This window comes from Culex pipiens, chromosome 2 (genome assembly GCF_016801865.2).
Source record: "Culex pipiens pallens isolate TS chromosome 2, TS_CPP_V2, whole genome shotgun sequence".
NCBI classification, from domain to species: domain Eukaryota; kingdom Metazoa; phylum Arthropoda; class Insecta; order Diptera; family Culicidae; genus Culex; species Culex pipiens.
This window is the reverse complement of record NC_068938.1, coordinates 125593479-125837271: the sequence shown is the minus strand read 5'-3', so window position 1 is coordinate 125837271 and position 243793 is coordinate 125593479. Positions and strand designations below refer to the sequence as shown.

The 243793-nt window shown below is 40.4% G+C and overlaps 14 protein-coding genes and 3 long non-coding RNA genes across 19 annotated transcripts; 11 read left to right on the top strand and 6 right to left on the bottom strand.

Moving 5' to 3' along the window:
* The first annotated feature begins 363 nt into the window (after window positions 1–363).
* On the top strand, window positions 364–105080 carry LOC120419950 (MOXD1 homolog 1). The gene is made up of 6 exons (XM_039582810.2): window positions 364–1700; window positions 89204–89356; window positions 102211–102503; window positions 102689–103367; window positions 103424–103954; window positions 104230–105080. The coding sequence occupies exons 1-6, from the start codon at window positions 1395–1397 to the stop codon at window positions 104398–104400; spliced, it is 2133 nt and encodes a 710-aa protein (XP_039438744.1). The 5' UTR covers window positions 364–1394; the 3' UTR covers window positions 104401–105080.
* A 1234-nt stretch (window positions 105081–106314) lies between these two features.
* LOC120419952 (flap endonuclease 1) lies at window positions 106315–108018 on the top strand. The gene is made up of 2 exons (XM_039582813.1): window positions 106315–106516; window positions 106867–108018. The coding sequence occupies exons 1-2, from the start codon at window positions 106435–106437 to the stop codon at window positions 107931–107933; spliced, it is 1149 nt and encodes a 382-aa protein (XP_039438747.1). The 5' UTR covers window positions 106315–106434; the 3' UTR covers window positions 107934–108018.
* On the bottom strand, window positions 107948–112235 carry LOC120419949 (integrator complex subunit 8). The gene is made up of 4 exons (XM_039582809.2): window positions 112008–112235; window positions 110542–111951; window positions 109614–110484; window positions 107948–108607 (listed from the first exon to the last, which is right to left on the bottom strand). Exons 1-4 carry the CDS (start codon window positions 112123–112125, stop codon window positions 108037–108039), a joined length of 2970 nt encoding a protein of 989 aa, XP_039438743.1. The 5' UTR covers window positions 112126–112235; the 3' UTR covers window positions 107948–108036.
* A 5262-nt stretch (window positions 112236–117497) lies between these two features.
* On the top strand, window positions 117498–125705 carry LOC120419931 (CDK5 and ABL1 enzyme substrate 2). Its single transcript, XM_039582796.2, has 3 exons — window positions 117498–119546; window positions 124674–124878; window positions 124946–125705. Exons 1-3 carry the CDS (start codon window positions 118135–118137, stop codon window positions 125084–125086), a joined length of 1758 nt encoding a protein of 585 aa, XP_039438730.1. The 5' UTR covers window positions 117498–118134; the 3' UTR covers window positions 125087–125705.
* Window positions 125559–126877, bottom strand: LOC120419932 (arginine-hydroxylase NDUFAF5, mitochondrial). The gene is made up of 2 exons (XM_039582797.2): window positions 126624–126877; window positions 125559–126564 (listed from the first exon to the last, which is right to left on the bottom strand). Exons 1-2 carry the CDS (start codon window positions 126749–126751, stop codon window positions 125718–125720), a joined length of 975 nt encoding a protein of 324 aa, XP_039438731.1. The 5' UTR covers window positions 126752–126877; the 3' UTR covers window positions 125559–125717.
* A 5019-nt stretch (window positions 126878–131896) lies between these two features.
* LOC120419938 (succinate dehydrogenase assembly factor 2, mitochondrial) lies at window positions 131897–132683 on the top strand. Its single transcript, XM_039582802.2, has 3 exons — window positions 131897–132054; window positions 132121–132308; window positions 132370–132683. Exons 1-3 carry the CDS (start codon window positions 132037–132039, stop codon window positions 132641–132643), a joined length of 480 nt encoding a protein of 159 aa, XP_039438736.1. The 5' UTR covers window positions 131897–132036; the 3' UTR covers window positions 132644–132683.
* LOC120419936 (DNA mismatch repair protein Mlh1) lies at window positions 132649–138343 on the bottom strand. Its single transcript, XM_039582799.2, has 2 exons — window positions 136964–138343; window positions 132649–133406 (listed from the first exon to the last, which is right to left on the bottom strand). The coding sequence occupies exons 1-2, from the start codon at window positions 138199–138201 to the stop codon at window positions 132680–132682; spliced, it is 1965 nt and encodes a 654-aa protein (XP_039438733.2). The 5' UTR covers window positions 138202–138343; the 3' UTR covers window positions 132649–132679.
* Window positions 138344–138417: 74 nt separating this feature from the next.
* Window positions 138418–139496, top strand: LOC120419937 (exosome complex component RRP42). Its single transcript, XM_039582800.1, has 2 exons — window positions 138418–138579; window positions 138635–139496. Exons 1-2 carry the CDS (start codon window positions 138523–138525, stop codon window positions 139475–139477), a joined length of 900 nt encoding a protein of 299 aa, XP_039438734.1. The 5' UTR covers window positions 138418–138522; the 3' UTR covers window positions 139478–139496.
* Window positions 139497–139739: 243 nt separating this feature from the next.
* On the top strand, window positions 139740–142065 carry LOC120419948 (uncharacterized). Its single transcript, XR_005605804.2, has 3 exons — window positions 139740–140314; window positions 140391–140623; window positions 141654–142065. It is a non-coding gene; the product is annotated as an uncharacterized LOC120419948 (long non-coding RNA).
* A 2743-nt stretch (window positions 142066–144808) lies between these two features.
* On the top strand, window positions 144809–147528 carry LOC120419943 (homeobox protein 4-like). Its single transcript, XM_039582807.2, has 3 exons — window positions 144809–145235; window positions 145295–145420; window positions 146974–147528. Exons 1-3 carry the CDS (start codon window positions 145096–145098, stop codon window positions 147440–147442), a joined length of 735 nt encoding a protein of 244 aa, XP_039438741.1. The 5' UTR covers window positions 144809–145095; the 3' UTR covers window positions 147443–147528.
* A 14-nt stretch (window positions 147529–147542) lies between these two features.
* On the bottom strand, window positions 147543–148855 carry LOC120419942 (uncharacterized). The gene is made up of 2 exons (XM_039582806.2): window positions 148511–148855; window positions 147543–148447 (listed from the first exon to the last, which is right to left on the bottom strand). The coding sequence occupies exons 1-2, from the start codon at window positions 148557–148559 to the stop codon at window positions 147543–147545; spliced, it is 954 nt and encodes a 317-aa protein (XP_039438740.1). The 5' UTR covers window positions 148560–148855.
* A 38-nt stretch (window positions 148856–148893) lies between these two features.
* On the top strand, window positions 148894–149341 carry LOC120419946 (uncharacterized). Its single transcript, XR_005605802.2, has 2 exons — window positions 148894–149184; window positions 149251–149341. It is a non-coding gene; the product is annotated as an uncharacterized LOC120419946 (long non-coding RNA).
* Window positions 149342–149364: 23 nt separating this feature from the next.
* LOC120419944 (malate dehydrogenase-like) lies at window positions 149365–149913 on the top strand. Its single transcript, XM_039582808.2, has 2 exons — window positions 149365–149403; window positions 149547–149913. Exons 1-2 carry the CDS (start codon window positions 149365–149367, stop codon window positions 149799–149801), a joined length of 294 nt encoding a protein of 97 aa, XP_039438742.2. The 3' UTR covers window positions 149802–149913.
* Window positions 149914–152014: 2101 nt separating this feature from the next.
* Window positions 152015–161451, bottom strand: LOC120419941 (multivesicular body subunit 12A). Its single transcript, XM_039582805.2, has 4 exons — window positions 160253–161451; window positions 152676–152826; window positions 152337–152516; window positions 152015–152273 (listed from the first exon to the last, which is right to left on the bottom strand). Exons 1-4 carry the CDS (start codon window positions 160711–160713, stop codon window positions 152154–152156), a joined length of 912 nt encoding a protein of 303 aa, XP_039438739.1. The 5' UTR covers window positions 160714–161451; the 3' UTR covers window positions 152015–152153.
* Window positions 161452–169141: 7690 nt separating this feature from the next.
* On the top strand, window positions 169142–210785 carry LOC120419939 (mediator of RNA polymerase II transcription subunit 12). Of its 3 annotated transcripts, none has more exons than XR_005605801.2 (9): window positions 169142–169245; window positions 170027–170487; window positions 186773–187105; window positions 187185–187607; window positions 194485–195414; window positions 195507–200402; window positions 204819–204926; window positions 205065–205608; window positions 208478–210785. XR_005605801.2 is itself a non-coding variant. In XM_039582803.2 (9 exons), the coding sequence occupies exons 3-9, from the start codon at window positions 187016–187018 to the stop codon at window positions 208591–208593; spliced, it is 6975 nt and encodes a 2324-aa protein (XP_039438737.1). In that variant the 5' UTR covers window positions 169142–169245; window positions 170027–170487; window positions 186773–187015; the 3' UTR covers window positions 208594–210785. The 3 variants fall into 3 exon arrangements, 2 of the variants coding, with proteins under 2 accessions (XP_039438737.1, XP_039438738.1); XM_039582803.2 differs by having other exon boundaries at window positions 205065–205476; XM_039582804.2 differs by lacking the exon at window positions 204819–204926 and having other exon boundaries at window positions 169143–169245; window positions 205065–205476.
* On the top strand, window positions 173939–174513 carry LOC120419957 (chaplin-C-like). The gene is made up of 2 exons (XM_039582818.1): window positions 173939–174136; window positions 174328–174513. The coding sequence occupies exons 1-2, from the start codon at window positions 173939–173941 to the stop codon at window positions 174511–174513; spliced, it is 384 nt and encodes a 127-aa protein (XP_039438752.1).
* Window positions 174914–176046, bottom strand: LOC120419925 (uncharacterized). The gene is made up of 3 exons (XR_005605798.1): window positions 175921–176046; window positions 175604–175818; window positions 174914–175552 (listed from the first exon to the last, which is right to left on the bottom strand). It is a non-coding gene; the product is annotated as an uncharacterized LOC120419925 (long non-coding RNA).
* Window positions 210786–243793: the final 33008 nt, after the last annotated feature.

The following is a 243793-nucleotide window of genomic DNA, read 5'->3' as shown; positions in this document are numbered from 1 at the left end:
GTAGGAAGCATGGCCCGGAGGCCTTCAGCTACCGCATGGGCCAGCCTGCCGGCTTGGCGCAACAGCAACGTCCACGGTCTCTCCGATGCACTGGCACTGGAAGACACAGAGAGAAGAGGCCAAAAATTTTCGCTAAAAACTCTTCACAGCCGGCAAGAGGTCCCATAAGAAAAAGGCAAAACCCCGAGTGTATGTTTTCCTTCCGTCTCTTTCACACTCCCTGCCATGCCGGTTTTATGCTTTCGGCTTATGTTCACGCGCGCGACCATGCTGCCCATGCTGCTGCTGTCTCTGTGTGGGTAAGCCGGGTGCGCAGAAGAGAAAGAGAGTGCGATTCCAGGCAACAACAGCAGTCCCACAGCGCAGAGCCTGCGTTGAGTCCGTTGCGCGCGGATCGCTTCTTCCAGAACACGTCGCGTTCGTTCCCTCCAGGTCGTCCAGGTTGACGTCGTCGTTTAGCCGAGAGAGCTTAGCAGTATTTCGGACATTCTTTTTTTTGCAGTTTTTCTGCAATCGTGAGTGTGTGTGTCTGTGTGCTTTTTATCGCTTATTTTTCGCGACGACCCAAAAGATTGCCGGCCGGCCGGCTCGCAGTAACGACCGGTAATCGATACATATCCCAGAACCGGCTTTCGCGGTGGAGTTCGCGATCGTTATCTCCTCAACGTCCGAAATCGTCGACGACGATGCAGTTCCTTCGGCACAGGCAGCAGAATCAGTCGCAGCAGCAGCAGAATCGGTAGAAGAAGAGTCGATAACGACTACGGACTGCTGGTTCAGCAGACACCGGACAGCTCTCCAGCGGCGAAGCCTCCGGCTTTGGAATTCATTTGAATAATTTGAATTCGGGTGACGGGAAGTGATATTTATTACCTGAGCCACGGTTGGTGTGGTGAAGATGATGCAGTCTTCCTTGTACGGATCGTGAGAATATATCTCTCCTCGAAAAAAAAGTGTGGATTTGCGTGGATCCAAAAACGAAGGGAGAGTGAGGAAGGAAACCTCTTGAGCCAAATCAAAGAATTTGGCGCTTCGTTTGAATTGTGTAGTGTGTGGAGTTCAGTTCTCCCTAACCTCGTCCAAGATTTGTTTTGTGTTGAGTTCGGAAAGCGGCTAATTCCTCGAGGAAAATAATTGAATTAGCGTGAGTGAATAAGTGAGATAATGCTATAATCAAGCCAAATAGAGCTTGATTATAATTATTTTGAAAAGTTTTTTTTCGATGAGAAATCCTCACCGCCAAAAAGTGCTGAGTCTGTAAGTGTGCCTCTGTGTATGTGTGTGTGTCTGTAGTGGCGGGGGAGAGTGATTTTCCAATCCATTCAATCAAAATATAATAAGGCGCGCCCCAACAAAGCAAAGGTAAAGTTCGCGCGCCCAGTGAAACCATAGATATGGGCAAATTAAGCAATTACCTGCCAGCGCTGGTGGCGTTAGTGTTGGTGGTGGCCGCCGTAGGAGTAGAAGCGGCGACGGCCATCGAACCGGTCCGGCACAAGTGGACCCGGTCGGAGATTATGGATGCCAACGGATTGTATCTGCTCGAGTGGAAGGTCGACCACAAGGACATCGTGTTCACGGTGACCGTGAATACCAGAGGATTTATAGGGCTGGGATTTTCGCACAAGTCGGAGCGAATGAGCGGATCGGACCTGGTGCTAGCCTGGGTGGACGATCGCACCGGGAAGCCGAGTGTGCTGGTAAGTTTGTTGAACTCTATATACTCAAAAAACAATTACATTTGGTTGACTATTTCATTTTCAGAACAGCTGAATCGACAGTGCACTGCTTTCAATACATTTTGCTATGTTTATTCAGAAATTAAGAACGTATTTGCCACTAAGTTACTTAAAAAAGGCTTTCATGAATTCGTTAAAATTGTAGACCACTCTATTCAGTAGGAAAACTCTAGTCATACCTTTTCAGCGTTTTTCCCCCAAATACCTGACAATTTTTGGTTGCAATTTGACTGCTAGGCCGATGATAATATTATTTTTTTAATTGATGTGCCTTAACTCTGCCCTGAGTCGAGAGGGCGAGCGGAAAAAATTTTTTTGCGTTACTTACCGAAAATTTTCATAAATTCAAAGGATTTTTGAATAAATATTTTAAATTGATTTCAGCTGATTGCACTTGAGTTTCCCTGGGCTTTGTCATAATGAGTGTCATAGGTTTGATGCTTGTTTGGCAAAGAGTATGATTTGATTCGATGTGGAATTAAAATCGAAGTGTTCAGTATATTGCTGAAGCTTCCATTTTTACACATGGACACCACTTCATGCTGCGAGAACCCACTTTGGCGCAGTCTCAGGGCTTAATCGATGGCCGGTAAGCTGTCATCGAGACAAGGAGGTTCTCCGATAGTGGAAATACAGTCGACTCTCTGGCTGTCGATCTTCTCGATATCAATAATTCTCCATTTATCGATGAATTCTGCAGTCCCTTCAATTTGCATACTTTAATTATCTTCATTCCTCGATATTTTCCCTTGCTTGAAGGATCTCTTCCTCGACGGTCCCTTGGATTCTGTTTGCCTTAGAAATCTCTTCCGGTTGTCAATAATTTTACTTTCTCATGGCTTGCATAGACATTTTTCTTGGCGAAACGAAGCTTTGAAGGGTGTTTGACATCAGTTTGTTTTTGTTTGATGGACGTTGCCATGATTCTCTACCATAGCTGGGTATCAAGAAAAAAATATTTTCAATCGAGTCTTCATTTTGCATCGTTCTGTAAACTGATGATTCTCTTCCTCGACGGTCCCTTGGATATTGACAACCAGAGAGTCGACTGTATCACATTTGTACAATGAACCGCTACATATGTGATTTTTCCCTATCTTAATGTGGGTGTCAGGTTAGGATGCGGGTTTTTAAAAATTTAGTTTTTGTAGAATTTAGGATTTTAACTATAAATATCAACTTTTTATACTTTGCCTTTAGTTATTTAGGGACAAAATTAGTAACAGTGAATTTAGTAATTCTATCAGAATCGGTGAGTTTCATTCAAGTAGCATAAAAACCATTCTGATTTGTCAAAATTTCCATAGAGTCTCGATCAATCAATAGTGAAATGATATCGGACTAAATTCGTTGATCTGTTGAACTAACGGTTGTTGGATTGTGATTGTATCGACCATTGTTGCGAATCGAGGATCTACTGAAATTTTGACGATCAAATGGTCGTCTCTTTTTCTATTCACTACTTGTAAAATATGTACTGTTAATCTATATTTTTTTTTTGTTTTTTTTTTAAAGAAGCCAGACAGGTTTTAAAAGAAACGTTCTAGATTTTTTGGCTATTATCTAAAATTTCGGGCATTTGAGATAAGAGTAGCTTTCGGACAGGTTACTTAAAATCTTGTATTCAATTCAAGTTAGGTAGTTTTCCGCAAATGAATATTTGGACTTATATGAATACTTGAACATTTTGGACTTATGAATAACACACAACTGTGCATTTATTCTAGAGTCAGATCCATACAGCCATGTACGACAAGACTACTGACGTACGTGACAGGACGAGGACCCAGTTTAGAGGTTTCGACATCAATGATGTGCGGCTGGATCACCCTCCCCAAAAAAAAAATTGATTTCAGCTGATTGCACTTGAGTTTCCATCGACATTTTGAAAATAAAAAAAAATTGCCCTATGATTTTTTGGTCCAATTTTGAAGAGGGGGGGGTGACAAAGACTTTTAAAAATATTTTCACAAAAAAATGCATTTAAAATTGTTTTCAGTTTATTGCACGTTGAGGTGACAAGAAACATGTTTTTTTTTTTGATAATCTTAAGAGATACCCCCTGGCTCGATTCTTTAGGTAAACAAAATTAACTTTGCTAATTTTGAGCCGAATTGGTTAAGGTTTAAGGGTTGATATTGATCATTGAAATTTGTACGTCGAAGTCGAAAAAAGCAAAAAAAAACAAATTCCCTACAAAGGTGGCGTTAAATGTGTCGAATCAATCACAACTTTGTCGAACATCGCAAAACGATCAGAGTTAACCCTGACGAGTTATTAGCGATTTAAAGGAGACGTTTTTGTATGAAATGATTTTTTTCACCAACTTTAACGCTATATAGCGACCCTCAAACCTTTACCGATTTGGCTCAAAATTGGCACAGTTATTTATTTTTACCTAAATAATCGAGCCAGGGGTTATCCATGATGACGATTTTTTATGCACGTCAATACCATTGAAATTTTGATTTTGTTATATTTGTTGTTTTGCCCTCGGACTCTAATTTTTTAATTTTTTTTTTTGCGGCGGCCTCATTTGAATTTTTAAGCAAAGTTTAAAAAAAACAAAAAAAACTTTTTTATTCTCATTAAAAAGAGCAAAAACTTTCACAGAAGTTTCATTCTTTCTCATTAAAAATCGATTGAATCGTTTCCGAGTTGTCGTGAGTTCAAAAATGAGGGCTTATTACGTATAAATGAGAAAAACTCATTTTTACAATATTCAAACATTGAGAGGTTGTATCTCACAAACCAGCCATCCGATCAACATAGTCAAACAAAGAAAATTGCAGGAAAATTCTAAGCGATTCAAAAATAAATTTGCAGAGATTTTTCAAATAGTATTATAAAATTGCACAAAAAACTAAAAATTCCGAAAATGATTTTTGAAATTGTGTTTGACATAAATTTCAATGTTTTTTCATACATCAAATTTTTTCCAAAAAAAACGTATTTTCGGTACCAGATCTCGTACCATCCTAAACTCTATGCTTCATTTATCCCCTAAAACATATAGGAAAATTACGATTTTTTCCACTAACCTATTTTTTCTGAAAACTCCAAATCATAACCTATGACTTTGTCGAAGACCAAAAATTCTCGTCTCAAGATACAGATTCTCGAATATTCACATGCCCATTTTGGATGACCAGCTCCCAAAATTAAATGAAGTCAAGAAAATGGAAAACCTAATCATGTAAAATGGCTTCTTGTTGAATAGGGAATGCATGAACAAACTTTAATCCAAACAATCTAACTCAGACTCTAATTTCACAGGCAAAACAATATTTGTTTAAAAGATATTACTGTTTTGTTGTTAATACAGCTAATGCAAATTTTATTTCATGTTTTATCTCCCCTTTCAGAATTTTTATTAAAAATCAGAGGACAATTGCTAAAAATTAAAACTTTCATTAAAAAAAAACATGTAAAAATCCGTTGTAAACTATTTAGAAAACATTGTACAACGTTAATTAATTTAAATTTAATAACGATTAATCTTTCAAATGGTTTCCAGACAATGGCAAATCTCTCAATTTCTAGTTTTCTTTTCACTGCAACAACTGGTGGGTACTTCAAGCAACAAAAAATGCTTTTCTACACGTGCCGTATGGCTCATCCAAAAATACGCTGTCGAAGCCAACAAACGCGTGGTCCCTGGACGAGACCCACTTTGTTCGCAAAGTATCCCTCAACCCAGAAAAAAAAAGAACCTTTCGAAGCTCGTACTACACCACTGACTGACGGCTGCTGCTGTTCATTATTCATGCCCCAAAACATCAAGCCCAGCAGCTGCCGGTAGACAGAGTACTCTGCTTTCAAGGATGTAACGTCGTCGTCGCTGTTTTCCTGTGGTGGCATTCGAAAATAAAGACAGCAGCTGTACATCGACGGAACATGTAGGCCATCGAATGCTGTTGAACTTCCTTCTTTTGCTGTTGCCACAATTATGGCTTGCAGTTCTTCGTCGAACCACGTGACTGTCTCTCTCTCTCTCTCGGGGTTGAGGAAACTTTCAAAACTACATGAACACGTTGTTGTTTCTCCGAGGAAGAAGGGAAAGGCCGCCCCAAACTACTTTCCAGAGAGTCGCTTGGGCTTACAGGATGCCGGGTGCAAAGTGCTGAACACGTTGCATCGTCAACGTTCAATCAGGGCTCCCTTTTTTCCTGGCGGAGGATATCTGGTGTCTCCTAGCAGGCAATCAGGCGTATAGAATGTGGTCTCTTAATTTGAAATGTAGACACGTGTCATTGGCATGCTCAACTTTTTCTCTTATCTTCATTAGTTCATAGTAGTTGGTAATCCCAGATGAACTGCAATCATTGAAATGTCAACAGCCCCTGTAATCCGTTCGAAACGTAAATCCTACACCAGAGAATCGTCCTTTAAATCCTTCTTCCGAGGCACTCTGTTGCGCATATGTGCCTCCACAGCATCAGAATCAGCCCTCTTTTGATACACTCGAAAAGTAATAATGGGATGCAGCACATGTGTGTAAGTGTGTGTGGTGGGTATTTTCCACCAGGATAATTATGTGTACAAGAGAATTGCCGCATATGTTCGGAGGGAAAGTTTTTCGAAGCCCCGAAAAAAAAAACAATGTATAAAATGTTAAAATGTGCTGAATGCGGGGATGATGACGGGGAGAGAAGTGGCATCTGCTCGATCCAGGGCCAGGAATGAGAGGGCTTTTGAATTTTTATTCGCATCAGCAACAGAGCAACTTTTGGAAAGCCAGATGACTGGAAGACTAGGATGGCCGAGTTTGATCCTTAAATTATGATTTTTGTATTACTAATTTTAACAAAAGTTAAATAATGTTATTTAATGCTTAAAAGGTATGTATGATAGCATTGCCACATTTTTGCGATTGTCTGATACCGTATACCGGAGTGACATTGATAGAATTTATTTTTGGAATATTTTCCATATTCCTGAAAAAAATATTTTTTTGCGAACAAATCTGATATTTTTTCTGTGACTTACTCTTGGTTTATCCATCTATTTAGTTATTGTTTTTTATTAAATAAACAGAATAATAAACAGAAAAGAAGATATCCTAAAATCTTTTTAAATTTTTATTTTATTTTTAAAAACAGCCTTTTCTTGTTTTCCGTATATTTTTGTGAGTTTTTCCATTCTTTCAAACATGAACAGCCCTTTGAAAAAAAGTTCGACTTCTAAAATATTTGAAAGTTTATTTTTAGTTGAAAAAACAACCTATTCTTGATTGTCAACATATTTTTGTAAGTTTTTCTATTCTTTCAAACATGAGGTGTTCTTCAAAAAAAAAAGTTCTACTTCTAAAATATTTTGGAAGTTTAAAAAAAAAACAACCTATTCTTGATTGTCAAAATAGTTTTTCTTTTTCTTTCAAACATGAGTAGTTCTTCATAAAAAATGTGCAGGTGGTTATGTTACACATGACCAGAATGACAAAGAACTTTGCAAGATGATTGTTGAAATTTTCGATTAGAATGTCCGGTCCAAATTTCCCCATGATTCCCTTATAATTAACGTCCTATCGAACTAAGGGGACGGAAATTGCAAGTGGAGCTGAAATAGAAATCGAGGTGAAATCAATCGACTTTCCCTCACCACTCTAAAGTTACCAAGATGCGGGAATGTATTTGCAAGGCTGTTGCAAGCAATCGGCGGCAGTAAAGGAAATTTCAACAGCAGACATTAAAACTGCCCTTTACAGGGCTCTAATTGATTACGAAATAGTTATTCTAAATTTCCAGAAACAAATTTTAGCAGCAGCACAAAAAAATGTGCGTCGCAGTAATGTATTTCTTACTTCCTGCCTAATAAGCAATTTATTTTAACTGCTTAACTTTAGATAATGGCCAAATGCAACTTTTCATGTCCAGTATCAAAAAGCATAAAGTTTGATACCCATATTTTTGGATTGACACCGCGTATAGAAACCTTAGGACAAAGTTCTTTGTCAAAAGTTCGACTTCTAAAATATTTTTTTATGTTTTAATATAATTTTTAAAACCAACCAATTCTTGATTGTTAAAATATTTTTGTGAGTTTTTCAAACATGAGGCGTGCTTCCAAAAAAAATAGTTCGACTTCTAAAATATTTTGGAAGTTTTTTTTTTTTTGTTTTTAAAACAACCTATTCTTGACTGTCGTAATATTTTTGTGAGTTTTTTCACTCTTTCAAACATGAGCAGTTTTTTTAAAAAATGTCGACTTCTAAAATATTGTTTAAGTTTTTTTTTAATTAAACAACCTATTCTTGACTGTCGTAATGTTTTGTGAGTTTTTCAATTCTTTCAAATATGAGCAGTTCTTCAAAAAAAAAGTTAAATTCTTTCAAATTTAATATTGTTGCAAGTTTTCTATCCTTTTTTAATCTATCTTTCATGGTCACAATAGATCCTCAGAAAAATCTGATTTCAAAATCATTGCTGCATTTATAACAAAAAAAATCGATCGTATTTATTCATAATTTTAAAGATAAATAAAGATGAAGTTTTCACATTTTATATTTCAAAAACACATAATATTTATTATTTACAAACATATGTTACCTTCTCCTAGTGGAATATTGTCGGATTCGGATTCGGATTCTTTAGAAAATGCATTCTGTTTTCCGATTCAAAATTATGTTCATTGAGAAAATCATGACACTTTGAGAATATTAAAAACAATGGTATTCATCAACATTTTAACATTTTAATTTTTAATAGTTAGGCCGTTGCAAATATTTTTCAAAGTTTATTGAAGTACTTTGAACATCTCTCTACCATGGTCAGTGTCCGTACATATTTAGTTTGTACCCTTCATTTTGCGTTTTAACTAGTATTTCAATACAAGTCATCATAAAATTTTAAAAGGAATTACCTGATCAAGACTTTTCAGATATAAAGTTGATACATGAAGAATTTTATTTATTCAACTTTTTTCAACTATAAATTAGTTCCAGAAACTCCATTTTTTAATGCTATGTTATGTTTGAGGGTAACGCCGTTTATCTTTTATTGCATAAAATATCATAATTTGGTCAAAATCAATTTCATATCAATGCCATAATAGCATCAGGATTTGCAGTTTTTGTTGTTAAAAATGGTTAAAATCTAATAATATTTTTAATCTTCAATTTCACAACTAGTTTACAAAAACAGCAAAAAAGAATCAAAAAGTTACCCTATTGGGTGCTTCAGGAAGTTTGACTCTACTTTTTCGCACCAGAGTAAAAATTATATTGAGCCCACTCCAGGCAGCACACGCCGGGGCTCGTCGACATGTGTTGTGAATCGCTTTTCGAACCGCCTTATTGATGAAATTTCCCATTCAAATTCTCGTACGGCGGAGCAATCCTTTGAAAAGTTGTAACTTTGTTCAATGCGCGCGTGAAGCTTTTTGGATTTTGCATGAGCAGAATTACGAGTTTTCAGTCCTTGAAGGATTTCGCATCGTGTGTGAGAGGAGGAAGTATGTATTATTTTTCATGTTGGATAATTAAATCAACTGATTGCATCACGCAGCGAATGCTATCAATTTTCATCCCAAAAGAACAAGGTAACGTGCTGTCATCACGGCGCCAAATCTCACCCACAACGTGAGACATTTTTACTAATACACTAATTAGCCGCAGAAGATGGCACGTCAACAAGATTTATCGACTAATTTCGACCCCCAAGATTGAACCTGACAGAGAACCAGGAAAGTCCCGACGAAGTTCTACATTTCACTCCCAGCCCAAGATACGTTTTCGACACGATGACACATTTGGGGAAATGTACACAATTTGGATGCAAATTCGAAAACCGAATTGCTATCTGTCGTTCCATCTGTAAACTGGAGCTCTGTTTATTTTAGTTACTTTGTGATTGGAATCCAAAACAGAAAAGGTGAACAGATTTTTTTCGGATTGGCAATTCCAGAGTTTAGTACTTGAATAAAAACGAGAAGCGATTCTCTTAGGTACATTGAACTTTTAAAATGATTAGGAGAGTTCTTTTACTTCCATTTAAGAGTCATTGAAACTCACTTATGTGTTCATTGAGGTCGCAAGATTAAAACTTCTGTTTCAAACATAAATTTCAAACATGACATAAAACTACCTTTCATTCATGTTTCCAGACCAAAACTACGCACCAGTGAAGGTCAAAATTCACATAAATCACAATGAGTTCTATCAAAGTTGTCGGTATTGTCTTCTCCCCGCGCCGGAGAGTTTCGCTTCAGCGATCTGGAACCTGACTGGCGGCAGCAGCATGTGCAGACACCATAAAACTCCAGTCTGGTCTTCCGATGTTGCCTTATGGGTACACTGGAAATCTCACCAAATCTAATTACTCCCCGGCTGACGGTTCGCCAAATCTGCGTGTAACTCAACGTCATCGTGTTTACCAACCCAGAACCAGGCCAGCAGCAGGCAATATATTTCGGTTTTTGCACAAAGTTTGTTCTGCCTGTTTCATACCGGTGACTTTTAATCTATCGCAACGAAAAAGCTCACCACTCAATCGTGAATAAAAAAATAAAGTGGGAGAGAGAAAAGTTGAGCTTATTTTTTCCGCCTATCTGCATTTGATGTTTCAATAACTGGTTTGTAATTGAATTAAAAGAAAACAGTGCCGAATCATAAAGGAACGGTCAGTTTTGTTTGCCCATGGAATAAAAGGAAAAAAACAGCAGAGCTCACCCGCCGAAGCCGGGGAAATAAAATGTGAAGAGATTTTTTACGGGTTTTATTTGGGTTCTGTTTTCGCTCTCCGAACGTTTTTTGAGCTCAGTACTTATTTGCATTTGGGTTTTCGTCGAGCGGTTCGTCAGTGATATCCACACTGATTTCATAGCAATCGTGCCAGATAAAACACTTAATTGACCCTTTTGTTCGGATATACGTTTTGGATTGAGCTTTTGAAGTTTGGCTTCTAGCATCAATTTCACCACTGAAATTACACATTTTTGACTTCAGGACATTCAAACAATGCAAATACCAACATATTGGAATTTAATGACAAACATTTGCATGGATACCAATAAAGATTAAAAATGTTCATTAATCTACAATTTTATTACGACCTGAACTCATCAATCAAGAACAAAAAAGCACTTTGTGTATTTGTACCTCGAATAGCCTTGACTTCCGCAGGGCAAATACTTTCTATTTATAAAAAAAAAAAAACAATGCAGAATGAAGCCCACACTTTAATATACAGTACTTGTTCGATAACTGGGCTGAGAACGTAGCCCAGTCACCGAATGCTGCTCGCTAACTGGGCTGAACGAAAAAATACGAGGGGACCACCGATGCATAATATTTTGCTGATGAAATATAAAAATAAAAGTTACTCAAATTTATTTACAATGCTTACTTTTAATATTTCTTTAATTGTGCCTTGAAATCAAATAAAAGTTTGAAAAAAGTTTATTTATTTATTGAACATGATTTTGCATCCATTAACCCCTCGGTCATTTCGGTTTGTTTTGGCTTTTTTTGACGTTTGTCTGCTTTTTAACCTGGCTACGGCCCAGTTATCGAGCGCCCAGTTAAAAAGCAGTTCAGTTAAACAACGCCCAGTTACCGAACAACTACTGTACAATAATTTGCCAATCTCAATGACGTCAAACTTTAGGAGTAAGATAACTAGATGCATCGTCCAAATGCGTAAATTTACATAGATATTTAATTTGATGTTAAAAATGTTAATAAACACCAAAATTTTAAAACTTGGTCTAAAATATGATAGGAGTAAAATTATTTAAAATTAGACTGGTGCAAATATTTTGAAATTTACGAAAAATCAGGGGGCAAAAAAAATCAAAAAACATCAAAATTTCAGTGCAATCAGCTGAAATCAATCAGAAATGCATTTCCTTGCTTTTAGAATCACTTTAACGTGAGGCCCTATCTGCATAGGAAACCCATGAGGGATAGGATGTTTTGAAAATTTAATCTAGATTTTTCGTTCAAAGATATAAATTTTGCGTCACTTTCAATATTTTGACAAAATTCCTTCAACAAGTTGTTTAGAATAGTGCCCTACACATGCTGATTCCTTTTGGTAACGATTATCCCATTCCTTGTGAAGTTATGGAAATCGTCATTAATCAATGATTGCCAACTAGGACGTCAATGACTGTGCCACAAAATTATATAAATTTTGAAGCACACTTGATTTAGATCAAAAATTCTTTCAGTGGCTTCAAGAAGGCAACAACCGGCACACGCTGATTCCTTTTGGTGCTGAAATTCGTTAAATTGAATTTAATACAGAATATATTATAGTGATGATCAATTTTCTTCTAAAATGATCAACGGCTTCACCTTAAACATGTTTGAATTCATTCAAAAATCATTTGAATTTTTAAAAAATTGTCGATGTGTGTAAGTTTTTTTTCGATAAAATTTTTGTTTTCGTCAAATCTTACATTTTTTTTAATTTATGTATTGCAGAACAACTGAACTAGTGTAAAAAACATTTAAATACACATTTTCCATTTAAATAATGAGACTATGGCTTGTTATTTCAAATGTTTAATTCTCTACCAACTCACACGAAATCGGGAAAAGTTGCCCCGACCCCTCTTCGATTAGCGTGAAACTTTGTCCTAAGGGGTAACTTTTGTCCCTGATCACGAATCCGAGGTCCGTTTTTGACAAACCCTTTCATTTTTGAACATGCGAAAAAAGACGTGTTTTTCAATAATTTGCAGCCTGAAACGGTGATGAGATAGAAATTTGGTGTCAAAGAAACTTTCATGTAAAATTGGACGCCCGATTTGATAGTGTGCTCAAAATTCAAAAAAAATATTTTTCATGGAAAAAAACACTAAAAAAGTTTTAAAAACTCTGCCATTTTCCGTTACTCAACTGTAAATTTTTTTGAAACATGTCATTTTAAGGGAAATTTCATGTACTTTTCGAAACTACATTAACCCAGAAGGGTCATTTTCTCATTTAGAACAAAAATTTTCATTTTATAATTTCGTGTTTTTCTAACTTTGCAGGGTTATTTTTTAGAGTGTAACAAAGCACTACAAAGTTGTAGAGCATGCAATCACAAAGATTTTGATATATAAACATCAGGGATTTGCTTTTAACCATCACGAGTTATCGCGATTTTACGAAAAAAAAAGTTTTGAAAAAGTTGGTCGTCGTTGATCATGGCCGTTCATGGTCACCCGCGACAGACACGAACGCAATTATAGCTTTTAACTTTGCATTTCAAGTTGTAATTTTAACTATGATACATTCAACTAAAGGGGCCATCCACAAACCACGTATACTCGGATAGTATTTTTTCATAAATGCATCCAAGCCATGTCACCATAGTTTGGAAAAAACCACATCAAGCTGAACCACAACACGTCAATGTCGATGATAGACCGCAATTTAACAAAATCTACACCAGCAGCAAAGAAAATGTCGCTCACCCAGATAACACCCGCAATGACACACATTTCGGTGCCAGTTTTCTTTATCTTTCTCGGACCAACGCGCGCTCAGTACCAGAGCCACTACCCGTATGTAGATACATGTAAAAAGAGCCAACAAGTGCAAACATGGCGGAGGTCCTTTTTGTAGCTCCTCATTTGCAAATATGTGTAACATGTGTTTTTTTTAGGGTGAAAGGAGCTGATTTGAAAATTTGAAGATTTGAAGATTTGAAGATTTGAAGATTTGAAGATTTGAAGATTTGAAGATTTGAAGATTTGAAGATTCGAAGATTTGAAGATTTGAAGATTTGAAGATTTGAAGATTTGAAGATTTGAAGATTTGAAGATTTGAAGATTTGAAGATTTGAAGATTTGAAGATTTGAAGATTTGAAGATTTGAAGATTTGAAGATTTGAAGATTTGAAGATTTGAAGATTTGAAGATTTGAAGATTTGAAGATTTGAAGATTTGAAGATTTGAAGATTTGAAGATTTGAAGATTTGAAGATTTGAAGATTTGAAGATTTGAAGATTTGAAGATTTGAAGATTTGAAGATTTGAAGATTTGAAGATTTGAAGATTTGAAGATTTGAAGATTTGAAGATTTGAAGATTTGAAGATTTGAAGATTTGAAAATTTGAAGATTTGAAGATTTGAAAATGTACAGATTAGAAGAGAGATAAAATTGTATAAATTTTAAATGTTTTCTTAAAAATTTATGAAAATTGGTCCACTTACTCTACTTATATAAAAATGCACCGGAAGAGTTTCATCCTCCAGGATGCTGGCCGGGTTGAAAAGTGATGCTTCACATATTGGAGAACCTGCCGGCTGACATTACGTACTCCGGCTGTTGGCATAAAGGGACGAGATACCTACTTGTAACATACAGGGCAAGATGAGATAAAAACTGCAAACATATCTTGGGTGGCAGAATCTGACGAGGTTCGAGGAGAGTGGGGGTTGTAATGTTTGTTCATTGGTTGCCCAGCGTTATGTGCTCCGTGGAATCGCTCGAATTTTTATTCACGTGGATAAACGCTGGCAAAAAGGGTTGTTTTTTCGCATCGCCAGTCCCGCGGGGGAGTCGGTTCTTCAGATGTAGGATTCCGTCAGTCGAAAGGATCTCTTCCTGGAAGCAAGTGGTAGTATTATGTTACAATAGAGTGGGACTAGCTTTGGCTCGGCTGGGTGGGCTGATCGATTTGTCATTGATACTTTTGTTGGGATTGATTGGATTGGATGTTTTGGCTAAGTGCATCATGAGGTTATCCCAAATGTTTTATTCTTGAAAAATGCCCTGCTGTCAGCACTTCTTTAATTTTTCAGGCATGCCGGCGGTTAGTTTGATAAGTTAATTCACTTCTTCACTTCTTCACTTCTTCACTTCTTCACTTCTTCACTTCTTCACTTCTTCACTTCTTCACTTCTTCACTTCTTCACTTCTTCACTTCTTCACTTCTTCACTTCTTCACTTCTTCACTTCTTCACTTCTTCACTTCTTCACTTCTTCACTTCTTCACTTCTTCACTTCTTCACTTCTTCACTTCTTCACTTCTTCACTTCTTCACTTCTTCACTTCTTCACTTCTTCACTTCTTCACTTCTTCACTTCTTCACTTCTTCACTTCTTCACTTCTTCACTTCTTCACTTCTTCACTTCTTCACTTCTTCACTTCTTCACTTCTTCACTTCTTCACTTCTTCACTTCTTCACTTCTTCACTTCTTCACTTCTTCACTTCTTCGTGCCCTTTTTTTACTCAGTTTTTATGTACTGTTGATCTACCAACTCACAACGGTAGACTTTAATTCTCCCTAATAAATCGTTTTCTGTCGGCGTCAATTGCAACTCACCTTTTTCCCTCCTCAAACATTTGTGCGATCCGCTAATGTAATTCGTATGGCGTCCGAAATCCAAAGCTGGACGCCCACCTCCCTTTTTCCACCCCCACCTACCATGGCCGCATTGTAAGCAAATGTGCGAGCTGGGGGCACATTTCCGATGAAAGCTCTCACTCGCCGCCCTCAACAGTTGCCACCCCGTTCATCGGCCGTTTTTGTTTTGTGTAACGGGTCCAAATAGAATAAAACAGAGAAAAATCCAGTTCAACAAAACGCTTTTTTCTGTCTGGCATGTTTGTGAATTACTTTGAGAGAGAGCCCACGAAACGCACTGAAGCACCTTGCTTTGGAATTCTACTCTCGCGTTGTGCTTTTTTTGTTGTGCTTGCTCTCTCCACCTTCTATGAGAGTGTTGTGTGTTGTGTGTAACGTCATGATTCGAAATCCGGACACTTAGAAGCATATCATTTTTGTTATAGCTGGCAAAAAATCATATAATAAGTTGGAAATGTAGAAATATCATCAGGATGTAGTATAAACAGTCAGTTTCAAGAAAGTACATGCAAAATATGTCTTTTCTAACAATTTTTCATCAGAATTTTAAAATTAAAATGACTTGCTGTGCTTCGAATCCCGGACACTGATAAAAGCTGATTCGAAATCCGGACACTTTTGCTTCGAATTCCGGACACTCGATTTTACTTATGAATCGCACAAATTTGGACTGAAATGTTAGTGAATGGCATTCTTCAGGTCTCAAATAAGCTGTTGACATCAACACAATCGATAGTTTATATAAAAATTTGCTAGAATTTAAGGAAATCGAAACCATAAATTTCTGCTTTGCCCTCCTTGTGCTTCGAACGCCTTTGAAATATTTCAAGTGAAATGTTTCACATTTTTGGTAAACTTATAATTTTATTGTATTTAATTGTTTTGGTATTAACTACAGCGTTCAAACAAACTTTAAATGAAAGTTGATGTTGGAATTCATCAAATAACACAGTTTTGACATTCATAATGCGAACTCATATCCAAATAATTGATAAAACAAGATGAAGTGTCCGGGTTTCGAAGCGTCCGGGAATTCGAATCATGACGTTACAGAGAAAAGTCTAACGCCAAACAATTGAACGGTATCACTGGGCTTCTGGGTACAACAGTGACTGTCAAAATTGTTTGCACACCTTACAAAAACTCAGTTGAAACAAGAAGTTGTCAATGCTTGAAGCTCAATAATATATCTATGCATGGTGTATTAAATACCTTAAGTCTTGACTGCATATTTTTAGAAATCGTGCGATATTGTCCAAACACTTTTTGAAAGGCACTGTACCCAAAATCAATTATAATAATCGTTGAATGAATTTTTAATTCCTCCCGGCCCAATCTCGGCTACAGTATTGCAGTCAGTCAGTGGGAACAACCGCCAAACAGAGCGCGTCGTTTCGAGGAAGCAACGTGTGGGTATCAGTCGCCCGGTTTGCACGGGAATTAATTTGAATAATAGAAGGTGGAGAGCCTCAGTGCTCCCATGTTCTTGGAATGTTAATTTGTGTTCGTGTTGGCACAGCTGTTGAATGCTTGAACGTGCTAAGACAATTTCGGAGCTCCAGAGTGGGGTGGAAGATTTGGAAGACAAGTGTAATATTGGTAGGGTATTACAGTAATTTCGATTTAGATGGGAAGCTGTTCTCTAGATTTTCGCAATTTTAATCAGAGGATGTGTGATTATCCATAGAAAATGATTGGATTTTAAATGAGAACAAATAACGTCTTTATCAAAATATAGACACATGAGCAGCATAAGCATTTTAATAAGTTGGAAAAGTACAAATATCATCAAGATGTAGCATTAGGGTGTAATATGGTTGTATGGAAAAAAATAAAGTTGTTCAAATTTAGTGAGCACAGCAACTTTTCAGTTCCTTTTGGGGTCCTAAACAACTCCCCAAAGTTTGAGAACGATTGGTTAAGTCCCCACTTTGCGCAAAGCGATTCAATTTTCTATATAAATTTGTATGGGAAAAACCATTTTTTTGAATTTTGATATTTGAAAAATTCACGTTTCACGCTGTACTAAAACCGGATTCATATTCGGATGCTCTGGAAGATGCTCTACAACTTTCCCGAAGAGAGTATGGTGCTAACTTGTTCCTATAAAAAGATACAGCGTTTTCAAAACTCGTCTAAAACGTGTTTTTTGCTCGAAAATCACGTTTTAGACGAGTTTTGAGGACGCTGTATCTTCTTTCAGGAGCAAGTTAGCACCATACTCTTCGGGAAAGTTGTAGAGCATCTTCCAGAGCATCCGAATATGAATCCGGTTTTAGTACAGCGTGAAACGTGAATTTTTCAAATATCAAAATTCAAAAAAAATGTTTTTTCCATACAAATTTATATGGAAAATTGAATCGCTTTGCGCAATGTGAGGACTAAACCAATCGTTCCCAAACTTTGGGGAATTGTTTAGGACCCCAAAAGGAACTGAAAAATTGCTGTGCTGGAAAATCGATTTTTTTATTACACCCTAATGAAGCATGAGCATGAGCATGAGCATGAGCATGAGAGATCACCCATGGTTGCCCCTCCGTTGCTGAACAGAACCGTAATATCCTTTCAGCACTACTGATTATAGGCTTCGACGATCTAGTGGTGTTTCTCTTATCAACAGCATGTATGAATGCGCTGAAAAGATAAAACACCATGATTGCTAAAGCTAGATCAGTTGCGAATAGGTAACAGTCATTGGCCACCAACGGCGCCCGCCATGTCAGTTTGTAGACCTCGATTTTAAGGGACGGGAATGTTAGTTAGCGCAGGTTGCTACTAGGGCAGCTGATTTACTCTGTGCTTACACCCCACGAGCGCCAGGAACCTGAAAACTTGTTAGTAGGATAGGGTGTTTGGTCAGGATTCATCATAGAAGATGATGATGCGACCCAAAATCATAGTGTTTGTTGAACGGTGTTTTGTATTATTCTCAAGGCAAGCAATCGTATGCTGCGGATGAGACATTTCCCGTTTATCTGTTGTTAAATTTTAAATGAAATGGTTTAGTCTTAGACAGCCGGCTGTGGAAAGATATAACCAAAATCATTTGAAATTAATGAATGAAGGATTGAACAGTGCAATTTTTAACTTGAGATGATTTTACTAGTTTCACATGAGTGATGTTTAGTGAGGTACTGGTTAACGTTGCGAACGACGAGTTACAATGTGTATCGAGCTGAAATGGTATGATAGGATTTTGTTGTTGTTGCACACCGACAACGGACGCGAAAAATTTTGCGACCCAACGAAAAGGCATCGCAAATCGAACTCAGTACAAATATCATTAAGATCTGGGTGCAGAATAGTTGTCCGCAAAGCGGCCTCAATTTAGAACTGTCAAAGCGGAACCAATTTACTGTTCGCAAAATAATACCAAGAAGAGGCAAGTGTTGTGATCGATCTATAATTTATTTTGTCAGGAATATAAAAAGTCGATGGCGTCGAGCTATTAAAGTATTCGAAGTCAAAACATCTTAAGCAGAGGGTTGAAATCGAGATTGGTATGATTCGTTGCTAACATTTCAAAATCGCTATGTCTCACGCAAAACCTATGTTTATTACGCTTTTTGAAATGTTAGCGACGAATGAACAATAACTATGAATGGTACCTGCCAAATAATATTGGATAATCTTACTCCGATATTATCACTGCACATCAAAGATACATAATCTCGGAACTTCCATTCGGTTGCTCTTCTGATTCACGAAATTCCACCCACTTTTGACACAATTTTTCATCACGTGGAAAACAAAAAAGGCCTCTTTTGGCCGCCCATCGTTTAGTATACGAAGAAAAAAGTGGGATGCACTTAATTTTTCATCGAAAACATCAACATCAACAGATCCAAAATGTTTCAAAACAATTCACTTCAGCAGCAAAAAATATGTCACGCTTGAGCTTGAACATAGCCTTCTACTTTGTTTATGTTTACAGCTGTAGTGCTGTTGTATTAGTGGGGAGCTTTCGAAAATCACGTTACGCATTCTGTCTTTTCAGCACCCAGATTAAGATGTACAACCAAAAGTCAATTTTAAGAATATGCATGAAAAATATGAGCAATTCTCCACCAAAACTGAAATTATATTTTTTTATTTTTTTATTTGATTCAAACTTTGTGGGGTGCTTTCCTATGACCAAAGAAGCCATTTTGTGCCATTGGTTGGTAATTTTTGTTTTCTTTTATATGTTATAGGAGACAAAAATCTTCACTGGCAGTGCGTGGCCGAATGGTTACGCTGTCCGCTTTGTAAGCGGATGATTCTGGGTTCGATTCCCATCTGCTGCAACCTTCCATCGGATGAGGAAGTAAAATGTCGGTCCCGGCCTTGGTTGTTAGGCCGTTAAGTCATTCCAGGTGTAGGAGTCGTCTCCATGCCATAAGTACAAACAACACACCAAACCAAGCCTACTCCGGTGGAATCGCTGGCGGCGGTTGGACTCGCAATCCAAAGGTCATCAGTTCAAACACTGGGGTGGAAGGTTCCTTGGAGTAGAAAGAGGTTTGGGTGCTCTCCCCATTCAAGCCTTCGGACTCCTAGGTTCGAGCAGAAACTTGCAATAGAGACCACAAAAGACCCGGGGGTCGTTAATGTGGATGGTTTGATTTTTTTGATTTTAGGAGACAAAAATCCGCATTTTTTAGCCATAGAAAAGTATAGACAAAAATTTGCCGTCGAGTTATGATTTTTTGAAAAAAATAAATATAAATTTTAGTTAAAACTTTGGAATCAAGACAATGGTTTCAAATAAGCGTGATATTGAATGTGTGGCCCTCTTTAAATGTTAGTCTTGATTTCAAAATTGTCAAAATATTTTTTTCGAAGAGATCAGAAAATTTAACATTTTTTTCATTTTTCAACATTGAAAATTGAACCATTAGTCACTGACATATAGGCAATGTGGAAATGTTTTGATAAAACTTTAAAAAGTTTAATCTTCTTGTTTCTTTATCTACACAGTAAAAATTTGTGTAAATTTCGAAGCTGTAATTTCGGAAGGTTGAATATTACCACTTTTGTGATGTAATTTTACCTCAATTTAGACTGAAAAACTGACATTACACCAGAATAGTGGTAAAATTACACACATTTAGAGGTAAAATTACACATTTTTTCTGACATAAAAGATGTACCCCTTCCCAGATGTAATATTACCATGATTTTTTTACTGTGTATGGTTCACTACATTTAAGCAACCAGAGGTCCAAATATCTTTTTTTTCTGAACTTTTCGAAAAAAATATTTGTTTTTAATTTTTTGTTGTTGAATTTACTTTAACTATGGGATAATTGTTACCAATTTTTCATAACCGAATATGTTCCGCCCGTGTGGATCAATCGGACCGCACACTGGACTCACAATCCAGAGGTCGCCGGTTCGAATCCCGCGGCGGGCGCTCTAAAATTCTTTGTGTAAATATGGGTATTCGGCGCCGTCGCTCCGTGCCATACTTTCATACACTTAGGAGCCCAGGGCGGCGAAGTCCTTGTAGATAAAAAGGAAGACACTAGTGGTTGGTACTAGCAATGGTGGCCGACAGCTATAAAGTCAACTTCGTTCATATGTTATTATTTTTTATTTTACAAAATATGGCCAGAACTATGGGAAAATTGTAATCAATTTAGTCAAGGACATCATTTTGGCCATGAAATGTGGTTTTTATACCAAAACTTTTATGAAAAGTGAAAAATTTGAAAGTTGTTTTTCTTAATTATCGATATACCCCCGAAAAGGAAATCAACAATTTGTTAGAAAATAAATAATTTGAATGTGAGAAAATTTGAAAGTTGTTTCTTTTAATTATTGGTACTAGAATATTCTTTTAAATATTGGTATCCCAAGTAACATTTTTTTCCAAGAGTTTTACAAGAGCTCTTCAAGGTAGCTACAGCATAGCAGTTTGGACCGTGGTAGGATAAAACATTCTTCAAGTACTCTTCCAAACTCCTGAAGAAGTTTTGAAGAGAATTTTATCCTACCGCGGTCCAAACTGCTATGCTGTAGCTACCTTGAAGAGCTCTTGTAGAACTCTTGGAAAAAATTGTTACTTGGGATATCAATAATTAAAAGAATTCAACAGTTCGATCGAAAATTTTGCGCGTAGCGATATATTTTACTATATTTTGCCGGATCTCTGTTAAATTTTACATCAAAATTGTAAGGCATCAGCCAATGTTTACTGATTTTATTCAGCATTTGGAAATATGTAATATTGATTTGGATCCAAGCAATAATATTAATATTCTATGATTCGCTAATAATAAGAAATCAATTATCGGGAGCTATGTTTTCTCTGTTATCGAATTTTCTTGTAATATATTTTGACAACAGAATGAGTTATTTTTCGAACAAATCTCTGTTATTATTTTGTGTTATTATAATAGCTTATCTAGGTGCTTTTATAACAAGTTCTGGCCTCCTGACAATAACAGAACTTGTACTTTTCCAGTTATTTCCACCTACTCGGGACAACTTTGTCGAAGACACCAAATCGATCAGAAAATTCCTTCAAAAGTTACAGAATTGAATTCCTCCAGACAGAGTTAATAGATCCTTTTTCTAATTTTTGTTGACCTTTACCTAACCAAAACAGCCGTTTAAAATTTCCCCCCCAATCTTTAAGCAAATTCACAACTCAAGTTGTAACGAAATTACACTCCCTCTCGAGTGCCCGGTAAATAGCCCCAAACACACTTAATATTCAAAAAACATTTCAAGCGAGTAATATGGAAACGAGTGCTGCTTCTGCCGAAACAAAATTTTCTTCCGACCATCCAACGCGCGCAATCAGCCATGGCTGAAAGATTTTATGACGACGGGAAACGTTCACCCAAATCCAAAAAAGTTTAAAGGTCGCAAGATTTTACTCGTCAAAAGCTTATTCTGGTCGTTTGCTGAGGCAAATGCCACCCAATGAAGCTCAATTGGTGGAAAACTTTGATGAAATGAAACGCACTGGCGAATTAAGAGGACTTGACACAATTGGTTTAAAGTGTCTTTAACCTTCTCGCAAATTGAAAAAAATGATGAATCTGATGTTCTATTTTTCTATTTTTCTAATGAGATTTCGAACATCGAAGCTCTTCAAGTTTCGCCCAAATACATCCATCGATGAATGGAAAGACACTTAAATGGTTGTATTTGCTCTGGATCAATCAATCGAAAAAATCTCGAAACCCCCCACCGTGTTTCATTTGGTGTTTTGTTTGCTCCGACTGGTTCCATCCATAGTCATGAATGAAATTTCGAATTGAGCTGAAGCATCATCTCCTCAAAATAAGGAAAAAAAATCAGCAATGCTTTTTGGGTTTTAAACATTGACGCAGCAAAATTCAGTTCTTGAATTCTTTGCAATCACAATTTTCATCGGATGTTACTTAAAAAGTCCACCCTTATCATACACTTCCGACGAGGGTTTCATTGGGAGATAAAAAATCTTGTTTTTTTTTCGTTTGTCAGAGGCAGAAGTTGGTACAACTACACCCTACTCATTAATCATTATGATGCCGGAATCAACTGACGAAAATAATGATTGTTGGAAAGTAGCAATTATAATGTTTACATGAATTAAAGCTGGCATTGTCAGTTCGATGAGCTTGAGTTAAATTAAAAATGACAAATTGAATAACTTTAACAGTTCAAGAGTAAGTCTCGTTTTGTACGGTTGCAACTAACACCAGGCAACAACTACCCACTTTCAATCCAGATGCAATAGTGCTCTCGTAGCGATACTATCCAAAACGTTCTTCGAAAAGGGGAGAAAAATGCATCCGTCAAACAGTGAAGTTCGCAACTTAATTGCTCGAATGCCATCCCAAATCTTGCCTCGCTCGCAATAGTGCTGGTGTCATGTACAGAGCTACAGTACCGTCGCTGGGGGTGACAATGAACCAACTTTGGCTTCAATTTTCCACCATCCACGGTTGTTCAAGTTCCAACTATACATCTCGAAATGAGGACAAATCCTTCCGCCAACAGCCGCGTTGTCACACATCCTGATCCTGCTGAGGCGTGCCAAAAATATATCTCTAGGGCACCAGACCATTCATGGCGGCGGCGACCACCAAGGCAAAAACGGACCGGATTTTTTTTGCTTTCCACTTTTGGCACCACTACTGACTGTAGCTGTTTCTTCATATTTGTCGGCGATGAAAAAGCGTTTTCTCTTTTTTTGTGTTTGAGTAAAGACAGGAAGGATATTCGCTACTTCCTCATGTTTCATCATCAAAAGGGTGCCAACTTTTTTTGATCAGTCTCAGTTTGGTTGGACTGGGTGTCGTGCAGACTATTGCACAATTTAACAGTTGCCAGCAAAAAGAAAAAAACCCTTTTCATGTACAAGCTTGTGTGATCCTTTGTACTAGAAAACTTCGCACTGTTTAAGTAAATCAGTTCTGCTTGGCTACGGTCTCTTTTCAATTTGGCTGAGTATTCTGGAGACAAATGTGTATGACACGTTTTGAGATCGATCACGTCATAAAAGTTTCTTGTGAAACTTTAATTAAACGGGCAGCGTATTTACACGCCTTTTGCCTAACTATTAAGCAAGACTTCTGAGCAACGGCAACGGTATCATTGTAACTACAGGAACTATCGATATATTTTTTTATTTATCCCCTATGCTAATATCTCCAAGGAAAATCAAAACGACATTTTTCAATATTTTAATTATTTATTTTCAAAGTTCAAATATTTTCGAAAAGCTGACAACAACTTTCCTGGTTGCTATGTACCCTTAACATAGGAATAAGGTACCTTAATCAGCATTTGAAAATGGATGTACAAAAATGTGCATACATTTACTGAGTTTATCAAGGACTACAAAAATAACGACTTTATGATACATATTTAGAAAAAAAAAAAACAAAATTATAAACACTCAAATGCTGTTTACAAACCGTTCAAAAGTCCGATCTTTTAAAATACTACTGAAACTGATGCCCCGCATCAACTATGTGACTCATTAAAGAAAAGATTTTCATTGAGATGTTCAATTTTCTCATAAGACAATCGTAGAAGAGGTCTGTTAAATAGCTGTAAAATTTTGAAAATTATAAAAATAGAAATAAATATTTTTCCCTGGTCACTGAAAAAGCAAAAAAAAACAAATAAAAACTAAAAAGAAACACATTTGGGAAACTAGCCGTATTTTTATTTTAGAAATTTATCGATATGTTTAAGGGGTCTCGCCACTTTGGAGCTTGTTTGCAGCCAGAGAATAGTAAGGACAATAATTTTATTTTCTGAAAAAAATGTATCCCGATTTTATCCAAAAATAAATATTTAAAAAGTTTTAAATCTATAGTCTGATATTTGAAAAAACCTAAGAGAGACTTTTCCTACGTAAGCAAAAATTTTAAAAATAAAAAAAATATTTTCATGTAGATCGCTAAATTTTGCTTATAGTCAAGGCACGGATTCAAAAATGGTGCTCTTTTTCCGTGTCTTGAAGCAAATCTTGTAACAGACCAGGTATTGAAGGATCTAGACTAAATCGACCCTCCTGAATCCGAATCTGCCTGTTGATTTTCCCGATTTTAAAAGGGAACCGAGATATTCAAGATGGCGTCCAATATGGCGGTTGAATGGAAAAACCACCGTAAAAGAATTTTTAAGTTCAATCAACAAGTCAAATTTTACTAATTTGGGGTCACTTAACTCGAATGTGAGCCCTAGAATACTCCAAAGTACTCAGCGAGTGTGCAACACAAGATGGCGTCCAATATGGCATATGTTTACAAAAATGTAACAAGCAATCAACAGGTCAAATTTAACTAATTTGGGGTCTTGCGTGTTACATTTCTGAAAAGACATTTTCAATATTCTAGCACCGTCATATTGGACGCCATCTTGAATATCTCGGTTCCCTTTTAGAATCGGGAAAATCAACAGGCGAATTCGGATTCAGGAGGGTCGATTTAGCCTAGATCCATCAAAAAGTAGCCTGTTACACGATTTGCTTCTTGCATCGCTATTTTCGGGTTTTGTGCCTTGACAATTACTACACAGTTAAAAAAAAAAACATGGTTATATAACATCAGGGAAGAGGTAAATCTTTTATCTCAGAAGAAATGTGTAAATTTACGTCTGAAGGGGGTAATTTCACAACTATTATGGTGTAATGTAACTTTTTCAGTATAAATTGAGGTAAAACTACATCATAATAGAGGAAATATTCATTTGAAAAAGAAAGTGTAACTGGGTGCACAGCAAATAAAGTAGTAATCCAGCTGCGTGTAAAAGGACTGAGTGTAAAATAAATTTTGCATTATTCTATGAAATTCTGTGTAATATTACATCCTGAAATATGCAGCCCATCAGTATGGGAAACCTACTTGACCGAAATGTGGAGCTCACATATACGTTTATCCTTTACATTTTTCATCGGTCTGATGGCCGAGCGGGCTAAGGCGCCAGTCCTTACTGTAGGTGCTGGGTTTGAATCCCGTCGGTTGCAACTATTTTTTTGTGTTTACAAAAATTGTACATGCAGCGTGTAATATTAAGTGTTTATTTTGACGAAGGTGATGTGCATGCTTTTGCATGCGATTTTACCATCGGATTTTTTGCTGTGTGACACTTAGAAAAACCAAATTTTAACAAATTTCAATTCATCGAATAGCTGATCTCAGTACTGTCCGATTTTGAAAGTTCAAAAACGAAAATTTTCTCAGCTTTTTGAAAAAAAATCAGAGATGGATAAAGGTGCAGACAATAAAAAAAACGAAAATAATCCGATTTTTTAATAAAAAATAGGGACCATCCCTAAACCACGTGGACATTTTTTTTAAATCTAACCCCCATGTTTAAGTATTAAGTTAGAAGTGTTTTTCATTGAGCTATACTAAACAACCTAATATTCAATTTTGCAATTGATTTCGGCAACATTTTTTTTTCTTTCAAACACATAAAATACTAAGAGCTTATTTCTCCAATGATGTCGTTCGACCCTCGGCGGCCATAAACCATCTCCCCCCACATTCGGGCACATTTGATTGTCCTTTTGGGAGGCGGCGTCTGCAGCTCCGACGTCCACGGATTTGGGTCTCACACGCCCGATGATGCCGATTCTCTCACGTCAAGGACGCGTGTTTTTTTTTTTTTGCCTCCTCACTGGTTTGCCGGTTCTTCTCCCTTGAGGTACACAGAGCGGATATTGATGCGATTCTTGGGACGGGGCCAGTCAACAGAGTGTGCGGTCGGTGGTGTAGTCTGTTGGCGGAATGAAAGATTTCTCGAAACGTCCAAAAGCGAGGTGTGACAAGATCAAGACGATATGTAAGGGGTGAAGATTGTGGCGCCAACTTTTTTGACCGATTTGGCATTGAGTTAGGAGAGCATGACAGCCCCGGTATGGATGCCGAAAGGAAGTACCGCAGATTTGTCGTCTGACGTCGGAGTAAATCTGGGAGCTGGCACCAGACGTAGCAAAAAAAATGCGAATAGCTTATTGGTTTTCCGTTTTGGTCCGTGCTCTGCTCCCTAACCCAATACTCTTCATTTTTTCATGGGAAGCAATCCGGTATGCTGGGTGAAGATATTGCATTAGCAGCGGAAGTAGGGATTTCCATGTCAGGTCTGGGTGAAAATATGTGAAGCTAATGCTTTCAATCAGATTCAGGGGTAGGTATTTGACGTGAGCAAAGATGGTTCGGTTAAATTTGCTTGTGCGTGATTCCACTTAAAACTCGAGCTTTATTTCCAGTACGATGAACTTTGAGATATAGGGGAATTTTACCCATTTTAATCACCCTAAGCAGTTCAACCAATTCTCATCACTTTTATAGTTTTCCGTTATTGAATCAACATTTTTTGAAACATCAACAATGGAGAGTTGCTTGCTCACTTTTATTTGAGCTATTTGTTACTTTGGAACAGTCAAAAACACTTTATGAAAGCTGTAATTCATGATTAAAGTGCTGATAGGCCGATAATAGAAATAGGCTGAGAAAGGGCATATTTCCCCTACCAAGACAGTTCCGCGTCCATTAAATCAGCAACGATTACGAACAAAAGCTAATGATTTTGCTTTCATGTTCAAAGAACATTTGTGTGTGAGGTGTATTGAAAAGAAAGAAAGGGCATCGCTCTAAATTGAACCTTCTTCGTATCATCGCACAAAGATTCGCACAGGAGGGACACTCGTAATCATCATCATTATCTCTCTATTTCATGAAAGAGTGGTTCGGGAATCCTTTGGAAATGAAGTACTTTGTCCGGTACGGATATCCCCGTAAGTTTACCAGAACAGTGTGAGTGGCCAACCATAAACTGCTTCAGAATCTGTGGTGTTATCGATGTAGTCAACTCAGTGTGAATATATCACTTCTGTGATGAGATGGAAGCTTTTCCCCGCTCTCATCGACTCTGTTGGGTAAACAATATTAAGATTCTGCCTGTTACTTTGTACCTACTTTCACGTTCATATCAGCCAAGACCATAGAACTTCCCATGTTGAAGAGATAGATCCTTCAAAGTATCTGTAGATACAGCGGTAACATGTGGTGGATCTCACCGAAAGGAGGAGGATGACTTCGAGTATCCTTCGGCGAGGATATTTGCGATTATCCACTTACGTTCGGCAGTATGTGTGTCCCTATGTGTGTATGTGACGAGATCTAAGAAGGATGAAGATTGTGTTGATATTCAGAAAGTTTTGATGGCTTCCCTTTTGAACGCGCGACCTAATCTCGGATTCTTGGCAAGGAGGAAGGCAATGTCGAAAACACTCCCTATGAGCAAATCCTTTGTATAAGCTAAGAAATTTCCTTTGAACTTTCCGGTACCACATTTGTTGAACGAATAAAGAGTACAAAAAATATATTCAGTAAAATTGACATCTTCTTGAAGAGCATCCTTCAATTCTTGGAAGATTTAAAGCGATCTAGAATCTCCCCCTCCATACCTTGAACTAATTAAGAACTCCCAAAATTCCGCCACGAAAAATATATCGAATTTCACTCTTTGCTCAAGCTCTACTTTCGCCAAAAAGCGCGAATCAATCTTCAGCGTCTCGCGTTTAGTCAAACAACGACCTCGACCCAAGACAAGGCATCAATTATCCCCCAATTGCAGCGCGCCCACGTCTATTAAACGGGGACAATTTTCCAGTCTGTCGTGAAAAAAACATCCCTGATGGACAGTAGATTAGTGTCACGTCAACAGGGTGAGGACTTTTTATTTTGGGGGGCAAAAAGATGAAAAATTGCTTTCTCATTGGGGTCGCAATCTCTCTGGTGGCACCATAGAAAGGACATTTTTTCGATCCAACAAGTTACTGTGACATGTAGGGCACAGAGTTGATGGGTTGCAAAAAAGTTTGAGCAACTTTTCCTAAAAGCTAGTGTGCCCTTGTTAAAAGGGTATGCTGAATTGCGCCAAAAAACATACGTTGCCTGAAAAGTTCGGCGAAACATGATCGATTATGATTTCGTGATTTCAGATACATGGGATGTACCTCATGGAGCATCCCTTTAAAGAGTGTTAAATTTACTTCAACGCCTGAGATGGAATGCGATTTTAACGATGTTGTGCTTCAATTTGTTATATTACCACGTAAATTTTGATCCAAATTATCATAAAATTTTGACTTATGTTCACAAAAAATATCGATATCTTTTAACATGTATTTTTTTGTTTATTTCCAGGTAAGCTAAATCTCAATTTGTCACAATCCTTGGGGACACCACAGTGAGTAAATACCCTAAATGTTCTAAAATATCACCAAGACATTAATAACTATTTTCAAAGCAAAACAATATGTTTGAGTGCCTAGGAGTTGTTTTATTTTGAGCAAATATGCTCTTAGAGCAAAATGCACTTATTTTTTTTTCAAATCACTGCAAAAAAAAGTTGTAATCCAGCTGCATTTAAAAGGCCCCGGTTTAAAAAACAATGTTGCGATATTATTTTAAAAAAAATATGTAATATTACAGCTAGAAATATGTAGCCCATCAATATGGGAAACCTACTTAACCGAAATATCAAGCTCATATATCATGTCCATTCTTGCAATAATTTTAACATTTCTGCCAGATATTTCGGGAAAAACTAAAATTTCAAACATAGTCTGAGACAAAACAAAGCATTGTCAAGTCACTTTCAACAAGTAAAATCACCAAAACAACAATATAAAAATGTAGAAAGATATTAATTGAATTTATTCTTATTTATTTTTAAAACATGAATTGATTGAGTTCTTTCATTTACTAGATTCATTTTCGATTATTTTTTATTTGAATGAATTTATTTGAATTTATTTGAATTTATTTGAATTTATTTGAATTTCTTTGAATTTCTTTGAATTTCTTTGAATTTTTTTGAATTTATTTGAATTAATTTGAATTTATTTGAATTTCTTTGAATTTATTTGAATTTATTTGAATTTATTTGAATTTATTTGAATTTATTTTAATTTATTTAAATTTATTTGAATTTATTTGAATTTATTTGAATTTATTTGAATTTCTTTGAATTTATTTGAATTTATTTGAATTTATTTGAATTTATTTGAATTTATTTGAATTTATTTGAATTTATTTGAATTTATTTGAATTTATTTGAATTTATTTGAATTTATTTGAATTTATTTGAATTTATTTGAATTTATTTGAATTTATTTGAATTAATTTGAATTTATTTGAATTAATTTGAATTTATTTGATCTTAATAGAAGATTTCTTCAAATGTTTGTGTTCTTAGTTAATTTTTCATGTTTTGCTTGAATTTGTAAAATGGAATGCGATGAATTAACAAAATATAACGTTTATTGTAAATTATTTATCAGCTACCGTCAATTGTGGTGAATTTAGACTGTTATCTAAACCATGCTGCAACAAAATATTTAATATTTTTTTGATTTTTTAAAGTCGCATTTTACAAAAGAATGAAAAAAAGTTCTTTTTAACATTGTTGGTTGTTATATGCTATAATTGAGTCAAACCTACTGCTAAAAGTTTTTAGAAATGTTTAAAAAAAACATTTGGAACTATTTTTTATGAGGTATTTGTCTGCTCTGTAAAGAGAGTATATCTTAGGATATGTATTGCGCGTATCGAGGAAATATCAGTTTTCGTGATTTTCTTGTAGGGGTCTCAAAGATACGAGCGCAAGCGTTTTTCAGATTCATCGCAGCAACCGAGGCAGCAACCGTGTTGATTTCCACTTTCCATTGCTGTCAATTTATAAAGGTTAAGAAAATAATGTTGGAATTCCGCTGGATGCAGCGGTTCCGGGGCCTTCGCGGCAGGCATGGTCTCCGTACCGGGTCGGATGAACGCACTGTGGCTGGTGATGGCTTTGTCGGGCCGATTTGTCCCTCGTTGGTGAATCGGTGGCACTTGCACCCGCTATACAAGCCCACACCCGGACCAACGGATGCTAGGTCTACCGATTTAACGAAAGCCAAAAGATCACCAAGCCCGCCGCGAAGGCCATAGAACCGCTGCATCCCCCGGTGACTACATCCCCGGTGGGAACATGGGAACCTGTTCTGGAGATGAAATTGCACTAGAGACACTCTCAATTCAAATTTCAGAAGTTCTTTATGTTGCATGACCAGTTTATACTGATTTATCAATACGGTTCTGGATGTGGCCACCGGATATCTTGAAACCGTTTTTTTTAAATTTCAGGATTCTTCTAAATAAAAATTCTTGGTAAAATAAATGGAATCCGTTTTTCTATGAATAAACTTAATGAAAATTAAACAAATCAGGATCTCACGGTGGCCCGTACTCTGGTTCGTGTGGGGTGATTTTTCATTTTACATTTTGTTTCTTGGAGAAAAAAAAACCAAGTTTTTGTAGTTTGCATGGAACCATGTTTCCAAGGACTACATGCCCTCAGGCAGCTTAACCTTCAAGGTGGGTCCCCTCAGGGCATGCCCCGATAAGCGTATGCCTGGGCAGCAGGTTCGCCAATGGGGGAAGCCTGCCCGACGAAGCCAACAACGCCCGCAGTTCCTCCATTCGACGATACGGTACAGCTTGACGCGAAGGTCGCAGATTTCGGTACAGGTACGGATGCCACCGAGCCGGCCGCGAAGGTCGCAGAACCGTTTCCGTCACCGAACATCAGTCAGCTGAAACCTACAAGCAATCGAAAGCCAGCACCAAACGTCCCTACGATTTTTTTCAGTTTGACAATCAACATGTTTTTAATTTTTTTGTCTAAGCCTACTCTCTTGCCTTCTCTATAGGTTTTTCCATTGCGACGGTATCTTTCTGCGGCGATTAATTGAAGCGCAGGATTCTAATTTTTCTCGAAATTATTAATACAACCTGCTAATTTAAATCATTCGATTATAACGTCATCTTCTGCTTCCAAATTTATCCGTTGCAGATTAAATCTAATCCCATAATTTCATGATTATTCAACCATTACTCAAACTCCCCCACCTGCTGATCTATTCAAGTGGACCGTTTTTTTCGGGAAATAAATTCTTGCCCAGCCGAGTTTGTTGCCTGCCGGCCAACAAAACTCAATTAAAATTCCTCCTCCGCGAGCCGAACGACAAACATCAATGCTATGGCGACCGTGTCCCAAATTCTGTTTGTCGCGACAAATTTTTACGAAAAGGAAAATTCCTGCCGGCTTCGAATTGTATCGCCATTCTTCTTCGGCGGGAAAAACAGAAACACACTTCGCAATTAACGATTCAGTTGCTGTAAAGTTGAAGCCAAGAACAGAAAAGCGACATAAATTTGTGGCAAAAAGTGAACAAACCGGCGTCTAGTCCGGGCACCGGGTGGTGATCCTCTCTCTCTGGGGAATAATTACGAGAGTTCCAGTACCTGTGAGTGCCCCCGGGGCGCCGCCGCCATCGACTTCCGGTGCAAGTTGTCACTTCTGGGAAGAGTGAACTTGAAAAAAAGTTCTCCATCAGTCCACCTGCTACATTTATGCATTAGAGATTTGCCGGGGAACCTGTTCCTCTGGGAAGCACCAGTGGAACCCGTTGATGTGTGTAGAACATATTATGTTGGGAAGGGAAATATGTTATGCCTTGGTACTTGAGTCTGAGGCACATATCGACGAACTGGAACTGAGCCTATTCGCCGACGCGGTCGTAAAACGATGATTGAATATAAAACCAGTCAAGTACTTGCCCCTTTTCCGTGAGGGCAAAAAAAAATGCTCCGATCGATGGCGTTCGAAGAACCCCAAAGGATGGAGTTTGGTCATGTACCCACCTATGAATTGATTCTAGTCGCACTGTTAGAAAAAAAAGTTTTCTTCAAAAAATATCCGTTTTCACAATACAAATTTTCATAAATTGACCAAAAAGTGGAAGAAAGCACTCAAAAAATCGAAAACATAATTTATTTTTAACAAGATTGCATGGAATTGATAAATCCCAACAAATTAAACCAAATTTAAATCTTCATAACTTTTTACTGTGTATCAATCGTAGAACTGTTCCATCCTAAACTGGCGTGTACTGCATAGGTAATCGGATTCGATGACTTTTGACGCAGCTTGTCAGATATGAGACGTAACTGTACAGTACAAAGCGATTCCGTGAAAATTTTAATGATTTCAAAATATTATTCAATTTGTACAGCATTGAAAACAGAACCCATCTGCTAGTCGAACCAACATTTCGACTATACGATCTATTATCAATCACAAAAGCTCGAATAATAAAAAAAGCTACAAATCGCATTATGTAATTCCTTGTAATCCTGCCATTTTATTTGAACTGCCAAAGAAAAGCTTCACAAAACGCGACTCAAAATTGCAATATTGTAGCACTCACACCTTTCATTGTGCTGGGAATTGTCGACAAGCGAGATGAAAGTGATCCTGCTAGAAAGTGGGTACCCGAGAACTGAAGACAGTTTCCCTTCAACAAGCACTATTCTTGAGCGAAATGATGGCGACGACGACGACGACAACGACGAGTACAAATGCGACACAATAAAATCTTCAAATCTGTATTTTCAACTCTGGAAACTGCAGCACCAGTGAAGGTATAGGACAGGACGCGAGACAGCCAATTCCTTCCGCTTCCTGTAGATTCGTTGGCAGTGGCGGAATCGCAATGTTCGTTTTGAAGAATTTCTCTAAATTATTTGTGGGGGGTGAATGCTATCAACTTAAAACTATTACCACAGATAAACAGATGTGAAATTGCGTACTAGTGTTTCAAAGGTTGATTCCGGAATTATAGGAAATGTGGTGCTCTTCAATTTCGTCGATCCTGAAGAGTTACTAGCAACTCGATGAAAAAATGTATGTAAGAAAATACTCTTTGCTAAGAAAATAACTTACATCAAGATCAGCTCGAATTGTTCTGCATCATTCGACAAAGTTGTAGAAAATTGAATTTTCTACAACAATCATACATTCAGGGATATTTGGGAAAAGCAGCGCCAACAGCCAGCGAATTGCTGATGATTAAAAAATAAAAAAATATTTTGTAGAATCAGCCTGTACGAGGTTTGATTCATCAAAATTTTTGTTGAATATAATTAACGCCGATTTTGCGTTGAAACAAACCTTGATTTTCTCAATTCCACAACAATCTTTTGTTGTTTTGAAAAAGTTGCTTTGACGTTTAGCGTTGATTCAACATCAATCTTGATTTTCAAATCAACAAAACGTTTTGTTGATTCAAATATGCCTTATTTTTCTTCGTGTAGGGTTAGTGAATTTTCACTATTTCACGGACAGCGTAAAATTTGTGAAATTCTACAATGTCCGTGAAATCTCCAAGAGAGCTGAGTTTGTGAAAATTCGGCAGCAAGCATCGACGAAGAATCAGCCTCAGCGTCGTAGAACTCCTCCAGCCCTGGTGGAGCAAATTTTTCCACCTCTTCAACCGTGACGGCAGGTCCCGAACCTGGCACCGTTGCCGTTGGATCCCAGGAAGAGAGCAGAGCTGAATCAACCGCGGCCGGGCTTCAGCCAGGAACCGAGACCATCACCACCGGGCTTCAGCCAGGAGCCAAGACCAACCCAAGAACCAGCAGTTGAGGAAAATGGTAATGATCTTTACACCTCAACCGAACTCCTTAGAGGGTGACGATTCTCGAGATTTTCAATTTCCCGGGAATCGAGAGTTGAACTTGGCAATTTCCCGGGAATTCCCGGGACCCGGGATTTTTTTTTACTACGCCAACAGTGTCAAAAATTTAAAATGAAAAGTAATCAATTTGTTTTTTTTTTTAAATGAATTCAGTTACTGTTAATTCATACTAATTCTATGAAACGTTAATTAAAGCAGCCTCATTGTTTTGAGGAACTATATAAAACTTTCGATTTTTTTCTGAATCTGCAAAAACAAAATCGTTTCTTGAGTTTTTTAAGACTCAAAATTGTAGTTTAAAATATTTACGAATCTTAATTCGCACTGAGTGATTTTTCAAAAGGTTATTAAATTTGTTATTAGATTTTTGTAAAAAAAATAATTGATATAGTTTATACATAATTTCCCATTTTATCGGGAAATTTGCAATATGACAAATTAATTTTTTTTTGTAATTTTTAAGTGCAACATTAAATAATCATTGAAGAAATATTTACAGTTATCAGGAAAACCCAAATGTTCACAAAAAACTAAATTGGATTGCTATGGTCAAGAGAAGATATGGAAAATGAACTTGACTTGAAAAAGCTTTTCCCTTTTATAAATAATTAGAAAAAATAATATTTGAAAATAAAAGATTTGATTTCATATCTGGGGTGTAACTGCTTAATATTTTTTAAGGTAAATTTTGGGGTCCACCTTTTTTTTTGGCTTCTCTAAATTATAGTAAATGGAATTTTAGACAAGTTAAAAATTACACTTTCTGAATAAGAAGATTAGAGAAACATTGGTTTATTCGAACTTGAACATCGAACATTGGACATTCAAATTTTAAAAATTTTCAAATGTTTTTCTGATTAGTTTATATAATTTTGCTTCGATATTTATAAGTTTAAATTTCCCGGGAGTCTCGACCGAATTTCCCGGGAATCGAGAGGTTCAAAAATGGCCAATTTCCCGGGAAATTTTTCCCGGGAATTCTCGCTCGTCACCCTCTAGAACTCCTCAATATTTTCAAACAGATGTCCGCTGCACTCCGTGGATGCAAAACCAAGACCCAGCAAATTGAAGTGCTGACCTCGTTCGTCATCCAGTATGGATCGTAGGTCCCTCAAGATGCTGAATTGGAACGCTTGCTCCATTAGGAGGAAGAACTTAGAGCTGGTGGATTTTCTTCGCGAGAAGGAGATCGACGTAGCTGCCATCACGGAAACTCATCTGAAGCCCGGTGAAAAAGTTTATGTGCAAAACTACAAGATCGCGACGCAGCTTGACAGGACCACTTCTGGAGGAGGAGGTGTGCTTGTCGCTAGTCATCGTGATCTAAAGCCACGCCGGCTGCCACACTTCAAGCTGGACATCATCGAGGCCGTTGGGGTGGAAATTCCCACTTCAGTTGGCCCAGTACTCTTCATTGCTGCATACTGCCCACGTCAGATGAATGCCAGAGATGGTTCAGCAGCAAAACTGAAGAGCGATATCCAGAAGCTGACACGGCGGAGTGCAAAGTACATCATCGCTGGTGACCTCAACGCGAAGCATGAAGTTTGGGGCAACAGCAGGAGGAATCGGAACGGAGTGATTCTGCACAACGATCTGCAAAACGGATACTACAACGTTGTGAGTCCAGATCGACCAACGAGGGTGGCTCGGTCTGGGAATCACTCAATCATCGACTTCTTCATCACCAATATGGCTGAGAACGTGGCTCATCCTGAGGTGTTTGAAGAGTTGAGTTCTGATCACTATCCAGTGGTTGTGGAGGTTGGAGCTTCCGTTACTCCGCAGCGGCAACCAACCCGGAAAGATTACCACAACGTTGACTGGCAGCAGTTTCAGCAAGTGGTCGACAGCAACATCGACTATGATCAACACCCTGAAACTTCTGCTGATATTGATCGTTCGCTGGAGGTGATCCAGCAGGCTATCAACCAAGCAGAGGCTGCCAACGTTCGGGAGGTTCCTGTTAATTTTAAGGTAACTGATATTGACGTGGATACTAAACACTTGATAAGACTTAGGAATGTTTATAGGAGTAGGGCGTCCAATTTTCCCGGGTTTTGAATTTCCCGGGAAACGGGAAAAATATTTTTTGAATCCCGGGAATTCCCGGGATCCCGGGAAATTTTTGAATCAGTAATAAAATCTATGTTTCATTATATTTGTTATGTTTTCAAGCTTAAAATCATTGAATTAGCTTAATAATATCAAATGGTGATAATCCTCACTTCAATCTAAACAAAGACGACAGTTTTAAAATAGCCTAAAAGATTTTTTTTTTGTCTTTGTGGTGTTTAGGATTTTATATCAACTACTATTTTTAATTCCAGTATGATTAATTATTTTTTTATTTGCGAATCAAATTACATAATTCTTGAGTTTTTTTTTAAAAGGTCCAATAAGCTTTTGTCTTCCATATGTTTATAGAACCTAATCAAAAAAAACTTTAGCATTCTTTCATTTTTTTCTTTTATATAAATTTTATATGACATGACTAAAACAGCTTAAAAAAATTATTTTATGTGTCTAAAAAACAAAAAACGACAATAAATAAAATGATACCAGTCAATGTTATATTTTATATAACTTTGGAATTCATTGTTTTATTTAAAACATATTTTACAAATTATCTTCAAGTTACTACCGGCAACCGAGGGAAAATCAGAATTACAGTCTAAATAGGTACAGGAGATTTTAGAGCAATACATTTGGAAGTACAAATTGTTTTGTTCTGTTCCTGTTTTAACCGAAGTCATCCAAAACGTCATGCAATTATTTTTTGCTTTAATAGCTGTATTCATTCGTGACATTTGTACCTACTTGCCCTAGATGCCGGTGTTTGATTATAAATAATTTGATATGAGATTGTTTTTTTTTTTCAAATTTAAAATCGAAAATATACGTCAATATATCCAGTCTTTAAAAAAAATTAAATAATAGAGAAAAAAAAATTAAAGCACTAAGCATTTTGCGGACCTGTTAATTAAAATTATAATATTTTTTCCTAAAAAGCCAATTTAATGCTGAGATTTGCTGAATACACATTTTAATTCATTTTATTGTTCTACTATAAATCTGAATTTCCAGACCAAAATATGATTTTTTTTTTTCAATTTCGGGAATTCCCGGGACAAATTATAGAAAATCCCGGGATTCGGGAATTCCCGGTTTAGGAAAAATCCCGGGATTTTTGTCCCGGGAATTCCCGGGATGGACGCACTATAGGAGACAATATCAACGGACTGGGGACTATGACAAAAAGATTTCAGTAAACAATTTGAACAAAATCATACAAGACCGACTTGACAATATCAGAAATCAAGAATTTTCAAAACATGTAAGCCAGCTTGGGAATTATTCAAAACCATTTTGGAGACTTTCAAAAGTTCTTAAAAACAAACCAAAGCCTATTCCTCCTCTTATTGTTGAGGATTCTCCTTTGATTACATCCGAGGAAAAGGCAAATGCACTTGGGCTTCATTTTGTTAGTTCTCATAATCTTGGCGCTTCCATGACCAGTCGTAAAGAAACATCAGTTGCCAATAGTATTTCAACAATCAATAACTCTTCCTTTGAATTTCCTGCAGATTCCCATGTTTCTGGTGAGGAAGTCAAAGTTGCAGTGAAACAAATGAAAAATATGAAAGCTCCTGGCTTTGATAACATTTTTAATCTAGTGTTGAAAAAACAGAGTGATCAGTTCTTTCAACATCTGGCCAATATTTTCAATAAATGTTTGCAACTTGGTTACTTCCCCACCAATTGGAAGCTGGGCAAAGTCATACCAATTTTGAAGCCTCAAAAAGATCCAACATCGCCAACAAGTTATCGTCCCATTAGTCTTTTGAGTAGTCTGTCCAAACTCTTTGAGAGGGTCATCTATTCAAGGCTTTTGGATTTTACCAACGATAATAATATAATTTTGAATGAGCAGTTTGGCTTCCGTAAGGGACATAATACTGCTCATCAGCTTACGAGAGTAACTAAAATCATCAAGCAGAACAAGCTTGAGTCTAAATCAACTGCTATGGCTTTGTTGGATGTTGAGAAGGCTTTTGACAATGTTTGGCATGATGGTTTGATACATAAACTGTATTTGTACGGTTTTCCAATGTATCTAATCAAAATTATCCAGCACTATCTTTCGGAGAGATCGTTCAGGGTTTTTCTGAATGGGATTGCTTCTGGATTATTCAACATTGATGCTGGGGTTCCCCAAGGAAGTATTCTTGGCCCACTTCTGTACAATATTTTCACATCTGATTTGCCTACTCTTCCTGGGAATGGTGTGTTGTCGCTTTTTGCTGATGACACTGCCGTTATTTATAAGGGTAAAATAACCAGATATTAAGTTGGCCGTCTTCAGAAGGGTCTTGACGTTTTTCCGAATACTTTGGCGACTGGAAAATTCGCATAAATGCAGCCAAAACTCAAACCATAATTTTTCCACTTTCCAAATCGGCCCGATTTGCCCCAAAGGATGATGTTTTGATTAAAATGAATGATGTTTCAATACCCTGGTCAAAGGAAGTTGTCTATTTAGGTCTCATACTTGACTCGAAACTTTTGTTTCGGCAGCATGTAGACAAAATATTGAACAAGTGCAGCATTCTCATCAGGTGTTTGTATCCTTTAATTAACAGAAAATCAAAGCTTTCTTTGAAAAATAAGCTAGCAGTTTACAAACAAATAATTTACCCCGTTATTGAGTATGCAGTACCTGTTTGGGAGTGTTGCGCTAGAACTCATAAATTGAAGCTCCAGCGTGTCCAAAACAAGGTACTCAAAATGGTTTTGAATGTTCCTGGCTGGACAAGATCAAGTGAGGTTCATGAATTAGCAGAAGTAAAAATGTTGGATCAGAAGATTCAAGAGAAATGTTTGAAATTCAGGGAAAAATGTGCTATTTCTGAATACCCCTTGATTCAAGGATTGGTTTAGTTTACTGTACGTTTAAGTTAGTTTTAGGTTAGGTTATGTTTTCTTAACTTTTTTTCCGCATTGTACCTAGTGTTACAGAAATGATAAATCATATACTTTTAAAGTTATTAAAATGAACAGTGTTTAAATCACGAAAAGCAAACTAAAGCTGAAGAGCCACAGCTGACCACTTATTATGTAAACCAAATGTAATTATTATAAGAAAGATTCAATAAAGTATATTTAATTCAAAAAAAAAATATAAAAATACAAATATTTTACTCAAAATGGTTATAAGTGTAAATTTGATTAGTTATTCAAAAACGTGATATTTACTTATTTGAAAGGATCAGGTCCAGGATCATTAAAATAGAATTGTTACAAAATTTTATAAGAAATTAATAAGGCGGTTGCAAATGTTTTTCAAAGTTTCTGTCGGAATGTCGGAACTTTTTAAGGCTTTATTGATATTTCGCAGCAAGCTTAGCCTAATGGTTACGCTGTCCGCTTTGTAGGCGGATGATTCTGGGTTCGATTCCCATCTGCTCCAACCTTCCATCGGATGGGGAAATAAAACGTCGGTCCCGGCCTTGGTTGTTAGGCCGTTAAGTCATTCCAGGTATGGGAGTCGTCTCCCTGCTATAAGTACAAACAACACACCAAACCAAACCTGCTCCGGTGGCATCGCTGGCGGCGGTTGGACTCGCAATCCAAAGGTCGTCAGTTCGAACCCTGGGGTGGAAGGTTCCTTGGAGTACAAAAAGGTTTGGGTGCTCTCCCCTTCGGACTCCTAGTTTCGAGCAGAAACTTGCAATAGAGACCACAAATGACCCGGGGGGTCGTGAATGTAGATGGTATTTTTTATTTTGATATTTTGTAACTGTGTTTATCTGTAAAAATGTATAAAGCAGTATTGCAAACGAGTGATAAAAAAGCTATTATTTGATTATTTCTGCACCAAAAACATCAGAGAGTGTCCCAAGTAACATTTTTTCCAGGAGTTCTACAAGAGCTCTTCAAGATAGCAACAGCATAGCAGTTTGGACAGCGGTAGGATAAAACTCTCTTCAAGTACTCTTCCAAACTCCTGAAGAAGTTTTGAAGAGAATTTTATCCTACCGCGGTCCAAACCGCTATGCTGTAGCTATCTTGAAGAGCTCTTGTAGTACTCCTGGGAAAAAATGTTACTTGGGTATATCGACCGTCACTATAGATTGTGAGATCTCTTCTTGTGTCTCGGGATTCCCAACGATGGCATTCTCTCTCTATCACTCCTCATCTTTTCCTCGACTATGCGCTCTCATCGCTGAGTCTCTTAATCTCTCCGAAAACTGTAATGAAACAACGATAGACGGCGATTATGAGCCGACCACGCATGACGTCCCGTAAAACTGCGCTTGGGCAATTGTTTTTATGACGGCTTTTGTGTTTGACCGTTGTTGCGGTTGGATGATCGTGAAAGCGGGAATGAGAGAGAAAAGGAAAATGTCAATCGCGAGTGTGTTAACACGAAAACGCGTTCGGCTATGTTCGGCGCAGAGATCATCAATACGGAGAGAAGAGCAGTTGTATTTGGGGCATGAGTATTCAGTATAGATAATTGTATTTGCTGAGAGCTGATAGTTTGATATTTTAACAACACTGGTATGCGTATTTATGCTTAAAATTTAAATTTTCATTGACAATTTGTTTTTTTTTCAATATATTTGAAAATGTTTTATTAGAATAGAAGTGCAATCAACTGAAAACAAATTTTCTATTTTTCTACATTTATTGTACTTTTAGCACGATTGGGCTTTTTTGCACAATTAGTGAATTTTTTTTCAATTGTCTTTTTTGCCTAGAAATCTCTTAGCTTGGATGCTTTATATACATATATAAGGTGTACACAAAATTTACTGTTGTTTAACATAAGAATTTATAGGTTATTTTTGCATTTTCACGCTCCGTGAAATTTTGAATGTTCGGAAAGTGGTCAAAGAATGTCAAGGATATTTCAAATGGGCAGGTGCGTACTGGCTCTCAGGCTGATAACTATAGCGAAAACTTGTAACTAGAGGGTGACACCTCGAATGACTTAACGGCCTAACAACCAAGGCCGGGACCGACATTTTACTTCCTCATCCGATGGAAGGTTGGAGCAGATGGGAATCGAACCCAGAATCATCCGCTTACAAAGCGGACATCGTAACCATTCGGCCACGCACTGCCTTCGTTAAATTAAGTATCCTCATAATTTTGAGGAACTATATAGTTTACTATAATTGTTATAAAATGTTTACCAATCATAATTCGCAATGAGTGACTTTTCAAATGTTGCACAAGCTTGTTCCATGAACTTCTTATTATTAATTTTTTGTGAAGTAAAAACATAGCTAATATATAATTTCCCAGTATCGAGATTTTTGCAATATGATAAATAACGACTCAAAAGAACAATTTAAACTTTTTTTCATCCTTTTTAAGGTCAACTGTAAATTTAAATTGAAGATATATTTACAGTTATCAGGAAAACCGGAGTATTCACAATTGGCGAACCTTAACTTTACAAAGATTACCGCTCCAGAGTTTTTTTTTCCAAAATATAATGTAATATTGAGGTTGACGTGAAACATAAATTGACATCGCTTTGACATAAAAAAAAGAAATCACCTTGAAAATTAACTTGGGTACTTAGAATTAAAAAAAATATGAGAATTGCTATGCTCGAGAGAAGATATGGAATTTGAACTTATCTTGAAAAAGCTTTTACTTCTTAGAAATAATAAATAAAAATAATATTTCTAGAGTTTTTTTCATAACGTCCTATAAACACTCTGGATTTAAAAAAAAAAACATTAAATTTCATTTCTGGGGTGTAACTGCAGAGTATGTTTTAAGGTAAATTTTGGGGTCCACATTTTTTTGGCTTCTCTAGATTATACTTATTGGAATTTTGACAAGTTAAAATTTAAAAAATAAAAAAAATATATGAATAGGAAGATTAGAGAAGCATTGGTTTATTTGAATTTGAACATCGAACATTGAACACCCAATGTTACAAAACAATTTTGAATTTTTCAAATAATTCTTGATTAGTTTATATAATTTTGCTTCAAAATTTATAAGTTTAAAATTTCCCGGGAGTCTCGACCGAATTTCCCGGGAATCGAGAAGTCCAAAAATGGTCGATTTCCCGGGAAATTTTTCCCGGGAATTCCCGCTCGTCACCCTCTACAACTTGTAACCATAGAATCCACATCATCTTGAACAGGTCAATTTCTGAAAAGGTTGAGATTTTAAGAAGGAGTCAGTCATGTGGTTCGCCCTAATTCTCGATCCATTTGTTTGTGATCATCTTATCACGTTTCGGTCGAACTTTTTGAGCGATTGACCACGGGGCACTCGCCGGAGTTTGTCCCACGTTTGTCACGACCTTGTCGGTCCCATTAGCACCAGCAAGGTGCCAATTTCGTGCTCAAGCAGCCACAAACTGCGACGGTTTAGCACAAGAGTTTCGTTCGTCCGTTCACAGCTCGTTTCGGACTTTTTGCAGGAAGCTCACCGCGAGGAGCTTGATTGGTATTCCGCTCGCATAAATTCATATCAAGCTGCGAGTAGTTTAATCAGGATAGAAATTAAAATTAACGAGAATGTGGAGCCAGAAGCGAGAAGTGACGGAATGCCACACCGTTGAAGTACGTGAGTGGCAGCCGGAGTCGGGTCTAGCGGCAAAGCACGTGCAGAATCATCGACATCCAGGAATAGCCACTGCCAAGTGATTCTCTACAGGGGAAAATTGGTGCGATAACTGCGGAGTTGTGGATCACTTGCGGGGCAGGATTAATTAGTGAACTTTGACTTTCACCGCAACGACTGTTTCGCAATTTCACAAATGCCAAAGTGATTCATCAAATTCATTGAACATTCAGCTCAACATGATTGGCGTTTCGAGCGATGGGTGTTACACCGAGGTGAACATTGAAAAGTCATTACTCGTAACACGTTGTGCAATGAATCGCTTCAGGGATGCGGAAACTCGGTGTACCTTGTTGAACTCGGTGAATAATTATTACAACTTTATCGATGCATTCTGAACCGTTATGAACATACTGCTGCCTCATTAAAGCCATCAAAAATCTTAAAAATTGTAAGAGCGAAAAACTCCTGATTGTCAGTAAAAAGTTTCAATAACCGTCTTATTATTATCTAGTGCGTCCATCCCGGGAATTCCCGGGACAAAAATCCCGGGATTTTTCCTAAACCGGGAATTCCTGAATCCCGGGATTTTCTATAATTTGTCCCGGGAATTCCCGAAATTGAAAAAAATATCATATTTTGGTCTGGAAATTCAGATTTGGTTGTGAAAATAGTAGAACAATAAAATGAATTAAAATTTGTATTCAGCAAATCTCAGCATTAAATTGGCTTTTCAGGAAAAAATATTATAATTTTAAATAACAATATTTACGTATATTTTCGATTTTAAATTTGAAAAAAAAAACAATCTCATATCAAATTTTTTATAATCAAACGCCGGCATCTAGGGCAAATACGTACAAATGTAACGAATAAATACAGCTATTAAAGCAAAAAATAATTGCATGACGTTTTGGATGACTTCGGTTAAAACAGGAACAGAACAAAACAATTTGTACTTCCAAATGTATTGCTCTAAAATCTCCTGTACCTATTTAGACTTTAATTCTGATTTTCCCTCGGTTGTAGGTAGTAACTTGAAGATAATTTGTAAAATATGTTTTATATAAAACAATGAACTTATCGAAAATTTTACATTGACTGGTATCATTTTATTTATTGTCGTTTTTTTGTTTTTTAGACGTATAAAATAATTTGTTTAAGCTGTTCTAGTCATGTCATATAAAAAAATATAGAAAAGCAAAAAAAAAAATTAAAGGATTCCAAAGTTTTTTTTGAATAGGTCCTATAAACATATGGAAGACAAAAGCTTATTGAACCTTTTCAAAAAAAACTCAAGAATTATGTAATTTGATTCGCAAATAAAAAAATAATCAATCATACTGGAATTGAAATAGTAGTTGATATAAAACACCACAAAGACAAAAAAAAATTCTTTTAGGCTATTTTAAAACTGTCGTCTTTGTTTGGATTGAAGTGAGGATTATCACCATTTGATATTATTAAGCTAATTCAATGATTTTAAGCTTGAAAACATAACAAAAATAATGAAACATAGATTTTATTACTGATTCAAAAATTTCCCGGGATCCCGGGAATTCCCGGGATTCCAAAAATATTTTTCCCGTTTCCCGGGAAATTCAAAACCCGAGAAAATTGGACGCCCTATTATTATCATTTTCTCTCAGTTATTTCAAGATCGTTCTACTCTCAACCGTTTGTTGTGGGTGTGGAGCCCACCAAACCTAAAATTGATTAATTGCTCCGACCCACACATTGCGAAGCATCCTCATGCGTAGGGAAATTTTCTTAGTACGCGTACCCCAAATTCAATCACTCCCACGAGCGTGACCTTTTTGTTATCTAAACTCTCAAACAAACAAAAATCTCATCCCACACGTTGACTAACGCGAGAAAATCTCAACGCGATGACGCGAACAAGTGAGCCCCACATCACATCACATAATCAGATACAGGGAAAAAAGAGGCACTGTCCTCGGGTTTTACAACGTGATTTCCGCGAAGAAATGATGGCAGTTGACGCTATTGCTGGAAACTCAAATCTTTTCACGGAAGAATCAATCGAAGGAAATTCTTCGGAACCATCAATGAGTTTGCCAAGGGTACTATTTTTGGAACGGAAATTGAATCTTTATTGCAATCGTGTACAGACAATTTCACATTAATTGCTTTGCCCGAGGATGATCGAATGTTGCATAATAAATGAGGTAGGGGAAAAGCTTTTTGTCGTTTGTCATAACGAGCATGGATACAGTTTGACATGAATGGCATCAGTAGTGCGGTGCTTGTGTGGACGCGCAGTCCTGTTTTTCCGTGTTATTTTCCGTCTCTTTTATGTCGCTGTTCGAGTGCATGGGGTGATTGGTCATTGTAATTAAATAATGGCATCAGTAGTGAGGTGCTTGTGTGGACGCGCAGTCCTGTTTTTTCGTGTTATTTTACGTCTCTTTTATGTCGCTGTTCGAGTGCATGGGGTGATTGGTCATTATAATTAAATAATGGCATCAGTAGTGCGGTGCTTGTGTGGACGCGCAGTCCTGTTTTTCCGTGTTATTTTCCGTCTCTTTTATGTCGCTGTTCGAGTGCATGGGGTGATTGGTCATTATAATTAAATAATGGCATCAGTAGTGAGGTGCTTGTGTGGACGCTCAGTCCTGTTTTTCCGTGTTATTTTCCGTCTCTTTTATGTCGCTGTTCGAGTGCATGGGGTGATTGTTCATTATAATTAAATAATGGCATCAGTAGTGCGGTGCCTGTGTGGACGCGCAGTCCTGTTTTTTCGTGTTATTTTCCATCTCTTTTGTGTCGCTATTTGTGTACATGGGGTGATTGGATTTCTTCTGGTTCATGTTGTTTTCATCTCTTTTGTGTCGTTGTTCGTGTGCATGGGGTGATTGGTCTTCTTCTTCTTCTTCTTCTTCTTTTTTATTTATTTTTAGTTCGCGCGTTCGTTGGCCAATGAGTTTATTTTTGTTCTCTTTACATAGTTTTCGATAGAAACGATCCGAATTCTTTTTTTTTTTTCGAGACAAGCAAGTCGTATTGCTGGATTAAGTCCTTTCTATATCATCGATGATCGGAAGGCACGCCGACGAATATGTTTTAAGGCTTATGATATAAAATCATTTTAATGAATAAAGCCCTTCTTACATCACCGTTGATCGGAAGGCACGCCGACGAAGAATTTCTGGAGGATCGCGGTCGAATTAATACTATATTTAAAATTCTAGATAGCTATCTTTCGGATTCGATTGTGAGTAGCGGGACTTCGCGGTTACTATGCAACGTGTTTTTTGGAGTCTTTTTATATTTTAAATTTATAAGTCCTTCTTTTATCATCGTTGATAGGAAGGCACGCCGGCGGTTAAGTTCGTTTAAGTTATTGTTTTAATTTCATTACAATCGGTTACGTGGTGTCCTGTTTTCTTTTCGTTTATATTCGTTGATCGTAATAATTTATTCCAACTGGCAGCTTTAGTATTAACTCATCTACTATTTTTGACATTTGCTCGCGTTATCTTAATTGTACCAACAGTAAAAATATACTGATAAGTCCAGCCCATAGCACTACCGCTCGGTTGGCACGCGTTCGATTAAAACAAACTTTTTAAATAATCAATTATTTATCTTTCCGCAGCCGGCTGCCTAAGATTTAAAATTTCAACCGATAAACAAAATGCTCATGGTCACATCACTGCCACTCGTGAATCCTGACCTCATACCCATCTACTAACCCCCTCAAAACTCATGTGATACTTTGTCGGAGAAGCAGTCGATTGGGCGGTCTCTATCACTCAAGTATCGGACTAACATTCCCATCCACTTCCCCGTGACCCTACCACTGGTCGTGGCCGGCGCCGGTATTGATCAGCATGATAGGGGCCTTTGAGAAGTTGCGAAGCGAGGAAAGATAGCACCCACTTATCTTCCACGGCTCGTGGATGTAACTTCTGGAGGTCCTGGTCAATAACGGAGTAGCAACTGCGGGTGGGCACCTATGCTTATGCTTATGCTTATGCTTATGTCATAACGAGCATGGATACAGTTTGACATGCGCTAAGTTCGGCAATTCAGACTCTGTCATCTATGGGATTCTAAGAATCATTAATCAGGATATTGCTTTCGTTTGAAATATAAAAGTTTATTTTATTTTCTTTGTTTTCATGTTTTTTCAAACCTGTTTTCTCAGTTATTCATTATATATCTTCAGAATGCCAAGTAAATTAGCTTGAGTGTTATTCTATCAACCTGTTTGAAGTCTAAAGTATAAGGCGCGTGAAACGAAATGTGTGTCAATCTGTTAATCTGAACTTATTTATTGACTTTTTTGTGCTGGAAAATCATATTTTTTATTTAAAATTAAAACAGATTGAAAAGTCGAAAAGTATTTCTTTTCGGTACAAGGACTGAAATGTTGAACTTTTCAGCACTTAAATGAGTGCTGTTTTGAACTTTTCATCACTGTTATTGTTTAATGGTGAAGAGTAGGCCATTTCGTTACTACACAGAAAAAAAGTTTAATTTTGGAATGTTGAAAATTTGGTAGGTTGAATATTATCTCTTTTTTTGAGTAATATTACATAAAAAATGTGTAAAAATGTGAACCTGTTGAATATTCATCAAAAATTGATGAAAATTCATCTTTTCTGATGTAAAATTAATCATTTTTTTTGACACAAAATCTGTCACCATTGAATATTACCATCATTTTTTTTTCTGTGTAAAGAAGGAGAAAACAGTCCGTACATGTGAATACAAATGGCAGACTGCATTTCACAGAAATGCATTTTTCTAAAACGCATTAAACGTGATTTTGTTTAAAAAGTGTTCAAAGGCTTATAGGAAATTCTACCGGCATTCTAGAAAAATACACTTTAATAAGAATACATGCCACATGTATGATATTTTTTATCGATCAGAAAAATTGCTTCTCAAGGTTCAGAATTTCATACAGTTACATAATTGTTTTGTACGACCAGCCTCCAAAAATTGTACGGAGACTTGTATGGAAAAATAAGATGCCAAATGACGTCTTTTGAAATAGGAAATACAAATGACTTCTTTTGAAATAGGAAGTACAAGGACGAAATTTCATCCAAATAAAAAAAATATAACGAAAAGACGATTTGCGAAAAGTGCGAGAACTTCTCAGGTTCTAAACCATCAAAAGAGCTATTTTATGGACCACCCGAACTCAGCTTGGACCAACATCCAAACCAAATTTAGCCACATCTTATTACAAACTAGGGGAAATTCTCGTATTTTTGGCAGGTTAAGCACTCGCTCCTAACTCCATCCAATTTGCTGTTTTCTCTATTTAAACAACTTATTTTGTTAAACTGCAGTGTTGAAAGAAACTTGCTTACTCACTTCCTATTGAACTATTTATCACTCGATTTCAGTTGCAACGCTTTTTTGAGGTGTAATTGAACGTTAAAGTGCTGATATGGCAACGTTAGAGGCACGATGTTCCCCTATTTGTATTCTAATCTCTTGATGCGGAATTGCAGAGAGTAGAAATTAATTTAAAATGTTTCTTAATCCATCATTAGGTGGTTGATGCCTTCCTTACATGTATGAAGTAATTTAATTTAATTTCTAAAGCCGATTCGGTCCAAACGAGATCCCAGCAACGAAAAGGACCTAATAAAAATAAGTTTATGAATAATAAAAATATACCAGGTAAAGACTTTTCCAGAAAACGTGCAGACTCTCATTTGAAGTAATGTGGCAACCCGAACAGACGGTAAAAACTAAATTCATGCCATTTCAATAACAAATACTGTTAAAATAACAGAAAGTGTTATGGAATATTCTTGAAAAATCATTTTTTCCATAAGAGTTCAATAACAGTTTATGTTATCATAACAAAATTTGTTATCGATCTGATATTGATTGAAAGCCAGAACAACTTGGTAATAACATTTTTTGTTATGGAAGAATACAGTTAAACCTCGTATAAGAGCGCCTCGCATATGCAACTTTGCATATACGAGTCATTCCACCTGATTCGGTTTTGTCGCAAGAGTTGCATATGCGAGGTACAGGGCATATGGGATTTTGGCTATATGGGAGACATGGGCTATATTTTTATAAAAAATCAACTAAACTATACAAATTTATAGTGTTTTGGAATCGTTATAAAGTCAGCTACACAGCTACACCAAATTTACATGGTTTACGATGTTCTAGATCATCCGAAACTTCGTCAAGTTAAGGCCTATGTGTTCAACGCCGTACAAGTATGAGGTAGGCGATTTGACTGTGGTTTTTGACCACAGATTATATCCGGATAGCCTCAGGGAGGTTCAGGGACTAGTCTACCGATATGTGGTGATGTTCTGGGTCTTCTGTAGAGTCCCGGGAGGTACGTCCGATGGGTCTACCGCCGTAACACGGCTGAGGTCGGTAGTTTTAGACCTCAGAACATATCCGGATAGCCTCAGGGAGGTTCAGGGACTAGTCTACAGGTATGTGGTGATGTTCTGGGTCTTCTGTAGAGTCCCGGGAGGTACGACCGATGGGTCTACCGCCGTAACACGGCAGAGGTCGGTGTTTTTTGACCTCAGATCATATCCAGATAGCCTCAGGGAGGTTCAGGAACTAGTCTACCGATATGTGGAAATGTTCTGGGTCTTCTGTGGAGTCCCGAGAGCTACGCCTGAAGGGTCTACCACCGTAATAAGGCAGAGGTCGATGGTTTTTGGCCTTAGATTATATCCAGATAGACTCAGGGAGGTTCAGGGACTAGTCTACCGATATGAGGAGATGTTCTGGGTCTTCTATAGAGTCCCGGGAGTTACGACCGACGGGTCTACCGCCGTAACAAAGCAGAGGTCGATGGTTTTTGACCTTAGATAATATCCAGATAGCCTCAGCGAGGTTCAGGGACTAGTCTACCGATATGTGGTGATGTTCTGGGTCTTCTGTAGAGTCCCGGGAGGTACGACCGATGGGTCTACCGCCGTAACACGGCAGAGGTCGGTAGTTTTAGACCTCAGATCATATCCGGATAGCCTCAGGGAGGTTCAGGGACTAGTCTACCGGTATGTGGTGATGTTCTGGGTCTTCTGTAGAGTCCCGGGAGTTACGACCGATGGGTCTACCGCCGTAACACGGCAGAGGTCGGTGTTTTTTGACCTCAGATCATATCCAGATAGCCTCAGGGAGGTTCAGGAACTAGTCTACCGATATGTGGAAATGTTCTGGGTCTTCTGTGGAGTCCCGAGAGCTACGCCTGAAGGGTCTACCACCGTAATAAGGCAGAGGTCGATGGTTTTTGGCCTTAGATTATATCCAGATAGACTCAGGGAGGTTCAGGGACTAGTCTACCGATATGTGGAGATGTTCTGGGTCTTCTATAGAGTCCCGGGAGTTACGACCGACGGGTCTACCGCCGTAACAAAGCAGAGGTCGATGGTTTTTGACCTTAGATAATATCCAGATAGCCTCAGCGAGGTTCAGGGACTAGTCTACCGATATGTGGTGATGTTCTGGGTCTTCTGTAGAGTCCCGGGAGGTACGTCCGATGGGTCTACCGCCGTAACACGGCAGAGGTCGGTAGTTTTAGACCTCAGATCTTATCCGGATAGCCTCAGGGAGGTTCAGGGACTAGTCTACCGATATGTGGAGATGTTCTGGGTCTTCTATAGAGTCCCGGGAGTTACGACCGACGGGTCTACCGCCGTAACAAAGCAGAGGTCGATGGTTTTTGACCTTAGATAATATCCAGATAGCCTCAGCGAGGTTCAGGGACTAGTCTACCGATATGTGGTGATGTTCTGGGTCTTCTGTAGAGTCCCGGGAGGTACGTCCGATGGGTCTACCGCCGTAACACGGCAGAGGTCGGTAGTTTTAGACCTCAGATCTTATCCGGATAGCCTCAGGGAGGTTCAGGGACTAGTCTACCGGTATGTGGTGATGTTCTGGGTCTTCTGTAGAGTCCCGGGAGGTACGACCGATGGGTCTACCGCCGTAACACGGCAGAGGTCGGTAGTTTTAGACCTCAGATCTTATCCGGATAGCCTCAGGGAGGTTCAGGGACTAGTCTACCGGTATGTGGTGATGTTCTGGGTCTTCTGTGGAGTCCCGGGAGTTACGACCGATGGGTCTACCGCCGTAACACGGCAGAGGTCGGTGTTTTTTGACCTCAGATCATATCCAGATAGCCTCAGGGAGGTTCAGGGACTAGTCTACCGATATGTGGAGATGTTCTGGGTCTTCTATAGAGTCCCGGGAGTTACGACCGACGGGTCTACCGCCGTAACAAAGCAGAGGTCGATGGTTTTTGACCTTAGATAATATCCAGATAGCCTCAGCGAGGTTCAGGGACTAGTCTACCGATATGTGGTGATGTTCTGGGTCTTCTGTAGAGTCCCGGGAGGTACGTCCGATGGGTCTACCGCCGTAACACGGCAGAGGTCGGTAGTTTTAGACCTCAGATCTTATCCGGATAGCCTCAGGGAGGTTCAGGGACTAGTCTACCGGTATGTGGTGATGTTCTGGGTCTTCTGTAGAGTCCCGGGAGGTACGACCGATGGGTCTACCGCCGTAACACGGCAGAGGTCGGTGTTTTTTGACCTCAGATCATATCCAGATAGCCTCAGGGAGGTTCAGGGACTAGTCTACCGATATGTGGAGATGTTCTGGGTCTTCTATAGAGTCCCGGGAGTTACGACCGACGGGTCTACCGCCGTAACAAAGCAGAGGTCGATGGTTTTTGACCTTAGATAATATCCAGATAGCCTCAGCGAGGTTCAGGGACTAGTCTACCGATATGTGGTGATGTTCTGGGTCTTCTGTAGAGTCCCGGGAGGTACGTCCGATGGGTCTACCGCCGTAACACGGCAGAGGTCGGTAGTTTTAGACCTCAGATCTTATCCGGATAGCCTCAGGGAGGTTCAGGGACTAGTCTACCGGTATGTGGTGATGTTCTGGGTCTTCTGTAGAGTCCCGGGAGTTACGCCTGAAGGGTCTACCGCCGTAATAAGGCAGAGGTCGATGGTTTTTGGCCTTAGATTATATCCAGATAGCCTCAGCGAGGTTCAGGGACTAGTCTACTGATATGTGGTGATGTTTTGGGTCTCCTGTAAAGTCCCGGGAGTTACGGCCGATGGGTCTACCACCGTAACAAGATAGAGGTCAGAAGTTTTCGACCTCAGATCATATTCAGATAGCCTCAGGGTGGTTCAGGGACTAGTCTACCGATGTGTGGTAATATTCTGGGTCTTCTGTAGAGTCCCGGGAGTAACGGTCAATGGGTCTACAACCGTAACTAGTCTACCGATATGTGGTGATGTTCTGGGTGTTTTGTAAGATTTCGGGAGCTACGGCCGTTGGGTCTACCACCGTAACAAGATAGAGGTCGGAGGTTTTTGACCTCAGATCATATCCGGATAGCCTCAGGGAGGTTTTGGGGCTAGTCTACCGATGTGATAGGTCTTTTGTAAGATCCCGGGAGTTACGGCCGATGGGTCTACCGCCGTAACAAGATATAGGTCTGTGGTTTTTGATCTCAGATCATATCCGAATAGCCTCAGGGCCGTTACTTCCGGGACTCTACAGAAGACCCAAAAAATCATAACACATCGGTAGACTAGTCCCTGAACCGTCCTGAGGCTATCCGGATATGATCTAAGATCAAATTCAGTGACCTCTGCCTTATTTCGGTGGTAGACCCATGGACCGTAACTCCTGGGACTCTAAAGAAGACCCAGAACATCACCACACATCGGTAGACTAGTCCCTTAATCTCCCTGAGGCTATCTGGATAAGATCTTAGGTCAAAATCCACCGACCTCTGCCATGCTACGGCGGTAGACCCATTGACCGTAACTCCCGGGACTCTACAGAAGACCCAGAGCATCACCACATATCGGTAGACTAGTCCATGAACCTTCCTGAGGCTATCCGGATATGATCTGAGGTCAAAATCCACTGACTTCTGCCTTGTTACGGCGGTAGACCCATTGACCGTAGCTCCTGGGACTTTACAGAAGACCCAGCACAGGGTCAAGTCGGTAGACTAGTCCCTGAACCACCCTGAGGTTATCTGGATATGCTCTGAAGTCAAAAACTTCTGACCTATATCTTGTTATGGTGGTAGACCCATCGGCCGTTACTCCCGGGACTTTACAGGAGAACCAAAACATCACCACATATCGGTAGACTAGTCCCTGAACCTCCCTGAGTCTATCTGGATATAATCTAAGGCCAAAAACCATCGACCTTTGCCTTATTACGGCGGTAGACCCTTCAGGCGTAGCTCTCGGGACTCCACAGAAGACCCAGAACATTTCCTCATATCGGTAGACTAGTCCCTGAACCTCCCTGAGGTTATCTGGATATGATCTGAGGTAAAAAAACACCGACCTCTGCTTTGTTACGGCGGTAGACCCATCGGTCGTACCTCCCGGGACTCTACAGAAGACCCAGAACATCACCACATACCGGTAGACTAGTCCCTGAACCTCCCTGAGGCTATCTGGATATGATCTGAGGTCAAAAAACACCGACCTCTGCCGTGTTACGGCAGTAGACCCATCGGACGCACCTCCCGGGACTCTACAGAAGACCCAGAACATCACCACATACCGGTAGACTAGTCCCTGAACCTCCCTGAGGCTATCTGGATATGATCTGAGGTCAAAAAACACCGACCTCTGCCGTGTTACGGTGGTAGACCCATCGGACGTACCTCCCGGGACTCTACAGAAGACCCAGAACATCACCACATATCGGTAGACTAGTCCCTGAACCTCGCTGAGGCTATCTGGATATGATCTGAGGTCAAAAAACACCGACCTCTGCCGTGTTACGGCGGTAGACCCTTCAGGCGTAGCTCTCGGGACTCCACAGAAGACCCAGAACATTTCCACATATCGGTAGACTAGTCCCTGAACCTCGCTGAGGCTATCCGGATATGATCTGAGGTCAAAAACCACAGTCAAATCGCCTACCTCATACTTGTACGGCGTTGAACACATAGGCCTTAACTTGACGAAGTTTCGGATGATCTAGAACATTGTAAACCATGTAAATTTGGTGTAGCTGTGTAGCTGACTTCATAACGATTCCAAAACACTATAAATTTGTATAGTTAAGTTGATTTTTTATAAAAATATAGCCCATGTCTCCCATATAGCCAAAATCCCATAAGTCCTGTACCTCGCATATGCGTGCTTCGCATAAGAAACCCCCATATGAGGTGCATATGCGAGGTTTAACTGTACCTCCAACTGTTATTGGGATGATCGGATTAGTTGTTAAAATAACAAAAAATAATAAAAAAGATTTGTTCGAAAAATAACCTAAAATGTTATGAGTCTGTTATTACAATAACAATCCAATAACAAAAAAATCATAACGGCGAATAACAAATCTTGTTATAAATAACATAGAATGTTATTGGACTAGTATTTTCAAATATCAAAAAATGTTATTCCCAAGTTATTTCCGTCTGCTTGGGAACCGCATCTAGCGTGCCTCTCGCGGGTAAACATAAAGACCCGGCCTTTTGAGGTTATGCAAAAAATCACCCTTTTTGTTTCTACTGAAATCTGTTTGATAGCATAACTTTTCAAATACTTCACTAAACTGAATAATTTTCAATAGGATCTTACTAGACCCCAAAACGGACCGAATTAGGCTAATCCGGCTAAAATCGGTTCAGCCAGTTCTGAGATAAACGTGTGGAAAAAAAACTATGTCTACACTCTTTCCCACAGACATTTGCTCAGAATTTAATTCTGAGTCGATATGTATTCGTGAATGTATATCTAGGAGGTGTATTTAAGAAGTTTAATTTTTCAATGATTTTATAGCCTTTCCTCAGTAAAGTGAGGAAGGCAAAACGGTTTAATAGTTTTTTGGCACAAAACGCTGTGTAACATTCAAGTAAATATTCAGTTATTAGGGTAATGAAATTGGATGTTGAATGCTAGTCCACCAACTTCCGATCCCATATTCACATACTCGTCTGTCCCATAGAATGGTGCTAATATGTACAGTGTACACACACGTGTTACCATCGGAAGCACCGTCTGTTGCACAATTTTAATTTGATTGTTAACAGCATTAGACTCGTTGTGGTTTGCTGTTTTTTACACTAACTTTTTTTTGTTTTCCTTATTCATGCAGTATGGGCTATTTTATGCAAAAATTGCACCCCCCTCAAATATACTTTACTTGTAAATGGATTCACTTCATGCTCCAGGGAACATCGGAACTCTCGTCCAAAGCAGATATTTTAAAGTTGCGGTTTAGGGAGAGTCCAGAATCTGTAACCGAATAGCTGTCCCAACTATCTATTTTTAATCGACGTTTAAGCAAAAAGTTTCAATTTCAAATGAGACTCTCTTGCGGTCATAAAAAACCGCACAGCTGTGTAACTCGAAACCCATCGGTACAATTACCCAAAGTGTTGCACTGTTTGTTGCCGGGTCATTCCAGCAGAAGAGTTCTGGGAAAAAAATGTAACCAACCCTTTCGACCTTTAAGTGGTGAGGATGGGACTTCCGCTTCCGTCACCAAACTTGCAACTTCTGTGGGAGGCAGGGAGATTCACTGCTAATGACTCCCCCACAGCAGCGTTTGCTTTGAACTGTCTTTTTGTCGACCACCAGAAAGAACCGAGGGGTTCCGAGAAATGGTGTTCCGGTTGCATCTTCCGGGACGACGTGATTTCAGCTGCGCGAATTTAACTGGCAAAAGTTTAAACGTTCCAGTGCACTCTCTCTCTCTCTCTCTGCGACTGAATCACTTTGGCGCGAACTTTCGATGTCAAGTGCCACAAAGGGGTAAAGTTCTGGAAAATTTGTCCAGTGACTCGCGCCAAGTCAAACGGAAAGCTTCAAAGAATAATTAAATTCAGACCAGTCATAGTTTGTGCAGAGAGCAATTGCCGGGCTGCAAATGGTTTCCCTTTTTTTGCGTTGCCCCCTTTAACTTGCCAAAGTACATAATTGCTTTTTGTTATCTTAAGCAAACAGAAAATTGGATCAACCGATGGAAATCGGATGTGGCAACTTTAAAGGATTCGAGGAATCAAAACTCGTTAAAGTTGGGAGATTTGAGAGAAAAAGCTTTTTTCATCGTTTTATTTTCAATGTACACCAGCGCGACGTCGTCGTGCTATTTTGTCGCACCCGCCATTTAGACGTTCCCAGAAAAACACGTTTTAATGTTTGACCTTGAATAAACAAAAACTAGAGCACGCGATGTAAACAATAACAAACACGTTTTGTTTGGCTGACCATTCTGTGCATTATCCCGAAGTTTGGTTGAATTTGGTTGCTGGAGTCCCGAATTATAATTACAAATGTTTACGGTAGTCTTGTACGTGCGTCAAACGCGTTCTGACCTGAAATCCCTTTGGCCAGTTGTCGCACTTACATCAATTTTCAGGGATTGACAAGATAGCACGACGAGATTGAAACTTCTTTCATATGTAAAGTGACAAAAATGCACGGAGTTTTTTCGGTTTTTATTGAATATCTCAGGATTGAAATCGAATTTTGGGGATTTGTGAAGGTCAAAAGGTAAGGCATTGTGAGCTGCACAAAATGGCGTTCTTAACTCAATTTGGCCCAAAATGCACGTACGACAAGTTAGCACGACGGTGACGAGCTTCTTTCATTATTGTTACGGCAAATAGACAGGTGGCCGTGACCAGATGGTCATCGTAATAAAACTCGCCGTAAACGATTAAACTTTATATTTATTGTAAAAGAACTGTCCGGCTTGGCGGCACAACAGAGAATGGACGAGGATCACAAACAACATGTTAAAAGAAGACGGTATTGCTTGTTGGCATCTATCAGCTGTCACCACAGATGTCAGTGACGAGCCCAGCGATAAAGATCTGGGGCGGACTGCAGGGTTCCCAGATCCCAGGTCCAGTTGTCCCAACATCTCCCTCCTAGTAGCGAAGTTACGGTTAAACCGCAGGGTGGTCTTCGGTCACGCAAAGAGCACCAGGGTTGCTTGGATGCTACTGCAGACTCAGTGCTGGAAGATGCGGTTGAGATCGTGGACGAATACGACATTCCGGGCTGGACGATCTTGAGCAGGAGGTGGCCATGGAGGAGGACGGTCAGCGAACGATACGACTCCACCTGAGTACAGCCACCGTCCTTGGTGGATGATGAACAGCTGATGAGCTTTGATGTTCACACTTTCAGCTTGTGGGAACGAGCACCGGTGTTGATGTAAGATGAGGTTGAAGCTGGCACGACGACTCTCGATCTTCTTGATGACACCGATGAGTAGGTGAGTGACCACGACTGGTGGCGCGCACACTCGTTGTTCGACCGGGATGACGGCAGGCGTCTGCTTGCACCGGTCGAGCTGGTCGACGGCATCGATGACACACGACGCCGGACGCTGGTTGTTGATGTTCGTAGAGGTGCTTTTCTGCTTTTTGGCAGACATTGAAGAACCGTTGGTGTGGCAGCGACCGTTATCGTCCACGCCGTCAGATCCGGAGCGCAGTACAGGTCCCTCGGCGGAATGGATGATCTTACGGTGCATCGCGCTGCTGTGGATGACGTCACGGAAGGACTCACTGGCGAGCCGCTGCGTTGGACCGGGCGCTGCTGTGGCACACACTGCTGCTGGTGGCGCCGGGCTTCCAAACTGCTTTCCGATGACGACGGACGTGCCCATTCCGACGGTAGACTCGAGCCAGACATGCGCTTCCAAGGGCTCGACTTTGCGCGGACGTCGCTTTGGTATGGCACTGTTATTCCGCTTCCTCCCCTTGTACACGCTTCGAGATGTCCTGCCGCCTTCTTGACGCACGCCTTGGCCGCACCCGGTGCGGTTGCGCACGTTTAAGGGAGGAACTCGTTGAACGTTGCGGGATTCGGTTGATCTGGAGGGCCTTTGCACCAGCCGCACGGTTGACATAACCTCAAACTCGGCGGTGTAGACTGATGCTGAAGATGGTGCCGCCGCCATTGCACTCTTGGGCAGCGCTGCGGTTGCGGGAAGACCATGTTGGCATTGCTCGTAACCTCGATTGATTATCTTCAAGCAGCGGGCCAGGACTTCATCGGTGGAGGGCACAGGATGACCGGCGAATGCGTAGCCGACGGGGTGATGAAAATTTACTCCTTGATACTGGCTACTGCACGGTGTCTGCTGTCCGGAAGGTCCCAAGCCTACGGATGCAAATCCGTACTTCGGCTGCTTCTGCGTGGGGACCGACGGGGCACCGTTTGACGCTGTCAACGGCAGCTGCTGCAGGTTGACTAGGCGGACGGGACGTAGTGGCGGCGGCTCGATACTTCCAGGACCGACGGAAAAGGTACCGTCCATTGGTCGCTGCTCTGCGAGCGCCTCGTGGCCACCACGCGGACCGAACTGCAATGGCCGCTTCGCCATCGCGATTCCTTGAGCCGGGTCCAGGGTGCAGCTCCTCCGTGCGTGGGTTATGTTTTCCGGTGATGTAATCACTCCGCGACAACTCACGCGTCGTCGCCACTGTTACGGCAAATAGACAGGTGGCCGTGACCAGATGGTCATCGTAATAAAACTAGCCGTAAACGATTAAACAATATATTTATTGTAAAAGAACTGTCCGGCTTGGCGGCACAACAGAGAATGGACGAGGATCACAAACAACATGTTAAAAGAAGACGGTATTGCTTGTTGGCATCTATCAGCTGTCACCACAGATGTCAGTGACGAGCCCAGCGATAAAGATCTGGGGCGGACTGCAGGGTTCCCAGATCCCAGGTCCAGTTGTCCCAACAATTATCATCAATTTATATTACCATCAGTGGGGGTGACTATGGGTCAAAAAACGATACACCTCTCGTAATTTCTTAATAACAAAAACAATTTTAGTAACATCGAGATTCTCTCAACGTAGATTTTTTAATTAGATAGCTTACTATCATTTTCCCAAAATATGGTGGATTTTGATGAATACTACCTTAAAGGAAAATTTACCCAATCTCACCCCTTAGAGGGGGTGACATTGGGTCAAATGAAACTAAAATGATGCTCAAATACAACGATATGGTAAAAAAAAAGTCATCAGACAGTGTATCTTGTTCGAGGGAATCGTATTGACATGCTATAATGTTTGAAGTGGAGATTTTTAAACATTAGGGTAGTTTTCGAGCAATTCCAACAAAAATATTAGAAAAATGATTTTTCGAGAGGTCATTTTTGGTCAGAAACGTGCCTCAACTTTCGACAGCTGCCAAAATAACAGGATTTGTTCTAGGAACGAGATTTTTCCAGCGAAGTCATCTTAAGATGTCCCCTACACAATCCTTTTAACGGAATTTAGTTTCATTGAGAAGAACCTGAGAAATGGTAAAATCAGTAAAAAATCACTTTGACCCAATCTTACACCCCAGACCCAATGTCACCCCCACTGACGGTACAAAAAAAACACAAATTATCTTTTTTTAAGTGCGATGCATCTTGTCTTATCTTGTCGCAAGTGCATTTTGAACTTGATTGTGTCAAGAATGCTATTTTTGCAGCTTTTGACCTTTTGACCTTGACAGATCAATGAAACTCGATTTCAATCAATATTCAACAAAAACCGTAACAACTAACGTAAAACTCAGTGCAATATCAATTTAGTTTAATTTGTTTAATTAGTCAATAATCAATCACAATTTCATATTTCTTATAACCTAATAGAGTTTTTGAGTTCCTTTCAACTATGATTTTACTACACTCAAAAATTTTTATAGTGCATTGCACCATTTATACACACACTTTTATAGTGCATTGCACCATGAAAGTGAACAGTTTTCTTCCTGGTTCCCGTTGGTATGAACTCTGTTCACGTTTACGCGAACTCATTTTTTTGAGTGTAAAGTTCATCTTGATGTAATTTGATATCCTAACAATGGAATTGGCAAGTGAAGGAAAAATTTGAAGAAAAAAGTCTCAGTGCAATATTGACAATCTTCATATAAAATAAAGTTCCGATCAGATCGTTCTTTTTGTCACAGCTTAAAATTGCGACAAGTGGTCTTGGGGAATTTTAATTCTAAACGTTATTTTTCATTCTAACTTACACAGTAAAAAAAATCATGGTAACATTAGATCTGAGAAGGAGTACATCTTTATGTCAGAAAAATGTGTAATTTTACCTCTAAAAAATGCCATTTTTTCAGTCTAAATTGAGGTGAAATTACATCATAAAAGAGGTAATATTCAACCTTTAAAAAAATATACTTTCCAAATTTACAAAAAAAAAACTGTGGGACACTTTTCACCTTTTTCCAAGAAACTTTACGGGCGTAGCCTTGGAGCACAATGTGGAAATTACGTTCTTAGATATTTTTGCTTGTACCGCAATTCTCTGAGATTTCGGTCATTCGATTTTTTTTGTATTTTTTAATCCGGCTGAAACTTTTTTGGTGCCTTCGGTATGCCCGAAGAAGCCATTTTACATCATAAGTTCGTTCATATAACTTTCCATACAAATTTGGCAGCTGTCCATACAAAAAAGATGTATGAAAATTCAAAAATCTGTATCTTTTGAAGGAATTTTTTGATCGATTTGGTGACTTCGGCAAAGTTGTATGTATGGATATGGGCTACACTGAAAAAAAAATGTTGCACGGTAAATTTTTTTTTGGTGATTTTTAATTTCACTTTTTGTCACTAAAACTTGATTTGCAAAAAAACACTATTTTAATTTTTTTTATTTTTTGATATGTTTTAGAGGACATCAAATGCCAACTTTTCAGAAATTTCCAGAATGGGCAAAAAATCTTCGACCGAGTTATAATTTTTTGAATCAATACAGATTTTTTCAAAAAAACGAAATATTGGTCGCAAAAATTTTTTAACTTAATTTTTCGATGTAAAATCGAATTTGCAATCAAAAAGTACTTAAGTGAATTTTTGATAAAGTGCACCGTTTCCAAGTTATAGCCATTTTTAGGTATTTTTTTTGAAAATAGTCGCAGTTTTTCATTTGTTAAAATTAGTGCCCATGTTTGCCCACCATTGAAAAAAATATTTTTGAGAAGCTGAGAAAATTCTCTATATTTTGCTTTTCTGAACTTTGTTGATACAACCCTAAGTTGCTGAGATATTGCCATGCAAAGGTTAAAAAACAGGAAAATTGATGTTTTCTAAGTCTCACACGGCAGTGCGTGGCTGAATGGTTACGCTGTCCGCTTTGTAAGCGGATGATTCTGGGTTCGATTCCCATCTGCTCCAACCTTCTATCGGATGAGGAAGTAAAAGGTCGGTCCCGGCCTTGGTTGTTAGGCCGTTGAGTCATTCCAGGTGTAGGAGTCGTCTCCATGCCATAAGTACAAACAACACACCAAACCAAGCCTACTACGGTGGAATCGCTGGCGGCGGTTGGACTCGCAATCCAAAGGTCGTCAGTTCAAACACTGGGGTGGAAGGTTCCTTGGAGTAGAAAGAGGTTTGGGTGATCTCCCCATTCAAGCCTTCGGGCTCCTAGGTTCGAGCAGAAACTTGCAATAGAGACCACAAAAGACCCGGGGATCGTTAATGTGGACGATTTGATTGATTTGATTGAAGTCTCACCCAAACAACCCACCATTTTCTAATGTCGATATCTCAGCAACTAATGGTCCGATTTACAATGTCAAAATATGAAACGTTCGTGAAATTTTTCGATCTTTTCGAAAAAAATATTTTTAAAAATTTAAAATCAAGACAAACTCTTTAAACAGGCCAAAACATACAATATTACGCCCTTTTGAAATGATAGTATTGATTTTAAATTTTTGAAAAAAAATTTTTCGAACATATCGGAAAATTTCACGAATGTTTCATATTTTGACATTGTAAATCGGACCATTAGTTGCTGAGATATCGACATTAGAAAATGGTGGGTTGTTTGGGTGAGACTTAGAAAACATCAATTTTCCTGTTTTTTAACCATTGCATGGCAATATCTCAGCAACTAAGGGTCGTATCAACAAAGTTCAAAAAAGCAAAATATAGAAAATTTTCTCAGCTTTTCAAAAATATTTTTTTCAAAGGTGGGCAAACATGGGCACTAATTTAAAAAAATGAAAAACTGCGACTATTTTCAAAAAAGTTACCTAAAAATGGCTATAACTTGGAAACGGTTCACTTTTTCAAAAATTCACAACAGTACTTTTTGATTGCAAATTCGATTTTACATCGAAAAAAGAAGTGAAAAATTTTTGCGACCGATATTTCGATTTTTTGAAAAAATCTGTATTGATTCAAAAAATCATAACTCGGTCAAAGATTTTTTGCCCATTCTGGAAATTTCTGAAAAGTTGGCATTTGATGTCCTCTAAAACATATCAAAAAATAAAAAAAAAATTAAAAATAGTGTTTTTATGCAAATCAAGTTTTAGTAACAAAAAGTGAAATTTAAAATCACCAAAAAAAATTTTACCGTGTATCATTTTTTTTTTCAGTGTAGTCCATATCCATACCTACAACTTTGCCGAAGACTTCAAATCGATCAAAAAATTCCTTCAAAAGATACAGATTTTTGAATTTTCACATATCATTTTTGTATGGACAGCTGCCAAATTTGTATGGAAAATTAGATGCACGAACTAATGATGCAAAATGGCTTTTTTGGGCATACCGAAGGCACCAAAAAAGTTTCAGCCGGATAAAAAAAAAAACAAAAATTAAAATTAAAGAAAAAAGACCAATTCCGTAGAGAACTGCTCTACAGCGAGTTGCTATTGTTTTTTTTTAATTAAAAGGTATTTACATAAAAAATAAGTTATTGTTGACGTTTTTACTTCTATATTTAAAACCATATATGGTTCATTCCTTCCCAAGTGACCACGCGTCCGACATCGACCTTCGCCAAATTTGCTCACATTTGGCATGTGGTTTGTCTTTGCTTCAAAAACAAAGAACCCCAAGAATGGTGACATGTTGTCCACCAAGTCTTAGATTTAAAAAAAAAACTCATTTTTAACATGCATTTTCTGTAGAGAAAACATAAAAAAGTCAACTTTTGGGCAAGCAAATTTAAAGGCGTACTCAAAACTTACGTACAGTGTTGCCAGATATGTAAACAGCACTTCCAGGAAAACTGACAATTGCATACAAACTTTGGAGAAAAACGGCCCAGACTAAATATTTTTGAAAAAATCAAAAGGCACGTGATTCTGGCGACCCTAAACTTCATGCTTCCCCTCGAGTTGAGCCTGCGCAGAAATTTTGTTGGTCGGTGTAATTCTAGTTTTTAAGTTGGAAAGTCCTGGTGAATCCATCTATTTTCTACAATACGTCGCGTTAAGGCACAGTAGGCCTTGAAATAATGAGCCATACTTTTTTTAATTTCGTAAAATCTGGCAACACTTAACGTTTTGAGTCAAAAACAACCTCCATGCCAAATATGATCAGATTTGGTGAAGGTCGATGTCGAACGTGACTACTTGGGAAAGAATGACCCATATATAAACATTTATTTGAGATCATTCTTCGTGCAAGTTTTGAAACTTACGAACGAACAAAGTAATATCAAAGACCATATCACCGTCTACACACCGACTCGCAACGATCTTTCTCCCCCATCGTACTGCCAGAGTTGCTTATCTGTATGTACCATCGCCCATCGCAATTTGTCGTTATTTTAGTCCAGGTGAAAATTTTATCCTTGCGTCACATTAGTCGACGTCACGTGAAGCCAAAACCGAGCTCGCGTTGCTCGTTTTACCTCTCGGTGACGTTAAATTGCAGGAAAGAGCAATAAAGTGCTCAACGGGATAGATGTAACTTCCGGGCAGATAGCGTCGTTGTCGTTGTGCTGCAAGGAGCAAGTAGAAAAAAAAGCTATCAGATACGTGACCAACGCTTGCTATTAGATCCTGAGGAAGGTTATCTAAAGTTAGTAGATTCTATCGAATTATTCTGAAAATTTAATTTTCATTCAAATAAAAAAAACAAACTGAATATTTCAAAAAACGTTCAATCTGCCCTGATAGATCAAATTTTCACTATTGACACATGTTCCTTATTGCATAACATAACATTATACAACACCATCCCTACGGAGCGCATTCATTTGGAGAAATTGTGGAAAACTTTCGAGTTGCATAGGAAAAATTTGCATTGCATATTTTTTTTTATGATACTCGCTCTCATTAAAGCTTCTTTTAGTATCTTTATTTCAAAATGCAAATACTTCTCACCCAATAGAATGTGCTGAAGTGTCTAATGTTGTTGCCCAACGTTTTTCCCACATGGGATTAAATAATTTAAATTCCTGCAACGATTGCAACGCAGCCGAATGAATCATTCTGAACGCGATGGGAAGTCCCATAAAAAATGAATTCAAATCCCATTCAACAAATCCGTCCCAAATCCATTTCCGAGCCGTTCTTGACATTGGCCGTTGCACTCACCACGAAAATTCTTCTCGACTTTGAGTCAAGTTTGTTTTTTTTTTCGCGTTGCTTGTGCCAAAATTACAAAAACCACGCCGGACTTGGCCACGAAAATGGGGAGAAAATGGAACAAATTAACTTTTTGTGTGCGCTTGTCTTGCACATATTTTTTTGGTGAAGCTATTAATTTTTGGTCATTTTCTGCGCGCAGCCACGCCAAAGTGCGAACCTGTTTTGTGCGGGGTGAGAGAGCGCACCTTCACCCGCGTCTGGTAAATTTAATGGGTTCTAGAGTAGGTTGTGGTTTTTTGGGACTTATTCCAAGTATTAAATTTCCCATAAGTGCAAGAATTGATGATTTAAATTAAGAAAATATTAATTTGAGGAGAGATGTGCAGAGTCTTCTACTCTTACTTGGGTACTTGGATACTCTGGATACTTGGATACTTGGATACTTGGATACTTGGATACACTCAACCCCCGGTGGTTGGTCACTTTTTCGTTTGACACTTTTTAGTGTGTTGGTTGGTCAAAGTCAAACTAAAAAGTGACGAACTGTCACTTTTTACACGGCGCTCACGCACACTATCAAAACAAACGTTTGGTAGTGTGTGTGAACTCCGTGTAAAAGGAGTGTCAAACTAAAAAGTGACCCCGTTCGTTTGACAAAAGTTGGTGTCAAACCATCGGGGTTTGAGTGTACTTGGATACTTGGATACTTAGATCCAAGAAAAATGTCTGAAATATTGTATTATTTCAGAGATGAAAGTTTTAAACAAATAAGATTTGAATCAACAACAGAACATTCCACCCTACAGGGCTTAATGCACTGTTCCAGCAGGATTTGAGCTCGTCCAAAACTGATGCTGTCTGGTCCGCCGGTTCTCCTGGGCAATTCACAGAACGGATGTTTGAAATCCACTAAAGCTTACACACACTCGGGGCATCGTTTCGTAGTGATGGGCACCGGACGGAATTGGCATATTTTTAAAAGGATAATTCCGGGGTAGAGCCCTCCTGGTATGCGCCTGGATCTACCGAGGATTGCGAAATTTATCCACTAAATGGTTTTGCCTCACGTCCCCATCCAGACGGGGGCTACCAGTCATATTTCGTGAGGGGCTTAACCGGGAGCTCCTGCGGGAAACGGCCTCCGGAATTCGAACGAGCCAGGACTACTATTATACACAAAAAAAGTTGAGCCCCTCCCGGCGAAATAAAGGCAATTTTTCAAACCGCAAACAACAACTGGGACATTTATTCATTTTGTGCCAACTCCAGCAGAACCAATGACCGCAAAACCTGTTACTTGTCGGTTGGCTGGGTCATCATTATTTCGGTACATCTTTAAAGTATCACTCCCGGGTACGGCCCAAAAATGAGTACCCTTCGACGCGGGGCTTCAATCATAATTATTATGACGCACGCATGTTTTTGGGTGAATAATTTAAATTCGTCGTGTCAGCCTCACAAAAAAAAGAATGTCCTCTGATGGGACGGCACTGATAATAACCAATTTCACGAAGTTCAGTCTGCTGATATGAGCGGAACCGGTATTTTGTCCTCCTGATAAGAAAACTCATTTATTGCTCGGTTTTCCATGGTCATACGGAGAGATGAACTTTTAAGAATTTCGGAACGCATGTTTTCCTTAATGACCTTTTGAGATGTGAAAGCAGACAGATGGAATGCAAATATTTTGAGCGAAAAGTTATCATGGAAGATGATCACAATTTTGCTATCATGAAACGTTATCAGTAGCTGAATTTAACAAATTCACTGAAAAACTCGAAACTCTTGTTTGTGCACCGTATATATCACTGGAAGTAAACCTAATTTGAAATTTCAGCTGAAATCATATTTCTTCAACGACTCATCTCTGCAAAAAAAAGGAATGCATAAACTTCTGTGGGGCATAATATTGAGCAATCACTGTGAGGGCTCTACTGTCGTGTGCCAGGAGCGAGCTCTACTGCCTAATGTCACAACTGAGTGACACTCACTGTGAGAGCCAGTCTTTGGCTCTCAGCAAACGGTGGCTCTCACTCAACCGCGACGTGTGTCGGGCGAGCAAGCAATCGGCCTCTTTCGTACGACGCTTGGGGCACGTTTAGCTTGTGCAACAAGCAGAAAACGGGTGGAATTCCGCAAACCCCAAGTGAGACGCTTGGGGCAGATCCTGCTTGTGTGGCGTTCCTCGGAGGAACGCCAACAAGTAGAAAACGGGTGGAATCCCGCAAACCCCAAGTGAGACGCTTGGGGCAGATCCTGCTTGTGTGGCGTTCCTCGGAGGAACGCCAACAAGTAGAAAACGGGTGGAATCCCGCAAACCCCAAGTGAGACGCTTGGGGCAGATCCTGCTTGTGTGGCGTACCTCGGAGGAACGCCAACAAGTAGAAAACGGGTGGAATTCCGCAAACCCCAAGTGAGACGCTTGGGGCAGATCCTGCTTGTGTGGCGTTCCTCGGAGGAACGCCAACAAGTAGAAAACGGGTGGAATCCCGCAAACCCCAAGTGAGACGCTTGGGGCAGATCCTGCTTGTGTGGCGTTCCTCGGAGGAACGCCAACAAGTAGAAAACGGGTGGAATCCCGCAAACCCCAAGTGAGACGCTTGGGGCAGATCCTGCTTGTGTGGCGTTCCTCGGAGGAACGCCAACAAGTAGAAAACGGGTGGAATCCCGTTAACCCCAAGTGAGACGCTTGGGGCAGATCCTGCTTGTGTGGCGTTCCTCGAAGGAACGCCAACAAGTAGAAAACGGGTGGAATCCCGTAAACCCCAAGTGATACGCTTGAGGCAGATCCTACTTGTGTGGCGTTCCTCGGAGGAACGCCAACAAGTAGAAAACTGGTGGAATCCTGAAATTTCCAGGCGAATATGAAAGGATGTCCTTAAGCACAAGTGCGTTGATTTTCAATGATTCTCTGGGCAGACACATCTACCACGGAAGAGTTTGTTCAAGGGTCTTAACAAATCTTTCTTACTTTGCCACAGAAAATGTCTGGCCGGTACGTACGTGTCCGCCCCGTGGACGATGAAGACGACGCTTCCGTCTCGTCCCGATCGTCAGACTCGGATACTGACGATTACTTCTCCCAATTCGATGATGACGAGGACTATCAGGAAACGTCCGAGAGTGACAGAAGTGGGGCCGAAGAGGAGATCATTGCGCCGCCAGGAGTGGCAAGCGCAAGCGGAAGTGACCAAAACTCGCCCGGGGTCAACGCTGATGCTAATGGAGGAGAAACTTTGAAGGCGGTTGGCGACACCGAACATGACCAAGGCAATCATCGCAATCCACCAACGGACCTGGAGTCCAGGATCACCCAGATGGAAAAGACGCTGGCGACCATCGCAGCCGCGTTAGACAGCCCTCGTCCAACAGAGCAATGCGTCCTCCCAGGCGCACCACTGCAACCGCCGGCAAGTCCAGTCGTGCCAGCTGACGCAGGCCGTTCGAGGGCCCCGCAGGGAGCGCCTATCAGTCTGGAACACATTCCAAAGTTTCCGGACAACGTGCCAGCCAGCAAAATGTGGGCTGAACTCTTCACATACCTCGACCAGTTCAACATGGCGCTGTCGCTGAACAATGTAGAGGAGCCAAGGAAGAAGACTGAGCTGCTGTACCTGGCGCTGGGATCACAAACCCAAGAAGTGATCAGGGCGGCGGGTCTCCGCCCGAGTAATTATGATGATCCGAATTGCTACAACACGTTCGTGACTGAAATCGAGGCTTACTTTAAGTCTATGACTGACCCTACCGCTGAACTGCTGGAATTCAGTTCCCTGAAGCAAAGACCAGGCGAGTCTACAATACAGTTTTTCTCAAGAGTGACGGCTCGTGCCCGGCTTTGTGGTCACTCTGCCGACGAGGAGAAGCGTTACGTTCGAGTGCAGCTGCTTAAAGGAATGACCAACCAGGAACTCGCTGGTCAAGCCAGGACGCTGGGTTACGCAACAGAGCTTGTACTGCAAGCGGCTACCAGGAGCGAAGCCTTCGCAGCCACGCCGACGGCTGGGCCATCTAACGCTGTTATGGAGGTCAAAGGAAGTAAGCGTCCAGGACACCGAAGCTCGGACAGATCTAGCAGTGGAAAGGGCGATCGAGGTGGAAAGGGCGATCGAGGTGGAAAGGGCGATCGTGGTGGAAAGTACGAACGCGGTGGAGGGAACGATCGAGGTCGGCCGCCCCCGGCCAAGCGATATCGCAACATGAAGTTCGAAGCAATTCCGAAGTGCTCCCGGTGCGGCCGTCGTAATCACAACGGTCTGGGGTGCCCGGCAATTGGACGCAAGTGCATCAAATGTGGACAGCCGGATCACTTCGCGGTCGTCTGCCGGGAGAAGGAAATCAGCAACGTCGATGACGATGTCGACGCCAACAAAGAACAGAAAGAAGAGGTATGAATTCTTAAAATATTCATTCTTATTCGGTTGAACTGTTATCATACTATTGTTTTGTCTTAATTTCTAATAAAATAGATAAAGTTATCCTTTGGTTTTGTTGAACTCTGGAATTGCATTTTGTTTTCCTTCCTTTCTGACAGATGGTCAACACCCTGACCATGGAAGATGTGTTGGTTGATTGCCAGATCGGCTCATCCAGACCAATCCGGTTCCTAATAGACACGGGAGCCGACGCAAACATCATCGGTGGCAAAGACTGGCTTGAGTTACAGAGCGATTCGGAAAAGGGACTGGTTGTGTTCAACGGGTTGAAGACGACGGGCTGGACAAGCTTGCGAGCGTACGCCGCAGAGAACCCCCTGAAGGTCGAATGTCGGTTCCGCGCGACCATTTCTACCTGTCACCGTGATAATAACACCCAGGCTGAAGCCGAATTTGTCGTGGTGCCAAGAGGACAGCGTTCGCTCGTGGGGCGAAGCACCGCAGCTGACCTATCCTTGTTAAGAATCGCGCCAACTGTGAACGCTTGTGAATCTGCTTACTCGGAAGGTATCTTCCCGAAAATGCCAGGTGTGAAAGTCAGATTCAGTTTGGACGAGTCGGTACCGCCGGAAAGGAACGCATACTACAACGTTCCGGCAGCGTTTCGCGACGCGGCAAGATTAAGGCTGCAGGAGATGGAAAACCGTGGGATCATCGAAAAGGTCACCACCGCGCCGAACTGGATAAGCGGCATGTCCGCCGTTGTTAAAGGGAAGGATGACTTCCGTCTTGTGGTCAACATGAAGGGCCCCAATAAGGCCATCAAGCGGGAGTATTTCCGTCTTCCCCTGATCCAGGAAATGAAGTCCAAACTAAGCGGAGCTAAAGTCTTCACGAAGCTTGATCTGACCAGCGCCTTTTATCATCTCGAGTTGGCCAAGGAGTCCAGGGACCTAACCACTTTTCTGTCGGAATGTGGGATGTACAGATTCACTCGTTTGATGTTTGGCGTCAACTGCGCCCCGGAGGTTTTCCAGCGTGAAATGATGCGGATTTTCAAAGAGATTTGCAACGTAATTATCTATATCGACGATATTTTGATTTACGGCGAGAGTCTGGAGGAGCTGCACAAGACGGTTTCGGAGGTGCTTCGAGTGCTAAGGGCGAACAACTTGACTCTCAACGAGGCCAAGTGCGAATTTGATAAGGTGCGTGTGAAGTTCTTGGGTCATGAGTTGGACGAGAATGGCTTTCACATTGATGAGGCCAAGATCAAGCACATCAACCAGTTCCGTCAGCCAAAAACCTCATCTGAGCTCCGAAGCTTCCTTGGTCTAGCCTCGTTTGTTAGCCCTTACATTCAAAACTTCGCTGAATTGACAAGCTCGCTGTGGAAGGTCGCGACAACGAAGACCTGGAAGTGGGAAGCGGAGCAATCTGCGGCTTTTGAGGCAACGAAATCGCGCATCGCCGACTGTACGCTAGCGCTGGGCTACTTTTGCGAATCGGACAGAACCGTTCTCTACACGGACGCATCCCCGGTAGCGCTTGGGGCGGTTTTAGTGCAGGAGAATTCGGAACGAACCCCACGGATCATCAGTTTTGCATCGAAAGCGTTGACGCCAGCAGAAAGACGATACGCCCAGAATCAACGAGAAGCATTGGGCGCGGTCTGGGCGGTTGAATACTTCTCGTATTATCTGCTGGGAAGAAGTTTCACCTTGCGTACAGACGCAAAAAGTGTCGCTTTCATACTGAACAGGTCAAGGGAAGACTCGAAGCGAGCACTAACGCGTGCGGACGGCTGGGCGTTGCGTCTCAGCCAATACAGAATCACGGTCGAGTACGTCGAGGGTAAGTTTAACATCGCTGATCCGTCATCTCGACTATACGAAGGCCTAGACGATCCCTTTGACGAGTCCGCCAATCCCTGGGAAATCGCAGCAATCGAATCCAGCAACGCCGGATTCCTGACAGAAGATGCGATTAAGATCGCAACCGCACAGGATCCTACGTTGACCAAGGTGATGCGTGCTCTCGAGACCGGAGATTGGCCTAAACAGTTGCGCAGATTTCAAGCAGTCGGTGATGACCTTCACGTGAAGAATGGTTTGCTAATCAAGACAGGATGCGTCGTCATGCCGGAGTCACTGCGGAATCAAACTCTGGAAGTGGCGCACGAGGGTCATCCATCATCAGCAAAGCTGAAAAGCATTTTGCGAGCTCGCGTCTGGTGGCCAGGGATGGCAAAGGAGGCTGAGGATTGGGCCGAGTCATGTGCAACGTGCGTGACCAACGGACGACCAGAAAAACCTACACCGATGGAGAGAATCGCTATTCCATCTGCCGTGTGGGACACAGTTGCCCTCGACTTCAATGGACCGTATCTGAAATTTGGAGGTATCTACATACTTCTGCTAGTCGATTACAGATCGCGGTACTTGATCGCTCGAGGTGTTAAATCGACCAGCTTCGACTGCACCAAAAAGGTCCTCGACGAGATTTTTGACAGAGAGGGGTTTCCAAAGAACATCAAATCGGACAACGGCCCCCCCTTCAATGGCGAAGATTATAAACGTTACTGCACGGACCACGGAATCAATGCCATCTTCTCAACACCGCTGTTCCCTCAGCAAAATGGTATGGTGGAATGCTATATGAAACTCGTGAATAAGGCCATGGCCTCCGCTGTAGCGAACCAAACGAACTACATGGTTGAGTTGCAGGCCGCGATTAAAGCTCACAACTCCGCTCAGCACGCCGTGACAAAGGTTCCTCCAGAGGAGGTTATGAATGGACGCAAGATACGCCGGGGACTACCATTGCTGGACAGCACCGTTGCGCGCAACGATGAGCTCATCGAGGAGCGCGATCAAAGAGCGAAGCAGATGGCGAAACACCGTGAGGACAACCGTAGGGGTGCCAGGGAGTGCCGCGTAATGCCTGGTGATACCGTGGTCGTCGAAAGGCAAAACCGTGTCAAAGGCGACAGTCGGTTCGATCCGACCAGATACACTGTCCACAAGCAGTCAAACGGGAACCTCGTGTTGTCGGACGAGAAAGGTAAGCTCCTTAAGCGACATGTATCGCTCACTCGGAAGGTGAAGGTCTGGCGGGATCCGAAGTCTGGTTCTAGGTTGCCAGGACCGATGCCACAGGAACCGACCGTACTGTTGCAGCCTTCTGAAACGCTAGAAGAACAGGCGGATGTCCAGACGCGCTCAAAACGAGCCACAAAAGTTCCAGCTTATCTCCAGGATTACGTCCGCCTGATCGAAATGGAATACGGGAAGTAATTATTTCGCACCAATTTCTATCCTCTTTGAACTAAATTATACTTTGATTGAACTTTTCTTACATTTCTCTGGTTGACCGACAGAATTCCTTCATTTTTTTTTAATAAATACATAAATAGCAAGCCGTGAGTTTATTTTTAAATGACGAAGGGGGATGTGGGGCATAATATTGAGCAATCACTGTGAGGGCTCTACTGTCGTGTGCCAGGAGCGAGCTCTACTGCCTAATGTCACAACTGAGTGACACTCACTGTGAGAGCCAGTCTTTGGCTCTCAGCAAACGGTGGCTCTCACTCAACCGCGACGTGTGTCGGGCGAGCAAGCAATCGGCCTCTTTCGTACGACGGTGCTCGCGAGGTAAGCACACGCGCTGGGAGCTTCTCGTCTCGAGCCGGAAGCACAACTTCCATTTGGTTTCTACGAATGGAGATAATTGCAGGGTAAAACCTCAGGTTTCCCAGAAAAAGGTGGTTTTCAATTAAAGAAAAAACTGACCCATTTAACAAAATAACAGACTTCTTCACTTCTTCACTTCTTCACTTCTTCACTTCTTCACTTCTTCACTTCTTCACTTCTTCACTTCTTCACTTCTTCACTTCTTCACTTCTTCACTTCTTCACTTCTTCACTTCTTCACTTCTTCACTTCTTCACTTCTTCACTTCTTCACTTCTTCACTTCTTCACTTCTTCACTTCTTCACTTCTTCACTTCTTCACTTCTTCACTTCTTCACATCTTCACTTCTTCACTTCTTCACTTCTTCACTTCTTCACTTCTTCACTTCTTCACTTCTTCACTTCTTCACTTCTTCACTTCTTCACTTCTTCACTTCTTCACTTCTTCACTTCTTCACTTCTTCACTTCTTCACTTCTTCACTTCTTCACTTCTTCACTTCTTCACTTCTTCACTTCTTCACTTCTTCACTTCTTCACTTCTTCACTTCTTCACTTCTTCACTTCTTCACTTCTTCACTTCTTCACTTCTTCACTTCTTCACTTCTTCACTTCTTCACTTCTTCACTTCTTCACTACTTCACTTCTTCACTTCTTCACTTCTTCACTTCTTCACTTCTTATAAAATCCTGAAGAAATAAATAAAGTGCAGAGATTTCAATTTCATTTCCAAATACTGCCGATTCGCACCCTTTTTCTCCAGCGGTAATTTACAACATTGTTTATCTCTGCCATCTCGTCCGAAATCGGATCCACACAGTCTGGGTTTTCTAACGAATTTACACACACGAGGAGCGCAGCCAGCACCAATCTGCACACGGGGTGTAGCATAATGAACATTACTCATGATTAAATTTCATTCAAACTTATTCCTTCTCGGAAAAGCTCCCGAGCATCCCGTTGAGTTGAATCGCTCTTTAAACTCTCTCTCCCCTTTTTCCGTTTCGAGCTCAAACACTGAAAATGGAATTTGCACAAACATATGTGAAGACGGGCGCGGTTGGGCGAAGAATGTTGATAAATCGAAGAGGAAGGAACTGCTTAGTTACAATTTGCCACCATCTCCGACGTCGGCGTCTGGGTCAGTGTCTGGCGGAATCGTACTGTGCACTTCCAAGGTATCTTCGCTTAGCTCTGAGAAAAGTCGGATAGGATGATGCCGCGCCATCAGGAAGTACGAAATTGGTTAAGAGAGCAAGCGGAGATGCTGCTGGCACGATAAGGTCGATTCGCATGCATCCATCCTCTAGAAGATCGTCCCTACTTGCACCCAAATGAGAAACACTTACTAAAAAGAACCTTGTGCTATTTGAAATTGATTTTCTATAGTTCTGTGGTCGCAACGCTTGCTTAGAGCGTATCCTAGAACTTTTACCTTATCAAAAACCGTCCAACTCCAAGCGAAACTAAAAATACCGTGATGATTTTCCCTTATCCCCTTAAAAAGGTGAAGCATCAATACTTCCCGTCTTCCAAACCCCCAATCCTTGTCCCTGGTGCCCGGTGGATATGGGCGCGGCTGGCAATGGACTGCTGTCATAGTGGTAAGAATCTGATTCAGTTGGAATTGGTTCTATTCCCAATTATCAATTCCTATGCAACTCAACAATTCGCTAAAATCACCGTCTCCTAGCGAAGCGTAGCAAAGTTAGAACAATCTGAAAAAATCAGATCATGCTCCTCGATTGCTACTCAGACTCCCTACCACTACACCACGAGCGCTTGCTTGCTGAAGACTGCAAACACTCTTCACTGCTGACTAAACTACTTTGATGTAGTAATGTGTACGCTAGTTGTTGATACATTTGATGCTAAAACTTGGTACAATCGCACCCGATGTCACAACTCTTTCGTTTTGGGTGCATGTTGGCCGGGGGTTTAATGATTGTTGTTTGCCTTTCGTGTTGGCTCTATTAGCATCCCCAGGTAATGTGCTGCCTATCACACTTAATGCAAGGCGTTAGGAAACAATTGTGTCGGTAAATGCGTTTTCCTGCTGGAATTGCTCGGTGAACACCTAGTTGTAATGTAGACCATCCTGGCTTAGATTTACCAGAGTGAATAATTTACGACAAAACACACACGCAGGCCGACAATGCCCGGCGTCCTACTGGAAATGGACTGTAGCAGCCACAAACAATAATTTGTAATTACATTTAATCATGCCCGTTTACAGGAATGACCTCCTTCTACAGAGAGTGGGGCCGAGTGCAGATAATTCCATCAGAAGCCTCAGCCTCAGGAAAACTGGCTGGCACTTATCGTTCATCTGCAGTCCGGCCAAGTGGCTGGGTTTTGGTTGGTTACACAATTAAGTGCATAATTCATTCTAGCGCGGTTTGCAGATATTAATCAACGCGCTGCATGCTGTATGGTTGGAGGTACCATTTAAACAGATATCCAGTATCCAGTGAGATTCGAATTCGAGATGGAGAAGCGCTCATCGTGAGTGATGGGCGCGGGGAATGTTCGAATGGAGTTTATCAGCGAATGTTTAGAGAGGAAAATGCTCCCGATTTGCTAGACCGATTTGGAAAAGTTATGGCGTTTTCTGAATTTAATTCAATTTAGTTGATGGCAACAAGAAAATATGGAGTTTTTGTTTTTAAGAGGTCCAACAACCATTTTTGCCTTTCTTACTAAAGAAAGGTATAGGGTTTGCTTTTGGCTCCGACTCCAAATCAAGCTTCGTTCTTCAATCGTTTCTCGAGAAATATTCATTCGAAAAATCTGCAAAAAAAATCATGGACGATCGATTTTCGACGCCCGATTGTTTGACAATGACAGAATTGGTCTATCTCTAATATCCAAATTTTGGTGCTTAATTTACTGTAGAGCACGCGTGACGTCCGTGTGTGGTAAAAAAGTGCTCAATTTTGTGGTAGGGGGTTTCTCAGAGCCCACATTGTGGATTTAAGCTCTCTTGGGCGCATTTGAAAGGGGATGTGCTGAACCTGAACCAGTTCCATACCAAATTTGAATTTATCCGGAGTGTGTTTTCACCTGATCAGGCGGTTTTCAAATGAAAATTCGGTCGAAAATTGAAGTATTGAAATCGTTTATTTATCCAAAAAATTGCATTTTTCGAGCCCTACATCCTCCCAAATTTTCATCCATGTCGGTAATGTGGTTCTTGATTTACAGCTTGTGGACTAATTCACTGTGAGGGGGAAAAACCCCTAAAAAAGGTAAAAGCCAATTTTCACCAAATGCCAAAACTATTCCTTTGGCATTTTATCTAATTTTTTTTCTCCATATCATAATCTAGACCAGAAAGGTATAGGGTTTGCTTTTGGCTCCGACTCCAAATCAAGCTTCGTTCTCCAATCGTTTCTCGAGAAATATTCATTCGAAAAATCTGCAAAAAATCATGGACGATCGATTTTCGTCGCCTCGTCGACAAGTTGTCAAGTTGAGCTTCACATGCAGACGCGAGCAATGCTGGCGCGTATAGAGTTTTGATACTAGATTACCCCCTTTTAGTGCAAGTTGCTTTATCGATTGCTCGTTCATCACACATCGCCTATCATGATTATCTATGCTAAGCTTCAGTGAACGCAAACTAGACGCAAGCAGCTATCCGTTCTGAAGCCCCATGCTCATTCTTTTGCCTTTCTTTTTTGTTTTGCTCATTCTCTGATCGATCTCTTAGTGAACGAATTTCTGGTGACCGTCCAAGCTTCCCATGCGCCAGTGACAACGCACATCGCGGGTTTGATATTCTAGCTTCGATACGAGCCTTTTTGTGTGTTAGTATTTTGGTTCATCGTATCGGCTCGTCGGCAATGAACCCAGCGTATGAGTCAAGGTGGTTCATTCGGTACGTTTGCGTTTGTCGTAGTGAAGTCTCACCGAGCGCTCAGTCGCAGTATGCTTCCCAATCCCAAAAACGCCTAAATGCATACTACATAATTTTCTGGCTTGCTTATTGAAAGCTCACAATTTTGCCTAACGCCTAAATGTCAGTTTAGTGAATTCCAGTAGGCGTTTCAAAGCTTTCAAGAACATTTATGCGGCTTTACCGTTACATCGTTTACAACACGGCAAATTCTCGGGTGCCAGTCGTTTTGTAACTTTAACGCTCTGGAGCAAGACGGAATTATTTGTTTTCTCGTTAATTCTTGATATTTTGAAAAGTGCAAAAAACACTCAGAGAATACTCTGCCTCACAAATAATTTGTTCTGATTTAAAAAATCGAAAATGCTTGTGTGCGAGCACAGCTTACACCCGGCCATGGCAAATGAGGCAAATCCAGCGCTTTTCAGTTTTATGAAAAAATCATGTTGAGTTTTGAATTGATTAATGAATGGACCATTCTTTATTTTGCTATTTCTTTGAAAAAAAATCAACTGCCGTTATCTTCCTTTTGTAAGAAAGGCTCTATCTCACCCCAGGTGGGATTAAATCGGGTTTTTTTTATTTGGTTTTAAGATGTCTTTCGAAACGCTATAGGTATTAAACAACACTGAAAAGGTAAAAAAATAATTTCATTTATTGGACCTTTTTAAAAGAAACTCAAAAAAAATGTTTCCAAAATTATTTTTATGGCCTGGCAACTGGCAACATTAATTTTCTTTTTGAACTCATCTATTTCGCGGATTGACTTTATATTACTTTGCAACATTTAAAAAAGGCATCATCTACATTATGACACTTTCTGGATTACTGCATTTTCTGAAAGTACTCTTAATAAGCTACCTTTCCACCAAAAATGAGCAAAAGTTACTTCAGTAAACTTTGTTAAGTAATGATTATAAATAAAGCGCTGGCAACAGCAGTGCTTGTTTATAAAGTCCTGTCAAACTGTCAAATAAAAGACTACATGAACCTTGCGACGAAAAAAAGCATCATGAAAAAGACTGTACGTTTGGCGACGAAAAGCGAATCATAACAAAACTTCCCCTCCAATGACAGCCAAACGAATCATGTTTATTTTTCTTGAATATAATGACTTAAATAAAGTTTTATTGAATATGAATGATCAAAAATCGATAAAACATCGTTTGTTATCATTGTACTAGGGGAACTATACCTTTTCTCAGCCTATTTCTATTATCGGCCTATCAGCACTTTGATCATGAATTACAGCTTCCATAAAGTGTTTTGACTGTTCCAAAGTAATAAATAGCTTAAATAAAAGTGAGCAAGCAACTCTTCATTGTTAATACATATGAAAATTTTGATTTAATAGCGGAAAACGGTAAAAGTGATGAGAATCGGAATGGCTTAGAGTGATTAAAATGGGTATAATTCCCCTATCTTCATTTGCTTTTATGTTAAAATGGGAATTGAAAAATAATGCTCTGCTTTCGAATGCGTCTTTCTCAAAACGAATGGTTTGTATATGATGCTATTTGAAATGTTACCGTCGATATGCTTGAACACATTTTTTTCCTTAGTCGATACTTTCCACCTTTACTCATTTTTCCATTGAAATTATACTCATTTGGGTTTTACTATGGTGGCGACTCTAAACCCATTTTTTCATTCTCGATTTTGGTGAATTTTCATCAGGTTGACATTTTTACACATTTTCTATGTAAGGCCGTTGCAAATATTTTTCAAAGTTTATGTCACCCCGAGCCGAGGGACATAAACTTCAAAAAATATTTGCAACGACCTAATATTACTTTAAAAAGAGTTATATTCAACCTACCAAATTTTCAACATTCCAAAATTCTACTTTTTTCTGTGTTTCAAAAATGACAATTTTTGCGGCACTTTGGCTAGTGATGTTGAAAATAAGTGCTTCAGTGGCCAAAGTGCCTCAAAAACTGATATTTTTGAAATATGTATTGTCTTTTTACGGGTTAAATCCCATTTAAAATTCAAAGGCAAAGCGATCCTGTAACGTCAAATCAAGCTCGTATTTTGGATTTGGGCTCAGTATGCCCACCGAAACAAACCCATGAATGGCCGCCAAAAGTCGTTTTTGTTACATCCTAGTAATTATATTGTTTAGTTTTTTTATTGGTAGTTTTAGACCTATTCTACAAACAACAATCATCAGCTTTTGGCCATTTGAAATTTTCATATTTTTCCAGCCACTTTTTCGAGTTTTGAGGGTTTTTCACATTGTTTAGCATGAACTTATCCCATTAGCGCAACAAAGCGTGTCAAAATTTTATAGTTTGAGACACACACAAAATCTGCTTGCTTATTTTGACATACAAACACAGCCAAAATAGAACCAAGAAATACTATTTTTAACATTACCAAAGTCACATGACACAAGTAAAATCGTCAAAATATGTTCTAAAAAGAATAACTTGAATGTTTTTAGTTTAACATTTTTTTTATATTTACTGTAAAACAAGCTGCTACCAAATTCAATTTCGAGATTTTTTTCAAACATTTAGGCAAAGTGATAAAATGAAACAGAACTTGAAGCTGGTTAAAATTTTTGAAACTTAGCTTAACACTTTTCTTGGGGTCTACCACCGTAACTATGATTTTGATGGAGGTTCACATTCAGTAATGGCATCATTATTAACTCTTTGGACGACATTTAGGATATTCTAGGTCGCCCAAAGTGTATTGCAATACAGATGTTAATCTGCCGAGATCACGACTATGATTCATTCCTGAGAGTTTTGGAGTACCCCGAATATCTTAAAAGTGGTCAAAAATAGTTCATAGGGATTCCCAGGGACATCACTACATATGAATCATAATTGTGGTTCCAGAACAGTTGAAAAGTTTTCCAAACAGTTTAGAGTGATACAAAAGGGTCCCCTGACAATTAATTAAATATATTGTATACAGAAACTATCAATGACTCATTTCATAATGTGCAAGTAACTGAAGACGTTGCATAGCAAAATTCTCAATATCACAAATAAACAACCAAACATTAGCTATCATAATGCCTCCGAAGAAATCGTCCGATCCAATTAACGTCAGCAAACGCCCCAAGCCGTAAGCTTCCAGATGTCAATCAAAATATCTTTCCTTCTTATGTCATCATTTCTTGGCAGATTAGTCGTAACAAGAGTGTAATTCGATACAGAAATAACACGCTCCCCCCTGAACAGCAAAGTACACCGCTTGCAAAGCAAACTCAAATAGTTTCGCTCAGTGTCTTGCGAACCTTCGTGGTGAACGGACACTAGAGCTGCGGTATTTTTTACTACCTAAGCTCAGAGTTATTTCAAACAAAATTCACAGTCTTTTTAAAGACTACCTGAGTTACTTTCCAAAATTCTAAACAGTCTTTTCAAGACTAACCCCACCTGAAATTTTGTTGTATTTTACAAACGAAGCTATCTTTTTAAGAGAACTTTGCTTGCAAAATGCGTCAAAACAAAGGTAAACGCAAATCTTCTGAAGATTTGGTCGTTACGTCGGTGAAGCGTTTGAACGCTAAATCGGCTAACGGAAACAGAAAAAGAAAACAGCCTCATCCGAGGTCTGATTCTGATTCTGAAAGTGAGGTCAATCCTCCAATTCCATTGACAAACAGTTTCGGTGTTTTATCCGAAACTGTTGACAAGGATCCTTCTCCTCGTACTGAGCCTTCTGCCGTCGAGAAACGAGTAAAGGCTCCGCCAATTGTAGTGACTTCCGTCTCCGATTTGGCCAGCTTTCGAACGCAACTGAAGAATTGCAAGGAAACTTGCAATTTGAAGGTTTCGTTCCAGCTTGGTCGAAGAGGAGAATGTCGCTTGTTGACGGAATCTTTACAAGATCACCAAACTTTTGTTGGTTATTTGAAAAACCACAAACACAATTTCTACACGTATGAGACCAAGAATGCTCGTCCATTCAAGGCGGTCCTGAAAGGTCTCTCCAACGACTTGTCGGTGGATGAGATCAAAAACGAACTTAAGGTGTTGCTTGGCTTTGCCCCATCCCAAGTAATACCAATGAAGAAAAAATCAAACGGGAATATTTCTCGCTTTGGTTTGACTTCACAATTTTATCTGATTCATTTCAACAGAAATGAAATCAACAATTTGAAACTTTTGGACAAAGTTCAGTTTTTGTTCCATGTACGGGTAAAGTGGGAGCATTTTAAGAAACATGGCGGTAATGGCCAGAATCTGACCCAGTGCCGGCGTTGCCAGGCATTCGGTCACGGTACTGATCATTGCTCCATGGTTCCAAAATGCATGGTTTGCGGGGATTCTTCTCACGACAAGGACAATTGTCCCGTGAAAGAAGTCACCCAATTTAAATGTGCAAATTGTGGTGGAAATCACAAATCAAATTTCTGGGATTGCCCCATCAGAAAAAAGGTTTTGGATTCTCGTGCTAAGCATCAGCCGAAATCCAAACCGAAATTTTCTCAAAGTCAGGTTGTACCTGCATCTTTAAATCAAACGTTCGTGCTGTCTCACTCGAACAATGCTAGAAATACCCCTACCATGGAAAAGTTAGGTAACAGCAATGGTATTTCTTATGCCAACGTCGTTTCGGGTTCGGGTTCATCCACGAATTTTAAATCCTCTACCAATTTTCAAATTGGGCAGGTACCTCAAATTTCATTTGAAAATTTTTCTGCTGGCAACGCTTTGGGATCTTCTGATCTCGGCGATGTTACGTTTGAAAAAATGACTTTTTTGCAAAACTCACTGTTTGGTTTGATTCAAACAATGAGTAATGCTACATCCATGATGGAAGCTATCCAGATTGGATTAAAATTTGCGAATGATGTTGTTCTTACCCTGAAGTTTAATCATGGATCTAAGTAATTCCATCAATATTATGAATTTTAATGCTCGCTCTTTAAAAGCGAAAGAAAATGAATTTTTCAACTTTTTACGAGTTCATAACGTGCATGTTGCTGTTATAACCGAAACATTTTTAAAAACTGGCACTTATTTGAAAAGTGATCCAGATTATAAAGTTATAACCAATAACAGAATAAATCGAAATGGCGGTGGAGTTGCAATAGTTATCCACCGTAGTATGACTTATAGCACGTTACGTGACTTTAAGTTAAAAGTTATTGAAAGTTTGGGCATTGAACTTGAAACTTCTTTTGGGAAAATTATGATTGCAGCTGCATATTTGCCTTTCCAATGCACTGGGGAAAATAAAAATTATTTCAAAGGGGATTTGAATAAACTTACTCGGCATAGATCTCGATTTTTGATCATCGGTGATTTTAATGCCAAACACCAATCTTGGAATAATTCAAAAGTAAATTCCAATGGTAAAATTCTATTCAGAGATTGCACTTCTGGTCTTTATTCGGTTTTATATCCGAATGGGCCAACTTGCTTTTCTTCTGTTAGAAATCCATCAACAATTGATTTGGTTTTGACAAATCAAAGTCAGTATTGTGGTCCTTTAGTGACTCATGCTGATTTTGATTCTGATCATCTTCCAGTAACTTTTTCACTTTCTCATGAAGCAGTTACCAGACCCAATAGTTCTGTGTTTAATTACCACAAAGCTAATTGGGACAGGTATCAGCATCATATTGAGAATAATTTAAATCATGATTTTGTTTTAGAAACCAAAGCTGATATTGATTCAGCCTTGGAATCTTTAACTAATGCAATTTTGGATGCTAGGAATATTGCTATTCCTAAAGTCCAAGTCAAATTTGATTCTCCCATTATTGATGACGATCTTCAGCTTCTGATTCGTCTGAAAAATGTTCGTCGAAGACAGTATCAACGTTCTCGTGATCCTGCACTGAAGCGAATTCAAAAAGATTTGCAAAAGGTTATTGACCACAGATTCACTCTCCTGCGAAATGAAAAGTTCGCAAGAGATGTCGAACAAATTAAACCTTATTCCAAACCTTTTTGGAAACTTTCAAAGGTTCTTAAGAAACCTCAAAAACCAATCCCTTCTTTAAAAGATGGTGATAATATTCTTTTAACTAATGGGGAGAAAGCTCAAAAACTTGCTCAGCAGTTTGAGAGTGCTCATAATTTCAACTTAAATGTTTTGAGTCCTATTGAAGATCAAATTTCAATAGAATTTCAGAATATTGTTGAACAAGAATTTTCATCAGATGAAGTTTTTAATACGGATCTGAATGAAATAAAATCTATTATCAAAAAATTTAAAAATATGAAAGCCCCTGGTGAGGATGGCATTTTTTACATTTTAATTAAAAAAATACCAGAAGCAACTTTAAGTAGCTTGGTCAAAATTTGCAACAAATGTTTTGATTTGGCATATTTTCCCAGTAGTTGGAAAAATGCCAAAGTAGTTCCGATTTTGAAACCGGACAAAAATCCTGCCGAAGCTTCAAGCTATCGGCCCATTAGTTTGCTTTCATCTATTAGTAAATTATTCGAAAGAATAATTCTTAATAGAATGATGACGCACATTAATGAAAATTCAATTTTCGCTGATGAGCAGTTTGGATTTCGCCTTGGGCATTCAACTACTCATCAGTTGTTGAGAGTTTCAAATTTAATTCGAAGCAACAAATCTGAGGGCTATTCTACTGGCGCTGCTCTTCTAGACATAGAAAAAGCATTTGACAGTGTTTGGCATAAAGGTTTGATTGCGAAATTAAAAAGGTTTAATTTTCCGATTTATATCGTGAAAATTATTCAAAATTATTTGACGGATCGTACTCTACAGGTATGTTATCAGAACAGCAAATCTGATCAACTACCTGTACGTGCTGGCGTCCCTCAAGGAAGCATTTTGGGTCCAATTTTATACAATATTTTTACTTCTGACTTGCCTGATTTGCCCCCAGGATGTCAGAAATCACTTTTTGCTGATGATACAAGCATCTCCGCCAAAGGTAGAAGCCTTCGTGTCATCACAAGAAGATTACAAAAAAGCTTGGATATTTTCAATTCTTATTTAAAAGAATGGAAAATTACTCCAAATGCTGCAAAAACTCAACTTATTATTTTCCCTCACAAACCAAGGGCTGATTTTCTTAAACCAAAAAGTCATCACATTATAAAGATGAATGAGGTAAATTTAAAGTGGAAGGATCAAGTGAAATATCTTGGACTTGCTTTTGACAAAAACCTTACTTACAAGGATCACATTGAAAGTATCCAGGTTAAGTGTAACAAATATATTAAATGTTTGTATCCACTTATAAACAGGAATTCTAGACTTTGTCTCAAGAATAAACTGTTAATTTATAAACAAATTTTCAGACCTGCCATGCTTTATGCTGTGCCGATCTGGACAAGCTGTTGCTTAACCAGGAAGAAAAAACTTCAGAGGATTCAGAACAAAATTCTGAAAATGATTCTGAAACTTCCTCCTTGGTTCAGCACCAGTGAACTTCATCAATTAGCCGAAGTTGACACTTTGGATGTTATGTCCAATAGGATTATTGATGCATTTCGACAAAAATCATTGCAGTCTTCAGCTGCATTGATCCGCTCTTTATATAGTTTATAAGTTAGTTTTAAGGTATCCCTTTTCCCTATTGTACATGTAGGACCTCCTACATTTGAAATCACTGAATAGCGAAAGCTACAATATTTCATGAATAAATGAAAGTTGCTAGTATTTAAAATTGAGGTGAAAAGTCATCGATTGTGATTGGACACTCAATAATATTTTAACTGAATGAATGTACATGGAAAAGAAAAACTGAATAAATATAAATTAAAAAAAAAAAAAAAAAAAAAAAAAAAAAAAAAAAAAAAAAATAGTTTCGCAATTTGTTTTCAATAAAATGCATTTAGCAGTAGTGGCACAACTTTGCAGAAAAAAGGTCGAATTTTAAACGATGGTCGTTCGCTGATAAGAAAAAAAAACGCCGGTGTGATTCATGAGGGCAAAGTTTTACGGGGAATTTTTGTCGTTCGACGGCAAAGTTATTGCCCAAAGTGTAGTCTAACGACGAAACTTTTTTGCATCATTTTTTTCATTACCGTCGATAAGTATCGCTTTTTTATTGATTCAGATATCGAAGAGTCAAAAAGGGTTCGCGGTTTTTAAACCGATTTTACCACTATAGAAATTTCATTACTCAAACTTTCCGAACCATTGTGGTGAACGCCTCAAGGACTTTTTTTCTCTTTCTCCGTTGATAACCCTCTTGGGCGCTAAATAATAAAGCTGATGGGGCGAAAAGGAAACTGCCAGGAGAAAAAAAAAGAATAAATCGAGTCCGGGACTCGATCAAGTGGAAAATCTCTTCATCTCGTCTTGTAGAAAAATAATGAAGCTTCCACTGCTACCGATTTCCCATCATCTAACACTCTCCAGTGATGTTGGTGTGTGTGTGTAAATACACACGGCTCTGATGGGGAAAACACCAACCGGTGGAAATCCTCGACGGCTACGGTGGTTGTAGCAGTAAGAGTTCCGGTTCATCCCATCTCAAGGTACGGGAGCTGGGGGATGAGTTCAGACGCTTCCTTGGGGGCATTTGGTTCCCACGGGTTTGTAGGGGTGGTTCGTGAATGACGAACAGAATTTGAAGATTTGAGATTTAAAGATTACTAAATTTGAAGAATCGATTTTGAAGATTTTAGATAAAATATATTATTATGTGTCAATTAATATACATCGTCGCTTGTGTGCTATCTTGTGATACGTGCATTTTAGGCCAAATTGAGTTAAGAACAGCATTTTGGGTAGCTCATCTTTTGATCATCACAGATTTCCAAAATTCAAGTTCAATCCTGAGATATGCAATAAAAATCGAAAAAACTCCGTGTTTTGTTGTCACTCTTCAAATGAAAATAGTTTCAATCACGTCGTGCAATCTTGACACACCCTGAAAAATGCTGTAAGTGCGACAACTGGCCAAAGCAATTTCACGTCAGAACGCGTTTGACACACGTACATGCCCGACACCGTAAACATTTGTAATTATAACTAAAGACTCCGGCAACCAAACTTTAGGACAATGCACCGAATGGTCAGCTAAACAAAACGTGTTTGTTACTGTTTATATTGAGTGCTCTACTTTTTGTTTATTTAATTTCAAACATTAAAACGTGTTTTTCTTGGAACGTCAAAAAGTGACGTGCGACAAGATAGCACGACAACGTCGACTTTAGGATACTGAGGAGATTTCCCTTATCCTGTTGAAATAGTGGAGCATCAACAATTCCTGTCTTCCAAATTCCTTATCCTTGTCTCTAATGTGCGGTAGAGATGGAAGCAGAGCTTTCTCTGGCTACAGTGTTGACATTCTTATGCTCTTGTGAGCAGATGCTCCTTTCTGCTCCAGTGCACTGGAATGGAGTGCAGTGTTGCAAATCGGTTTTCTTGTGAGCTCATTGTCAAGTCTTTTCTATCAGTTTTGCAAAGTTTTTTTCGGATTGCTTGTCAATGCTTTCTTTACACTAGATTTACTCGTGAGTAAGCTTAGGAGCATGAGCTTGAATGAGCTCTTGTCTAATAGAGATTAAAATAAACTGGTTCTTGCGTCAGCAGTCTCTATCATGTCACTCAAATTTATTTTAAATTACCAATAACAAGAGTCCAGTGATGGTTAAAATGTTTAATCATGTTGGCACAATCAGTGACGTAATTGATGAATGCCTCCTCGTGTGATAGTTGCTGCTCTGGGCACATTTCGGTACGGGATCCACCTTGATGGGTAAAACAGAATGGTTTTAGAGGCGAGAGTTTGATGTAGTGCCCGCCTTTCTCGGATCCTGGTTTACACCAGAGAGCGATATTCTAGATCACTGAAGATCTATTGGAGATGATAGAAAAGAAGGAACGTCATACTCAGTGTTCAATCCAGCTCCATGAGTTCGCTCATCCTTCTGCGTCTGAGAACGTCTATTTGATTTTCGCCAATGAATACCGTAGTCGTGATAACAGGTGAGGACTGTGGAAGTGTAGAGGCGGATGGTAGATTTAATTTGAAGCGGCAGAGCGTTGGCAGCAGCGATGCAGTCGTTAAGAATCAAGGATGATGGATCGGCTCTGAATCCCGGGGGTGGATCCGGCTGGAGGTCTTTATCGGAACGGTTGCTTCTCTATATTTACACTGTCTGTAGGGGAGAGTGGGGATACTTGATCCCATTTTTTTGTATCGCACATAACTCTGTCAAATTCTCATAAAACTATGAACTTTTTGCATGAATTGAAAGCTTAAACATTCAACTATGTTTGGCTAATAAGGGTATTTCATCAGATGAACTCTTCGAATCATGCCAAGCGTTTAAAAAAAATATTTTAAACCGGCATTTTCAAAACGTTAGGGGTAACTTGATCCCCCTTTCAACATTTTGAAGAAACCTTAAGCAAAATGTTTCTTATTCATCCAAACTTTTAATTTTCTATAAGTTACAGCAATTTTATATAAAACCTATACGTTTGTGTTCAAAATATAACAAGTTAAGTATTTAAAATGTTTAAAAACTTAAAATATTCTTTTTTAGAAGAATGTTTATAAAAGCTGGTAATTTTTGTTTACAAAACTTTTGAAAAATTGTTCAACTGCAGTAAGTTATGTACAACTATACTAAAGGAAACTATGTACGAAAACCCAGCCCAATTAATTAATCTTGAGGCTGATTCCAGTGACTGTAAAAATGCAGGGATCAAGTCTCCCTAAACGCACTTTTTTAAATAATTGATTGTAAAAATAGTATGACAATAAATTTAACGTTAAATGCGTAAGGGCTTCCTAGTTGATAAGTTTATCAAACAATTCATGTATAAAAAACATTTTTTGAATAAATTTTTAGCGTATTCTATACATATCAAAATAAAGAAAAAAGATCTCTTGGAGATTTTTTGCAGCACTTTTTAGAAAATTGTGTGTAACTCAATCTAAACATTTTTTTAATTTTTTCTCTGTTTTCTACAATGAGTTTAAGTCAATTTCGCACAACTTTCTAGAACCAAGCAAATTGTTTTACCCACATGCTGACGAGATACAGGCTTGGGATCAAGTGTCCCCGGGGATCAAGTCTCCCCACTCTCCCCTATAGATTTTGCTCAGGCAAATCTTTGGAAGCCGGTAACGGCGTCACTGCCGCTGCTGTCTCAGGCTGAAGTTATAATTGATTTTTGCCTACCATTATTGATATTAAAATTCCTGAGAGCCACTGACGAATCCCTAATGGAATGTCTGAGCAATTTCCGTTGGAGCGGATTATGTGGTTGGCTTAGTTTTATTTGAAGTTTCAATACTATAATTGAATTTGGGATTGCCAAAATCGCTCCAGTACTCAAATACAGCATGAAACTAAATATTTAAAAAATGCATGAAAATTCGTTGAATTGACATAACACAAAAAGACCAACCAGGCAAACAGGTGAAGGTGACGATATGCAAATCAATGTTTGCAGTCCTTTCAAGCCGCACTATGGCTCGACACTCCCACAACTGCGGTCAATCCAATTTGCATGCAATGGTTGTTTGTGTGCGGGGTGCCGGCAGCGTGAGAATTTTGATTTCGTTGTTTCGATTGTGTCAAAATGTCACGAAAAATTGAGATTTATTGTGACTCCGTGGTAGAGGGTGACGATTCTCGAGATTTTCAATTTCCCGGGAATCGAGAGTTGAATTTGGCCATTTCCCGGGAATTCCCGGGACCCGGGAGTTTTTTTTTTACTATGCCAATAGTGGCAAAATTTAAAAAGAAAAGTATTAAATTCATTATTTATTCGTTAAATTAAGTATCCTCATAATTTTGAGGAACTATATAGTTTACTATAATTGTTATAAAATGTTTACCAATCATAATTCGCAATGAGTGACTTTTCAAATGTTGCACAAAACTTCTTATTATTAAATTTTTGTGAAGTAAAAACATAGCTAATATATAATTTCCCAGTATCGAGATTTTTGCAATATGATAAATAACGACTCAAAATAACAATTTAAACTTTTTTTCATCCTTTTTAAGGTCAACTGTAAATTTAAATTGAAGATATATTTACAGTTATCAGGAAAACCGGAGTATTCACAATTGGCGAACCTTAACTTTACAAAGATTACCGCTCCAGAGTTTTTTTTTCCAAAATATAATGTAATATTGAGGTTGACGTGAAACATAAATTGACATCGCTTTGACATAAAAAAAAAGAAATTACCTTGAAAATTAACTTAGGTAATTAGAATTAAAAAAAAAATTAGAATTGCTAAGCTCGAGAGAAGATATGGAATTTGAACTTATCTTGAAAAAGCTTTTACCTCTTACAAATAATAAATAAAAATAATATTTCTAGAGTTTTTTTCATAACGTCCTATAAACACTCTGGATTTAAAAAAAACATTAAATTTCATTTCTGGGGTGTAACTGCAGAGTATGTTTTAAGGTAAATTTTGGGGTCCACATTTTTTTGGCTTCTCTAGATTATACTTATTGGAAATTTTGACAAGTTAAAATTTAAAAAATAAAAAAAATATATGAATAGGAAGATTAAAGAAGCATTGGTTTATTTGAATTTGAACATCGGACATTAAACACCCAATGTTACAAAACAATGTTGAATTTTTCAAATAATTCTTGATTAGTTTACATAATTTTGCTTCAAAATTTATAAGTTTAAAATTTCCCGGGAGTCTCGACCGAATTTCCCGGGAATCGAGAAGTCCAAAAATGGTCGATTTCCCGGGAATTTTTTCCCGGGAATTCCCGCTCGTCACCCTCTACTCCGTGGTATTCAAAGCATCGATTGATCAACTCTCCAATTCTTCCAAGGCATACAAATCATTCAAATGTTTTAAATCTTTCAATCTTACTATTTTAAACTACAACTTTTCAAAAGCAAAATATCTTTTAGAAAGAATCTTTAACGGTCTAAACGGGAACCGAACAATCCAAATGCAATAAAAAGCAGGAAATTACCGTTACTATTTTTAAGCATTTTGCCTACGCACAAACATCATCAGTTGGTCCCAAAAAACAAAAAAAAACAGGACAAACAACTCCCAACCGACCAGATGTCCCAACTTGGTCGGTCCTTCCCGCCGGCATGAAATTGCATCCTGTGTGCGGAACACCGCACATACACACAACCGCCAACAGCACACGTGTCCTGTTCGGAAAGCAAACACCTGTCGGATATGTAATTTGTGTGATTTCCCGAAAATTCCCCCCGAAATTTTTCGGTCTCGGTAATCATATTTCGCGCCGGCTAACGCCGATTTTGGTTTCTTATAATACTGACTTTGTCTTTTCTTCTCCTTCTTCTTGCAGGACTGCCACGGTGGCAAGGACGGTCGCCGAGCGCCGGTTCAGGACGACACCCAGAATTACCACGTGGAAAGCGGATACCAGAACCTGACGCACACCACCGTCACGTTCCGGCGGGCGCTCGAGACGTGCGATCCGCACGATGTGATTATTGGGGTAAGTTTCGTCGCCACGTTTGGGGCCGGGGTGGGTGGCAGAGTTTTATTTTTCTTGCGTTGCTCCCCATGGGTGTTTGGTAATAAGTGGTGAACAACAAGTGAACAACAAATTTGAAAGGAAAATTTATTTATTGGTACTTATTACTCTAGAGATTTTTTGGATAATTCCAACAGAATCCGTAATGAACTTCTTTTGAAACCACACGGAAACAGCACGATTTCTCCGATCAAACTCAAAATAGGACTTAGAATACCTCGGCCGAAATAATTTGACCTGTATTTTTTGTTTGATCATTAAGATGACCTACGCCGTGATAAGGGGCTCAAAAAAACATCAATTTTCGTCGATTTTCACATAACCACATTTTCAACAAAAAAAAAAAATCCGATCCGTTTCAATCGATTTTACCGCTCCGGGTTGCATTCGACAGGTGAAAAGTATCGCGGTATTAGTGAAAAAAGTTGTTTTTCCCATTTTTGCCTTGTTAGAACTACTGTTTCTGGATTTGAAAAGGGCAATATTTTTCCTATAAAAAAAAACAATATAGCTAGATTTGTTTACTGTTGAGTAAGGTCCTTTTAAATATTTTTTGGAAAGAACTCAAAAAACGAAATTTGAAGAAATATTTAAGAATGAGGTGATATTTTACAGACATGGCCAGTATGATGAATAATATTGAGCAATTCTCTACAAAATCGACCGATTTCAACTATATATTAATAATATTTAATGTAATGTTTAGGGTTAGTGAAATTTCACGATTTCGCAGACAGCGTGAAATCCGCGAAATTTGAATTTACCGCGAAACCCCGTGAAATTTTATGTTTGTGTGAAAATGTGACGATTTTTCTCAAAATAATTTATCAATCTCAAAAAGGAATAAAAGTAATCTTATGAACTACTGTAGAATTAAGCGAGTGAATACCCTGGTGTGATTTTTGACGATATCGTGGACGGCGTGCAATTCGTGAAATTTATCAATTTTCTCAAATCATTTTTTTAAATAAGAACTTTATAAATATTTCATCCAAAAAAACTATTTAATAAAATTTTATTAGTTTTCAATTAAAAGGCTTGAATATATATGTATGTCAAGTTGATATGAACCATTTGAAGAAATGTACAGATTTTTGAGTTTTTTTAAAAACTAACTAAATTTAGTAATATTTTCATTCGCCGTATTAAAATTTTTACTGCTATTTTATTTGAAAGGTATAATTTTGGAAGAAATTAAAAGCATCAAGTTTTGTATTATTCAAAATAAAATGAAGAGTACTTTTTATTTTTGGAATCACATTTTAAAACCATATACAGTATGTAAAAAAAGTATTTACACCCCTTGGGCACTATGCACATATTGTGATGAAAAATAACATTTTAATGTTGACAGAAACCTAGTACTACGTTTTGTTCAGAAAATCATGCCAGACATTTTGCTACAAAAACTCATGAAAAGATGATTTCTATAAAAAGTTATATAACAAATACTATTACGAAAATAAAAAGGTGCAAAAAAAGTTTGTACACCTTTCGAAAAATTAACATAAATTATGTTATTTGTTGACAAATCACCATAAATCCAGTCTCCTAACTCCAAATAGGCATCCTTGACTGATTAAAAAAATAATTTGTATTGAATATAAAGTTTACTAACTACTCAGTATATAATGAAGCATAAGAGGAGCGGCCGTGGCTGACTGGTTACGGTGTTCGCTTTGTAAGCGAATGGTTCTGGGTTCGATTCCCATCTGCTCTCAACGAGAAAGTTAAGAACACATAAATTTGAAATGTTGAATATGAACGAAAAATCAAAGTCACTCGAGGCGGGGTTCGATCCCCCGTCCTTTGGATTGGTAAGCAAAAATGCTAACCACTAGGCCATGACGACTCGGTGAGAGTGGACTGGAATTAGGAATACTGTTACAGAGAGCGAGTTGTGGCGCTATAACCACGGCAAATAGAGTCCAGGTCATTCGTGGAAATACAATGTCCCATCCCAGAGGGTCCCGGAGCACCAAACCTTCTTAGCATGGTGCTCCCAACGAATACAACCAAATATCGGAGCGTATGGTGGTGTGTCCCCACGCTTCTTCCTCCCCTGTCGATTCAGAATTGTGTTGTTCGAACACTCAGTGCTCAAACTCAACCCAATTACGAGTCATCTCTGCGATACGGCTTTACGCAGTAGGCCTGGCCGCTTTAACGCTTGTGATGTTTCAATGCATTCTAATGCAATGGCGCACTACAAATGTTAATAAATGACAAGAAGAATGCTAGGCGTCATCTAACCTAAGGCACTCTCCAGGATCCCTTCGAAAGATTGGCTGCGCTAGGGTCTGATTAGATTAGATTAGATTAGAATAATATATAATGAAGCATAAAAAGTTGTTTCTGTGATTTAAACATAGGATTTTCAGAGCTATTTTAACATTTTTCAAGTTCCGCAAAATTTGCGTGAAATTTGGTGTTTTGAAATTGAGGTCTCCGTGAAATTTGCAATTTTCGAGCGTGAAAAATCATTAAGCCTAATTATAGCCTTTCCTCAGAGGCTCCAAAGAACACATTTTGCACCATAAGTTCCTCCCACTAGCGTTCACAGGGTTTGGCAAGATGGGACCCCACCATCCTCGGATTTTTTTCCTAATTTTGGTCAGGGGGGTACATAAACAACGTAATTTTCATTTTGATTTTTCTCGCAAGAAACTGAGTTGCGCAAATAATCAGCTAAAAAAACTTTTTTTTATATGTTTTAATTGACTAAAATCCCAATCTGTTGAATTATGGTACAAGTTGATTCATTTAAAAAAAAGCATGATTTTCGAAAACTGTAATTAAAAATCTCAATCCTTTAACTTTATGTTTAAATGTAAAATTAAATTTAGATCATCCGAAGGTTTGTTTAAGTAAAAAGAAGTATGCAGTAATTTTTCTAGTGTCCCAGACTATGTTTCTTCGCATTTTTTTTTTTAACAGTTTAAATGATAATGGTGCAGTAGAGGGTTAAACATTAAATTACATTTTTCTCTACCAATCCTCATATGGTTGATATACCACAAATCTCGGGGATATAATAAAATTTACACATTAAATCTGATATAAAATAAACGTATGTTTGAACTCAAACTACTACGTCATTAACTTTTGAATTATCATACATTTCCGCCCTTATTTGGCCAAGCAACGAAACAAGAAGCCGGATACGTTCCCTCTATTGTTCAAGCCCTTCACACCCATCCAACTGTAAATTCCGGAATGTACAGGAATCGCTCGCGCAAGGAAACTTGGTCCAATTCTCGTCCGCGTGAAAGTGATTTCTTGAGCTGAAACTTTTGATCCCACGCTTGAGCAAGTTCCGGTTTCCTGGTTTGCTTCCTCTCTATGCTCTCTCTCTGATTCCAGCTGGTTGGTCCCGATCGCAGAAGAATTCCAGAAGTTGCCACCGTCCCACAATTGAATTACGCGCCAGGGAAAATAAACTCTGGCACCGTGCGAGAAAAGTCACCATGCATCCTCGAAAGAGGGAAGAAAGTTTCCCAATCCCGGGAAATAGCGCGACGAATAGGACTGCTTAACGAGTAGCGTCTTGGTGTGCTTGGCCTCTTGGTCTGGGGGTAATTCTCCGCCAACTCACACAGCAGTTGCCCCGACCCCTCTTCGATTTGCGTGAAACTTTGTCCTAAGGGGTAACTTTTGTCCCTGAAAACGAATCCGAGGTCCGTTTTTTGATATCTCGTGACGGAGGGGCGGTACGACCCCTTCCATTTTTAAACATGCGAAAAAAGAGGTGTTTTCAATAATTTGCAGCCTGAAACGGTGATAAATAGAAATTTGGTGTCAAAGGAACTTAAATGTAAAATTAGACGCCCGATTTAATGGCGTACTCAGAATTCCGAAAAAACGTATTTTTCATCGAAAAAAACACTAAAAAAGTTTTAAAAATTCTCCCATTTTTCGTTACTCGACTGTAAAATTTTTTGGAACATGTCATTTTAAGGGAAATTTAATGTACTTTTCGAATCTACATTGACCCAGAAGGGTCATTTTTTCATTCAGAACAAAATTTTTCATTTTAGGATTTCGTCACATAGGTGGAACTCCATACAACATGTTAGCTCGAAAAGTGGGACGATTGTTGAGTTCTGTCACTGGTATAGTGGAAATTTGTCCACGCTTGTCACAGCCTACTCAGCATCAACAACTGTAAAATTTGAATCTATTATACCTCTTGCAAAATGACAGAACAAAACATGTATACCACTTGAATGTTGACAGAAGTTTAGATTACAGTGATCAATCGTACGGAAATATAAAGTTGAAAAATCATGAGAGTTTTCAGTAAAACTCGCACAAAAGTATCATGCGTAATTCAAGCATTCATTCATTATATGAAGGAGTTTATGTTGCTTTGGTGACTCGATTTCTTTGCTAATAATTAAATTTTTATGCTCTTCCTCAACAATTAAAGCTCTCCCTCGTGATTCACTGATGGACGATGGGTTGATAACGTCGTTGATTTGAAAATTGAGAGGAACAGATTTAAGAGCTGCGAATCTCCTCCTCTTCCCATATTTTTGTTCGATATCAAAGAATTCAGGCCATGCACTACCTAAATACCTGTATGCAAACGAGTAAAACGCTAAGCCATGATATCTGAAAATATAGTTTTTAATGCACAGTTTTTCCGGCATTTTGGCGGTAAAAGAATCGCAAAAACAAATGGCCAACACGAGAGTCGCACGAGAGGCAAAACGAAAATTCAAAGCATGGAGTGCTGCGATTTTGTTTACTTGAGGCAACTTTTCAGTATACCAGTTTTGATTGGACGAGGGGTCAATGCATATTTCATGTAGCCGGTGCCTGTTTACGATTTAATAAAATTATCAACTAAGATTTAACTTAAATCTAAAGCATTATTTAAAAAAAAAGATCGAGAAAGAATTAAATTTCTAATATAAGAAAACCTGCTAGAAATTTGAAATTTGGTTATGAGTGATACAAATACATATGACACATTCCGGCGTTGCAACGTCACGAAATTTTCAATTTTTTTGCGAAATATGTCTCGTATGAAATTAAAACGATTTAAAAAAAAAATTGTTCCAAATATAAATATTATTACAGATACGGATAGAAAATTTAATTTTCTACAATTACTGACTATGAAAGACATATATTAAGTCGAACTTTTCATTTGTCACATCGATCACTCCGTGACGTTGCAACGGAGTGAGAAATAGCGGGCCGAAGTCCTTTTTGGTTCCTTACAAATTTATAAGGCATGTTTTAGTTATTATAAACTGTTGTGGCTGGGAACACAGACGGTTGAAACCAACACAACCGCAGTCAACCTGAAGGCTCCAAGCTGTCAGCTGGCCTGACAGCAGCTGCGACGTCAGCAGTAACAACTTAAAAAGTCAAACGCCCAGTTGTCGAAGATCATTCTTGCATTGTATTTCGTAGAATAAAGACCTATTTTATTCCGTGTTATATTAATTAGTGTCTTCTCATTTGGCCTCGGGCCGCACGATATGAAGAGCTTTTGTGAATACAAAATTGGCGACGAGAAGTGGTTGTAGTGTCGATATCTCCACTACAAGATTCCCACGCGCGGAGGAGGAGCAAAATGCAATTTGCACCAGTCAACCCGCCGTTGATTGGGTGCATCCACGATGGCGTCGTGATTCCCGTCAGGCAGCGGCCGGTGGACGGCCATTTTCCCGTCGGCCCGGAACTCCACGACCAGCAGCCATCGCGCAACGACCAGCAGCACCGATCAACTGGCCCCGTACATGGTGTCCCCGCACTTCCCGGTGATCAACAACCGATCGCGATGTTCCACGGATTGGCATCCATCGGCTCGGGTCCGGCTCAAGCGGCATCGTACGGCAACGTCCATCCGGGAGGCCCCTGTCATCACGCCCCAAGTCCCGGACAACCCATGCTCTCCTTCGACCAGATGATGCTCCGCTGTTCGTCGATGATGGACCTCCTGGTCCAGCAGCAGCAGCATCTCCAGCAAACTCTATCAACAATGGCGGCCGCGCCATTTTCCTCGCTCCGTTCTATGTGCGAGGTCCCGCAGCTGCATAAAAGTGAGGTTACCGTGGCCGCGCATTGCAGCCTAGTGCCCTGCCAACCGGCCCGCTTAACAACTCCTCAGAGCAGTATCAAGATGTGCCCCGTGTCGTCCGTACCAACCGAGAACGATCGATCGCATCTGAGGGTACATACCATCGACACATCCACCTCGCTAGCAAGTCCGGCTCAACCAACGCGAGACCTTGAAGCTGCCGAGCACACTCTGCAGCCAGCAGGTGGACATCTCAGTGACGTCATCGGCGACGATCACGATCGCCGGAAGCTCGTCCAGGACTCCAAGCAAATCCCTCAAGTGGACAGTTCCGGTCAGCGGTTCCTGCCCAAGCCAGCAAACCCAACCAACCACCTGATCACCGAAGATCCTCCGTCGTATGACGCAAGCGATGCCGCCCCAAAGGATCTCGGTCGGCACAAGCAGATAAACATCATCCCGATCGACTACACCAAGGCCAGCCGAGGACTCATCCATTTCACCTTGTGGCAGTTTTTATCATCACCGAGCAAGGTCGTAGCCAGCGCGCATGGCTCCCTTCAGCTGCACATCGGCACCAGAGGACTGCGGCCGAAAGAAGGTAACCCCGTATCGTTCTTAGAACAAGTTCCACCGTGGCCGCCTCCATTGTGCACTTCCTGCTCTCCCGAGCACGCCTCCAACATTTTCCGAGGAGGGAGAAACAACAAGATGTCGATTTTGGTTGCCGTAACTAATCCTGCCACCTACCACACGTGTCCAACGCAAAATTTTCACAAATTGAACGTGCAGGTGACGATTGGCAGATTCGGTCGATCAGCTGTGTGTACTTTTCAACTGCTGTCTGCACACAATGATCGTCACAACGTGATGGTGTGCAACACAAAGTCGCGAGCAAAACAACTCGCTGTGTCGTCCAACCACAGCGTGCCCCACAACCAGATCATGAACCAGGAATTGATCTGCATCACCGTCCTCGTCCTCGACCTTGACGTCCACCTGTATGTCACCGTCGATGGCCAAACTACGCTCGATGGTCGTCGAAAATAACCGCTTTTCCTGATGAATAGTGTTGTTCCAGTTCGACTCGGATCATCGATCTTCAGAGGGGGAGATGTTGTGGCTGGGAACACAGACGGTTGAAACCAACACAACCGCAGTCAACCTGAAGGCTCCAAGCTGTCAGCTGGCCTGACAGCAGCTGCGACGTCAGCAGTAACAACTTAAAAAGTCAAACGCCCAGTTGTCGAAGATCATTCTTGCATTGTATTTCGTAGAATAAAGACCTATTTTATTCCGTGTTATATTAATTAGTGTCTTCTCATTTGGCCTCGGGCCGCACGATATGAAGAGCTTTTGTGAATACAAAATAAACATTTCTAATTGTTAATCCAAAAATGATTCTAAACGCAGGGGAATGCATTTTAAATTGATTTCAGCTGATTTCACTTAAATTTCCATTGAAATTTTGAAGTGTTTTGAAAAAAACATTTTTTTGCCCCCTGATTTTTCGTGCCAATTGTGAAGGGGGGTGGAGGAGGGGGGACAAAAACTATAAATAAAATTTGAACCAGCCTAAGCGTTCTTAAGAGAATTGGGCACAGATGAAAAAGAAAATGGAATCAGAATAAAATTGTGATAAACAAGGATTACTCACTAGCTACATCTACTGACAATAATTATTAGAATCTACAGAACAACGACAACATCAAGGGATGTGTATGTGTGTGACAAATTGTCCAAGGCATTGTGCACATTGAAATCAATCATCGTAATCGGCTATGAAATTATTTGGCTGGCCGGAAACATTGTTTTCAAATGAGGCAAGTTTTGTAAAAGAGTTCTGTTGAAATTGCAGTTTAAGTTTAATTGCACGCCAAAGTACTGCTAAGTCAACATTATGTTCTCGATGGAAATAAATGCTTTTATCATAATTAAAAATAATTTTCCACTTTTTATAATTTTATGAAATTCAAAATATTCTAATTACATTCACTATGGACGACCCTTCGATGCAAAACTGCCATAAAAACTTGTCGAAAAGTTGGAGCTCTCCACCGCTAGAGGCAGCACCGTGCATGTCCTCGTTTTTGGACCTCAAGTTCCACGGATGTGATTTCGTGTTTTCTATTTTTTTTTTTTTCGGAATTCTGAGTACGCCGTCTCAGAATTCCGAAGTCGGGCGTCTAATTTTACACAAAAGTCACTTTGACACCAAATTTCTATCTCATCACCGTTTCAGGCTGCAAATTATTGAAAAACACCTCTTTTTTCGCATGTTCAAAAATGGAAGGGGTCGTACCGCCCCTCCGTCACGAGATATCAAAAAACGGACATCGGATTCGTGATCAGGGACAAAAGTTACCCCTTAGGACAAAATTTCACGCAAATCGAAGAGGGGTCGGGGCAACTTTTCCCGATTTCGTGTGAGTTGGTTGAGAATTACCCCTGGATGAATGGGGATGAAAATGACGTCGAGTACATTGAGGAAGCGGAAGGGTTGGGGCGGGCTGGGGAATGTTTGTCCCACTCGTAGAATATTACTTTAATCAACAAGCTTATTTGAAACCTAACTAGTGCAAACAAAGTTCGTGCAAAACAGCATAATGAAGCTCTGGTTTGAACTATCCAAGGATGAATGCCAACTTTTGGAGTTGAGTATTACCTCAATAATATTTTTTTACCAAGCACATTTTTAATATAACATATTTTTTTAATTAATCATATGCGATAACATAACTTTGGATTGGATTGACTTATAAAAGCAATTAAAACTAAAATATTTTTAAAAAAATGGAAAACAATTAAAATGGCTCATAATTTGAACAATTCAAAAACTCTAGGAAATTCTTAACTTTTTTTTGAATATTTTCAATTATATATTTCAGCTATATATTTAAGACACCTTACAGGGGTGCCCAACCTTTTGGTCCTGCGGGCAAGTATTTTTAAGTTTAATTTCCTTACACAAAAATATACATGAAAAAATTTATAGATCCTAAATTTTGATTTAAATCTCCTTTAAACGTTACGTTACTTTATCCACCCTACGATGGTTGAAGCCTTCCTCACAATGATATAGTTATATTTTTCATTTGATAGGGTTGTTGGATCTTTAATCTTTTAATGTGTTGGAGAGGCCTTCTGATTACCCACCAACGATGTCGATGGTCTTTCAAATACCGTTCTAAGACTGTATAACATGGCGGGGTTTACAAAAACCACTCTTTTTACAATCTTGCGGACTTTTGCTAAAATGGTTTTTTAGCATAACTTTTTAAGTACTTTACAAAACTTTATAATATTAACTAGGGTCTTGTAGGACCCCAAGATGGATCGAAAGAGACCAGAACGCAGTGCATTTTTTTCGGTACACTGACTTACAGACATACACACGCACAGACATTTGCTCAGAATTTGATTCTGAGTTGATGTGTGTACGTGAAGGTGGGTCTAGAAGGTCAAATTAGGAAGTGCATTTTTCGAGTGATTTTATAGCCTTTTCTTAGTTCTTAGCAAAACACTTTTTTGATTGTTGTGCACTTTTATTCGAATATTTTTCAAAATATTTGGAAATGATTTTAAACAGACACAAAATTTAAAAAGTGCACAGAAAAAAATTTATGGTAATATTCATAAGGAAATGGTGACAAATTTTGTGTCAAAAAATGTGTAATATTACATCAGAAAAAGATTAATTTTTATCAGGAAATGGTGAATATCCATCAAGTTCACATTTTTACACAATTTTTAGGTAATATTACTCAAAAAAGAGGTAATATTCAACCTACCGAATTTTGAACATTCCAAAATTCAACTTTTTTTGCTGTTTGTAAGAAGAATATATATTGTTTTCACTTCATTATTCTTCGAATTTCTTTAAACTATTGAAGTTTATGAGAAAATGTATTCTTTTTCTCTCTGATTTCTTGACTCATTTTGAGACATTTGTTAATATTTTAAAAATATTTGTAGCGATCTTTATTTTCAGTATGATTAATTTGCTTTTATTAGTAGTTTATGCAACAAGTTGCAAAAAGACGATTTTTTCAGCACGAGTTGTACATTTATCCAACGAGGTTTACCAAGTTGGATAAATACGAGTGCTGAAAAAATCAAGTTTTGCAACAAGTTGCTTACAACATTTTTTACAATTCCGAAAAACGCTTATTTAATGGAATTTTATGTCAAACATTCATGTGTTTAGTTAATTCATCGTTCAAAACAAAACAATATTAAAAAATGTTACTTTTCGATACTAGTGCTGAAAAGTTCAACTTTTCAGCACCCATTTCAGTGCTGAAAAGTTCAACTTTTCAGCACCCATTTCAGTGCTGAAAAGTTCTACTTTTCAGCACTGTTATTGAAAAATATTAATTTTCCATTCTGTTATTTTTGGTAGGGAAAAGTAGGCCGTTTCGTTTCTCCAGAAGGGCAGGAAAAGTTGACAGTTTCACAGTGGAATTGCAAAAAAGCATTTATAAAACTATATCACTAAAAAGTAGGCCTGAAAAAAAACATTATTTTTGGCCTACTCATTTATTTAAAAAAAAAAACAATTTTAATCACAATCTTAAATTGCAACCACAATTTTAAAAGAAAAACTTAATTTTTTTTTTCAAAAAACTACAACTGTAGACAACTATGCAACTATCCAAATGTTTTCATATATTTCACATTTTTACGATATGGATAATTTTGTTATATTGCACCATTTTTATGTTCAATAATTGATTCTGAAAATATCAATATAGAAAAAAATCAAACATAATGAATGTTTGAATATGAAACAAAAACATTTTAAAAATACAAAGGCAAAATCCAAATGATACTAATTAAACGTATTATTTGGATTTTGCCTTTGTATTTTTTCAAATGTTTTTGTTTTAAATTCGAACACTCTTTATGTTCAAATTTAATTCTTATCATTTCTTTTTTTAATATTTTCAGAATCAATTATTAAACATTAAAAATGGCGCAATAAAACAACTTAATGTTCCTTATTAAAATTTTATTATAAATCATATTAGAAAAAATCGATCTTAAGCTTATTTTTTAAAATTTAGATGCTCAATTTATTTATTGTAAGTTTCATGAACAGCCTTAAGCCTTAGGTCATAGAACTATTTTGAAAAGTCATCGCGGGCCGGATAAAATGGCTTCACGGGCCGGATGTAGAGCAGGCCTGCCTTAAAATATCAAATTCAAGAAATAAAAATTGCTGTTGTTACTCATCAAAGAAATTCATTAGTGTTCTAAAATTATTGTCTTAAAGAAAGTACCAGATAAGGTTTTAAGTTTTGTTGCAAATACGTTATAAAACTTTGTATTCCATTGGCGATGGCCAAATTTGATCTTGAATTGATCTCAGTTCAAATGTTCTCGAAATCTTTGAATTTCAAATGTAACAGTTTGAGTACAATGGCCCTTTATGCGACCACAAAAGACTTAACATTGATTTTCAATTCAACTTAAAAAAAATATTTTCGTGGCCCTTCTTGACAGAAAGTACATAAAATTTTTACATGGAGCTTTAGAACACTATTGAATTGAAAAAAAACATTTATTTTTATTTTTCAGTTTTTTTAGTATTCAGGTATTCATATACCATTTTAAGATAGATGCAAAATGACTCATGACCAAAGAGAAAGAAGTCCTTACATAAATCGGCAAGGTTGACTATGCAAAGTTAACCGCAAAGATGGTTCTTTGGAAGCGCCACAACTCGCCTATTTAAAAGCTGAATGAAGTTTTCATTTTTATAGAAAAAATTAGGAAATTTGCTGTTAGAGAGTTGACTTGTTTTTGACGTATTGTAAAATATCTCAAAAATAATAAATAATTCACGTACAAGTGGGAGTGTTGTGAAAGTTTGGGATGAAATATCAATATTTTCGAAATTTTCTTATGTCAGCAAAGCAAACAACTTGATTTATCGTTTCTTCCTTAATACGATCCTAAAAGGTTGACATAACACAACACTTTATAAGGAAATCCTGGTCCATTTATTGCTGCAGCGCTAAACTGCAAAAGACAAAGCAAAGGATGGGTCATTTTTCATTGTCACTCCTAATGTCCATGCACAAACCCCGCGTTGGCCGTCGTCGCCAATATGCAACGAACGTGTCTCCAAGGGGTGTAATCATGGCCAGGCCAGGCCAGCAGCCCCGGCTCAAACATTATAACATAAACAGTCCTTTAAGCGAATCCGTCCAAATGGTATAAAAATGTAATATAAAACTACTCATCTCTCACACTCTCTTTGTCTGTGTCTCGCTTGCACTGGTCTAAGGAATAAGGACTTCAAACTAAGTCGCTGGATTTTTCCCTTCTTCCGGTCCATGCTTATAGAACATGGCGGTGCCATAACTATTACATTATGACATTAATGGTCGTCCTGGGTAAAGTTAAGGGTGAGACTACCTTCCATGGCTTCATAGCTCAGACCTGGTCACATTTGTTCCGTTGGACACCTTTTAACTTTGGTGGCACTAGTAGTGTAGTAGTGTAGAGGCCAAGAGTACAATTCGTTTAGTTTCATGCAAGGTTGAAATGTGGAGGCGTTTATGAGAAATAAATTCACCTGCGCTGCCTGGTTTCGACTGCAATATATTATCCTTCTCAATACCTGAGGCTTTGCGCCTCAGAAGAGTGCAAACGGTGACCCTGGATGAGGTTGAACATTTTTTGAATTCGATGAAACTAGTTTGCTCATGTATTTTAATTAAGTTTTAATAAGTTAAACGAAAAAATAACATATTCAATCCAATTTCTTCCTCAGGTTGACACGATGAAGGTCCTGTGGTCGTACGGCGATCGCGACCCCGTCCACGGCGAGTTGAAGGATCACGGCAAGAATCGAGGCGCCCGATCAATTCACTTTCTTGGACCGATGTTCAAAAAGAGCGCCGATCCGGCCCTGCGGCACGACATCCGCCAGTGGGACGTCACGGTCAAGAACGTGTCGATCGACGCCAGCATGGACACGCTGTACTGGTGCAAGATCCTGAAGGCACCGACGCTGCGCGAGAAGCATCACATTATTGGCTACGAGGCGATCTTGACGCGGGAGAGGTGAGTTTGTATTGCCACATATGATCTTATACTGAACTCCTATGGTAACTATTCATACTCACATACACACAAAAAATATAACAAAAGTAACTTGCTTTTGAAATAAAAAGTAGATAAAATTCGCTTCATTAAATGTTTTTTTCTTGTATTAAAAATTAATTAAACTCATTTTCTTCATTACTCAGTTCCACCAAGCAACCCCTCGTCCACCACATGACCCTGTTCGAGTGCTCGCCCAACTCCTACCCAGGTTCGGACCCCAACTCGTGGGACGTTTGGGTCAAGAGCAGCGGCGCGGTTTGCAACAGTAATCTGCTCACACCCCGCGACTGGGACTCGTGCATCACTCCGGTAGCGACGTGGGGTATTGGCGCTTCCGGACAGTTCCTGCCTGAACACATCGGGATCCCGATTGGCGGCAACAAGGGCGGTGCCAAGTACTACATGCTGGAGGTTCACTACGACAACCCGCGCGCGAAGCGTGTCCTGGACCATTCCGGGTTCCGGATGCACTACACGCGCCACGTTCGGCAGCACGACGCCGGAATGATGATCTCCGGAGTTTCGATTTCGGACACCCAGATGATTCCACCGGGTCAGAAGTTGTACCGCAATGTGGGGATCTGTGGACCTTCCTGTACGGGAGCGGTGTTTCCGGAGAACGGGATCAACATCGTGTCGGCGGCTTTGCATTCGCACGTGGCTGGCAGGAAGATGAAGCTGAGACATGTAAGGGATGGCAAGGAACTGCCGAGGATCGTCGAGGATGACAATTACGACCACAACTTCCAGCAGATCCGACAGCTGGAGAACGAGACTTCGGTGCTGCCCGGGGACTACCTGATTACGGATTGCGCTTATGAGGTAAGAATTTTAAGGAAGATGGCATTTCAGATCACTAACATTTCACTCCTTCACAGACCATCGGCCGGAAGCGACCCACTCTCGGAGGGTATTCCACCAAGCAGGAGATGTGCCTCTCGTTCATAACGTACTACCCGAAGATCGACCTGGCCGGATGCTACAGCATGACCCCGGTCAAGGAGTTCTTCGAAACGTTTGGCGTGTTTGGGTTCTACTCGATGAACATGACCGACGTGGAGAACCTGTTCCTGTACAACGGGAACATCCTGGACCTGCTCCCCACGACCGTGTTCCCCAACTTTGCACCCGGCGGTGACGTGGACGACGAGCAGAACCAGATCGCCATCAGGGCACTGCAGAACGCCAAAGAGTACAGCATCGTGGACGAGGAGGACATTTTGTACAAGGAGTCGATCCTCAACAAGCTGATCATCTCCGACCCCGTCGAGTTCCACGATCGGACGTTCCTGTCTCACCTGAATCAGCTGCCCTGGCAGGAACCGCTTTTTACGAGGCGCGTCGAGCAGAGCATCCTCACCGGGAAGCACATGACGTTCTGCAGGGTGTCGAACGAGTCGATTTCTGTGGTAAGTAGCAGTTATTCAAATAATTATCAAATACACTCAAACCCCGATGGTTGTTCGTTGTTTGTTGTCAAACGGTTTTTAGTTTTGAACCCCTTTTACACGGAGTTCACACACACTATCAAAAAGTGACAGTTCGTCACTTTTTAGTTTGACTTTGACGAAAAAAGGTTTTTAGTGTCAAACGAAAAAAGTGACCAACCACCGGGGGTTTAGTGTCTCTGCACAATATTTCAACAGAATCTAACCAAATGATTGTTCTTTGTCCCTTCCCGCAGGCTGCGGAAATCTTCAAGTATCCGACGTTCGACGCGTTCGTGAAGCCACCCAGTCACTGTCCGTACCACCTGTTTATGGAGTTCAACCAGGCGTCGGAAGCCCGTAAGCTGTCCACCACGAAGGCGCTGATACTTTTGCTGGTGGTGTTCTTTGTGAGGCGATTCTGCTGAGAAGAATGTGACTTTTTTCATGTTTGTGAAACACTTTATTATTTTATCTGACCTTAATTTATTGTTAGAATATTTAACTTCTACTCTAAGAATAATATAATGTTCTATTTATTTATCTTTTTATCTCCAAACTATTTGAAACAAAACACTTGCTTATCTATCTACTCTTGATTTGTTGCCCTAAGGCAACTCTTGTATTTAATTTGAATTCTATTCGTTTTATTCTTTTCTTTTAAAAATCTGCTAGGGAAAAATGTATGCCAAAGTGAAACGTTTATCGATAATTTCGTAATTATTCTTAATTCCAACTAATTATTATTTTAAGTACAATGTTAAATGTAATTGTTGAATAAAAATATCTGATCTCTCTCATAACATGTCACAAATAATTATGAACAGAGTATGAAAGTAAAATAAGATAAAATGTCATCACAAAGGTGTATCTGTTAAGTCTACTGGTTAAAAATAGTTCTGTAGTTTTAATTTAAATCATTTATATTTAAATGTAAATAAAACTAACGCTTGTCATTGTATCATTACAATAATGAACTTAAACTTTTCTGAAAACAAAAATAAGATACTAGTAAAGAGTGTATCGAAATATTACCGAAAAGTGTCTATTTACTGATATGTATTATAACTAATTTAACATTAAATAAAGTGATCGTTAAAAAAGTAAATATTTGTCATTAATTTCACTTGCCCAAGGATATGGAACAGTTTAAAACCATACACACCAAGCCAATCAGCTTAGAACACCATACGCGGTGCCCGTGCTGTATCAAGAAGGTTGTTCCATGTTGCTCGGTTCTGGGCTGCAGCTCGCCAGTCTCCTAGGTTGCAGATCCTTCTTGGATCCGCCTCGATCTGATTACCCCATCGTGCACGCTGTGCTCCTGCTGCGCAGCACCTTCCGTTCGAAAACTCCAAGGGCTCGTTCGTCTTCTTGCCGCAGCGTCCAGTTCTCATGGCCATAGAGGGCAACCTGTCTAATCAGTGTCTTGTACAGGGTCAGCTTCGTGGCGCGTTGCACTCGATCAGAGCCCGGATCTCTAAGCTGGTGTCGTTGTCGGCCGTTACCAGTGATCCCAAGTACACGAATTCGCTCACCTCCTCCAGCGCATCGCCATCCACAGCTAAAGGGGTGAGTCTTGGGGACCAACGTCCTTTGAGCCCCTCCCTCTCATTTACATTGTTTTCGTCGTATTCATGGCCAATCCAATTCGTCTTGGTTGCATCCTCAAGGCGGTGTAAACCCTCTTCACCGTCTCTAGGTCTCTCGCTATAATATCAATGTCGTCCGCATAAGCAAGAAGTTGGACTGTCCTGTTACATATCGTGCCTCTCGTGCTCTCACTTCAAAGCCGTCTCCATGCGCTACATCGCCGTTGAGGTGCTCGTTGAAGAACTGCTGCAACCTTCTCGTAGAACTTTCGCGTCTCGTTCCGCCGGAACAGCTGCTCCATTTCGGCGCGATCACGGGCTTTCAGTTGGCGCTTCTCGAGCTTGAAGACCGTTCTCTGCTGTTAGCTTCACCGCATAAGCGCTGCTTTCTTCTCGTCAAGTAGCCGCTGGCACTCCTCGTCGAAACAGCGCTGTTTTTCTTCTGAGAACCGTACTACCAGAGAGAAGGGAAAAACTCTTTGGTGCTACCTAGTGCGGCTTCAGCGGCACTGGCCGATGGCGGAGCGTATTCTGCTTTAACCATAAACAAACTTTAACCTGATTGATTGATTGCGCCTGATGGGTCTGCAACCAACATAACACATGAAAAGCTTTGATGCCTGCTTGTATGCAGCTTCGCTTGAAAAATTTCCTTCCTCTGAAATGCTTCAACCCTCCGAAACATTTCCAGCGAAACGTCAAACGACGTATTTTTGTTGTTATTTTTGGCGCGTAAACATCATCGCCGACCGCGGCTTTCTCTCATTCTCATTCCACACGCACTTTTGCAGCAGTTCATGAAGTGTCTTGTTTCTTGTTAATTGTTTTCAATAGTTACGTTTGTTGGCTTGTGGAAACTGATCTCTCGCCATGGGAATTAAGGGACTGTCCCAGCTGATTGCCGACGTGGCCCCGTTCGCGGTCAAGGAGGGCGAAATCAAAAACTTTTTCGGTAAGTTTCGGAACATTGTTTACGATCGATCGCTTTCGCGGTCTGCGGGGCAACTGCGCCAAATCCCACAACCTGGACCCGTGGTACCCGACCGACGATCTACACTAGCTGGCCGGCGTCGACACCATCGTCGCAAGCATCGAAAGGGTAACGAGAACCTTCAGAACTTCTTGTGGGATTATCCCTAAGAGCAGCACTCAGCTAGCAAAATCTTAAATTAGAAATATTGACCCTCCCTGCAAAGGCTTGACCTGCAAATTCTAATAAAACTCTAATTGAATTGAATAATATTATGTAGTTTACGATTGATTGGTGGGTTGATTAATTTGGGATTTTTTGTTTGTTTGCAGGACGAAAAGTGGCCATCGATGCCTCTATGTGCTTGTACCAGTTCCTGATTGCGGTGCGCGCCGAGGGCGCCCAGCTGACGTCGGTGGACGGGGAGACCACTTCCCACCTGATGGGGACGTTCTACCGGACGATCCGGCTGCTGGAGAACGGCATCAAGCCGGTGTACGTGTTCGACGGAAAGCCCCCGGATATGAAGTCTGGGGAGCTGTCGAAACGTGCGGAGAAGCGGGACGAGGCTCAGAAAGCGCTGGACCGGGCGACTGAAGCGGGAGCCACGGAGGACATTGAAAAGTTCAACCGGCGGTTGGTGAAGGTCACGAAGCAGCACTCGAACGAGGCCAAGGAGTTGCTGAAGCTGATGGGAGTTCCGTACGTGGATGCGCCGTGTGAGGCCGAGGCGCAGTGCGCGGCGTTGGTCAAGAGTGGCAAGATTTACGCTACGGCGACCGAGGATATGGACGCGTTGACGTTCGGTTCCAGCATTCTGCTGCGGCACTTGACCTTCAGCGAGGCCAGGAAGATGCCGGTGCAGGAGTTCAACTACGAGAAGATCTTGAAGGGATTTGAGTTGAGCCGGGATGAGTTCATTGACCTTTGCATTATGCTCGGTTGTGACTATTGCGAAACAATACGAGGTATTGGTCCGAAGAAGGCCATCGAGCTCATCAACAAGCACCGCTCGATCGAGAAGATCCTGGAGAACATCGACACGAAGAAGTACATCGTTCCGGAAGGCTGGAATTACAAACAAGCCCGCGAACTGTTCATAACGCCGGACGTAACCGACCCCGAGCAGATCGAGCTCAAGTGGGGCGAACCGGACGAGGAGGGTCTGGTCAAGTTCCTGTGCGGAGATCGGCAGTTCAACGAGGATCGTATCCGCGCTGGTGCGAAAAAGATCCTGAAAACCAAATCAACCGCCACGCAAGGCCGACTGGACTCGTTCTTCAAGGTGCTCCCGTCAACGCCGTCCTCCAGCCAGAAGCGAAAGCCCGAGGACAAAAAGACTCCGGCCGCAAAGAAGGCCAAAACGACCGGCGGCAAGCCGGGCCGCAAGCCCAAATAAAACTACCACTTAAGTATCGCTCGTAATATTGTATATTTCCAAACTCACTTTTGTTTTCTCAAATAAACTGACCATTGTCTCGAAATGTCTTCGTCTTCTAAACTCACAACATGTACTGCTTTGCCAGCGATCGCAGAAATCGCGTCTTCCGAACCGCCGCCGCCTCTCGCTTAATCTCCTCGTTGTTGTTCGCATTCAGTTCCAGCTGGTTCAAGTACGAAATCGCCTGCAGCCGCCGCTTGTGCTCGCCCTTCTTAAAGTGCCAATTTACGATAAACTCCAGCAGCGTCGGATCCCAAATGCACCCGTAGTACGAGTCCATCGCGTCCGAGAAGCTCGCCGTCTTTTCGCTAACGCTCTTGAACGCCAGCCCGTAGTCGGTCTCGTCCAGAAACTGACACAACACGGCCGCCTGCATGAAGCAGCCCAGATTCGAGCTGCACTTGATCATTCGCCGGATGATGAAGTCGTCCAGCAGTGGGCGCTGCAGGTACTCCGAGCCGGCGATCAACGCGCCCACGTAGTTTCGCATCGCCGCCTCGTGGTTCAGGTTCGCAAACTCCATGTCGCCCTTCAGCTTGATCCACGGAATGTTGTTGGGGTAGAAGCGCAGCGATTGCGCCAGCAGGTGGTTCAGCATTTCGTACACCACCTTGATGTTGTAGACGGCGGGACTGGGGGAGAGAGGGAGCGGATCGTTACAATCTTTCAGGTTTATGTCTTTGACCCTTTTCGAAAAGGTGCCTCGAAATCATTCAAATTCGGTACTCTTTGAAAACTACTTTTGATATTGATTACAGATTTTTCCACATTCTACTGCAGATGAGCATCTGGCATCACGGTAGCTGTCAAAAACTTATATTTGGATTGTGAATTTGAACAAAACAGTCAAAGTTGAGTTTTTTGGAATTGAAACTCAAAAGAAAAACTAACGTGGTAGGCAAAGTAATCGTCCTTTGAATCATTACTATGGTCCTTTCGACAACAATTGGCTTAGCGGTTGAAAGGGAAGATTCGACAACTTGCTCTAGGGTCTTACTATACTATGCTTCGTACACTGCAGTTTTTCGAAGAAACAGAAAGACTAGATATACGATCCCAGATTTAACTGTAGAGTTTGAACTGCGTTGCTGGATAATGGAGAACAAGGCTTCTGATCACATTCTTGACGAACAAATGTCAATATTACGTGAAGGTACACAATAACTGCTCTACAATCAACCCCCGGTGGTTGGTCACTTTTTCGTTTGACACTTTTTTAGTTTGTACCCCGTTGGTTGGTCAAAGTCAAACTAAAAAGTGACAAACTGTCACTTTTTTCACGGCGCTCACGTACACTATCAAAGCAAACGTTTGGTAGTGTGTGTGAACTCCGTGTAAAAGGGGTGTCAAACTAAAAAGTGACCCCGTTCGTTTGACAACAGTTGGTGTCAAACCATCGGGGTTTGAGTGTACCTCCAAACGACACATGCAGCAGTTTCAGGAGCTGCAAATGCAGATTTTATCATGTGAAGAGCGATGAAGGCAGTCACAGCCAAGTCTGTCACACAAAATCTCAAAGAGCAAAACTGTTGGGAGGATCGAGAATGTTACGTCTGTAATAGAAGAGCAATTCCCCTAGAAATCAGCCTTTTTTCACCGATTTTGTTTTCACAAACGCAAATAATGATCGCCACTTACTTGTTCACATTCGTCGGCCACAGGAACATGTACTCCGCGTTCAGATCCAGGTTCGTCTCGTCCTTCAGGATGTTGTGCAGCTTGGCCAGCAGCGACAGCACGATCGAGATCACCAGCGGATCGCGCAACTTGGACAGAAACAGCTGCAGCATGCCCGAGGTGTCCGCCGTGTGGCGCTGCCGCGACGACTGCTGGCTCACAAACATCGGCAGGATCAGGTCCCACGCTTCGCGGCTCGTCTTCTTCGTTCCCTTGAACTTTTCAATGTCCAGATAGGCCTGGGCGATGGCGGCGCACAGTTCCAGCGTGGGGTAGCGCTTGTCCGGGTTGAGCAGGCTGTTCCAGTCGTTCAGGTTCAGCAGAATTACGGCGCAGTGCTCGAGGATCTTTGGGCGCGGGGCCACGTCGTTGCTGGTGCTCGCGTTGAGACATTGCTTGCAGTTGCGCAGGAACTGGACCTGGTCGGTTGGCTTCTTGGGCCATTCGTCCAGGACTTGCTGGATCTGGATGAGCAGCGCCTCCCAAGCGGCCATTTTGCCCAACTTTAGCACGAGCGGATTGTTGGCCAAGTCTTGCCGCGTGGTTTCGCTCTTCAAGCAGGTTAAGAGCGCAATCGCCGCCGAGTAGTCTTTTTTCGCTGCGAGTTCGCGCGATTTGCCAACCAGAATGTATGCAAAATCCTGCAGAAAGCCACGCTGCAGCGACATCAGCAGCTGCTTCATCGGCATCGGAATCGACCAGCTCGGGTTGATGCTCCACAGCGGTTTCGTGGGGTTCGTTCCGGCCAGTTTAACGAGCATCTTGCGGACGCCGCTGGCGTGCGTGCACGTGATTAGTTGGCGCTCGAAGGTGCCGACTTCGAGGCGCATCACTGAAAAGGAAAGTTTCAATTAGCTAGCTTCAAGGAAGAAAACAAACAAAGACCTACACTTTGAATCGCAAACGCTCCAATCGGACTGCACGCCAATGCCGGAAAATTGAACGTCCTCCTTGGCCTTTTGCCGCTTCAGGTCGTCAAACTCCTGCGGCGAAACCAGCTTCTGGTAGCTCTTCAAGATCGGCTCAATCCCGCTGGGGTTGTTCATCAAGTTGATCGTTTGCAAAAAGTACCTTTTCAACACTTCCCGGTCCGACAGGCTCAACTCGTCAAACTGTTCGTCGCCGTACTGGAGCATCAGCTCGATCAATTTTAGCTGCTGCTGTTTGTACTTTTGAAGGGCCACGTTCGAGCCGAGAATGTTGTCGCCGTCCAGGACGTGGCGAATTACGTTCAGCGCCACAACGGCGAGTTCCAGCTCTTTCTGGTCGTTTGTGCCCGCTTCGGGACTTCCCATCGAGACGAAACCTTCGACGTTCAGTTCGAGGATTTTGCGCTGAGTCATTGGAATCTCCCGTTTTATGTTGTCCTCTTTGAGAATCGACACAATGTCCGAGTAGTGATTAATGACAGATTCATTCAACCGTTGAAGCAAGCCTTCCGGTTCTCCGGTGACCCCGCAGGCCATCATGTACCCGAGGAGTTGTTCCTCGTCGACGCTACAATACAAGAAGACCTTGCTCGGCTTCACGCTGTACTCCTGTCTAATCTGGTCAAAGTTTTGCTTGCTCAGCACGATGTTCTGCTTGGCAAGCTCGTACTTTTGCACGTACAAATAGTACAAACACAGATCGTAGTAAATCTGCGCCTTTATTTCCGCCTTCGAAATCGGAATGGCCAAATCGAACCGCTGCTGAACCCCGTCCGTGTGGGCGTCCAACGCCACAAACGAGTCGAACGTCAGAATCCGAAACGGCTCGACATCGTTAATCACCTGGTTCAAAAAGTCAATACTAATATTCGTAAACGGTTCCAGCGAGTTGATAAACGAATCGTCCCTCATCGAGTAAGGCGTCGTATCCGCAACCCCCGCCACATGCACAAACGGCTTGTTCGACCTGGCCACCGACCCCCGAATCACCTGCGCCCTCAAAACCCACCGATGGTACAGCGTCAGCGCAAAGTTCAACGAATGTTGCGACCCATCCGGCCCAATTATCGGACACTCGTGCACCAACGACAGCGGCAAGTTGACCGCCTTCCCCGCCGTCACGCTGCACAAATCGCTCAACAGCTGGACCTGCCGCTGCAGCGGCAAATTCTTCTCCAAAACCCCCAAATCCCACCGCAAATAGGCCGCCACCTTCAGCGCCAAAATCTTCAACGCCAGCTGCTTCTTGCTGTACTTTAAGCCCTCGTTCTTGTTCATGCTGTCCGCTTCCGGCGAGTTCAACTCGTTCTGGTTCTGGTTCTCCGGCGCAATCGACAGAAACTGCGTGATCAACTCCGTCGGAGACGGATCTGCAACGAAAACTAGTTAAAACAAAAACCTCCTAAGAAGGTAAACAAACCCGTACCGGGTGCGGCCTTCGAGAGATGTTTCGTCAGCAGGGCGGGCTTCAGCAGGAATTCGAACCACAGCACCGTTTCGTCCGCAGAGTAAGGTGGAACCGGTTTCGGTTTGAGCACGTCCATGGTTGCGGCACCGAAGCGGGCGAGTTCTTGGAGAAATTTGCGAAAAATTCGGGAGAGAAATCCGTGTCGACGACGCACCGCGCAAAAGAGATCAAAACAAATTTTGACGTTTGCGAGTTTGTTTTGTTTTGAATTCAAGATTCAAAGGTGGTGACATTTTTCGTTGGCGTAATTTTACCAAAGACTTGCCAATGAAAAGATGTGAAGCTGGTCAAATAAGAAGTCGGCGTAAAAGTCTGCAGAGAATTGGGTACTAAAGCCCTATGTCAATTTTTATGTACAACGGTAAAAAACACGATTAAAAACCATTTCTGATCACTTTTTTTCATTTTAATGCAAAAAAATATATTGACAAAACAACATTTTTTCGATGGATCAACTACACTGAAACCCCAACCATGGTAGTTTCTACCATATTGTAGGGTTAAATTGAGAACACGCACCGACGTATTTTTGCTAAAAACAATCCGTGCTTGGATTGACAGATTAACGCAGTCAGTTTTACTATTTCTAGAGCGGAATGGTAATTTTAACCCTCCAATGTCGAGAGAATGATAATGATTTTGTAATTGCTACCATGCAATTTTGTGGAAGTATGGTACATTTTACCATATTTGCGTTTACTTTTACCAAAAAGCCACAGTTAATTTAATAAGCAGCATTTTTAGCAAATGTTCTTAAAATTACCATGGTCGGGCTTTCAGTGTAGGAGCTTTTCTGTCAAGAAGGACCGCGAGGTTAATTTTTCAAAATTGATTTAAAAATCCATTTTAAACTCTTTGTGGTCGTACAAAGGGTCATTGTACTCAGAAAAATAAGCTTTATCGCTGTAAACAATAATATCAGCAATCTAAGCTTCATTTTAGGACCCAATTATAAAATGAATACAGAGCGGATTCGTTCATTTGAATTGGGTACTAAAGCCCTATGTAAATTTTTATGTACAACGGTAAAAAATACGATTAAAAACCATTTCTGATCACTTTTTTTCATTTTAATGCAAAATTTTTTTTTGACAAGACAACATTTTTTCGATGGATCAACTATGGTCCCCTTGGAACGAGCTGTCAAGTAGGAGCTTTTCTGTCAAGAAGGACCGCGAGGTTAATTTTTCAAAATTGATTTAAAAATCCATGTTAAACTCTTTGTGGTTGTACAAAGGGTCATTGTACTCAGAAAAATAAGCTTTATCGCTGTAAACAATAATATCTGGAGCAACACGAGAAAAGGGCGGATAAGCATTTTGACAGTTTGAACTATTTTGTTAATTCTTAAGCTTCAGGAAACTTTTTCACAAAACTCGAAGTGTAAAACAATAGCTGGCCTCCCCAGCTACCTCTCAACACTTCTGGATTTGTTAAATAGTTACTTGTTGTCTCGGAATTTGCAAAATAGTTGCAGCTGTCAAAATGCTTATGCGCCCTTTTCAAATGTTGCTCCAGATATCAGCAATCTAAGCTTCATTTTAGGACCCAATTAGACCCAATTACAATGACCCTTTGTACGACCGCAAAGAGTTTAAAATGGATATTAAAATCAATTTTGAAAAATTAACCTTGCGGTCCTTCTTGACAGAAAAGGTCCTACTTGACAGCTCGTTCCAAGGGGACCATAGTTGATCCATCGAAAAAATGTTGTCTTGCGAAATTTTTGTCTGTGGAACGATCTTTTTAAATTTACAGTATTTTTTCTTCGTGTGCACTGATAAAGTATTGATGACTTTGTCTGCCCCCTAGCTCTATATACATATCTAGAGTTTTTTTTTTTTTTTGTTGAAAAGGTCCTATAAGGCAAGTATCACATGCCGTCAACTCCGTCAAATTTCAGGCATCAAAACACTAGCGCCACTCCGATGCGAACGGGAAAATATTCAAACAATAAGCTTTAAAGCGATGGTGGGAGAGCGAGAGAAAAAAATAAAGTTTCAGCGCAGCGAAGAGAAGAAGCACAAGAAACGAAAAAGCTTGTTGCTGCTGTCACTGCTTTTCGCGCCACCGCACGAGATGGATGTATTTTGCTGTGCGTAGCGCTTTTTGTTTTGAATTTTTATTTGAAGCAAATCAATCAGTTAGCGAACATTTTTTGTTATTTTTCGATTGTGTAGTGATACGTATTGATCTGCACTGTTTTGACTGTAATTAATTAATCAATTTGTGACGTGAGAATATAATTTTAAGTGATAACTTATTTTGTAAGAAAACCCTCGTGATTATATTTGCTTTGATGCTTTGAGACAGTCCAAAATATTGATTTAAATATCGTTAAAAATACAAATATTGCCGTAACACCCGTCTGACCTGTGTCCGATTGTTGGCCAATCCGGTCTTACCGGATCACCTGAAAATAGTTTTGCTTGTAAACCTATCAATTAACTCTTCTCTACTCTACTCTACCACGTCCTCCTGTAGCGTTTCCTTCGAAGACCGGAAAAAAGGCACTAACTGTTGGCTGATTTTGTCCCTGGGAGCCTGTGACAGTTCTCTATCTGGAATAATTTACCAGCAGAGCGTTTTCCTTCGTCTTTGGCTGGATCCGGGTTTGTTATGGTTTGGTTTGCCATGAAAACTGCTTTGCATTAAGTATCTTTGATTGAATTGATTTTTCCACTGGGTCCAAACCGTGGTCCAAACCCGCCCGGTGTTCAATTTGATTTAAACTTAATTAATAATCATGAAATTCCAAAACTTGCTCGCCATTTCGCTAAATGTTTACCTCGCTCTGTCAAAATTTGGTCAAAACAGTGCGAAAGAGATGAACGAAAAACAACATCACTACCATGTTTGACTGTGTGCGTGCGCGCATATTTTGTTTCACTGTGTGCGTGTACGGGCGTTGAAAAGCTCGACAACTTATGGTACGTTCGTTTGATGGCTAGTTCGGCACTGAGTGCCGCACTCAGAGCTGTCAAAGTGTTTCTTTGAAGAAACTCGCGCTAGTTCCGCACGAGTTTCGCCGCCATCTTGGAACTGAAACTCTAGTGCCGCACTCGATATTTTTTCAGTTTCATGCGAGTTCTATGCACACTGAAAAAGAATGTTCGTTTGAACCAAAACTGGCACCGACGAGTGCGGCACTCAGTGCCACACTGACTGTTCAAACGAACGTACCATTAGATATCAGCCCACCAGATCACTATGGGGTTTCAGGGGGCCATAAATCGAAAAACCGACATACTCTAATTATTTTTTTGGTATTTTTTTTCGAAAATAAACATTCTAACTAAGAAAAATCCGGAGTTTGAAAGTTGTAGGTTCAAAATTCACTGAATTGCAGACCTTCAAAGGCGAAAATGGTAAGAAAAAACATGTTTTTTGACAAAAAAATGATTATTTTTCATAGTTGTACTGTGTAGCTGTTTATGTATTTTTTCCTGCATCATTATATACATTCAGAAAGGTAATTGATTCAACTTTTCAATAACATTTTACAAAACACACTTTTACATGCTAAAAAAAAAAAAAAAAGGTTGGATTTTTATTCAAAATTTAGTTTTTTTCAACTTTGTTAATTGAGTAATTTTTTGGGGTGCATTTGTGCGATCTGAAAATTTTGCAGCTTAAAATTTGAACCATGTCCTAACTTGTCTCCAAATTTCAAAGTGCACTTATGTGCACTTTTTGAGTTATGCCATTTTGAACATTTTGATTCATGCAAGAAAATTAATGATTTCGCGTATACGCTTGGTTAAAATCACATTATTTACCTGCGGAGGCAGAAATGACGTACCTGCTATGTATGTTTTGAAATTGATTTGATATTCATGACTTTGTTGGTACTTAGATACGTTTAATAAAATTAGAAATTCCTATTCTAAGTATTAAACAGAAACGATTCGTCGAATATTCATATCAGTTCGTTGTTGTGTTCTTTTGAAAGTATGGATAATAATACCGTAGTGTCCCTGTACGATATAACGAAGCACTATTCTGAAAACGTGAGAACTGCTTTCGAGTATATTTGTAAGAATTACAACATTGCAGAACAATCACATGATCAACTCAGGGAAAAACCACAGAGGAAAAACTACGCATGTTAGCTTCAAAACGAGGTATACAAAAGCCCATAGAAGAAGTTCATATTTTAAGTAATCTAACGGCAATCGGTAACATAGTGATTTTGATTTAGAAGAATTTATCGTGGAAAACGTTAATTTTGCAAGTGGATCAACAAAAAACGTGGACGAGAATCCATAGAATGTTTCATAAAATAAACCGTTAAAAATTCTAAAACACCGCAAAAATCTAATTTTAATTGGAGGTGGAGGGGGGGGGGGGGGGGGTCTTCAAAGAGAGGTGGATTTTAACTCAAGAAGAAGGGGAGGAAGATTGAACGTAAATCAGAAACTTTAACATAGCATAAACCGCCATTCCGTGCATCAAATAGACAGAGCAAGAACATTAAAATTCACCACTTTAATGCATGTGGCCTCAAATATATGAAAAAAATCGAAAATTAAACTTGTTTTTTTGGAAAAATATCAAAATTCATTTGTTTTCATTATACTAAGTACAAACAACACAAAAAAGTTACAAAAAAGCAAAAAAATATTTTTGGCCGCTCGCTTATATGGAAATACCCCATAGTGCAGATGGCTCTGCGGTTTTGATGATTGAGCGTTGTTCCCAGATTTTGGGACTTGTCTATCTTTTTAAATTAGGTATCTTTGCAAGTATGCAGATCGGAAGGAAAGGGGTCAAGAAACAGCTTTACGAACAGCAGAACAAAGGAGAGGGAGCGATTTCTTGGGGCTTTTCTTCAACCTCTCTGGCTTGCTTTCGCTGCCGCTGCTGCCCATTTGAATTTTTTCTTGACCGGTTTCTTCCGAAGTGCATACACCGCTATAAGCTATCCAGGTTTTTAAGCGAAGATGGCGTTCGAATGGTGAACATTCGAAATGTCAAAATCGCGCAGTAGCACCAACATTAGAAAACAAATGTGGCTGTCATGCCATGGCACACTTTTTTCGGAATACTGGTACTACTGCGTGATTTTGACATTTCGGACGTTCACCATTCGAACGCCATCTTCGCTTAAAAACCTGGATTGTGTTTCATATGTTGATAGGTCCTTTTCAGGAAAAACTCTGGATATTTGTAAACTGATTTTGACGATTGAAATCTTTTTAACTCAAAGTCGTTCGAAAGAACGAAATCCAATTTTTGGACATCCACAGTCCAACCAGTTCAAAGTGGCGAAACGGGTGAAACCAAGGGTAACATTCGAGTTTGCCAATCCGTTCTGTTAAACAAAAAATATCTGATTTGTATTCTTCCAAAATCTATTCGACCGTCTCGTCCAAACCCCCTTGCCAAATCGTCCGAGGACAAAAGTGTCAAATGTCAATAAAAATTTTCCATCAAAAGAAGAGGAAAAGGAAGAACCTTCCTTTCTCAGATCAGTCGTCATTTTTTCACAGTCCCAGCCAGCACGGAACCATTCCCCGGATATCGTTTTCCACTTTGCGTGTTTACAATTCGGTCTTGTGCAGAGAAAAGAATCCAATTTCGTCGCGTCAGGACAATTCTAAAGCAGTGCGATATTTGAACACGGTCTCTCCAATTAAATATTATTGTTTTCGTCACCCCGTCCCCGTTGTGTAACGCGAGAATCTCGCTGGAGCTGAAGCTGAACGTGGGAGTCGTCCATCGCTTGCTTTGTTCAGTCTGTGCTCCTTATCAGTGTGCTTTTGCTGGGTAAAGTAAACACCGTCGTCGTCGTCGTCCGGGACAGTGGACAGAACGCAGGAGTACGGAAGTGGCAACTGGAAGCGCGAGAACCACCGACGACGAGGAAAAAAACAGCCTTCAAGATGATTCCCAGTAAAAAGAACTGATACTTGCTTCACGGCAGCCGACGGGAGTGGAAGTGTGTGTTTTGTTTGAGTTTTCGTTAAGTTTTTGGTTTTTGGGTTTTTTTTTGTGGGAGTGCGTTTGGAGTTTCCGAGTGGTTCCAGGTAGAGCAGGAAGCGGCAAGGAGGAACATCGACAATCGCAGTTTTTGCCTCGATTAATGGCTAGTTCTATGAACAACAAGACCCGTTTTCGTCGTAGACTGGCAGCGATCTCTTTTCTGTCCAATATTTCACTGGACGGCACCCACAGAGACACCAAACTTGGTCCGCTGCACGGTTCCGGAGCGGGAATCCACTCGAGCAGTGTCCTCAACAATAACAACAACAATGTCGTCATCGGCGGCGTACGGACGGCCAACTTCGACGACTCGTCGGAGGACAACATCGACGACACGCCTGGGACAGGTGAACATCCGGGCAATTTTGAGCAGTTTGAGTCCAACTTAACTAAGGGTTCGTCCGTGGCATCGGCCACCGGTGCAGTGAGACGAATCCGTGCCCGAACTGGCACATTTGGCAAAGGTTCCACGGCGGTGGTAGACCGGAATGGCGTCCACCGGATCGACAGCGAAGGCAACGTCGTGATCTTCCCGAAGGTCGCCTCGACACCGCTCAAGGACCGTGAGAATGTCAATCCAAACGATCATCATTACTTCCCGGCGACAACGACGGCGGACAAACGGGCCCGGGCCAATTCGACGTCACTCCGAGCGGGTGGCGGCGGTCCCGGAGCCAAGCGTACCTTGCTGATCAATGCCGAGGACAAACGGGCCGAGCTAGCGAACAACAGCAGCACCGAAAGTCTCGTCCAGGGCGGAGGTGGTATTGGACGGCGCAACGTTTTCATCAACGACCCGTCCTCCGCGAAGGACATCAAGTTCATCACCCAGGAGCTCGGTCGCAATCACAACTTCCGCGATGACCGTGTGGTCCTCATGTCCAAGCGCACGCCCTGTTTCCTATTCTCGGTGCTCCCGAACAGCAAACCGGGCAAGTTGCAGAAACGCTACGAAGGCCGACGCCGCAACCCGTCCGGAACGCGCCCGCTCTCCTCCATGAACGACTACCCGTTCGACGCGTTCCGTCTGCTAGGAATCGAACGCAGTGGCGAACCGGGCCAGGAATCCTCGTACGGCCATCTCCTCATCCCATCGCGTCAATACCATCGGGAAAAGAAGCACGAAAAAAGCTCCGGCAACCGTAGCGGATTCGAAATAACAACCTTCGCGTCGCTCGAGTCCGGAGCCGCGGCCCGCTACTACAGCTACGACAACAGCCAAACGCGTCAAAACACAACCGCCAGCCCGTCCCAGAACGTAACAAATCCGGACGCCGCGGCAGTGACGACCTTTGACGAGGGCTACACGAGCGTGTCCGGCATGCAGTACTCGCCCAACATCCTGGACGATCCGGAGCTGATCGCGGGCAAACATCGCACCCTGCTGACGTTCACCTCGTACGTGACCTCGGTCATCGATTACGTGCGGCCTTCGGACCTGAAGAAGGAACTCAACGACAAGTTCCGAGAAAAGTTTCCCCAAATCCAGCTGACGCTGAGCAAGCTCAGAAGGTAAGTGTCGGGGTTTGACCTTCCAGCAGAACTGGATTAATGCTGTCTTTTCTCTGGCCTTATCATGGTTTGAATTACAAATGAGGTGTTTAATGTTTGCTCTCTCTCTCTCTTTGAATTGATAACCTCTAACGCGAGCTCGTTTGTGATTTGAGCGTTTGTCACATGCAGCGGAACAAGAGATTAGCTTAGTTTGAATGACCTGGTTTGTCCTTGGGTCTGGTCAAAGACTAAATTATAACGCTGTTAATTTCATTATTGCCATATAAGCAGAGAAGATTTTCAACTTGTTTTTCACGTTTCAGTAGCGCTGTTGAGAGCTTAATTTGCTCACTGGTACTGACTTGATGATGTTTTATCTAACGCTAGTCAAGATAAGGAAGTGTGATAAACAATTCATAACTCTTTGCAAAGTAAACAGTGTCACAAAACGGACGGACGAACGAAACCGGAGCTTTGCTGTGAGTTGTTAAGCACTGAGTTTCAGGTCGCTTCACATTGCTACACTATTGTTGAAGTAATTTCTGATATTTTATTTTATTTTTAATCGATTAACTCTTGACAAAATTCCCAGGTTTTGTCAGCATGTTTTGTCCGTTGGTTATAAGCGGTATACGCACTTCGGAAGGAATCGGTCAAGAAAAATTTCAAATGGGCAACAGCGGCAGAGTAAGCAAGCCAGAGAGGGTGAAGAAAAGCCCCAAGAAATCGTTCCCTCTTCTTTGTTCTGCTGTTCGTAAAGCTGTTTCTTGACCCCTTTCCTTTCGATCAGCGTACTAGCCTATAATCAGGAAGCAATTGGAAATGTGGTTTTTGTTATCCAGATAATTTTTAAGTCGAATAAAACTAAAACTATGCACAGTCCAGACTCGATTATCTGAAGGTTTGTATGAGACTTCGGATAATCGAATCATGACCAAAACTTTTTTTCATGTTATTTTTTATTTTCTTACTTTGAACATCAAATTCGAGTTCTGCGACCCCAATACAGTAGTTGTTCGGTAACTGGGCGTTGTTTAACTGGGCTGCTTTTTAACTGGGCGCTCGATAACTGGGCCGTAGCCCAGTTAAAAAGCAGACAAACGTCAAAAAACCAAAACAAACCGAAATCACCGAGGGGTTAATGGATGCAAAAATCATGGTCAACAAATAAAAAAACTTTTTTCAAACTTTTATGTAATTTCAAGTCACAATTAAAGAAATATGAAAAGTAATCATTGTAAACAAATTTGAGTAACTTTTATTTTTTTTGTGCATCGGTAGTCCCCTCGTTATTTTTCGTTCAGCCCAGTTAGCGAACAGCATTCGATGACTGGGCTACAATCTCAGCCCAGTTACCGAACAACTACTGTATACAGCAATTCCGTTTGAAAAGAGCCTAAACCGAAAAAAAAGTTCTCCGATCGGGCTCAAAATTTTTCTGGGGGTTCCTTGGCCAAAATAATTAGACCCGTATTTTTTTGTTTGGCCATTAGGGTGACCTACATCGTGCTAAGGTGGTTCGAAAAATTGCAATTTTCGTCATTTTTCGCAAAAACCACTTTTTTCAAAAAATCATATCTCCGCGCCATTTCATCCGATTTTAGCTGTCTTAGACGCAAAAGAAAGGTGATGAGTTTGGCTATTTGGGAAAAATAGTAAGAAGTTCCAAAAATCTAGCTTAACTATTGAAAAAGTCATATGAAAACTTAAAATGGCGTTTTGCCCGTGTCTGGACCAAAGAGCCTATGTCTGAAAATATTTTTATCGGATTCCTCGGAAAATTTCACACAAAATATCAAAAAATTGGCGATGTCCAACCGTACGTTTCGGAGATATGATTTTTTGAAAATAAAAACTGAGTTTTTCGACGCGCCACGCGCAAAAACAGGAAAATGACGAAATCGACAAAAAATCAACTTTTTTCACTAAAACTGCGATAACTTTAAAATTTCAGCGATGACCTATAGATGTTATGGTACCAAAAGTTGCGTCTTTCAATTACGAAAATTTTGATACCCAAACATCTATAGTCTCATTACCTTTCTTTTGCGTCTAAGACAGCTAAAATCGGATGAAATGACGCGGAGATATGATTTTTTGAAAAAAGTGGTTTTTGCGAAAAATGACGAAAATTGCAATTTTTCGAACCACCCTAGCACGATGTAGGTCACCCTAATGGCCAAACAAAAAAATACGGGTCTAATTATTTTGGCCAAGGAACCCCCAGAAAAATTTTGAGCCCGATCGGAGAACTTTTTTTTCGGTTTAGGCTCTTTTCAAATGGAATTGCTGTATAGTAAAATTTAAATTTTTAGTTGCCTTTGAAATTGAAAAAAAAACGTTTTTTCCAAGATTTTTTCAATATGTTATCCAGAGGCGACACGTGGCCATTTTGGATACCTGTTAAAAATAAATTTCTTTATGAAGAGTGTTTAAAAATGCATAAATCAACAGTGCAGTTGTCTTACAATCATTTGTTTTCAAAAATTGAGTATCGACGATTTTTTTCTCGCGAGCTGCATTTTTGAGTATTTTTCAGAAATGCGCGTAACTATCAAATTTGGTCGCCTTGGGCTTCAAGTTATAGTTAATGTCCCCTGAACAAATTCCTGTACAGACATAGTCCATAAAAGCTTGTGTTTGGGAATGGCAGGGCGTTTTAGGGGGAAAATTTTGTATTTTTTAGCTAAAAAATTTCAAAAACCACCCCCCAAAAGGTGCCAAATTTTTTTGCCAAAACTGATGCTTTCAGCTTATAAGAAATTTTACGGAGATCATTTTGCTTTTTTTAACATTCAATTTATGTCCACGCAAAGCCGAGATATTTGCATTTTAGTGAACAAAAAGTGACGAATTTTCAAAATTCTTAGAACATTGACCAAGCCACGTAGCCTAGAAATAACGCTCCCGCCTAGTAAGCGGTAGATCGGGGTTCAAATCCCGGCTCGGACTAACACAACTGGTGATCGTTTCTCTTCTGGATTCGATTGCTTAGTAAAGGGAAGGTAGTGTATCGTCACAAACTGGACCTTATCAAGACACCTATGGAATGTTAACATTAAGATGATCAATTAACTGTCACTGAATCCGCTTTGTAAATGCCGGCCCCGATACTCTTCACGGGTGTTCCCCTCAGGAACTGGGAAAGATTTATTTAGAATATAAGCGTTTTAGTTTTTAGCATAAATCATGGGCTTCTATGATTACAAACGAGAAGGCATATATATTGGATATTTTTATTTTGCTCGCTCAAAAAAGATATTTGTAAATAACATTTCATGAAAAAACATAAGATTTTCTCACAATGTGACGTAAACGACAAATAACCCTGGGCCTTGTAAAGTCAAGGGGCATGATTTGATCCTAGTGCATTTGTCAAAATTTGGGTAGGGTAGGGTAGTCATCAATGAGACACTTTTGGTTTTCATCTTTCAAAGATTTTTCTCATTTTTTCATCAGCATGTTTTAATGAGCTTTTTGTTGCATTTTCTTTCTTTTAATGTGTTCTAACATTGACCAAAATATGAGATCGATCCGACATCTACAGCCAGAGTTATTCAACTGTCTCATTGTAGACGCACTTGGCAGGAACAATGAGACACACTACGAAAATCAAGATTTTTCTAGTAAAACATCATGTTTTTGTGTTGTTCCATTGCAGGTAACTTGCCTTGAACATTTTAGAGCAATTTTGCCAACATGAAACTTTAATTAACAAAAGTTATACTAAAAAGTATTTAAATTTTGTAAAATCCGTATATTTATACCAAATAACTTTGTATTTTTGGTTAAATGAAGTTAAAACTCAATAAATATGCCAAAAATCACTTTTAATTCATGTTTTGAAAGATTTCCATAGATTTTGAAAAGTTTAATGAAGAAAAATCAAAGTGTCTCATTTTTACCCATGAGCTGAAATGAGTGGGGAACAATGAGACAGTCCTGGATACTGGGTATATTCTAAATTTTGGCCAAACCTAATGAAAGGACATTGTAGCCCAACTCAATCCCTATGGAACGTCGAAAGAAATTTGAAGAAATATTAGTTTTGGTGTTAATGGCAGCCTACGAGCGAAAAAGTAATTTTTGTCCATAATTTACTTTTACATCCCAGAATCAAACATTTATGAATAACTTTTCAAGGAAGTGTTCATAACCAAAGCCACTTTAATGGCAGACGTGTATCCAGTAGACACACCTTTCCCCCAAATATGAGCCTGATTGGTTGAAACTACGACTTGTGAGAGCCATTTTATCATTGTTCCCCGTGTCTCATTGTTGACTACTCTACCCTATACATTATTTTTTATAAGCACTATGGACACCACTTCATGCTACGAGAACTCGCTTTGCCGCAGCCCCAGGGCTTAAGCGTTGACCGATAAGCTGTCTTCGTGAACTAGGTAGTTCTCCGATAGTGAAAATATCACAATTGCAGAAGACACCGCTGCTTCTGTGACTTTTTCACTATCACAATGTGGGATTTAGGTTGGGACTTCAGGATAGTACAATTGTGTTGTTGCTTAGCATTAGCATTTAAAATAAATCTGTATGCTTTCCAAATCTATTTGATGTTAAAGTTAGTTGCAATTGTTAAGTTAGAGTAATGCTGTCAATAAACTTTGATTGACTACTAGGCATATTTTATGTCAAAATTTCCATAGAGTCACGATCAATCAATAATGTAATGATATCGGACACAAATTGAATGTTAAAAAAAAAAGCAAAATGATCTCCGTAAAATTTCCTATAAGCTGAATGCATCAGTTTTTTGTTGTATGAAAACATTGTTCCTGGCATCCTAATCTATCATTCTAGGGGTGAGCACCAAAGATTTGACAACTTTTAATTTTTTTGGGACGGCCTAGTGTGCATGCCTGGCACGAACACTCAAAGCGTGTTCTAGCGTGTTGCTCGTACTGACTCAGAGCAAGGGTGAGATGTAGGTGTAAGGGCAGTGCGTGTTCGTCGGGAACCTAGTGCATAAGATCGGTCAAGGCCCGTTCTTACATTGAAAATTGCGAATTGCGAAGCCCCTTTTTTTAATTCGCATAAAATGTAAACGTCCGGTAAAATTTACATTAACGCGTTAAAAAACAAGAAAAAATCATACAACAAATCTTTTTTTTTCTCTCTCTTCCTCAGCATCAAGCGCGAGATGAAGCGCATCAACAAGCTGGACTCGCGCATCGACTTCCTTACCATCTCGGTCGCGTACGTGTACTTTGAGAAGCTGATCCTGCTGAACCTGATCAACAAGGAGAACCGAAAGCTGTGCGCGGGCGCCTGCATGCTGCTGAGCGCCAAGCTGAACGACGTCAAGGGCGAGGTGCTGAAGAGTTTGATCGAGGTGGGTTGAAGAAGCCTGAAGAAGTTGGTATAAAATGTTTAATGATTTTTATTTTCTCTTTTGGCAGAAAACGGAGAACGTGTTCCGGCTGAGCCGCAAGGAGCTGATCGCGTCCGAGTTTGCCGTGCTGGTGGCGCTCGAGTTTAGTCTGCACGTGCCGACCAGCGAGATTCATCCGCATTACCAACGGTTGATGTACGAATCATGAGAGGAGGAGAACGGGAAGGACGGTTGGGCTGGTGGCGGACATCACGCCCGCAACCGGCTGAGCAGCGGCGTCTGCTTCCAGATCCTTCCCGGGTTCATTTTGTGAAGTTCTTTTTTTCATTTAAGTGCACGTGCAAGTGCGCGCGCCAAGTTACTTTAAAATGCTTTTGTCTTTATAGACTGCCCGAACTTTTTTTTTTTTTTTTGTGTACCGTAATATTTTTGTTCAATTTTTGTCTGTTTATTGCTTTTATTTAGACGTTATTAAAATAAAATCGTATTAAGAAGGTGTAGTTTTGTGTGTGTAGATCAGGGAAGTATTCAAGACTGTGAGTTTTGAGCGATAAAGGAGGGAAAATTTTACAAGGCAACAGCCAATCTACGTATGTACTTAGTTTCGAGAAAACTAGCGAGTGAGGGATGGATGATGATGGTGTAATCAAGCTATTTATACTCAGAGAGAAAACTTTGGATTCGATCCACGATTTTGTACGCGCTCAGCGGATTTACGTTTATTCAGAATTACTTTTCATTTCCGACCGCAGGATTGTTCCTTTTCTCGTAATAATGTCTATAAAACGTACCTACAAACAGTATCCAATAAAGTTTGTAATAACAGACCAACGCGACGCTCACTTTTTGTTCACATTCTTCGGGTCCATGATCTTCCCGAGGTCCTTCAACGAAACGTTTGCCGAGCCACGTTCCAACGGTTTCGGTTGACTCGCGCACGGCTTCCACCCCACAAAGTAGATGACCTGAAACGTGGCCGTCACTCCGTCCTCCTTCGAGTACATGTCTTTGTAAATCGCGGCCGCGGCCATCATTGTCTCTCGGCTAATGTGCAACGCTCTGTTGAACGCAGCATTACTTTCGGCCATCCCCTTCAAATCCCACATCAGCTCAAACATCGACGGAAACCCAACCACGATCTCGTCCGTGTCAATCGTCAGCATGTTAAAGTTCGCCCGGTTCAGCAACATCCCGACGTCCCGAATCTGCGTGAACGGCGACAAATGCGGCGAAATTCCACCCCTCCGCTCGACCTCAGCAAGTTGCAGCGACGATCGCAGCTCGTACAGCGTCTCCCCGCCGAACATCGCCCCGATGAACACGCCATCCGGCCTCAACGCACGATTGACCGCCCGGAAGCACGCCGGCAGGTCGTTGATCCAGTGCAGACTCAAACTCGACACCACCAAATCCAAACTGTCCGCCTCAAAGTCAAACTTCTCCTCGTCCATCTCGCGCACCCGGAAGTCCAACCCGGGCGTTCCCTTGATCTGCGCAAGCATCGTCGGGCTCAGGTCCACCGCCGTCAGCTGCTCGACCGTCTCCCCGAGCACGTGGTTCGTCACGTAGCCCCGGCCGGCGCCCAAATCAACGGCATTCTTGAACACGCGCTTCACGTCGAAGATCCGATCCGAAAGCCGGTAACCGACCTCCTCCTTGATGTAGTCGTACAGTGCGACGTCATCGCTACAAAGAAACCGCTTTAATTACAAAACTAATCAAGTTTACTTAAAAATAGTTCAAACCTTTTGGCGGCTCGCTCGCGCTGAAGTCGTTTCACCTTTCTGTCGAAAATGTTCACAACCGGAACGCAGTACCGGCGAACGAGTGGGGCAATCGCCGGCAAACTTTGTGCTCTTATCGCGGTAAACATGCTGAACTTTAACTTATATATCCAACATTTATTGAAACCCGCTTAATTTTTGCTTTAAACTTGACTAGCGAACAGAAACTCACAAAATGCGGTTTGTTTACCTTTGAACCTACCGTGATGTAATGTTGTCGAGAATGTCAAGGATGAAAGAAGCAAAGAACAAAAACAGGAACTATACGGGGTAGGTCGAAAGGCGCGTGCGGTCGACACTGACACCGTGCGTCTCGATAGAAGGAGTTGGACATTTCGCAGAATTATGGGTGGCCGAATTTAGGAAATTTGCTAAATTAGTTTTGCCAATATTGCATCTAATTCGACGCACAGCCAGAAAATACAGTACCGTAAACTGGGGTCAATCGGGACACATGCGGCGAATCGGGACAGCAGTTTTAACCTTGTTGGAGCACTAAATTTTGATTTTTCTGGTTGGTTTCGGTTAGAACAGACTCAGGCCAACAAAATGTGTACATCCATTTCCAAATTTAAAAGCTTTAAGTGCTCTAAAAACTGCTGTCCCTATTCAGACTGTAGTCTCGATTCACCCCAGATTACGGTAGTTGTTCGGTAACTGGGCTGAGAACGTAGCCCAGTCACCGAATGTTGCTCGTTAACTGGGCTGAACAAATAATAACGAGGGGACCACCGATGAATAATATTTTCCAGATGAAATATAAAAAAAAAGTTGCTCAAATTTATATACAATTCTTACTTTTCATATTTGTTTAATTGTAACTTTAAATCAAACAAAAGTTTGAAAAAAGTTTTTTTTATTTATTATAATATGATTTTTGCATCCCTTAACCCCTCGGTCATTTTGGTTTCCTTAATAAATCAGAGTGCCTAACAACTAATTTCTCATATAGTGACAAATGATTTGTGGTATAGTGAACTATAACACAAATAGTTTTCACTAAATGGGAAATTAATTGTTAGGCACACCGATTCTATTAGGGTTGTTTTGGTTTTTTGACGTTTGTCTGCTTTTTAACTGTTACCCAGTTACCAAACAACTACTGTATACACATCCCAAATATGCACACATCAAAATGCACACCCCCTCTCCCGCTTGCCTACACTGTAACTGAAATTCGCACTTTGCTGAGTTCGTTTTCGCACTTTTCATACGATTTTTTCAGTTCGACGGCGATTACACAAAAAAAGTGTAATCGTAGTTGAACTGAAAAAATCGTATGGGGAGGTGCGAAAACGAACTCAGCAAAGTGCGATTTTCAGTTACAGTGTACTGTGGTGCGTGTCCATGGACACTTTTATCCTGCAGGTTAAAAGCTACACACAAAAAAATATTACAGTAATGAGAAAAGTAACTTACTCTTGAAATAAAAGGTGGTCAAAATTTGCAACCTTAGAACTTTTTTCTTGTTTTGAAAATGAAGCCTGCGACTGCAACAGTTTTTTTAAATCTCATTGCTAACTAAGCTTCAACTTTTAATTCGACTAGATAGTTTCTTTCATTTTTTTGTACTCGTGTAACCGTATACGCCTGTGTGTGTGTGCAACCATCCAAATGGGACCACGCGGCCACTTCTTACAAATTGAGTTGTTTCCATGTATACACTCTATACATGCAAATAACTCGCATAGGCATTTGGAAGGTGTTAGCTCTGCCGAGCATCGGTGACCCATTTCTACGCTGGCTAGCCGAGCGCGAGGTACTTCAGCTTTATCGACAAGCCCCGCCCTGAAGAACGTTTGCATCAATCGGATTCAAACGTTATTTAGAACTTCCGAACCCTTGTCAAATGGACAAGGACCCAGCGCGTATATAGTTGATAGTAACAGTATTCCTAATTCCAGTCATAGCTCACCAAGTCGCGAAGGCATAGTGGTTAGCATTTTTGCTTACCAATCCAAAGGACGGGGGATCGAACCCCGACTCGAGCGACTTTGACTTTTTATTCTTATTCAGTATTTCAAGTATTTAAGGAGCGGCCGTGGCTGACTGGTTACGGTGTTCGCTTTGTAAGCGAATGGTTCTGGGTTCGATTCCCATCTGCTCCCAACGAGAAAGTTAAGAACTCATAAATTTGAAATGATGAATATGAACGAAAAATCAAAGTCGCTCGAGGCGGGGTTCGATCCCCCGTCCTTTGGGTTGGTAAGCAAAAAATGCTAACCACTAAGGCGTCATCCATAAAGTATGTCACGCTAAAATCGGCCAAAATTAACCCCCCCTCCCCCCTATGTCACACTTTGTCACGCTGGCTCTGACCCCCCCTCACAAAGTACGTCACGTTTTGTCGGACCCCCCCCCCCCTCCGCACTATCTTGTTTTTTGTACAATTTTACACAGTAAAAAATCATGGTAATATTACATCTGGGAAGGGGTACATCTTTTATGTCAGAAAAAATGTGTAATTTTACCTCTGAAAATGAGTAATTTTACCACTTTTCTGGTGTAATGACACTTTTTGAGTCTAAATTGAGGTAAACATTGTTTTACTGTGTGGCATGATTCATAAAAAGGATGATTTTGAAATTTGGAATTCATTCGAGAGTGTTTTTTATTTTTACAGGTTGCGTTTGGATTTTTTAAATTTTGTTCAATGTTTAGTGATAAAAATCACCATTACAGTTTTTTGAAGCATATTAAATCTATCATCAAAAACTCTGTTTCATAAAGCCTTGAATCGTGTTTGATTTATGAGTAAAAGTTATCAAACATTAAATTTTTAAAGCTATATTTAAAAAAAAAGTTCAATATTAAATAAATAGTCTAGCGTGACGTCACAGTCTCACGTACCCCCCCTCTCCCCCTTGTCACACTTTGTCACACTTACGACAACCCCCCCTCCCCCCCTAGAGCGTGACGTACTTTATGGATGACGCCTAAGCCATGACGACTTGGTAAGCTAGAACTGGAATTAGGAATACTGTTACAGAGAGCGAGTTGTGGCGCTATAACCACGGCAAATAGTGTCCAGGGCATTCGTGGAAATACAATGTCCCATCCCAGAGGGTCCCGGAGTACCAAACCTTCTTAGCATGGTGCTCCCAACGAATACAACCAAAATCTCGGAGCGTATGGTGGTGTGTCCCCACGCTTCTTCCTCCCCTGTCGATTCAGAATTGTGTTGTTGTTCGAACACTCCGTGCTCAAACTCAACCCAATTACGAATCATCTCTGCGATACGGCTTTACGCAGTAGGCGTGGCCGCTTTAACGCTTGTATTTAACAAATGTTAATAAATGACAAGAAGAGTGCTAGGCGTCATCTAACCTAAGGCACTCTCCAGGATCCCTTCGAAAGATTGGCTGCGCTAGGGTCTGATTAGATTAGATTAGATTAGATTATTCAGTATTTCAAGTATTTCTAAATCTTAAACTTTCTCGTTGGGAGCAGATGGGCATCAAACCCAGGACCATTCGCTTACAAAGCGAACATCGTAGCCACGGCCGCTCCTTAGTAAGATTGGCGTAGTTGTCTTAATTGGATTGTATGGATGTTAGAGTAAATGAAAGATTTATTTGAACAAAATTATGGAAAACTCTCACCAAAAACACAAAATCTTCAACAGCTTGATTCCAATCTTCTCGACACGTTCCTCTTGAATCATCAGCAGGAAGAATCATCAGTAGAATTCCCGGGAGCGGACCTGGTACCGGATACACGACTTTGAAGTAATCGGACGATGATCACCACCCACACCTTCTTCCTCGATGTTCCAGCAACGCTTAAATTAACGACCACTTCGCGATTGTTGATCCTGCCTTTTTTGCTTCCGTTGATGTGGAAGTCGAATATCTTATGTTCTTATGGCTTACAATTGTAACAAGACCTTCAAATTTTAATTTATTTCACAAATTTTAAAGAAAATTTTAAGACGATCAGAAAGTGAAAAATGACAGCAAACGAAAAAAAACGCGTCCGACCCCAGGCACAGCTTGCTTCGATCAAAACCCTCGTGTAACCGTATACGCCTAAGTCCAAAATGTAAAAAGGCAAAAAACGTTTAGGTGATTTCGTTAGTTAGTGAGTGGTGGTCCACGACGACAATCAAACCCGAACGCGGCCGTAGTCAGGACTTAGACTGCTTCACGACCGAAACGGGTAAGAAGGAAGCTAGGGTGTTTGGTGGCGTTATCCATCCATCCATCCGTAACCTGCTCAGCCTGAGACGTGACCGGTGGCGTACTGTAAGAATAGGTACAGCTAACGGTGCGCTAAATACAAAAAAAAACGAAAACTTACTGTTTTATGTAAGGTACGCACTTCGGAAGTTATCGGTCAAGAAAAATTTCAAATGGGCAGCAGCGGTAGCGAAAGCAAGTCAGAGAGGGTGAAGAAAAGCCCCAAGAAAACATTCCCTCCCTTTTGTTCTGCCGTTCGTAAAGCTGTTTCTTGACCCCTTTCCTTCCGGTCTGCGTACTAGCCTTTAATATTAAAATATTGAAATAAAATCCATCACATTTGTGAAAATCATCACTGTAATGTTAATTGTTATTCATTCTTGCCATAAAAAGTTTCTTCTTATAGTAAAAGTAACAAACTTTTACCGATACAACGATTTTGTTCCAGAATTGCATGGTACCTAGTATGGTTTCCAACTTTCAAATTAAAAAGTTTGAACTTTCTACGGATATTCACCAACGCGAACTTTTAATCCAACGAGCGATCTTTTTAAATTGTTAGTTTTTTTTTTTGTGTGTGAGCAAATCAAAGAGGATGAAGAAAAGCCTTAAGAAATCGCTACCTCTCATTTCCTTTGCTGTTCGTAAAGGTGTTTCTTGACCTCTTTCCTTTAGAACTGCGTATTATTAAACCTTGATACGATTAAAAAGCTTAAATCTATGGTTCAAAGTCTCTTTTATGGCTACGAATTGGATATGATAGAGTTTTTATTTTTTAAGAAAATAGATACCTCCCTTAAAAAAAATGACAAAAATGACTGAGCAGGCTCAACTCGAGGGGAAGCATAAAGTTTAAGGTCCCCAGAATCACGTGAATTTTGAATTTTTCAAAAATAGTTTTTCTGGGCCGAATGGTTTTTCTCCAGAACAATTTCTGCATATGTTTCGCTATTTTTATTTTTAAGTGTTTCATCTTTCCGTACCAAGTCTGTGATATCTCAAAGAGTCAAAGATTGCGATTAGAGCTTTTTTCGACCTCACCGACCGATGCCATTTTTGACATTTCTCTTTTGTGGTTATTTTCTAGACAAAAAAAACATCTGCAAATTTCTGTTGTGAAATTGCGTCGTGTTTTGGGAGAAAAATCAGCGCCAGTCGCTTTTACATAACGTGTTGCAATTAAAATCCGCGTTAAAATGGCTTCATTCTGCTTGGTGAGTTTAATCTTGCATTTCTTGCGTGAAAATCTACTTAACATGATAATTATTTCCCTTTTAAAGTCCCGCTGTTGTGCCCTTCGAGGCTCAACCGCGGTCGGATGGTCCCTTCGTACCATCGGAACAAGCCGCGTTTCGTTGGCCGGTGAAGGAGAACGACCCCCGCCAATGATCGACCTGGAGGACAAATCGCTCCCGATCCCAATCTACAAGGAGAAGCACAATGAACCTTTGAAGTTGCAGAAATCTCGGTAAATTCAGTAATTTTCTTGCTGGGGTTGAATAAGTTTCCATTTCGAATGATCTTTCCAGCTTGCTGTACCAATCTCGGAAGCGCGGCATGCTCGAGAACGGTCTGCTGCTGAGCACGTTTGCGGCCAAGTATCTGGAGTCGCTGGACGCGCGGCAGACCAAGCTGTACGACACCCTGATCAATATGCCCACGAACGATTGGGACATCTTCTACTGGGCGACCGGAGTGAAGCCGACGCCGCAGGAGTACGACAACGAAATTATGAACATGCTCAAGGAGCACGTGAAGAATGCGAATAAGGAAAAGCGGCTTTGCCAGCCGGCTTTGTATTAGACTACTTAAAAATGGAACAATAAAGCTTTATTTAAATTAACACCTTTCGAATACTCGATAAAGTTCGGGCAGATTCGCGACTTGCAAGATGGTTCCGTTCTTCCCGAACGATTTCGGTGGCAACAGATACTGTTTGATGGCCGGATAGATTGCGTGTTCCGTTTCCCACTTGTACTCCTGGTCCTCTTTAGTTAGAGCAATCTTTGCATAATATTCCGCGGTTTCACGGCAAAACGACTGGAAGCACTCCTGCTCGTCGTCCCACTCGACCTCCGTCGCCAGCCGGAGCACGTACGTCGCCAGATGGACAACCGACGGCGTATAATCTTCAATCACCACCGGAATCGACTCCAGCAGCCCCTCCTCGCTTATGCTCAGCCCAAAATACTCCCTCATGATCGGCGCCTTGCTCACCAAAATCTCGACGATTCGTTCCGCCAGCTCCGCGATCGGACCGTCCTCCTCGGTCCAGCCGTTGTCCGGATCCTGCAGCGCTAGCGAGGCCAACTCGGCTACCGAAATCGCTGGACTCAAGCTAATCGCACCGAGATTGCCAAAGTTGAACAGCAGCATTTGGTAGCACAACTCTTGGCACAGCACCCGAGTCGAGGTGAGAAACATCTTGGTGTCGTACTGGATGAGGGCTTTCCAGCGATCAATGACGCCGACAAAGGTGAGCTCGCTGAAGATTTTGCGCAGGTCCAGATCGCACGCGTCCTCGACCGCTTTGCGCAGGTTTAGCACGCTGGTCAGTTTGGTTTCTCTGAAAAAAGAGAGAGATTTTTTTTTCGAAAATTAATCACTCTGACTATAATATTTTTGTCAACGAGACATCTCTCGGACATCAACGTCGTTACCAGGTAACGCTTAAGACGTTTCCTAAACTTGTCCTGGACCTTTTACCTTCCCAAAACCAGTCAAACTCCAAGCAAACTTTGTTTAGGGATACCGTGGAGAATTTCCCTTGTCCCCTTAAAAAAGTGGAGCATCAACATCGCAATTCGCAATTTTCAGTGTAAGAACAGAGGGCTTTTGTTAATTTGATTTGGTTAACCGCGGTGGATTTTCTTGAAATAATTCGAACTGTCAAAAATCCACCAAAGCATCTACCACATTGATCGCACAAAAATCTGTGGTAGAAAAGTATCCACCGGTAGATGCTTTGGTGGATTTTTGACAGTTCGAATTATTTCAAGAAAATCCACCGCGGTTAACCAAATCAAATTAACAAAAGCCCTCAGGCCTTGACCGATCTTATGCACCAGGTTCCCGATGAACACGCACTGCCCTTACACCACATTTCAGTAACAACATTTCAAAAGGGCGAAACCTACAATCTTGCCGTTTCGGGAAAATCAACATTCAAAATTTTGCACTTTCGATCAATTCTTGCCTACTTTTACAAAAGGTCCTATGTACATAGGAAAGCCATGGCGCATTGGTTGTTTTGAAAAAGTAACCTATTTCAACAAAAAAGCATGAAAACCATCAATTTTGTCAAAACGTAAAAGAAAATAGAAATTATTTCATCATAGAGAGCAATTTGAAATTAATTAAGGTCTTTTTGGTATTAAAAATTGAGAAAAAGATATTACGCAGTTTTAAAAAGTGTGCCTACATTTTCACCCCACCGTATTCGCCACCCACCCAACCAAAACAACGGTATCGCCCGTCAGGTTACGCCGCAAAGCAGATGTAAACAACCGATTCGCCCTTTTGTGTGTGTTTTTTTTTTAATTTTTCGGGTTTTTAAGGAAAAAAGTGGTTAAACAACTATTTTATCATTGTGAAACGTTACAGTCAGTGATAATACAGTGATGTTTGCAACCTCAGTGATAAAAAATGGGTCTAGAAAGCCTTCAGAAGGAGTCCGATTCAGCCCTAGACTCGTTGAGCAAGGATCACTACTATGATACACAGTAAATAGCAAGTTGGTTTGAAGATGTGGTCTATATTGAAGTGAAGTTCCTTGGGGTGTCACCGCCGGAAGTGAAAGTCATGGCAGCAGACGGCTAGGCCACCCCGCGGCACCATCCTGCCTTCTCAATCTTTGCATAGCTTCAATGGTTACGGAGGCGATGATTTTGTACGGTATTCCTCCTAAACCTCCCTACACTAACTTTTTGTCCTGCAACTGCTCGACCCAGAATCCCCGGATGTCCCAAGAACCGGTAAATTATGGACCTTCATATCTAGATTGTGAAACCAGACCAGATCCGATACTACAATAATTAAAATTAAAAAGTTATGTATTTAGGATCATACAAATCTGTGTTTGTTGTGGAATTGTGTTCAGAGACATCAGAAACATACATTTTGATCCATTTTGAGGATGGTCAGGTTAAAATTCTCTAAATTATAACGAAAATTTAGTGTTTCTAAATATACGTCGGAACTTGCAGAAAACACTGCATTCGCCCCTCGTGATTGGGTGTAAACATAAGGGCGGAAACCGAGGGGCGCGACAAAAGTAAGAAATTAAATTATTTAATTAATTAACGGCAGAAATTAAATACATTAACGATTGTTTACGGTCAAAACATCGCCACCTCTCCTTACACTACATTAATTTGACAGTTTGACACCGCGCGTGTTTGTTGTTGTTTTTGGTGCAAAATTTGCGTTCTCGAAGAGCAGGTCGAGCAGCAAAGTGCAATCGCAGCACAGGCGAACCGGAGGAGTACGCAGCGCCATCCAAGGTGGTAAACAGGACGTGCTGGACGATATCGAAGCTGGCCCAGGCGGAAGATTCATTGGAGAAGGCCATCATGTGGCACATTGAGCCGCACCTGGATGCTGCGTTTGCTGAAACGGATCCTCGACTCCAATTCTTCCCATGGGCCACATATTTCGGAGAAAAAGGTCCTACGCGGCCCACCAGAAGTGGTTTCCCCTGATGTTGCCGGCCGTTGCCAACCTCATCACTATCGAGTTTTCGACCTCCATTAGACCCGTGACAACCTCCACCAACCGGCGGAAAAGCAATCGCCGGTTGAAAGTAATGAGGACTCTTTCCGGGAACAGAATGTTGTGTATTTGTTCACATCCAGCTTATGAACCAAAGTCCTTAGCGATCGGCAATGTGGCATTTTTGTTCCAGACCCAGGGGGTTGACTTAGTAGAGAGGGGGGGGGGGAGGCACGGGCCCTCCCCCCCCCTTTTTGACCTTTTCCTTGACGAGATAGGCTGCCCTCCAATTTGCCTCCCCCTCCCCATGCTCAGTTGAAACTCGGCGCTGCTGTTCCAGACATTTCAAGAAATGACCAACTCAACACGGTTCTATACGATTTTTGTTGAAATAAATGAAACAAAGGAGTTGAGTTATTTGTTATTTTATTCGTCTATTTTCAATCAAATCTACCAAAAAGTCATCACCTAACTAGATGCCACTCCAAGAAACTAACCCTGGTAATGTTTGCTCTTCCTTGGCCCACGGTCCTGAACCTGCGAGCGTTAAAGTGGCCAGCTACCTGAATCATTTGCCGGATGAATGACTCCAGCAACCGAGCGTAAATGCACAGGATTTCATTTCCCCCGGTGCCGGCTTGTTGAAGGCATCGCTGTCACAAGCCACCACCAGCTGCAACGAAATATTGGTAGTGTTCGACGTCTGATTGTTATTTTTAAACTTGAATTGCATCCTGCAACCCTGCAAGGCGCATCGATGAAACCACACTTTCGCAGCTTTTTGATTTGCTACTGGCCAATGTAATCAAATTCTGCCGGCTCCAACTCTTCTCCGCCTTGGCACGTTTACACCTTCCTGCTCCAGAATCTTCTCCGCATCTTTCTTTTTTATTCAACGCGATCAAGAATGTCTAGAACTCAGCGGTTTATTGAAATATTCGATAGTACAATAATTAACAAGTCCATTTTTTTGACAAGCGCGAAACCAAAACAAACTTGACAGACGAGCGCGCGAAAGAGACACGAAGCAAACCAATGTTTTCAAAGCAGGTGTGGCGCTGTCAAATCTCAAATGACATGAGGAATTTAATTCCTTAATGTATTAAATACCGAAAATAAATATATTAAGGCCTCTGTCACGCCCCTCGGCGGAAACTCAATTTGGTTTGTTTTGATTGATGTTGTTGATTAGCCCTTTTGTTTTTTGTTCAGTTTTGTTCGTTTTATATGATTCTGAGAAAAACTCAGTTTAATTACATCTGAGGGTTTCGCCCTTTTGAAAAGTTGTTACTGACTTGACTGCTGCTTGCTCTCGTGCGTACACGAGATGATAAATATATTTGAAAGCTAGAAATGTCGGCCAAAGGACACATCCTACTTAAGCACTGTTTAAAATGAACCAAAACTACTCACTTGACCGGTCGCTGCTTCGCCTTCTTGCCGATGACATCGCCGGAACTTTCCCTCCTCGCGACCGCCGTCGTCCCGAAGAACTTTTCCAGCTTTTGGTCGTTGTGGTCGGTGCGCACAAACTTGTAATCGAGCCGCGTGGTGTCATTTGCTTTGGCCGCATCCGCCGCGGTCACCGCCGGAGCACTCGCCCCCGGAAGAAGCGCCTGCTGATAGAATGTTCGCGACGCATTTCCCCCGAGCAGGGCTCGCTCGACCGCTTCTTTGATCTTATCGACGCATTCGTCTTCGTGGAGAAAGTGAACTTCGTGCTTGGTGGGGTGCACGTTTACGTCCACGTTGTTGGGATCGAGTTCCAGTGAGAGATAGAGGAAGGGAGCGCATCCTTTGGGAAGGTAGGACGAGTAGATGTTGTCGATGGCTTTTTTGAGGTTTGCGGATTCGACGGCGCGGTGGTTGATGAACAGGAGGAAGATTCCCTTTTTCAGGGAGAAGTTGACGTCGGTTATGTGACCGTCGACTTTAAGCTGGAGAATGGGGTCGTCGATGGCGATTTTGAGCAGGGCTTTACCGATTGAACCGCCGTAGATTAGTTTGATGTTGTTTTCAACGGTAGATTTGGCCTGCGTCCGAATTGCAGCGTTTTCACCGAATTTCTTGAGCAGGAAACCGGTTTGTGGGTTGTGGACGGCGTACTTGCTGACAACGTCGGAGATTCGTTGAAACTCTTCGTTGGGCGCTTTCAGGGATTGCTTCCGCAAGGGGACATTGTAGAACAGGTCTTCGACGGTTATTTGCGTTCCCTGATTTCCGGCGCACGGTTTGATCGTCCCCTTTAACTTACCATCTTCGTATGAAGCCTTGTACGCGCACTTGTCCTGCTTGGTCTTGGTCGTGATAGTCAAGTGGGCCACGTGACTGATACTGGCCAGGGCCTCTCCCCGGAATCCATACGTATCGATCGACGACAGATCTTCAAACTTTTGCAACTTCGAGGTGGTGAACCGTTCGCACACAATGTCCAGATCTTCCCGCCGGATGCCGGTTCCGTTGTCCTGGATCTGGAGCGACTTGAGACCACCCACTTTGACCACCACCTGAATGCTTGTGGATTTCGCGTCCAAACTATTTTCGATCATCTCCTTGAGGGCATTTGCCGGACGCTGGATGATTTCACCAGCTGCGATCCGGTTGACCACGACTTCGTCCAACTTGCGGATAACTCCCGGTTCTGCCTCCATTTCAGTTCAACTCATCAACTTTAAAAATAATATTCTGGTTTAATGGTTTAATCTGGTTCAGATTCTGCTGATTTCGCGCGCGCAGCCCACCGTTTTCAAAACATCCACAAACCGAAACGGTATTGGTCGAACTGGTCGAAAAGCAGTCACATCGTAAAATTTCCACTGAAAGTCTGACGTTTCTCAGCCGGCTTTTTGTGACCGCTGGCAACACTGCTCATTTGTGAGAGAGCAACACGCGGAATCTTCAAACTATTTTGTAAACAAAGTGGTTCAGCGGAATTTAATTTAAATTTTGTAGGTGCATAAAATCGAGGTAAAATGGCAAACGTTCTGTTAAGTGAGGCGGAAAAGACTTATATTCTGCATGGAATTCAAGTGAGTTCAAATTTTAGTGATAAAACACCAAAACCAACTTTCCCCAACCTTCCAGAAAGGTTACCGCAACGATGGCCGCACGAACCGGGACTACCGCCCGATGGAGCTGGAAACGGACGTGGTCGTTCACGCGATGGGCTCGGCCCGTCTTCGCCTTGCCAACACCGACATCCTGGTCGCGATCAAAGCCGACATCGACGTACCAAGCCCGGACCGCCCAAAGGAGGGCAAAATCGAATTCTTCGTCGATTGTTCCGCCAACGCCACGCCCGATTTCGAGGGACGCGGCGGCGAAGAGCTGGCCACCGAGATTTCCAACACCCTCTCGAAGGCGTACCTCTCGCAGCAGGCCCTCGACCTGAGTCCGCTTTGCATCCTCGCCAAACACCAGTGCTGGAAGCTGTACGCGGACATTCTCATCCTGGAGTGCGGCGGAAACCTGTTCGACGCCGTCTCGTTGGCCGTGAAGGCCGCCCTGTACAACACCAAGCTGCCGCGGGTTTCCTCTGCCGAGCTGGACGGTGGAGCGATGGACATTATCCTGACCGACGATCCGTACGATTGCGAACGGTTGACCATCCAGACGGTTCCGCTGCTGGTGACCGTGTGCAAGATCGGCGACCACTGCGTGGTGGATCCGTCGGCCGAGGAAGAAGAGTGCAGCACCATCAGCGTGGTCATCGGAGTGTCGTACAAGAGCGACGGCAGTGGGGACATTACGTCGATACGAACGTCCGGCGATGGGTCGTTCCACGCGGACACGCTCACCAAGAGCTTGGAGCTGGGCGTCAGTGCGGGGGCGTATCTGGACAAGGCACTGATGGAGGCGCTGCGGTCCGACGAGGAAAAGAACACGAAACCGTTGGGCGAGAAGGAAATCTTTGGATTTTTGAAATAAACGTTGAAATGAACCGAAATTGTTTTTTTTTCATCTTTTTCTAGTGAAAACTTGGTTCGAGGGTTTGCAATGTAAAACAAGCCTATTGGTGTGTGTCTTGGGTGCTCAAAAGCATTGCATACCCACTTCAATCACTTGAAAGCTTGCATGTTTTTGCTAGTGCTGGTGAAAAGCTTTTATTTTACGCCTGGTGTGTAGGCAACATTCTGAACAGCAAGTTTTGCAGGGGCCATCCATAAAGCAGGTGGACAGTTTGTTTTTTAAATACACTCAACCCCCGGTGGTTGGTCACTTTTTCGTTTGACACTTTTTTAGTTTGTACCCCGTTGGTTGGTCAAAGTCAAACTAAAAAGTGACGAACTGTCACTTTTTACACGGCGCTCACGAACACTATCAAAACAAATGTTTGGTAGTGTGTGTGAACTCCGTGTAAAAGGGGTGTCAAACTAAAAAGTGACCCCGTTCGTTTGACAACAGTTGGTGTCAAACCATCGGGGTTTGAGTGTATTATGCAGCTTCCACCAAAAACCGAAGTGCGCATCTCTTCCCTGTTTGAAAAATGTCGCACGTCGTACGAGCTGTCGCGCGGTTTTGATTTTACCGTTTCGATATCGATTGGTCGAAAGGACGACAAACGTACGACAAACACTTGACATGACCGACATTGTTTTTCCATCGATTTTCCTTCAATTTGAAGTCAAGATTTTCGTCGACGCAGTTTGACAGTTCTCTCCAGTTGGACTTGTTTGGACTTGATCAAATCAGAGAAACTTTGAATCGATTCGAACCAGTTTTACGTTGCAGTAAGGTTTCGTGTGGATTTTGGCCGGTTGATTGGTAAGTTGTGTTCCTTTTTTACCGGAAAGTTTCGGTCGGAGTGGGCGAGCGGCTTTATCATAACAATATATTCCAGATTTCCTGATTTCGGCCTTCGTGATGGTGGAGGAGGAGGAGAACGGGTCCCATCGTTGCTCCAGCGGGCCTTGCCGGAAGATGGGAGGGAAAGGAACCGGTCTGCGATCGAGGAAGCGGATTGGCGTTCAACTTTCCGCTGGAGGTGGCGGTGCGTGCCATACCCAAGGAGGAGGATCAAACGGCATGTAATGGATGAGGCGGCGTTTCTGATCCGCCGGAGGTTTTTATACGGTGAGTTGTTTTTGAAACGATAGAGGGGGCAAGAGTATTGAATTCCTTTCTCTATGGAGGGGGTGTGCCTCCCATTTGAAAAATAAATGAGGACGATGAAAATGTGCGTGGGGGAGGGGAGGGGGGGGATTATGAAAAATTCTAAACAGCAAAATTCTTTTTCTTTCATTTCTCAAACTTTTCAATTGTACAAATAAAGTATGATTTCGTTTGAAAATAAAATAAAATTAAAATAATATAATTATTACATTTCTTCAATACAATTCAATTCTGTTTATTTCTTTAGTTATCTTGGTTATCTTTTAACAATAGTTTTTATAATAAATTATAAAATTATAAAAGTATAAAATTATAAAACTATAAAATTATAAAATAAAGAATTATAAAATGATTAAATTATAAAATTATAAAATGATTAAATTATAAAATTATAAAATTATAAAATTATAAAATTAGATTCTACAAATCTTGAACTCCTAAAATTTCAAACTAATTATTCTTTAAATTCTTGATTTTATAAACTATTTTTAAAAATATCAAAGAATTTATTTTTATTATAAAATTATTCTGATATTTTAAATTTTAACGATTCTAACATTCAAACATTTCAAAATTGTTCAAAAGTTTTAAAATTTATTGCTTAATTACAAGGACTTAAGTGTCCCAAGAAACACATGTACTTTAAATTAAAAAATAAACAAGATTCTCCATACATATGTTGATTTTTATCTGAAATTTAAAATGCTTGATTTTTTTTGTCTTGAAGTATTTTTTTGTCTTTTTTCCTAAAAATTTTCATGTTTAAATTGGCTACATTTTTTATTTTTATTTTTTAACATTGAAAGTTGAATTTTACAATTAACGTTATTAAATTTACAGTTCTTCAGAGGTTTTTGAATATTCCACATTTACATAATTTATGAATTTTCGCAGAATTTTTGAGTATGATATCTGTCATGAGATTTCTTTTTTTAACAAAACTTTAGTTATGTTTTGGATGATTCAGCCGAATGACGTAATCTTTTTTCAGGTAACCAAAAATATTCCAATCAGATCCTGCTGACAACCCAGCGTCTCCGTTTTGTCCCACGGAACGGAAGCTGTAACGATCGCAAAAACACCTGCACCGGACACTTCCGGTAAACTGATGTTGTCCCGTACTCCGGTGGCCATCAATCCGTGGGAAATAAACGGAAGCAAACTCGAAAAGATGGCTGACAAAGTCCGGCCAAAATGCCGAAGTGACGAGATGAGCTGAAAGGCCAACCGGAAGACAACGCCAAAAAACCACTTAAAGATCGCGATACACAACATCTAAAATTAATGAATGTATATGAAATTTAGTGAAAAAGTTTAATTTACAGAAAATATACAATACATCTAAAAATAATTTAAAAATAAAAAAATGTCTATTTTTACTGCAACCTAACCTAATAAAAACGAAAAAACAGCACACAATGTCGAACAATTTCGATGATCGATCAAATACGACATTTTGGTGCAAAAACGTATGACATTCGCGCGAAAGTCGCACGACATTGTCGTGCGACGTCGTACGATTGCACGGACGACAAACGACGGACGTCCGACGGACTTTTCAGTCAGGGTTCTGTTGCGCAAAACAATCTGTTGCGCCATACAAAAATGGAGCGGTTTATCGTAAGCGTGTACATCAGCCTGTGGCGCAACAGGCTTTGACAGGTTGCGCTCGTGTTTCGATTTTTGTCTGCTTTCACAATATGTAAGCAAGTAAAATTTAAGAAAACAAAAATTTAAAAATGATGCATTTTTTTTTCATTGAAGAATACATAAAGGAAGAACGGGATTGTGCAACCCACAAAAAAACCATATTGCCGGTGGTTAGAAATTCGGGGGACGACTCTCGGTGTTGAAAATTTTCGCCCTAATGGGCAATTACCTAGCGATTTGCTAAGAAAAAAATTGAAGAGTGCTATTTTTTATTGCTTTATTTCTAATTTAGAAGGAAAAAGTAAACTATTCTTGCCCACCAAAATGAAGATAATGACTGCACATTATCAAGTGGCAGATTCCTGCCAGATTTGGTGAAATGCTAAATTTCGTTGAATCATGTTTGATAGACTCAAAATAGGTACTAGGCCCAAAATAGGGACAAATACCCTTTATTTTCTTTGAATAATTCGTTAGCATCGAATTAATCTTAACAAATCAAACACAAGCTCAGCCAGTCCGAAGAAAGCATCCGGGAAGAACTTGTCGTTAAGGTTCGTGCATAAAGCGGTGTATGCACTTCGGAAGGAATCGGTCAAGAAAAAAATCAAATGGGCAGCAGCGGCAGCGAAGCAGGCCAGAGAGGTTGAAGAAAAGCCCCAAGAAATCGCTCCCTCTCCTTTGTTCTGCTGTTCGTGAAGCTATTTCTTGACCCCTTTCCTTCCGATCTACATACCAGCCTTAAATCACGTGGTTTCCAAATTATAAAGTGGATACTAAAGCCTTATGTCAATTTGCATGTACACTCAACCCCCGGTGGTTGGTCACTTTTTCGTTTGACACTTTTTTAGTTTGTACCCCGTTGGTTGGTCAAAGTCAAACTAAAAAGTGACGAACTGTCACTTTTTACACGGCGCTCACACACACTATCTAAACAAACGTTCAGTAGTGTGTGTGAACTCCGTGTAAAAGGGGTGTCAAACTAAAAAGTGACCCCGTTCGTTTGACAACAGTTGGTGTCAAACCATCGGGGTTTGAGTGTACAACGATAAAAAAAAGATTAAAAACCATTTCTGATCACTTTGTATTATTTTACACTCAACCCCCGGTGGTTGGTCACTTTTTCGTTTGACACTTTTTTAGTTTGTACCCCGTTGGTTGGTCAAAGTCAAACTAAAAAGTGACGAACTGTCACTTTTTACACGGCGCTCACGAACACTATCAAAACAAATGTTTGGTAGTGTGTGTGAACTCCGTGTAAAAGGGGTGTCAAACTAAAAAGTGACCCCGTTCGTTTGACAACAGTTGGTGTCAAACCATCGGGGTTTGAGTGTAATGCAAAAAAAAGTTGACAAGACAACATTTTTTCGATGGATCAACTATGGTCCCCTTGGAAAGAGCTGTCAAGTAGGACCTTTTCTGTAAAGAAGGACCACGAGGTTAAAATTTTTAAAAATGATTTAAAAATCCATTTTAAACACTTTGTTGTCATACAAAGGGTCATTGTACTCAGATAAATAAGCTTTATCGCTGTAAACAATAATATCAGCAATCTAAGCTTCATTTTAGGACCGAATTCAATAACTGATTTGTGGCTGCAAAATTAAATGTACGCCAGAAAATGATTAAATAGTGCGGCTTCCTGTACACCGACAATTAAATTAGCAGGAGCCTGATTCGTCCGCTTTATTTTTTGATCGCGTTTTTGGTTTTCACCTGAAAAATCTTGAAATTATTTATGCGGATTTGTGACTCGTCTCGTTCCATCATTCCCTTGGAAGTAGCAGCAAAACCAAGATTTAATGTCGATGCAGATGGATCGAAAATTCCCATAACAACGACAAAAAAGAAACAGTTGGTAGGAAGAGCAAAAGAAGAACAGAAAGTCAGAAATTAGAAACAGTCAATGCGTATGGATAGCAAATGAGTTCAGTATCCGCTGGCAGGAAAAAAGCGATAAAAATCACAAATGCGAAAAAGTCAATGCGGATGGAGAGCAAATTGGACTCTCCGTTACCCCAAATGGTCTTAAGTGATCTGGAAATTTGTAAATCAATATGGCGGACTTGAAATATTGAGAAAATGTATTTCGTATGCTAACAGATTTGAAAATTTGAAAAAAAGAAAACGATACAATTTTTTTTTCGTGATTCGATTACCCAAAGTGAATTTTTTCCGAGGCTGTCGGATTATCAAGTCTGGTATATTAAAAACAAATGAGTATTTTTGAAATTACGAAATAAAAATTTATTTTATACAAGATGTGAGTACTGATTTTGTGATAATTTCAAAAATACGAATAGAGAATTCAAGAAAAGATGTTCCCATCTTCCCTTAAGGTGCCCACGAGGATCTACCAACACGAGTCGTTTTCACGCTCGTTGATAAGAAATCCTTCAATTGCTGATTCAGGTTTGATAACGACAAATTGAATAGCACTCACAGACCGGAGATACTCCGTTTTATCTATTGGGCACTTGCGAGGTGCAAATTTCCGTTTGCCAATTCAGTGCCAGTTTTGCTACAGTGCTTTGTGGTTTGAGGAGTTTATTGCATATATGCATTGTAGTTATTTGGGGGAAGAATTCAAAGTATCCAATCGAGGTACATCGAGGGCGTGCTTATCAGCTTGTCTCGCGGACTCTCGCTTATCGTAATTGTGTTTTAGTCATTGGAACATCCATTAGGTACATGAGCCGGCAATGGCTTTTGAGTGAATCAGATGGTTGATTTATCGCCGAAAAAGTGTTGTTAGTACATCCGTGGAACGTGCCTCAAGAGCCATGGAGCTCCAGCATCAAATTTATCTACTTGTGGCCATATTTGGCGGTGTTTGCACACTGCTGCTGGTTCTGATCATAATTTTGGGAATTTTCGTGCGAAATGTTCGCAAGTCAATCAAGGACGAGGACGAGCAACCACCGTAATTAATTTAGTGTGAGAATCTTTTAATTAGTGTAATTGTTCAAAATAATTTCGCAGACGAAGCATAAACTATGGATTTGAGCACGACACGACATCGCGCAACAACATTACCAACGACGATTTACGGTCCATGAAGTCGGAGGCCATCCGGAGACCACCGCACAAGAGCAATCTGACGAAACCGTAAGTGTGCCACTTAAAGGGAATTGGGTCCTAAAATGAAGCTTAGATTGCTGATATTATTGTTCACAGTGATAAAGCTTATTTTTCTGAGAACAATGACCCTTTGTACGACAACAAAGAGTTTAAAATGGATTTTTAAATCAATTTTGAAAAATTAACCTCGCGGTCCTTCTTGACAGAAAAGCTCCTACTTGACAGCTCGTTCCAAGGGGACCATAGTTGATCCATCGAAAAAATGTTGTCTTGTCAATATTTTTTTTGCATTAAAATGAAAAAAATGTTATCAGAAATGTTTTTTAATCCTGTTTTTTACAGTTGTACATAAAAATTGGCATAGGGCTTTAGTACCCAATTGAGTAGTGAGTGCGTTATCAGAGTATTTAATTGAATCGATTGAGTTCTCGCTTGACTGATCATTGTAGGCTTTTCAAATAGTAGTCGCTGGTTGTCCATCAATTTTAATTTAATTTTCAATTCATTGAGTAGAGAATATTTCAAAATGTTTTGAACTAACTTTTAGTAATCATTATTAGATATTTCAATCCACTTCAACGAATCATCTTTGCGGTTAACTTTACGCAGTTGGCCTGGCCGTTTAGAAAAGAAGTATGGGAGCGTTCTTTTATTACGTAACGCAAAAAATCGGAATTTTAGACCCCCTCAGATATAGATATAGCCTTTCCATTAAAATAGTGAACTCATAAGATTTTAAGAGAAAATGATTCAAATTTTTATATTTTAAAAGTACAAAATAATTCAAGAGTTAGAAAATATTGTTCAATCAAGTATGTTCGAAATTCCCGATTTCCAGATTTTTTTACAAAAAAAAAACGCAAATCATTTTTCTAGTTTTTTTTGCAAATTTTTGGCGAATTTCCGACTTTTTCGTGACATTTCTAATTTCTCGACTTGAGTGGCCACCGTGAAATTTTTGAATCTTATTTAAAAAAAAGTTAAATTTTAAAATCATCAGAATTTAAAAAAAACTTACCATCATAATTTTTGATTCAAAAATATATATCATTTCAAATGATAAATAATGCTTTTTATTTTTAAATTTTGATTGCGTCAATTGATGGATTTTCTTATTGTTCAAGTGGTTTGGCCTCAAATTTCCGAAAAAAACCAGATCCCTTTATTTTGTTTAGTTCTAAAATTTTGTTATTTTTTTAATTTTTGAATTTTTCGTTTTAAAAAGGAGGATTTAATGTATTTTAAAATCATTTTAATTACAAATTCAAAAAAAAAATAAAAGCAAAAAATAATAAAGGAGCCGCACTTGTTCGTGTTTGACAGTTTTACAAACTCGCAAACAAGGCAAAATGTATGCAGGCTGGCGTTAGTACAAACAAATCCAGGCAAACAAACTAATCAGGAAAACTGTCAAAAAGTGCGAGTTTGTTTGCCGTAGTGTAATAGCTTCTTAAGGGGATTGTAAAAACAAAAAATAAACATTATATAACATTTCAAATTGTCGTGAAAACCATTTATACAATTTTGTTTTAATTTAAGAAAATTTTTATATCTCTTCATTCTTTCAACTCAAAATTCAGCCGCAATGACGACTCCCGGCACCAGTCGAACGTCCGTCCCAACACCAAGGACACCAAGCGCTCCCAAAAAGGTAACGAAGGCCGCGGTCCACCGCGGAAGCAACGCCAGTATTCCGAAAGTGGGGACACCTCGGGCCGGTATTCGGACAGCGCGTTCGACAACGAAATCAACAACATGTTCGACATTGACGGGTACGACGACGACGACGACCGGGACAGTGTCGTGAGTGCGGATCGGGACTATAATAACCGGGGCCATCGGAATCATAGTCAGGGTCGATCAGTTCCGCCGCCACCTCCTTCGAACAACAATAATAATCGGAACAGGAACAATAATAATCCGCCTCCTGGGATGAATCGGGGAGGTCCGCCGGGCGGAGGAGGTGGCGGTGGCCCGAGGTCGATGTATCCGGCCGGGAATCCGCACGAGGCAAAGACCTACTTCAACGAGAGGGGCATGAACTACTGAAATGCACGAATAACAAAGTCTATGTAGATGTATTCTTTATTTGATACAAACAATAAAAAATCATATAGTTTAAATACAAAACAAAATATTTAATAACTGCCTAAACTTGGAACCGTCCCCGAATCAGTGGAATCCCTTTGGTAGTCGCCGATCCTCCTCCGTACGATCGCATCGCCCGCTTCAGCGAGTCCGAATTGTTCACGACTCGTTTCATTTTGATCGAAGATCGCTTCGGAGGCATCGGCTTGAAGTAAGACCGCGGCGGCGGCGATCTGTGGATCATGTTTGGCCCTCCTCTCGGGAAGTTCATCTTCATTGGCATCGGTGGAAATCTCGGGGACATGAACGGTGGTAGTCCTTCGTACCGGATCTCTTCGCTGAGGATCACCGGACGGGCGTTCTTGTCAATTTCGTACAGTTGGGGTTTTTCTTCCACGATCTTGGGAAGCTTGTGGTAGGATCCCTTTGGGACAGCAATGTACTCGTACTCGTCGTCGGATTGAGCTAGATATTGCTGGAAATTTTTCACGTTGCTCATTTCGGGGACGCTGTCGTAGAACGATGGGAATCGTTCGGGGTAGAGCTTGCGAGGTTTCGAGAAGGATTTGATATCACCTGACGAGAAGGAGGGAAACTTTTGGGATTTTGGCGATTCTTCCTTGAAAGTCGGTGGAGGTTGCACGAGCCTGAGTGGAGACAGGAACTCCAACGGTTCTTCCTGACTCGTAGTGATGTACGAAGACGACGATTCTGGAATGCTATCGTAAGCTCGTTGCAAAGCAGTTCTTCCTTCGTCCTGTGCGTCCAACACTTTTATGCGAAACTCTTCGTCGTTGTTCAGAAAATCCGAACCAACAACTTCACTGGACAGTCGTTCCAATTTAGGAAAGGACAAATAAACACTCGGCTCATTCTCACTAAGCCCGTTGTAGCTAATGATGGGATGCTCGATCACTCGCCAACCCCCTTCGGTGTCCATGCTTGCCGAAGGTACGAATTCTCGTTCTAAAAAATAAAACAAATCTCACTGTTATAAATCACTCCTTTCCGAAACAACTCGGTACAAACTTTCAGCAAAAACTGCACAAACCAGCCCCAGCACCACTAATCTAATCATGGTGCAATATGTCCACCGCCAGAAACCGCCAACAATCGATTGATCGCCAAACCGTCCGGTGACCCATGTTTTATAGAAATTCAACTGTCCAACTGTAACAACGCGCGCTTTTGCGCTGGTTAGTGGTTTCGGTTTGGTCTGGGCATGCTCGATCGGATGCGCAAAAGAAAGCAAATTTCTCGACCATGTCTCCAGAAGGTAGGTAATAATACACAATTAGCGTTTGTGTCTGGAAAACGCACGGTTGCGATTTTCATTCACCTTGACCGTGGGTTTCGCGGGTAATGTCCATGACCTTGGGTCGTTTGGGTTGGGTGGGGTGGATCGTCAAAGCATAGACTAATTAAAGACTAAACACTCGGAACAAAAAATTTCAAAAATTATGACTCATAAGCTGTGAACCGCGGGTACCACGTTGAACCACGCATCGGCTTGCCCCTCGTATGACAGAACGACATGGCAGCGCTGGTTTTTTCGATTTCGTTTTGTGCTGATTTACGCGCGCATCTTGTTTGTTTTTGTTTTTCTTAGCAATCAAGGCAGCAGGCTGCAAACAAGTCAATCAGCTGTGCAGGGATTTTTGTTTGGCGAAACAAGCGAAATTTACTGGTGTTTGGTTTGTAAGGTAATGTTTAGCTTTTAAAATAAATGCTTATTTTATTCGGTTTATCATTTGTGTTCTCTTTTCCAGATGATTGCTGTTTTCTCATCATTCCTCGCAAGCCAAATCTGTTCAATACGAACGGCTCGATCGTCCGCGACCTCGCCGCCGGATGATTGAATCACCTCGAACCTAGTCAACTCGATGGTAACGATTGCCTTCCGGAGTTTTGGGCCCGAAAGAGCGTGTTAGGCATTTCGACGCTGCACATTATCCGTGCCAACAAGTTCATCGGTGAGGGTGTCGACTTCGGCGGGCCAACATTTTGGTCATCGGAGGCCACTCCGGCAAGACCATTATCCCAGTGAACCCCAGAGCTTCCCCAGGACAAGATTGCCGCCCTGACGGCACGCATTCAAGAGGTCCTCAAGGCCAAGGCCGGTGCCGGATCGGCTACGTTCACGACGGCCTACGCCGCAGCCCGTTTTGCCCTCGCCGAACCTTGGTCTGCCCAAGGTGAACGCCTACGAGCTAGAGCTGCTAAAGAAGGACATTCCGGAGCTGAAACAAACATCCGGAAGGGCAAGGAGTTTGTCAAGAAGAACTTTGTGAACAAAAAAAGTGAATTTCGATCATGTTGAAAAAAATAGTAACCAACCATTGAAAATAAACTTTCAAGTGCATGATAAAAATATCGGCGTTTTTGTTTTCTTTGTACTAAAGTAAAAGAAGGGTTTTTTCCCATGACCCATTAAGAGGATTCTCGGACTTAGCGACTTCGGCGGGTTTCGGTTCCGGGACGAAGCGGGCTTTCTTTTTGAAGGCTTTCTTCCTGCTAACCTCCGCGTACAGCTCGCCTATATCGGCGACGGCGAAAGAGGTGCTCGGGGCGGTTTGTTGGTGATGCTGGTTCGGGGACAAATTTTTGTTTGACGACGTTATCGCTGGGGTTAGGAATGCCACAAGTTGACCGTTCAGAGCAAAGATCTTGGCTGTTTTAAGGTTTTTGAAGTAGGTGCAATTCGTCGAGGCCAAGATGGCATCTGCAAGGACATTCATTCCTTTCAGAGTGACAATTCCGGGTTGGAGGAGGACGGTTTTGCCCTGCCGGTATTAACCGGAGGCGGCCCGCGCCGGCTTTGCTTGGCAAACCCGACGGTGCTCACGTGATCGTTCTCGGAGAAGAAGATTATCAACATTCCGCAATGATCTCGATCGAGAGCCGCTTCTTGTCTAGAATCGACCACCCTCGGGATCTCGTTCGGGATCCCCTCCAGACGATGGTTCACTCTACTAATCACCGTCCTCTTCCGGAAACTGGTTCCGTTTAATTCAAAACAAAAACCCAAACCCAAACAATAACATTGCGCAAAATGTCATGTCAAAGTCAGAGCTGCCAGTTGTTGACATTTCGATCTGTCATTTTTGACAGTGAACCGGCCCTGTCGAGGGGTCATAAAAAGGTTGAGTCATGGTTCAGAGCCCACTGAGTAGTCTTTTATTAGTCTATGGTCAAAGTGTCGCCAGTTGCTTGATGTCAAACGTTTATTGTGTCTAAGTTTGAATTCCAATGTTTGTTTTGTCAAAATACTTAAAAATAACATTTAATTACTGCACTTGCACTTAAGCCGACTATCCTAAATCAATTAAAATTGTTCTTCAAATACGGACTTCAAAGTAAAGCAACGGGCGCGAAACGTTTATTTATCTGTTGAAACTTATTTTCTCTTTAGTATTCAGTATCTTCAAGGTCTCCGTACCTAATTGTCAAGCTATTTTTCCACTGCATTAAGTTTCGTACCTTTTCTTCTGTTCTTCTGTTTCTTGTTCTGTAATTATTGACGTGCACTATGTAGTTCGGTGTATCTTGCTTCTTGTATTAATCTGCAACTTCTCTCTAGAGTTGTGTTTCAGTTGCGGTACGAGTAGGCGTTACTGACCAAATTGATCTTGCTTACCATACTGGAAGATGATGAATCAGTGATAGAAATTGGAATATGACAGGAGCGAATTAACTCCCTCGCTCAGCTTACTATGATCAGGAAAACCACTACTTTTCGTTGTTTTCTTGATTGGGAAAATCGGTACCATTGGATGAATCTGCCCAGCTTTTCCACTGAAAGATAATGAATCAGTATTAAAATTAAAAATATAACAGAAGAGAAATATATTTCTGATTTGCTGCGCTTACTGGTGAAGTCCGTGATTGGGAACTAAATGGCCTGTCATCAATATCAATAGAAAAAAATGTTTTTAACTCTACGCTGGCAATACTTTATTCGTTTTCCTAACAATACTTCCAATACAATAGAGCATATACGCTTCTAACCAATAGAGAATGGGTTTGGTTCTAAATACTATTCAGTGCCGATTTGGAAAACTTGTTTTTTCTTTCGTCTTTAATCAGTCCAGTCCACCGATGAGAACGTTCTGCTTTTAACAAATCAACGTGTTTTGGTTTTTGGTGTGTGTAACTTGTAAAAAGTTATCGTGGTTTAGCCTGATTCCTGCTTGTTTTTTTGCAAACAAATAAAATGCTGTGAGGATTTCAGTAGTCGGTGATGGTTGGGTGTAAATATATGTATATATTTTAAATCAATTCCAATGGAACAACGTCTCTCCTCTGGGTGACATAATTACGGGAGCTTACTGGTAAACAACACGAACAAGACGGTAAATGTAAATTCGAGTTTTGTGTGTGTGTAGAAACGCAACAATCGATGTTTCTCATCAGCGACTAGCGACGATGAAATTGGGATTACTCCTAGGGATAACTTGCTTAACTTACTTGCTATAAAATGACGGGTAAGGTTTTACCTTCGATGGCTCTGTGGAACCTGATAATCGCAATTCGTTTTGTTTTTTTTTTGTGGCTCTCAAACATGGATCAACGGGAGACAAACGTGTGAAAAACAACCTTTCTGGGAAGTGTGGTTCTGCGTGGAAGAGGGGATTCACCTACTTGAGAATATTGATTCGACGACCACCAACGGCTAGTGGAAGAACGGATTCTTGTTTTGAGCATTCGTTGTCTTGGTGGTGCAGAGAATCTGCCGTTCCAGGTGGAAGTCGTACTCGAGCTTCGAGCTGCTGGGCTCGTACAGCGACGGAACCTGTCGAGTCATGGAGAGATAATTAGCTTACAAATTTCCGGACTCAACACCGCCTTTAATTACCTCGAAAGACTGCCGGGAGAGGGCCGGATTCAGCACGAACGGAACTCCTTCCACCTCGGTGTGAACGTTCAACGTTCCGGTGGAGTACGCCGGCGGTTTGGGTGCGGGCCGTTTGGGGGAAATTTGGTACGACATCCGCAGCTGCTCGTAGTCATGATCGGACGGATCCGATGGCACCGCCTGAAATCGGACGCAACAGAGAGCAAAAAAGCCTCATAAATTGCAAGACCTTGGGCACGCGTCACGCTTGAACGTGCGTCGACTCATCATCGCTTCTTCGCAGCAAAAAAAAATAGCTTGCTTCAATAGCTAAAGTCAACAACTAAGCTAGGTACTCACTGGATAGAGTGGATTCTCTTGGCCGGCTTGAATCTTCAAATCTTCGATGGTACGCTCGAGATCGGTGATGCTCTGGCGGGACGGGACGCCGGGTGGGGCGCGGTGGGCTATTAGTGATGTTTTGTAGCAGATCAGAATGCCGTTGATTTCGCTGGAAGAAGGCAAAGCGGGTCGGACTGATAAGTTACGATTTTCGGTTTTACATAATAACGAGCGTTGTGTTCTATGCGACGCCTTTACGCTCGGAAGAATAGTTCATTCGTTTTGGGAGATGGAGAGAAGTGAGAGAACTGCTCGTAATTAAACGCTTGTTTGTAAAACATTAACTTTTCAGCTATGTTAAATAACAAAAAATAACAAAAAATAATAACAAATTTTTTTTTGGAAGAATAACTCAAAATGTTATTAGTCTGTTATTAAAATAACAATCCAATAACAAAAAAATCATAACGACGAATAACAAATCTTGTTATAAATAACATAAAATGTTATTTTCAAATATCAGAAAATGTTATTCCAAAGTTTCCGTCTGCTCGGGTTTACGAACAGCAGAACAAAGGAGTGGGAGCGATTTCTTGGGGCTTTTCTTAGCCTTTCTGCACATGGTTGGAACTCCATACATCCTGTTAGCCCAAAAAGTGTGACGATTGTTGAGTTCTGTCGCTGGTATAGTGTAAATTTGTTCAAGCTAGTCACAGCCTACTTAGCATAAACAACTCTCAAATTTGAATCTCTTATACCACTCGCAGATTGACTGACAGACCTTGTTTTCGTTTTATTTACCAATTCTGCGTAATTCAAGAAATGTTTTCAAACATGATCGATTTGTGGAGATTATGTAGCTTTAGTGGCGCTTGGGTGGGGGTAGGTTGATAAAATCGTGGTTTTAAACATGAAAGGAGCAGATTTTGCAGTTGCGAATGGGGGATGGGAGGAAGACGACCTCCCATATTTTTGTTCGATGTCACAGAATTTAAGCCATTTTACCAGCACTAGCTAAATACCTGTTCCCAAACGAATAGAATGATGAGCCATGATTATGTAACGTGCAATTTTTAACTGCACAGATTTTTCCGGCATTTTGGAGCATGAAAAGTAAATAAATTGCAAAACAAACGGCTGACACGCGAGGCGCGCGAGAAGAAAAATGATAATTCAAATCATGGCATGCTGCGATTTTGTTTACTTGAGGCATCTTCTCAATATACCAGTTTTGATCGGATGAGGGGTCAATGCATATTTCATGTAGCCAGTATCTGTTTACGATTACCAAAATTTTGTAAAAAATTGAACGAAAAATGGGATGTTGTCGTTTGAGTAACTTTTAAAAATGTTGAATATAAGGAAACTTACTAGAAAATTAAAATTTGGTTTTAAGTAAGTTGAAAAAGAAAAACATATAGGTTACATAATGTAGCCAGCTTGACAAAGTGTGACATAGGAGAGAGGGGGTAATTTTTGGACGATTTTAGCGTGACATACTTTATGGATAACGCCCAAGGCCCTATAAAAGTTTCCGAGTTTTATTACAAGAGTTCAGTCAAAAATGATGAAGTTAAATTGCACGCCGAAGTGCCGTTGAGACAACATTATGTGCTGGATGGAAATACATGCTGTTATGCAAAACTAAAAATACTTTTAATAATTTTATAAAATTCAAAATATTCTTACTACACGCACTATGGACGACCCATGGGTGTGCAAAACTGCCATAAAAACTGGTAGAAAAGTTGCAGCTCTCCACCGCGAGAGGCAGCACCTGTCCTGTCCTCGTTTTTGAACCTAAAGTTCCACATATCTGGAGTTTTTTTTGAAAAGGTCCAATAAACCAAATTTCCAGTTTTTGCTTTTTGGGTGTTTTTAGAACCACCTTGAGTCAGGTATTAAAGTATTAAAAAACACCCAAAAAGCAAAAACTGAAAATTTTGTTTATTGGACCTTTTCAAAAAAAACTCCAGATATGTGCTTTCTGGCTTGCTTTCGCTGCCGCTACTGCCCGTTTGATTTTGTTTTTGACCGGTTCCTTCCAAAGTGCGTATACCGCTTTAAATTGCTAGGCATTTTGGGGATATATAAACTAAATTTTTAACAATTTTGGGAATTTTATCCTGAGAATTCCAGGGATGAACAAACTTAAATAATAAAAATTACTAAAAATCAGATTTGAATATAAGAATTTTACAAAATTTTAAACTATCAATGTTTTGAATTTTTATATTTCTAAATAATTATTTTTTTACTTAAACTTAAGTTTTAAGGTAAAAACCTTAAAACATAAGTTGAATTTTTTAAAAAACTAATTATTTAGAAATATAACCCGAACATTTTTTAATTAACTTAGTTGCAAATTTTTAATTTCGTATTGTTACTTTGCGCTGGCAACGTGGACGCGCAGTCTAGTTTTTTGCATGCTCATTTTCATTCCTTTTGTGTCGCTGAAAGAGGCGACGCGTGGCCAAAATGTTTACCTGTTCAAACAATCTTTTCAGTAATTTTCAAGTTTTTTAGCTCAATTGTATTAAAAAAATATCTTTTATACATAATAAAGAGAAATTAGATGATGTTAGCAATATTGTTGTGAGAATTGTTGATCACATGATTTTTACTATTTCAACTTTTTCAAATTACAGCAATGATCATTCTTTAAGAAGTGTAAAATTGAAATGCTTTTTACATTGTAGTTTTCTATAATTAGCTTGTTTTGTAAATAAAAAAAACTAAATCAAAACTTGAGGCGTAATCCAACCACAAGTTTTTCCCTGGAGTTTTCTTTAGAATGACTTCTCTTATGTTCCATTGGATTAGATTAGAGCAAAAATTATTCATTATTTTCAAATCTCACTAAGCAAACATTCCGGATGTTGACCATTCTAATCCTGAAATCACGTGCTCTAGTTTCCTGACCAAAACAATTAGGCCATAAAAAATTGTATTTTACGTTTCTCTTCAAAATTTCCCTAAAAAACTAGAAGGAAAAAAAATAATATCGATGAAAATTAAATTTTTCATTTAACAAAAACTCGTGCAATCGATTGGACGTTTAACGTTTATTTTTGCATTGATTTTCAAAATGGGCTTTTTAAGCATATAACAAATTTTGAATTGATAGCCACAAATAAAAAATAATTGCCATAGTTAAGTATAAAAAATCTGAGATTTTTTGTTATTTTACTGCATCTCATATCTAAATATAAATCCATAAAATAAAATAAAAAAACATCACTTTGTAAAATTTCCCGAAAAACAATATTAAACGATCAAAACTCAAGAATTCAAACCAAGTAGACATTATTACGACAGCTTATTTAAGCTTTATTTTGATTTTTGTTTTTGTACAAATAACATGTAAAGGAAATTATTGTATGCTTGGTAGGTTAAAGATTTTGTTCTATTTTCTTTAAAATTATTTTGCAAATCTGTCGATGAACATGCTTGCTAACTTTTAACAGAGCTATTTATTACTTTTTTCAGTTAAAAACGCTTTTTGGAAGCAACATGCCGTTCTACTATTTAAACAATTTAAAAAGTTTTACAAAAATATTTGAGCGAACACGCAGGGAGGGAGCAGGGAGAGAGCAAAATATGGAGCTTTCTCTCTCTCTTTGAACTTTGCTCTCTCCCTGCTCGTGTCTCGGCTCGCGCGCTTTTATGTCGACTGTCCAAAAGCTTTCATGCACACCCTGAACTACCACATTCATACCGTCCAGCGTGTACAAATAGGGTGGGCTTTCTGTGTATTTTTGGATGCGTTGTATGGGAACTCGTGCATGGAGAAATCCGAACAGGTTGGCGGCGTGCGCGTTAGATTTTCATTGACGCTCTATGATACGAATGCGCTTGGCTGTTTATGATTCAAAGAAGAGTTGGCATGTTCGTTCAATTATTTTGATGAACATATTTTAATTCTTTCTTCAGAAAGAAATCAAAATGATCACCTGTCCTATGAACAGGTGGACGCAATGCCTCTGAGATTGAGATTGGCCAAGATGTCAAACTTCATGACAGACCGGAGTAGCCTACTGTTGGTGATCAATGAGTTTCGATAGCAACCCCAAGAGATATATCTTCTGTGTGGTGCCGAAAACCGATCGCAGTAGGTCATACATATTTTGTTTACTCTTTGAATACTAGCAGGAAGCTACTTCGGTCTGTCATGAAGTTTGACATCTTGGCCGATCTCAATCTGGGTTCTGGAACATGGGTGTCAGTTCAGTATTGTATCATAGAAAAACAAATTCTGTCGTTATTTAGCCACGCGAGACTTTTACTGAACCCGCCGGAACAATAATTCCGGTGTTAATCCGACCATATCTCGGTTCCTAATAGTCCGTCCTCGGTGTCATTTACTTGAGAAAATCCTGGTTGGACTTGGGAACCAAAGTGGAGATGGAAGTGACCAGCAATTAGCTAGGACTTAATTTTTTTTTTTTTTTGCGGAGCGAGGTGGGACAGCTAGGATTAAGTCAGTCCAGGTCCGGTTGTGTCAAGGAAAGGTAATGAATGTGTTAGCCACTTACACCCCATGGGGAACGGGGAAAGAGGACATGATTGGGTAGGTTATAATGAGATTGTGTATGTGAGAGTGTGTATTGTTGTAAATATTATAATTTGATATTTCGTTCTCTATCGCCGCTCCCCACAGTCAGATATGTGGAACTTTAGGTTCAAAAACGAGGACAGGACAGGTGCTGCCTCTCGCGGTGGAGAGCTGCAACTTTTCTACCAGTTTTTATGGCAGTTTTGCACACCCATGGGTCGTCCATAGTGCGTGTAGTAAGAATATTTTGAATTTTATAAAATTATTAAAAGTATTTTTAGTTTTGCATAACAGCATGTATTTCCATCCAGCACATAATGTTGTCTCAACGGCACTTCGGCGTGCAATTTAACTTCATCATTTTTGACTGAACTCTTGTAATAAAACTCGGAAACTTTTATAGGGCCTTGGGCGTTATCCATAAAGTATGTCACGCTAAAATCGTCCAAAAATTACCCCCTCTCTCCTATGTCACACTTTGTCAAGCTGGCTACATTATGTAACCTATATGTTTTTCTTTTTCAACTTACTTAAAACCAAATTTTAATTTTCTAGTAAGTTTCCTTATATTCAACATTTTTAAAAGTTACTCAAACGACAACATCCCATTTTTCGTTCAATTTTTTACAAAATTTTGGTAATCGTAAACAGATACTGGCTACATGAAATATGCATTGACCCCTCATCCGATCAAAACTGGTATATTGAGAAGATGCCTCAAGTAAACAAAATCGCAGCATGCCATGATTTGAATTATCATTTTTCTTCTCGCGCGCCTCGCGTGTCAGCCGTTTGTTTTGCAATTTATTTACTTTTCATGCTCCAAAATGCCGGAAAAATCTGTGCAGTTAAAAATTGCACGTTACATAATCATGGCTCATCATTCTATTCGTTTGGGAACAGGTATTTAGCTAGTGCTGGTAAAATGGCTTAAATTCTGTGACATCGAACAAAAATATGGGAGGTCGTCTTCCTCCCATCCCCCATTCGCAACTGCAAAATCTGCTCCTTTCATGTTTAAAACCACGATTTTATCAACCTACCCCCACCCAAGCGCCACTAAAGCTACATAATCTCCACAAATCGATCATGTTTGAAAACATTTCTTGAATTACGCAGAATTGGTAAATAAAACGAAAACAAGGTCTGTCAGTCAATCTGCGAGTGGTATAAGAGATTCAAATTTGAGAGTTGTTTATGCTAAGTAGGCTGTGACTAGCTTGAACAAATTTACACTATACCAGCGACAGAACTCAACAATCGTCACACTTTTTGGGCTAACAGGATGTATGGAGTTCCAACCATGTGCCACAGTGTCATAAAAACACCGTCTGCAAGAGCCCCCCCAAAACTAGTTTTGAAGGTTCTAACTGTTAAAAGTAAAACTGTTAAAACTCCCAAAACCAGGATCAAGTAGCACGTGCAAACGGAGTACATTTTCCATACGCTAACGGACTTTTACTGATTGACGACTTGACTGTTCCAACAAAGCAATAAACGCAAAATTAATTTTAAGGGAAAATGCCAGCAAAACTATTTTTTTTTTCAAATGGAAATTACTGTATATATTATAACCTGTAATATAAAGAGTCGACTCTCTGGTTGTCAATAACTAAGGGACTACGAGACAAATAAAATAAGAACCCAAAAGCCGATTCGATTAGAATATCTAAGCAAAGCATGATCGTCATTTTGAGATCATATTAACAAAAAGAAAGTTGAAATAAAATCAGATAGACCGTCAAATAGAGAAAAGTTGGGATAAAGAGAAATGGAAAAAAGAAAGCATCGAAATATGAAAATTTAAGAACTAAATAAATCTTCTACAGAAGGAGGAAAACATAGAGAGATTGACAACCAGTGAGCCGACTATAAACAATAAAGACAACTAAAGTCACATACCTGATGATGGGTAATACCTTGGGTAATACCCATCTTACCGATCGCTGGAAAAAGGCACTTTTTGCGGGAGCTGCAATTGCTTGATGGCCTACATGCCTTGGCGATCCCCAGGTTGAAGTTTCAATCGCTTACAGCCGCATCCGGAACATCACGCAGACGCTGTAGTTTCTCATCGTCCTTTTAGTGTTCGTCTTCCTTCCTTCTGGTGTATGCTGCTTTCTTTGGTTGTTCTTGTTTTATTTCTTGACCCTTGATCTGGAACTGGTTCGAAAAGCAGTATCTTCCGAAAATAGACTAACATAAAAATGACAACAATAACATTTCGTCGCGCATCGTAGCTTATCGTGTGAGTACTCGCGCTAGTACTACAGAGTAAAAGCACTTTCCATCGAGTGATAATCCGGTCCGCGTGAGCGCTTTTCTTCAAAGAGGTCGTTTTGTTCTTAAGAGAACATCTTTGTAAGCATTGCCCATAGGATAGCTTACCGTTTTGATGACTGCTGAGGATCCGGATCCCTTGCAGCCTGTCGCTACAGTTAACTCATCCCTTTAACCTCCATCCGCCACCCGGAGGCACGCGCCGTAGGGCTGCCAAAGTCCTGACGACCCACAGGACCTGGGAAAACCAATCTTATCGTCCCTAAGCGTAAAGACTTTAAGACTAGCTTTCATTATCAAAGCCCACGGAGCAATTAGCTAGGACTTAAATTACGTTTAAAATCCGGTCACTTCGGTCCTCTTGGTACACCCGGATCCCCGAACAACCATGTCACATCTATTTGAGAATGTTTCCCAATCAATACATTTATGAAAAAATCGTCCTTTCCTCATAAAACTCTAGAAAACTATAAAAGAACGCCGTTGATCAACGCCGTTTAAATCAACGACTCCGTTGACGTTGACGATTAAATCAACGATGGCTGCGATTACGATTACGTTTAAAACAACGATCAACGACATTGATGATATAAACGCCGTTGATTTCAACGATTAACAGCATTGATTTGTACCCTTTCTCCTGTGTCCACGTGCCTTCCATCTCAGGATATAATGGAAAATTCAAAACTGGTGGCGTTTTTTGGTGGTTGTATTGTGAATGCATAATTATTCAAAAATTAAACTACTTGAATCTACTCACCCCGCCAGCGTGAATCCCTCCGGCGCCTGCCGCAACCTCGAACACAGTATGATATCGGTGATGGCCTGCTTGGCGACTCCCTTCTTCGCCAACCGGTACACCAGCTGACGTTTGCGCCAAGCCTTCTGCTCCGAATCGGCCGTTCGTGTCAACTGCGAAAACCCCTCCGGCAGGGCTTCCTTTTCGCCAATTACCCGCAGCGTTTCCAGGATGTAATCCGGGAGGCCTTCCGTCTTCGATTGACACAGGTAGCGGGAGGTTTTCTTCCCGAAGAGAATATTTTCTCGCCACAGGTCCGCATCCTGATCCTGGTCGTAGGTTTTATTGATCGGGGCAAAGTTCGCCGGACAGCGCTCGTAATCTTCGACCAGCTGAAGGGACGTGATGGGTCGATTGTCCGGCAAAACGCTGATGATGGTGTTGAGAATGTTCTTCTGCTGTTGAGATTTCGTTTTCAACATCTTTTCGTGGGTTTGTTTGTCCTTTCTAGCGTAGACTATCAGTGGGAGAATGACTCAGTCTGTGTACACGGTGGCTTAATCTCTTTCTACTTAAATACGTAAATAGCAGCAGGTCGCGAGCTGCGTTGGAATTTCCTAACTTTCTGGTGGCAGGTTCTCCCTCTCTCTCGTGTTCTCTTTCGGCTTCCCGTCTCAATGGCCAGGGGGCAGTTGACCCAAGTTATTTATGACACACACCGTGACGACGACGACGATCGCTATGAATTAATCATCTCCTGCGGTTCGATCTTTGCTCTACCTCTCTCTGGAGGTTTCCAAAATCTTTCGAAATCGGTTATTATCGCGTCCACTTCATCGTCTGTCCTTCGTGGACGAGTCACGGAACCAGCACACCACTCAAGGGAAGAAGAGTCCCCCGAAAAAAAAGCTCCACACAAAGAAAGGTGTGCGAACTGAGGCCAAAAAGACCAAAAAGTGCCACAAGAATACTCTTCAAAGTCCCGACGACGACGACGACGAAAACATTAGAACGGGCCGAAACTTTACCAACTCACTCATAAAAGCAACGACTAAGCCTGCTGTGTTAGTATTTACATTTACAAAGAGCCCACCGAGTTTAGAAGCTTCTAAGAAGGGGGGAGATCTCTCAACGGCACAGCACAGCGGCAGCAACTCCCACGAACGACTGGACGAAGGAACGAATCGCGGAGAACTGATTTTTGTGCCTTCCTCTCTGTTTCTGTTCTTCGCAAAATCACAAGAGCACCCGCGCCCGCACCACTATACCACCCCCCAGGAAGGGGACTGTCAAAAGTGAGTTGAACTCAATTTTGAGGGATTCTATTAAAACGTGTTATACACGTTGAAAAGTTTTGACTTGTTTTACTCATCTAGATATCTTTTATCACGCTTAACACACACTCAAAATGATTATGCACTTTTTACCCAAGGCTTTTCATCGTTTGACGTCCGTCTAGGGGAAATATACCCATTTGAGCTATTTATTACTTTCGAACAGTCAAAAACACTTTATGAAAGCTGTAATTCATGATCAAAGTGCTGATAGGCTGATAATAGAAATAGGCTGAAATAGGGTATAGTTCCCCTACGTCGTATTTGTTGAGATAACAACCACTGCCCCCCTCTTTTTGCTGCGCTACTGCGCTTAACGTGAGTGACGTGCTCTTCCAGCTGTCACAGTCTGTTTATATAAATAAATGTCTTTTTCAACCGCTTTGACTGTACGCACGCGTTTTCGTCGTTCCTCCTGTAAGCTATCCGAAACCTCTTGAGGTTATGGGCCCAGGTCGTTTCAAGTCCGGGTAGTTTTTCGCAAGTTAAGTTTTCGCGATGTCGGAGGGAACAGTCCGTGAAGACCGGTACCATGTCGCTCTGTTCGACGGTACAAATTACGCGTCCTGGAAGCTGAGAGTTCGGGTACTCCTGGAGGAGTATGAACTCTGGGACTGCGTGGAGAGTGACGTGGGCGAGATCCCGGAGATCGTCGTGAAGCCGGAAGATGCCCCGGCGGCCCAGACGGCGAAGCAGAATCGACGGGAGCTGGAGCTCAAGCGGCGGCGGAAGTGCAGGCGTCTCCTGATCGAGCGGATCCACGACTCGCACCTGGAATATGTGCACGACAAGGTATCCCCGAAGCAAATCTGGTGCACGCTGCAGGATGTGTTCCAGCGGAAGAGCATCGCCACTCGCATGCACCTGAGACGCCAAATTGTGGGCATGCGGTTCGAAAGTGGACGGCTGGCGGATCATTTTTTGCGTTTCGACCGGCTGGTCCGGGAGTTCCGTGGAACCGGTGCTGTGATGGAGGAGCTGGATGCAGTTTGCCATCTGCTGCTGAGCTTGGGGACGGCGTTTCCGGCGGTTGTGACCTCCATCGAAACCATGGCGGAGGATAACCTCACAATGGAGTTTGTGAAATGCCGGCTGCTGGATGAGGAAACAAAGCAGCAAGGCATGGGCGAACGAGAGAGCGAGATGGCTGCATTTTACGGCGCGAGACAGCAGAAAAAGTTGCGCTGTTTTTCGTGCAAGAAGGAAGGCCACAAAAGTGTCGACTGCCCAGCGAAGAAGAAACAACACAGTGAGGGCATCTCCAGCGCTGGGGTGCAAATCAAATTTGCACCCGGCTCATGAATACCGAGATCAAATTTGCCACCTTGAAAAAACTCCGTCATCCCCACCGCTAGGGTAGCAAATTTGCCACCGAAACAAGCCCACCGCGGGGGGCAAATATAGGTTTTTATCATTTTTTGCTCTCGTTTACCTTCACAATAAATAATTATGTGTAGATTCATGCCTAGAAATGCTAAAAGTTTATTAAACTTTTTAATCCTATTGAAAATTTAAAAGAATTTCATTTTTCAAAATGTCGAAAGTTAAACCATTTGCTACCCGATTTGATTCCCACCAAATTTGCTCTCGAGTTTGCCCCCGAGTCTCCCACCGCGCGTAGCAAAGCAGGTATCAAATTTGATCTCAAGTTCATCTGTAGAAGAAAAATATGTGTCGGTACCTGTCGGGTACTCATTTTCTGATACCCGACAAGTACCGGCAAGCCGGGGGCAAAGTTTTGAATGCGTGTTTCGGAGATTTTTGTATGTCTGCCTCGATGTCTGCTCTTGTGTATGATTCAAATACTCAAAAATTCAAAAAATTCAAAAATTCAAAAATTTAAAAATTCAAAAATTCAAAAGTTCAAAAATTCAAAAATTCAAAAATTCAAAAATTCAAAAATTCAAAAATTCAAAAATTCAAAAATTCAAAAATTCAAAAATTCCAAAATTCAAAAATTTAAAAATTCAAAAATTTAAAAATTTAAAAATTCAAAAATTCAAAAATTCAAAAATTCAAAAATTCAGAAATTCAAAAATTCAAAAATTTAAAAATTTTAAGGCCGTTGCAAATATTTTTTGAAGTTTATGTACCCCGACTCTGACCAAAGTCGAGGGGGGGGGGGGGCAAAAAATAAAAAAGTATTAAAATTGAAATTACGAGCAATGGTTTAAATATTGTAATGAAAAAAGTGTTTAAAAATGCATTATACACCTGTCCAGTTGTTTTGCCATCATTTATCTCCAAAATAGCCAAGTATTGACGAAAATTTTATTTATTGCGAAAAATATTTTAGATTAGATTAGATTAGAAAAATATTTTTTTTGCGGTGCTGTATATTGGAATTTTATAAAAATTCAAAACATTTTCAAACAAGCCCAAACATGCTAAATATTACTATCAATGCAGAAAAATGCATTTTAGAATGTTTTCAGTTGATTCGACTTCTAATTTCATGAAAATTTTGAAGTTTTTTGGAAAAATATTGTTTTTGCCCCCTGATTTTTCAGACCAATTTTGAAGGGGGGGGGGGCGACATGTCCCGCCCGTGTGGATCAATCGGACCGCGCACTGGACTCACAATCCAGAGGTCGCTGGTTCGAATCCCGCGGCGGGCGCTCTAAAATTCTTTGTGTAAAGATGGGTATTCGGCGCCGTCGCTCCGTGCCATACTTTCATACACTTAGGAGCCCAGGGCGGCGAAGTCCTTGTAGATAAAAAGGAAGACACTAGTGGTTGGTACTAGCAATGGTGGCCGACAGCTATAAAGTCAACTTCGTTTTCGGGGGGCGACATAAACTTTGAAAAATATTTGCAACGGCCTAATTTTTTTTTATATTTTCTGAATTTTTTTTTCAAATTTTTTAAAAATTTTTAAATTTTTTTTAAATTTTTTCAATTTTTTTTAAATTTTTTTAAATTTTTTAAATTTTTTTAAATTTTTTTAATTATTTTTAAATTTTTTTAAATTTTTTTAAATTTTTTTAATTTTTTTTAAATTTTTTTAAATTTTTTTAAATTTTTTTAAATTTTTTTAAATTTTTTTAAATTTTTTTAAATTTTTTTAAATTTTTTTAATTTTTTTTAAATTTTTTAATTTTTTTAATTTTTTTTAAATTTTTTTAATTTCTTTTAAATTTTTTTATTTTTTTTAAATTTTTTAAAAATATTTTTAAACTTTTTAAAACTATTTTATACTTTTTAATTTTTTAATTTTTTTTGTTAAATTTTAATTTGAAAAAAACGTTTTAAATTTTTCTGAAATTTTTTTTAAAATACTTTTAAACTTTTTCAATTTTTTTTAATTTTTTTTTTAATTTTTTTTAAATTTTTTTAATTTTTTTTTAAATTGTTTTAAATTTTTTTAATTTTTTTCAAATTTTTTTTATTTTTTTAAAATTTTTTTAAATTTTTTTAATTTTTTTTTAATTATGTTTTAAATTTTTCTAATTATTTTTTTTTGACATTTTTAAAAAAATGTTTTTTTCCGTGCATCATTCAATTTTCCGTGCATTTTCCATTTGCCACAGAAGCAAACCAGCGGCATACCGGGTAGCAAAGAGAAATCCCGTAGAACTGAGAGCAAATTTGCTACCGCGACAGGTACCGCGGTGGGGTTGACGTCGGGTGCAAATTTGATTTGCTTCGATGTTTGCCCCCAGCGCTGGAGATGCACTGAGAGCGCGAATGTTGCTGGCTCTAGCGAGCGCAACAGTGTTTGTTTTGTTGGTGTGCGCGGTGCTGAGCCGCAGAAAAAGCAGCGGCAAGTGAAGTGGTTCCTCGACTCGGGGGCGTCCGATCACCTGGCGCGGGATAAACAGCTGTTTACGGACCTGCACCGACTGTCGGAGCCGATCGAGATCGCCGTGGCCAAGAATGGCCAGTCTGTTGTTGCAGAGCACTGCGGTACTGTGAAGATGACGGCGTTTGTGAATGGTCGATCGATTGAGTGCTCCGTGAAGAACGTTTTATTTACGCCGCACCTGCGGCACAATCTGCTGTCTGTTGTGCGGATCGAAAAGGCCGGAATGCGAGTTGTGTTTGACAGCGGAAAAGCCCAGATTTACCGTGGAATCGAGCTGATCGTGTGTAGTGCTCGTCGGAACAGTTTGTACGAGATGGATTTTCGTACTGTCGATCGTGAAAAGTTGTTGTGCGATCGTGCACAAACAGAGCATAATTTGATTGCTCTCGCTGAATGTTACATGGTGTCAACTCCGAAGCAGATCGTTGGCAGAAAGTGGTAAACAACCGTGTGGAACTTGGGTTGTACCCAGTCGGGAAGATGTCGGGTACGAAGCCGGTGAACGGGTTGAAGTCGGGCTGGAAAGAAAGCAGCAGAATGTGGTGCGTCCAATTGCTGCCGATGCTGATGAACCAGGTGGTGATCCCGCTGAAGAAGAATTTGGCCGTTTGGACGAAGAACCTGAAACTGAGCCGAATGTTCGAGAAGATGAAGAATCCGGAACAGCTGGTGCGGATGCAGAACCGGGTCGTGGATGCGGATTCGCCTTGTTTGCTACGAGTTACATCGACAACATCACGCAAACGATTGCTGAGAGGACGAAACCGGACGAGGTGATTGATTCGTTGGGGTGCAACAAAAACTGTTCTTTGACGATGCTCCCCATTGGTCGCACACCGGTCACCTGCAAGTGGAGTCGTTTGAAGCGAGGTGACGGAGTTGTGGCTGACAAGTACGAGGCGAACCAGAACGTTCCGGCTGGTGTTTTCGTTGGATCACCAAGAAGAAGAAGAACGCGCAGCCAGATGGACTTCAGCAGGGGAACGCCCCGAGGTGTTGGCTGCGTCGATTGCTGTGTGGGAGTGTAGACGGGATGCTTCGGATTGTCCGGAGAGTTAGAGCTACTGTTTTTGTAGTTGAGATGGTGCTGTGGTTGAGCAGGGGTGTTGAGATAACAACCACTGCCCCCCTCTTTTTGCTGCGCTACTGCGCTTGACGTGAGTGACGTGCTCTTCCAGCTGTCACAGTCTGTTTATATAAATAAATGTCTTTTTCAACCGCTTTGACTGTACGCACGCGTTTTCGTCGTTCCTCCTGTAAGCCATCCGAAACCTCTTGAGTATTTACTAGAAAGTACTGGGGTGCCATTTCAAAACAACTTCAAGCAAAAACTGCCAATTTGGTTTATTGGACCTTTAAAAAAAAAAATCCAGGACTCTGGCCGGAACTAGCGCGAGTTTTTTCAAAGAAACACTTTTTGACAGCTCTGAGTGCGGCACTCAGTGCGGAACTAGCCCTCAAACGAACGTACTACACTCAAAATCAGAAGTATCCCGCTAAAAGGGTTCTATCTACCCTTTATCTGTCATCCCAAGGAAAAAAAACCCTTTTGGAGGGTTACTTCTACCCTTTTTGTCAAGTTTACCCGTCGTCACCCTTTTGAAAAGGGTTACTACCGGTAAACTGGAAAAAAGGATGAAAGTAACCCTCAAAAAGGGTATGTTTTACTTGGGATGACAGATAAAGGGTAGTTAGAACCCTTTTTGAAGGGTACTTCTGATTTTGAGTGTATAAATGTGAGTCCCGTGTGAAAAGTGACAGTTGTTCATTTTTTCGTTTGACACTTTTTTAGTTTGTACCCCGTTGGTTTGACAAAGTCAAACTAAAAAATGACAAACTGTCACTTTTCACACGGGACTCACATTTATAGTACGTTCGTTTGAGGGCTAGTTCCGCACTGAGTGCCGCACTCAGAGCTGTCAAAAAGTGTTTCTTTGAAGAAACTCGCGCTAGTTCCGCACGAGTTGAAATGACGTTTGATTGAACCAGGCTCTTCAAACGAACGTACCATTAGTATCTAACCCAGCCGGGGAGCATGTTGACAGCTCCCATACAAACTGAGCGAACCCCTTTTTGTGGGCCCAGTGGGCCTAAGATGGCGGCCTTCGATATTATCTAGCCAAACTTTTGAAAATGGCGAATAGTTTAAATAAATATAGTTTCTGGCTTATTTCGGTTTAAAACGACAAAATAAGCAGTCTGAAATCATTTTCTTCAAAAACTTGTTCAGAGATACGCCGCGTTCAAATATTAGTCTAGAAAAGTTGAAGTGAGCGTGCCGCGAAAGCTGTCACGAAAAAAAGTTTTCCATGCAAATTTTGAGTTGCGTATTTAATGGGCGGACTACGACCAAGCCCACTGGCCATCTGTCCGTGAATACGCGCAACTCACGAAAACTGTTATCTTAGGGTCCGGCTGTGTTCCAGACAGTTCTTCACCACCAGCCCTGCTTGGAACCGAAGATCCACTGGAAGGTGGATCTGGCACAAACCCCTTTGTGCTACCTGAAGAAGATGCCGTACACGCCGACAAGCCCGTAACGCTCCCGAAACCATTTTTTTACGACAGAAAGTTATAAGGCTTTCTAGTCAGAAATTTACCAACACATTCAAAGTATTTTTACATGACAGCTGGACGTTTGTTTGCATCAGGTTTCCTATCTCTTTCTAGCAAAAGTTTTTTGTCAGGCGACTTCTAGCTGGTTTTTTTGACTGACCGCCCGATATGTCAGCCAACATACTTCGCAGGGCTGTGACAGCTACAGCTCGATCATTGTTTGCATCAGGACACTGTGACGAGGAGTTCGTTATTTTTGAGTTAAATTATATTTTTTTCACTGGGCCTAGAAAGCCTTATTGAATATTTTGGTGTCCTGTAAACAAACATTCAAATAAAGCTGTTAAGAGTTTTATTCGTTAACTTTAATTTATGATCGCAATTTCAGAGTTCACCCGAACAATCTTGAAATTAGTTATGCGGATTTGTGATTTCTCACTTTCCATCATTCCTTTGCGCGTAAGTCTTTTCGACACTCAACTTGCGACATTTCAGTTCAATAGAGATCTCCACGGTTTCTCTCACGCACACCATGATTCTGTGTTAGTATTTGTATTTAAAGTAATGTTTTGGTTTTGATCGATTGTGATTGGCTGAATTCCAAGCAGCTGATTTTGTTTATACTATTTTTACACATACATAGGCAAATCGAGTAGATCAATCGCCTGTAAAAACCAGCTGTTTACCACGTGCTCGTGGTATAACAAAGGACACAGCTGATTTTGACAGACGAATCATTCTACTCGATTTGCCTATGTATGCGTGTCAATTTGGTTAAGAACTAACACACTCTCGTGCGTGGATATCTCTATGCCGCGGCGAAATTTTTCAAGGCTTTACCACAATGTGATGATTTTACACTTTTTGGAGCAATTCTGAGCTTCAGTGTACTCTCAAAAACTGCACTGTAACTGAAAATCGCACTTTGCTGAGTTCGTTTTCGCACTTTTTCATATGATTTTTTCAGTTCGACTGCGATTACACAAAAAAGTGTTATCGTAGTTGAACTGAAAAAATCGTATGAAAAAGTGCGAAAACGAACTCAGCAAAGTGCGATTTTCAGTTACAGTGTGTGTAAAAAGTACCCATTTCAGCTCAACTTTGCTTTACTTTTACGCCCGATCTGATCTAGATTATTCTGCCACCCTCCTGTCACGTCACGTCACCCACACACGCACACCTTTCATCGCATCTCTCTGTATTTGTGCACATCGCAGCAGCAGCAGCAGCAGCAGGTTCACACGAACGAACGCCATTTTTGTCTGCCGTTCAAGATTCGACCGTTCCGTAAGGCAAGCTCGCCAGCAGCATCGGTAAAAGTGCGTTAAAGTGGCCCAAGTGGCGTGTAGGTTGTCCGGGGTACCGTTCCGCGTCCGGTGCGTGTGAATGCGGGTCGGTTGGGACTGGGTTCGGGGGTGAAATCGTCGGGTTTTCCGGAGACTTTCTCGGCGATTTTTGCGGTGTGACGGAGGTGGAGGAGAAGAAAACGAAGCGGTGCGGTGGGGAGGGGGCGAAGAGGACGGTTCCAAAGGAAGCAGCGCAAAGGCCAGCAGGAAGGAATTTTTCACTTGCGCGCGTGCGATTGTGTTGGTGTGTGCAGGGCAGGCGGCACCATCCCATCACTACCATCAAACCCGGCGGTGTCTCGGCGGCGCCGTGGCCACAAAGAGTGCGGCCACCAGAGTTGGCACCAATACAGGCGCGTCCGCGCGGCACAGGTTCCCGTTAGTGTGTGTGTGCGTCAGAGGTTCGTCGCGCCGCGTTTCGTTCGGACGTGATTTCCGAAAAATCTCGCAGGAAAACGCCTTCGTGGTCACTGTACGGGGTTTGTTCCGGATTGTGGTTCCGTTGCGCTTTTGGGTTGTGTGTTGGTGGGGTCGTGGTTGGAAGATTCCGGGGAAAGCACTTGCGATTTCGCGTTCTCTTCTCTTTCCCGGTGGGGCGTAGATTTGAGGGGGAGGGAGTGGTGGACAGGTGTGCGGGGGACGTACCGTGGCCACAGCAGCAGCAGCAAGAGGAAGATATTTCCCGTTACAGCGGCCGCGTGAAACGAAGAGCAGCGAATCGCAGCGCAAATTTTAACCAGAAATTTCTTTCCAGGCAAAAAAGTTTAAAAAAAGCAAGAAGAAAAAAGAGTTATCCGTGTCCCGTAATTCCGTCGTGTGTCCGCGACCGATTCTACCCCTTTCCCAAGAGTGACTTTTCTGTTCTTCTGTAATAATCCAGCTAGAGAAGGAGAGAGTGAGTGTGTGCGCGCGACCTAGAATCGCAAAAGAGTTCCATTTTGTAGAGCAGCCAGCAGCAAAAAGAGTCGCGGTTGCCCATTGTCCGCGCGAGGAGGCCGCGACGACGAAAAATCCGCAAACGTCATCTTCGCTGCTCCAACACACACCCCAATCCGACGTCGTCGTCGTGCTCCACGTACACGGCGAGAACGTGAGCGGAGGAGGAGGCGCCACCCCTCACCGTGTGTAAAGTGGAAGTGGCCAAATCAGCACAAAGCAAAGAGAGGTTCCCCGGAAGTGGTGGAAAGTGAACGTCCAAGCGGATTGTGGAAAAAGGTAAGTTCCAGAGTTTTGGTGTCGTTTGATTGAGATATCTGCCAGGGAGGGTCGAGAATGTTCCGTTATCAACGGGAGATTCCCGCACCAGATTAGCGAGTAAAAGCTAGCAAATTGTTTAAATGGAACGCTGGCTGAGCGAAGAAGTTTTGTGGGTTTTGGTGTGGTGGTAGAAGTGGACACAATATGCAAGATTTGTTGGCCGTCGTAGAATAAGAAGGATAGACTTGAAGAGTTTACGAAAGCAGTTTGTGTGTCTCTCCCCTCCACTGTGGGATGTGGAGTCGTCTCGTATTGATTGAAAGTGTGTCTGGTTTCGCCGTCCAGAGGAATGTGTCCCGGATTGATAAATGCGTGCAAATGTTGCGAAAGTTTAGATAGAGTTGAAAACTAAAAACTGCAGGTTTTCAATTGAGACTTGTGGATAAAAGTTATTTCAAAACCTTCATTGAATCCTGAACAAAGCAATCAATTATCATTCCTTGACTATTACGTTTACCGTTGCAAGATTTGCAAGAATTTCTTTTTAAATTTTCAAACTCTTATCCTCCTTGGCTTTCTAATCAATGCGCTGGGGCAAGTAATTTGACCTTTTTTCCTGAAAATACATGCGTTAAAAAATACGATTCAACTTAGATTTCGATAGAGATTCGTTCGGTAGATTTCAATATCTGTATTTCTGGATTTTGGAGGTCCAAAAACAGCCGAACAGTTTTCCAACGATAGTATAATAATGCCGGGACTAGGGACCCTGGAACATCGCTTAATATAAAACTCCATCGAATTCTTAGTAGAATCATGATATTACGGCGGTAGAATCCAATATCTGTACTTTAGGATACTTTGGACGAACTAAAATGTTTCAGAGCAATTAATAGGCAACTGGTTTCTAAGAATCATAAAGAAATCACTCCTCAAGCTAATTTGTTTTGGAACTCATCATCATCAAATCTGTCGAATTCTCATAATGGGAGCGGATCACCCAAGGGATCACATCTTCCATAGCTGGCAACCACTTCACATGGTTGCAGCACTTTATCTCTTCAGCAAACGTACGGGCATCCAATACTTCGTCCTTCTTGTAGCTCGGATCTCGTCGTCTTTGGTCGGAATCCGCTGCCTAATTCTCCTTGGCCTCTTCGTGAGCCGTCTACGCTTAGGACAGGTCCGGCTCGGCCTTCCACTGACTAGAATCACTGCTTTCGCTCGACAAAACTTCCACTTGTGGCCCTGCTTCTTGCCAAAGTGCTTCTGGCGACCGATCTTGAGAACAGATTTGCCGGCAAGCTGGGCAGACTTCGCTGAATCACGCTACTGGATGTCCTAGCAGAAGCGCTTGAGCACATTCCGCATCAGCTGCACCATCCGATCCGGAACCGGAAGCTGCTCGCCTTGGAACTGACGAACAGGAACTTCACCTTACTTCCAGTTCAGTCACTCCAACCCGGTCCATCTTGGCAGAGCCTTAATTTTTTTTCTTCATTACTTATTTTTATTAGGTCCTTTTAAGTGCTGCAACCTGGTTATGGCCTATCTACAATAGGATGTCTAGAAAATGTGACTTTTTTTAACCTCGCTCCACAAGCGAAATATTGTTCCTTGAGCAATGTTAGGACTCTGAACCAAATATGAGCAAAATCGGTCAACATTTACCCATTGATACTTGGAGGTGAAATTTGCATGGGAAAAATCGAAAAAATGTATGGAGAACCGATTGGGACCGTTTTAATCTCATTCGATCCGTCTTGGGTCCCATAAGACCCTACACACCAATCTTTTTCGCTGAAGTTCAGTAAACTTTAACTGATTTTTTATCTACTGAAATTTCAGTAAACGATTTAGTAACTTAAATTTTACTGAATTTTCAGTTCTAGAGTAAATTTTCAAAAGGTCCTATGCGACAAAATAAACAAACTGAGTTATTTATTGCATGACATTCTGCAAGTCGGAAACTACGCTATCCGCTGATCCAATTTCTTAAAAGCCTTTTATTTTTCAAGTTATTGATAAAATACAAAACAACCTAAAACCTCTCTCAAAAAATTTCACATAGAATAAATATAGGTCGTTTACCACTTGGGAGTCCTATGTGCATTCGAGTCAAACGTGCACATAGAACCGTAGCAAATCGACCTATGTGCCATTTATATAATTTAATAATCATGATTCATATACGCCCATATCAAAATGACCTATGTACATGTTTATTAAGCTAATTTAAAAATATTTATAAGTCGTTTTTTGATGAAACCCTAAAATAAAAATATTTTGCAATCTTCATGTTCGCCCAACCCTCGCGCAACGTGTAGGCAACAGCTGATTGAGATCATGAAATGTTTCAATGCTTCCAGCGCGCGAGAGAGAAACCGTTAGGAGAACAAATCGACCAATCAGAGAACTCGTCAGCATCTGTCAGATACGTGCTTGCAAATTAACTTACACGACAATGTAAACAATCTTTGCTTGGGTCCGGATAGGACTTTTCGTATTTTTCTAGTTTTTTGATGTTTGCGCATAATTTTTTGCCAAAGAATCCAAAATCTTGGTGTAGGCTAATTATTTAGCGTTTAGGTAAGTTTTTCTATTAAAATACAGCGGTGGTAGCGGACTGTAACCTGAAATTTGAACATTTTTTGATGATAACTTTTTTTCAGGAATCTGCTGAACTGGTTTTGAGGGTAAATCAGCAACGGCGTGAACAAAACCGAATCGATCTCGCTGGCCGGAACGAGAAGCGAAAGAACGACGACCCTCCAAGCTGGGGACTTCAGGAGTGTAAACATTAATTGAGCAAGCAACTACTTGGCTGCCTTTGGTAAGTTTAATTTGGAGAATTGCGTGATTTAATTGTGAGTTAATTAGGAATTTTGGTTTTAGGTGTCGTGAAGGTGGTTTGATGACGCCCATTACGAGCAAAGCGTGGCACCTTCGGATCAAGCAGTACTATACGGACCAGGTGAAGCAAATGCACGCCGGTGAAGTAAATGCACGAGGGCAAACAAAGAAGAGCGAGAAGAAGAATTTGAATGAGGCTCCGCCGCCGCCACCTACTACTAGTGAGAAGGAACCAGCGACGCCGGAACCGAAGAAGGTCGTTGTCGTGGTCATTGAAAAGCAGGTTAAGGAGGCGAAGATTGACATGAGGAAGCTGATGTGGGACGATAAACCGTTAAAAAATGGCAAGAAGAGCAGTTGCAGTTCTAGCCATAAGCACTTTTCGTCGTCTTCGTCGTCTCACAAAAATCACAGCAGAAGTGGTTGAAGCAGCAGCAGTAGTAAGAAGGACAAGCACCGGTAGAACGACGAGCGGGACAAGAATAAAGCCTGGGATCTGCACTAGGATCACGATCGGGAGAGGGAAAAGGACAGTCACCGGAACAAGTACAGTTCTTCGTCGGGTAAACCGTCGAGTTCATAATCCTCGAAGCACCACCATGAAGAACGCCACCGAATGCTGTCCCACTCGTCGTCGTCCTCGGATCGGCATCCACACAGCGGAGCAGGTAGCCGGCGGGAATCGACCTCGAACGTTACGAAGGACAAGGAGGTCAGCGGTAACGTCGTGAGCGTTCCAGCTCCGATGGTTCCACCCGTCGCGGCCAAGATCGAAATTGAGGAGAACGTCCCAGAAGCGGCCGTAGACGTGGTGGTCGGTGCAACTTTTTTTAACATTTTGTTTTAATAAATTGAAAAAATGTAAAATTGTTATCTCGGTACTTGATAAAACAGAAGTGATTTGGAAACATAGTACCGATTGAGAAAAACCTTGTGATTTGGCGAACGTGGCGCCGCTGCTCATGACTTTTGTTGCTGGTTAAAACGGGTTACTGCGACGTTGAGACGCTGCTGCTGCTGTTGATGGGCTTCGGGGAAGGTTTCGACGCGGGCGTTGGACAGGTCGGTGGCAACGGAGGAAGGGGCGGCATCGGCGGTAGCGGTGGAGGTTACTCTTCGGACGCCAGCGGCAACGGGAACAACGTCGCTGTACTGATCTCGTCCCCGTCGGTCAATATCGCAGCCTCGTAATTGCTGCTCGCGGTCACATCCTACGTGGTGACGACTTCCTCGATGATGGCTTGGGCGTCGACGACCACCGATGCCGATCCGAGGACGACGACGAATGGGAAAGACGAAATCGACGATTTACCCCAGGGGTGCCCAACCTTTTGGCCCTGCGGGCTAGATCCGATTTTCCTAAAGCATTGAAGGGCCGGAGGTTTGATCAAAGTTGAAAATGCAAACCATTTTTTTCATAACATAATTTTCATCAGATCCTGTTAAAATAAACAAACAACTATTGCAAATACGATTCATTTATTTTGATTAAAAGAGAGAAAAACAAAGATTATTTTCAAAAATGTGTTTATTTTATTAATTTTTATGTTGGTTTGTTTCGGTTTGTTTAGTTTAAAATTGTATAGCAATTGTTTTGTCGTTTTGGGCAGGCCTGATGACTCGAAGAAGAACTGTGCTTGTGCGGTGACGGTCCTTTTCCCTCTCCCAATCGCGCTCCGAGTGCCGTTCCAGTCTTTATTCTTGTCCCGCTCGTATTTTGAGCGGTGCCTGTTCTTCTTACTGTTACTTCCACCATTACTGCTGTGATTCTTGTGACGAAGACGACGACGAGTGCTTATGGCTCGAACTGCTACTGCTCTTCCTACTATCATTGAACTGTTTATTTCACCTCGTACTCGTTGGCAATCTTCTGCAAAATCTACTTGTCTGTATCTCGGTCCGGATAGTACTGCTTGAGCCGCAGATGCCACGCTATACTCGTAACGGCCGTCACCGTTCGGAACTGGTGGATGATGTTGCGCGGCAGGAAGTGGATATCATAGTCGTACAGCAATAACCGCGAGTACCCAATGCCTTCCCTCCTCAACTGGTTCAACTTGGCGCCCTCCACCCACTGGACGCAATGTGAAAACCGCATTTCATGCAGGTCCAGCTGCAACTTCTCTACCAGGTGCGGAAAACAGTGCGCATCGAACGTCACCACGTCCTCCGTGGTGCGGTTCAACTTGTCCGGAATGCCACAGCAAACCGCCTTCACGACACCTTAAATCTAAATTCCTCATCAAAACTAAAATAATGCAGTCCATCAAATTAAACTTACCAACGGCAGCCAAGTGGTTGCTTGCTAATTTTCTGTTTACACTCCTGAAGTCGCCAGTTTGGATAGTCGTTCTTGCACTTCTCTTTCCGGCAAGCGAGATCGACTTTTTTGTTCTCACAGTTAGTGATTCATAGCGACTGAAACTGGTCAATTCCCGTCGGGCATTTTCACTGACCGATAAATAATAACAGTCCTCAAAACTAGTTCAGTAGATTCTGTAAAAAATATTGTAATAATTAATAACAAAAAAATGATTTAATGTATGGATTGCAGGTTACAATCCGCCACCACCGCTGTAATTTAATAGAAAAACTTACCTGAACGATAAATAATTAGCCTACACCAAGTTTTTGGCACTTCTTTGGCAAACAATCATAAAAAAAAACATCAAAAAAACTAGAAAAATACGAAGAGTCCTATCCGGAACCAAGCAAAGATTGTTTACATTGTCGTGTAAGTTAATTTGCAAGCACCTATCTGACAGATGCTGACGAGTTCTCTGATTGGTCGATTTGTTCTCCTAACGGTTTCTCTCTCGCGCGCTGGAAGCATTGAAAAATTTCATGCTCTCAATCAGCTGTTGCCTACACGTTGCGCGAGGATTGGGCGAACATAGTTATTATAAAAAAGTTGTTCTTTTTAAATCAAGATTTAAATTTAATTTGGAAAATTCCTATGTGCAATGCGGCATGAATTTGATCCAATGTATTGAATCCTATGTGCAAAATTTGTCATATGAAACGTGTCCTATGTGCAATCACAGGTCGTATGAAACAAATTGCTTCAGAAATAAGTTTAAACTAGACTTTTGATGATTCTCGTTAAGTACCCTTAAAAAGCATCAGTATAGGTTCAATTGAGCGTTTTTAGTATTGAAAAATACCTAACCGTGTTTAAATGGGAATTAAAAATGTACATCAAAACTTTGACATCAAATTTCTCAGGTTGAGGTTTTTGCACATAGGACCTTTTGAAAATTTACTCTAGAGTTATCTGATATTTGTCACTTTGATAGATAATTTTTTTTTTGAAATTAAATATGTCTTTATTGAACTTTCTTATAATAATCACATTTCATTTACATTCTAAGTGGTATGGCTACATGCTCTTCATCTTTGTTATATTTTTCGTTTTCTTATTAACTGTTCACATTCATTTATTTACTTCAAATTGTTTTACATTTTTGCATTGAATCGAATACATTTGGGTAAAAAAGAAAAAAAATCACTTTAACAACTAATTCTAACTTAAAACTAAAATAGCAAATTCATTGAAATATTCAAAATCATTAGAACGAGTAAACTACGAACTGTATTTTAAGATAAATCCTCCAAGCGTTCTTACTTGTTCCTGGCGAGTTTTGCAACCACGCAGTGTTGTTGTCATCTCGATGAAAATGTTCAGAAGTTCTTGTGGTGAAAACAGGTCACTACTGCCTTCATCCGTTGATGCTGGTTGGTTTTCCCTCGGTTGCTGACTGAAGCCAGGAGGTGTTGTATTCTCTGCAACTTTTTGCCGCTGATTCAACGGCAATGGCTGCAGATTTGGAACCACTCGAACAGATCCCGCTCCAGGTGACGCCAAAGCAGGAAAATCCACGTCCGTGAAAGTTGGTGGTGTTTTGCGACGATTTGGTTGGTGCCTCGTCGTCGCTTGCTGCCGAATTTTCACAAACTCAGCACGTTTTGGGCAGCTTCGATTCTTGGTCGAATGGTCGCCGCCGCAATTGAAGCATTTGGCTTCAATGTTCTCGTTGATTGTTTCGCAAGCTTGAGTTTTGTGCTCACCTCCGCAGGTTGCACAACGACTCTTGATGAAACAGTTCCTTCCACCATGCCCAAACTGCAAGCAGTTCGAACACTGTGTCACGTCACTGGACGATAACGTTCCCAAGTCACGATGATGTTGAAAATTGCCCGAACTGCTTTTAGCTCAGACGGCGTTGTCGATCCTTTCTCGAGATGAACCAGGTACAGTTGATCACGATACTTGATGTCCTTGTTGTGTCTCGTCATCTTGAAGACTTCGATTACGTTCAACTTAAGAGTTTTTAGCTCTTCCTTCAGCACACTCACATCCATGTCGTACAGGCCACGGAGGACCTGTTTCATGGGGCGTTTACCTGGATCGTCATGGCTGTAGTATTCAATCTTGGTGTTGTTCAGGAAATCCCGAACGTAGTTGTAATCCTTTCTGGTAGGTAGCAGAATTTTGAGTCCATCGGCACACAAGCGAATGGAAGCTCGTAAAGCACCAGATTTGATAAACCCGGTCAGCCACTTTCGCACCGAATCCAATGACGATGTTTTCACAAAAATGGGTCGCAACTTTTTCCGTCGTTCAACTTCTTCCTTCTCGCTCACGTCCACAGGGAGGGTAGCGAACTGGTTTCCAGACGAATTTTGAGCGTCCTTGCTCAAACTGCCTGGCTTTGCAGGTAGGGCTTCGGCATTCTTTAGCTTCTTCAAATCTGCCGATCCTGCTGGTGAGGACCGCCTCTTTTTCTTGCCGTGAGGCAATTTTGCACTTTTAAAGCACTTTTTTGGTTTGTGAGGGACGCACGTCTGACTCGCTTCTCTGCTGATCGCAGACTCCGTCACTTTGATAGATGATTTACTGAAATTTCAGTAAAATGGTTGTCAAAACAACTAAAATTTCAGCAAAGAAACGTCAAATTATGTTGCTGAAAAATCAGTAATTTTCTTGTGGTAGTATGACAGATCATTTGCTGAAGATTCAGCAATCGTTGTTGGTATTTCAGTTATCAAAATTTGATATTGAAAATGTTTCCAGTACTGTTATCTATACATTTATTTCAAAAATCGTCCAAACCTTAAAAAACAGGTGGTTTGCATCGAGGCATATGTTATTAACAATTTGCCTACCTTTGTTTCTACAGATCACAATGCAAAATAAAAAAAAAACACGCAACACATTTGAAACAGGACTTTCTCTTGGCAGCATCCATAAAAACAATTTCAACTAAAGTTCGGAAGAAAAGAATAGAAGAAAAAAACCCAACCCATCTTGTTATATATTTTTAGAAAGGTATTTGAAAGACCTTTCCAATGAGCCTGAAACATCGGAAATCTGACAATCCTATCAAAAGTTATTAGAACTTTAGTCAACCATACCCACTGAAGCTATTCTCATATCTTGACTTTTTTTTTTATAAGGTCCTATAAACAAATGTAAACATTGAGTGTATCCCGCTTACTCCGATGGACTTTGACATAAGGTGTGAAAGGGATACACTCAATGTTTACATTTGTTTATAGGACCTTATCAAAAAAAAGTCAAGATATGATCCTGGGTCGAAATCTATCGACCTCTTGCTTGTTACGGCGGTATACACTTTATAGAGGCCAAATCCCAGATATTTTGAAGAAAACGTTGTCCGAATCGCGACCCATCGTTGGATGAGTTAAGAAAAGACATTTCCAACGCGTCCAAACGTTTAAAGATCTCATGAAAGATTGAAGGTTGATGTAATGCTGTATCCACTACATTAATGTGAGGAAGGCACCAAACACCTAAAGGTGGATTAAGTAACGTTTTTATTAAGCATATCAAGAGTTTTTGTCCTGTAAACATAGGGAATCCCATGGCTTAAAAGTCATTGTGTTTTTAGCAAAAGGTAAAAGCAAAGTAATCCACTTTTACGACCCCCGGGTCTTTTGTGGTCTCTGTTGCAAGTTTCTGCTCATTTCTAAGCGTCCGAAGGTTATGTGTGGTGAGTCACCCAAAACCTCTTTTACGCAAATGGACCGACGTTTTACTTCCCCATCCGATAGAAGGAAAAAGGTCTTTATTTTAAATACAATAAAAACATATTGTAATTTAATTATAATCAATCATTACCGAATGCATCATAATAAAACAAAAACAAACTCTCGACTCTATCCCTCTTCAATTATCGCACACTCTACACCGGATGTTGTGTGCACGCGTTAAGATTGAGTTGGACTTTCCTCGTCTAGTCACCAATAGATATCATCCATTCATCATTGCGCTTACTTATGGGTACAACAGTCCACTCATCGATATATATATTTTTCATTGTATGAGTGGTGGCTTGTTTGTATATCTACCCTAAGTGTAACACAACTCATCACACGTAGACAATACCTGTATGCGGGATAATGTTGTAAAACTGTGCTGGTCAGACCTGCCAATTAAAGAGAAGCAGCGAAGAAAGATCCATTCTGATCTTAAGTGGATTTTGGAACAAGGATCATTCTGCATATTAATTTCATTTTGGATAGAGAGTCAATTCCGATAACAGATTGTATTCTGTAAATAATTTTTAAATTGTTTAAACAAAAGTTAGTTACAATGTTCAAAATGTTTCCCAATTTAAATAGCACAATGTATGCTGACCTATCGACCCCGTTTTCCCAAACTCTTGCCATTGGCAAAGGGTTGATATCCTTTATCAATACCCGTCAGCTTTTGTTCTGCGTAAACAATTCCCCATTCTTTTTTGCAACGAACACAAAATAGCAAGCAACAAGGAGCGGGCCCGGGACCACCACACGGAGTCCCCGGAAGTGATTATTAAATCAATAGCAGCAATCGAATAATGTCGACTTTTCTGTGCTTTGGTGGCAAACGGAAGCAAAAGGAAGTGAGACGCGAAATAATGCGCAAACGGGTAGCAGTTTTAAATTGTGCCACCTTATAAGGAGCAGCGTATTTTTGGGGCCAGCAGTGGCGTTACAATTCGTCATTATTCGAACATGGTAGAATTCATTCATAAGAACCAAAAAAGTTCGACAAAGAATGAGAAAGAATGGGACCACGCTGTAAGCGCATAGTTGTCCCAAATACAAGAGAGAAGTCACTCGAACTCGTCGTCAATAACTCCACACAAAACTGACGACAACCGTAGGTAGATAGAGTTGCTCACTCCCCTCAAGCAACGTATAGAGTCGTCTTCTCTTCGTAGCGCAGTTTTTTTTTGCAACCATCAGCAAAACATTGTTTGTGTGATTCCTTTCCGCTTGATATTTTCCACTTTCTACCTCTGTGATTGGTTTGGATTGGTTGTGATTTGTTGTTGGTGTTTTTTTTTCGCTCTCCAGTGACTGCTGGTCTGGTGGAAATCTATTTCCATCTGTGAGTTACCTTTTGCTGCTACTTACATGGAGTACATCCACTTCGAAGTCGCCTATTTGGCGTAAACTTTCGAGTTTGTAGGAGGTACTTCACCCTGGGACTTATTCTTCTCGGAGATTACGGATTAAAAATGTTGATTGCTTGCTGAGTTGTGTGGTGAGTTATTCAAAAATAAATCAAGAAGAGTTAATTAAGTTTAAGGGAAAACGGATGTTGTTGGAAGTGTCTTTGATAATACCTCGAAAACTATAGGGAGACTATCAAATATTTTATTACCTGTTCCAATTAAATTCTGAACATCGAAAAAACAAGTATTAAATTTGTGATATCATCTAGAACAAATTTCAAAATTTTGTTTACAGTTAGTAAATGTCAATAAGTAAACAGAAACATGCATATAATCTTGCCTGCATTACCCACAATCACTTTCTCCCACGCCTCTGTCGGCAGATAAAGAGCGAACCTCTACAAAAAAGATCCCCGTCACTTCCAAGAAATCTGTACCAAGTGCGCCATTGACTACCCTCCTCGTCACGTTTGAAATTGGGTTAGTCGACGATTCGTCAGATTCATCGACCAGCAGCTCTCTTATCTGGCGATGCTGATTCACCTTCTCCGGGTCGAACTCGTGAATCGTGTGTATGTGTTTCATAAACTGTTGAAATCGCAACCTATCCCAATGAAAGTGGCCACCTCCTTCCAAAGAACTGCGACGCGACGCGACTTTGGGCTGGAGAGAGAGGAGACAACAAAGAATCGTGTTCCGTTAGTCTGCGTGGGTGTGAGAAATACTGTCTACACACTCTTGTAACAACTTTAAATAGAACAAAATCGCGGAGTAAATACACACTGCTGCTTCTGCGTTCTCCTGGCCTGTGGGTGGTCTGGAGATTTAGTTGGCCAGGTGGGGCCAAAAAACATTCCTCCTCTTTTCAATACTAGCTACTAGCTAGAAAATGTAACGAAGCTCTTACTTGCATCTCTTTTCGGTGGCGAGATTCAGCAGCTTGGCTGGGAGTGGGGAAAGCAGGTCAGACGACCCAATTTAATAAGTGACATTGATTTTTCTAGACCGACATTGGATAGGTTCACCGAAAATCGGGGTGTAATTGACGATCAAACCTCTAAGGGTTATAACTTAAGATGCTGCTGTGATGTGCTCATAACTTTAGATAGGATTCGGCGCGGTTGAAGAAAAACGTTGGAGATTCATCCGTTTAAAGTTGTGTTTCATTTTCCTGATTACAACGCGGGCTTTTCACGCAAATTTATCAACCTGATCAACGGAGGTCTTCACCGTTGCACAGTGGTCCAAAACGCAAAATTAACACAAAATCCTCTGTTATTACTCATAGAATTGAAAAAATGTAATTACAAAAGCCGACTCGGTCCTAACCAGGTCTCAGTACCGAAAAGGACCTACAGTCATCCCACATAATCGGAACACCCACAAATTCGGAACACTTTTAAGATATTCTGTCAATAGAATGCCAAAAGTAGCTTTTCTGTCGTCCTTACTATTTTTAGAACCTTCATTTGGACATTATCTTGCTATTTCAACACTAAAAGTAGTACTTTTTGAACAAAAAACTTCATTCCAAGACTATTTTGTCCAGAGCAGCAAAACATTGCCTCCAAATGCACTGTTTCATAATTGTGGAATGTTATTGTGCCCCCCACAATTGTGGAACACCTGAATTTAACTGATATTTTCACAAAAAAAGTTATCAAACCATTCATAAAACATCACTAAGCTTGAGTTTCATTGGTTTTAGTGTGTGAAGTCATTATTTGGTAATAAATATGTACTCCTGGAGAGATCCAAAGTTTGTTTACATTCGTAAGAAAAAAGTGTTCCGAATTTGTGGATTTCAAGGGTCAAAGAAATTCTTCAAAAACTTTATATAAAAGTTAAAATTTGCAGATGTTCGATACAGCATTCGAAAGATCGCAAGAAAAGCTTTCAAATGAAGGTAAAAGCGAACCATTAGGTTCAATTATCGATGTGCTATGATTTTTTGAACATTGGCCGATCTGGAAACCGTTCCGAATATGTGGGATGACTGTAATAAAAATAATTTTTTGAAAAAAAAAAAACGCTAAATTAAGTGGAAAATGGATTTTCAGAAAAATGGTGAAGTTTTGGAGCTTTGGTGTCTTCAGAAGAGTTTGTTGCAAATGGGGCAACTTTATGTTTAGTTGAAAATTAGGGTGGTTCACGAATAGGGTGATGTTAAAAATCTAACTTTTCACGAATATTTTTTGAGATTTTTTTCGTCTTCCAAAAAAGTTGTTGGGCTCGCCAATCCAAGCAACTTTGTCGAAGACATCAACATTTTATCTCGCAATCTACGCCTTCTACGGCCAAATTTAGAGAAAGCATCTGAACAAACCTCGATTTTTGATCATATTTTGGGTTTCTACGTAAACGTGTATATGCGAAAACACATTTTTTGCAATTCTGTCGTGAAACTACTTACTTTTCCTGTCATTCTTGAACGAAGAAATAGCCTACTTTCTGTACCAAAAATAACAGAATCAAATAGCAACACTTTTCAAAATAAATGCTGGAAAGTTCTTCTTTTCAGCACTGAAATAAGTGCTGAAAAATTAAACTTTTCAGCACTTGTTTTGAAAATTAACACTTTTCAACATTTTTTTGATTTAAACGATTCATTGGCAAAATATATGAAAATTTGACTTTAAATTTCACTCAATGGGTGTTTTTCGGAATTGCAAAAAATGTTGTATGGAACTCGTTGCAAAACTTGATTTTTTCAGCACTCTTCGTATTTATCCAACTCGGTGAACCTCGTTGGATAAATGTACGACACGTGCTGAAAAATCCTCTTTTTGCAACTTGTTGCATAAACTACTATTTAAACATTAATTTTTAATTGATATTTGTAGTCTAGTGGCAAGCCAAACATTGATACCTAAGAGCATGCAATGGCACTGACCTTGTTGCGTGCTCTTCGGTTGACGTCCACGTAAGGAACATCCTGGAAGGAACGTAACTAACTACATCCGTAGTTCTGTTAGATCATCCGAATTATCTTGATCAGAACAGTATAGCTCTGGTTCCTTGCGAGTGTCCTATTTTCTTACCTCCACGTTGGCTTGGTTTTCATGATGACCTAGCTGGTGGCCTGTGGAAACGGATCGTAAACCTTTGACCACCGCGGGTCAGAGTCGAGACGGCTAAAAGAAAGGGGCGCAACAATGTGGGAAAGGGAAGTAATTTGTGATTGTAGACGGTATTGTTTTGATTCGCAGTATGTTGAGTCAACTGCTGTGGATGTACCTGAAACATCGCACAACGGGGTTTCTCTTCTCTTCATTCTCAGCTACCACCTATCTCCTATTTTTATTTTGCTCTTCTGATTCCCAATTCTTCACTGATTCTTCTATTTAATATCCAACATTTGATTTTAATTTTACTAACTTTTGATTCTCTTATCTCTCAAAGCTTTTCCACTCTTTTCTATCAATTGATACTGCTGTAACAAACTTTGTTTTGTTTTTTTTTTCCTTAAAAATATACTTTTCCTTAATGTACTAGTAATATCAAGTCTATTTATCATTCGCCTAATCTTTTTTGATTTTATTGCGAATTTATTTATTTGAATAATTCTTTATCTGTCCTATAAATTATCATTACTATAATCTAAGCTTGTTTTGTATCTCTATTTATTAACTATTGTCTAATTTTACATCTAATACATCTAGCTTCTCATTTTTATTCTTCAAAATACGCTCATCATTCTCTTACTATTGATACTTGATTTTTATAAAATAAATTCTCTTTTACTGTCAATTGTTTTCAATCTTCACCCTTTTTTTCAAACAAGTGAGGTTTGAGCCCTTACTCAATTTATGGAATGGTTAAAGGATTAACACAAATATTACTATTGTATTTTTGGTAAACTTTTATAACATGCTTAGGACCAAAAATTGTAACAAAACACCGCGACATAAGAAATAGCAACAGATAAACAGACTCAACAATAGGGAAGATTTCAGGAGAAAACAATACACAGTAAAATAACAACTAACTTTTGAATTTAAACTAAAAATCAAACAGTTTTTACTTTAATGAAAGTTGTTAGGCACACTTTAATTGGGTAGGCGCTTATACTTACATCAAACCCAAAAATACACTTTTTAAAGTTTTAATAATAACAGTTTTCTTAATAAAGCTTCATAATATAATGTTGAACCCTGTATTTCTTTTAAACTATCTACTGAAAATGCCAATAAATTTGGAGATATTCCTTTTGTAAATTTCTGATGTCATACGAATTGTTTTTGAAACAGAGATTTTTTAAACTGCCCAAATATACATTTAAAAGATTTTCAAAAACTGTTTTGATTTCAGATTTAAACATGCTATTTAATAATTTGTTGTTTTATTGGCTACGATAGCCTGTTACACTCAAACCCCGATGGTTTGACACCAACTGTTGTCAAACTAACAGGGTCACTTTTTAGTTTGACACCCCTTTTACACGGAGTTCACACGCACTACCAAACGTTTGTTTTGATAGTGTGCGTGAGCGCCGTGTAAAAAGTGACAGTTCGTCACTTTTTAGTTTGACTTTGACCAACCAACGGGGTACAAACTAAGCATTTTTGCTTACCAATCCAAAGGACGGAGGATCGAACCCCCGCCTCGAAGCGACTTTGATTTTTCGTTATTCATCATTTCAAATTTATGTGTTCTTAACTTTCTCGTTGAGAGCAGATGGGAATCGAACTCAGAACCATTCACTTACAAAGCGGACACCGTAACCAGTCAGCTACGGCCGCTCCCTAAAACTCAATATCAAGGACATATTCGAAAAATAACCTCAAATATCATTACTCTGGTTATTACAATACAACCCAATAACAATAAAGTCATAATCATATAAAATTTTATGGTATTGGCCAGGTATATTGAAAAAAATCAGCAACTCTCAACTAATCTTTCACCATTTGTTATAAGAACATTAAATGTTATCAAACTCTTATCCAAAAATGATGAATGTATAAATTGTGTTATTAACGTCTGCTCGGGGTAAATAAATGTAACAATATTGCTCTTAAACGAACTATGACGTAATACACAGCTAAAATGTTCATTTCTGTTACGTACATAAAATGTACAAAGAGTAAATTGACTGTTCAAATCCGAATTGAATTGAAGTAAAAAGTGGTGCCGTCAACTGAATATTTTGATTTTTCTGGTTGGTTTCGAATAGAACAGACTCAGACCAACAAAATGTGTACATCCATTTTCAAATTTAAAACCTTTAAGTGCTCTAAACACTGTTGTCCCTATTCAGACTGTAGTCCCGATTCTTCCCAGATGACAGTGTATCATTTTTTTGACCCAGCCTTAACTTCTAAACACTCTCTGATAAGTGATGATCTAGGACGTCCAAAGGAATCAGTACAACATTACCCTAGTTTTGCAATACATTCCTCTTGCGAAGGCGCCGTTATTGATCAATAATAAAAAAGTAATCTACAGAGATTATACAGAGGAGACGATTATATTTGAATCCCTCCAGCAGCGATAACTCAGCTCAGCGTTATCCCTTATTTGGTGCAGCTTGAAGAATGCATTCCTGCTCATCAGCAACGAGAGTGGCCTCTTCACAAAACAACAACAACAGCAGTCAGATGAGCTGTGCTGAGCAAGGTGCATTACCTTCGTAGTAATCCTGAACCTCAGTATTTTCTTTTTACACCCAACGCAACGCCCCCCGTCGGACGGTCGAGTCTCTGACACAATTGAAGGTTTTCTCGCACACAGTCTGTTCTGCTCCAGTCCGGCCCTCTCATTACGATGCACGATGCGAATGTCGTTCGTTCACAATACACACACCAGTCACGTACAGAGCTCGTATCAGTCAGTCAGTCCCAGACTAGTGTTCGTGTGTGTGTGAGCGAGCAAGGGATTTCCTTTTTCGATTTGTTGCAAATGTTTGTGAATGAAATTACGCTAAGGTGCGCTAGGTTTTATCGTGATAAACTAACGTTTTCGTCTTTTCTCGTTTTTTCCAGAACAAATAAGCTCCCTGCCGGACCGTTCAGCGTTGGCCACAAGAGTCAGCGAAAACGCAAGAGAGATAGAGAGTGCTAATCTAGCCCAGCAACGATCCAGCAAACCGACAACCTCTTCCTAACCAGAAGACGAAGCGTACTTTGCGCGCAACCAACAAGCAAGCCCAAAGTGCAAACCTTGGACTTGGTTGAGGTGCGCAAGAGGCTTCCACACTTTTTCGCTGATGAAGATTCTCTACCAGCATGAATGCATTGGGGGGAACTAGGGGGGAGCGAAATGCAAAGCCCAAATTCGCAGCGTTAGACATCAACAAGCTCTACAGCACCAGTCGGGTAAGTTGGCGCTGCGTCCTTGAAGGTTAGTTGGTCCAGTCCAGACTAAAGTTATTCTCCTTCTCTTTCCACCTTCCAGGGAGAATCTCTTGAACCATCCACTCAGAAAAGCGCCGCTCCTCGTAAACATGGAATGCAAAGTTTGGGAAAGGTTCCCTCGGCTCGTCGCCCTCCCGCAAACCTGCCGTCTCTGAAGGCCGAAATTTCGTCACCGTCGGATCCGCAGGGCACCTGGGCAAACGAGTCAGGCGACAACCAGAACAACAACCAACAGCAAAGCAACAACAGCAGCAACAACAACTCTAGTATTACCGCAGCGGTGACGCCAGGTGGCGGCGGCAGCACAAACAACAACAGCAACTCTATAGCTTCTTCTTCACACCACCACCACCAACACCACCAGCAGCAGCAGCAGCAGCATCAGAGCCAGCATCTTCATCATCATCAGCAGCAGCAGCATCATCCCCACTCGAACGCTTCTTCCTCATCACAATGGAGTTCGGTAAGTTGGGTTGGGCTGGGGTTGAAGTGACATAATTGCCGGAAAAGCTGGGGGATCAATCGTATGTTTGGGACAGGGAGGGACTCCTGATCGTGGATTGGGATGTTGGAGAGATCGAAGCAGTACTTCAAAACCTCAACGGAGAAAACGTTGGAAATTGGAAAATGTTCAACTAATCACGAGCCGCAATCGAAGCAACCCAGGTAGTTTCCATTCCATTTCTGACATTCAAACATAAGCCAACGAAGATTGAAGAACCTTTAAGAGCCAAGCAGTTCCGATTCGCAATGTTTTTTCGGAGTCGATGGTCATGACCCTGGAGCAACCGGCGACAGCACGGGTACGAAATACAGACGCTGCCAGAAATTCGGACATATTACGAAGATTTGCCGCTTGCAGGACTCAAATTGTTGTCCCAACGTTTTTCAATCTCAAGAAGCGCCAGCTGGAAGACCGCGATCGCGCCGAAATGGAGCAACTGTTCCGGAAGAACGAGACGCGAAAGTCCTACGAGAAGGTTAACCGGTCCCGCAAAGGCTATGCGCCGCAAGCCAACACTTGTCGGCCAAGGTGTTGGACAGGTGGCAGCAGTTCTTCAACGAGCACTTCAACGGCGATGTAGCGCATGGAGACGGCTTTGAAGCCCAACTTGGACCGCCCGGTGCTGACCAACAGTTGCCGGCACCTGATCTGAAGACGGTGAAGAAGGAGATCAGGCAGCTGAAGAACAACAGGGCCGGCGGTAAAGATCGGTTACCCGCAGGGTGGCCACCTCGGGAAAAAACCGGGAAAACCGGGAAAAAACCGGGATTTTTATCCACCGGGAGAAAACCGGGAAAAACTCGGGAATTCGACTGAGAAACCGGGAAAATATTTTTAGTCTATATAAAATTTGACAAAAGCCTCTTTAATGTATTCAATATGTTCTTTTCTCAAATAGAATATTATTCCTGTTATTCTAAATGAAGACTTCGCAAAAACTATGTTTGAATTTGTGTAGTAGACTCATGCTTCTTGGCTATGGATGTTTTTTTTTCTGTAGTATCCTGTGATATTTTTACTTGGCGAATTTGTTTTTTTAAATATAGCATTTGTTTGCTCTACAGCAGTGGTTTTCAACCTGGGGTGCATGGACCCCTGGGAGTACCAAGAGCGGTCTCAGGTGGTCCGGAAGACAAACTCCGTAACGGCGGACATTTGTCGCAAACAAAATGTTTAAGAGACAAAAAATAACAAATTAATTTGAAGCAACAAACTAACAACCTTATTTAAGGTGCAGTGAGTTACGAGTGAATTTAAAAATATTTAGATGATAAACCTATAATTTGCATTCGTTAAGCAAATTTAAGAATTTTAAGTAAAGTGCACCGTTTTTGACTTTTTTGTGTTTTATTTCAACGAATATTTGTTTCATATTTGTAAATCGTGCCAACTACCATTTAGGTATTTAAAACATTCAATATTTTGGTAAAAATATCTAATGTTCTATAATTTAGATATTATCAATTCGACCTTTCTTTGGTAAAATATTAGTTTTGCATAAAATTTAAATCAGGATTATTTAAAATTTAAAGATCAAAATTTTTCTTTCGAATTGTCACACAAAATACACTCTTTTGAAATATTTTTCGTAGCCTGTATCTCAGCAACAAAAGAATGGATCAAAAATGTTTAAAAATTAAAGCAGTTAAGAATTTTGTCAACCATTCTATTTTTTAGAGATAAAATCGAATTATTCTTTATTGAAAATAACTACAACTTCTGAAAAGTACTATTAAATAGCATGTTTAAATCTGAAATCAAAACAGTTCTTGAAAATCTTTTGAATGTATATTTTGAGCAGTTTCAAAAATCTCTGTTTCAAAAACAATTCGTCCGTCATCAGAAATTTACAAAAAAATAAAAATTAAAACATATATGAGAAATGTTTGTACAAATAAAAAAATCTATGAAAATTTGGTTTACAAAAGGAATATTTCCGAATTTATTGACATTTTTAGTAGATACCGTAATCTGGGGCGAATCGGGACTATAGTCTGAATAGGGACAGCCGTTTTTAGAGCACATAAAGCTTTTAAATTTGGAAATGAATGTACACATTTTGTTGGTCTGAGTCTGTTCTATCTAAAACCAACCAGAAAAATCTAAATATTGTGCTCCAACATGGTTAAAACTGCTGTCCCAATTCGCCCCATGTGTCCCGATTGACCCCAGTTTACGGTAGTTTAAAAGAAATAAAGAAATACATTTCATTTTGAAGCTTTACTTAGAAAACTGATTTGAAGAAACGACGTTGTTTGGCCTATCCAGTATAAGTTTTTAAACAACTCTAGAAACAAGATTTACAAAAAATAAAAAAATATAAAAATTTAAAGAACATGCCATAGTCTCAACATTTGAATGCAAAAAGTGTTTAAAAAGGCATTTTAAACTAGTTCAGTTATTTTGCAATCATTAATCTTCAAAAAATGTAAAAATTGTCGAAAATAAAAATGTCAACGAAAAAAAAACTTTGCGATACTGCAGGCCAAGGATTGATACCTAAGAGCATGCAATGGCACTGACCTTGTTGCGTGCTCTTCGGTTGACGCCCACGTAAGGAACATCCTGGAAGGAGCGTAACTAACTACATCCGTAGTTCTGTTAGATCATCCGAATTATCTTGATCAGAACAGTATAGCTCTGGTTCCTTGCGAGTGTCCTATTTTCTTACCTCCACGTTGGCTTGGTTTTCATGATGACCTAGCTGGTGGCCTGTGGAAACGGATCGTAAACCTTTGACCACCGCGGGTCAGAGTCGAGACGGCTAAAAGAAAGGGGCGCGTCAATGTGGGAAAGGGAAGTAATTTGTGATTGTAGACGGTATTGTTTTGATTCGCAGTATGTTGAGTCAACTGCTGTGGATGTACCTGAGCATCGCAGAACGGGGTTTCTCTTCTTTCCATTTCAGCTAACAGCTATCTTCTGTTTATTATGTTTCACTGATTTTCTAAAACGGCGTCTGTTTACTATCCTTCATTTGATTTCGATTTTACTTATTTGATTCTCTTATTTCTCTACGCTTTTCCACTCTATTTTACCAATTGATGCTGCTGTAACAAACTGTCTGCTTTCCCTTAATTTGGCAGCGATGACAATTTTGTTTATCATGTGCCTTTTCTTTATTTTTCTATTTGAATAATTTCTAATTTCTACTATCTTTCTTTTACTATTGATTCTTTACATAGTATATTGCCTTCACTATCTATTGTTTTGAAACTTCAACTTTTTCTTAAGCAAGTGAGGTTCGAGCCCTTAATCAATTTATGGAATGATTAAAGGATTAACAAAAATATTACTATTGTACTTTTGAAAAACATTTCTAAAATGCTTAGGACCAAAATATTGTAACAAAACACCGCGACAAAAGAAATAGCAACAGATAAACACGATTCAGCATTAGGGAAGATTTCAGGAGAAAACAATATACAGTAAATAACAAATAGTTTTTGAATTCAAACTAAAAATATAACAGTTTTTGCTTTAATGAAAATTGATAGGCACACTATAAATGGTTAGGCGCTTATACTTACATCAAACCCTACGTAATGTACCACCCCCGGCCGAGTTAAAATGCGTAACCGGAAAAGAAGGTGTGCATGCCTGGAACGAACACTCAAAGCGTGTTCTAGCGTGTTGCTCGTACTGACTCAGAGCAAGGGTGAGATGTAGGTGTAAGGGCAGTGCGTGTTCGTCGGGAACCTAGTGCATAAGATCGGTCAAGGCCCGTTCTTACACTGAAAATTGCGAATTGCGAATTGCGAAAAAAAAACTTTGCGATACTAAAGATTGAACATTTTCAAAAATTCAAGAGATTATTAAATCAACCCAAACATGCTTAAAAATGGTTCTAAACGCAAGGAAATGCACTTTAAACAGATTTCAGCTGATTGCACTCAAATTTCCATTTTGATGTTTTTTGAAAAAATATTTTTTTGCCCCCTGATTTTTCGGGTCAACTTTGAAGGGGGGCGACAAAAACTTTAAATAAAATTTGTATCAGCCTTATGCGTTGTTGAAAAAATCGCAAAACGGCAATTTTTTACGATGTTTACCATTTTGTATTTTCGAAAAATTCCAAATTTCAAATTCATCCCATCAATGTATGTATTAACTTACCGAAGATAATAAATCGGTTACCGTTACCGGTACCGTTTTTTTTACTTTCTATGGCACTTTTCCTGCACTTTGTTTGGACTAATGATGCAAAAACTTAATAATTAGTTCACTGGAACTGGTGATTCTTGGAAGAATCGTTTTTCTTGAATTCACAAAACTTTTTTTCAAAAAAAATTTACGAGCATTTACATAAATGTTGATAACAATGCATTTTTGCAAACCTTTTCTTGTTAATTCATTTCCTGCTTTCTAATAATAATTTATGTTATTCTAAAAAATAAAAACGTTTTTTTTTTATTTTGAGTTTGTAAAATCCCAACCATTTGTGAAATTAGAGGTTTGGATTGGAAAGAGATAAAAACGGCGTTTACAACTTACTTACTTTGTTCTCAAGATATTTGAAAGCTTGAATTCAAACTTTGAACCAAATTTATGCCTTCAAAAAGTATTTTGATACTAATGCTAGCCTAAAAAACATTGAAGTTTTGCTTAAAAACATTCCGGGAAAAACCGGGAAATTGAAAATCGAAATCTGGTGGCCACCCTGGGTTACCCGGTGCGCTCTTCAAATATGGAGGAGAGCAATTGGCGAGGGCGATCCACTTGGTGATTTCTAAGTTCTGGGGGAGAAGAAACTACCAGAAGAATGGATGGATGGTGACGTGTGCCTCAACTACAAAAAGGGCGATAAGCTGGACTGCGGCAACTACCGCGGCATCATGCTTATCAACGCGGCCTATAAAATCCTCCCCTAGATCCTCTGCCGTCTGCTGACACCGTACGCACGGAGGTTCGAGGCCCCCTAACAGGCGGGGTTTACTGGCGTTCGGGCCACCATGGATCAAATTTTCTCGCTCTGGTAGATCCTCGTGAAATGCCGTGAGTACAACGTGCCCACACATCACATCTTCATCGATTTCCAGGCAGCGTACGATACAGACGACCGCGAACAGCTATGGCAGATTATGCAAACTGGCTCGGCTGATCAAGGCTACCTTGGATTCTGTGATGAGTTCCGTGCAGTGGCAGGGGAGCTAGCGGACGCCTTCCAATCGCACCAAGGCTTACGACAAGGTGACAGTCCAACTACTTGCTTATGCGGACGACATTGATATTATAGTGAGAGACCTCGAGACTGTGAAAAGGGTTTACACCGCCTTAAAGACGCAAGCAAGACGAATTGGATTGACCATGAATACGACAGTTTGGAGATCCGGAGTATCCACTCTGCGAATCGCGCCTTCTTTGGATTACGGAAAACCTTGACATCTGATCGAGTGCAACGCGCCACGCAGTTGACCCTGTACAAGCCCTCTATGAAAGAGGACAAACGAGCCCTTGGAGTTTTCGAACTGAAGGTGCTGCGAACGATCTACGGTGGGGTACGTACAGCTCAGAACGAGTGGCGAAGGCGCATGAACCACGAACTGCACGCGCTGCTGGGAGAACCGACCATCGTCACCCTAGCGAGAATCGGGAGGCTTAGGTAGGCCGGCCACGTCGCGAGAATGGACGAAGATCATCCTGTCAGGATGCTCTTCGGCCTGTGCCGCCATCCGGTCGCGCAGTGTGCACGATGGGGAAATTAGATTGAGGCGGACCTACGAAAGATCTGCAACCAAGAAGACTTGCGAGCGGAAGCCCAGAACCGAGCAACATGATACGGAAGGGGAACCGCGTATGGTGTTCTAAGCTGATTGGTATGGTATGTGGTTATCACCGGTCCAGTGATTGCTTCTCCAAGCTCTCCCAATCAACTCGATTGCTTCCGACGCAGCAGAACTCAAGGTGAGGTACTCAGCCTCACTCGAAGATGTGACCACAGTTGTCTGCTTCTTGCTGGACCACGAAACCTTGCTGCCGTATACTTGTAACAGGAGTGCGCGTCCGCGTCAGCAAATCCGATCAAGCAGTTGGCGTCCTCACAACGATTGATCTCTAGGTTCATCTACTTTGTACCTTTCATGTATCGTACAACACGTTTCAGCGCCGTACAGTGCTGCTGTCCTGGTTGTTGTTGGAACATGAGACTACCCAGCAGCTCACGGTAACGGTAAAAATGGAGATGTACGTTTTGGCGACGGATTCGTCAGCTGAGGCTCCCGAAAGCAGAGCTGCGTCGCACTGTCATCAACGGAGGCTGAACTGGTGGCGCTGAAAGGAAGATGCAAGGAGCTGGTTTGGATACAGATGCTGCTGGGCGAGTTTGGGATCATGATCAACCGAGCTATTCCGATTTACGAGGACAATCAAAGCTACGCCAAGCACAACGAAACCTGATACTTTTACGATCGCGGCCTGAAGGAGAAGAAGGTGATCGATCTGCAGTATTGTCCGACTGAGAAGATGTTGTCAGACAATGCACAAGACACTTCTTTTGGCATTGATTAGTTTGTCTTCTATAGTTACTAGATCTGTACGATGTGGCAAGATGACATCTTCTCCTCAAGATATTTTAACCTTCCGGATAGTTGGGTAAGCAGGATTTTACCGTAAGAAAAGAAAACCTCGAGCAAGTTCTTTATCTGTTGATCAAGCGATTCGATCGAGTGATACTGTTAATTTTCGAGACAAACGAGTCGAGCCTAGAAGAATTTACCGGAAGCAAGTATTAAGAATTCACAACCTTCCAAGTCATAGCTTTTCCGGGAAGGTCGTATTGTCAGGTTGAATACTTCAATTACGTTCGACATAACACCATTTACTTTATTTTTTGCAGAACGAGTTCCCCTCCCTGGATGGAGCTGGTCAGTATGGTCCGAGCGGCAAGCAGCAGCAGCATCACCACCATCATCACGATGGCGTCGACGGCGGCAACCGGTCGTCGACGAACCAGCAGCAGTACATGGATCACGGTGGGCCGCAGGTGAGTCTGAGACCGCAGACGGACGCAGCGAGTTGGATGCAGCAGCAGCAGCAAGGCGGCAACGCTGGCAACGCCGCCGGTATGAACGGGCCAAACAGCAACCAAGCGGGCCCGGGCCACCAACAGCAGCAAGCTCCGTTACCGCCGCAGTTCCGTGCGCTGATGCCACCGTTCATGTATCGTGGCAGCGGAGGCGCAGGTGGAAGTTCCGGATCGCCACCGCCCCCGTCGGACGGTCCACGCTCGTCGGGACCGATGAACGACGACCGGGACAATCGTGGAATGCGAAACAACAGCGGTGGAGGCGGAGGCGGATACAACAGTATGCTACCGAGCTTCGTCTCGGGCGGCGGCAGCGGCACGAATCATCATCAATCTCATGGATCAAACTATTCGCCGACGCAGTCGGGTGGTAGATATCGTGACTCGTACGGCGGAGGTGGTGGCGGCCGTGGACCCCGCGGACAAATGCAACCTCCTAGGTTGGCGAACCGGCAGCAGCGAGACCAGCACCGGGATCACGACGATCACCGGCGGGACTCTTCGTCGGCGGCCGCTCCGTTCATGGAGCCGGAGGTTGTCGTTCAGCGGCCCATCATCCGGGACGAGGAGCTGCAGCGCATCGAGGCGATCGCCAAGGACGAGGGGGGCTGGGCCAAGGACGACGAGTTTGACTACAACCAGAAGCTACAGTTTTCGGACGACGAGTCGGAACCGAGCCCGCCCAAGGAGATTGCGGCGCCGCAGGTCAGCAAGCAGCAACTGCAGCAGCAGGAGCAGAAGGTGAGTAGTTTGGCGTTGAAGTTAAGATCTACATCGAGCCACGTAAATTTCTTATGGGGTCTATTTCAAAACAAACGTTTCGCTTTTTGCAGAGATCTGTCCAGGTTGAAAGGCAACAACAGCAACAGGTTCAACAGCAACAACAACAGCATCAACAACAACAGCATCAACAACAGCAGCAACAACATCAGCAACAGCACCACCAAGAAGAGGACAAGCGCATGGCTTGGAGTCGCGAGGTGGAACGCGAACAGGACCGGCTGGAGCAGGAGCAACGCGAGCGCGAACGTCAGGAGCGTGAATCGGCCGTTCGTCAACCGCCGCCACCGTCCTCGCAACAGAATGGTCACGTTGGCGTCGGAGGTCGTGGACTGGACGCCGAGGCCAAGGAACGGCTCAAGTTGCGACGCGAGGAGGACCAGCGGAGGGAGATGGAACGCAAGCAGGCCGCGGCCCGAAAGCTGCAGGAGCTGGAGCAAAAGCTGAAGAGTAAGAAGGGTGAGGACGGCGGGCCGGGGTCTTCTCCGGTCAAGGACGATCAGGAGGAGCAGCAGCAGCACGATCAGCAGCCGTCGGCTGCAACTTACAGCGAATCGAGCGATGGAAAGGATCGTAGCGGATCGAGTAATCGCGATCGAGGCGGCGATCAGAAGGATTTTAGAGATCAACGGTACGAGTACGGAAGGCACGATCGGTACGGTGGAGAACGAGGAGGTGATCGCGGAGGTGATCGAGGTGGCGATCGCGGTGGTGATCGTGACGGCGCCTGGGACAATCCGCCGTTTTCGAAGAACTTCCAAACGAATCTACCGCCGAGATTCCAGAAGCGTAAGCTGGAGCGAAATCCTTCCGGAAACAGTCTGCAGGGAAGTCAACCGCAGGGTGTTGGTTACGGTGGTCGCGATCAGAACAATAGTCGCAGCACTGCCAGCAATCATGGTCCACCGGCTCAGCAGCAGCAGCAGCAGGGTGACGGCAAGAGCGTTCCGTTTGCGCAGCAGTACGATCCGCGGTTCATCCACACCCAGCAGAACTACGGCAAGGGTCAACCGGTGGGTCAACAGCAGCGCCGGGGAATGGATCGTGGCGATCGGGACGATCGTGACCGCGGTGACATGGTCCCGCGGGAAATCATGAAGCGACGCATCGACTCCGAGGAGGACGATCGCTTCAGCAGCAGTGGCCGAGAGTCGTCCAGCAAGATGAGCGGAGGCGGTGGCCGTACAACGCCGCAGCTGAACCGAAGCGTATCGGATACGTCGCAACGCAAGACGAGCGTTTCGAGCGATGACAACAGCCATCGCCAGCACGATCATCAGCCGCAGCAGCAGCAGCAGATCATCATTGGATCTTGGGAGAGCGAGGCGGAAAAGGAGGATCGTCGACTGGCGGAGGCAGCCGCTGCGTTGGCCAAGGAGAACCAGATGCAGCAGTTCCAGCAGCAGCAGCACGATTCGCGTAGAATTTCGGAATCGTCTGCGGTTTCGGAGAGCGAGCCTAAGCAGATTCTTCAGCGGATCAAGGAAACTCCGGACAAGCTGGAGTCTTTGAAGGTTGATGATCAGAAGCCAAACGAACCTGTTCGACTGCTTTCGAAGCCTTGGGAAGATTCGGTAGAAGCTGCGGAGGAAGCGTCCAAGTCACTCGACGTGAGCGCAACCTCGCTGGACACGACGACGGACAAGAAGGACGCTTCCGGATCGGATGCTGGCAAGAATGACAGCAGCGTGTCCGCCGAGAACAAGATGAACACTTCCCAGGGCAGTGCTGCCAGCGGAAAGGAGTCGGATGACGGTGGCAAGTACGGATCGAAGAAGCCACTTCAACAGTCCCGGGGAGGACGTCACGAATCGCGTGGCGGAGGTCATCCCCGAGGAGGTTACGGTTCCGGATCCGGATTCCATCGTGGTGGTGGAGGCGGAGGCGGCGGCGGAAGCAGTTGGAGTCGTCGAGGCGGTCCTTCCGGAGGTTCCCGCATGGGTCACGGACGTAACTACAACCAGGACTATTGGAGCGAGTCGGATTTGACCGACGAAGGGGACGAGGATGTTAGGAAGGATCGCAAAGAGGGCGGTCACTACCGCAACAGCGGAACCGGTGGACAGGGACAGAACCTTAAGGAAGGGTTCGCGCCCCGCGGAGAACCGTCTCGTAGGGGACGCGGTGCAGGAATGGCCGCGAGTGTCCCAGGCTTCCGTAGCAAGGCAGCACCGGTTGGCAAAAAGATCGAAGGTTACGGACCACCGAGTTCCAAGAGTCCGTTCGGAAGTAACGAGGACAAGTCGGACTCCAAGCCGCAAGCGGCCAAGGACGGTTCAAAACCAGCTCCGGAACAAACTGCGGACGATCGGACGAAGCAGAAGCAAGCGGCGCTCAGCGCTGGATTGACCAACAAACCGCTGGGAGGACCCAAGCCAGGATCTCTCCCGCAGCGAAGTCCTTCCGGAAACATGAAACCACCGGGCAAGCCGGCCGAAGAAACGCTCTCCGAGCAGGAGAAACTCAAGGCCGCCGAGAAGAAGCCCCGCGCCGACAGCGTCAAAAGCGAATCTCACGACGAGAAGGTCATCAAGGAGAAGCCCAAAACGGACAGCGAAAGTCACGCCGACACGGATGACGGCAAAGACCACAAGGGAGGTCGCGGCAAACAGCAGCAAGTTGTCAAGCAGCAGCAGCAGCCCACCTCCGTCGCACCAGGCAAGTCTTCAGCGCCGGCCAAACCAGCCGTTGTTCCAGCGGCTTCCGCGCCGAAATCGGCCGCCCCAGCCATCGTTGGCGTCCAAACCAAGCCGGTCAACCAGCAGCAGCAGCAACAGCAGCCTGCTCGCCCCAATGCTCTTCCACAACCGGAACCGACTGCCATCGTAGCAGCCGCGGCCGTAAATCTACAGCAGCAGCCACAGCCGACGATACAGGACAAACTGAGCATAAACAGCAACAACACTTCAAAGACTGATAATAGTAAGCAACTCTTGGACGGTGCGACGCCACCGGTGAATACGATCATTTTCGAAAACACAAACTACAAGTCTTCGACGGCGGCGGCCGTCACCGTTACGGTGCAGCAGCAGCAGCAGCAACATCTTCACCAACAACAACAGCAGCAGCAGCAGATTCCACCTCCGGTGGTCCAAATGAAGCGTCAGCACTCTGGCGGTCCGGCCGGACCTTTGGGCGTCCTCCAGCAGCAGCAAATGGTTCAACGCCACGTTCCAACGCAGGAGGAGGTGTTCAAGGCGGCTACCGGAGTTTCGGTGCCCGGTTCGATGCATGAGATGATGGAGGCGCAGGCGCAGGCTGCTCAGCAACAACAACAACAACAACAGCAGCAACAGCGACCACCGTCGGCGAATGGTCCACCGCAACAGGTTCCGCCACCGCAACAGCAGCAGCAACAACAACAGCAACTCCCGCAGCAGCCAAACTCGCAGGCCGATGCGATTACGAGTGCGCTGCAGGGCATGACGTTCCAGAAGCCGACGACGGAAGCGGACTACGACAAGGAGATGAAGCCGTTCACGTTTGAGTCGGACATTTCGCAGCTGATCGAGGCCAAGAACAAGGCCGGTGGGTTGATTTTGACAAAGCCGGCCCAGAACATGATTTCGCCGTCGACGGCGGAGCTGAACATGAAGATTGCCAGCGTGAAGAAGGTCTGGGAGATGCCGTCGGTGCCGGAGCACGCCCCGGAAGATCCGGCGAGTGCGGCAGCTGCAGCGGCGGCCGTCCATTTGGCGGCCAACTTTGTTTCGTCGCAGCACCAGCATCAGCTGCATCAGTTCCAGCACTCGCACGGCGGACTGTCGCACAGCCATCCGGCGCATACGTTGGCAGCGGCCGCAGCAGCTAACCAATCGTATGCCTCTGGATTCGGCCAGGATCAGCAATCGCTTGAGCAACATTACAACAAAGCCGGCAACGATGGTGGCGTCGTAACGGACGGAGGAGACAACAGCTACGGCAACCAGCAGCACCAGGCCAACAGCGTGCAGCAGCAGCAACAGCAACAGCACCAGGCCAATGCTATGAGCATGAAACACGCGGCCGAAGTACTCGCCAACGCGAACGCTAACGTGTGCAAGGTGAAACCAACCCAGCAGAACATGCACCAATCAACGGGACTTGGCCTGTCGCCGCCTCCGATGCAACAGCAGGGCACGATCCCGTCGGCCCCACAGCAGACCTACTATCAACCGTCACAGTACGGAATGTCCGCCATTCCGTCACCGCCGGCCGTCATCTACAACTCGTCGGCCATGCCATCCCAGGGTGGTCTCTACAATGCATTCCAAATCGAGGCCGCTGGCCGTTCGCAGTTCTCGCAGTTCCCGGGCCCGTACGGCACAACCGGAACGGCCCCGTATAACGCGTACATGACCACACCGCCCAACTTGCAACCAACCGCCCCCACGCCGGACATGTACCAGACGCTGTCGTCGCAGTTCCGCATGGGCGGTGCCGTCCAAACCCCGTACAATCCGTCGCCCTCGCAGCAGCTCAACAACCCGAGCACGATGCTCATCTCGTCCAGCACAAACTCACTGATGTCCTCGTCCGTCAAGCCCTCGTCCCAGCAAATCGGCGCCATCGGCTCCAAGTCCGGCTCCGTTGGTCAACCGTACGGTCAGCAGTATATGGGCATGTTCCCCCCAGCCCCACCCCTCCAGAACAACTCGTTCTACTCCAACTCGGCCGGTGGCCAGAGTGCGTTCTTCGGCGGTGCAGGCGCCACCCAAAACTACGGCATTCAAGCGGCCGCGGCCGGCATGTTCGGTGGACACGGTGCCCAAACGCCCTCCAATGCACCGCCTCCGCCGCAGCAGCAGTTGCCGAACTACGCCAACACGTCCCAGTTCCTAACTTCGCCCCTGCTGGCGGCCCAAGCCGCAACTTCCCAGCTGTACCGTGGAGGTCCGAACGGAGGTGGCCCGCAGTCGGCGGCCGCGGCAGCCTACATGAAGAGCAACCAATCGCACATGCAGGATCCGGTAAGTGTTTCGTTTGAGCCAGTTTTGTGTGGTTTGGTCTACTAAACGCACCCGCCCTGCCCTCCTCCTTTCCCCATCTCTCCAAATTAGTAGAAGGTAGAAATTGCGTTGCGTGTTGCTTGTGCCTTGTGTCTTGTCGTCTTGTGTTGATCATCAAGGTCCTCGACCATCATTCGCCACCCTGTCTTGCGTGTCTTGCGATGTGTGTGTGATTGGATTGATGCGTTCTTCAATCGGTCGGAGTCATCTTGGCATGAATCAATCTCATTTGAATTTCGTGGTTTTCTCATCTGATTTTTGCAACCTTCTCAAATACTTTGTTAGTTTTTCGTTTTACAATTATACTGGTTATTCAAGTTTAATTTTTAGTTTCCAGTGCAATTAAGTGGTCTTTGCTTATAAAATTTAGTTTTCAATCAAAGAAGTGAAACCTCTTGATTTTTACGGCGGTAGATACATTGATCTTAACTCCAGAGAGTCCTTGGATGATCCAGGACATCCCAACATAACAGAAAAATAGTCTAAAGTGCTCACCTAAGCTATATGGGTATACAGGGTATCGTATGATCCTTAGTGAAACATCGATCTAGACTCCACGGAGTCTTTGGATGACTCAGGACTTCCCACTGAAATAGAAAAATAGTCTACCGTACTCACTGAAGCATTGTTGGAATGATCCGTGGTCAAAATCGCTGACCTCTTGCGTGTTACGGCGGTAGACCCACAGATCTTAACTCCAGAGAGTCATTGGATGACCAAGAAAATCGCAATAAGTTGTTACAACCATGCTCTGTAGCCTTCGATACTCACTGAAACCATCTGGGTAGGATCCGTTGTTAAAATCTTGAAACTTTGACTTGTTTCGGTTGTCCTAGAATATCCCAGTAATTTAGTACGACATTTTAATAATCGTATTTCGATAACGATAACCGAGTTAAAATGCGTAACCTGAAAAAAAGGTGTGAATGCCTGACACGAACACTCAAAGCGTGTTCTGGCGTGTTGCTCGTACTGACTCAGAGCAAGGGTGAGATGTAGCTGTAAGGGCAGTGCGTGTTCGTCGGGAACCTGGTGCATAAGATCGGTCAAGGCCCGTTCTTACACTGAAAATTGCGAATTGCGTATTTCGATAACGATAACTAGGGCCAATTATTTTTCACGACCAAAAAAAAAAAAAAATGAAATTTCGCGGCATGCCGATGCAAAACACTGGAATTTCACGGCTTTCTAAAAACTGCTTGAAATAATGGCAAAAATGTTTTATTTTAGAATGATTGTGTACAGTTAAATTACTGTAAAAAAACGAATAGTCCATCATACAAAATATTACCTTTACAAAATTAGCTTGGGATCCATTTTCTGAAATTTTCAAGAATTTACATCAGTCAATTAACGATTCAGTAATTCTTATTTGAGAAATTTGAGAAATTAACAAATCAGAATAATATGCAAAACAAAGCTGCAAAAGTTAGCATATCTCAAACGGCATATTTACCAAAAGTCCGCATCAAAAGTGTTTTTTTTTTGTTTTTCAGAAAAGTAAAAAAAAAAAATATTTTAGCTTTTGTAACTTTTGGTATTGATAAATCCAGATAATAATTTAAACATGAATTGAATTTAACTCTATTGATAATCAAAAAATATTTAAAAATAATAATTGAACATTGTAAATAACATAGCTCCAGCTTCTTTGCATTTTCCTTAATATTAGTTTTGATTTAAATTATTTTACATTCTATTTTGAACTATCTGTGATAACGAAAAAAGTTTACGAGCTATTAATATAAATTCAAAACTTCCCATTCAACTACAGTCCAGACTCGATTATCCGAAGACCCCGGAAAAAAATTCGCTTCAGGTAATCAAGCCTGGTGGTCAAGCCTAAGTATGACCCATGAACTACTCTAAAATTATTTAAAATTTTAAAATCCAAGGTGGCGGTCAAAATGGCGGTGAAAACATGTTGAAAAAATGCATTTTTTCAATTTAAAGGACAACCTAATATTAAAATTTTACTAAAATTGGGTCGCAGAACTCGAATTTGATGTTAAAAGTAACAAAATAAAAAAAAAACTTCGGATAATCGAGTCTGGACTGTATCTGATGCCTGATCTTTGTTTCAATCAAAGCAATTTCTGGAAAAAAATGAAATTGACTATCAATTTTTTTTTAAACATTGCACTTTAATAAGCTAGACCTGGGTGCAGAATAGTGGATCGCAAAGCGGCCTCAATTTAGAACTGTCAAAGTGGAACCAATTTACTGTTCTCAAAATGATACCAAGAAGTGGGAAGTATTGTAATCGATCTATAATTTATTTTGATTTTATAATTAATTTATATTTGAGATATTCAAAGTCAACAAATCTTAAGAAGAGGGTTGAAATCAAGATTGGCATAATTCGTCGCTAACATTTCAATAATAATTTTAAAATTTTAGCGACGGATTTTCAAAAATTTTGGATAGTACCTGCCAAATAATATTAAATAATCTTACTCCGATATTATTGCTGCGCATCAAAGATACATAATCTCGAAACTTTCATTCGGTTCCTCTTCTGATTCACAAAATTTCACCCACTTCTGACGCAATTTTTCTTCACGTGTACAACAAAAAAGAACTCATTTGGCTGCCTTCTGACGCAATTTTTCGTCACGTGTAAAACAAAAAAGAACTCTTTTGGCTGCCCATCGTTTACTCTAAGAACAAAAAAAGCGCGAAAAACTTAATTTTTCAGCAAAAACTCAACAGATCCAAAATGTTTCAAAACAAGTCACTTCAGCAGCAAAAAATATGTCACGCTTGAGCTTGAACATAGCCTTCTACTTTGTTTATGTTTACAGCTGTGGTGCAGTTGTAGTAGTGAGGAGCAGTAGGGAGCATTCGAAAATCACGTTACGCATTCTGTCTTTTCAGCACCCAGGGCTAGACCTTAATGCATTTTTTTATGCTGACAACTCTTTGCCGGTGTGCTCTCTTGTACTAAGCTTGCTGGGATTCCAATCTATAGACAGTACAAAAGAGCACACGGACATCGAAATAATTCCAAAATACCTGTTCAAAATTCGTTTGATACAAATACACTAGAAAGCTATTTTTTTTATTTCGCTGCATTTCACGATTTTGACCAACATACACGGCCAAGAGCATCCGCGAAATCGCGAAAAATCACTAGCCCTAACGATAACGATTATCGTTATCGAACCTCGATAATTGTATTGTAATTTTTATACACAAATTCAACCTGTAAAAACTCGGATCGGATGAATGTATAGGTTGCATACTGTCAAATAGTGGAAGCAAGGCGAATAATGACAGCTTCTGGTTGGTTTACTGCCGTTCTACGCATAATTGTCCCATGTCAGTTTTGGACGATTTTGACTTTATTACATTTTTAAGTTTAGTTTGATGTGTACTTAAAAAAAACATAAAATCTGGTACTTTGTTCGGAAACTCATTGAAAACAACACCAAGTCTGTTTGTCCCATCGTTAAACTTCTACGCATAATTGTCCCACCAAGTATTTTCTTACACGGAATCATTAGTTTTACTAACCATTATGTCTTGTTTATCTGTTGTATAGCAACAGAATCACAATTAAGGGTGATAAACTGCTAACTGGGGCGATTAGGGACACATAGGGCGAATAGGAACCACGGGACAATTATGCGTAGAAACACAGAAATCGGTAGAAAAATTTCAATCGCGTTTTTCTCAGTTGCACTTTTTTGAACATGGGACAATTATGCGTAGAACGGCAGTTTATGTCACGATCTTTTGAATCTGTGACTGGAGATGAATAATCTGTGACAAGTCGGCAAATTTTACGTTTTGACACATACAAATTTCGGCACTGTTTGTAGAATTGTAATTCGATCCCACCATCCTTCTTCTCAATGGCCAGGCCTACTGCGTAAAGTTAACTGCTAAGACGATTCGTTGAAATGCATGGAGATTGAGCACGAATATTAAAACATCAAAAAAACAATCTTTTCTGAATCCACAGTAGTTGGGAACATGAAGATTTTCCACTCACTTTCCATTTGTTCAGAGCATAGGATAGGAGATTTGATTTTTTGATTTACGATTGATATTCATTTTTTTTGTTTTAGAAAGTTATTGTGTATCAATTTGATAGTTAAGTGTGGTCATTTTTCGATCTTTCATTTAATTTTCTAATTGCATTGAGTGTTGTGTGTCACTTGTCACATGATTAAGTACCCATTTTGACTAGAATAATTAGCAATAAGCATCATCTGTGGTGTTGTTTTTCATGTTTTCTTTGTTGTTTGTTAGTTTAGTTCCATTTAAACGCACACACACATTTTTGTCGTTGCTGTTGTTGGTTGTAACTAAAACGAGGGTTTTATCACTCTCTCTCTCCCATTGTGTCTTCTCCTCTGTTTTCATTCGCAGAACGGTCGACAGCTGAAAAGCCCTTTAAATTCCGACGGCTTAGCTAACTTGAAACAGATTCCACCCCAAGCAAGTCCGCCACATCACAAGGGCTATGCAACGACAACGGTCAGTTCGGTTTTTCCTTCCTTTTTAACTTTTCGGCTCAAATCTCTCTCTGTCTCTTTCTCTTGTCCTAGTTTGCATGAAATGTGTTGTGATTTGTCGTGGGACGAGTTGTTAACTGAGTTGTTATTTCTTTTGCAGTGGGAACTCCAGAACCAGCTGATGCAGCAACAGCAACAGCAGCAGCAAAATCAGCAACAAAACGCCCAACAACAGCAGAACCAGCAGCAGCCTAACCCGCAGCAGCAGCAGCACCCGCAACAGCAGCAGCAACCGGGCGCCAACCGGAACATGATGCCGCCGAACCAGCAGCAGCAGCAACAGCCCGGAGCAGGCCGGTATCCGGCGCCGATCCAGCGGCCGACCAACTACTCGCAGCCGCCGGTTCCGGGAATGCACCAGCAGCGGCCAATGCGCCAATCGAACCACCAGCAGCCCGGTGGAGGTCAACCCGGCCAACCCCCGAACATGGCCCAGGTCATGGGCGGCGGCGGAGGTGGCGGCGGAAATCCGAACAAGCACTACTACGGCGGCCAAGGTGGTGGAAATCGAGGTGAGTAGACGACAGCAACCGGTCGGTTCTCTCCCTCCTCACTCCACTCCACACTCGATCACAATATCAATCAATCAATCATCCTCTGCGAGTTGCGTGCGAAAACACGGTCCCCCGGACACCGTAACGATGGTACTACCGCTTTGTTGATTTTTTCTAACTGTTTAATCATTCTTTCTTTCTTGTTAGCGTAAGCAGACTCTCGAGGAAGGAATTCAAGTGACTACTAAATTTTCTGCTTCTCATTACTTTTTGATGGTCCCATTTTAATACTGTTACTAAAATCCACTGTTCATAACTGTAGTTTGCCTTTTTTGCACTTCTTTGTTAAGTTTCTATTTCATGTTTCTTTTTTTTTTTTTTTTTTCAAATTTTGTATACTGTTTTTCTATTGGTCGTTAGTACTTTTTTATTAGTGACTCCTGGACAGTAAAGAAAGATTTAAGCAATTGTCCACAACAGAAGATGGCTGTCACAGCTTTACTCACCAGCGAAAACAGAAAGAATTTGAGTACATATTTGAAACAGCGAGAATCAATGGTTACGCCAAAACAACTATCCAAGCAATCATCGACAAGAAGGAAAGAAAATTCCATAGAACATCACTCACTCACAATCCTTACGCAACCAGCAGAGCCACTACGAAGAGCCGCAGTTAAAGTCGACTACAGGATATACGCCCATTGCGACAAAAACTGGTCAAATTTGGCACCGATTTAGTCTTCAGTAGTAGGAACAACCAGCTGAAATCCATTTTAGGGTCAACGAAGGACCCCATACCGACTTTAGGACCACCTAACCAATCCTATGAAAAAAGCTAACGAGGAAGAACAGAAAGGCCTTATCCCCCTTTTCTGGTCAGCAGTAACTGAGTATACCATCAAGAAAAAGCTTAATATCACAACTAGCGACGCAATCAGTTTAAGCCACATCACAAGACCATCAAAGCTTTCGACACTTCTCGGACATAATTGACTTCAGAACCTACGTGGTCGGGTATCGCCTGTCTGGGGTCGCTACTCAATACGTGCGGGGACTAGAAGCAACGTTGTCAGACGAAGGTGAGTTCTCCGATGCTCCGCTGCAGCCGTATGGAAGCAGCCATCAACGTAGTGGCATCGAGCGCCATCGGGTACGTGTACCGAGTTCGACGGAACGGCTGGTTCGACGAGGAATGTCAGGCGATTTAGGATGAGAAGACAGCAGCGCAGGACGAATGACTGCTGCACAACGACCGTGAGAACGAGCAGCCGTACAAACAGTTGCGGAGACAGCAAACCCATTTTTTCCGCCGCCTGAAAGAGTTGGAGTGCCAGGACATGGAACAGCTGTATCGCTCCAACGAAACGCGTAAGTTCTACAAGAATCTAGTCAATCCCGGACTGGCTTCATGCCGCGAGCCGAAATGTCCCGCCTGGATAAGGGCAGAGGAATCTTGACGGACGAGCGTGAGGTGATCGAAAGGTGGAAGCAGCATTTAGGCGAGCACCTGAACGGCCCAGAGGCGAAGTATCAAGGCGATGAGAGAAGCGACGTCAGCGGTATGGTGGAACGGCGGAGACGAGCCACGATGAGGGAAGTTAAGTATGCCATCAAGAAGCTGAAGAACAACAAAGCATCGGGTAAGGATGGTATCGGTGTGGAACTCATCAAGCTGGGCCCGGACAAGCTGGCGGCCTGTCTGCATCGTCTGATAGTCAAAGTCTGGGACACAGAACAGCTACCGGAGAAGTGTGAAGAGGGAGTTATATGCCCGATCTACAAGATCCCACGCACAACCTGTTCATCGATTTCAAAGCCGCGTACAACTCGGTCAATCGCGAGGAGCTATGAAAGGTCATGTTAGAGATCGGCTGATAAGAATCGGGGAAATCTACGATGGATGGGGCGCAGCGTGATGCTTTCAATCTTAAGGGACTGCGGCAAGCCGATGGTATCTCTAATCCCTGTTTCAATATTGCACTGGAAGGTGATCAACCGGTCCAGCCAGTTTATCTGCATCGCGACCGCCATGGACATTGTAGGCAGAACGTTCAAGGAGGGGGCTATGAAGTACACTGAATTGAAGCGGGAAGCGGAGAAGGTTGGATTGAAGGTGAATGTGGCGAAGACGAAGTATCTGCTGGCAGGAGGAACCGAGTCCCTTAGGGCCCGCATAGGACCAAACGTGACAATCGACGATGACGAGCTCGAGGTTGTCGAAGAGTTTGTGTACCTAGGATCGTTGGTGACGTCGGACAACAACTGCAACAGTGAATTTTGAAGGTGCTTCATCACCGGTAGTCGTGCCTACTACGGACTCCACAGGACCCTAAGGTTTGGTAATCTTTCCCGACGTTCAAAATACACCATACACGAAACGCTGATAAGACCGGTCGTTCTCTACGGACACGAGACGTGGGCTATGCTCGAGGAGGGCCTGAAAGCGCTTGAGGTTTTCGAACGGCGAGTGCTTAGGACGGTCTTCGGCGACGTAACTGAGAACAATGTATGGAAGAAAAGGAGGTGGCGCAACTCTACGGCAAGCACGCCAACCGAATTAGACAACCAATCCGGTGAAGTTGTTGATCAATTCGGTACCGGGTGGAACGCGACAGAAGGGGTCGCCGCTGAACCGAGGTAGGCAAACCAGCAAGCTTAGTACAAGAGAACACACAGGCATCGAAATACTGGATATGTCTGTTAGGACTCTGCTAGAATCCTGCCAGTATGCCTTTGATCATTTGATCTGCTGTAGGCAAGGCCTACTACACGTTGCAAAGTTTGAAGCCGACATACCATCCGAGCAACGATGCTAAGGAAAGGTTCTTAATCACTATTCCTTTAAAATATTGTTTTCATTCTTCATTTTATCAGTCGTTAATTATGCTTGCATTTTTTTCCAAGTCACTTGAATTCCGAGAGAGTCACGTTTCTTTAGTAGAGCTAGGTTTAACAATACGAAGTTGTTCTATTTCTCAAGTTCTAAACAATTGGCTATTTCTGCTTTTGCACCTTTCAGGCGGTCACGTGAACGTGATGAACGATCAGAACATGGGCGGCGGCGGTAAACCCGGTGGCAATGACAAAGTCGTACTAGATGATGCGGGCAAGGATCACGATTCCAAGAAGAAGTAAAGTGTAAAGAAGAAGAAGCGGTAATAAATTGTCAAGTGAACACAAAAGAAAGAAAACATGGAGTTACTTACAGAGAAAGAGACAAAATGCACATTTCAGCTATGAAAAGGAAAAAACGAAGGCAAGAAAAAAACAAAACATAGTAGTCTATCGCAAATTATGTATTATTGGTAAACAAAACAAAAACAAACATATTTATTAATTAAAAAATAGTTGATGGGACAAAACAAAACAAAAAAACACTGATACTTCATATGATGACGGGGAGGCAAACTTGTGGTGGAAGTGGAAGAAAAACATTTGCAGACAGAAAAAATATCACCGTAATATCGACGTAAAATATAACCTTAAACAAACACACACAGCAACAACAAACAAACATTCACGCGTTACATTTGTAAGAATGGAGGAGGAGAAAAAGTAAAAGGCAAACGCAGCTTTGAAGCGCCCTCTTTATATTCAGTGAAATGAATCGGTTTGACTGAGCTTCACTCTAAACAATGGCTAACAAAACAAACAAACAAAAAATCGACTTTGAATGATTTTCGGACTTACTTAAGCGAGATTGCTTGATTGTTTGATTGATTGAGAGGCAGAAAGAGAGAGAATGTGGTGGTATTTTTTCTTCTCGCTAGATTCGTTTTCGCCTGAGTTGCTCTTCTGTGCAAAAGAAGGTGAAAATTTCGGTTCCTTCTATTTTTTGGAAGACACACACCCACACAGCCCTAACTAGACACTTTACCCTAGCCGGAATAAGGAAGCAAGCAAATATGCGTAACCTACCCCTAAACTAACCGCCCAACCAAAACCACACAATTTAACCGTGTTTATCGTCAATGCTAAAATGTTGAGAGAAAGAAAGCTACAAAATGTGGAGGAAAATTCTGCGAATAACGTGGAATCTATGCGAGTGCTTGATGAGGAACAGGGATTTTCGAATGATACAGAACTTGAAATCAAATAATGGAATAAAACAAGTAAAACAAACAAACAAGCAAGCAGTGGAGGAGAAAAGTGTGTCTACTCATGAAGACTACTCTAGCTTAATACAGTTTAATAAAAGAAATGAAACACATAATTAATGAAAATGCATATTATAGCAACTATATATTAATGATGAAAGGGAGAAAGTTTCAAAACAATTACATTAGTAATTCACTTTATTAATGAATTATTCTTATTATAAAATAAATATAACAAAACAAACGTAAACTATATTTGAGTATAATCATTATTTGTCGTAAAATATAACCTGCGTAAAATTGAATGCGAAGAAGGGCGCGCCAGGCAGAAGAGAAACGAGAGAGACCGTCGAGGAGAAGCCTTCAGTTCAGTTTTCAATTAATATATGATAAAAACAAGAAACACACACATTCACATGCATTAACACGCAACAAAAGAAGAAAAAAACTTTACTGAAATCATGTTCGATGGATAAAAAAATAAACATAACAAAAAACCCGTAGAAATTGATGTAGGTTAAACGCGACAGTGTGTAAGTGAAACTGCAAACTCTTAAACGAAAATAAATAAACAAAACTATGACCTACACACACTACCACAAAAAATGCTGCAAGAATGTTACAATTAGTGAAAAAAAAAACCTGCAAAAACTGACAAATTGTAACACACTTTGTAGTGGTGCGCGCGCGAGCATGAGTTTCTTTTAAGTTCTATATTTAAAGAAAAAAAAAGTTTTATTTATTTTCTACAGTGTAAAAGGTAACCCAAGCTCTGCATAACAATTGAGAGAAATACACAGTAAAGAAAAAAACACACACACACACATGAAAACTCACGTGCATATACAAGAGACAGATGAAAATGAAGAGAAAAAAACTCACAAAAACATTAAACACAACAAACACACGCAAACACAATATTAGAAGATTGAAATTACTAGAATGAGAAAAAAGAAATGTGGCTAGAAGAATGGTTGAAAACTGAATATTATAAAAAAAGGAAAGTGAAGCTAGCAAGAAGCATAAGCGAAAAATGAAAAAAAAAAAAATAACGAGGGAATGGCGGTGAAAGCAAACACAAACAAACACACACACATTATAAACAAACAAATGCAAGTATCTAAAACAATTCAAACAAACAAAACAAAAAAAAGTTTATAAAATTCTGAAAAATGGCAAGAAAAAAATAATAAAAGTCGATAAACCGAAAATCTAGGAAAACTAATAAAATTGTTTTTTTTTCTGGTTTTTATCCGAAATTTTAGCCTTTTGATGGAAAAGTTGTTCATTAATTGAGACTGAGTACTTTTTCTAATATGGCCGTAGGTGTACCTCTCAGCATGATCCACAGATCGAGAGCTGATACCAAGACTGAGCGTTGCGACAAATGCCACCACCAGCACCAATCGGTCTTTTTTAGGGCCACCAATTGTTTCCCGAAAGAGTTATTCTTCAATATTTCTATCATCAAAGACGGTACAAAATGAAAGCAAATCACTCCGAAATTAGGCCCTTAGTTTAGTTCCAACTCCCTTCCATCAACTTATTTCGTAAGGGAACGTTCTTTTATTTCGTAACGCAGCAATTGGGATTTTTGACCCCCTCTCCCCCGATTGTAACAAATCGTAACAGATGAGCAATCCGCTTATTAGGGAGACTGGTTAGACTTTGCTAAATCGATCTGGCAACGTATGATTTGAGCTTGGCAACACTGTCGTCAAATTCACTTCGACCGTTGTTCTCCCTATTTAGGGTCCCCGTGTAACGCGTAACGCAAGGTCTTTTTGCAAATTTTTATGAGTGCTTATATGGAAATTTTGCGTTACGTAACAGAATTTTTTATCACTCCCCCTCCCCCCTTTTTCGTAACATTTCGTAACAGTCACCGACTTCCCCACGCCGCTAACTGCGTTACGTCATAAAAGCACGCTCCCTAAATCTTTTTAAAGTCTCCTATGTCCACACATTACAATTTCTTAATTTTTTAGAACAGGATTGTTTTTTTTTTACATTTTTACTTTCTGGTTAGTATTTTTTTGAATATTTAAAATGTTGTAATCCATAATATTTTTTTTCTAATTCTACGAATTATTATAAAAAATTGTATATATGTAATGTATCAACTGTAAATTTTTCTTGATTTTTAATTGTAGATTGGAACAATTCGAACAAATTGCTTCAAAAAGATTACAAAAATATTATGTCGTTTGAGAGTATTCGAAGAAATACAAAGCGTAACGCCTGCGCACTATGCGAGGTTTAACTGTATAATTCGGGACTCCGGCAACCAAATTCAACCATACTTCGGGACATTTATTTTTTTATTTTTAGTTTTGAGATTTTTAATTTTTTAAAGGGGATACGGGAAGGTCCGCCATATTGATTCCACTACTCGAGTTTTCTAAAGCAGTTTAAAAAATACCGTAACCTTAAAGTGTTCTGTTTGTTGCGGAAGAGAAAAAGGACTTTATAGCAAGCAAACTGTCAAGATCAGAAATGTAATAATGTTTCAATGTCCTTGATGCGACTTAATAAAACTTTTTAACAGCCGACATCCAGTTTCACCTTAACCTTTCGAATTTCTAAGTTATGAAAACTATTTAGACGACTACGAAAAAGGGTGATTTTCAACATAACCTGTAGAGCGCAAGTAAAATTGAACATACAATCGAAATAGTAGTTTATGCAACAAGTTGCAAAAAGAGGATTTTTTCAAAATCAAGTTTTGCAACGAGTTCCATACAACATTTTTTGCAATTCCAAAAACACCCATGGAGTGAAATTTTAAATCAAATTTTCATGTATTTTTTCAATAAATCGTTTTAATCAAAAAAAATGTTGAAAAGTGTTACTTTTCGAAACAAGTGCTTAAAAGTTCAACTTTTCAGCACCCATTTCAGTGCTGAAAAGTAGAACTTTTCAGCATTTATTTTGAAAAGTGTTGCTATTTGATTCTGTTATTTCTGATACAGAAAAGTAGGCTTTTTCGTCGTTCGAGAATGACAGGATAAGTAAGTAGTTTCACGACGGAATTGCAAAAAATATCTTTTGGCAATTCCGCTTTGAAACTGTCAACTTTTCCTGTCTTCTGGCGACACGAAATGGCCTACTTTTCCCTACCAAAAATAACAGATTTGAAAATCAATACCTTTCAACACCAAATGGTTGCTGAAAAGTTGAACTTTTCAACACTTGTATCGAAAAGTAACATTTTTCAATATTGTTTTGTTTTGAACGGTGAATTTACTTAAGGGGTTACATACATGTAGAAAATCAAAAATTTCATATTTCAGAAAATTGAATAAATCCACTTAAAAGGTGATTTTCAATCACTCCTGAAAGTTTCATGTAGATATTTCATGATTAAACTGAGTAAGAGACGATTTACGTTCAAAATTTTACCATGCGCAAAGCGAACTGTCGAACTTTGTGAGCGTTTTTCTCTGAACACCGCGTTGATTTACGGGTGCCACGATATCTCGAGATGGGATGGACTAAATTGGCTGAAATTTGAGATGAAGACTTGCAAGACACATCCCGTGTGCATGACGAAGCCCGATTTTGAAATTTTGCTTTTTTAAAAAATACAAAAATCATAAAAGGGCAATTTTTTATATGAAAAACATAAAAATATTTTTATCTTTTTTTTAAACAAACTTTTTGAAAATCGGGCTTCGTCATGCACACAGGACCGGTTTAACGAGGCTTCACCAAAATTTTGAGCCGATTTGGTCAAAGCAGTGTGGAGATATCGTGGCACCCGTTTTTTGAAACTGCTAACTTAAAATGGCTATATCTCGCCAATGATACAACAAAATATCTTCAAATTTATTTTGATAACAGTTGAAAATATATATTTTAATGCCCTTAAAACATCTTTTAAAAAAGTTTAAGTGTGTGCCTAAACCAACCTCTTACATTTTTGTCGATTTACATGTATGTAACCCCTTAACACATGGATGTTTGACATAAAATTCCATTCAAACAGCGTATTTCGGGATTGCAAAAAAAGTTGTAAGCAACTAGTTGCAAAACTTGATTTTTTCAGCATTTATCCAATTCGGTAAACCTTGTTTTCGCAACTTGTTGCATAAACTACTACAGTAAATTTATGATAGGGTGCATCGTTTTCAAGTTAGGCGTTTAATAAAAACTCATAAAAAGCGTTTTCAACTGAAATCGAGGGATGAATAGCTCAATAGGAAGTGAGTAAGCAAGTTTCTATCAACAGTTTTACAAAATAAGTTGTTTAAATAGTGACAAATGAGAGTTTCCCGTATAACAATTTGCAGGGTAATTTTAATCCGAGGTCCCGATTTGAACTAGCTGGTGGTCCTAAACAAATAATTTAAGAACCACTGCCCCTTCTGTTTATGTTCATTAGCCTGTCCCATTTTGAGGTCATGTCGAGGAATTTCAGGTGCTCACTTCTTAAATGATAGATTATGATGTTAGGAACAATGTTTTCTTAGACAATAAAAAATAATAAAATACTTTCTCGCACCCCCTAGTCGATTTACTGAAAAAAGTCACTTTTTTGAACAAATTTTCTAAAATCGCTTGGAATCAATACAAAAACTGTTTCGATCAGATGTGTATTATCTTCAAACGATAGGTTTTTGTCCATAGATCAAGATGCACTATCAATATTGGACCAAAATTTAAGTTTTTGGACTCTCCCAGGCGGATTTGTGTCGAAAAAATCGCATTTTTTCAAAACTTTTTTCAGAAATGTTCATTTAATTTAGGGTAGCCTATTTTTCCCAGTAAAACCAATACATTCAGCTTATAGGAAATTTCATGGCAAACATTTTTCCCTCTACGAAAATGCAATTTCGACACTCCAGAGCCGAGATATTTGAGTTTTAGTGAGGAAAAAAGTGCAAATTTTCAAAATTTCTCAGAATTCAGAAGCAAGGCCTACTAATTACACGATGTAGCAAGCATATGTCTCAAAGGTCAGGGTATGCTTTTTTATAGTAATTTTGGCCGCTGAATCCGAATCTGAAATCAAATTTCGTGTAAACAGTGATGTTTTGGAGCTACACCCTTTTGGAATGTTATTTGCGTGTTTAAGAGGCAGTTTTTGTAAATATTGCTCGGTTTGTTCTAGAGGTCGTATCGAGGTGCTCCGATTTGGATGAAACTTTCAGCGTTTGTTTGTCTATACATGAGATGAACTCATGCCAAATATGAGCCCTCTACGACAAAGGGAAGTAGGGTAAAACGGGCATTGAAGTTTGAATTTTCCGAGAATTTCGAATATGACAAAAGTGAGACTAAAAATTTCCGCTATGGATGCCTACAGGACAATAACTAACGTTGTGAAATGTTTGTTATAGAAAAATCGAAAAACTATGAGAAAAACTAAAAGAGTATGGGTGTTGGAGGCTGTTGCAAAAAGATATTAAGGTTTTAAAAAAATCCGTGTTTAACAGTAATTTGCAAAAGCTATGAGAAAAAGTTCAACCAATCCTGGATGTCTATGGCTCATTTTGAAGTGCTTCAAAAGACCTTTCGAATGCATCTAAGAGAGTTGGAATTGATGAAGTTTTACTGAAATGCGAGCAAATTTAAGATTTTTTATGTTTTTTGGACCTCAAACTTCAATGCCCGTTTTACCCCACTTCCCTTTGTCGTAGAGGGCTCATATTTGGCATGAGTTCATCTCATGTATAGACAAACAAACGCTGAAAGTTTCATCCAAATCGGAGCACCTCGATACGACCTCTAGAACAAACCGAGCAATATTTACAAAAACTGCCTCTTAAACACGCAAATAACATTCCAAAAGGGTGTAGCTCCAAAACATCACTGTTTACACGAAATTTGATTTCAGATTCGGATTCAGCGGCCAAAATTACTATAAAAAAGCATACCCTGACCTTTGAGACATATGCTTGCTACATCGTGTAATTAGTAGGCCTTGCTTCTGAATTCTGAGAAATTTTGAAAATTTGCACTTTTTTCCCCACTAAAACTCAAATATCTCGGCTCTGGAGTGTCGAAATTGCATTTTCTTAGAGGGAAAAATGTTCGCCATGAAATTTCCTACAAGCTGAATGCATTGGTTTTACTGGGAAAAATAGGCTACCCTAAATTAAATGAACATTTCTGAAAAAAGTTTTGAAAAAATGCGATTTTTTCGACACAAATCCGCCTGGGAGAGTCCAAAAACTTAAATTTTGGTCCAATATTGATAGTGCATCTTAATCTATGGACAAAAACCTATCGTTTGAAGATAATACACATCTGATCGAAACAGTTTTTGTATTGATTCCAAGCGATTTTAAAAAATTTGTTCAAAAAAGTGACTTTTTTCAGTAAATCGACTAGGGGGTGCGAGAAAGTATTTTATTATTTTTTCTTGTCTAAGAAAACATTGTTCCTAACATCATAATCTATCATTTAAGAAGTGAGCACCTGAAATTCCTCGACATGACCTCAAAATGGGACAGGCTAATGTTCATCCACGCCGGAAAGCACATGGCACGGCTTAATTTCTCTCTCAGTTTTCCCAGAGTTTCCTCTCATTTTATGCTTTGCCTCTCTCTTTCATTTTCTCATTGAGCTTTCGCGCTGATTCATTCGTGGCTTTTGCTTTGAGGCTTTTCTTCTACGTTCGTCTCGTCACATTTCCAGTTCATTCATCAGTATGTTTTCGCACGCGGTACGCTTCGGTCGTCGTCGTCGTCGTCTTCGGTGTGTGATTCAGCGGTGATTTCCTTGTTTTGGTTCGTGCTCTCGCTCTATCGAGTTGTTTGAGTGAGGTGTGTGTTACATCGTCGCCGGTTTCTGTGCAGCGATATCTACCGAGGGGGTCAGGTGAATTTCGCCAGAAGAAGGAAGAGACGAGAGACGCGTGATTGTACCTTATCTCATTTGGGAGTGATTTTTTGTTGTGTGTGCTGATGTTCCGGTGAGGAATTTAAATTCTTTCGTGACTTGATTAGGCTATCAGAAAGCTCTGACGAGACGCGAGTGCGTCGGAAGTGATTTGATTTGCTACGGCTTCGTGGGAAATTGAAATCAGAAGTGGTGGTGTGTTGTCTGATGAAGCCGCGGAAATTGGAGGTCACAATCGTAGAAATAGTTATTTATATCAGCAGCTGATAATGCATGGATAAATATAGGGGAGAGTGGGGAGACTTGATCCCCGGGGAGACTTGATCCCAAGCCTGTATCTCGTCAGCATGTGGGTAAAACAATTAGCTTTGTTCTAGAAAGTTGTGCGAAATTGACTAAAACTCATTGTAGAAAACAAAGAAAAAAATTAAAAAAATGTTCAGATTGAGTTACACACATTTTTCTAGTGATGCAAAAAACTTCCAAGAGATCTTTTTTCTTTGTTTTGATAAGTATAGAAAACACTCAAAAATTATTCAAAAAAATATTTTTTATACGTGAATTGTTTGATAAACATATCAACTCCAAAACTCTTACGCATTTGACTTTAAATTTATCGTCATACTATTTTTACAATCAATTTTTTTAAAAAGTGCGTTTAGGGAGACTTGATCCCTGCATTTTTACAGTCACTGGAATCAGCCTCAAGATAAAATAATTGGGCTGGGTTTTCGTACATAGTTTTCTTTAGTATAGTTGAATATAACTTACTGCAGTTTGAACCATTTTTCAAAAGTTTTGTAAACAAAAATTACCAGCTTTTGTAAACATGCTCAATTTTGGTCTAAAAAAGAAAATTTTAAGTTTTTAAATATTTTGCATGCTAAACTTGTTATATTTTGAACACAAACGTACAGGTTTAATGTGAAATTGCTGTAACTTATAGAAAATTAAAAGTTTGGATGAATAAGAAACATTTTGCATAAGATTTCTTCAAAATGTTGAAAGGGGGATCAAGTTACCCCCAACATTTTGAAAATGCCGGTTTAAAATATTTTTTTAAAACGCTTGGCATGATTCGAAGAGTTTATCTGATGAAATACCCTTATCAGCCAAACATAGTTGAATGTTTAAGCTTTCAATTCATGCAAAAAGATCATAGTTTTGTGAGAAATTGACAGAGTTATGTGCGATACAAAAAAAGGGGATCAAGTCTCCCCACTCTCCCCTAATTGTTTGGTGTTTTTGGTGGAATTGTATGTATAAACGTGTGTACAGTGTTGTGTGATTCTGTTTCGTGATTTTTTGTCTGCGGAAACAACGGATATTGATCCAACAGTGAGCAGAAGAAGAAGAAAACTGAAGGATTCTGAGCACGTTGCGGATTTGTTTCGTGAATGTTCTGGATGTCGTGAACAGGTCAGTATTTACTTTTTGAAGTACCGTCAACTGAGGCGAATCGGGACTACAGTCTGAATAGGGACGTTTTAGAGCACTTAACAGCTTCAAATTTGGGAATGAATAAACACATTTTTTTGCTCTGAATCCGGTCTAACCGAAACCATTTCAAAAAACCAAAATATTAGGCTGCAACATTGCTAAAACTGCTGTCCCAATTCGCCCCATGTGTCCTGATTCGCCCCAGATCACGGTAAGTCGGAGGCCAACAAGTCATTTTAACCATTTATAGATTTTTTGGTTTGGAAATATCTCACCAAAGTGTTATAATTTGAATATTAAATTAAATCAAATTAGATAGGTTTTAATCTCTGCAATTAAATAAAAAAAATTAATCCAAAAAAAAATGAAGAAAAAGTACTTTATTAACAAACTTCAGTTGTAAAATGTCATGGTTTTTAAGCATAATTTGAAGTCGTCTTTTGGTGGAACGATGTGACAATCTTTTTACAAATCTTTTGTAAGAAAAACAAACACACTTAGGATTTCGATCATTGGAAATAGTTATTTCTTATTTCAAATCAAGGTTATGAATGGAAAAAATACTACGCGGGGGAGGTATCTAAAATCTTCGAAAAAATCAACGCAATTTGTGGATGGTTCTTTACAACATTTTTTAAAACTAGGCTTATTGTGAATCTAGAGTAAAAAACGAATTCAAACAATAAAATTCGTTTTTTACTGTAGATTTATGCAAAATAAAAAGATTCAATTTGGAGGGACTATGAAATTATATTTAATTTTTAATGTGGGGCGAATCGGGACTACAGTCTGAATACCTAAGTAACATTTTTAAACTTACAGGTTTTATCATGGTTCTGAAAACCCTCATACGACCTAAATAGGCTTTTATGGCCTACTTAAAACCTAAAATGTTACTAGGGTAGAGACAGCATGTTTTAGAGCACTTAAAAGCTAAAAATTAGAGAATGAGCTGTTCATACAAAAATGGTACGTAAATATTCGAAAATCTGTAAATTTTGAATACATTTTCTGATCAAAGTTGTAGGTATTTTTGAGGAATATTCAGAAAAATAGGTACACGGAAAACACATTTTTGCTGATTTTTAATAACTTTTTTTTTCACAAAACATCAATTTCATATTGATTTTTTTATTTTCGAGAATTCTGCCAACGAGTTATAAATTTTTGAAAAATTGTGATTTTTGGAAAGAAAATCAAAATTTTATACATAACATTTTTTGACCTATTTTATTTCTGTAAAATTGAATTTGCAATCAATTCGAGTGACCATTTCTGAAAATTAGTTTTTTTAAAGCCCAGAAAATTTGCTATAAAATTGTTTAGAAGACATTGAAGATCGGACCTCTGATTACTCTGGTTTCGGAGATACAGCGGATTAAAGACAAATATACGGGAAAATTGAAGTTTTCTAAGTCTCGCCCAAATAATCCTCCATATTCTAATGACGACATTTTGCGAAATTGAGTTTTTGTGAAGAAAAAATCGGCAATTTTTTTTCCGCGTGCCTGTTGATCAGAAAATTCATTCAAAATTTACAGATTTTCGAATATTTACGTACCATTTTTGTAAGAACAAAAAATACAAATTGTCGAAATTGGCCGGTTTTGTAGAGAATTGCTCAGGGGTAATTTTTGAGGCACGAAAGCGTTTGTTTTCAACATTACTGGCCTAGGGTAGATTTGAGATTTGAGTACTCTCCAGCTCGGTACAAGCCTTCAAAGTTAGGCATTTTTATTGAACCAAAACTGATACTTTTTTAAGGGAACATGTTCTGCAAACTGTTATCTACAATGTGATTAATTCGAATATGTTTTAAAATTCAATGGTGTAAAATGACAGAGGACTGAAAAAATAATTTTAGAAGCTTATTAGGTAATGATTATTTTTTAAGGGTGCACAGCAACCAAGGAAATTGTTTTCTTCTTATTCCAAAATTATCAACCTTTGGACCCAATCCTGCAAAAATCTGTTTGTAAAAAATTCAACTTTATTGAACATTATTTTGTATACAGAGTTTAGGGATATAATAGATCTCGTAGTTTTGAAGATACTGAAATGTCTTTAAAAAAAATCTGGGAGCAAAAAGCTTTGGTTGATGTGCACCGTTAATGAAATGCTCTAAGAGTAACATTTTGAATGCTCAAATTTGTATCCGGGCAATATGTTGCTGCATTTTCATGAAAAATAATACCATTAATTTTTTTTCGGTCGTCTTGGTTCATCCAGCTTTGATTTTGTGGTAATTTAAAGAAAACTAGAAATTTGGTAGAAACTGGGAAAGTGCCCATCTTTCATGATGGCAAATACAGGGCTTGCCGAATTTTTTTATCTTAATATTCTCGGGAAAATACACTGTGAATTGCGTTAAAACATAATTTAGGACACTACTTTTTTGACATATACAAAGGAGACAATATTTGTAAATAAAACCTCCGAAGTAGAACAAAAAATAAAAATAAAACGGTAACATGAAACACTAAAAATAATCATCAAACATAAAATTTTCAAAAAAATTAGGATTTCACGGAATACATTTTCGGATTCTTTGAACAAGAGAAGAGAATGTAAAATAATGTTGTAAATAATAAATATTATGTGTTTTTGATACAAAATTATTTTTTTTCAAAATTTATGGTCAGTTTAAATTCATATAAATTATGTAATCGTTTTATTCGTGCTTCGAATTCAGTCCATCATGCAATATGAATCGATATCGATGACTTTTTAACATTTTTTTTCTAAAATTTAATTTAGGATGAAAATATTGCAAAAATCAATTGAAATCATATCAATGTCACTCCGGTTTACGGTACATCTGGGAAAAAAAATTGTAAAATTCCACAACAAACATCTAACATTGCACCATTATCTCATTTCCAGCTCCCTAACCAACAAACCTGCCAGAAAAAAGGTCTGTCTGCCAGCATCACCATCCTGCAGAGACACAAAAAAAAACACGTAAAATCAAGTGACTGTGTGCCCACAGGACTCACGCCGAGGGGAGAAAAACTCGAAGAGTCAGTGCCGGGAGGGAGATATCGATTTTTCATCCCCCACTATGCGGTGTCCTTCGTCATCATCGCCGTCGAAAGGGATGCTGCTGCAGAGCTGAAATCATATGTTTCTGAGGCACGTTGGAACTCCTTTCTGGGACGTGACCAAGCCGGCGTCGTCTGTGTCTACTAATCCCTTAAACTTGGAGTAGGAATCGCAGAAGAAGAAGCAGGGGGTAGTTATTGATTTCTGTTTGATGTGATTTGAATTAACACACACTGAAGCACGTGTTCATAACGAAGGAAGAGATTCGTCTCGAAAAGTTGCACGATTTGGCGTGACTTGAGCACCGACATCAGAGGAGAAGAAGAAAGTTAGAGGGAGGAGAAAGAGTGAAAGAAAGAAAGATAAAGCGCGAGTGAGGGTGCGACGAATAACAGGCGAAAATCGAAAGTGAAAATTTCACGAAAAGAGAGTGAGAAAGAGAGAAATATTAATGAAGCCGCGCGCGCGCGTAACAAAAAGGTCAAAAATGTGCAAAGTAAAGAAGTGAGGTGAGAAAGAGAGTGAAAAGAAGTGTGTCACTGATCAATCACGGCTCGAAAGAGAGCCCCTGAGGAAGGCTGGAAGGGAAGTGACAAAAATTTGCGTCCGTTTATGGCCATCGGCTCTAAAGTCGTTGGAGCCTTAAATAAATACTACATTCGGCGAGGAAAGGGGCAGGTCAGGCCTTGACAATCCAATCCGTCGTCGAAGAAAAGAAGGAGTTAAGTCAGTTTTGCGAAGGTAACACTGCAAACTGGTTTGTCGCAGCTTCGAGCGAAAATATGTAGATGACAATACTCGGAATTCGGTCAAGTTTGGGGTTTTGGTACGACAATAAAAGTTAAAATTAAAAACAAATAAATATAGAAAGTTTGGGGCGCACGCGGTGGAAAAGCAGATAAGGAAGAAATTAAGCTGGTTGTTGTCAGCTTCCGAATTGAGAAAAAAAAACACGAGAGGAAATAAGCCAAAAGCAGTCGTCAAGATGATGCGACGTCGAGCACCGAATAAGTTCAACAGCATCAACTTTCCCAGTCGGGTCGAGGGTTGGCTGGATTTTTGTGGTGAGTAGAAAATACAATTCGTGAATCATATGATGTTGATGGTTGTTCATGATGAGATTGATCATTACAGAGTGTGAAGTCATTTGGGAAAGCACATGGTGCACTAATAGAGGGGTGCAACTTGTCCAAACAAATTTGTACAGGAGATGAAAAAACAGCTTGTAATATATTTTTCTTGATTTTTTTAATGTTAATGGCCAATACAAATTTGATTTGAAGATATTGTCCCCTAACTTCAATTTTTTTCAAAATAATAATTAGGTAAAATTCTAGTATGTTCGGCATTCTGTTAAGGATTCGGTTTTAATTTCCTTTAATTTGCCGTTTTTCAATACTTAAAACAAATTAAACTTTTGACAGAAATTTATTTGCTCACTTCATAACTAATTATCACTCGATATCAGTTTAAAATTGCATTTTAGAAGCTGTAATTGAACGATAAAGTGCTTGATGGGATTACATGCACCTTTAATTGAAAAAAACTTGTAAAGATGATAGAAAACTATTACATTTAAACTTTTTACAGCATTAATATTTGAGACCACGGATCGGAAAAAGACGTGAAATCTTTTGATTTTTTTCATGAATCTAAAGGTATTTCGAGCAATTCCATGCCAAATAAGAAATCGATTGTTCTCCGATATTAATAAAACCATGTTTGTGTATGTGGTGCCAGTTATGCTCGAGAATGACATTTGAGAAGGGTGTATTTTTGCCTTCCTCACTGAGGTAACGATGCAAGCGATGGAAGAATCATCTTTAAAAGAAAATCTTTGAACATTCATCAAGAGAAAAAATCCGAAAGGAACATGGCTCCCCACTCTCGCGTACGAAAAATCGGTAAAATGAATCTTAAAAAAATCATCTTGATCAGGGGTGACCAAAGTATGGCCCGCGAGGTGATTTTTTGTGACCCGCGCGGACCCATTTTGAATGATCATGTAAAATGGCCCGTTGACCACTTGGAATGTTCTGATCCCCATTTTTGTTCAAAAATCTTAATAATAAAAACAACTTCACACGTTTTGATGTCAGTAAATAACGTCAAAACTTTCATCAAACATTTTTGTGAATATTTATAAAATTTCAAATTTGAAATCTGTAATAATTGCAAAAATAAAAGTATACTTTATTAATTTGATTATGACTTTTTGTGACTTGACCTTCAAACTTACAACCTTCCCTTGGGATTCGAACTCATGACAGTTGGATAACGAATCTGATTGACTACCATCTGATGCAGTCAAACAAAATGTTGATTATTTATAATTGGCTCGAAAAATCTGGGCCAAAAATATTTCTAAATAAAAATAGATATTTAAGAGCAATCAGCTAAAAACGATTAAAAATGCTTTTTATTGCGATAAAAATCGTGTTGGCATGTTCGGGTTGTTTATTCAAAAATAATTGAAATTTTAGTGAATTTTCGAGGATTTTAAGCTTAAATTTTTTTACGTCGAATCTTAATTTTTTTTAAATAATGATTGCAATAAATTGATTAGTTTACATGTCACTATTTTCGAGTAAAATTTTAATGAAAACACAAGTACATTCAGCTAAAAACTTTTTTTTTGTAAATACCTACCTAAAACAATTAAATCAACAATACCGATAAAAACTGCCATTTTGTGTTTCCTGTTATTTTTAATTTACGAAAATGTTTAAAAAATAATATAAATTAAAAAGCAACCGATAGATGATTTTTTCAGTCTATAAATTAGAATAACGTAATTATTTTTTTTAATATCCTATTTTGTAAATTTGGCCCACAAGCTCATATGAGCTTAAAATTTGGCCCGGCCTCCAAAAACTTTGAGCACCCCTGACATAAGTGATATTTATGTACTTTTTTGGAGCCGGATATCACTTAAAATTTAAGTGATATCCGGCTTCAAAAAAGTACATAAATAAAGTCTTAAATGTATGTAAATTATGTCCAGATTCATCATCCGACCCATCGTTGGTTAGGTTATGAAACCTTTCCAACAAGTCCAAAACATTGAAGATCTGGCAACCCTGTCTCAAGTTTTGACCTCTTATGTGATATTTGTGTATTTTTCTTATTCCGGATCTTAAAAAAAGGTGAAATTTGTGTCCAAACCCATCATATCACTAATTGTTTATAAATAGTGAGGAAGGCATCAACCACATAGGTGGATTAAGACAGTTTTTTTTAAATAATGTTGTTTTTCGCAATTTATAAAAAAAAACAAAATAAAAAATAAAATAAAAAAACAGTTTTTGCAAAAGTTCTCTAATCGTAATTTTTTTTTCAAAAATTGATCGAATGAATCGTTTTTTAGACAAATTTACACTTTTTGTTTTTTTTGGTCTTTTTTTATATGTAAAGGCTTTTTTCCAGCCTCGAAAATATATTTAACGGAAAGCCCTCAAGATTTCCTATAACATTGCCTTGGATCATATTTTAGTCGGACGTACTGTCTTGTTGATGTTGACTAACATGTTTTGCAGTAGCATATTGTTTTCAGTGTAATTAGCTGGATTGACAAATTCTGATTATTCTATCGGAATTTCTAGTGTGCCATCAAATCGAGCGTCCAATTTTTTATATTAGTCCCTTTGACACAAAATTTCGAAATAATCATCATTTTCGGCTTCACATTATTGAACATCACGTCTTTTATCAAATAATCAAAAATTAAATGAGTCGTACTGCCCCCTCGATACGAGATATCAAAAAATGGACCACGGATCAGGGAACAAATTTACCCCTAAGGACAAAGTTTCACGCAAATCGAAGAGGGATCGGGAACCTTTTTCCGATTTAGTGTGAGTTGGCAGAGAAATTAGCCATTTAGATTTGTAAACAATTCAGTTTGGAAACATCATAATTTCTGACTGTACCTGAAACCATTCCAACTTTTATCAATCAATGCAATGTATTTGCCAATTAATCTATCGTAGCGCTGCAGCTAGAAGCCTTCAGTACAGGGAGTGATTGATTGATAGCAGCTTGACACTCACTTCATTTTGGCACTCGTATAACTGATAAAGTGCGACTGCCCAAAAGGCATCGATCAAATGAGTCGTCGATTTTTTTTCTTCTGAAGAACGCTGAAACGTGACCAACGGTGTTAGTTCTAAAAGTATTGACTGACCAGAGGGCCAGGCCCTCTCATTGTCATTTGACGGTTCCAAAAGAGAACGAGTGGCCGTTACGAGTCCATTGTTCTCGGATTTGCCAAGCGGTTGCAATCTGTGGCCAAATCTGGCATTCCGCCTATAACATTACTTTTTTTCCTTCTGGTGGTCAGTTCCCCAAAAAAAAAAAAAAAAGCGTATACATTATAAATCGTTTCTGTTTCTTCGATTCCGCTTGTGATAGCTCAAAACTATACTATTCATCATTTTGGCGGTCAGCAGGCTGTCCAAAATGTGTAAAGTCCATTTTTGGGCCATGTTGTCCCACTACCGAATGGGGTTTGGGTAGTTGGGGTGGGTGGTCCCATGTTTGACCTGTTGAGGGAACGTTTATTTGCATTCACTGTTATCTCATAATAGGACCGTTTACTCTGCGTTGTAGACACAACATTAAGTGGGATGTTTTTTTTTGGTTATCGTGCATTTTGCCCCAAGCCCACTAGTGTTGGATAGTGTCCAAAACGGTTTCCCCTTGACCAAACTCTACGGTTGTAGTACGTGCGTGGAATTACAACCACGTCAGAGTGTTTAATGGTCACAACACAAGCCCCAAAAATGGCATCAGGTGTGTCATTCACTTCGGTACGAGCCCGTTTCTGTAACTGTTCGATTAGTTTTGTAACGGTGATTAAGACTGTGTTTATAGGTCTGCTGCATATACTTTGTACAGCTTTGTATGCAAAAATGTGACCCATTTTAAAGAAGGCATTTTGTTGTTTCCCTATTCGTTAATTAGTCATACCATACATAGTACATGTACGAACATTGTAAAGAGAAAAAAAAAGAGGAAACTTAATCTTCGGCAAACACACAATAACAAATGAAAACAAATCTCTTTTACCTCAACGTCCGTCAGCTGGCTAAAGTTCTGCGAAGCGACTCCCTCAAGAGAGAAAGAGGAACAAAGTTATTGAGTTTCTTTCTTTTTCTATTTTATACGACTTTACATGTGTCCTACTGCCTCTCCACAGACTTACCTGCCACTACCTGACTAAACAAAACCATGTGAACGAAATGCACCGGAATGCAGAGTCAGTGCAGCAGCAGCCTCTTCCGATGTGTAAACCCAAGTAGCACTCATAACTTGTCGACTGTTGAATAATAGTTAGACAGCTGTTTTGGATCAACATACGAGAAAAAATGTAAACGTTAGTTAAATAACAGTTTGTTTCACAACTTGTATAACTGACTTATGTAACTCTTGAGATGTGTGCCACACAAGTGTTAAAACACAGTCAACTTCACTCGTTTCCAACTTTTACACTCAACATAGGGAATATTTTCATATGTTTGGGAGGGTAAGCAATTTGCTGATTTTCACTATTAAAACAATTTATTTTGGAACACTTTTGATAGAAACTTACTTGCTCACTTCCTATTGAGTTATTTATCACTTTATTTCACTTGAAAACACTTTTTATTAGCTGTAATTGAACGTCAAAGTGCTGATATGCCAAGATGCTGTTCCTTCATCTGCAAGGTTGTACTCGAAAACAGTTTGTTGAATAAAAACAATATTGCACTGTTTGCTTCACTGCTTTTCTAACATTGTCATGTGACGGCATCTTCTGAAAAATGGGTGTGGCTAACCATTCTATAAATAACCTTAGATTTTCTCGCTTTGTTACACAAATGTTATCGGAGAATAGATTATATAACTGATGCTCAACATACATATTCAACTTGACATTGCGTGTTGTTAGGTGGTGTAAATTTGTACATGAGGAATTTAGAGTTTTAATAATGTTTATTTATTGAAGATTACAATAGTTTTGATTGTTGACCAATTAATTTGTAAACATTTCGTTGGTAAAAGCTACAAAAAATATCAGCTACTAGAGTTTATGATAGAGAAAACAAAAAATCATAATCGATTTTCAATATTACTCCGTGGTACGGTAATCGAAATGACAGTTGAAACGGTTTGTTATAACAAAGTTATATAGTGGAGTTTTAAAAACTGACTTGAAACAAACTTATATAACTTCAATTCCAATGACAGCCTTCGTTGGAGTTAAGTTCTTTAGCTAACAAAACAGACAGCAGCCTTCTTATTGACGCTTGGGCCAGCTTGTTTACTATGAAGCCCCGTGGAGAGATGTGGAAGCGCGCCTGGACCTGCCGTGGAGATAACAACAAATCGTCGAAGTCATCGGATCGAATCTTGGGAAAGAGGAAGTTCATCAAAAAAGGAAAATCTAAAAGTTCGCCATGCAGGGAATTTCACACTAATCACAGGTAGTCTGCGCGCTATGATTGTTTTTCTTTTTTTAAATTCAATTTCGAATTATTTTGAATAAATCTGGCAGAAACAAGCGTACTTTCTTTTATTAGTTTCGTCGTTGATTGAAATTCTAATAAGAAATGTTTGTTTACATGTAAGTAAGTAAACGGTTAGATAGCTGCTTTCAATCCAACTTTCCTTTCCAGTGTGCGCTTTGATTTGACAGCTCAGCCGTAATCCACGCCCCCTTTTTTCGTTGAATCTCTTGTTAGATAGCACAGTGTTGTCAAATACATTTGTACAACTTACTCTGATAACTTGCATCTTGTTCTGGCAAGTTATACAACAGAAAAAAGTGCGCTTTTTCCAGTTCACAGGAGTTGTAGAACAAGTTGTGACAACGAAGCGAATTGGTTATACAACCAGTTAGGAAATACGTTTATCTGACAAAGTGTGTTGCTTGGGAAGTGCGAAAGAAGGGCCGGACCGTAATGTTGGTTGCGTCCGGAAATGACACTGTGATTGAGAGATACAGTGCAGTCAGGAGGTATAAAAACTTTGAAAAGGTTTTGAATGTTATTTTTTACATTTTAGGCCCTTTACAGAATAATCATAATTTTTTCACGCTTGAACATTTAATTTCTTTGAAAAATACTATAGTACTCATGAAAACGACCTTTATAAAAAAAGGTTTGGTTGTATTTAAAGCATTGTTCTAAATCGAAGAAAACCTTCTAGTAAAACTTTTATTCTATGTTCCAATTCGTAATTTATATTTTTTTATCGATTTTTGTTACATTTTTTTAATGAATTGTCTTAATAAAAAAAATATTTTTTTTTTAAATATTGAGACATCTTTTTTTTGTTTTAAAGGGTTACATAGACGTAAATTAGTCAACAATATTTTGGAAGATTAACATTTTTAATTAGAGAAGACAATAGGGTACCCATTTTAATCACTCTAAGCCGTTCGACCAATTCTCATCATTTTTGCAGTTTTCCGCTATTAAATCAACATTTTTAGATACATCAACAATGGAGAGTTGCTTGCTCACTTTTATTTGAGCTATTTGTTACTTTGGAATAGTCAAAAACACTTTATAAAAGCTGTAATTCATGATCAAAGTGCTGATAGGCCGATAATAGAAATAGGCTGAGAAATGGTATATTTCCCCTAATTGATGCATTTATTTTTGATTCCACATGATTTTTTATACATTTTTCTCACTGATTCTAAAAAAATCTATCATATAAATTGCCCTTTTAATTGTCATCAGTAAATTATTGCAAAAGTATTTTTTTTTTCATAAAAATGAAACCTTGTCGATTTTTTGCAAAATATCTCCAAAAACTTTTAAAAGTTAGTTAACTATAATTACGAAAATGTTTTAAATAGATTTTTTTTGAAACTCTTAACGTGTCATAATTTTTTCAATGAAAATGAGTTCAAATTAGAAAATTAAGTGTATCATCGGATTTGTTTTACTTTTTCCTACTAAGAACAGATAAAATTTATTTTTAAGTTAAGAGTGTTAACTGCTATTCCCTGGAGATGGAGCCACACGTTGCCGTCGTTTCAGGGCTACTTGCAAAGATGGTTTCCGATGTTGATATATATCACACATTTATTTTATATTTATATACTTGTGTTGATAGAAATCACAGCTTTTATTATATGTAAAATTGCAAGATATTGAAATTTTTTATTTGAATCTCAATATTCTTGTTCGTAAAATCTGTTCGGAACAGGTTTAAATCTGTTTGATAATGTGGAGGAATAGTTAGTTTTTTTTGTAACTTTTTTTAGGTTTTTTAATAATTCCAGACTCCAGTTATGTGTAAGCCAGTTTAGTAATGCTATCAGAATCTCTGATTTCAAGTGAAGTGGTATACTACCAATTTTGAACTGTCAAAAAATCCATAGAGTCTCGATCAATCAATAATGAAATGATATCGGACAAAATTCGTTAATCTGTTGAACTAACGGTTTTCGGATTATGGTTGTATCGACCATTGTTGCGAATCGAGGATCTACTGGAGTTTTGACGATCAAATAGAGCCTAACATTTCAAAAGGACACGCAGGTGTGAACAGGATTGTGTCTCTTTCACTCAAATTACAGTTTACATAAGGTATGATAGGGATACACTCTTGTTTGCAAAGCTTGTGTGCCCTAATGAAATGGAAGGCACGAAATAGTCGTCTTAACAACGAGTGCTCAACTTGTAAAATATGAACGTTGTTTAATGTTTTTGGAAGCAGGACAGGTTTAAAAACTAGGTAAAGGAATGTTTGGCTTTGTAATTAAACTTTCGGGGATTTGAGATTCAAGTTACTTTCAGACAGTTTAGTTGAGGGGTTGTTGATTCAAGTTAGTTAGTTTTCCTTGGCCTTTAACAAATTCAAACAAGGTTTCCTTCTGTTGAAAAGTTATTCCTTCTGTAGTTAGTTTACTTATTAGTTTACTTATGGTCCTTCTGTCGTTATTAATTCAATTAGCACACTTTCAAAATGAAACTTGTAAGAAACAATCAAAGTGGCAATCAAAGTCACGTGGAATTAAAAAAAAAAATTTTCCAAATTAATGAGCCTAACCCGTTGAGTGATATTTGGAAAAGTAATTGAAATTCTATCAATGTCACTCCGGTTTGCGGTAATAATCATCGCCACTTCGAAACCTTTAAAGCCATTCTATCAAGCTGATCAATACCGGCGCTGGCTATTGGTCAGTATCGAAAAGTTTACCTTTAAAAAAGCGGGTTAATTAATTGTATCAGTGAAAAATCGTATTCAATGTTTTTGGATTAAATGTTTTCTGCAGTTTTGTGTCATACTCGATTTTTGCAGCACTTATCGTATTCATCTAACTTGGTAAGCTGATGGCTTGTGCTAGGATAATCTTCATTTTGCAATCAATCTACTGTTATCGAGTATTTCAGTAATTCAATCTAGATTAAAGAATAAATTGCGAAAGCCTAAAAATCTAGTTCAATTTTGTTTTTGTTTTGATATTTTTGGTATTTGGATTTGAATCCTTTTCGTAAAAAAAATGCAGTAATTTCATTTGGAAAAGGATATTTCATTAAAAACAATGTTCGTATTTTTGTAACAAATTGATTTCAAAATATTCATCAACGCGATTTATACAGCTCTCATAAACGGTTGATTGCTTGCATTTCTGCGATCTCCATACTTGTGTGTGGTAGCTATTCACAACTCAAAATCACTTGCTTGGACTCTACAGGGCAGTGTATCCAGGTAGACGTCACGGCAAACACTTGTTCCACATCTACGGTCTACTTTGTTACCTGGCATACTGCTGCGTTGAGCTTGTATCTTGGGATGGATAGCATTTGTTTGAACTTTGCAAACATTTTCAGCAGCTGATCCTCTGAGTGAAACGCAAACATTGCGAACTCGAAAAAGCGGGCGTGGGAAATGATTCATAAATCATTACTAAGTTACACTATGATTTCTATTTTTAGTGCGATATTTAATCCGCTAATACAGATACTAATATTCGAGATATCTCAGATGCCGACGGATCCGATAGATCCAAGTTCACCCTGACATGACTCGTGTTCGGCTCCAATTTCCGCGCACATCCAAGTCGCCGTCACGTCGTCGGGCACAGCATTTCGGTGTCAATTTTCAGCCAGCGCCTGCTCCGATCAGATTCCGTCAGCAGGGAGGGTGGGGGAATGCATTTCGCTTGTAAGTTGTGGAATTTCAACTTGAAAAAATGCACTCCACAACCCACGTAACTTTCCGGTGGATGCTGGCCCCTCGCGCGGTGATGGATGCTGTTGACAGCGTGTGTCTCGGATGTCTCAAGCGCGGAGGGATCCATTTCATGGGCGGGGGAGGGGGATGACTTGTTGGCCACTTCATGCACCGTGGTGCAACATAATAACCGGTTCGTAATTGTTATTGTGTGAAAAATCAGGTCGTTTGTATAATGATCACAATTACGGGTTCTACAAGCAGTATAATTGAGCCATAAGCATAATATAAATCAACGTCGATATCCATAAAAACCTCGTTGACGTTAAAAAGCCTTCCCATAACTTTGGAGAACAAAAGAATTGCAACAATCGTTCTTGTAGTGAGAGAAAGATTCATATCTTAAGCTGAGGCTATAGAGAACCTGCCTTTCGAGTTCTCACACAAGAATCCACCCTAAAAAGCTTAGAAATGTTCAAGTTTGCTACGTGCAGAAGCAAAAATTTCAAGCCGAAGGTGAGACGAAAAAATTAACCCCGAAACGTGCCACTGAATAATTAGCAAGAACTGCTTATACCATCGGAATGCCATCTTAGCTTTTATGTGTTCTGTAGACATTTCCATCAGCGCTATCGCGAAGCTGGGAACATTTCTCAAAAAATGAACTCCGGGCGCGGAACAGGTGACTGATCCGGGTGTTGACAGTTCCCAGAAGGTGAGAGTTGAACGTGCGAGGTTACGGCCCGCCAACGAGACGCTAGAACTCTGGGAAATGGCTTTCGTAGCAAATTAAAGCTGATATCTGCTGCCCAAGATCTGAACAAAAACACAACATTACCCACGAATCTAATCACGTTCAACGATCGAGAGTTGATCTCCAATTCCCTAACGAGAGTGCCGTATTGGTCAATCGATAATTTCGCTTAATTGCACGGCTCGGTCTATAGGTTGGTTCCAGATGGTCTCGAGGGCGATCCTCACCTTTTACGGGCTCCGCGCAGCCGCCTTGGATTAGATCGTTACCTTCAACGAGCTCACGATCGTGCGCGTAATTCGGTTTGTAATTGGTTTAATAAGCGAGAAGTGATGCAGAAGCAAGGCAGAGTAGGCTGCTGGCTTGATTGGATTAGGTTGTTTGGGTTGAAAATTGAAGTTTGTATTGATTTGCGAAAAACGTGCTCGTTGAGGGGCTGGTTGAGCAGCGGGCGATCATGAATAGAAGAAAACTGTCTGGATAAATGATGCTTGTTGAAATTTGGGTGGTAGTGTTTTGGTTACTGATACGAATCAGTAGCTTATTTATTTAGTTTTAATGGAAAACGAGAACTGAAATAAATCTTTCAAAATTTTCTGTAAATTCGTATGTGTTAAAATAGTAGTTTATGAAACAAGATTTTTCCAGCACGATTCGCTGTGTGCTGATGAAATCAAGTTTTGCAACGAGTTCCATATAACATTTTTTGCAATTCTGAAAAACTTCCTTTGAATGGAATTATAAGTCAAATGTTCATGAATTTGGCCAATTTAATCGAATAAATAAATCTAACTTAATCCACCTATGTAGTTGATGCCTTCCTCACTTTTTACCATCAATGGGTATAACACTAATGGGACAGTGGGACACAAATTTCATATTATTTTTTTTGAGATCCGGAATAACAAAAACATAAATATAAGTTAAGTGATAATAACTCGAGACAGGATTGCCAGATTTTCAATGTTTTGGACTCGTTGGAAAGGTCTTTCGATTACCTAAACAACGATGGGTCGGATGATGGATCCGGACATTGTTTACATACATTTAAGTGAGATCCGGCTACAAAAAGGTACATAAATTTTACTTAAGCGGTCTTAACTCGAAGCAGGGTTGTCAGATCGTCAAATTATTGGACACGTTTGAAAAGTCTTTCGATTACCTATCAAACGATGTATAACATGATGATATTTGGTGCAATTTCCTGCCATTTATTCAACCTTCAAAAATATGCGAAAACGCATTTTTATACATAACTTTTGAACTACTTATCGAAACTTCAAACAAAGTTGAATGTGACTGGTTTGGTCAAAATCGGTTCAGCCAGTGCTGAGAAAACTGAGTGACATAATTTGTCACATTCCCACATACATACACACTAGGGTGGTCCAAACCTGGACTTTTTTGGGGCTACCCCCTGAAATCAAAGATTGACCCATCACTAGGCTAAATTCCAAATTTGAGCTCATTCTGACCACGGGAACCCCTCCCTCCAATCGCTTGAAGTTTGTATGGGAAAAATCGTCAAAATGTATGGAGAAAAGCAACTGTTTTACTTTTTTACCTGTGGAAGGCGCCATAGTTATCCGATGCTTACCATTTCTCAAATGTATAACCTTCATTATATTTAGAACAACTTTCCCGAAGACACCATATTTTTAGGATTTTTTCCCGCGAAGTTATTAGCGCCCAAAACTGACCATTTTTGCGCGGCTAGCTGTAAGGGGCTACCTAACAACGATGTTTAATTCCAATTCGTACACGCACGTGCTCTCTCTCAGGTTCAAACTCTCTCACGAGCTTGCTCGCCTGCCTGCCTGCCTGTTTACCTACAAGCGCGCGCTGTTTCTCTGCTTGGACTTTTGTCGTCGTCGTCGTTTTCGTTTGCTATCCGCTGCGCTGCGTTCCTGGCATGTTTATTATAATTTTCAAGATATATTTCGATATTTATTTCGAGATATAAAATTAAATGTAATATGTGATTAACAATAGATATCATATTATCAGAGCGTGTGTGAGAGAATACAAATTTCGATAAATTAGTTCCTCCATGAATTGTCATCTGTTATGTTATGTAATTGAAATTTATTTCTAGTTTTGGTATCATACCAAACTCAAGGCTGGGATTTTAACTCTTCTAGAAAAAATATAAGACTTTTTTTCAACTTTCAGGAAGAACAATACACTTAGACAATTCATCAATTTTGGGAACTGTTTTTTCCACTTTTGTATACTATCAAACAAGCTTAAAAAGAAAACATTTGAAGTTTTTTCGTAGCCCTATGATCACGATTATTTTTCATTCCATACAAAATATTTTAATCTGCCGAAAATATAAAAAACTTCCTTACAACAAATTGCGGTATATTTTGCCTTTGACGATTATTAGAAGTTTACGATTCCGAAACATCCAAAAAGTGCAACGATGTCTAAAAGAAAAGCCTCAAAAATAGAGATTGTTGAGCTAGCTAGTTTGAAATCTGTAATCAAATCGCCTTCGAATGGACAAGCAGTTGGTCGGATGATATTTAGAGTAAAAAAAAAACAAAATTTGTATTACCTGAAGATTTTTTAAAATAATTGAATCATTCTCTCTAATGAGCATATACGAACAACTGCTTGTAATGCTCGGAAAAACGAACAAATCCTGTTCATTTGCTTCAATTTTTTAAACGAGGCTAAGCCAAGGCCTAAGTCTTTTTTTCAAATTATTTTGTTAGTGCACTTTTTTCAATTTTGACATAATCTAAGAATTTATATGCTAAATATATCTCAAAACAAACCTGCTATTTTAGTTGAAAATTATAATAAACATGCCAGGAACGCAGCGCAGCAGATAGCAAACGAAAACGACGACGACGACGATAAAAGTCCAAGCAGAGTAACAGCGCGCGCTTGTAGGCAAACAGGCAGGCAGGCAGGCAGGCAGGCAGGCGAGCAAGCTCGTGTCGTGAGAGAGTTTGAACCTGAGAGAGAGCACGTGCGTGTACGAATTGGAATTAAACATCGTTGTTAGGTAGCCCCTTACAGCTAGCCGCGCAAAAATGGTCAGTTTTGGGCGCTAATAACTTTGAGCATGAGCATGAGCATGAGCATGAGCATGAGCATGAGCATGGTTGACTGCCAATGAGCTGCTACTCCGTTATTGACGGATCAGCTGAAGTTAAACAATGAATCAAAAATGATCAGTGGGAGCCAACCATCCGTTCACTGTTTAACCTCTGAAGATCCCTACTTTATTAGTCAATACCGGCGCCCTCCCAAGAAGCCTGCAGTTCAACGAAAGGGAGGAATGTTAGTCCGATAGTTGAAGTTGCAGACTCATCAAGCACACAGTTTTTCGCTATATACTTGTTGATACCGCATGAGACCGTTGAATCCACAGCATCTCCTTCAAGCATCACATGATTATTATTTTTTTGGGTTAGTAGGATAAGGTATTGGCTTTTCGATGCCTCCCGAGCTACGATGCTATGGGGAGGACTTTCATAACAAACCCGTCAGCGAGCCTTCCGAGCAAAGATGCTATGGGAAGGTCTTTCTGGTTAACAAACAAAGTCACTCACACACAATTATTTCACTCCACTATTAATTAATCCAAAATGTCAGTGCGTCTTTCGATCATTATATAGAAATGGCTTTTTCACCATAAAAAATAAAACCTTATTCGTAAAAATATACACAATTTACCCGACGCCGTGCCTTCCGATCAACGATGATATAGGAAGGGCTTTGAAAATCACAAAACAATTAATTAAGATCACAAAAAAAATCACAAAAAACACCAATTACTCAACGAAAATTACGCTCAAGACACAAACTATTCAGTAAGTCATGCTATTATTCGATTACCACAATCACTCATCCCATACGAATAGCGACACAAAAGCACACAAAAAAAATAACCTGAATAATCACGACTTCGCGTCCCCACTTCCAGCGCACCAATGATGCTATTATTCGATTACCACAATCACTCACCCCATACGAATAGCGACACAAAAGCACACAAAAAAAAATAACCTGAATAATCACGATTTCGCGTCCCCACTTCCAGCGCACCAATGATGCTATTATTCGATTACCACAATCACTCACCCCACACGAATAGCGACACAAAAGCACACCAAAAAATTAACCTGAATAATCACGACTTCGCGTCCCCACTTCCAGCGCACCAATGATGCTATTATTCGATTACCACAATCACTCACCCCACACGAATAGCGACACAAAAGCACACCAAAAAATTAACCTGAATAATCACGACTTCGCGTCCCCACTTCCAGCGCACCAATGATGCTATTATTCGATTACCACAATCACTCACCCCACACGAATAGCGACACAAAAGCACACCAAAAAATTAACCTGAATAATCACGACTTCGCGTCCCCAGTTCCAGCGCACCAATGATGCTATTATTCGATTACCACAATCACTCACCCCACACGAATAGCGACACAAAAGCACACAAAAAAATTAACCTGAATAATCACGACTTCGCGTCCCCACTTCCAGCGCACCAATGATGCTATTATTCGATTACCACAATCACTCACCCCATACGAATAGCGACACAAAAGCACACAAAAAAAAAATAACCTGAATAATCACGATTTCGCGTCCCCACTTCCAGCGCACCAATGATGCTATTATTCGATTACCACAATCACTCACCCCACACGAATAGCGACACAAAAGCACACCAAAAAATTAACCTGAATAATCACGACTTCGCGTCCCCACTTCCAGCGCACCAATGATGCTATTATTCGATTACCACAATCACTCACCCCACACGAATAGCGACACAAAAGCACACCAAAAAATTAACCTGAATAATCACGACTTCGCGTCCCCAGTTCCAGCGCACCAATGATGCTATTATTCGATTACCACAATCACTCACCCCACACGAATAGCGACACAAAAGCACACCAAAAAATTAACCTGAATAATCACGACTTCGCGTCCCCACTTCCAGCGCACCAATGATGCTATTATTCGATTACCACAATCACTCACCCCATACGAATAGCGACACAAAAGCACACAAAAAAAAATAACCTGAATAATCACGATTTCGCGTCCCCACTTCCAGCGCACCAATGATGCTATTATTCGATTACCACAATCACTCACCCCACACGAATAGCGACACAAAAGCACACCAAAAAATTAACCTGAATAATCACGACTTCGCGTCCCCACTTCCAGCGCACCAATGATGCTATTATTCGATTACCACAATCACTCACCCCACACGAATAGCGACACAAAAGCACACCAAAAAATTAACCTGAATAATCACGACTTCGCGTCCCCACTTCCAGCGCACCAATGATGCTATTATTCGATTACCACAATCACTCACCCCACACGAATAGCGACACAAAAGCACACCAAAAAATTAACCTGAATAATCACGACTTCGCGTCCCCACTTCCAGCGCACCAATGATGCTATTATTCGATTACCACAATCACTCACCCCACACGAATAGCGACACAAAAGCACACCAAAAAATTAACCTGAATAATCACGACTTCGCGTCCCCAGTTCCAGCGCACCAATGATGCTATTATTCGATTACCACAATCACTCACCCCACACGAATAGCGACACAAAAGCACACCAAAAAATTAACCTGAATAATCACGACTTCGCGTCCCCACTTCCAGCGCACCAATGATGCTATTATTCGATTACCACAATCACTCACCCCATACGAATAGCGACACAAAAGCACACAAAAAAAAAATAACCTGAATAATCACGATTTCGCGTCCCCACTTCCAGTTTTGGGCGCTAATAACTTTGTGGGAAAAAATCCTAAAAATATGGTGTCTTCGGGAAAGTTGTTCTAAATATAATGAAGGTTCTACATTTGAGAAATGGTAAGCAACGGATAACTATGGCGCCTTCCAAAGGTAAAAAAGTAAAACAGTTGCTTTTCTCCATACATTTTGACGATTTTTCCCATACAAACTTCAAGCGATTGGAGGGAGGGGTTCCCGTGGTCAGAATGAGCTCAAATTTGGAATTTAGCCTAGTGATGGGTCAATCTTTGATTTCAGAGGGTAGCCCCAAAAATGTCCAGATTTGGACCACCCTAATACACACAGATATTTGTTAAATTTTCGATTTTGAGTCGATATGTATACCTCAAGGTGGGTTTTCGAGTTTTTTTTTTATTTTTATAAAAAGTTCATTTTTAGAGCAGGATTATAGCATTACCTCAGTGAGGAAGGCAAAAAAATGTTAAAAAGTGTTAGTTTTCTGAACAAGTGCTGAAAAGTTCAACTTTTCAGCATCCATGTCAGTGCTGAAAAGTAGAACCTTTTAGCATTTTTTTGAAAAGTGTTGCTTTTCGATTCTTTTATTTTTGGTACAGAAATGTAGGCTTTTTCGTCGTTTGAGAAAGAAATGAAATATACGTAGTTTCACGACGGAATTGCAATAATGTGTATTTTTTTGTTTCAAAAATACTTGCAATCGAGAGATTTGCTTGAAAACCCCCCATTTTTCAATGTTGATCTCAATCAAATCCCTCATTACCATCAGGAAGCCATTCCTAGCAATCTGCTGTTTGCATCAATAACTACCTTTTCTAGGCTGAATGTAAAAAAAACATGACACTATCTCGAATCTAGCGACTAGCAAACGCGTTGACAACCAACCGAAAAAATGCTCATATCATCACGTAGGAATCTGTGCCTTTCATCGCGGATCATCCCGGGCCCAAAGTTACGGCACACGCATCCGGTTGTCGTCGTGCGTGGGAACAAACAACTTCATCCCGTTGGAACTTTGTTGGGACTTCGGGGCGTGCCACAACAACACAAACCATCTTCTTTCAGCGCTGAAAAATACATATCATTGGGAGAGTGCGCACATTGAAGTCATCAACCAACGACTTCCCGCACATATCAGTGGGCCGAGATCAACCGCCTCGATGTAATCATAAAACCGCCAAACCAATTTCGTGCGTACATCATCTTCCGGCGCGGAGAAATGGTCGGAACAACCGACGAGGAAATCAAGAGTAATATATGGGCGGACCTCCTGCTCTTTAGGGGCAGCCCCAACGAATCTCATTGACCAACTTATTCAGCCAGGCCAATCAACGCCGGAGCGTCTTCATCGTGGCCCATGTGACCTGATTGTGAACAACAACAACTACAACCTCCCCGAGGAAAAAAACCCAATAAAATAATTAACCCGCCAATTCCATTGAGCTCGTTGGTCAGTTGCCCCAAAAGTGGATTATTAGGGGCTCCTTCCGGGGACTGTTGCTGCCGGCCGCTACGACGATGGAAATGAGTGTCGATTCGCGGCCATCAAAAAAGAGCAAAACTGAGAAACAACGAACGAGATCGGCCGCAAACACACACAATCGATCCAATTAGATCTAGAGGGGATTATTCGTCTGGTGCACTATTTGGTGAACAAATTGTTAATGATTTGCGTGGTTAATTCGTTAAAGTTCAAGACTGAGCTGTTTCGTTGGACATCCTTGGAATTCTGTGAATTTGCCAATGGAACGTTTTGGCAAAGTTTATTGAGAGGAATAATTCGAATTCGCTGAAAATTATAGTTCAATAAAAATTATTGTTAGAATAGAACTTTTGTAGAACTTCACCAAACTTTACAATTTTCAATATGGACTTATGGGACCCCAAACTGAGCCGATTGGAGTAGGGGAAATATGCCCATTATAAGCCTAATAAGCGGTCGTGTTTGAATGATGCTGGATAATCTGGATTGTTCCTTGAAATTCACTAAAACCAAGTACACCAACGAGTAGAGCAACTTTTTGTGAACATTTCTGTTTATTTTCACTTTTATTAAAAGTTATGCTATTCCTTTTATAAGCATTTAAAAAAAAATCCTAAATGCATTCTAATCAGTCGAGTGCATTGGGCCACGCCTATTTTCCTATTTTCAGCTTAGTTCTTTTTTTCTTCCAGCGCTCTTTTGGGTCTGCTTCGTGCTGCCAAAATTGATGAAATTTTGAGCGAACACTCACGAAAAGTAGCATTTATCGAGATTTTTTTCTGGCATCACTGGATCACTCCACAGGCGCTGCTGGTGGTGTTGGTGGCCACCCTTTGTTCTTTATTTGCCTTCGTCTCTCGCTCGGTTTTCTTTAGCCTTCGATTGGAATGGGTCGTCAAAATTGAAACGTCAAAAGACTTAGCGTGTTTGTTTTTTTGATGGCGCTTGCTAATTATTTACATGTTTCTGGATTATTTTTCAAGTGAGTGACTAACTAATGTGCAAAAGAACAAGTTTTATATCTTAAGCGCTTTGAAAACGTTTGCGCAAGTGAAAAGTATTGATGGCGACTTTCGTTAAGAAGTTGAGCTCTCATCTTGCGTGTGGATGTGTGTGCCACCAAAATGATGAGAAATGGTCTCGCAAAATGAAAATTATTATCAAAAGTGCATTAAATTTGATCTTTTTGGCCAGTAAATAGTATAAATTTGCGTGCTTACTTGAGACGGTGCTGTTGCTGGTATGTTTATGGCCTAAATAGTATTTTTGGAGCTTTAATCGAGCATCAAACTCTCCATATGACGAAGATAAGTGTTTGATTAGAAAGGGTATATTTCCCCTAAATCCGGACAAAATAGGTTCAGCAAGTTCCGACACACAGACACAGACACTTGCTCCGACGATTATGAGTCGATATGTATTCGTGAAGGTATATCTAAGAGGCTTTTTTTGCATATTTCGAGTAATTTTATAATTTCATAATTGTTAAAGCAGATTGTAATTGACTTAACTGTGCGTGTGCTAGTTACGTTAGTGGGTCTCGTCCGAAAACCGACCAACCATAAAGCATATCAAGCCAATGATATCGACCTGCTGATAACAGAATATCGAAGGTCGTTCCATCATTTGGCTCGGTACACAAAGACACATAAAACACTAAAAGTGTGCGTGTGTTGCGCGCGCTCTGTGCAATGTCAACGATAATGCACAGCATGTTTATCGCCTTTTATCGCTTTTCTTTGGGCACCACAAGCATTTCGACGTGATCGTGCTATCTTGTCGCACGTCGATTTTGGGCCAAATTGTCAAATTGTGTAATTTTTCAACCTTCATTCTCCATTTTAAAGAAGTTTAGATTTGATCACATACTGCAAATTACTGCAAGTGCGACAATTGGCCAAAGGGAATTTAGTCAATGCACGTTTTGTCACAATTACATGCCCGATTACTGAAAACATTTGTATTTATAACTCGGGACTCCGGCAACCAAATTCAACCAAACTTCGGGACAATACACATAATGGTCAGCCAAAAGTGTTTGTTATTGTTTACATTGCGTGATTTTGTTTATTCAAGTCAAACATTAAAACGCGTTTTCTCGAAACGTCAAAAAGCGACGTGCGACAAGATAGCACGAGCACATCGATTTGTCAACTCCGGCTTTCGAACTGAACCACCCAGAACAAAGTGTTGACCTCCGTTTGAAGTAGGGGAGAGTGGGGAGACTTGATCCCCTTTTTTTGTATCGCACATAACTCTGTCAATTTCTCACAAAACTACAAACTTTTTGCATGAATTGAAAGCTTAAACATTCATCTATGTTTGGTTAATAAGGGTATTTCATCACATGAACTCTTCGAAGCGTTTTTAAAAAATATTTAAAACCGGCATTTTAAAAATGTTAGGGGAAACTTGATCCCCCTTTCAACATTTTGAAGAAATCTCAAGCAAAATGTTTCTTTTTCATCCAAACTTTTAATTTTCTATAAGTTACAGCAATTTTACATAAAACCTGTACGTTTGTGTTCAAAATATAACAAGTTTAGTATGTAAAATATTTAAAAACTTTAAATATTATTTTTTAGAACAAAATTAAGCATGTTTACAAAAGCTGGAAATTTTTGTTTACAAAACTTTTGAAAAAAAGTTCAAACTGCAGTAAGTTATGTTCAACTATATTAAAGGAATCTATGTATGAAAACCCAGCCCAATTAATTAATCTTGAGGCTGATTCCAGTGACTGTAAAAATGCAAGGATCAAGTCTCCCTAAACGCACTTTTTTCAACAATTGATTGTAAAAATAGTATGACGATAAATTTAACATCAAATGCGTAAGGGTTTTGGAGTTGATAAGTTTATCAAGCAATTCAGCTATAAAAATAATTTTTTGAATAATTTTTGAGTGTTTTCTATACATATCAAAACAAAGAAAAAAAGATCTTTTGGAAGTTTTTTGCAGCTCGCTTTAGAAAAATGTGTGTAACTCAATCTAAACATTTTTTAATTTTTTGCTTTGTTTTCTACAATGAGTTTTTAGTTAATTTCGCACAACTTTCTAGAACAAAGCTAATTGTTTTACCCACATGCTGACGAGATACAGGCTTGGGATCAAGTGTCCCCGGGGATCAAGTCTCCCCACTCTCCCCTACCTATTCTTGGGCTCAAAAGAACTTATTTGGAAACGTTCCAATGCTCGGTCATGGCTTCAAGGGGCGACACAATGGTTGAACTCAACACTTGAATATAATAACAGCATAACAACAGTCGATGACTCAATTGGGTCTAGTCTAGTGGAGCATCGTGGTCTTGACTCTAGCTTGGCAAACAATTCATTATCAAGGGGGGTTGACAGTTCACTCAGTCTTCTTCGCGACGAACATAGGCTTGAATGTTTGATTTTCTGTCACGTCAATTGGCACAGCTCGTGGAGTGGAGTGCTTCTGAATTCTAAATTACCTTTCAGTCAGCTTACATCCTGGATGGTCACCACCTTCAGGACCATGTCACGAGAACCTCTTTCATAGAACACGCAACGTGAAAAATATATCGACAAATGACCACTCATTAATATTCATTCATGTAGAACCTGACTTCGCTGAAACGACAAAAAACCATCATTTATCCTTGTAGTTCTCACTTAACAACCAGCCAGTTAAGTCCAAAATAGGTCAGAAACGTGAATTTCGCTTTTTAGGTCAACATTTAATACCTGCCAAGAGACGTCGCTTATCAGTAGAACGCACGCCGCCAGGATGAATAGTTCTCAAATTGGCTTGCGACTTGGCTGGTGCTGATAAGCGTCAAAGTCAAAGAGTGATTGAAAGAGTGCCGACACTCCTCGACAATCTGTGCGTTCACTTTTATTGCCAATAATCGCGATGTTGCTCTTCCGAGAACAAATTTGTCTACTCACCAGCGAACACAGTCAATTTGAACTTTGGCTGTGGGTTAGTAATAAAATTAGAGTTTGGTACTGAAAGCTATACGATTGGAATTTGTTAAAGTCATAAATAAACTAGCTTCAAATAACAGCTTGAAGAAAGATTAAATTTTATGGCCAATTTTGGCAGAAATTTGGATGAAACTTCGAAATTTACTTTTGTAGAAAAAAAATGGTCAATTTAAAATCACTTCTTAGATCAGTTATTAAGTAAGAACTACACAGCAAAAAATCCGATGGTAAAATCGCATTCAAAAGCATGCACATCACCTTCGTCAAAATGAACACTTAATATTAAACACTGCATGTACAATTTTTGCAAACACAAAAAAAGTTGCAACCGACGGGATTCAAACCCAGCACCAACAGTAAGGAGCCTTATCCCACTCGGCCATCAGACCGATGAAAAGCTGTAAGGATAAACGCATATATGAGCTTGACATTTCGGTCAAGTAGGTTTCCCATACTGATGGGCTACATATTTCAGGGTGTAAAATCACATAAAATTGCATAAAATAATGCAATATTTATTTTACACACAGGCCTTTTACACGCAGCTGGATTACTACTTTTTTAGCTGTGTAATATTTTACATATATTTTTTTTAAACAAATATTGATGACGCTTTATGATGAATGATTTCTGATACAGTCAAATAAACGTATTTTTATAAACAAAACAATATTATTAGCTTACCATTTGAGTTATCATTTTTTTATTGTCTTACACAGCAAAAAAAGTTGAATTTTGGAATGTTGAAA

Coding starts and splice junctions, on each gene's coding strand:
- LOC120419950 (XM_039582810.2), top strand. CDS start 1,395: ATGGGCAAATTAAGCAATTACCTGCCAGCGCTGGTGGCGTTAGTGTTG. Junction 1,701..89,203: donor CCGGGAAGCCGAGTGTGCTG/GTAAGTTTGTTG, acceptor TTCTTCTTGCAG/GACTGCCACGGTGGCAAGGA. Junction 103,955..104,229: donor CGAACGAGTCGATTTCTGTG/GTAAGTAGCAGT, acceptor CCCTTCCCGCAG/GCTGCGGAAATCTTCAAGTA.
- LOC120419952 (XM_039582813.1), top strand. CDS start 106,435: ATGGGAATTAAGGGACTGTCCCAGCTGATTGCCGACGTGGCCCCGTTC. Junction 106,517..106,866: donor CGAAATCAAAAACTTTTTCG/GTAAGTTTCGGA, acceptor GTTTGTTTGCAG/GACGAAAAGTGGCCATCGAT.
- LOC120419949 (XM_039582809.2), bottom strand. CDS start 112,125: ATGGACGTGCTCAAACCGAAACCGGTTCCACCTTACTCTGCGGACGAA. Junction 111,952..112,007: donor TCTCTCGAAGGCCGCACCCG/GTACGGGTTTGT, acceptor TTTTCGTTGCAG/ATCCGTCTCCGACGGAGTTG. Junction 108,608..109,613: donor TGGCCGACGAATGTGAACAA/GTAAGTGGCGAT, acceptor TCTCTCCCCCAG/TCCCGCCGTCTACAACATCA.
- LOC120419931 (XM_039582796.2), top strand. CDS start 118,135: ATGGCTAGTTCTATGAACAACAAGACCCGTTTTCGTCGTAGACTGGCA. Junction 119,547..124,673: donor ACGCTGAGCAAGCTCAGAAG/GTAAGTGTCGGG, acceptor TCTCTTCCTCAG/CATCAAGCGCGAGATGAAGC. Junction 124,879..124,945: donor TGCTGAAGAGTTTGATCGAG/GTGGGTTGAAGA, acceptor CTCTTTTGGCAG/AAAACGGAGAACGTGTTCCG.
- LOC120419932 (XM_039582797.2), bottom strand. CDS start 126,751: ATGTTTACCGCGATAAGAGCACAAAGTTTGCCGGCGATTGCCCCACTC. Junction 126,565..126,623: donor CGCGAGCGAGCCGCCAAAAG/GTTTGAACTATT, acceptor GTTTCTTTGTAG/CGATGACGTCGCACTGTACG.
- LOC120419938 (XM_039582802.2), top strand. Junction 132,309..132,369: donor TTGAAGTTGCAGAAATCTCG/GTAAATTCAGTA, acceptor TGATCTTTCCAG/CTTGCTGTACCAATCTCGGA.
- LOC120419936 (XM_039582799.2), bottom strand. CDS start 138,201: ATGGAGGCAGAACCGGGAGTTATCCGCAAGTTGGACGAAGTCGTGGTC. Junction 133,407..136,963: donor GCGAAGCAGCGACCGGTCAA/GTGAGTAGTTTT, acceptor CTCTTTTTTCAG/AGAAACCAAACTGACCAGCG.
- LOC120419937 (XM_039582800.1), top strand. CDS start 138,523: ATGGCAAACGTTCTGTTAAGTGAGGCGGAAAAGACTTATATTCTGCAT. Junction 138,580..138,634: donor ATATTCTGCATGGAATTCAA/GTGAGTTCAAAT, acceptor CCAACCTTCCAG/AAAGGTTACCGCAACGATGG.
- LOC120419943 (XM_039582807.2), top strand. CDS start 145,096: ATGGAGCTCCAGCATCAAATTTATCTACTTGTGGCCATATTTGGCGGT. Junction 145,236..145,294: donor GACGAGGACGAGCAACCACC/GTAATTAATTTA, acceptor ATAATTTCGCAG/ACGAAGCATAAACTATGGAT. Junction 145,421..146,973: donor AAGAGCAATCTGACGAAACC/GTAAGTGTGCCA, acceptor CTCAAAATTCAG/CCGCAATGACGACTCCCGGC.
- LOC120419942 (XM_039582806.2), bottom strand. CDS start 148,559: ATGATTAGATTAGTGGTGCTGGGGCTGGTTTGTGCAGTTTTTGCTGAA. Junction 148,448..148,510: donor TTGTGCAGTTTTTGCTGAAA/GTTTGTACCGAG, acceptor TTTATTTTTTAG/AACGAGAATTCGTACCTTCG.
- LOC120419944 (XM_039582808.2), top strand. CDS start 149,365: ATGGTAACGATTGCCTTCCGGAGTTTTGGGCCCGAAAGA. Junction 149,404..149,546: donor GGAGTTTTGGGCCCGAAAGA/GCGTGTTAGGCA, acceptor GAGCTTCCCCAG/GACAAGATTGCCGCCCTGAC.
- LOC120419941 (XM_039582805.2), bottom strand. CDS start 160,713: ATGTTGAAAACGAAATCTCAACAGCAGAAGAACATTCTCAACACCATC. Junction 152,827..160,252: donor GAGGGATTCACGCTGGCGGG/GTGAGTAGATTC, acceptor GCCTTCTTCCAG/CGAAATCAACGGCATTCTGA. Junction 152,274..152,336: donor TCTCCCGGCAGTCTTTCGAG/GTAATTAAAGGC, acceptor ATGACTCGACAG/GTTCCGTCGCTGTACGAGCC.
- LOC120419957 (XM_039582818.1), top strand. CDS start 173,939: ATGCTGTCCCACTCGTCGTCGTCCTCGGATCGGCATCCACACAGCGGA. Junction 174,137..174,327: donor AAGCGGCCGTAGACGTGGTG/GTCGGTGCAACT, acceptor TGCGACGTTGAG/ACGCTGCTGCTGCTGTTGAT.
- LOC120419939 (XM_039582803.2), top strand. CDS start 187,016: ATGAATGCATTGGGGGGAACTAGGGGGGAGCGAAATGCAAAGCCCAAA. Junction 195,415..195,506: donor TGCAGCAGCAGGAGCAGAAG/GTGAGTAGTTTG, acceptor CGCTTTTTGCAG/AGATCTGTCCAGGTTGAAAG. Junction 204,927..205,064: donor AGGGCTATGCAACGACAACG/GTCAGTTCGGTT, acceptor TTTCTTTTGCAG/TGGGAACTCCAGAACCAGCT.